The sequence below is a fragment of the Vespa velutina genome, chromosome 6 (assembly GCF_912470025.1).
Source record: "Vespa velutina chromosome 6, iVesVel2.1, whole genome shotgun sequence".
Lineage (NCBI taxonomy): Eukaryota > Metazoa > Arthropoda > Insecta > Hymenoptera > Vespidae > Vespa > Vespa velutina.
In genome coordinates, this window is record NC_062193.1 from 1 (window position 1) to 270,000 (window position 270,000).

Below are 270,000 nucleotides of genomic sequence, written 5' to 3' on the forward strand. Positions count from 1 at the left end.
GACGCAACCCTGACGAACCCTGACGCAACCCTGACGCAACCCTGACGCAACCCTGACGCAACCCTGACGCAACCCTGACGCAACCCTGACGCAACCCTGACGCAACCCTGACGCAACCCTGACGCAACCCTGACGCAACCCTGACGCAACCCTGACGCAACCCTAGACGCAACCCTGACGCAACCCTGACGCACCCCTGACGCAACCTGACGCAACCCTGACGCAACCCTGACGCAACCCTGACGCAACCCTGACGCAACCCTGACGCAACCCTGACGCAACCCTGACGCAACCCTGACGCAACCCTGACGCAACCCTGACGCAACCCTGACGCAAACCCTGACGCAACCCTGACGCAACCCTGACGCAACCCTGACGCAACCCTGACGCAACCCTGACGCAACCCTGACGCAACCCTGACGCAACCCTGACGCAACCCTGACGCAACCCTGACGCAACCCTGACGCAACCCTGACGCAACCCTGACGCAACCCTGACGCAACCCTGACGCAACCCTGACGCCACCCTGACGCAACCCTGACGCAACCCTGACGCAACCCTGACGCAACCCTGACGCAACCCTGACGCAACCCTGACGCAACCCTGACGCAACCCTGACGCAACCCTGACGCAACCCTGACGCAACCCTGACGCAACCCTGACGCAACCCTGACGCAACCCTGACGCAACCCTGACGCAACCCTGACGCAACCCTGACGCAACCCTGACGCAACCCTGACGCAACCCTGACGCAACCCTGACGCAACCCTGACGCAACCCTGACGCAACCCTGACGCAACCCTGACGCAACCCTGACGCAACCCTGACGCAACCCTGACGCAACCCTGACGCAACCCTGACGCAACCCTGACGCAACCCTGACGCAACCCTGACGCAACCCTGACGCAACCCTGACGCAACCCTGACGCAACCCTGACGCAACCCTGACGCAACCCTGACGCAACCCTGACGCAACCCTGACGCAACCCTGACGCAACCCTGACGCAACCCTGACGCAACCCTGACGCAACCCTGACGCAACCCTGACGCAACCCTGACGCAACCCTGACGCAACCCTGACGCAACCCTGACGCAACCCTGACGCAACCCTGACGCAACCCTGACGCAACCCTGACGCAACCCTGACGCAACCCTGACGCAACCCTGACGCAACCCTGACGCAACCCTGACGCAACCCTGACGCAACCCTGACGCAACCCTGACGCAACCCTGACGCAACCCTGACGCAACCCTGACGCAACCCTGACGCAACCCTGACGCAACCCTGACGCAACCCTGACGCAACCCTGACGCAACCCTGACGCAACCCTGACGCAACCCTGACGCAACCCTGACGCAACCCTGACGCAACCCTGACGCAACCCTGACGCAACCCTGACGCAACCCTGACGCAACCCTGACGCAACCCTGACGCAACCCTGACGCAACCCTGACGCAACCCTGACGCAACCCTGACGCAACCCTGACGCAACCCTGACGCAACCCTGACGCAACCCTGACGCAACCCTGACGCGACCCTGACGCAACCCTGACGCAACCCTGACGCAACCCTGACGCAACCCTGACGCAACCCTGACGCAACCCTGACGCAACCCTGACGCAACCCTGACGCAACCCTGACGCAACCCTGACGCAACCCTGACGCAACCCTGACGCAACCCTGACGCAACCCTGACGCAACCCTGACGCAACCCTGACGCAACCCTGACGCAACCCTGACGCAACCCTGACGCAACCCTGACGCAACCCTGACGCAACCCTGACGCAACCCTGACGCAACCCTGACGCAACCCTGACGCAACCCTGACGCAACCCTGACGCAACCCTGACGCAACCCTGACGCAACCCTGACGCAACCCTGACGCAACCCTGACGCAACCCTGACGCAACCCTGACGCAACCCTGACGCAACCCTGACGCAACCCTGACGCAACCCTGACGCAACCCTGACGCAACCCTGACGCAACCCTGACGCAACCCTGACGCAACCCTGACGCAACCCTGACGCAACCCTGACGCAACCCTGACGCAACCCTGACGCAACCCTGACGCAACCCTGACGCAACCCTGACGCAACCCTGACGCAACCCTGACGCAACCCTGACGCAACCCTGACGCAACCCTGACGCAACCCTGACGCAACCCTGACGCAACCCTGACGCAACCCTGACGCAACCCTGACGCAACCCTGACGCAACCCTGACGCAACCCTGACGCAACCCTGACGCAACCCTGACGCAACCCTGACGCAACCCTGACGCAACCCTGACGCAACCCTGACGCAACCCTGACGCAACCCTGACGCAACCCTGACGCAACCCTGACGCAACCCTGACGCAACCCTGACGCAACCCTGACGCAACCCTGACGCAACCCTGACGCAACCCTGACGCAACCCTGACGCAACCCTGACGCAACCCTGACGCAACCCTGACGCAACCCTGACGCAACCCTGACGCAACCCTGACGCAACCCTGACGCAACCCTGACGCAACCCTGACGCAACCCTGACGCAACCCTGACGCAACCCTGACGCAACCCTGACGCAACCCTGACGCAACCCTGACGCAACCCTGACGCAACCCTGACGCAACCCTGACGCAACCCTGACGCAACCCTGACGCAACCCTGACGCAACCCTGACGCAACCCTGACGCAACCCTGACGCAACCCTGACGCAACCCTGACGCAACCCTGACGCAACCCTGACGCAACCCTGACGCAACCCTGACGCAACCCTGACGCAACCCTGACGCAACCCTGACGCAACCCTGACGCAACCCTGACGCAACCCTGACGCAACCCTGACGCAACCCTGACGCAACCCTGACGCAACCCTGACGCAACCCTGACGCAACCCTGACGCAACCCTGACGCAACCCTGACGCAACCCTGACGCAACCCTGACGCAACCCTGACGCAACCCTGACGCAACCCTGACGCAACCCTGACGCAACCCTGACGCAACCCTGACGCAACCCTGACGCAACCCTGACGCAACCCTGACGCAACCCTGACGCAACCCTGACGCAACCCTGACGCAACCCTGACGCAACCCTGACGCAACCCTGACGCAACCCTGACGCAACCCTGACGCAACCCTGACGCAACCCTGACGCAACCCTGACGCAACCCTGACGCAACCCTGACGCAACCCTGACGCAACCCTGACGCAACCCTGACGCAACCCTGACGCAACCCTGACGCAACCCTGACGCAACCCTGACGCAACCCTGACGCAACCCTGACGCAACCCTGACGCAACCCTGACGCAACCCTGACGCAACCCTGACGCAACCCTGACGCAACCCTGACGCAACCCTGACGCAACCCTGACGCAACCCTGACGCAACCCTGACGCAACCCTGACGCAACCCTGACGCAACCCTGACGCAACCCTGACGCAACCCTGACGCAACCCTGACGCAACCCTGACGCAACCCTGACGCAACCCTGACGCAACCCTGACGCAACCCTGACGCAACCCTGACGCAACCCTGACGCAACCCTGACGCAACCCTGACGCAACCCTGACGCAACCCTGACGCAACCCTGACGCAACCCTGACGCAACCCTGACGCAACCCTGACGCAACCCTGACGCAACCCTGACGCAACCCTGACGCAACCCTGACGCAACCCTGACGCAACCCTGACGCAACCCTGACGCAACCCTGACGCAACCCTGACGCAACCCTGACGCAACCCTGACGCAACCCTGACGCAACCCTGACGCAACCCTGACGCAACCCTGACGCAACCCTGACGCAACCCTGACGCAACCCTGACGCAACCCTGACGCAACCCTGACGCAACCCTGACGCAACCCTGACGCAACCCTGACGCAACCCTGACGCAACCCTGACGCAACCCTGACGCAACCCTGACGCAACCCTGACGCAACCCTGACGCAACCCTGACGCAACCCTGACGCAACCCTGACGCAACCCTGACGCAACCCTGACGCAACCCTGACGCAACCCTGACGCAACCCTGACGCAACCCTGACGCAACCCTGACGCAACCCTGACGCAACCCTGACGCAACCCTGACGCAACCCTGACGCAACCCTGACGCAACCCTGACGCAACCCTGACGCAACCCTGACGCAACCCTGACGCAACCCTGACGCAACCCTGACGCAACCCTGACGCAACCCTGACGCAACCCTGACGCAACCCTGACGCAACCCTGACGCAACCCTGACGCAACCCTGACGCAACCCTGACGCAACCCTGACGCAACCCTGACGCAACCCTGACGCAACCCTGACGCAACCCTGACGCAACCCTGACGCAACCCTGACGCAACCCTGACGCAACCCTGACGCAACCCTGACGCAACCCTGACGCAACCCTGACGCAACCCTGACGCAACCCTGACGCAACCCTGACGCAACCCTGACGCAACCCTGACGCAACCCTGACGCAACCCTGACGCAACCCTGACGCAACCCTGACGCAACCCTGACGCAACCCTGACGCAACCCTGACGCAACCCTGACGCAACCCTGACGCAACCCTGACGCAACCCTGACGCAACCCTGACGCAACCCTGACGCAACCCTGACGCAACCCTGACGCAACCCTGACGCAACCCTGACGCAACCCTGACGCAACCCTGACGCAACCCTGACGCAACCCTGACGCAACCCTGACGCAACCCTGACGCAACCCTGACGCAACCCTGACGCAACCCTGACGCAACCCTGACGCAACCCTGACGCAACCCTGACGCAACCCTGACGCAACCCTGACGCAACCCTGACGCAACCCTGACGCAACCCTGACGCAACCCTGACGCAACCCTGACGCAACCCTGACGCAACCCTGACGCAACCCTGACGCAACCCTGACGCAACCCTGACGCAACCCTGACGCAACCCTGACGCAACCCTGACGCAACCCTGACGCAACCCTGACGCAACCCTGACGCAACCCTGACGCAACCCTGACGCAACCCTGACGCAACCCTGACGCAACCCTGACGCAACCCTGACGCAACCCTGACGCAACCCTGACGCAACCCTGACGCAACCCTGACGCAACCCTGACGCAACCCTGACGCAACCCTGACGCAACCCTGACGCAACCCTGACGCAACCCTGACGCAACCCTGACGCAACCCTGACGCAACCCTGACGCAACCCTGACGCAACCCTGACGCAACCCTGACGCAACCCTGACGCAACCCTGACGCAACCCTGACGCAACCCTGACGCAACCCTGACGCAACCCTGACGCAACCCTGACGCAACCCTGACGCAACCCTGACGCAACCCTGACGCAACCCTGACGCAACCCTGACGCAACCCTGACGCAACCCTGACGCAACCCTGACGCAACCCTGACGCAACCCTGACGCAACCCTGGCGCAACCCTGACGCAACCCTGACGCAACCCTGACGCAACCCTGACGCAACCCTGACGCAACCCTGACGCAACCCTGACGCAACCCTGACGCAACCCTGACGCAACCCTGACGCAACCCTGACGCAACCCTGACGCAACCCTGACGCAACCCTGACGCAACCCTGACGCAACCCTGACGCAACCCTGACGCAACCCTGACGCAACCCTGACGCAACCCTGACGCAACCCTGACGCAACCCTGACGCAACCCTGACGCAACCCTGACGCAACCCTGACGCAACCCTGACGCAACCCTGACGCAACCCTGACGCAACCCTGACGCAACCCTGACGCAACCCTGACGCAACCCTGACGCAACCCTGACGCAACCCTGACGCAACCCTGACGCAACCCTGACGCAACCCTGACGCAACCCTGACGCAACCCTGACGCAACCCTGACGCAACCCTGACGCAACCCTGACGCAACCCTGACGCAACCCTGACGCAACCCTGACGCAACTGCAGTCGCAACCAGACACAACTTTTAAACACAACCAGACGCAAGGTCAGCCGCTACCCTGACGGTACTCGGACGTAACCAGACGCAACTGCAGTCGCAACCAGACACAACTTTTAAACACAACCAGACGCAACGTTAGTGGCATCCCTGACTCTACTCGGACGTAACCAGACGCAACTGCAGTCGCAACCAGACACAACTTTTAAACACAACCAGACGCAACGTCAGTCGCTACCCTGACGCTACTCGGACGTAACCAGACGCAACTGCAGTCGCAACCAGACACAACTTTTAAACACAACCAGACGCAAGGTCAGCCGCTACCCTGACGGTACTCGGACGTAACCAGACGCAACTGCAGTCGCAACCAGACACAACTTTTAAACACAACCAGACGCAACGTTAGTGGCATCCCTGACTCTACTCGGACGTAACCAGACGCAACTGCAGTCGCAACCAGACACAACTTTTAAACACAACCAGACGCAACGTCAGTGGCATCCCTGACGCTACTCGGACGTAACCAGACGCAACTGCAATCGCAAACAGACACAACTTTTAAACACAACCAGACGCAAGGTCAGTCGCTACCCTGACGGTACTCGGACGTAACCAGACGCAACTGCAGTCGCAACCAGACACAACTTTTAAACACAACCAAACGCCATGTCAGTCTCAACCCTGACGCTTCTAGAACGTAACCAGACGCTACTCGGAGCTAACCCTGACGCAACTAGTACGCAAACATTTTTTTTATTTCTTTTTTTTTAATTAGCCTTTATGGTAGATCTTTTTTTATCTAGAATCTATTAGACGAACAGACAACGTAACTAAGAAACAACTAGTTGTGAAACAAGCAGACGTAACTCCTACGCGTGCCAAATAAAATCCAATAATAATAGTTGCTTTCATAAGTTTATTCGTTATAATGAAAACAATGTGAATAATAAAAACAATGTAAACGGTAATTATAATAATTCGCATAATAATAATAACAATAGATATATTGGTAATAATATTTAAACGATAATAATTATTTTCATACTAGTAATAGAAATATGCACTACAATGTAACAACGTAGTTACGTTACTACGTCAAGTAAAAAATAAAATTTATCTTGAGAAAAAATGGCAATCGAATGTACGTACTGTAAAAGTTTGTATAAATAAAAGTGTTGACATAATTTAATATTTTAACACGTTGGATGATGGCGAGAAATTGCAAACAACGAGTTCTCTGGCGACTTTGCGGCAACGTTCACGGTAGGTAATGCGCAGGAACTGATTATATATTACTTTTATTAAATAAACAATATTCTGTGTCTCTGAACATTACATATACATATTTTTACACCAATTATTAAAAATATTTTCAATGCTTTCGTATTACAATGATGATATTAATAATATTCTTTCTATTTTTCAGTTTCCGAACGACTTCGCAACTATGTTCGAAGCTGATGAATCAATTGTTGTTCGCTACTATAAAAAGACAATAATCTCGAAAGACCGGCGGATCTTTTTCTTTCGATAGGGAAAAATTTAACTGCATTATTCCACTCTGATTTTAACAGAATGCAGGGATCTCCGAGATGTCCAACTTTCGTTATCAGCTGCATCGGCTACATCGCATCTTCCAACATTCCTTTATTTTCTTTATAATCTTCTTCTTTTCCACGTTAAATCTTTCATTTATTTGAAGTTTTTAGCAATGTAGAAGGGGTATACGTTAATGTTTAGTTGGAATTAGATAGAAAAGATAATGGAGAAATCTCAAAATATGCAGCCATTCGTTCTGTAACACTTCCGCTACATGATTTAGAATTAGACTTCGCAAGTAATATCGGCACAGTACTCACTAAGCGGAATTTGCTGCACATGGAAACCCACGGGTTTTTGAAATTACAAAAACAGACATATCTATAAGAGGATTGAATATAGAGGTACGAAAAAATTTCATTTCGACATTTACTCTCCGGTGTACGAAAGGAGGCTGACGTGGTATCCCGTATCGTCCTTACAATGCTCCTTCTTTGTTGGCATTATCGATCGACAAAAAGTGAATGAGAACTATTTTATATAAAACGTCTTACTAGCTATACAACGCTTTACGAATTCCTATATTGTTTAATTACTGTCTCATTATACTCCGAGTGCATTGTACATTGTTTAAGTAATTATAAAGTAATCGTATCTATAAGACGATAGAATTTAGCGGTAAGGAAATATTTCATTTCTACGTTTACACCTCGTAGTACGAAAGGAAGATGACGTAGTATCTCGAATCGCCCTTCCAGTGTTCCTTCTTCTTGGAATTATCGAACAAGAAAGAGCGACAGAAAGCTATTTTATCTAACGCGTCTTAAGAGCTATACAACGCTTTACGAAATGTAATATAATTTATTTACTCTCTCATCGTACTCCGAGTGTATTGTACATTGTTTAATTAATATTACTTTTCGTAAAGCGTTGTATAGCTCCAAAGACGCGTTAGAAAAAGTTTTTTTCATTCAACGATCTTCGATCGATAGTTTCAAGTAGGAAGAACACTGGAAGGGCAATACGAAATACTAAGTCAATCTCCTTTCGTATCCCGAAGTATAAACGTCGAAATGAAACTTTTCCGTACCGATAAATTCTATCCTCTTATAGATACAATTATTTTACAATTATTTAAACAATGTACAATGCTCTCGGTGTACGATGAAATAGTAATAAATCAATATAGGCTTGCGTTAGCGTTGGATAACTCGTAAGATGTGTTAGATAAATAGTTTTCGTTCGACCTTCGTCGATCGATCATGCCAACAAGAAAGGTTCATTGGAAGGACGATTCCAGATACCACGTCAGTCTTCTTTCTTACTCCGAGATGTAAACGTCGAAATGAAATCTTTCCGTACAGCTACATTCACTCATCGTACAGACACAGTCATTTTATAATTATTTAATTACTCATCGTCTCATCGTACTCCGAGAGCAATATATTTTGTTTAAATAATTATAAAACAGTCGTATCTATAAGACGGGAGAATGTAGTAGTACGTAAAAATTTCATTTCGACGTTTACACATATGAATGGAGGAATACGAAAAGAGGCTGACGTAGTATCTCGTACCGTACTCCCAGTGTTCCTTCTTAGAAGTATCGAACAACAAAGAGCGACAGAAAGCCACTTTATCTAACGCGTTTTAAGAGGTAAGAAACGCTTTAGGAAATGTAATATTGTTTAATTTAATTATTAAGACAATTAAAACGTTTCAATATATTTTTCTAAGAAATTATTTAAGAATTCTTTTACGTCTAATCTTATCTTTATGTATTCTAACATAATTAGCTAAGTAAAATGAAAGTACATTAACGTCTAGCAAGATATGAAAAGAAAAGATTTTATAAATTGGATAAAGACATGCAGCCATTCGCCCGATAATACTTGCGTTATAAGAATTACAATTAGACTTTGCAAGTAATACCGACCCAGGTCTCACTGCGTGGAAGTTGCTGCATGTGGAGACCCACGGGCTAACGGTGACTCTACTCTAAAATCCGCGTTCCGCGATACCGATCCGGGATACCTTTCCGCTTCAATGCACTGGCTTCTTAACTAACAGGGTATGCGTAGCTTAGCTACAGCACACCTCTTACAGATAGCTCCACCTTTTGCACCGTCCACTTCAGACATAACGGATTATTAAGCACATCCGAATTCGTGCTTTCCGAATTTCGAACAAGCAAAGCGCACTCCTTAGAAATACTAATCGCGTCGCGACACTCACGTGTGTGTTATAATTACGTAGATTCTACTGTTAAGCCGAAAGTCGCGAAGTACCCCCATCGAAATTTGCAAAAAATAAAACGAAGTCCACGGTAGGACCTTTAATCGCGCCCGAACACCCACGCGAATGTTAGGAAAACGGTGACTCTACTCTAAATTCGCGTTTTCGATACGAACAATCAAACGATATATAATCGCGCCCGAAAACACCCACGCCTGTGCCCGCCGACACGCGCGCCAGTGTTCTTCCTATCCTTCCCGTTTTCTCGCGTAGAAATCGATGATGAACCCTGCCATGCGATGTATCATCCGGTCGCAGGTGAACCTATCCCTCGATGATCTATCCTGAAAAAAAAGAAGCTAAAGAGAAATTAAGAGAAAGCAAAAAAATATATAAAATAAAACACAATATATAGACAGATTATAAATAGAAAATAAATAAAATAGAAAATAAATATATATAAATAGATAAGAGAGTTAGAGGAAGAAACGAAAAGAGAAGAAGCTCAGCACCATACTTAATCACTAGTTCGCATCATCGCATGGATCCTACCTAAAGCTGTAAATCATAATTAATAAGAATATATTAAAAACATAATTAGAAACATAATTAGAAACATAATTAGAAACATAATTAGAAACATAATTAGAAACATAATTAAAAACATAATTAAAAACATAATTGAACACATAATTAAAAATATAAATAAAAAGAAACAACATAAATAAATATTAAGAAAATACAATTAAAAGGAAATGACATATTGATAACATAATTGAAAACATACTTGAAAAATAAAAATATGAGATAGGAAAGTGAGCCGGAGAACAAAAAGAGTACCGGAGAATATAAAGAGAGCCGGAGAACGAAAAAAGAGCCCCAAAAAGAGAAGAAAAGAGAAACAACTCCACACGATGCTGAGACAGCAACCCGCACAGAGGCCCTCACCCATGGGCCCCTCCCATGGGTCCCACCCGAGATAAGGATAAATGATAATTAGAGAGAATAAATAAGAATAAATAGAAATGACAAAGGACATAAAATTGTGATAGATAAATTTCCTTATCGGTTGTCTAAGAAATTATTGTACAATAAATTCTGTTATATTTCTCCTTTCGGAGTATTATTAGCGATATAAAATGGATATATGTTAATGTTTAGTTGGAATTAGATTGAAAAAATATTGGAAAAGTAATACAGTATGCAGCCATTCGCTCGATAATACTTGCGTTATAAGATTTACAATTAAACTTTGCAAGTATTAACGACCCAGGTCTCACTACGTGGAAGTTGCTGCATGTGGAGACCCACGGACTGACGGTGACTCTACTCTAAAATCCGCGTTCCGCGATACCGATCCGGGATACCTTTCCGCTTCAATGCACTGGCTTCTTAACTAACAGGGTATGCGTAGCTTAGCTACAGCACACCTCTTACAGATAGCTCCACCGTTTGCACCGTCCGCTTCAGACATAACGGATTATTAAGCACATCCGAATTCGTGCTTTCCGAATTTCGAACAAAAACAAAGCGCACTCCTTAGAAATACTAATCGCGTCGCGACACTCACGTGTGTGTTATAATTACGTAGATTCTACTGTTAAGCCGAAATTCGCGAAGTACCCCCATCGAAATTTGCAAAAAATCAAACGAAGTCCACGGCAGGACCTTTAATCGCGCCCGAACACCCACGGAAGTGTTAGAAAAACGATGATTCTACTCTACAATTCGCGTTTTCGATTCGAACAATCAATCGTAATATAATCGCGCCCGAGAACACCCACGCCTGTGCCCGCCGACACGCGCGCCAGTGTTCTTCCTATCCTTCCCGTATTCGCGCGTAAAAATCGATGATGAATCCTGCCATGTGATGCATCATCCGGCCGCTGTTGAACCTATCCCTCGATGACCTATACTGTAAAAGAAAAAGATAAAGAGGAAATAAAAGAACAAAAAAATATATAAAACAGAATAATATATATGTACATATATAAAATACAAATAGAAAATAAATATATATAAATAGATGAGACCTAGAAAAAGAAACAAGAAGAGATGCAGCATTATAAATCATAATCAAAAACATAATTAAACACATAATTAAATATATAATTAGAAAGAGACAACATAAATAAATATTAAAAATACATAATTAAAAGGAAATAACATATTAATAACATAATTGAAAATATAATTAAATATGAAAAATATGAGATAGAAACGAGAGCCGGAGATAGAAACGAGAGCCCCAGAAAGAGAAGAATAGAGAGCCCCAAAAAGATAAGACAAGAGAAACAGTTCTATATGATGCTGAGACAGCAACCCGCACAGAGGCCCTCACCCATGAGCCCCTCCCATGGGTCCCACCCGAGATAAGGATAAATGATAATTAGAGAGAATAAATAAGAATAAATAGAAATGACAAAGGACATAAAATTGTGATAGATAAATTTCCTTATCGGTTGTCTAAGAAATTATTGTACAATAAATTCTGTTATATTTCTCCTTTCGAAGTATTATTAGCGATATAAAATGGATATATGTTAATGTTTAGTTGGAATTAGATTGAAAAAATATTGGAAAAGTAATACAGTATGCAGCCATTCGCTCGATAATACTTGCGTTATAAGATTTACAATTAAACTTTGCAAGTATTAACGACCCAGGTCTCACTACGTGGAAGTTGCTGCATGTGGAGACCCACGGGCTAACGGTGACTCTACTCTAAAATCCGCGTTCCGCGATACCGATCCGGGATACCTTTCCGCTTCAATGCACTGGCTTCTTAACTAACAGGGTATGCGTAGCTTAGCTACAGCACACCTCTTACAGATAGCTCCACCTTTTGCACCGTCCGCTTCAGACATAACGGATTATTAAGCACATCCGAATTCGTGCTTTCCGAATTTCGAACAAACAAAGCGCGCTCCTTAGAAATACTAATCGCGTCGCGACACTCACGTGTGTGTTATAATTACGTAGATTCTATTGTTAAGCCGAAAGTCGCGAATTACCCCCATCGAAATTTGCAAAAAATCAAACGAAGTCCACGGTAGGACCTTTAATCGCGCCCGAACACTCACGCGAATGTTAGGAAAACGGTGACTCTACTCTAAATTCGCGTTTTCGATACGAACAATCAAACGATATATAATCGCGACCGAGAACACCCACGCCTGTGCCCGCCGACACGCGCGCCAGTGTTCTTCCTATCCTTCCCGTATTCGCGCGTAGAAATCGATGATGAATCCAGCCACGCGACGAATCATGCGGCCGCAGGTGAACCTATCCCTCGATGATCTATCCTGAAAAAGAAAAAGCTAACGAGAAAATAAAAGGAAGCAAAAAAACATATAAAATAAAACACAATATATACACAGGTTATAAATAGAAAATAAATAAAATAGAAAATAACAATATATAAATAGATAAGAGAGTTAGAGGAAGAAACGAAAAGAGAAGAAGCTCAACACCAGTCCGCAACATCCCATGGATCCTACCTAAAGCTGTAAAACATAATTAATAAGAATATATTAAAAACATAATTAAAAACATAATAAGAAACATAATTAAAAACATAAATGAAATATAAATAAAACATAAATAAAACATGAATAAAACATAATTAAAAACAAATAAAACATAATGAAAACATAATTAAAGAAGAGAAATATGAGATAGAAAAGAGAGCCGGAAAAAGAAAAGAGAGCCCCAGAAAGACAGAAGAAAAGAAGCAGCTCAACATGATCCTGAGACCCGCACAGAAGCCCACACACATTGGCCCCTCCAATGGGTCCCACCCGAGACTATAAATCATAATTAATAAGAGTATATTAATGACATAATTAAAAAAGAAAAATATGACAGAAAAGAAGGCCGCAGAAAGATAAGAAAAGAGAAGCACCTTGACAAGATGCTAAGACAGCAACCCGCACAGAGGCCCTCACCCATGGGCCCCTCCCATGGGTCCCACCCGAGATGAGGAAAAAGGATAATTAGTGAGAGTAAATGTAAGAATAAATAGAAATGACAACGGACGTAATATTGTGATAGATTAATTTCCTTGTTGTTTGTCTAAAAAATTATTGTACAATATATTTCTGTTATATTTCCTCTTTTGAAGAATTATTAACGATATAAAATGGATATATGTTAATGTTTAGTTAGTTAGTTAGAATTAGTTTGAAATTGAAGAAGTAATACAATATGCAGCCATTCGCTCGGTAATACTTGTATTAAAAAATTTACTATTAGTCTTTGCAAGTATTATCGACCCAGGTCTCACTACGTGGAAGTTGCTGCATGTGGAGACCCACGGGCTAACGGTGATTCTAATTTACTCTAAAATCCGCGTTCCGCGATACCGATCCCTTATGCCTTCCGCTTCGGACATCTAGGGCGACTTAGCTAACAGGAGGTATATAGCCTTAGCTACAGGGACCCCACTTACAGAGAGCTTTACCGTTCGACACACTCGCCTCAGGCATAACGGATTATTATGCACATCTGTATTCGTGCTTCCGAATTTCGAACAATCAAAGCGCATTAATCGCGTTCACGACACTCACGTGTGTTATGAATACGTAGATTCTACTATTAAATCCAAATTCGCGAAGTAATCTAATAGAACTGTTGAAGAAATAAAACAAAGTCCCCGGTAGGACTTTTAATCGCGCACGCGAACATTTACGTGTGTGTTAGAATAACGTTGACTCTAAGTTGAAATCCGAAGTGACATGAGTTAACCGGTATTATGACTCTCGATGATATTTGATCGAGGGATTTTCCCCCGCTTACAAATAACATGATCGTCATAATGTCAATCAGCTACATGTACTGCACTACTAGGTGACACCGTTCGCGCACCCCGAATTTCAACACTAAACGGAAGTCCATGATAGGACTTTTAATCGCGCCCGGACACCCACGCAATTGTTCGGAAAACGGTGACTCTACTCTAAATAAACTAATCGAATATTCGAGCAAACAAAACGAAGTCCCCGGTAGGACTTTTAATCGCGCACGCGAACACTCACGTGAGTGTTAGAATAACGTTGACTCTAAGTTGAAATCCAAAGTGACATAAGTTAACCGGTATTTTGACTTTCGATGTTATTTGGTCGAGGGATTTTCCCCCGCTTACAAATAAGAGGATCGTCATTACATCGGCTAACTACATGTACAGCACTACAAGGCAAGCCGTTCGCGCACCCCGAATTTCAACACTAAACGGAAGTCCATGGTAGGACTTTTAATCGCGCCCGGACACCCACGCAAGTGCTCGGAAAACGGTGACTCTACTCTAAAAAAAAACGCGTTCGCGAGGTAATCTAATCGAATATTCGAGCAAATGAAACGAAGTCCCCGGTAGGACTTTTAAGTCGCGCCCGCGTTCATTCACGTGAGTGTTAGAAAAACGGTGACTCTACTCTAAATTCGCGTTTTCGATTCGAACAATCAAACGAAGTTTAATCGCGCCCGAGAACACCCACGCTTGTGCACGCCGACACGCACGCCAGTGTTCTTCCTATCCTTCCCGTATTCGCGCGTAAAAATCGATGATGAATCGAGCCAGGCGATGATGCATTCGATCAGATGTGAACTTATCCCTTGATGATCTATCCTGAAAAAAAAAGAAGATAAGGAAAAAATAAGAAAAAGAAAAGAAAAGATATATTGAATATCGCTGCATGATTACTCGATCATCCCTGAAAAAGAAAAAAAGAAGATGAAAAGAAAGAAAGAAGATTAGAGATAGAGAAAAAATATATAAAATAGAAAATAAATACCAATAAATAGATAAGAGTGCTGGAGAATGAAGGAGCTCTGCACGATGCGAAAACAGCTGTCCGCACCATCTCATGGGTCGTACCTAAAACTTATAAGTCATAATTAATAATAATATATTGATAACATAACTGAAAACATAATTAAAAACATAATTAAAAAAAAACAACATAAATAAATATTAAGAAAACATAATTGGAAAGAAAAAAACCTAAATAAATATTAAGAAAACATAACTGAAAAGAAATAACTTATTAATAACATAACTGAAAACGTAATTAAAAAAGAAAAATATGACATAGAAAAGAGAAAAAAAGAAATGCAGTTCTATACGATGCTGAGATAGCAGCCCGCAGCTTCTCACGTGTCCTAACTAAAATTTATAAATCATAATTAATAAGATTATATTATAATAACATAATTAAAAACATGAGTATACACATAATTAAACACATAATTAAACATATAAATAAACACAAATAAACACAAATAAACACATAATTAAACACATAATTAAACATATTATTAAAAACATAATTAAAAAGAAATAACATATTAATAACGTAGCTGAAAACATTATTAAAGAAGAAAAATATGAAATAGAAGAGAGGAAAAAAGAGATGCAGTTCTATACGATACTGAGACAGCAACCCGCACAGAGGCACACCCCCATGGCCCCTCCCATGGGTCCCACCCGAGACTATAAATCATAATTCATAAGAGTATATTAATAACATAGAAAATAAAAACAAGAAAAATATAAGTTAAAAATGAGAGCCGCAGAAAGATATGAGAATGGGAGCAGCTCTAGATGATGCTGAGACAGCAACCCGCACAGAGGCCCTCACCCATGGGCCCCTCCCATGGGTCCCACCCGAGACTATAAATCATAATTAATAAGAGTGTATTAATGACATAGAAAATAAAAACAAGAAAAATATAACTTAAAAATGAGAGCCGCAGAAAAATATATGAGAATGGGAGCAGCTCTACCTGATGCTGAGACAGCAACCCGCACAGAGGCCCTCACCCATGGGCCCATCCCATGGGTCCCAACCCAGATATATAAAGTATATTTAATGAGAGTAAATTAGAATAAATAGTAATGACAGTAAAGAGAATTTTCTTTGCGTTTCAATTTTAAATCGATAGTATATCTATTAATCAATAGTATATAGTAGTACATGTATATGATCTTTATAACGTTGTTAAGAGTATCCTGTTGTTTAAATATTAATTAATTATAATTTACGTATATCGTACATTATTTAAATGTTAAGATAATCTTCTTTATTAATTATTCCTTCCCGTGTTGGCGATCCCACGACCTGGAAATAGCTGAAAAGAAATATGGAAAGAAAAAAGTATATGTACGTATGTATATTAATTATACGAATGATAAAATTATGAATTTAATTTAATTAAACATAACAAAAATAAAAGATTAATCAATAAAAAAAAAAAAAAATAGAATATGCAGAACACTGATCTAAAGAAATATTATTCTCTCTGAAAGAAATATTATTATATTTATTACTCGATTATATATGATATTACATGTATATGATTTTTATAACGTTGCTAAGAAAATCCTATTTAAATATTAATTAATTATAATTTACGTGTATCGTATATTGTTTAAATGTTAAAAGAATCTTCTTTATTAATTACTCTTTCCCGTGTTCGCAATCCCACGACCTGGAACTAGCTGAAAAGAAATAAGGAAAAAGAAAAGATTATGCATATATATAAATTAATTATACGTACGATAAAATTCTGGATTTAATTTAATTAAACTTAACAAAAATAAAAGATTAATTAACAAAAAAAATGAAATATGCTGAATACAGATCTAAATTTAATTAAATCTATTATTTTCTCTTAAAGAAATATTGTATTACTTGTACATTTCATACAGATATGATTTTAATGTAGAACTCGATTTTAGTAAAATAAAATTATGAATTGAATTGAACTTTAGAAAAGAAAAAATGTGCAAAATTTATCAATCGACTTTAACGTAAAATTTAATTTTATTGAACTAGAATCATAAATTCAATTAAGTTTTAAAAAACAGTTTAATATTAAAAAGGCATAAAATATAAAATAATCCTATTCGCGTACGCGTGGCAATCTGGGAATATTTTTTACGGAAAGTTACTTCGTCTCAGATTTTTAAATTTACACCCCTACACCCATCACCATAAGAGCATTTTGAGTGACAACATGGTAAAATTAAAATACTAACACGATAAAGCTAAGAGCCATTCTCGGAAGTTCTTAGTGAACCTTCGAAAATAACTCAATAGCCTAATAGTTGTCCTCTTGAGCCACATGTTGTCTTCGGCATATAGCCTCTTCTTTGCTTCGTGCCTCAACCTAATCGATTATCACTCTAAAACTGTAACGACAAAATTTCATTCCAAATTCTAAGATATGAAAGAAAACCCTAATACAACCCTAACGCATCTGAAAACTTATTATCCTTTCGAAAGATACTTTTCCGCAGCGTGGGAGAAATTAGATATTAATTATACAAAAATTAGAAATTAGATAATAGTATATTAATTGCTGAAAATCCTGTGCTAAAAATTAATTAATTTATCATCTAGGCTTACGGACTACGTCTCTTTGTTTTTTAGCAATCATTCTACTCGATTTTTCTCTTTCAAAACCAATGACTCTATCGAGACTTTTCTTGTATCAATTTAAATTGATTAAATATTTAATTAATAATTATTTAAAAATATAAAGTAAACCCTTGGACGTTCCTTCTTACAAACGAATATTTTAATTATTGTAATAAAATCATCCACAGTTTCGTTTGTAATCCAGAGACTATCCATCGCGAGTGTCTTCTTGCTCGTTCTTTATTAGAACTTATGAATATCGATTCTTTACTTATTTTCGCGCGAGTAAAATATTTAAAAATGTATTAAAATATTCAAAATCTCAAGTAATTATAAATGCATTTGAACAAGAAGACCCTATTCCTGATCTAATAAATAAGTGAAAAAATAAGAAACCGTTCACGAGTAAATCTCCGAAGAAATTTACTCGTGGTCACTCAATGCTCTTCTACTAATTAATTACAACCAATCACCCGTGCCGATTCGGACCTTTTGTCCTCGACATAATTGAGTGATAGGAGGGACTTCAAAATTCACTCACTACTTAAGAAGTTCTGCGATGGCTCCAAAACACTCGTTCAAATCGAAATTGAGAGTGAACGATTCGCATGTGGTTGAAAATTAGGTAGGTCGACATCGAAGTTGATCAAGAACCTCTTCAATGATGCACTGACTCTATATCGCGATAGTTTTTTTTAACGAACGGTCACTGAATTTACTTCGCGAAACTCTACTGTTTTTTATAAATACAGCCTATGCGACTGTTAAAAAATTAATAAAGTTAGCGAACAAACACTGACTCTAACGACTGCATTGCACGCAGACGTTGCAAAAACTTTTTCTTTTTAAATCGCGAAACGCGAACGAACGAACACTGCTTCCAATTCGCGATATTCATATTTAAGCGATACAAATATTCCATTACATCATTGATTCCCGAGCAATTGCAATGACATTCTGAAACAACAAAATAAAAACAAAATTATTAATATCACCGTTATAATAAGAAACTGTATAAATTATTGAAGAAACGTAAGATATAAAAATATATTTACCTTAATATTCGTTGATACTTGCAGCGAAGACATCCTGAGACACTTTAAATGTTTACTCGTCAAAATACAAAGGAGATATGATTCGGTAAACGCGATTTAGAATTTCTGATGTTTAAATAAATGTACTATTGTTTAATTATTACTCCGTTCGATACCGCGTGCTATAAAAATCATTTAAATAATTATAAAATTACCGAAAATATTAATTTATGAGCTTTAGCGTTTAGAAAAGTGATTCGCGATGTGCACAGGTCGAAGTGCAAGAGGAAACTGACTCGCGAACTGTCAAAGTCGTGAAAAAGTGTGTTTATGTTTATATTACACGAGGCAGCTATTCCGAAATTAAAATTTTTAAGTAATAGAATATTATATTTAAATTATTCTAAGTCCGAGCGTGTTTCCGATTTTTTAATGTTTAAATAAATCAACTATTGTTTAAATATTACTCTATTCTATCCCACGTGCAATAAAAATTGTTTAAATTATTATAAAATTAACAAAAATATTAATTTATAAGCTTTAGCGTTTAGAAAAGTGAATCGCGATGTGCACAGGTCGAAGTGCAAGAGGAAACTGACTCGCGAACTGTCAAAGTCGTGAAAAAGTGCGTTTATGTTTATATTACACGAGGCAGCTACTCCGAAATTAAAATTTTTAAGTAATAGAAGTTTATATTAAAATTATTCTAAGACCCGCGTGCGATTCAGACTTTTTAATGTTTAAATAAATCAACTATTGTTTAAATATTACTCTATTCTGTCCCACGTGCAATAAAAACTGTTTAAATGATTATAAAATTACCGAAAATATTAATTTATAAGATTTAGCGTTTAGAAAAGTGAATCGCGATGTGCACAGGGCGAAGTGCAAGAGGAAACTGACTCGCGAACTGTCAAAGTCATGAATAAGTGCGTTTATGTTTATATTACATGAGGCAGCTACTCCGAAATTAAAATTTTTAAGTAATAGAATATTATATTTAAATTATTCTAAGTCCGAGCGTGTTTCCGATTTTTTAATGTTTAAATAAATCAACTATTGTTTAAATATTACTCTATTCTATCCCACGTGCAATAAAAATCATTTAAATAATTATAAAATTACCGAAAATATTAATTTATGAGCTTTAGCGTTTAGAAAAGTGATTCGCGATGTGCACAGGTCGAAGTGCAAGAGGAAACTGACTCGCGAACTGTCAAAGTCGTGAAAAAGTGCGTTTATGTTTATATTACACGAGGCAGCTACTCCGAAATAAAAATTTTTAAGTAATAGAAGTTTATATTAAAATTATTCTAAGACCCGCGTGCGATTCAGACTTTTTAATGTTTAAATAAATCAACTATTGTTTAAATATTACTCTATTCTGTCCCACGTGCAATAAAAACTGTTTAAATGATTATAAAATTACCGAAAATATTAATTTATAAGATTTAGCGTTTAGAAAAGTGAATCACGAAGTGCACAGGGCGAAGTGCAAGAGGAAACTGACTCGCGAACTGTCAAAGTAGTGAAAAAGTGCGTTTATGTTTATATTACACGAGGCAGCTACTCCGAAATTAAAATTTTTAAGTAATAGAATATTATATTTAAATTATTCTAAGTCCGAGCGTGTTTCCGATTTTTTAATGTTTAAATAAATCAACTATTGTTTAAATATTACTCTATTCTATCCCACGTGCAATAAAAATTGTTTAAATTATTATAAAATTAACAAAAATATTAATTTATAAGCTTTAGCGTTTAGAAAAGTGAATCGCGATGTGCACAGGTCGAAGTGCAAGAGGAAACTGACTCGCGAACTGTCAAAGTCGTGAAAAAGTGCGTTTATGTTTATATTACACGAGGCAGCTACTCCGAAATTAAAATTTTAAAGTAATAGAATATTATATTTACATTATTCTAAGTCCGAGCGAGTTTCCGACTTTTTAATGTTTAAATAAATCAACTATTGTTTAAATATTATTCTATTCTATCCCACGTGCAATAAAAACTGTTTAAATTATTATAAAATTACCAGAAATATTAATTTATAAGATTTAGCGTTTAGAAAAGTGAATCACGATGTGCACAGGGCGAAGTGCAAGAGGAAACTGACTCGCGAACTGTCAAAGTCGTGAAAAAGTGCGTTTATGTTTATATTACACGAGGCAGCTACTCCGAAATTAAAATTCTAAAGTACCAGAAGTTTATTTAAAAATAATTCTTAGTACAACGCGCGATTCAGACTTTTTAATGCTTAAATAAATGTATTATTATTTAAATATTACCCTAATCTAACTCGCGAGCAATAAAAGTAGTTTAAATAATTATAAAATTACCGAAAATATTAATTTATAAGCTTTAGCGTTTAGAAAAGAAGATTACGTTGTGCACAGGTCGAAGTGCAAGAGAAAACTAAGTCTCGAACTGTCAAAGTCGAGAAAAAGTGCGTTTATGTTTATATTACACGAGGCAACTACTCCGTAATTAAAATTTTAATGTAATAGAAGTTTATTTAAAAATTATTCTAATTCCTGCCCGCGATTCAGAATTTTTAATGTTTAAATGAATGTACTATTGTTTAAATATTACACTATTCTAACCCGCGAGCAATAAAAATCGTTTAAATAATTATAAAATTACCGAAAATATTAATTTATAAGGTTTGGCGTTTAGAAAAGAAGATCACGATGTGCACAGGTCGAAGTGCAAGAGAAAACTAAATCTCGAACTGTCAGTGTCGAGAAAAAGTGCGTTTATGTTTATATTACACGAGGCAACTACTCCGAAATTAAAATTCTAAAGTACCAGAAGTTTATTTAAAAATTATTCTAATTCCTGCGCGCGATTCAGAATTTTTAATGGTTAAATAAATGAACTATTGTTTAAATATTACTCTATTCTATCCCGCGTGCATTGAAGATCGTTTAAATAATTATAAAATTAACGAGTGTTTTAATTTATAAGTTCTCGCGTTTAGAGATAGAGAGTATCGATATGCATTGATTGAAGTGCAAAAAGAAACTAACTTGTCAAAATTAGTCGAAGCTTCGTTTATGGTTATATTGCAGAAGGCCAACAACCCATTAGATAATATTTTTAAGTATATTTTAAATTAAAATTATTTTAAGTTTCTCACAAATTTTCTTCTTTTTAATGTTTGAACGAATCTATTATTTTTGAAAAATTACTGTATTGTCCAACGTGTACGTTAGAGATTGATTAATTATTTATAAAATTACTGAAAGTATTCATTTATAAGTTTCCGCGTGTAGAAAAAAGAGGTGGTTCCTTCCTATTTCCATTATTGTTAAATGACTTTCTTTGCTTATATCATGCCGTGCTATAAAGTCAAAGTATATATACGTTACGAACGAAGAGTGTACTCGTAATATATCGTTTCCTCTTTCTATGGACGAAGCTTTCGATCAATTTAGTTAACAAATCCTGCCTTTTTCGCTCTCAAGACAGCATCACTCGTTCAACGATTTCGTATTAGATCATGGGCCGTATAGATCTCCCGGTATTCTTCAGATTCAATTATAAATTACGCAATAAATCATTGGAAATATGATATATGTTATGAATAAATTTGAATTTTTTTCTCGTTCTTTATTTTTCTTTTTTTATTTTTTATACCGTCTTCTCCTTTTGATATCGCCTATCGATCATTTCACCATACCCATATAAATACATATTCATATCCTTTGGATCATTTTACTTTTTTTTACAATCGAATTGTGTTGGAATCTTTTTTTCGGATCGTGGGGGAAGAAATTGTTTCTTGCTTTTCTTAGTATTTATTTATTCATCTTTATTTATTTTTCGTGAGAGAAACATCGTACACTACGTAGAACATAGAATTTTAATGATTCCATTTGGTAGGAAGGGTCATTTCATTGAAAAGCCATCTTTCTACGTCTTCTTATAACTTATGTTTCGAGCGATTTTTAATCGATTGATCGAACAACGATAGCTAGAAAAATTATAATAGATCTCTACTATTATGCTAAGTAAAATGTTGAGAAGTAAATGTTGAGAAAAGAAAACCACACATATGATGTGGTTTTTATCTTTTTTTTTTTTTTTTTTTTTTTCTTTTCTTTTCTTTTCTTTTCTTTTCTTTTCTTTTCTTAAAACAAATCATTCGGATAATACCAATATATTATCGCAAATATTATATGACTAGAAATATAATAAAATCACTCCTATACTCGATTATACGTAATAATAAAAAATAAACGATTAGAGAAATTCAATATTTGCCTACGAGGTAACTATTAGTTAAAATAATTTATTAGAAATTATTGGATAACTAGAAATATAATAAGATCATTATTGTATTTTCAAATTGCGTAACAAGATGTAAATATTTAGAGAAATGTATTAACAAAAATAGGGAAAATTAGTGACTGATAAAGTACGTTTCCGCAAAGGAATGTCGGGCATTTAATAATGAAGATAATATGGTTTTATTATCAAATTGTGTACTATGATTTGCGGCGAGGAGAGAGAAGAATTCCTCTCAGTAGGTAAATTTCTCAATTTCGAGAGAATCATTTTTACGTATACAGACATTAACACATTGTGTGTGCGTGACGCACCCTCTTTCATTCTATGCGCGACGCGACCTCCCCAACTTGTGCGGAATGCATACGGCCACGCATTCACACAAAGAAAGGGAGAGGATGATAAAAAAAAAGTACCATAAAGAGGTATGAAACAACATGAAAGGGTACGTATTACAATCATATTACGGATATATTACAAAGGTAATAACTCAATTCCCATGTAAAATTGATGAAGTTAAATATAATCTACCCTGGCGTTTATTTCGCTTCAAATTATTAAGTCTCTCAAAAACGTACCTGAAACAGATACGTCATATAACATATGTGATGAATATTGGAAAAATCGTTAGGAAATATTGAATTTCATGTTGAATAAATATGTATTTTAAATGGATGGATTAACGGTAACACGGTGACGAGTACGTAGATACAACATTTCTCGTATCATTTAAAAATATTCCCGAGGAAACATTATTATTTTGACAAACAATAAACCCATTTATTGTCCCTGCGGGTTTAATCATTTTTAAATTCAAACCTCCCTTAGTTTCACTCTGACTCTTTCTGAATTCATTTTTCAATTCATGATTAAACATTCCACTATCATAATCATCTCTATTCTCGGTACCATCCTTTGTTATTTCCATATTTTTATTATTTATCTTGAGCATAGATTTAACTTCGTTTTTATGATACACCGTGTTAGGTATTTTCGAATTTAAATCGAGATCTGCTAAATCAGTGATAGGCCGTACATTAACATCTTTTCGATTGGAATTAAATTTGGAATTAGCATTGTCGAGATAAAATCTATAGTCCATTGAATGATAAACGAGCCTGGGTTCATAATCTTTACTCTCATCTTCAATTTCTTCTTCTTCTTCTTCTTCTCCTTCCTCTTCTTCCTCTACTACTACTTCAGCATCGATCAAGAGATTTTCCTTCTTAGAATCATCGTTAATTTCCTTAAGAGTTTTCTTATCATTTCTAATTTCACCGATGGTCTTGAAATAAATACTATGATCGTATCTATAATTTGCTAAACAAGCGCTATCCAAATTATCATTAGATCGATATCCAAGAACACTGTTAACATTATTTTGATTGATCTTCATTTTCTCTTCGTGATGTGATCTACGTCGATTTCTTTTGAAATTATGAAAACACGGACTCAAAGAAGAATCCTCGATGATAAGTTTATTCGAAGTTATATTCCAATTTGATACACGCTCGTCGAGCATCGTCTGACGGCCCTTCGATAATCTTTCTGACTTAAATCGATTGTATCCTCTAACTAAAGCTGTCCACCTTTCGATCCTTTGAAAAGCGTATTCTGTTTCCTCGCTCCACCATTCGGATAAACCTTTATGAAATTGTGCCATATTAGTTTCGTCAATGTTCGTTGTCATCGCCATTATAAATTTTCTCTTCTTCTTATTCTTATTCTTCTTCCTCGTTCTCATTCACATAACGAACACGATACGGATTTTCGCGTATTACTTAAAAACAAGTACGATGTCCGTAAAGGAAATGGCTTGTCTTTAAATCAGGCACGTTGATTTATAGTATCCCGAAGAAGCACTAGGAAAGTTCTGGAAGCCGTTGATAAGTTTAGTTAGTATAATTCCGGTGACCCTGACCGTTACGCATTTTAATATGTACTTTTCAAACAGAGGACAGTTATATAGATACGTAGATATGTATTTTTTGTTTTTTTTTTTTTTTTTTTTCTTCTTCTTTGATATTGGAGCTACGCCGAAGCTTTGAGGTCATCGCTGTTGCACCAATATAAAAAATGCATTTGTTAACACGCAGAGTGTTTTAAGTCTTGTTGCATAAAGTGAGATCAGGTTGGGATCAGGTAGATTTAGATTAGGGACGATTTCATTCTTATAATTCACCATGTCAATTTGCTGATGTGACATGTCAATTTTTGTTGATGCATTGTTTTGAACGGTAGGGCATTTCGTTAAAGAGTAAACTTATTCTGCATCGCACGTAAATAATGCTTCAATACAGCGGTTAAGGGAGGAAGCAGTAATATGCTGAAGAGTTCCCTAGAAACTTTGGCTCAAGAGAGAAACTATCGACCACAAGTCATATTTTACAGATGGTCGGCATGTCGAACCCTTCGTTACTGGCTTGTGGTTTTATCAAAATCCCATTTACCCTTTTACCACATTGACAGTTATGCTCGTAGTAATGTAGTAGTAGTTTGTTCCTGAATGGAGATGATACAATTGCATTCAATTTTTTCAAATTGGAGTAAATTTTTATAATTTTAAATAAAATAATAATTAATATAATAATAATTCTATATAATCGATATTAATGTATTAATAGTAAAGTCTTAGCCCGTGGCTCTCCACATGCACGCAAACCTCCTTGTGGTGAGACCTGGAAATCGATATTACTTGCGATATATATACCGCAAGTACTATCGAGCTGATGCCTCTGTCATATTGCCACTGTCCGGCAAAAACGAGTACCATGTAACATGACACGTGAGGCATACGGTTCGGAGGCCCAATATCGTGAAATATTACTTAATCGTTAGGAGTTATTGGCTTAATTTTAAAAGTTAATTTATAAAGGAGAATAACAATGGAAAAATGCATCACTTTTCATTTAGAAAATAATTCTTATTAGTAACTGTCTCTTGAAACGGTCTTGTCTCTTGAAGTGAAGCAAAACTGAAAATGAATGATCGATAAGGTGCAATAATGTTTGCGCGAGAAAATTTCCTTGAAAATTACATTTGATTATGAAAAAGAAAAAAGGAAAGAAAAAAAAGTGTATTGCATTCATGGGGATGCAGCTGACGAAATAACAGTATCCACTATTTCAAAAGATCGAAAAACTGTTGGATTATTTGGAATATTTTGAGTGATGACTTTTTAAAACCATGCTGATCTCGATTTATCGTGAAACCTTATATTATTATGATTCAGAATTTAATCCTGATTTAATGAAGAACAGATTTTTGTACGGCAACAAATATGTAAAACGTTTGTTTTCTCTTTGATCGAGGACAATTCGAGATCGGTCGACAATGATTTAACGAATCGATTGGCGACATGAATTATCCGCAGGAAGTGTTACTCCTGCCTAAGAATAATTAACGGTAATTCATTTTGCGGACGATTTTAATAAATCAAACATGCTGGCCTTGTACTGGTTAAGCGAATATCGTCGAGCAGACGAATTTATTGTCGGTGGAGTCATCGATCCTGTTGTAAGCAGCCAATGAAATATTTCCTTCGATATTTTCTACTTTAATGCTATTTTAATGCTTCTTTACCTAAAAATTTCATTAAGTGCCGTTTCATGATCATTGCAGTAAATCATATGCAAATCGATCTGAACTGTTAAGACATGTAGAATTAATAAAACCATTTAAATTGGTATAAACAATTCGACTTTTGTTAAAGATATAAGTGAATAACAAAGTGTGTCAAATTACGGGCGTGATTGCTCGACCATAAACATAAAGTTTTTTATCTACATCATCTAGTTAGTTAATCCCTATTTTCCTCTCTCAGCATAAAGCTTATCCAAACAATTGACATGCTTATAAACCTTTTATACTATACCCATTCTTTTGTTACAATCAATAATCTTCATCTTCTTCGATAATTTTCTTGAAATATAAATATGTATATTTATGTTCGTTCGTATGTCATTATAGAAAAAGTAAATTAGTTTTTTTTTTTTTTCTGCTTAATTCTAATCAAGGAACAGCCGGCATAAGAAACATTGCCTAATACCGCTCGCGCAAGACGACGATAATTCGGCGAAAATAAATAAGAAATCAAGTAAAAGTCCTCTAAATAATACAATGGTCATTATACAATTATACATCATCGAACATTAAGCTAAATCATTAAGCTAAATTATAAAGCAAAGGTGGACAACTGGGGCGGCCAAAAGGCCACATGGCCCGCACCTTTACTTGCCTTTACTTACTCCGGGAGAAGATATTCCTGCCCCACTATTTGACTCTGCCATGCCTCCTAAACTTATTTTATTTTTTTTCTCTTCTTTTTCTTCTTTTTAGATAGTGAATTTCTTATCGTGTAGCCCACGGCAGGAAAGTTGCCCATTTTTGACTTAAAAAAAGTAAGGGGATAAAAATGTGCATGATACAATATCTTTAACAAATGATCGATAAGACGATAGAGAAGAAGAATAAATAATAATTAATTTTTAAGAAAACAATCTAGCTCTCCGTATTAGTGACTGTCGTTGTTTTCTATCGTTTCGACGGTATTCTTTGTCAGGAAATGGAAACTATCGATGGAGATGGATTTGTCGCAAAGCTATCGTACACTGTTTAATAAAAGAAGCTACATTCTTATACGAAGGGCAAGAGATAGATCCAGCGCTAGCGAATGCCTCTAAATCCAAAATTAAGTAAGATACCTCGAACAAAGTGTACAATCAACGAGTATGACAACAAGGTCGAGTCCTTTTGAGTATTTAATCAGAGCACGCACGCACGCACACACACACACGCACACACACACACACACACACCTCTTTTCACAATAGAAATTCTAGCTGTTTCGTTCATATATCTTAACTATGATATTCGATAGGTACAGAACGTCGAAACAGATCTTGATTTTTGTTCATATAATTATATGCTTCTGTTGGTTTTGATTATAATCCAATAAAAAGAAACGATCGACAATTTATCGTTCGAATAAGATCGTTTTTCTACAAGAAAGGTGGTTCGTAATTAAGAAAATCTATATCTCGACCACCATCTTCTAAATGATCATCGGATATTCTTCTTCTGGAAGCGTCGTACTCCTCGCCTAATTTTCTATACGTTTCGGCCCTGTTCTCCAATATTTCTTTGATGATTTCTGTAAAGAAAAAATGCGATCAATAATTGACTGATAGCGAGTAATCTTTGGAAATTCGTTAATTTTATATTTCTTTCAATCGAACGAAAACGAGACGAGAAAGGAACGGTAAGAACTATACGTGCAGCGTTCGTACTTCATTGTCAGAGACTTGTCTCTATATTCCTCGTTCAACTTTTCCATTATCTATAGTTAAGGTTGACGTAGTTCTAAAAGCTCATTAGTGATGATAAAAGTACAGAAACATTTCTCTTTTTTTTATAATTAATTGACGACGATACTGTAAAGCCTAAACTAATACGACTCGTAACGTATCAAGACTAGTAACTATCTAGATATGGAAAAAGAAAATTTTAATTTACCCATTAGCAACTCTCTGCTTTCGATCATGTTACCCATCTCCTTTTTAACTTCTTTCATCAACCATGGCATGAAACCTTCTTCGACATCTATAAATATTATTATTATTATTATTATTATATAATTTTTATGAATTTCTCGACAAATTATTTCCGAATATACTTTGAAATTCATATACCTGCTTTAATTTCGTCCAGAAGGAATCCAGACATTTTTAAACCTTCTAGAACGGCCGGCAAAAGTTCGGCGATATATCCAGTAAGTAATACGGCAACGGCGACGCGATCTTCTGTTTCTTTTTGAATTTTCACTGCTTCCTCGTGCTGCCTCAAGCAGAAATCCTAAGGACAGAAAGAGAAATAGAATTTAGTCGTTTGCGTGGAATTTACTCGAAGTGATTTACCAAACCTTTCATGATAGAAATATATTTACAATTATAAACTTTTATCAATATTCAGAAACAAGTTAAAACTAGAACAAAGTATTTAGCGTTAACGAAAGAATATTCAAATTAAATATTTCATTACTTTCTCTTCTCGAAGTCTTCTCTCTTGTTCTTTCAATCTCTTTGCCTCGGCTCTTTCAGCAGCTCGCAATTCTCGGAATCTTCTTTGTTGTTCACGTAGAGCCGCAATTTCTTCCTCCTCTAAGACCTCGATCAAAGCTTGCTCGATAGTCTTACCAACGATTACTTCAAGAATAGGCTGTACTTCGAGATCGAAGTCGAAGAGCTGCAAAACGATCGTTCTGCCGAGAATCTTCGTAGATATACGAAAGACTGAATGTGTCTTCGTAGATATAAGTTACCGTTGAAAGTTTGAAAACTGTTCAGGGCAAGGTTCGACTTACGTCTCCTGGTTCAATTTGTGTAGAGACATCCTCGCCGGTTTTTGCAGGACAGTACTTAGGCGTAGCCGGTCGATCCAAAAAATAATCGGTTTGTGTGCTGACCTCGAATTCGTCCGGTTTCTCAAATAGCTAGAAATTGAAAACGTACAAAGTTGAAGAATTGATTATTTTTTTTTTTTTTTCTTTTTTCTTTTTTCTTTTTTCTTTTTTCTCATCGATACTCAAAGAAGCTTTTATTTATGTTTCACGGGCTATAAAACGAAAATGATTCACGCGCAGACTTTGACAGCTTCGTATAGAAAATATAGATGACGGAATGCGATTATGAAAGAAATCGATAGTTTGAAAAAATACGTTTGCTTATTTTAATAATTTTTGCAAAGGCTACGAAAGAAAATAATTAATGGAAAGTTTTTATGACTTAATGGATTAAAACACTATAAAAAATATCGGACTTATGATGAATAGCTCTATCATGATAATGCTCGATTATAAAGAATTAATATTTTTCTCTATCTCACGCGAGTAACTACGTTACTTTGATATCGCTTTATAAAATCTTTTTTGCGCTTACTTCCTCGAGATAAAATTCAGTTTGGACCGGTTCGTGCTTCCGGCCAGCGACTGGTGGTGGCGAGCCCGATCTTATAACTTTGCAAATTTGAGCTTGCGCCCTTTTTCTTGCCAGATGCCTTCTTCTTGCTTCCGCTTGCCTTGCCGCTATCGATTGTTCTCCATCGATCTACAATGTTCGACGTAAGAAAAGAAAAAAAAAAAAAAGAAAAAAGAAAAAAAGGAAGAAAAAAGAAAAAAAATGAAATAAAAAATACTTACTAGGGCAGGAGGGACTGCAAAGGTGCTCCCACGGATTACTCGGCGATCGTACATGATATTCCCGAAAGGAATCGTTTGATCACTGTAAATTTGATTGCGAGTCACATAGGTTGCCATCGAGTAATTATTAAACTTTCGTAGTTTGTAAAAAAATTCAAACTTCCTTTTAATTATACAACTATTTACGAATTAATTGCTTTTCTTTTTTACTTACAAACTCTAACAAATGTCTTATATTTTATAATACAATAAAGCGATCTGCAATCGCTTGTTACAATTGTCAGAATTATATCTTTCTTCAAATAATTAAAAAATAAATTAAATTCGACATATAACGTACGAAAAAGTATCAAAAATAATCACATGTCCGGGCATGAAGAACTTGAATTCGTTTGGACTAAAACGTAAATCGACGAACTAACTATTCTTGCATCAATCTGTTCCTTCTCCGTTCTCTAAATATTTTCCTGTATTCTTTAAAATGTAAGACAATTCTCAAAAAAGAGAATTTCTATCTTTCTTTTTCCCCCCCCTTTATTTTTGTACTTATTCATTTTTTCTACGACTACTCGACGAATAACCAGTGTAGAATTTCTGTTCGGGCTACGTCGTGACGCATAATGACACGAGCGTGTTTAGAAGCTATTCGCATGCGATCGTTTATGCGATTGATAAGAATCCATAGAAAGAGAAAAAAAATATGTTGAGAACTGGAAGATTCTGGAAGATTTTTCATACAAGAAACGCTTTCGGAGAGACAAAGAATGCAAAACAATTCTACCAATTACTGTTCATTAATTACTTAATGTTTAATGTAATTATAAAATTAATATTTTGTTTTCGTTCGTGAAGCATGTCCATATTTAAATATCGACGATCGGCGATAAAGGATTGATAATAAAATAAATAAAACAGAGAGAGAGAGAGAGAGAGAGAGAGAAAGGAAATTGAGAAAGATAAAGATGGAAAATAGTGCCTAAGAAAGAGGAAAAGAGAAAAAGAGAAAGAGAAAGATCGGTTACCAGCCGCGAAGGCCAGGCAGCTTATTCAGCATCGCGCCCTTGATCGGTTCCAACTTTGTCGGTAAACCTCGCGGCGTCGTTGGTAATCTGCGAGAAAGAAAAAAAAGAAATCGCGGCCTTATGGACTGCCATTATCTCGATTCGCCCTTAGGAAAGTAAAGCTTTGCTTGAGCTAAGTAAGGAAGGAATTAAAAAGAGAAAGAAAGAAAGAGAAAATAATGGACGAAACAAGAATAGACAAGACGAAAGAAAGAGACAGATAATGAAGTTAGAAATAAAAGTAAATTCTATCACTGATACAATTTACAAAATAAAGGGAACAAAGAGAGAGAGAGAGAGAGGGAGGGAGAGAGAGAGGCATAAGTAGGGAAAAACGCGTAAGCAAAAGATGGAAAAAAAGGAAGAGATAATAAAGAAAAAAAGAAAGAAAGAAAGAAAGAAAGAAACATGAAGCAAAGAGGGGCCACTCGTCGAACTTACAGCCCGTCCACTCTGATCGGAGACCTCCTGTTTCTCCTAGCATGTTCCTCGGAGCAAGAATAGGAGGCCAGGGTAGTCGCATTGGTCTTGTCAAGTGCGAAATCAACGGTGGCCTTGAGGGCTGCCGCTTGACATCTCGCCTTATGTTTGCTATGACGCACTTCTGGTTTCTTGCCGAATGACACCAGAGGTCTCAATTTGGAACGGGAAGGACCTTGCCAATTATCAATTACCTCACCCTGAGGAATACCACCTATTGTTCTTCCGACAATATCCTGAGTGTTCGTGATCGGACCGATGCCAAGAAGTGCTGCTACTTCCGGTGGTGGCATTAGAAACTCTCCGCACTTAACCGTGGTGATGAACGGTTTTCTTCGTTGCTGAGAATTCGACTCGTTCTTTCTCGAGTCTCGATACTTTTGCATAGATTCCTCGTCCTCTTGGATCTTCCTCAATTTAGCATTGAGTACCTCGTTGAAATCTTCCGTTGAAAGAGGAATACTAGTTCTTTGTCCTTTCTTTTCTTCGTTCTCCACATTTTCCTCCTTGTTTTCCCTCCTCCGACGTTTCTCTTCGTCCTCGAGATCGTTCTGACTCTTCGTATACTGTTTCTTCCGTAACGGATTAGCCTGATTACATTGGAGACTCGCCAAAAGCAAATGCTCGTTTGACTTACAGAGACGTCTACGAGCATACAGATCGTTCTTTACGTTCTCCACTCTAGTCAGTTTCGAAACTGAATACGTCTCTTCGTCGTCGTTGACATGTAAGAGAGGTAAGCTCGAGTCTAAACCGTCTCTTTGAAGGATCGTAAAAGCTCCCGAATTTTTTCCCTCATTATTAAACGATCCAACGTTCGCGGTTGGCGTCAACATTGATGAAATTCCAGTTGGCATGGCGAAGAGATCACTAATTCGTGCTCTTCATCCTCGTGTCTCGACGTATGCAGGACGCATTGTCCTTTCGGCGGACTTTAAATTAGAAAATCAATGTCCTCTCCCTTCGAGACGTCGCAGGAATTCGATGATTTTCAAAATGATCTTTATTTTTATTACTCATTGGTTTACCGTTATGTTCTCTCTCTCTCTCTCTCTCTCTCTCTCTCCCTCTCTCTCTCTCCCTACCAGAAAAGCTAAGGTTTCAAACGAAAGAAGACTCAATACAGAAGTCTGTTGTATAAGCTCGACTTCCTACGCTGTATCAACCTCGTCTATAATTCAAATGTATCGGCTACGATAATACTTTCTTTAGTTTCTTTTCTTTTCCATGAAAAAATCTCTAATATTTCTTGATAAACGAGAAGACACAAATGCTCACCGAGAGAAAAAGAATAAGAAAAGTATCTCAGCCAAGGTTCGCGCCGATACTGACCGGCTTGAAATCGTTCGTGAGAGTTCAGAGACTGGACAATGTCCTTAGAATCGAACGATATAGACGGCGAATAGTGGGGGGTTGTTCATATACGTATATACTACATATATTGCTATATATGCTTTTAACGCTCGGCGGCCACTCAATAACGCTGACCAGCCGTTAACGTTGCGCATGCCTGAGAGGGATGACTCTATGTATGTATGTATACGTATACGTATATGTATATGTATATGTATATGTATATATGCGTAAATACGCGTGAAAACTTAGAATTAATTCGTATGAATTCTCCTGCGTTTTCTTCGCGACTTACCTAAACGCGATCTCTAGATCTGTCCCTCGACTTTCACGACATTTCAAGTTGGAGAGTGCTCTATCTATATTTAGTTAAAATCAGATCGTTAAAATAAAATTTCGAAGTAATTTTCGTTCGCAAAGACGCGAAAAAATGAATAGTATTTATTTGTACATTTCTCGTTGAAATTTAAAAAGAAAATTATTCAAAAGAAATATTTAAATTTCTTTCCCTTTCGATCAGAATATCTAAGTTTCTCTGTCCTTGAAGAAAAAACATGAATTGCGTGTCGCGTGAAGTAAGAAGAGCGATCACAATGATAAAGTTTTGCGATTACGAGGGTGCTTTTTTACTCGCAAATGAAATATATAAAAATAATTTCATTTTAACTATTCAATGATTAGAACTAGTCAATGATTTACTTTCATTCAATAATATTGAGGAGAAGTCAGGCGAATTGTAAATATTTCAATATGACGTGACAGTATCGACGGATCACACTTTGTCAATTTTGCGTCGAATAAAAAAGAAAAATCGATCTTCTAAATTATCAATTTCCTAGAACGAGATTCCGATTCCGTGTCTCGAGCTTCACTTGGAAAAATTCAGATAAATATTTATTTCGTTAAATAAACAATGTTTACGAATGCTTACATAAGAGATTTCGATCAATTTTAATTATCATGGGTCGTTAATTAAAATAACAACTAAGTCATATTTCGTAGTCTCAACGTATGATCGTGAACATGAGAGAGAGAGAGAGAGAGAGAGAGAGAAAGAGAGAAATGACGGCCGATAAAATCATGGAGCGCGGTCATTCCCTCCTGTGTCGTTTATAAGCCCAGAAACTACACGCGCACATATATATATATATATATATATATATATATACACATATATGCCTGTATATGCGTGTGTGCGCGCGTGAATAACTCGCTTCACGATCTAGGACCACGGGTACGGTCGTTGCATTATCGATGTTCCGTACGTTTCCAGTTATCGATGGCGACTTTTCCATTTTTCCTTTTTTTTTTAATACTCTCCATAGTATTAAAGCCCAATAACATACGCGAAGGATCGTTTTATGAGATACGAATATGAGAAAAGGAAAAAAAATGGTTTCGCATGACTTGTAACAAAAGTCTCGCTTGCCATATCTGTTTTAATAAACTTGACAATCGATATTTCGCGCTCGGTGCTATCCCACGAAGTCAAAGTTTACGTGGTTAAAAAATCTTAAGTTCTTTCGTTCGTTTCTCGACGAACTTATTACAAAGATAATATCTAATCGTTTCTCTAAGTTTGTTCTTTACAGTAAATCGATACGTGATCGTCGAAGATAAACAGAATAATTTCTTTTGATTATTATACATTTTTAAAATATAAATTCGGGAAAAAGGAAGATGAATGGAAACGGTGAAATGGAGTCAAGGATATTTCAAAAATGTGCAAACTAATGAGATCGATCGGTTTGTGAAATTACATTTATAATTTAAAGTTCTAATTCGTTTTATTTTCTGCCATAGATTGACTTCTGTCCATCGATCATTCGCGAAGGATCTATCTATTATTTCTAGGTTCTATCTATTATTTCTCAGATGAATTATCGTTCGTTAATCGAACGTTCCTCGATCGATACACGTATGCTGTGGATCGACGGGATCGGTGTTTAAAATTAATACAAACGATGTATATATACGTTATTCGTAAAACGAAAGAATATATGAAGAAGTTGTACTTACATCGGTGGATTTCTATATTTCTTCTGCATGTGCAACATCGCTCTAGGACTTTTGACGAAAGTGTACGTGGGTTTCTTGTCCGGTGGCCCATTTGGAATGTTATAAGCCGGTAATCCTTGATTGCAAACTCGACACTCTTCCATTCTCCTCATTGCCATACTTTTAACTTTTCCTCTTATAGACTCCCTTCGAAAAGATATAGAATTGATTAGATTTTGAGGAGATCTTGATCATCGAGCAAAGACGATACTACGTTGCGAAGCACGAACGAAAGATATACATAAACTCACCTCGACTCACTGAATTAAACTGTGCGTCGCCAGGGTAACGTAACAGATTAGATTTATCTTCAGTCAATACTTTGTCTAATAAAAATTAGAATAGATTAATCTTGGATATTGATATCCATATAATGTCTACGAAGTAACTTTACAAAACGGTGTATGCGTATATACTCTCTATGTGTGATATTATTGTGAATTATGAAAAGAAAAAAAAAAAAAAATAAATAAATGACACGATTTTTACAATATTATTTAAATATTATCTTCAATCAGATTTTCCTTCACAACATCATAAATAAGTATTAATTATATTTCAATGTCGTACATTTTTATATAAATATAACTTTAATTGTAAAAATAACTAGTGGCAAGTCAATTGTTCGTGACGTTATTTAAATGATCTATATTTAAATAGAAAATGAAAAATTTGACCTTACAGTCTTATTTTTATTTGTTATTTATATTATCCAAAAAAGAAAAAAGATATTGATTTTACATGTTTCTTTACCGTCATTATTATCTACGCCATCTTTTGGAATAGGCTAGTCGAACGGTCCTACATTATCGACTGAATATAACATTAAACCTTCCCGAGCACCATCTAACGGCAAAAGGATTTCATACCGAACTGCTTTCAACTATTGGATTTTTATTTATGTACATTGAAAATATTATTTACCTTGAAAAGTTGTGTTTATTCTCCTCTTAAGCTTCATTCTCATTTTCATGATCTTTGAATGTTGATCATAAGCATCAAGATATAATTTATAGATTAATATGTCTGAAGATTTAATAGAGAATATAAATTTTTAAAGCGAAATACGATGTTGACATTCATAAAATCCTACATTACTCTTTTGACCTTATCTGAATGAAAGTGCAATTTAATCGTTTTATCTCATTTTTTTATCAGTTGTTTTTCAATGTTACTCTTTTCACACGCTTTTTAGCAATGCATCTGTATTCATCGTCTGTATTAACTTCTTCGATTAAGAATTAGAATGATTATCTTCGTAATAGCAAATATTTTATTGTGCATTCATTTTATTTGAAATATAATCGCCCTATATTAAGATCTTTCGCGCTCTCTCTCTCTCTCTCTCTCTCTCTCTCTCTCTCTCTCTCTCTCTCTCTCTTCGATTATTGCATTCTATTACTTACCATTGTTTACCAACAAGCAAATATCGAAGCTTCCGACCAATCATATAATCCGATCTTTTTGTAAAAAATAAAAAATGACATGAAGAGAATACTTGGAAAAAAGTTAGCAAAAAGGAAAAAACGAGATGGTGATGGAACATAAAATTCGATATACAGGATTACTGTTTGTTAAGATGAAAATGTTGAGCAGCAGCGATCATTTGACACTTTTGTAATTCTATCTTTTGTTCTTTCAATTTCAACAATCTTCTTTTTACTTCCAACTCGTTCTGGCGCATTGCCATTTCCTCCTTATGTCGTTTCTCCTTGTTTCGCTCAGCCAACGCAAAGTTCTTTCCCATTTCGTCCAAAAATCTTTCAAATAGCGTCGTCAAAGTAACCTTGTAGTCTGATTCTTCCCTTTGTTTTTCCGGTACTGCGTTCGATATTAACGTAGCCAACGGATCATTATTTTGATTGTTATTAGAATTGGATGAGCTCGTGGCTTGTTCCGACGTTGTTTTTGGTAGAATCATCCGAGAGTATTTAACTGATCTTGCCGGCGACGGAAAATCGTTTTCTTCGAAATACACATGTCTCTCTTTCTCATTGAATATTTCATCGAGTGCTCTCTTATGTTCCCAATGACCATAATGTCTCATTCTTCCAGGCTTTTTCAATCGTTCCCGGAAGACTAAATTTTTGTACTTACGTTCTAAAACACGCCACTTGTTCTCACACTTTTGAGGACTAAAATAAAAGCCATAATTTTGCATCTCGAGAGATATCATTTCAAACATCTCCCGTAAACTTCTGATCTGCGTCGATTGTCCGACCATCGATCGATATTTCTTATATTGACCGATGAGACAGGTGGTAGCCTTGCTAGTCCATAGATTCAAAGCACCAACGTCCGCGGTAGAGGGTATCGCGCCGTTACCTTCGAAACTGGAGAAACTATTTTCATGTTCCTCCTCGACGTAACATTGCATCGTAGGCTCTATTTTGATTTCCATTTGATTTCCATCGACGTTCGGACCTTAACAATGAATTAATTAAAATAACATATATTACATATGTGTAAGGATCTGTCCAAAAGAGATAAAAAAAAAGGAAAGGTTTTTTTTTTTTTTATCGAGCATAACTTATTCGTCTATTCGTGCCTATGGCGTATATATGGAAGATGGGAAACGAGAAAGTAAGGGAAGTAAATGAAAGGATCTTACATCGTCGGTATTAGATATTTCGAAGATATTGCAGAAAAGGTGCAAGCGAGATTTGCATTTCGCAATGTTTAACGCGCGACGGATAAGTACCGACGAGACAAAATGAATCACCACGTTCTCGTTTTAAACGAGATTTACTTACCTCTCTGTTCCTTCTCGTCGTCTGCCATTTCTAAGGTTATACCTCCGTGTGACCTCCGTGAAACTTTGCACACGTCCGAGAGAGATTCCGTACACGAATGCGACTCGTGCTCGAGTCGTATGCGACAGGATCTTGCGAGGGGAAGGGCCGAAAAACCGAAGAAAACTAGTTCCAAACCGGTTTCACTCATGGAATTGGTTCCGTACGTGTCGATAAGCGGGGCCTGAAGCGGCGACCATTTTGTTTTCGCATTTATCCCTCTTCGACGATACAAGTACTTACTAAACCTTTCTCATGGATTTCGACGCTTAAAGAAATCATAAAGCTACAAAAATTTACGACGAAGCGAAACGGAATGATAATAAGAAACATGCGATTATACGAAGAATACCGGTTTTGTCGGATGAAACGTTTGATAACTTCCGTCATAATGATTCTCGTCAAACATTGAACCTTGTATTTAACGAGTTTTATAAAACGATCGTACGAAAAGGAAAATTTACAAAAATTGTCAACGATTAATTCCTAAGCATTACATCATTTTAAAACATGTTATTTTATTCAAAGTTAACTGACCGCAGATATCTTCATATCTTCCCTAGATATTTATATATTTCAGGATTGTAAAAAAATCTGACCTACTACATCGTTTTTTCCTCCTTTTTCTCTTTTCTTTTTTTTTTTTTTTCTTTTCTTTTTTTTGTTTTCTTTTCTTTTTTTTTTTTTGTTTCGTCTTTCCTTCACCGAAAAAAATGTCGAGTTCCGTACTTCCAGACAAGACAGTTTTGCAAACTCGTCTGTTACGCGAAAGTTGACGCTCGCCTAAGCCGCAGTAACACATAGTTTAGAAATGCTTTAAAGCGTGTTTAACGTGTGGTGCGTGGTCAGGACAAAGCGTCACGAGAGAACGCAATGAGGTAATCGTAACGAATGCATTTGTTGCAAGCGATCCGTCTCGGTCGAAGACCGACTAGTTGAACCTTTCACCGCTTTTACCGATAATTACCCGTGTTCTTAACATCGAGCGATCGCATCTCTCCGATTATTTTTCGGAAGCTCGCGGAATAAAGTTATATCTCGATTTCCTTTAAAAATGTCTTTACGAATTAATGGCATTCCTGTCAGATTATATAGTTTAGAACATTTAAATGAAAACGTTGAAACGCTTTCGTTACTTATGGATACATTAACTTACTTTTCAAAAAAAAAGTATCTTTCGAATATTTTAATTTGAACAGATCTATCCTACGGTATATGAAAGAGAGATGTATAATGTTTGCGATCAAATTTTTATTCCACATTCCGACGAAACAACGAAACGTAGAATTCTCTGTAGTATTCACTATTAGGATCGTAATTACTATAAATTTTCGCAAGCTTCGCTAGTAACGACGATGACGATGACGACAACGACGCTCGGCGACGGTGACAGTGACGAGGATGACGACGAAAATAGATTATTTCACGAATAGTATGCCGACACGTATATATAATTATGTATACAGTGGTTTATATATGTATATGTGCATGTGTATGCACAAGCTTGTGCTGGTAATAACGCAGGATGCTTAGTAAGCTGCACTAAAGCACGCACCACCTACACTCTAAGACGAATCTCCAATTTCGCAACGAGAAAATCATCCTTCCATTTGGTCATTCATGCTTTCGGGTCATCGTACTTATATGTACGTTCCAATGGTTGAATCTGTGCTGTTTCCTCTCCTTTATCGTTTATCGCGAAAGAAACGTAATTCCAGTAGGCATTTTGATTGCGATTACACGTCCGTTGTGACGATATGATGATAATCGTATAATTCGATTTGTTTTTTTTTACAGAATAATACCCATTCCATGCTATTAACACGTTACTTTATACGTCTGCGGTTGTTAATGGATCTCATTTTTAAGCCAAGTGTGTTATTAATAGATAAAGTCCAAGAGAACAATTCTAAGTCACTATTACGTGTTCTAGGATGACGTTTTCGGAGCAATTTTTCATAGCCGTGCGTTGATAACGGTACACGCGACGTAGTGATGAATTGCGCGATGCAGTTTTCTTTAGTTGTGTGAATTTATCGTGCAATTGGCCGATTAGATATTTGCTCTATAGTGAAAAAGAAGAAAAGCAGAAACGAGGAGATTAATCGAAATTATAAAGAGAAAATTATTAGAAGAGAACTTACACGATATACATTAACAGATGTAATACACAAAGGTAAATTCGATTTTTTCGTCGGCAAAAGTGAATTGAAACGGTTCCTTCGTATCGTCGTAGATTTAATGAAGATTTTAATCCTAAAGAGATTAAGACGGGAAGGAATTGAAAAAATTAACATTTTCATTATTCTCGTATATTTTCAATATGAAATATATAAACTTAATTGTTTTCCATTTAAGTATACATTGTTTATTTTTCTTTACTCTACTGATAAATAAATGAAAAGGAATGGATAATTTCTAGATATTTATCAAATGTATAAAAATTAATGTTTGTACTATTTTCAATGCACATGGCCTAAAGACGACACTTAGTCAAAAACGGCTTGTCAGGGAATGCGTTAAGAAAGGTAACGATCTTTCGAAGAGGGAAACACCCTATTCCGAAATGCTTCGTAGTTCTTTAAAGTGCTAAAAAAATTTGATCTCGCACTTTCTTATTTGGCATGTAAATCTTATTTATCATAAAATATATATAATAAATGATCGAGAAATGTCTATGCTTATTATTATCGATATTTATATTCGAATTCCAACATTTTGAAATGATCGCAGAGTCGATCATTTCACCAATCAGACGAGAGTACATAAAAGGCGCATAATTTGAATTTGTCTTCTATCCAACGAGATAAACGTATACATTACTTCCAAGCTCACGTATATCTACTTAATTATTTTTTAGATATGTAAAAAGTATTTTGAATAAATTTCACGATAAATATCTTTTGTAAACAGTGTGAATCGATCCTAAAGTTCTTGGCGGTCGTGAGGGCGGTGGGGAGGAAGTGAGGGCGTAGAGAGGAGAGGGCGCAAAAGGGTGGTGGAACGGGTGAAAGATATTGAGGAGTAGGAGGAGGAGGAGCAAAAGGGTTCTCGCAAGAGAGACTCGTGTGCCGCAAGTGAGAGGCGATCGTTCGACGGGTGAGAGAGAGAGAGAGAGAGAGAGAGAGAGAGAGAGAGAGAGAGAGAGAAAAAGTACAGGAATAGGCTCGTTTGCCTTTCATTACTCGCTGCGTGCGTGCATACGTACGGCATCAGGGTTGCGTGTGTGCAAGCAGTGCGTCTCGCTGTGTTGCCTTCGTAGCTGCCATCATTGTCGTTGTCTCCGTAGCAACGACAGATAAAACGACAGCTTTCTCGATGCATCGGGCAACACGTTCGCGTGTACGTCGCGTGTACGCGCGTGCCAGCTACGATTTTCACCGATCGGGTCTGATCGTCTACGGTCGTCGTCGATCGTCGACGAACGAACGCGGTGACAGGTCAACGAGCATATCTTCGACGTAGCCGAATTATGGCGATAGCTGTTTATCGTGAAAGAAAAAAAGAAACGGTAAGAGAGAATAGAAAGAAATAAGGAAAGAAAGAAAAAGAAGTAGTAGCCGCTTCTCGATTTCGATCGATCTCATCCACACAGTAACGAAGGAGTGGTGGGGTGACCTTCCCCTCCTTTTTTCCAGCGAAAGTGGAGCCTTTCCACGAAAGCGATCGATTATACAGTGATCGCGGGACTCCGATTCGCGGGCGTTGTCTCGAGGAGCGGTGAATCCGCTCGCGCAATTGGCTCGTTTCTCGTCGATGCACCGTCGAACAGCAATACCAGTAGCATCGGCATCAGCAGCAGTTCTAACAAACGAGGAGTGTCGAGAAGAAGAAAAATCGGCTCACTTTTCTGGATTCATATTCCTATCATTGTCACGGTGCAAAAGTGAGTTTGTAAACTTTGAAAGAGCGTGAGAGAGAGAGAGAGAGAGAGAGAGAGAGAGAGAGAGGTAGGTAGGTAGGTAGGTAGGTAAGTAGGGAGGGAGGGAGAGAGAGAGAAAGAGAGAGGGAGAGGTCTGTCGCGAGCGCGTTCAGGAACGCGTGTCGTCCAAGATGGCTACCGCCGGCAACGCGTCGGCCGGCGGCGAGTCGAACGGAGCCGGTAATAATAACGTGCCTCAATGGAAAAGGGATCTGATACAACGACGAAGACAACAAAATAAGATTCTATCGAGCAACGGAGGAGCGAGCGTTAAACTTTCATCGACGGAGAGTCGCGACGATATCGCGATAGTCTGTCGTCAGGAACAACGAGATGCATCATCGACGTTCAAAACGACGACGGTAACGACAACGTGCGAGGAAGAAAAGTTCGGTGGTAGCGGTAACGAGGCTGGTACTGCTATCGGCGCCTTTACCGATGCTCTTGCCGGTAATAGTGTTAGTGGTACCGGGGGCGGCATGGGCGGCCTCCCTACTACGATGGCTCCGCTTGTCGGCAGGGGACTCGCTAGTGGCGCCACCATTCTCCACGGTGGTAATAGCTGCGAAATTGGCTCAGTGGCGCGCAACATGCGTCTCGAGGCGGATCTCTCACTTTGCTCCGATTCGGAGGATGTAAACGGCAGTGGTGCTAGTGGTGCTTCTATCAGATCCACAGACATGGAACGAAAGATGGAGCACGTTGGAGATGATTACGAGACCGAGGATAATGTCCTTGGTACGAGGAGAACGCGCGAGATCGGCAACAACGTATTCGAAGAACTTAGTGGTAACACGATAAGCAACGTAAAGACCGCCGTAGGCGTCAGAACGAACGAAGCCGACGCCGAAAGCGACAGCTCCGAGGAACTACAATACGGTCCTGGTATCGTGAATAAACTCAAAAGCAAATATCTTAATCTCGCTCTTAGGGAAACCAACAAGAGCCGAGCGACCGTTCAACGTTTCCGACGTGCTGCCAGTTTGGAAGATCTACTCGATCGAGAGGACGAGCCGGCTAACGAAAAAAATTCTAGTACCGTTTCTGGTAGGAAGTACGCTAAGAGGAACGTGGCCGGGCAAACGAGCAAAACCGGCGGCGATAGGTATCGAAATGCTAATCGTGGTAACGAAACGATGAAGAGAGCTAGAAGCGTCGAAACTCTCATAAGGTACAATGCCTGTTCATCCTCGATCGATGATTCCGGTCTCCCAAAGGCAAATGCTAACACGAGGATCGCGTCGAGACAGGATCCGATTAACGATCACATCGTTCTCGTCGACAGGAGCACCGTTAAGATAGAGAGTCGACTTAGCGAGATAGACCGGCCCAAGGCGGCGAACAAGCCGAAAAGAATCAAGCCAGTTTTGGCAGAAACCGAACGGCCTCCACCCGATCTAGTCAAAACGACAATGCGCATATTCGAAGGATCGGCGAAAAAGTTGAAGCCTAAAGGAGAGGTCGCTGCTAAGGTAGCGACCTTTAAGACGATCAACGATACTTTCAAAGCGCAGAATCAAAAAAAGGTACTACCTAAACCGCCGCTACAGCCTAAACCCTTTGTCAATGGTAATGCCAGGACTAATACTACCGGTTCCTCGTCACCGAAGAAGATCGTCTTACCTCAAAAACCAACGGCCGAGCTTATAGAAAAGGACGAGGATTTTCATTTCGACGGTGTCATTACCGATCCTATAGTACAATCAGTTTCTTCTGTAGTGAGCAAGTTTCAGCAAATTGAAAAGTCTCATTCGCCGTCACCTTCGCCAGAGCCTACCTTTAATAAGCTCAGGTTTTCTCCAGCACCAAGTCCGGAACCTCAAAATAGGTCGAAAGTTGGTACTCTCGAGATAGGTATTAAATCTCCACCTTTAACTCCATTATTGTCACCCAGGATCTCTTCTCCAGCTGTTCAGAGTCCGTCTTCGCCTGTCAAGGATGTCAATATTCCTATACTTCAGAGTTCCAGTCCAATCCGTAAACCCAGCCCTGCCAAAGAGATCGCAGAAACGGGTAAGCTCGTTCAAACGCATAATCGCCAGATAGAAAAAGAAACGATGATATTGTCTACAAGACAAAGGTTGCCGAGTCCTAAAAAAAATGAAACCATCGAGTCATCCATTCCGAAGGATCTTTCTATTGATGAGTTGAGACTAGAACCAGAAGTAGCAGAGGAGGTAGAAGATCAAGATGAGGAGGAAGATGAAGAAGAAGAAGAAGAAGAAGAAGATAATGATGAAGATGATGATGATGATGACGATGATGATGATGATAAAGAAGAGAAGAACAAAGATGTGGAGGATGGACCGAAAACAATTTCTTCCTCGGCTTTAGACAATATTGGTAAAGCTGGTACGACAATGCGTTTTAGGTTCAACGATGAGTCCAATGCCAGAGAAAAGAATTATTTGCCAGGTGTGAAACAAAATGGACGTAAGCTCGAGGAAAGGGCTACGAATATATCAAAGGCTAGTACCTGTGATATAAAGAGTAATGAATCCTTTGTTGGAATTCTTCGAGATCAGGAAATAGCTTCGAAACTTTTTCGTGAGAGATTGGCTCTAGATAAAGATAATAAGAAGAAGAACGGGGACAATGTTGAGATCGAAGAGAAGAAGGCTGACAACAAATCTCCAAAGTCTGCTAGCTTAATCAGTTCTACCACAACGTCCTATTCTCAGGGTAACGAGTCTAAAACGATAAGATGTCAGAAAAGTGAATCGTCTCCGCCTCAAAAACAAATTGGTATTATAAGACCACTTGTGTCCACCAAAACCCAAATTCCTCAACAGAATCTAAGCAATCGAGAGTTAGAGAAGAATCTTATAAATCGAGTTAAAAGTATAGAACAACCTACAAAGGTTGTGGTTAGTTTGAAGAGTGCCGATGAGATACAGCCAACTAAGAAGTCGACTTCCACTGGTGGTCCTGGTACTGGTGCTGGTCCTGGTGCTGGTGCTGGTGCTGGTGCTGGTGCTGGTGCTGGTGGTGGTGGTGGTGGTGGTGGTCTTTGGGATGCCAAACCTTGGAATCAACAGAACAACACGATGGTATTCAATTTTAGCAACAGGAAGGACGTTCCTGATTACATAGAGAACGATGGCCTTATTATCAAAAGGAAACGCGAAAAGCCAAAGGTTTGTGTAATTATTTTTCCTTTATCTTTGTACATTTAGAATTTCGAGCAAGTCGATAGAAAGCAAATAAGTTTTCAATTTGAATCATTCCATGTTTGAACGAACTTGAAATATTTGTCAAATGATAGGTAACTTTTAAGGACAAACTTGCATAATATATCATTTATTACATTCAGTATTTTATTCTATAAATTACAACATTGCATTAAAAAGTTTTTCTTGTCTTTGAAAGCAAAAGAAATACTTTTACAATCGAAAATCTGACTTTGTTTATTATCATGAATTGTTCAATTTTCGATATTCCAATTCTCCTCTTCTATATTCTAATCTTAACTTTCAAAATCTTCTTAACTTATTCCAAAACAATAGATTTTCATTATATGATATACAAGATCTTTCTTAATTATTCGTTTTTTTTACAGGGAACACTCACTATATCCGTACGAATATCTGGACAGTACTGTCCAAATCTTTTAATTATAAGACTCATTTACATGGAAGTTTTGATGTCACAATGTTTCGTCGATCGTTATATGAATTAATAATTATAATAAGACCACAGGATATTTTCACTTTCTTCTTCGATCCTAGATCATGAACGATTCGCTTTAATTCGTCGTGACTAATGTATGAAGAATTTGAAACGAATCGAATCAAGATTCAAGGCACAACTTGTCATGTCGTACATTCTCCATTTCCAATGTGATCGGACTACGTTTTAAATACTTGTAAACGTTCTTTTCGGAAAGAGCAAATACCTCTCTCTCTCTCTCTCTCTCTCTCTCTCTCTCTCTCTCTCTCTCTCTCTCTCTCTCTCTCTCTCGATAAATTCGAGAGCCGTAATACAACGTGCATCGTGTTTCTATGTTGCGATCGAACGTTCAATCGAGACTTCTTTTCTTCTTTCAATCGAGACGCGATCGTCGAATAAACAAATACATTCAAAGAGAACATAATTCGTTTTTTTGCGATTAGATAAAAATCGGTCAGTTCTGTGATTAATTTCAACTTGTTATCACGTGGTAACACATTTTTTATTGCTATTTTTTAATTATTGTTTTCAAAGAAAGCAGATTTCAAAAGAACGTTCTAAAAATTGTACAAAATTATTACGTGTATTTTGTATTTATATTTATTTTATATTCATTTATGTTTCTAATTGTTTCTAAAAGAAATCTTGTTAAAAATGAAAAATAATTGTATTCTAGCAACATAAATGGGCATTATTGAGAGTCAACATACATTCATACACGAGTATCAGGCATAAACGCTTTTCTTCTTTCTTACACTCGTGTGATTTTGAAGTTACACTCGAAAGTCGGGAGGTATTATGAACAGAAACGATGCAAGGTCGAGATTACTGTCATTCTTAGACGGTGAAGAATTGTTTTTTTTTTTTTTTCTTTTTTCTAAAAATATACATCAGTCGATTAATCGATGGGGATGATATCATTTACTCATATTAAATAATCTCCTAGGAGGCGATTTATACGAGATGATTCGTTTAAGTTAAAAACCGAAAGTACGAAAGTTTCTTAGCGATTTAAAATAATTTTTTATATCAATATTCTATAAGATTTAAATTGAATTAACAAATTGGACGTATACGAAATATTAAATAATATTAGAAAGAAAAAAGAAAATTGATCTATACATTTTATCTTCGATTTTGTAGTAAAAATTGCTACGAACTTTTCCAACGATTCAATACGATATGACTTTTTTTCTCCATCGACATTTATTATCGAAATTCTGCCTTATCTAATCGACCTAACGGGTCTTCCTTTGATCGAATCAAATTCCGGAAGAAAACCCATAGGCCGACCAAGACACGACCGTTTAACGAACCGAAAACTAGAACACGCATCGAGACCAGAACGATTCACATTGTTTTTAATTCACAATGCCACAGTTTTATAATGATAAAATGTTTTCTTTTTTAATGTTTATTTAATCATTGAAAAAAAATTAATTTTAACAAGATCTGGTCGTAAAAAATATATTTCAATAAAAATGAAATAAAGAAGAAAAAATAATCAACATATATCGTCAGACTAGGCAAAAACATAATAAACTAAGTAAAATAACTAAGTTTAGAGAAATAAAACCGAAAGATATCCTACACGGTAAGTAAAAACTCGGAAACGATCTTTTCAGTCATTTGGTATAACTATAATAATAATAATAATTTTGTCGAATCGACGTCAATCGACGATACTGCATCTGCCGATAAGAGAAGCGAATTCGTCGCCAGTGATGCATGTAGAATTTGATGGTTTTATCGATAGATATAAATAGCTTTTTCGGTTGACGTTGATTCAGAAAAATTACCGATACGTATGAACTTACCCTAACAGCTGTCTCCTCCATACGTTATACCCTATATATATATATATATATATATATATATATATATATATATATATATATATAACTTATAATAAAAAGGATTTTGTCGAGCTCACATATTCTTACGTCGCTTTGAAATCCTTTGTATCCTTGCAAGGCCAAGGAAGCAGACACAGATAGATAGGTAGGTAAAATTCTTTCATAACTCGAACTCGAACAGAACGTTTCTTTCGATGCATAGGATTATAACTTGATATTTTTAGTTATCGTCGCGTGGGATAAGCTTTATTTAAACGTTATACATATTCTTCATGGCGTTCGCTTATTTTAGATCTATTGTTTGTATTGTACAATATGAATTATACGGTCAAAGATAATAAGATAAGATTTGTAAAGGAAATTTCTCGATATATCACAACCGTGCTTTTTGAGATTGGAAGAAGTGCATTCTATCTTTAACATTTTCGTTGACAAGTTTAACGTAAAAATCGCAAAGTTATAAGTTTATGTCGTTACTTATCATTGGTATATGTCCTTGTATGTTGCCATGTGAACACTTGTGGAGCTTCTTCGTTGCTTCTTTTTCTCTCGGCAACTCGTGAATTAGAGAGTTGCAATTTCAAGGCAACACAGGCTCAATTAAAATTTATTTCTCTTTTTAGTTTCTTCTCTTTACCAAGTTTTTTCACAAAAGAGTTAAGAATTTCACTTTTCCAATATATTTTTTTTCAAATTTATAGGAGTTTACGTATATATATATATATATATATATATATATATATATATATATATATATATCATTGTTACATTAAAAATTTCGCGAAATAGAGGAGAAACAAAATATTCTAATCAAGTATCAAGACATAAAGATACAAAAAACATGTTAAAAAAGATCGAAGTTATTATATATAACAATTAGAACGAATTGAAACCTAGCCAATGAAGATAAGTCATTATATTATCGCTCGAGTTAAAAGAAAAACTAGAGATATCGATGGAAGTGCGGAAACCGCATCATCCATTCGACATTCAACGTGATTGGCTGTCATCGTCGAGAGATAAATCAAGTTTTTTCCACCGTCAAAAAGACGCGTATTAGCATGTTTTTACTTAAACAGCACGAGATTACATCTTATTTATCCCAGCGAGCAGCGCGTTAATTAACCTTCTCAACTCCATAATAATTATGCAATCGCGTGCATTAAACTCTCGTGCGTAGGTATAGAATTGATCGTGTCTCTCATCAAAATCTTATGCTGTCACGATACGTTGAGGGAGAGAGAGAGAGAGAGAGAGAGAGACAGTATATTCTTTGAGAATATTTTACCCTTAATTAATAACGGACAATCAAAAAGTGAAAGTAAAAAGTCGACGTTTATCGTTTCGTTTACGTATTTTTTTTATCGTGTCGAAATTAAAAGGAATGCTTTTTGTAATAAACCTATCCTAAACATATATTTCTTTTACTTGCGATTATATATACAAATTAAATTATGTGCAAATTAAATTATAATAGTGTTTACACACGTATGCATATATGTATATGTATACTAATCTGCAAAATCTCTTTTCTTTTGCAATTTTTTCCCTCGGCTATATCTTCAGAAGGATGTACTATAATAATTTATCAAGTCGGCCAGGCACAATGATAAAAAAAGAAAGAAAAAAAAAGAAAAAAAAAGAAAAAACTTAATTAGGAAGTCGAAAGGAGTTAAATGGAAGCGATGACACCGATGATTGGAACCCGCTGACGTTCACTGTCAGCTGACTTTATCCGGATTTGACTCGTCGTCGTTGTATTATTGTTGCTAATGTCATCGTCGCGTCCTGTTTCGATGGCGTCGCTCGATAAGAGCTCACATCCTCTTTTCCTTTCCCCTCTAACCCATCGTTTACTTTTTTTTTTGTTTCTCTCTTTCCATTATATCTTTTTTCCCGACATCGAGCTCGTAAACGGACGCCTTCATAACAGTTTTTAAGCACCGTCAGTGAAAGTAGCCCATTAAATGCAGTTTCTTCCTTCTTACAATAGTAGAGAGGGTGGAGTGGTGGGAGGAGGAACTTGGAAAGGATAGCACTGTACATACACATATGCTTGGTTTTGCTTTCTCCAAAGATTCGTTTAAATATCTAACTTCTTTTTGTCCAAATTATATTACTTCGTTTTAGATGAATCTTACTGAATGAAGATCTCAATTTTATACAAACATTAACGAATGTATTTTGCACTGTTTGCTATTCTTTGAAAGAAAATGTTTTCATTTTTATTTAAAAATCTTCTTTATAAATTATACAAATGCAAGTGAAATAAGTGATATTTAATATAGGAATAAAAATAAGTGATATATTTATTTGTTTCGTTATCAATGTTATAGTTGAAGTTTCGTGGGATGTTAATCATTTTTAGAAATTTACATACTAATTTTAAATAGAAATATGAGATCTTGATCAGAAAAAGGAAAGGAAGCGCGAGAATATCGAGAGTAGGTTCGCGAGCCACACTTTTTCTTCTGTTAGGAACGAAACTCGATTTCGATTTTATTCTACCGAACGTGCTATTATTATTACGCAGCAGGTTTCTTGTTGTGAAAACTGCAGGAAATTACGAAAGTCTTTCCACGACTGTCGCAGTATCATCGGTTATACTTCTTTCTTCCTTTAGCTCTATTATCATTACAATAACCAAGTTTATCCTTGATAATATTATTCATACGTATCTATACATACTATAATATATTTATATATATATATATATATATATATATATATATATATATTATAAGAGATATATCGTTTTTGTCTGCCTCTTTTTTCTTGTTTTTAACAGTAAAATTAATAACCAAGTTTTATTTTTATTCGTGCGCAACGACATAGTGCGAAGTTGAAACATTTTACCGCAAAAAATAATACCTGACAATTTGTCGTATTATGCAAATTATTTGTTTCTTATTCAAATTATAATTAATATAGAATGAATTAAATAAATATATGTGTGTACGTCAGAGAAGAGCGTAGGATTGTCATAAAGATATCAAGATATATTACATTTACCTTGAATTATTAATTCAAATAAACTACTTGAATTATTAATTCAAGTAGTGATGGGGTAACTATGGTTACCTTTAATAAGGAAATAATTAATTACAGATATGTAATATGTATTTATGTATAATAATGTTATTTTATTTATATATTATTAACACACTTTCATTTATTATTTCATTTATAATTATAACTCTTTCAAAGTTAAAGAAAACAAAAAAAAAAAGAAGAAAAAAAACAGACGATGTGTGTCCCTCAAACGAAACGCCTCTCGTGGCGTCGCGTGTCGTGTGCATCATCGTCTAGCGATGAGTCATCGCCTGCTAGTGCGTTATCGATTGAAAATTAAGAAGTGGCAATGGAAGGAAATAACTTAGTCCGATGTATGGTATCGTATCATATGCGTTAATTTCGTACAAATTCTCCCCCTTCCCGTCTTCGATCTCGAAATTATTCTAAATTTAAATGTTTAATTAAAAACTCGTTTTTTTCTTTTTTTCTTTTCAAGCTATCGAAAAATTCAGAAATATTCGCAAATGAAGTAAAAACATGTTTTCCTCTGTATAATAATGTATGTATTTACATATGTATATACATACGTATGTGTATGTACATGACTTTCGATCGAATCTCGGTCCTGATCTTTATAATACTCACATGGGGGTTTCACGTATTTCAAAGAGCTCTATGATGGGCTCCCTCGTGGCTCTGGCTATGGTAATTGAATTTACGCGCAGAGAAGAAATCCTTGACCCAATTTCTCTCGATAACCGTTACGGTATTCCACTATTGCTAAGTATTTCTTGGCGATCGAGATCGTCGTTTCGATCCAAACTGGAATGCGATACAACGTTTCTGCACGAACATGAAAGGATCTGAATGCTTCTCTTCAAATTCGTGGTTTTTTTTTTTTTTTTTTCTTTTTTTTTTTCTTTTTTTTTTGCTTCTTTCTTCTCATTTCATACGACTTAATTTAATTTTATCGACTCGCTTGATTGGTTACTTCGATCCGACAATACTTTGACAATACTCAGATAACGTATTTGTTATCATTTACTTATCGCGTAAATGAAAATTCATTCATATTTTATATTTTTATAAAAATAATTCAACATTGTAATTATAGTTTATTCAATTTGTTAGTTTCGAATAAAAGTTTTATTTAGATTCGTTATCAATTTTTCTATCTATCTCAATTTCTTTCACTTTTTTTTTTGGGTTATCTCATACTAGAATAAGGTCGTATTAATTTTTTTTTTTTTAAATATCTCTCTCAAAATCTAACGATTATAAAAGCGTTATCGTAAGCATGATCGCGAATAATGACCGACAGTAAAGAAGTTGGTTCCATTTTTCGTTGGATCTACGAATGAGCACTGGCTTACAAAATCATTGGAGCGAGAGAGCGAGGCAGGAACCATAAAGGATTGTTCTCAATTCGTTGCTTATTTATATCGTCGTCTTTTAGATAACATTTTCTTTTAAAATTCTTTCTGCACTTATATCGTAGTATAAACAAATTTCAATTGCATATTCATTGAACGCTTACTTTTGATTCGTTTATATGTATATTTTTTTTATGTTGATCTTAATATTATAATAACGATGAAAACGATAAATTGGATCATTGATGGGCGTATTATGGTTAGCGAAAGTTTCATAAATTGTACGCATAACAAAAATTTGTATTTACTTTTAATCTTTTGCAAACGACTAACGCATATATACGTTCGGCGAAAGCAATCGATGGAGTTGAAGTGCTCATATGTACGTTTGACGAATTTTTAGCTTATGCTTTCGACATATATTCATACATAGCAACAAAAAATTATAATTACAAGGCACGATTTCGAATTGTTCTGTTCGCAATGGCCTCAATTTACATTACTATCCTTACAACATAGTCAATTATATTAGTTTATATATATATATATATATACATAATGGTCATATGCAGAATTTTTGTTTAAGAAGTTGGATCGCTAATATAAATAGTTTGCACATTACTGAATGAAGGAATGAAATTAGACGACAAAAAAAGTTGGGACAAATCTTTGATGACGACGTAAAATAAATAACGAAAAAATACTTTGCGATAACGACAAAATCAATGAAGAAATCAAGGAACGGTGATATGAAGCATGGAAAAAGCTACGAGAGAGCAAGTAGTGTGCCCTCGTCGGTGACATTCCAGAGAATATTACGCGGAATCCACATATATGGTTGTCCTAGAGCTAAACCAAGTAAAGAGAGAGTGAGAGAGAGAGAGAGAGAGAGAGAGAGAGAGAGAGAGAGAGAGAGATAAACCGATGGAGATCCGTTAGCGCCTTTCAGCCTCGCTCCTTAACTCGGCCTTCTAAGGAATATTATGTTCCAACGATCCTTTCACAAGCCTATCAGCTGCTTGCAATTTTTGGTATGTGGGGCAGACGACAGAAATTCTCTTCTCTTTTCTTTTTTTTTCCCCTTATTTTTCTTCCTCGTAACCTTCTCCAAAGATTCTCCATGAAATTGCAAATATCATGTTAATTATAAAATGTATAACTATTGTTATTTCGAATTTTTATATTTCTATATTATTAGATTAAACACGACAAATTTCTGTAAGAAATACTTTGTATCGCGATACAATTCAGAGACACATGTTGTATGTATCAATTGATTGTTATCATGTAAGTACTTGAAAACTATCTCGCATCTGAAAATAAATGTTAAATTTAAAAAAAATAAAATATTATCAACGTTATATATTTTCGATAAGAATAATCTCTGAAATCCTTGAATCGTAGAAGTTTACCGCGGATTGCGATTATATTTTTGAACGAGGGGAAGAGCGATCTCGATACGGTAGGCTTCCCTCCGAGTATTTCGCATTCGCGTCGCTTCGACGCTCGAGATGACACAAATAGACGTTTCCTGCATACGTGGAACCGGTCGCGATCCAGGAAGAGCTTCGAGCAGTCAACGATCTCTCTCTCTCTCTCTCTCTCTCTCTCTCTCTCTCTCTCGATTTGAACTTCTCTATTTTGTATGAAGCCAATCGACGATCATCTATTACAACACATCGATCAGAGATGTTTGTGAAAGCTATTAATTTGATGGATTATAGATATACACGTATTTCCTGAAACATAAAAACGTATCCATCTTCTTCGATATTCAATCAGATACTCGATAAATTTTTGTCCAATCACATTAATGAGAATTGAGAATAATTATAAAATTATTGTTATTAGTTACCTTTCTTCTAAGTTACGAGGATATATGTAAAGTAACCATAAGTAATATTTTAATAATCTGTATGTTCGTCTCCGTGTTATTGTCATTTTTAATCGGAAAATAAAGTTTCATTTATTTGTTCTTGTATAAAAGTATATGTTCTTCGTGAAACATTCTTTTATAATTTCATAATAATATGGCTAAGAAACTCAATTTTGCACGAAACGAAAGAGAAAAGAAAATTGCAAGGTAGTTTAAAAGATTAGTGATCAATTAATTCATAATCAAGCTTTTTTTGCTTGTCCGAATGGTCCACCTCGCAATTAGATACTCGAATTAAGTATCGTTCGTTTGAGAGAGAGAGAGAGAGAGAGAGAGAGAGAGAGGGGGGGGGGGGGAGGATAATTGTACGAATAATTATTTAAAAATCGTTTTATATTTATGTTGTACGATGCACGAATATGTAAATTCGTGGTTGTAATTTTTTTTGATATCCTTCCGCTTAGTTATGCGAACGTATGTGTTTATATATACGCGTAAAGGATAGAAAAGAATGTAAGAGTGTGTAAAGGGACATGTATTTGTTCGGATATATATTCACATGCGATAGTTAAGCAAATGTCTTCGTTGTTGTCGTTGGACTCTCGGAGGGTTCAAGGTCTATCTACAACAGAGTGATACCTCCTTACGCTCGGAATAATGGAAAGAAACACATCCTGGGAATTTCTCATGAAGTCAGGGACCCTACACTCAGGTTCATTGCCGCTCCTTTAACTATATTTTCTCTTCGAGAACTCATTTCCTATATCGTTAAATTACATTCACACTTATTTTATTTTTCACTCAATACTTTAGCTTTTTTTCTTGTTTCTTCGTATTTCAATTACACGTACGGTTACTATTCAAAGTATTCCTACGTTCTTCAAGAATACTTCAGTCATTAAGTTTAGGATCAATAGGATTTGTTGAAATTATCGACAAGTTTAATAGAATTCGATATTGATGTGAAAATGAATGTAAAGAAATTCGATTTAGTTACTATTAAACAATTTATAGTGTCTACGTGTATATATGATTAAAAATTCTTTATAAATTGACTTTATAACTTGGACGTTCCTAGAGAACCTACTTAATACAAACTCTTACAATCGGTAGATCTTTGAGTTCGGTATATAACAGAAGTAAGTAAATACTTTGCATTTTGTACAATGAACAAAAAGTTTATTTGTGCTATGCAAGGATACTTGTTATATCCTATGAATTTATAATACAGTACAGATAATAAAAAAAATACATTTCAACAGAATTTCAGCTAAAGATTAAAAATGTTTACTCATTTTTCTAACTCTTAAAAGTAATGTGTTCTAATGAATTCAGTGTGATAGTGATAAGTTAATAAGAAAAAGGAACTGGCGAACAATACATGAAAAACAATAGAGAGTCTTTGTCCTGACGTTGGCTATTATCGTTGTTACGATAGCTAATTTCAGGTTTTAGAAAAAAAAAACTAGTCTAACGTAAGAAACATATGTTTACTTACTTTTTGGTACTATATATACATATATATATATATATATATATATATATATATATATATATATATATATATATATATATATATATATATATATATATATATATATATTGTATTTGCATCCTTGAACTAAGTTTCAGCGCAGATGTTACGTTGCTGACTCGAATACGACCTCCATCGTTGCTCGTCCGTTAACGTAGTTCTCAACGTTACGACGCGTGACGAGGAACCATTTTTTGTACTCTTAACAAAACGATACTGTACCAACGAAGTCAAATATTCTCTAGAATAATTGAAAAATTTATGTTGAATTAAACGCGAAACGGAACAGTAGGATCGCTTTCGAAACGAAATTCTCGTGCAATTTCTGGTTCGAACGACTCCGGAAGTGGACCGGAAATCGATAACGTCCTCGTCATGACGGTATGCGCCTCGGTGAATCGATCGATTTCACATAAGCGTCGTTAAGATCCATGCTTTTCTGCCGACACTTTCGAATCGAAGAGAAACTCTTCCTGCTTTGCTTTATTATAAAGAAAATCGAGTATGGAGTATTTATGTAAAAAAAAAAAGAACTTGTGACCGTGCTGAAACGTCAGAAACGAATTCAGAACTGATTAAAAATAGTTTATAATATTCTTTTTAATAATTGCAAAATAAAACATTTCGTATTAATTTATATTGGATAAAATTTAATATTCAATTGGAGGAAAAAATAGTGAGATCGAATAAAAGGGATACTTTATATAAACAAAATTTAATGCCGTTCTAAGGAAATTTTTGACGAGCAAAGAATCAAACGAGTCATCACGTAAAACATAACCGTTTCCATTCCGAAGAAAGGAAAGTATAAAATCGAGAGTATCATGGCCGACGCGATGCTTCACGAGCTCGAAGGACTCTCTCGGCATGTATTAGTGAAATAACACGAATCATTTTTTTCTCTTTTCAATGGAAGAAAAGAACCCTTGAAAGAACGCTTAAGTCTTCGTTTGCGTGCGGCCTGGTCGTTCTTTTTTTTCTTTTTTTTTTCTTTTTTTTTTTTTTTTTTTTTTTTTTTTTTTTTTTTTTTTTTTTGTCGAGAGTCGGCAGGATGTTCCATTCATCGAAAAATCGAAATCGCTGAATCTCTCTCTTTCTTCCACTCAGATGAAATCATTGAATAAATTTTTCTTTTTCTTTTCTTTCTTCTTCTGTTTTCTCTCTTTTTTTTTTTTTTTTTTTTTTTTTTAGTGAAAGCTATAAGAAATCATATTTGAGATTAAACTTTTCATTATCGTCAGCGATACGTGTCAATGTTTGCACGGTAGATAAAGGCAACACGCAAAGCCGTGCGATTAGAACACTGGTAGAGTATGTTTAATCCATTTACATTAAAAATTAGATAATCATTTGATAATGCAAGTTATCGATAATAAAATTCAATCCAAGTTCCGCAATATTGCTATTAATGGACGGTCACGCAATTACTATATATTTTCCTTTACTTTCATGCTCCATTATAGACTATATAAGTCAAATTTTTCTATTTATACATATATGTATACTGTTTAATCGGTGATTTTGTTAACAATGATATATTAATATTAATTAAATGCAGTATATATATATATTTGTGTGTGTGTGTGTGTGAACAGATAAGAAATTAATTTCCTTTCACTTGATAAAACAAAACTATCTGATGTTTCATTATTAGGATATTTGATTAAATCCTAAAGAGCCGCATGAAGAAAACAATCGGTTATTCATTATTTAATAAAAAAAGAATCGATCATTTGGTGTTTAACTAACAAGAAGAACTTTCCATCAAGCATGAAACTGGTCGACGGAATTCGATATATATGTGTGTGTATATGTATTATATATCGTAATACAAGAGTTCAGGAGTAGACTCGAGAGTCGCCTCACTGGATTCCAAGCGTCCCTCGTTCTGATTTTGAAATCTTATTCCTTTCTTCCTTTTTTCAGGTTGGAGACGGTGGCATTATAGTGCTAGACGCAACTTTGGATGCTTCAACGACCGATGATTCCGAATGGGAGCTTTCGGGTGGACCACCGTCACCTTGCGATGTGTCCTTTCTCAATGACAATATTCTTATCAATGGTCGGAGCAATCTATCGAGAACACCAAGAAATCACAAGGTGAGCTCTAATTAATCCAAAAAAAAAGTCTATTCTAGCTCGTAAGAAAATTTAGATATTATCATTTGAATGAAAAATGTTTCTGCTTCTTTTTTTTTTTTTTTTTTCTTTTATCTCATAGTCGATAACAAAGCAATAATACACGTTAAAAGCAGATAAAGAAAGAGAAAAAGCAGAAAGAATATAGTAAGAAGATATCTTCTGATATATAACAGATACAAAACGATCTGCGATCGGTTTTCTTTGTCGTACAACGTCGACGATAATAATCCTTTGTTCTCGTTCGATCCACAGTTCCGTGTTTCTCTTTCTTTTGCTACTTTTGAATCTATATTTGCTGGATCAATGGTTTCTCGAAGGATCGTATTTTCGCTCGATTTACTTCACCGATCGCGATAGCCCATGTATAAAATTGATGGGAACGTATCGATAACTTGTTCGTCATACTATCTCTGTCTCTCTCTCTCTCTCTCTCTCTCTCCCTCTTTCTCTTTTACCTTATTGTCCAACTTAAAGATAACAAAAACTCGCTTTATCATTGTCGTACACGAAGGCTGTACGTACGTACATAAAAATTTGTATTTTTCTGAAAGGATTAGAAAGTTGGCTTGGTACATCGAAGAAAATGGCGTCAATTTTACGTTCTCGACGTTTAAGGAAGCTCGTGTTGCGCTTAAGAGAAAGATAAAAACGGGTTATGCTTGCTCGTACATAATTTTCTAATAACATTTGCTGGTAACATCGTAGAAAAGAAAAGAAGGAGAGAAGATGGATTTATTGAACATAAAATCAAACGATTTTCTAATAAAACATCGAAAACGATCTTCTCTCTCCCGTCTCTCTTTCTCGATTTACTTACAGTGACCATTACGAGTGCACGAACGTAATGCATCTTGTCAAAGAGGATATTATAATGTTTTAACGATACAAAATTGTACATGTTGGGACAAGTAGCTGCATAGAGTGGGCTTGCCTTTTTTCTTTTTCCTTTTCTTTTTCTTTTTCTTTTTTCTTCGAGAGAGTGGTGTACAGTGCCGACGTACAGTAGATAATTCATGTTTTACGATCCACTTTGCGCATTAGCATAATGCGTCTCATATTATCATAGGTAAGTTTCACCTCTGGAACAATCGTTTTATCGGTGATATGCGTAGCTCGAAGCTAAGACATCGGACAATAAATATTTGCCTATCTCAGCCAAATGTGGTTCTATAGAGTACCGTCAAAAGATTCGTTAGAAACTAAGAAAAGTGATCGCAAAATCACATATGTCCCTATAATTATGAAAGTGATTTAAATTCAAAATCTATAAATATTAAACTTATCGTTTTATTTTGTGTTACATCGATTTATATTGTAATAATAAAGCAAGACTGTAAAAAAGTGTGCATGTGTGTGTGCGCGCGCGCGATTTAAGCCACGTATGGAGCTACTTTCGTAATCAACGGCTCATATCAGAATAACCGACGTTTGCTACAATAGAAAAAAAAAAAACCATAAACATCGGCGAGAGCGTATAACGAAGCATGTAATGCTTCGTAACGAAAAGTGAGCGTGCGTTTACCTCGAATCGCTCACGATATTTCGTAACAAGACGAATCACAAACTCTCGTAATATATTTGTCAAGGTCATTCGTTGGCGAACAACGATAATTCGTACGATATATTATTTGTCATTAGCGTAACGGCACCGCGAGCACGTAATTAGCAATTCCTGTCGTGGCTAATAACTGGGGGAAAAAAAACAAAATGTCAATGTTCTGTTTACCAACGTGACGAAACGTACTCGAGAATGATCATACAGTGTCGAAAAAGTAAAAGTGCAAATGTCATGGTTTATTAATAAAGCTACTAAAGACTAATAAAACAAGTTATTTTTGATAAATATTTATTCAAACATCTTATCAGATTAGATTAATCCGACAGAATGTTAGATAGCGTATGAATAAAATTTGATGTATTACGTATTATTTAACGAACGTTAAATACTTACTACATTCTTTTATCATTTACAATTATATTCAGTGTTCGTACACCGAATTTTTACCGATACTCTTTATATACAAATATTATTAATATACATAATCGCCGATAATGCGTCGTATGTCTGAGAATTCATGAAACGTGTCATTTATCGATACACCTTCACTCACATATTTACAAATGTGTACACGTCAAGGTTCTCAAGGTTGTGTGGTTTCTGAACTTAACGCCAAGTGACATCGAATATTCGACCGACTGTCACTTTTTAAGCTTGTTTGTAATCTTCTCTTTTGTTTTCTTTTTTTTCTTCTGTTTTCCTTTTTCCTTTTTTCCTTTTTTTCCACTCGATCTTGCATTAAAATCTTTTTTTACTTTTTCTAGCTTCTTATCTTGGTTTACGTTCTATAATGTAAACTTGTGCGAAATTGTGCGAAATTATTTTAATATCTCAGATTGTACATGAAAGGAACGGACTCGTAAAATATTAACTAATAACACTGTCACGACACGAATCGTATTTACGTTGCTTGTCATTGTAGACCTACTATATGTTAGAGTTTCTTTTTTGCGGCAACTTTTTCTTCTTTTCTTTTTGTAATATTTAACTCGTTTCGAGAAAGACGTTGTGATAAAATTAGAAAAAATCAGAACGAATGGGAGACAAAGGCAAATTCATGCTAGAAGAATATAACGAAATAATTATGACAATGGCGAATGAACATTGCATAATCGCCGTTTCCCGTTGACAAAAGATAGTTAGTATTGTTCTCTTCTATGATGCTTCTAACGCATCATTATCGTTACCACTAGGTTTGATAATCGTCGGAATTTGAAACAAAGTACGATCCTTCGCGTTGAATTCAACGTACGTTGATGTTACGCGCGTGTTACTATGACGATTTAAGGTCTACATCAACTATTAGAAATGCACTCGTACATTATTATTCGTTAACGGTGCAAAAATCAAAACGTGTTAAAAATAAATTATGACGTGCATTTTCTTTTCATTACAAAATCGGTTCCATTCGGATTCCAAACAAATATTTACTTTTATCACGTTCGTTTATAAATGAGAACGATTGCGTGTTCCTAAAATTTTATTACTGTGATCAGCTGATCTAGAATTTCATCGACCTACTTTTGTTTCCCGTAATAAGCAAATGTCCCGAACGATCACCTTTTTTTCTTCTTCTTTCCTTCTTTTTCGTTCACGGTAAAAAGAACTTTGGAAAGCTTACACGCGAAATTGAAAAGACAAACAGAAGGTGGTTGCAAAAAATGATCTACAAAATGATCTAAACAAAATTCTCTTAGCAAGTAACGCGTTTCGACAGTGTACGAGAGAATGCACTGGTGCATAGCCGTCGGTTATGCACCTGTACGTACATATGTACATATGCGTATCAAGATGTAATCGCTTCTCTCTCTCTCTCTCTCGCATCTTTATTCCTTTTCTTTATCATGTCTATTTTCTCTTTTTTTCTAGTCATTACTGTTATGCATTGCTCACGGCTAGGTCGTCTCACGTGTATGTAAATCAGAGAAATGCGTAGAGACGCGTAGCATACGTCTAAGTACATACATATGTATGAAGTGTATAGGATTCGCGTAATAACGGTACTAATAGTCCTATTCGATCGTGACAACGTGTTTCTAACGATTCAAAGCGATTATTAAATATCCGACCGGTATATAAAATTTATCCGTTCGATAGAATATATTACAATCAACCGAGGCGAATGAATCTTTCTTGAACAACGACTTGTTATTTCATCGTATACTCTCTATAGATTTAATAATTATTCGAAGAACAATATAATTACTTGCTTTTTGTTATTGACTTTCAAATCCACTTTCAAAAAATTAATTCACCGTAACCAATACAGGGAGAATTACCGAAATTTTACCTTTGATCATCGCTCGAATCAACTTTCCACGTAAAAAGTAGGACATGACGTCACTAAGACAGTAGTAACATTGGTATGTTGTAAAATTCGTTCATCATAAGATATATGATCGTTCGAAGGAGAGGAGAAAGATGAAAAATGAATAATGAGACGGGTGGTCAATTTTTGTCTAACGAGTAAGTGGTAGCGATTCTTGAAAGAAAAGTTTCAACTTTCGTTCGCCGTAATCGGAATAGCAATTGTGGTTTGTGATTCTAACCGGTCGTTACATCGATAACCGACTCTCCGCCGGCCTTATTCACGGTATTTAAACAAATAACCGTTTCTTGTCTCCCTAACCCGGTTTGTCATTTTGCGAGAATTCTCACACGTTGCAAAAGGACAAGACGGTTCTGCTTTAAACATTTGCACTCGTTAGACTTTTTCTTTCTTTTTACATATATGCATATATATATATATATATATATATATATATATACATGTGTGTGTGTGTGTGTGTGTGTGTAGGAAAGTAAAAGATACTGACAATTAACGTTGACAAAAGCTTCGACTGGGTTTCAGCGACGCACAGCTTTATCTCTGAGAGAAAGGAAATTGTTATCTTCCTCGCTCTCTTTCTCCCCACTCCTCTCTGTTTTCACGGACAATGGAAAGAAAAAACCGAATGTATACACTTATTCGCGTTACATTCAGATAAGATATTACGTGCTTGTAGTCGTAGGATCGTAATCTCAGAAGAACAAAGTTTGACATAAAAAGATTTATTGTCGTTTTCTTCCATATCCAGTTACATAATAATACTACGTCCCCGTTTGGATACATCTATTATGACCTTTTTTTCTTTTTCAATACATTCAATAATAATGTCTAATTCTGAATTTCTTCGCACTGTACGATCGTTATTAATATTTATTACAGTGAATGTTTTAAATCGTTGACAAATTTTCAAATAAATAAACTTGTAGCATTGATTGTTTTTAAAAATAACAAATAAAAAATTAATGATCGTTGTCGTCGATAATCCGATCAAGATTAATGATGATAAGAGTAAGAAGAAAAAAAAAAAAGAAAAGAGCAAAGATTTGTCAGAAAAAGAATAAAAGGAAAAATAAATAAAAGTCCTTGCATCGATCGTTTTTTAGTAACAAGTCGTGATTCCCATAACAGTAGTACGTATCTCATTTTACTATTACGGCGTTATATACGAGTACGTAAAGGTCGGCTGCTATGATAAAAACTGGATGTAGACGCATCCGTTATGTCCTAATAAAAGCAGACGCTCCGAGTATCTCCGGTTTGAGCTTTGCGATTCATTCGTTTCGATCGCGAATTTGTCTCCACTAACTCGTTCTACTCGTCTCTTTTCTTAATGACAACTGTTGACTCTTCCCTGTCATAATAGGTGCGCATATTTTTTCATCCCTTTTCGATAATTTCAAAAACGATAAATCCTGAGAAAAAATGTGAAAATTCTGATCTGTCGAACGATCCGAATGATCTAATAATTAAATATTAAAATATTTACAAAGGATACGTCTATCTTTTATTATCAGTCCTTGGAGAAATAGAATATAGAATATTAGAAAAAGAAAATCAGTAATTTTTTTCTTTTTATCTATCAACATCAAAGTTAGATATTAGGTAATCGTGAAAACTCATAAGAATTCTTATAAAGTATCTAATTTCAATTCGTATTAAGTTGTTCCTTATGTCGAACAACTCGACGAAGTCACGTAACGCATTCGTCACGTTGCAAAGAGTATGCGGTATATATACTCGTAATGTCTCCTCGTGTATGCGCCTTGTGAACGATGTTAAACAATTCAAAAGCCGAACATTTATATTATGCGCACTTTCGTTAGAGAAACGATTTGTCATACATCATACGGAACATGATGTAAAAGAACCATCGGAGAATGGAAACTTTCCATATTAATGTTTGTCAATGACCAATAACCTCATCTAACTTATTGACAATGCCATTTTCACGATTTACCAAGAAGAAAGTAGGTAGTAACTTGCGATTAGCCTCTTACTTGCCTCTCTTCTTTTTAGAATCGTTTTCACTACAATTTTACAAATGTTTATGAACATAATTCACAACTATTTCTACTTTCATAAGAGTTTCTAGAAGCACGATATTTAGTCGTGATTAATTCAAGTTCAATATACGTATATGTACGTCGAAAGTTACTTAATGTTTTAATCGTTTCAAGTTTCATTCTTCATGTACGAACAGGTTATTACAAAATTAATCTTTCTTAGATATATCTTTTTAATAATTATATCAATAATACATAGGCGCGAACTACGTGATTAATTAATTCAATCGTTCATCTTCGAACGATTTCAAATATGATATTATATATCTTTATATTTTAAATATAGGCTATATCTAAAAATAAATTATACATTTAGAATCCCGGATACGTGATCGTTAATTGATTCAATTTTGTAACATCAGCTATTCGCAAAATCTCAGAAGGAAAGAGAACGTTCAAGGCGTAGATATAATTAACTAAGGCATGCAATAAAGTCGTAGTTGAAATAATTGTAGATAGGTACTGTTATTGCCATATCTATATAACAAAATCCGAGTTGTGCTCGTGATAATAAATGAAGATCATTTTAAATCGTGATCGAATTTATCGATATAAAAAGTATTCTTACTTATCACTTTTTATTTGTTAATAAAGGGAGAACCCATGAAATGTTCCTATCGATCTTTTTTTACGACCTTATCGAGAGGAAAAAATCGCAGAATGTCTTTTCGCTTCTGTGCTCGAAAAATCAACGAGCGTGACCGCTTACTGTTATTCCACGCCAGTCTGTGTTAATGCCGTTGCTTTTGTTTGTTTTGTAATTAATTTTCATTCCTTTTTTATGATCTATATGAAGTAACTTGAATCTTTTTCTTAGTGTCAAAACGTTAAAAAATATTTCGATGGATCAATATGAAACATTAGACATTGTCTCTTTCGAGGATTTTTAAGAAAAGCATAATATAAATAAGTTAAAAAAAAAGGAAGAAAGAAAAACAAAAGAAAAAGGAACATATTTGCAAATTCTTTGTTATCTTTAATCACTCGAAATTTAATTAATGATATAATTACTCCTAGAATCAATCGATATGTTGAATGCCGGTCTACTATCATCATGGTGATTTTCCATTGAGGTCGCGTGGCCATTTCATAGGTCCACATTATGGTATTCATTGTGAACGTTCAAAAAACATGAATTATGATATTCATAAGTATATTCAAACACATCAACATAGAAAGCATTATTAATTTGAGTAATATATTGTCATATATGGAAAGGTCATTTAAGAAGTTTTCAAATATATATAATTTCATGATAACTTTCATAATTTGTTTCTCTAGTTATAGTTTTATTATAGTTTTATTACACTAAATTAATTAACTTTTGTAAATTATAATATCAGTATATATATATATAATATTTTTATATTGTCTCACAAATATGTAACTAAAGTGGCATAAAACGATGTTTAATATTGAAACAAGGTAAGCAAAAATTAGATGTATCCGGACAATCGTCACAAAACGTTTCTATTTTTACCATTTCTTCCTCTTTGATTACGTAAAGCAATAGTTATATTTGAGCTATTACTTGAAATTGATTTTTTTTAGAATTATATCTTCATATACATATACATATACATACATATATATATATATATATATATATATATATATATATATATGCATGTATGTATGTATGTATGTATGTCGCTTGAAAACTCTTCCTTGTAATTTCATATTGTTTATTGAGAAAGCAATTTATATAAACTTTCATTTTGTATTTTGATATCATATAAGTGATTGATATCATTCTTGCATTCGCTTTATTTGTTATTTATATCTTGTGCGAGAGGATATAAGACTAGCATCGTTTAGCAATGAAAAAGAATAAATGAAATTAAAAAGACAATTGATAACATGAAGATAATAGCAGATAATAGCAGGCCCTCTTGTGAAGCGGAAACGTACCACTACGCCGCATGATCCATCGATGACTCACGTTATGATAATTGCATTATGCGTAAAAATTATGCATTAACTGATGAATATTATGAAGAATTTCATGATCATGTTTCGTTTTAAAAGAATTACAATGGCCTGAATAGAAGGGTCGACATGGGCCATAGATGGCTTTCGCGGCATTCAATGTATTGAATGATCGATCAATAGGAAATTAATCGAAATTAATTAATGCTTTTGTTTGATATAATTAAACATCATTGAAATGACTATAAGATCGTTTTATACTAATATCTCCGTGTTCGTTTCAGCATCGAATACAATTTGATGATATGGCGACGCGCACCTTTGAATATCCAAGCGAGGCCTCGATGTTGGAGGGCGAGGGCAGCATCGTGGATGGCGAAACCTCTGCTTCCGGAGAGCAATCTACGCAGATCATCAATAAAACGTCCGCGACCGGTTCGACGACGAGCATCCCGTCGCTTCTCGGTAATTTTCATAGTTAACAACAATGACTTTATATATATATATATATAGAAATTAATAAGTTCGTTATTTATTCGTCTCGATAGTTCTCCTACTTTTTTTTTTTGGTGATGAAGCATCACGTTGCAAATTCCCAAATACAAAAATTAGATTTATATCTATATAGATAATTGCTCTTAGAATCAATCGACGAAGAGATTTGTAAAAATAAAATTTGTTACATATCATAAAAATGATCGTTTCATCGAAATACACTTGGATTTATTTCATTCTTCTCACACGTTTCCCCACTTTTTTAGGAGGTGGTGGCTTGGCAAGCTATACACCGAGCAAAGTGGATTTGGCATCTGAGGGCTTCGAATTAGGTGTTACCAGGGCTACGTTAACAACGGTTACAAGCTTGACTACGAACAAAACGAATGGCAACGATCAACAACAGCAGCAGCAGCAGCAGCAGCAGCAGCAGCAACAGCAACAAGGGCAAAACGCGAGCGAGGTCGACTACTTGAAACCTGCTCAAGATGGCAATGCATGGGGTTCCGAGACGACCGGTGATCTTCTTTATTGAATAGCCGATGAACCGGCGAAGAAGAAGAAATAAAAATAGGAGCGAGAAAAGAGGAGAGAAAGAAAGACAAAACTGCTGCGAGAGCCCAAAAAGGAAAAAAAGGGAAAAAATCACGTTGAAATATTTTCTGCCTTTCTACCTTGAAATACATCATATTTCAGAAATCGAGGATAACATAGGAAAGAAAGGGAAAAAGAAAAAGAAAAACGATCAGCATCGTAGAATTGAAGAGGAAAAACTTTTTCATGATCGTGAAAATCAATTGGAGAGAGAATGGCTTTCGAACGAGTGAATTTTTTTTCTTTTTTCCATGAGTTTCTAGAAGGTGGACAAAGAAGGTGGAGGAGAGACAAAAGTAAATAAAAACAAGTACGATAATGAAATCCTCGATTTCCTCGAATGCACGGTGCAGCAGGAAATTCGTTTGAATACGGTTAGACGTTTAGCCAAATTTACAAAAGAAACAGTATCATTCCAAGTTTATGCATTTACCTCTTATTCTTACGATATATCGCGAAGCGAACGAATAACTTTCCTAAAGAGAACGAATCATCGATTACTGCCAAGATATGTTAGTACTTGTTCTAAATATGGCGCCTTAAAAAACTGCGAGCCAGTTGACGACGATTCATCGAGACATCGTAGTCATGTCAGATATGTGCAAGGAGAAAATGAAAGCATATCACCTTTTTGGCGTATTTTATAGACATATATATATATATATATATATATATATATATATATATATATATACATATATACATATATACATATATACACACATATATATAATATACATATATGCATAGTAAAGTCGATAGGGAGAACTGAAAGTTTTGTAACCTTTTTGAGATTATTTTACCGCTAAGCTGCAAAGTATTTAAGCTGCCAATCGAGGATCAGAATTTTATGCAAACGTTTTTAGGAAAGAAAAAGAAAAATTAAAACAAAATTATGATGAAAAAAAAAAAAAAAAGAAAAAAAAAAGAAAAAAAAGAAGAAGAAAAGAAAAAAGCAAAACAAAAAATTGAATATCTTAGAGGTGTATGTGATCGCGAAGGGCGGGTTGGGGTATATCTGTAATAAAAACAAAAAGAACAATACACCAAGAAAAATATACCGAGGTTTAGATTTGTAAAAGTTTTTTGCCAAAGTAGAACGTAAGTCTACTTAGAATATACTTATCATATATGTACAATAAGCCACTGTCGATTTACTGGATTTGTAAGAAGTCGAAAAGGAGAAAAGAAAGAAAAAAGAAATTCACCGTTTCACGTCAAACAACGATCATATTTCGAAGCGTATTGGGAACACGCCTCGTACGTAACTTAAATTGTACTTCAATAAAAGTACATGTATGTGTGTGTGTGTGTGATATCATTTCGAATTTCAGCCAGCTTTTTGTTTGTCATACGCGGACGAGGACCAAAAATAATGGAATAGGAGATAAAAGGATTTATTGGTTCATTAAGATTAATTATTAATTTTAAGTGAAAAAAAAATTATGTATATACTAAATTATTATTGGTCTTATGAATATTTAGGTTCGTGATATCCACTCTCGAAATTCAGGGAGGGAAAAAATTAAGCTAGATTAAGACCGATATTCTATGTATTTTTATTTCTTCTAATTGTCTGATTTATGTTCAAGATATTAGTGTACCGCATGTATTCTGAACGTTCATTTTTGAATCGTGTAAGTATTTAATGTATTATCGAAGCATTACTTGGTATAGATAATCTTTACTTGATTGCGTTATCGCCGACTGATTCAAGTAAATAAATACAATATAAAGATAATAATTTATTGAAAGGTGCATTTATCGTTTGTATTGAATCGTTCTCACGTTTTGTTGCGTCTGAAATAGGTATTAATTAGGTACTGTTGTTCTCCAAGTATTTTGTGATGTAATACTTTTATTTAATTGCCTATATTATACACGATCCATAATTGGTGGATCAATGTCACAGCGTTGTGCTTACACTGTGATACTCTTGTTATTCTACTAGTACTCGATAGTAACTCTCAAGGAAATGCTCGGAAGGAAGAACAAGTCTAAGGAAGACCTAGCTAGGGTTATATCTGCATGGTATCGATAACTGCGCCCCGTAGTTAGGGAGGAGATTGTACGCGTAGCATTCCAAATTTATTGACAAAGTATTGATTTGTATCACTTTTGTAAAGTAGATTTTTAATCTCCTTATTGCAATTGGGGGAACTCCGTAATGTTTTTGTAAATTATATTTGTACAATATGAGCAAGTACGATTATCGGAGTCCATGTTATTATGCAACTAGCGTTTACGATCATCCTTAACACAATTTGACGCTTGAATTTACAATACTACATTATCGAATATGCTTATTAATTAGAAATATCGTGTGATGTATCGTATGTGTGTCAAAATATTGAAGTAATAAAAGGAAACAAGTATGTCTTACTTCATACTCCATGTCTATTGTCAATGAAAACGAATAAGAGAGTCGTCTTATAAAAATTAATCCTATTTATTTAAATAAATATTAAAAATTTATAACATCATGAACTTAAAGAATTAGAAATTTCCTAAGATTTAACGGGTGTTATTTATATATCGAAGTATAATATTCTTCTTCTAGGTCATACAAATCAGCCGCCATATCATCTCTCAAAGATGCCAATTTCTGATCGCATTCGGCTTGCTTCGTTCTAAACAATTTACTATTGTGCGCTATGGCATCATTCACGGATGGAAAATCATTAAGAATCAGATACTGTTTTATATCGGAAACCAACTTCATCAGTGATTCACCGGCTCTAACAATGTTAGCTGCCCTGACATGCATTTCAAAAGTGTCCTGTTCGCATTGTGCCATCCGTGAGAGTTGCGAATCATTTTCACCTTTAGCAAGCTTGACGATTTCTGAAGACAAAGTAATATAATAGAAATGTAAAGGAAACTTTACAAATAAACTTTGATTTAGTTACAAAAAAGAGAAGATGGCAATACTCGAAGAACGTTCAAATGTTCAAGGAAATAAATTTGAGGTTAGGGCGCACCTTCGAAATTTTCTAACATCGATTTAACGTCGTCCTTCAATCGCGTTGTATATGATTTTAACAAAGCTTCTTTGCTCTGTGGTAATGCACGTTGCGCTGCCATTTGATCCAATAATAATACACTTTTATCTTCGAAAACGGTGGGCTCTTTGATTCACAACAAACTCACGAGTGTTCATCACGTTGAGCTCTAACTTACCGACCCAGCAAGGACAATCCTACGAACAAATTAAACATCTAAATGTTTTCTTGAACATTTCGATGTACATGCATACATGTGTACATATCTATATATATATATATATGTGTGTGTGTGTGTGTGTGTGTGTGTGTGTGTAAAATTAAGTAAGATTACGATGTAAAACTGTAAAAGAAGGAATTATCGTACGATGCATGTTTATTATACAACTTTCTTTATCGATTTTCACAGAGAGAGGGTGCGAGAGAAAAAAGAGGGGGAGAACCTGTACGAACGTTCTTGAGAGCCACCTCCTTTATCCCTACTACTACCCTCGAGTCCCGGGATGGAATCAATATGAAAGCTCCCGCGAAGCTTCCGTCTTCGACGATAAGCACTTTAATACGGACTGAATAAGATTGTAGTGAGTTCGATAGACTTTCTTTTTCCTATGATAATGGTCGAGTGTTACCAAAAAATAGTGCACCGATTTATTTAAAGATTGAAGATCCTTTCGATCGAGAGCAACTTCCCTCACGAGGGAAAAAAAGTTAAAGGAGGATTTTTCGGAAGGGGCTGAAAATGTTTCTTTAGTCGAGTTCAAAATAGGACTGGTGTGAGAATGAAGGGTACAAAAAAAGTGCGCCTCTCTAAGTCACGTTCATTGGGCGTGTCATAGGGACAATTTTAAAGATACGAAAAGAGAGATAGAGGAAAGGAATAAAAACAGAGAGAGAGAGAGAGAGAGAGAGAGAGAGATTCAGCAACAGAATGTTGATCCTAATCATCAGCATTTTGACGATAGCTCGTACGATTGTCGCTTCGTTACCACCTTCCGATGAGAACGACAATATCCTCCACATCGGAGGTATTTTCCCGATAGAAGGAGAGGGTGGCTGGCAGGGTGGTCAGGTTTGTGGAACACTTTTTTTACACTTTTTTTACACGCCGTAAGTGGTTGTTTCGCGAATTATCACTGATTCTACCCAATAAATGTTTCTTTCCTCAAATTAAAAATCAAATAATATATATTACGTTCTGTAAATACCAAGTAAGTTCATAGTATAGTTTATTTTTAATTTATTTGCAAATTATTAAAAATAAAATTTATTTTCTTTCCGACAATTTGAATTGCTTCTCTTTTGTCTCGTATATATAGGCATGTATGCCAGCCGTGAATTTGGCACTGGAGGATGTTAATCGTGAGAAAAATTTGTTACCTGGTTTCACCCTGAAATTGCACTCCAATGACAGCCAGGTAAACGGCTAATTATAATTTATAAGTCATATGTAATACATTAATTTATTATAATTCCCCTTCAGTGCGAACCTGGCCTTGGTGCCTCGGTAATGTACAATTTACTCTACTATAAGCCGCATAAACTTATGCTCTTAGCCGGATGCAGCACGGTTTGTACCACTGTTGCTGAAGCAGCGAAAATGTGGAACTTGGTTGTCGTAAGTAATCTTTCCCCTTCATCAAATTAAATAATAAGAAATAACGAACAATATTTTCAGCTATGTTACGGTGCCTCGTCACCAGCACTATCGGACAGAAATCGATTCCCGACTTTATTCAGGACACATCCATCCGCCACCGTGCACAACCCCACGAGAATCAAACTCCTACAAAAATTCGGGTGGTCGCGTGTCGCCATATTGCAGCAAGCCGAGGAAGTGTTCATTTCTGTCAGTCCACTTATGTTGTTCTCTCTAAATTATTCCCAAATAATAATATAATAAACGTAAACATTATGCCTAGATAATGTTTCTAATATTTCTCATGTCTTTTCTCGTGGTATAGACGGTAGAAGATTTAGAAGCACGCTGTAAAGAAGCAGGAATAGAAATAGTCACGCGTCAGAGCTTTCTCTCTGATCCATCGGATGCTGTGAGAAATCTACGCAGACAAGACGCTAGAATAATCGTTGGTCTCTTCTACGTCGTAGCTGCTAGGAGAGTCCTCTGCGAGTTATATCGTCACAATCTTTATGGAAAGAGTTACGTTTGGTTTTTCATCGGGTGGTACGAGGACAATTGGTTCGAGATGAATCTCGACAAGGAGAATATCGCTTGTACTAAGGAACAAATGAGACAAGCCGCTGAAGGTCATATTACGACCGAAGCTCTCATGTGGAATCAAAATAACGATACGACTATCAGCGGTATGACGTCGGAGGATTTCAGGCAAAGATTGAACAAACTATTAAAGGAGGGTGGATTTGATATCGATAACAATCGGTATCCCGAAGGTTATCAGGAAGCTCCGCTTGCGTACGATGCTGTTTGGTCTGTGGCGTTAGGTAAGCATGTCAAATATAAAAAGTATTAAGATACCTTTCACTTTTATTCTCGATTTTTTTTTTTTTTTTTTTTTCTCGTACGAATGCAATGACGAGGTGAAGATACCAATGAGGATGTAACAGTCGAAAGTTATCCTCCTAAAGGATTTTCGTTAGAGCATAATAACCTCAAAATGAACGAAAAGCGAGATATTTATAAAATACCCGTTCTATGAAAGATTAGAATTTAACTGCTTTAACTGAAAACGCTTTTCAATATATTAGCCTTTAACAAAACTATGGAGAAGTTAAATAAACTAGGCAAGAGCTTGAAGAACTTTACCTATACCGACAAGGAAATCGCCGATGAGATTTATTCGGCTATCAACTCGACCCAATTCCTAGGAGTTTCCGTATGTAAAATATGTTCGAATCTACAGGGCGTATAAAAAGGATGTGTCCACTGCTTTACCAAATGTTACTTCAATTCGTCATTCCTTTTGACGCATGTTTTTAAGGTTAGATTTTCTCAACGATCAAGAAGTTCCATCCTCGAAGTTGTGGTTGTGGCCACATTTTGCGATACGCTCTGTAATTAATTAATTAGATCTATCCTCAATAATGCCTTTGACCGTTTGCACAGGGATACGTAGCATTTAGTTCGCAAGGCGATAGGATAGCATTGACACAAATCGAACAAGTAATCGATGGAAAGTACGTTAAGTTAGGGTACTATGATACGCAAAGCGATAATCTTACATGGCGGAACATGGAGCGTTGGATAGGTGGGAAAGTACCTCAAGATAGAACGATAGTAAGGACGGTTCTAAGAACGGTATCACTGCCTTTATTCATATGTATGGGAACTATATCGTCTGTCGGGATAGTTATAGCTATTGTATTGATTATTTTCAACGTCTGGAATAGACATCGAAGGTGTGAAAGGATTTCGTTTGATAAGGAACATTCTATATCTTCAACTTTTCCTCATTTATCATTTACTTCATTCATTTCTTCCTGTTGATTTTTTAGGGTGATCATGTCTTCTCATCCGGTATGTAACACGATCATGCTGGCGGGTGTGATAGCCTGTTTCATATCTGTATTTCTTCTTGGAATCGACGGCAGATTCGTTTCACCAAATGAATATCCAGGAATTTGTCAGGCGAGAGCTTGGACGTTGTCTACCGGTTTTACTCTTGCGTTCGGTGCTATGTTCAGTAAAGTATGGCGAGTTCACAGACTCACTACTAAAACGAAAGCCGATCAGGCAAAGGTAAGTAAAAATCATATCATTCGATTATTAGTCTATTATAGTTAGTTTTTGTTGCACTGCACAGTGCATAGTTTTCTGAAGTAGCATTTACTTCCTTCTCGAATAGTGGATAATTACCATATTTTCTTTGCACTTCCAACGTTTAAGAAGTTTATATATATATATATATATATACAACCATCCAGCACGATGTTCATCCTGTGTTTTAATTAAATGTCGCACAGCAACAAAATCTTTGCCCTTCGATTGACCGATGTTGCTCGAAGGTTATATGACAATGCAACCGTATATAATGGCAATTCGTGACCATAAAATAGGCCTCTTTAAAAAATCAATAAACCCCCCGGAATTATATATCGTTGTTACAAACGTCGCAGAGTGGTTTAAAATACGACATTAATTTATAAACATGTTTATTTGCCGTCAAGTATAATATTATTAATCATAATTTATTTTCGGATAATCGTCAATTGATTTATTGTAAATTTATTAACGTATGGATAAATATTTAAAGGAAAATCAATAAATGTATCTATGTATGTATGTATGTATGTATATTATAGACAGACTTAAAATTAATACGGAACATTAGGAAGCGTTGTAATATTTAGTTCGTCATGCTTGGGATGTGACAAAAAGCAAACTGATTTGAATTTCAAACATTGCAATACGACAAAATACAACATTGCCGTATCGTATTATGACTTATTGCCGTTTTAGACGGGCCCATTGAATCTGCTTCCTTTTAATGTGTCCTATTGGTCAGTCTATTGTTATCGTTCAGATATTATGGATTAATCGCGATTTATTTATGGACCTTATTCGTACGTCCTGCATCTTCAATCCCTTTTCCGTTCTTTTTAGTTGTTCATGGCTAAACAAAAAGTTTCATCTATACAGAAGAAGATTCAGCCATGGAAGCTATATACGATGGTAAGCGGATTATTGGTAATCGACATCGTACTTCTTAGCACATGGCAAGGATTTCATCCTTTGCAAAGGCAAATCGAAGTTTTCCCATTGGAATCACCTCCAACCGGGGACGACGACGCGAGAATAAGACCAGAGTTAGAGCATTGCGAGAGCGAACACAATAGCATATGGCTCGGTTAGTATATCTATCTATCTTTCTAATATATCTATGAAAGATAATGGAAAAGATTTCAGATTCGATTTAACAGTTTATGTCGAACAAACGTGAAAATTATTGTTTTAGGATCTATCTATGGTTACAAAGGTGTTATCCTGGTCTTTGGCTTATTCTTGGCATATGAAACGAGAAGTATCAAAGTTAAACAAATAAATGATTCGAGATACGTAGGCATGTCAATTTATAACGTAGTTGTATTATGCCTGATAACGGCCCCCGTTACGATGGTTATAGCCAGTCAACAAGATGCCAGTTTTGCTTTCGTAGCATTAGCAATTATATTTTGTTGCTTTCTCAGCATGGCGTTGATCTTTGTGCCGAAGGTAATAGAAGTGATTAGACATCCCAGGGACAAGGCAGAATCAAAATATAATCCTGACGTAGGATTGTCAAAGGAGGACGAAGAAAAATATCAAAAATTATTAAGCGAGAATGATGAACTACAAAAACTCATTGCCGAGGTAAAATCTCGATTACTTATATCGATCTGTATATTATGTCACATTGAACAATCATTTTTATATCTTTCTTTATTCCTTATTGCCGGAACAGAAGGAAGATAAAATAAAGCTTTTGAAACAGAAGCTTATCGAACGTGATGCATTAAAAGGAGGAGGTGGAAATATCGGAAAGGATTCCTTGATCGTAGCCGATTTTGTAACCGGCGAGGGAACATCGGACAGTGCAATCGGTGGGGGTATTTCTGTTAATACAAGATCCTCTCGAGCTTCCGCTTCCGATTTTGAATTGTCGGAATCGTACTTATAAATTCCAATCCATTCAACCTCATTTCATTCGGAGACGTTTCGAGTAGACCAAAGTTTTGTGTATTTTTTCTACCAAAACTATGGTATCATGCAATAGTCATTGTCGGCGGTACTTAACGTATGTATCACAAATAAATAATACTCTGTTACCTCTCAGAAAATGGTAAGAGAAAGAAAATAATAGTATTAAAGGTGAAAGTCGAATTTTGTGTTAAAATTAGCAAGCATGCGATGCTCGACGTCTATTTGCCTAGATTCGTACGAATATTACTTCTACGAAAGCATATTCTAGATTTCTATATTCGTGTAAATGTGTAAATGTTAAACCGTCTGAAGTATTCGAAATCGCCCGTGCGCGTAAATACGTCATCGAATTCGTAACTTCGTGTAAGTAGAAACTCGATTAAACGTCATTTGAAATTCTAATTCGATGATGAACGGATTAAATCTCGGCCTAGATCATTTCAAGCCGTTCTTTCGCGCGCGCACACGCACGCACGCACGCACGCACACACACACACACACACACACACACACAACCTCTATCTTTCTCTAGAACGACTACAGTATTCTTTTTCCAAGTTATTATACGGTCGGATGCAATATTCGATACGACAGCAAATACTTGAATCTATGCTCGAAAATGATGCATACGAAAAATAATACTATATCAAAAAGAAAAAACAAAAAAACAAAAAAAGAAGCAGAAAGAAAAGGAAACAAGCAGACCATAACACAATTTCTCATTTGATATTACCTTATAGAATCCAATCTTAAGGACCAACCTAAACCCTACATGTTACATATATTCCTCTATGAAAATATTAATTTTCGATATCTGATATACACGTATATATTATTTTGGACGATTTTTTATTTGTAAGTGTAAGAGGAAGCATCTCCATTTCTAATAAGTAGGCACTCGTGAGAAGGTTGACCTGAGGGTTTGGATAATTTAGCGGTTAGAGGAGTCGCCCGGAAACCGAAAGACCTGGGTTCGAATCACGTATCAAACCACCCAAGGGCCCAACTTCTCTTACAAATCCTACAGAAAATGTAAATTTGTAATTATTCGAATCACTGACCACGTCAAAAATCCCGGGTCCAAAGAAAGAACTTATATCCGATCGTTTCTTGACGATAGAATTCGACAAAAGATACAGAATATTTATTTATTTATTTATTTATTCTTGCATAATCGAAAGTTCAAACAATAACAATAGGATAAAGAGATGTGGTAGGTTTCTTTGTCACCAAAACGAATCTCTGTCTCTGTGGCATCAAATATCGTTTATTATCGAATAAATAAATTGTGTGAAACAATTGCAGTTAAATCTCGTTAGACAATACTCGTTATTCTTTATTTGCTAACCGATGTAAACCTCATGAAGTCTGCTCCCAAATTTTGTAACGTTTAAATTTAACGCTTCCGCGCCAATAATTAATATTGCTAATTATTTGCAAGTACAATAAATATTGTCAAAAGAAAAAGGAAAAAAGAAAAGAAAAAGAAAAAAATGCTAACGAGATTTAAACGCTTACAAAGTTCGACCATTCATAAATAATTTGGGAGTCTTTATGAGGTGTCTCATTGAAATTTTATCGTGCACGATATAAATATTTCCCTTTTTTTTCCTTTTTTTTCTTTTTTTTTTTTTTTTTTTTTTTTTTTTTATAAAGAAATTCATATTATATATTTGATACTTGCATTATTATTTATGAATGGCTTTACTTCTTTAGGGTTTTCTCGCTATATTTCAAGGATATGGTTTCTGACTTCTTGTTTCTAGATACGGACAACATCGGCTGATTACAAGAATATCATCAGCTACAATGTCAAAGCAATATGCACGAACGGGCTAAAAGTTTACGACAAAGCTATCTTCTAAAATTTAGTATTAAGCATATCTGTGCGATCTTTGCTCGATTTTAAAAGCTTTTGTTTGTTGCATTGGGCAGGAACAAATGTTATTCGTAATTTCTAAATACAATTTTATCAGTTAATATGATGTGAACTGTCCACTCTCATAATTGCGTAATTTACTGAAAAAAGAAGAACCGTTTCGCATTTCTAAAGCGTGATAACGCGATTTAACTGCAATTTGCAAATTATTGTTATTATCGTCGTCGTCGTCGTCGTCGTCGTCGTCGTCGTCGTCGTCGTCGTCGCCATTATCATAATCATTATTATTATTATTATTATTATTATTTTTATTATTATTATTATTTTTATTATTATTATTATTATTATTGTTATTGTTGTTGTTGTTGTTGTTGTTGTTATTATTATGATTATTATGATTATTATTATTATTACTATTATTATTATTATTATTATTATTATTATTATTATTGTGTATGTACAACGTAGATTAAAACTAAATTATAAGCACAAGAGCTGAAATGTGCATGTTTCATCCGTTGATCTGCGCTTTCTTTAGAAATTTTATCAAAAAATGAATCGATTTCGTTATATCGTGAGCATATCCACTACAGAATATTTTTTATTGTATCTCATTTATTTAGGGTCAAGTAAACGACATGCTCAAATTGTATATTTATGATAGCATTATCAAAATGTTGAAGAAAGTATCTTATATGTACGTTGGTATATGTGAAGATATTTATTTTTAAGTTTTTCAATTATAAACTTCGTTAAAAACTGTATGTGACCTTAATTATTCCGTCCTATACTAATCAGATCTTGCAAATGTTTTATCCCTTATAGTATCGTGCGTATAAAACGATGATATTTTCAACTTAATCAAATTGATTAAATATTGTTTCTGTAATTCTTCTTGCTGATATGAAAATTTTGTAGATATAATTATTAGCATATAATATAAGTACTATTAAATAAGTAATTTTTAAACGTTACAGCGGTCGGTTTTTTTTCCAAAGGGACATATTGTATATAGCTACATATACAATATAGGAATATGTATTTCTATCAGTCTTACGTTCTTATCATAAAATGAAGTGTATGATAGTAATTTTTGTGTGCAGAAAAAATGTTAATACGTCTAACAAAGACAAATGAGAAACATGCAGATTACCTCTTTTGAATGTAGGTTACTTGAAAGGGACTGCCATATTTACTTCCTCAAAGACCTAACAAGATGACATTGGTATATTGCAAACGACTGTGAGTCTGACCAAACTGCGATAACAGACTTATTTATAAATAATTTTTTTCAATCTTTGTAGATTTGGCTGCTTTACGGTGGCCAGAAAATTTTATCATTTTTTATTCATGTCTTTTCATATATATATATATATATACATATATATATACATATATAACTAAATGGGATAATATAAAGAGAAGTCATCGTAGAGTTCCCAAAAGTTTCCAAAACTTTCCAAAAATGGCAACCTCCACGTGACAAGACCTAGATATTACTTTCGATGTAGTGCATGTAAGGATTAACAAAGCATTTCTATTGACAAGGCCAGATTACGATTATGGCATTGCATATACTATATACTTTGTACGTCTTATTTACATGATATATACTTCGTCGAAAATAAAATCCAATTAGCAGGTTAAAAGAAATATGTCTATATTTTGTGTAAAAGATTAAGTAAAAATGCTTTCTGTACGATGTACAAAGGCAAGAAAAAAATCAATGGCGTTTAAAACCAAATCTACATAAAATATAAATTTAAAGATATATAATTAAGAAATCGTAATTTAAATAATACAATTTTATGATTTTTTCATAATATAAAATCAAATCGTTGCGATATGCATTTCGAATTTTGCGCCATCTGCAGTAAGTAGATAGCATAAATTACGACTTGCACTCTTTTAATATATTCCGCCATGTTTGTTCGCGCCGTTGTCACACTACATAGCAGTATGCGTGTGTGTGAGATTATTCTAGTTGAGTATCATTTCGTGCGCACGGTGTCTTTTTTTCCTTATTTGTGAATCAATTATCACAAAATGTCATTTGGAACAGGCTTTGGAACGTCCACATCAGCACCAGCTTCTTCCTTTAGTTTTGGTTCGACAGCAACTGCAGCTCCCACACCGATTAAACTAGGTAACCAACTAGGTTATTTTAGGTTATGTCATGCCCACGATATTTGTATTTCGTCCGACGAATGTCCTTTAATTTTTCTCCTTTATTAGCTCTTATTATGATATATTCCTTCTCGTCGATTAAATATTTCCCAATAAAATACGATATTCTGAGATAACCTAAGAGTGATACAAAGCGTGCAAATTTGTAGGTTAGAGTAGTTAGCATTTCTGGCGCGAAATTTCTAAGACGTCCATTTTTAGTATGAACATTAGACACTTTTTACGCTTTGATATATCTCGATAATTAATCATTTTTTCAAGTAGCTACTACTCGTTTTACTGGTTGCATCTGATATTTTTTCCGTTCGAAGAAGTGGCCGATTTAATCCATTACATTCTGGGTCACAATCGATATCGTTTCTGCTAAAAAAGTAACTTTTCCTTCTTGTTTTGGAAATCATACATGCCGTGATGCAACATAAAAATAATAGAATCAAACATGCGATGGTTAATATCAGAAAGACTACGGAACGAGCCGTATTATGTCCAGTCACAATGACATTGTTTTCCATCGTGGTATGTATAACATCTGTCATCGAATGGGATACAGTTGTTTGACCTATATTTGTTTGTACATTGGATAAAGTATCTTCTAGGTAATACATTTCGCTCGGTATTTTTCCAATTGTCGTTATCATAATCTCTGCTGTAACGTCCTAAAAGCAATATAAATAGCAGACAACAATATTAAAAATCTGATTGGAATTGTGATTAAGAGTGCATACTCCAATTGCCTGATCCGTAGTACCAATTTCGTTTAACATTTCGGTAGAGGAATCTAAAGGCGGAGCATTGATTTGTCTTAAAACTAATTTGTTGCTTGACGATGTCACACCTTTTAAAAGATTAAGCGCCATATCCTTAAAGTTAGGATGCTATAAGGTGTAAAGATAAAACGTTTAATACAATGTCAAATCATTGAATATCTTCACGATGAATTTTAATATCTTACGTGCAACTGATTTTGTTGGCTCATGAACGACATTGTCACGTATTATATTCTTTTTCGATTTATTAGTAAAGATCTTTACAAAACTTTGATGCACAAGTTAATTTATGCTTTAAAACGCCAAATCCAATATACGAATATATTTCTTAATAGATATTGTACTTTTATAATTTATAATTTTCTACAATTTTTCATAATATCTATGTAAATGCAATATAAATGATTAATATGGATTATCATTAATGAATCTAAACTTTTGTTTTTTAATATATGTTCCATTGACATCTCTAAATTGATATAAACAAAAGTTAGTTGACTTCAGATTGAACGTTCATATTTTTCTTTTTTTTTTTTTTTTTTTTTTTTTTTATCATATTCTTCTCAATCAGAGGAATCATAGAAATTAGTTTTCTTTAACTTCAAGTTAATTCTTATGAAAGGATTTGGAACACCAGCCTTTGGATTAAGTACGTCAACGACTTCAGCCACGAATCTCTTTGGTACCCCATCAACGCAAACCACTGGATTTGGAACTGGAACAGGATTTGGATCACCGGCAGCTACAGGTTTTGGTAGTATACCGAATATTGGATTTGGAACAACTTCGGCATTTGGTACTCCTGCTACCAGTGGTTTTGGTACTGGATCATCCTTCGGTACAACTTCAGCGTCTACGACCACTGGATTTGGAACTCCTTCAACGTTCGGCAGTACTCCTGCTTCATCAACTGGTTTTAATATATTTGGCACAACGACGGCCACGACGTCATTAGGATTTGGCGGTTTTAGCGGATTTGGAACGGCAACGACGACCTCTGCACCAAGTTTATTCAGTGGATTTGGCACGACAAGTACGGTTCCATCGACAAATTTTTCTTCGTCCATAGGTGGTTTTGGTAGCTTCGGCCAGAAACCTACAACGACAACCGCCATCACAGGTTTTGGCACGCAAACAACAGGTAATATTTTTGGCTCCACTGGTTTTACCGGGTTTGGAACTGGAATACAAACGCAACAACAGCAACAACAAATACAACAGCAGCAGCAGCAACAACAACAACAACAACAGTCCAGCGGTATTTCTGAGGCACTTTATAACGCTGTGTTCAATTGTCAATTATACAATGACGAGCGAGATAATACAATTGCCAGATGGAACCTCATTCAAGCATTGTGGGGTACCGGAAAGGCATATTATTCGGTAAATGCACCGCCTATCGATTTAGATCAAGAAAATCCATTATGTAGATTTAAGGCCATTGGCTATAGCCGTATTCCCGACGCCGATAATAACGATGGATTGGTTGTACTTTGTTTTAAAAAGAAAGAGAAAAATGTGACAGAAGGGAAACAACAATTAATTGCATTTTTAAACGGCATCCTTGGAAATAAACCTAACCTGACAGTGATAATTGATAGTATTAAGTCTACAGGAAAAAATAAAAGTCAAGTGACTATCTTTATTTCTGAAAAAGGAGTAACTGGAAGTTCGAGAAAGATTCCCGCTACTGAATTGGTCGCATATCTTTCTCTGCCCATGCAAAAACAGCAACTTGTACAAAATGGCGTGAAGGACTTGTTTCCGTTCGTTAAACTCGATCCTACTCAATTGAAGGAATATTTAGATAATCCGCCTTGTTCGATTGATCCACGATTGTGGAAGCAGGCTCAATTGGACAATCCAAATCCTGAGATGTATATACCCGTACCGATGATAGGCTTTCAGCAAGTTAAATACAGACTGAAATGTCAAAAGGAAGAGACCGCTAGGCATAGAGCTTTTCTAGATATGGCTGCGGAGAGAATTCAAGGTTTACAAAGGCAACATACCGCTACGCAGGCAAGGTTAAAGGAACATAGGAGAATATTATTAGAACTACAGCACAGAGTATTACAGGTATGAAAGTAATTAATTGTATAAGATTAATGAATTTATTAGTGGAAAAAAATATTGTTTAATTTTCATTTTACGATTTACAAAGTAATTCTTTTGTTATTTGCAAGGTATTGGTACGTCAGGAAATTACGCGTAAGGTCGGTTTGTCATTACAACCAGAGGAAGAAGTTTTGACGCGTAGATTCGAAGCTATGCATTCTCAAATAAGTGCACCTACACAATTTAAAGGAAGAATCAGCGAAATGTTGTCTCAGCTTAGAATGAGACGACATATAGATAGTCAAAATCAAGAAAGGTATACGATGGATCCGATAGCGCAAGACGACATTAAAACGGTACGTGAAACATCTTTTTTTCCTATTATTGACTTTTAATTAGTTTTTTTTTCTTTTTCTTTTTTCTTCCTTTTTTTCTTCCTTTTTTTCTTCCTTTTTTTTTTCCTCCTCCTCCTCCTCCTCCTCCTCCTCCTCTCTCCAAAGTTCCTGACGATTCATTTATCAAATAATTATTTTAGTATTTAAGCATGGAGCAGCAGGGGATGGCTCAACTTATCGATACGATAAATGCCGACTTGGAAAGTTTAAAAATCATTAAGGACGGTATGTCGGATCTTCTATTGAGTCATAGTATACCCTGAGGAACATTATAGCAAAGAGTATGAAATTATGCGAATGCGTTCGCTCGACAGATTGTGATATGTTGATCGCATCGGATAACATGTCGACAGTGTTGTTGTACAAACTATTGCGATTCGATCGAAGTTTGCGGGAGTTCGCCGAATACTTCATCCAGTACGTTTGTTAACAACTGGTGCCATATGTGTTATCATTCCATAAGTCTGTCTGTCTATCATTAAAAATGATTAAAATGCAGCAAAACAAAAAGAAAAAGAGAACAAAAAGAAAAGGTTTCCATTTGTAGTAGATGCATATTAATTTTGTTACACTTAAATATGATATATTAAGTGCATTGTCTGCTGCTTACGTCGTTGTACACGTGTTTATTAAGAAACAGTACGATGGTGAAAGGTCTACGCATCAAGTCATTTCATTATTGTTGAAGGAAGAAGGATTATGCGATGCCGAGGAAAAAGAATGAGAGTGTTGGGGATTTGTTACATTTAAAAGGAATAAATGATTTTTACATAAATAATATATTTTTATTCGATATTTTTCTATATAGTCGAACGCGCTTTTCGAATTGGGAAATTACGTTTCCCTTTTAGAAATATTCAGGTGGACCGACCGCTTGTACGAACATCCGTACAGATATAATAATATTTTTATATGTATATATATTTTTTCTATTTACATATATTACATATGTATGTCCTTTTAATATAAAACATCGTGTAATAGTGTATCGACATTTGATTGTGATTTCGAGTTGTACAGAAAATCTTATTGATATTATGCACACACAATTAATGGCGCATAAACGCCGGATTATACGTAGAAAATTGTCAACACTTAATTTTTATATAGTATCGTAATATACATACATACATACATACATATATATATATATATATATATATATATACATATATATATATATATATATATATATATATATATAAATTATATATATGTATATATAATTTGAGACAAAGTACATTTTTCGTCTATCAAAATTGTCTTTCGATATTGGTCAATTTCAAATGGATTAACACTTGGGAATACACATACATATATATACGTTACAATTTGATGGCCTATTAAGGGAGAAATTAAGATAAGTCTTTTGATAATTTTTGTAGAAATTTCCTTTAGATACACCATTACTTGTTGACTGTTAGGTCCAATGGAAGATCTTGTTCTATTTCGGTGATATTCTCATTTTTGACTCTAAGATCTTGCCCGCAGGTATTGGTATTGTCGATGATATTGCTCCACATATTTTGCAAACCATATTGCAGATCCACCGAACCAAGGAGATGTCGAAAGAGAGGATTTTGCGATTTGAGAATAAGATCCGAAAGTATTTTGGTTTTTTCTAGGATATTGTCGTTGTTGTGAACGCAACATTTGTGATGGCAGCAGCACTCCACCATGTCTTTTTTGGTCTCCTCCTTCGTTACCTTTTGCTCGATCACTTCCATCTTAACGTCTTCGGCCCGTTTTATCACAGAGTTTCTTATAGTATCGCAACCGACGATTGAATTGCTCTCCTTCTTGCAGGGCGCACTGTTCACGATGGAATCGATATTTCTATAATCAACAGTGCTTATTTTGCTTTGACATTCGATAGGTTCTTCGGTGGCTTTGATCGGTGTCGATTGCATTCCGATTCTTATTGGCAACGCGTCTGGAACGTGTCCTGGACTGGTACGAGGGGACATCACGGATCCCTTTATAATCGTATTACCAGCCGTATTTCCGTAGATCGGATTCACTTGAATTCTATCCGGTATTATGTAACTGTCGTCATAAATCTTGGAATAAATTTTTACTTCCTGTCCGTATGAATTTTGCACCAATTCCTGTTCCTTCCGTTGATCTTGCAGATTGTAGATATTGTTCCATTCGACAAAATTTTTCTGCTCCTCGAAGCTATTGCTCGCCTTTGGGCTCGAGCAAGAGGTATTGCTGCTCTCGATACTGGAGTCTTTCTTGTCAGACTCGGAATGGGTGGTACTGCTTTGCTTTTCAGGTGACGTAGCGTCGAATCTCGTTTTATCCTGTAAACTATTTTCATCGAAATTCTTCTCCTGCACTTTGTCATTGTTGTTCACGTAGTGCCTGTAAGTTTTCACATGCTTTCTCAGGGACGAAGGATCCGTGTACCTTTTTGGACATCCCGGGACTTTACAACAGTACGGTTTATCGACGGCATGGGTTCTGGTATGTTTGAATCTGTCCGAGGAATTAGAATAGGCCTTATTGCAACCTTCGACAGGACACACGTACGGTCGTTCGCCAGTATGGGATCTAGCATGAATCTTTAGGTTCTCCGCCCTGCTGAAGCTCTTGTCGCATTGAAAACAATGATGTGGCTTCTCGTTCGTATGCGTACGGACGTGGACCAACATCTTGTACCTGATCAGAAAGAATAACAATTATATTTTCTTCCTTAATGGCCAATTAATTCGCTAATAAGTTGGAAAAAAATGTCTTTACCTGGCATTAAATCCACGTTCACCTCTCGCACATCCTTCCCATCCGCAGTAAAACAATCCTCGAGCACCAGGCGCTGCATGCAGTCTCGCGACATGTCCAGCAAGTTGTTCCAATGACGTAAACCATCGGCCACAATTTTGCCATCTGTAAGAAGAATCCCATTAATTCCTAACGTATAGATTTATATATATATATATCTTTTATCTATTCTTATGCGATATCATACGATTATTTTCTCTGAATGAATGAGTAATCTTACTTTCACGAGCATGACTTATCAATGACTTGACCTTTTAAAGACACAATTTTGCAAGAATAGAAACGCATTTGTTTCGATCATAATTATAACTCGCGTCTCCGAGGAAGCAAAAGTCGAAATCATTTTGCATCGGTATTGTATCTCTTTGCGCCTTAACAATGTGTCTATATATAAGGACGATATCGGGATGATCGGATGTAATATAAATATGCATAGATCGGGCTTGGATGTGCGTACGTCGAAATTATCGTCGTACGATTTGCGTCATAAATATCCGCCACGAATCGTACGGACAATTGATATCAATTCCGACCACTTTGCGATTGGCGTCATTTGACACTAGTTTATCTGTCGGTCGTCCTAAGTTTTTATCTCTTTTTCTCTAGCAGTCCACTGACTTCGTATCCCGTTAATCGGATACGTGCAGCAGGGGGTCGTAGATCAAGATGCCTTCAAGGAAAATACTCTTACGTTGGCGATCGAGAGTAGAAGACTTAGGATTTTTGTGTGTTACTAGTAAAGAATTCTTTGAGATCGATATGTTGAACGATTCTCTCTACAAGTTGAAACGATTCCACCCTCCCTCTCAGAACGATCTCTCTTATGAGATATCCTCTGACTTGATCGAATCGTCATTGACGCAAATCCATCTGTATCTTTTAATTTACAATAGAGCGATAGCGTCTCTGTTCCCGACGATAAGACTTTGAAGTTTTTACGTAATGGCCGCGTGCCAGGTACGGCGGAAAAACTTTCCTTCGATAGAAATTTACGTAAGTTCATCCTATTTCAAAATCTTTTATCGATGGCGAATAGATTCGCTGAAATTTCATAGAGAGAATTAAATGCATCCATTTGCATTTAAAAAGATTATTTTTAAAGAATATTCTTTCCTTTTTTTTTTTTTTTTTTTTTATCTTTAAATGATCATAGGATTTTACGTTTTGCTTTTGTTCGTACGTTAAATCATAAAGAAATATGTACATAAGTCAGACGTCACGTTCATGCTGCTAATCACTTTCGTTATTCCATCAAGAGAGCATCATCCATTTTTTCACGCTGACGTGAGATCTTTCACGAATATTTTTATAAGTTGTACGAATTGATTAATGAAAATAATAATTAAGATGAAATAATAATCCCGAAATTAAATCATATTGAAATGACGATACAAGTTTTTCCCTTGATACTTGCCGCGTTTTTCTAGAATTTTCCCCTAGTATACTCACTAGAAATTATTTTATACGGACGTATTTTCCAACGTATTGAATGCGATCGTGAAATTCGAGGAAAATAAAAATTTGAAACTTCGTAAGTATCCTCGTGTTTTCCTTTTCCTTTAATTCTTTCACCTTGTGTTCGTGTTTACACATGAAAACAAAACTCGTCTAGACAAAACGTTTAGCTTTCCAAGTTTTACAGTCATCGAACTCGGACTAGCAGTGAGAATCTTTTCAAATCTGCTTAGAATATACTTCGAGGGATCTTTGATATCATCCAACTCTGAAGATACAGTAAACTAGTTGCAACCGGAATATGACGAGCGCACATGTACATTTTATACATGGACACGTGCGTATGTGCGCTAGAGTTGCGTATGAGTGAGATAAATGAAAATGTCGTTTCGAAAGCAAGAGAGAGAGAGAGAGAGAGAGAGAGAGAGAGAGAGGGAGAGAGAGAGAGAGGGAGGGGCAGGAACAACGGTTAGATAAAGAAGTTGAAATGTCCTCCTCATTTTTCAATAATATTCGAATTGATATATCACGTACGTAGAACAATCGAACCATTTTTACTGATCGAAGAGCAACTTGCAAGAACGTGATATTTTTTTTGTCAATCCTTTGGAAAGTGCAATAAACTCGATGTTTACAGATAAAACACACAAACTCACAGATGGCGCGAGAATATAACGTTTGTCATTCTGCCATTATCGTCGTAAAGTGTGTGCGTAGAAGAAGGATAAGAGAGGTAAAAAGAGGCTTCTACCGAGATTAGAACATTTGTTTTTACGCGATAAGGGGTATGCATAATCTTTAAGCTACTTGAAAAGATGTGGAAAAAAAAAAAGAAAGAAAAAAAAAACAGAAATGTCTTTAGATAATGTTTCGAAGAGAGAACGACTTATGAAAGGGGCGACTTTAGATAAAATCCCATCACCAAGTATCAGGAAATATTACGGAAAGCTAATACGTCATTAAAGAAGCCGAGCGAATGTCTCGAATGTCTTCGGTTTCTTTCTTTTGTTTTATTCTTCCTTTTATTTCTAGCAACACCCATTTTTTACTGGGTGTTATATTAGTAATCACGTTTTACGTTATACGTATGCTGAAACAGATTATTGACGCCATAGAATAAGATCGCGAAGGAGAACATATTACAGAGAAAGATAAATTCGGCAAGGAATAATTCGCAGTGTAATTAAACATATTGAATGATTTATCAATACGTCCTAATCTAATAATTATAATATTGTATATTAGAGAAATTGTTTCAAGACGAATTAATCGTATGAAAAATGTGCATAGGAAATATATGTAGTTATCGTTTAATCTACGTTTAATTGTTAATCTACGATAACGTGTCATCGTCTTATTCGCTATAAAATTTCGCTATAAAAAGAAACATTTCATAGGCAAGTTCATTGAGGTAGATAGAGAGCATTGATAATATTCTCACCTGCATTTGAGTTGGGCATTTTCACCCCTCCGAACGGAACCTAGCTCGAGACTAGAACTGGAAGCGTCGGAGTCGCTGTGGGCAGGACTCGGCGGTCCTCCGTTTCCGAGTCCAGCAGGAGAGGATACACCGAGGCCGACCAGAGCGACGCTCGGAGAGTTTCCCAGTTCCTCCTCGGCCGGCATCCTTCGAGGCCAAACCGGAAGGTCTAGCGATCCTTGGCGTTGCTGGTGGAGCTGGTGATGCTGGTGTTGCTGGTGTTGCTGGCCCAAGCCCCCGTAGTAGCTCGAGTTGGAGTAACCGGAAACCGGGTTGTAAAAACCCGGGATCGCTCCTAGCAGGGTGCCAGGATAACGAGCGGCACCGTAGGGACCAACGTGGCTTGGCATTCTGCCCGGAACGTAAACGATCATTTTTTTTTTTTTCCCCCCCCTTTCCCCTTTTTCCCCTTTGCTGCCTTTTAAAGAAGAACCTCGTCGGGTCTACCAAAGACGTGCAGATTTCGGTTTTAATTGCTGCTTCGATCGAAGATCTCTTTCGGATGCTTGTCCTTCGGTAAAAAATCCAACTTAGTTATTCCTCTTTCTCTTTCTTTTTCCTAACTTCAATTCCGATTGCCTTCTAAGGGCAAAAACCTGAGCTAGCTTTAATGTACAAGATTTAATCCTAAATGAGATGGTACCTGGAAAGTAAGTACCAGCCTGCAATCCTTTCCCCTTTTTCGTTTCAGGACTAATTACGAAGCATTCTCCTTCTCGACGAGCTAATTAGATCGATATTATTCCCCGTTCCTTCGAAAAATTTGTCTCGGATCTACGCCAACGGAATTGCTTCCTTATGTCCTACGGTCTAATCGTCGAGGAAGTCGTATACTTCCATCGAACGCGAAGATTACAAGACTTTCCAGGTCTTGTTGATTATCGAGAACCCTTGAATCCTGAATCCTTGATTTCTGAGCTGACCGTAGGAACGCAAAGTCGTTGCCGGCATAAAATACATAAAACACACGCACTCGCCACTCTTTCTCAGCCCTTCGCAACCCCCTTTTTTTAGCACTTAGTCCGAGTCCGTATCGTCAGATGTATTTGAACCGGTTCGACTTGAGTATACGGTAGCTCAGGAATTGTTTGCTGTATTCGATCGAGAACATAACGATGCTGGAGGCTGACGGTCGATCGGTTAGACGTAGCCGTGGCACTCGCGCGAATATTCTCGTCTCGTTAATAATCGAATGTATTACGATATTTTCGTCCGATTGATATTTCGACCTATACACGTGATTCCTCCTTTATCTCCCTTTCCGTTTAATTAAATAAAAGATTATAAAGATATTCGATCGGGTTCACCGAATCCAATCGGTGCTAAAACAGCGAGACTTTCATCTTTTTATTTTCACTATTTATATTCGATCGTTCTTCTCTTGTTCTTCTTCGTCCGAGAAAACGACTGGGACGTTTAAATGCAATCGTTCGATATCTTGCAGCTCTTATCGCACATATTTTTTCATTCGATCGAGCGTACGTAGAAACGGAGCGATCCTTTTATGAAAATAATTTTAACGCGTCGTATACGGAGAATGTATGAAAACTGATGCCATCGGAGAACCGAAGAAGCTTTATATATCGGCTAGCTATCGTCTTTGACGCCCCCACTTTCTGCCTCGCTCCCTCGTCGGCGACGAACGATAACACAGGCTCGCTTGAGAAAAGAAAGAGACAGCTGGTATCGTGAACTCATAGACGTCTCGGCTGAGACGAGACGGTGTCCGACGCCTCGCATGGACGAGACCGATCGTGCCGATCTTTCATTAGAGGTCGATCCAAATTCGATCGTCTTGAAGAAACTTGCTGATGAATGAGAATGACCGAAGATAGATAATTCTCGTTGAATTTTTTTCTCGAATCGAGATTATGATCCTAAACACTTATCGTCTCCCAACAAACGATCCTATCAACAGGGAACAATTGTTTTCTTCTTCTTTCTCGAGCAAAACGATTTTATCGAAATTTCGAATGGAGTCATACCGCCGTTAAGCCGTGATACACTTGGAACCCTGATAGCTTTAATTGGGACAAGGGGAACAAGCCAAAAATAATCGTTAGTCTGATCGTTTGTCTGTCTCTTTCGCAATACCAATCTTTCCTAAAGTTATTTATCGGAAAGGTACTTGAAAGAAAGAGATTTGACAAATCAATTTTCTCTGAAGTACGTGGTGTCTATCGATAGGATGAATAGAACGACGAGCATATAAATTTTAACTTATATGTAATTGTACTTATCATTATTATCATCGAGTTGTTATTTTTAGACCAGAACAACGATATCATTGCGATTAGTATGTAAGAGTAGCAGTAGGACCGGTTCGACGGGTCCATGCGATAAATCGGTCCGACGTGTGTTTGGAAAGACGTTACGAGAGTAGATCGAGGTTACGACCTCTTGGAGGCTCTCGAGGTCCTATGTTCTACGGAGTTTTGCCTGGAAGCAAGTAATAATGGTAATTTATAAATCAGTCTGTAGGGATTCGCGATGCTCCTGGGAGGATCGACGTCTCGATTGCTCCCAGCAATTATAAATAAAGGTTTTTTCTGAGAAAGGGAGATGTTACGTTCACTCTCTCCCTCTCTCTCTCTCTCATCTCCCACACGGTATCACGATCCATCACAAATTTCTTTGCATCCCTACTCTTCCCTTTTATCCATCCTTCCTTCTTTAACGTCCCAATGATATGAGCGAACGAGAGAGAGAGAGAGAGAGAGAGAGAGAGAGAAGGAGCAAAGTTCTGTTTGTTGCTCGTCCGCTATCATTCCGTTGTACTTTTGTATTCATACGATAACGAATACGTTTTACGAAGATCGACGATATCATGAAAAGGAGCACGCAATTTGCCCTACGGCTTTGTCCCTGAGACAGAGTCTCGATCTTCAAGGCCTCGCATTTTCGTATTTTATTCAGGAAGTTCGAAAAGATCGAAAGACGAAAACCGAAAAACCTTCGGGAAAATCGAACGTGTTCGTTTTATTTTATTTTTATCTCAATTCTTCTTATCGCGTCGTGAAAAAGAAAAGGAAGTTTTATAGCGAATTAATTCGTTTTTGAAAGAAAAAGTCTACGCCAAGCTGCAATTCTCGATATTAACTCACGCAAAGAAGAGTAAATATTTGAAATGAGATTTTGGTCGTTATTCTTCATCAAGTTTAGAATATATTTATAAAGGATGAGAAAAGGGCGAAGGTCACGCAAAGAATTTTGGAAATTCGCACAATCTCGACCCCTCATGTATTCTATCGAATCTTATCGCTATCGATTTCTCTCTGTTCGAGGAAAAATCCATAAAAGAGAATCATTACGTAATACGATTCGTATTATTTACGAACCATTAGCCGCAAGAATGCGTTAGAGATCTTTCGAAATTTTGTCGACGAGATTGATATCACAACTGGAGAATCGTCTTATCTATATCGGATCTATTTTTTTGTGTTATATTTTGTTTTCATAAATGTCAATTTATTTAGAAACATGATAATCCTCATTTTTATCGCGAAAGAAAAAATATTCATTCGATGATCGATCTGTCTCGATTCAAATACGATCGTATCGATATATTATGATATCGACGCCGACCTTTATCGATATTAATATCTCTGAATTAGGAAGAAAGATAGAAAAAATAAAATAAAAGTGCGCATCAATTGATTCACTTTGCCTCTCAGTAAAGAGAACGAAAGTTATTTGTATCTGAAGTGGTCCAAGAACAGTATCCTTGAAATTATTCACTTGCTTCGAAGACACACGAAGCTGTCGCGTGACACATTGCTTCTCGGCTTCGTAAAAGTCAACAAACAATGATCGGTCGTCCATTCGAACGTCACGACTGTTAGGTACAAACGTCTATGTTCGATCGTGAGTAAGACTACGTTAATTGGAAGAGAGAGAGAGAGAGAAAAATAGATAGTTGTGTTGGAAGACATTTGAAGACGTCAAAGATGCGCAACGACCATTCCAGTTACCTCCCATTCGATTTTCTCTAATCGATCTTTTCCATCGAAATTCTTTTTTCTAAGACCGCACGACGTCTGCCCGATCAAAATACAATTAGCTGTCTTTCTTTCTCTAATAATTCTGTTTATCATTTTACTGGACGAGTTAACATAGAAATAGAATAGAATAGTTTGGTCACAAGATAATTATTTTTCTTTTCAAACGCCGAAATACTTAATAATACATTTTTTTATATATATTTTATCATGATGTATATATTTTTATTCGGTTATTAGGGACAAACGATGGAACAATTTTTCTTTTTTCTAATAGTAAGAGTCATATTTGTAAAATCTTCAATATCTAATCATATTGAGATTCAAATAAGGTCTTTTGGTAATAAATATGTGGAATTCCTTCGTAAAATGATGGAGAGATGATGAATAAGAATGAAAAATCTTTCCTACGTAATGCACTTTGCTCGATAGATTATTTCTAGATCAGCGAATCGAGCAGATCGAAAGAGAAGGAAACCACAGTAACGTACAATATATGTATATTTTTCATAGATAACAACGTATATGTTTTTTTGTACATACGTATGTTGTTCGTATTTGTTTTACGTCTGTGACATACTTTGCATAAATCGCAGCTATCTTACATGCGTATGCAAACACGCACACAGAAATACATACGCATTCATATACATTTATATGTGTATATATATATATATATATAAAATATATATGTTTATTGTATACTGTATATACGGGTACATATGTATTATAATGTGTACAGAAGTACATACGCTCTTACGGAGAAATTTATCGATCAAATCTTTATTACTTTCGAATTAATCGAACGAGATCGAACGATATCACAGACAAAAATATCGTACTTTTACGACTTCTTATTCGGAGTGCTAACGAGTAAGCGACAATCTAATCTCGTTGACTTCGTTCGTTCGTTCGTTCGTTCGTTCGTTCATTCGATCTACCAACGCAACGTGGTAAACAAGGCGGAACGACAGGTAATCAAGATACACCTGTTGCTATCATTCTCAGTGATTCTCAAGTTTTCTAGTAAAATTTTATTGAATTCATTAAGGAATTATATCGTTTAATTGTTGTTAATGATGTTTAAAGGTTTTGCCATTTGTAATCGAACGTCATGACGGTAACGCCCTCGGCGAAGCCGTGGCGAATTCAAGATCATTAAAAGCATAAAAAAGAAAAAGATGTTTACGCACGAGAAGAGAGAATGTTTGTCAGAAGCACCGCGATCATTCTTCGAAGAGAACTTATCATGGAGTTATCGCTATAACACTTCGATAACACCATCGGGGGGGTCGTCTTGCATTAGCCCAAATGAGATAACTGGGTAAACATGAATTTAACGACCTCCGTTTTCTCTTCTTTTTTTTTTTTTTTTCTTTTTACTTCTTTTCTTCTTCTTCGAAATTATCATATGATTTCTACATCTGTATATTCGTGGTTATCCTGAATGCTTATAAGAATTATTCGAATTATGTAACAAAGTGGATAACCTTTTTTTCTTTCCTTTTTTTTGTATCACTCAAGATTATAACTACATGCGAAAACACGCTCGTTAAATTCGGAGAATGAAAATCGAGTCACAATTATCCATGAGGCTGTCGAATGAAAAAAAAAAAAAAAAAAAAATAAAAAAAAAAAAAATAAAAAAATAAATAAATAAAAAGAAAAAAAGTAGAAGAGAGAAGGGGTGAGATTTTTTTACGACGACACGGCAGATGCCAGACGACAGATAGACGTTAATAAATGGAGGATGGCTCGAGGAACGCGAACGCCTTTGTCTCTAGATCTGAACTTGGGATATGATCTGGAGACACGATGCGTGTAACCCTGCCTTTCCCGTAAACGATCGTATCTTTACGATCTCGATTTAAAAGATGAAAAAAAGTAACAAAAGAATAAAAAACGATTAAGAATCTCTTTCGCGGACCTTATGGACCCCTCTCACTAACTAATTCGGTTTTTCATAATCGATCGTAAAATCATTCCCGTGATAGATTTTATCTCACATTGGTGCCCATAGTAATAAAGGGATGATTAAAAAATACTAATTAAAGATTTGAGCCACGAAAAGATGTTCATTATTTATCTGGGTTCAGTAAAAAAGCGAGTGTACCCCCAACGTCTTTACCTGAACGTATTAATGAATATGGTACACCGTTTCTACCTTCTCTCTCTCTCTCTCTCTCTCTCTCTCTCTCTCTCTCGTTCTTTTCTTTAGATTCTCTCCTTTCTCCGGTTCCCACCCTTCATCTCGCATGACACCCCACGGACCGAACTGCCGTTGTCGGCGTTCTTTGATCTCGAGGATCGCGGCGAACAGGTAGAAGAGAGTCCAAGGAAAGGATACAAAGAAACAGAGAGGAAGAGAGAGAGAGAGAGAGAGAGAGAGGGAGAGAAGAGTAGTAGAAGGTGGAAAAAGATAGAGAGCGTGGGAGAAGGAGATCCTACAAAGCAACAGCCAATTGGATGGCTTGCTCGGGCTCTAAACTCGAGAAAATATGTTCGGAGTTTTTAGATTGAGATCTGACAGAGATAGCGCCATATTCTTTCTCTTTTTTTTCTCTCACTCATTCTTTTGCTTTCTCTCTTCTACAAGTTTTACTTCTCTTCTCTTCCACCATCTTTAGATCGTTCATTTAGATTTGATTCCAGTATTCTGTGATATCCCTTCGTAACTTGTCGAGAATTTTTTGACTGAACAGAGAGAGAGAGAGAGAGAGAGAGAGAGAGAAGATTCTTGACGTTTCGGTAGCTCTTATACCTTTTATAGGTTATCTATTGACACTGAGAGGAACGACTTGGAAAAAGATGAAATTTTTTTGGTAAACCGTGGTAAGACGTTCAATTACTAGCAACATCTCTTGTAATATTAATGCTTTGATAGAAATATATAACGCTTGTTGTTAAATAACGTAATTCCGAGTTTTTATTTTGTTGATTAAAATGAACATGGATGATTTTAAGTCAACTAGAAAGTATCTATAAATTGATACAAGCTTGAGTTATATTTCATATGGAAAAATTGTTCTAAATTTATTTTGAAATTAAAATACGGTAATTATACATAAAAATCGGTACGATCACGCAATAATGTATTATCATAGAGCTGCAGATAGAAATATTCGTTAATAAAATTAATCAAAATTAAAGATAATTAGAAAATAAGCATATTTTGCTTCTAGTTATCGATAACAATGGACGGCTTATCGAGTTTCCATCGCAAAACAATTTTTTATTCTTATTTCAAGGAAATCATCGTGATGCTTGTTCTGTTCTCAAATACCGCGTCGAAGGAAAATTGAGATCTCGAAACCGCACCGGTTGAAGTTCTTTTCATTGATGTCGCACAAGAGAAAAGAAATATATAGATCGCGTGGCACTTAGCATGTGGTTCTCATTATAAAAATACCCTGAGAAAAGGGTTGTACACGTAAGATCCTTCTTTCTCCTTTCCCTCCACTCTTTTCTCTCTACTCGTTCTCGTACACGCAGCGGGGGTTGAAATTCCCGCGCTCGCTGCCGTCCTCAGTGTACTTTTTATTTGGTTGCACCGTTGGTGGTCTAACGACGAGTGTCTGCTCTTTTTTTCCCCCCCCCCCTTCTTTCTCCTCTCTTCTCAAGATCTTTGAATCTACTAGAAAGCTGCGATTTCGAATTTCGAGTGTCGTGAGAATGAACGTTTCCGTACTTTGTCAAGTTTATGTTCTTTCTTTTTGCCGATTGGAGATTTAAAAAAGCGTCGCTTTTGTTCCAAGATCTATCGACATGAACTTCCATTTGGAACAACCGATTGTGCTGACTAGGTAAAATTAATTCTTCACTACCGATCTTCAAGAACATGCATCAGCAGCAACGGCTAACAGCCTTAGGCCTATCGATGATGCACGCAACGTCTCGTGAGACTCGATGATTCTTCTTACTTACTTACTTCATCGTTCGGACATCATCGATACATTTTAAAGCTCCACTTTATTTGCATGGATCGTAAATGAGTCATGTAAATATATTTTCCTATGCATAATTAATTATCTCTATTTATATATGTATATCTTTATATATCCATTAGCCGAGTATTATCAGGATTGAAATGATGAAAACCATAAGTATAGAAACGAAAGAGCTGAAATGGAACGATCTTAGGATTTAATTGATCGTCTTTAAGGAACGACCTTGAATGGTACTAGACTACATATGAAAGTCCGAAGACGTTGTTTTCTTTAAAACTATAGTCTGATTAATTGCATTTAGTCTCAAATATTAATACCATAATGGCGTAACTCCTTCGCCATCGTACATATATACCTAAATATTATACATTTCTACTTTCTTTCTTACTATTTTCTACGTTCCTGTATTTCTATCTATGTATACGCGCGCGTGTGTGTGTGTGTGTGTGTGTGTGTGTGTGTGTGTTTGTGTGTGACGCGTATTAAGAACGGGACAGAGGATGGCTACCGGTCGCAGCAGGAGAGCACGGCGGGGGTCCTCTACCTCTGTGCCGCTCGAACCTTGCTACCGAGAAAGAAGTGAACTTTCGTCTCTCTACTCTTCTCTCTCTCTCTCTCTCTCTCTCTCTCTCTCTCTCTCTCTCTCTCTCTCTTCCTTTTCTTCTCCTCCTTCCTCCTCTTCTTCTTCCTCTTCTTCTTCTTCTTCTTCTTTCCTCCTTCGTCTTATCCTCCCTCATCTCCAATCCTTCTTTCCTCCTTCTCTTAAGACCTTTCCCGCGTCGGCGGACAGTACGCCGCTACCGTCTGCTGATTCGTCGATCCGCTGCGGTCACGTGACCAGTTTATAAGCAGCGTGCCGCGCATGCCGCATCACTCTCACGACGCGCCTTGTCCCGACGGACGTACTTCCTTTTTTTATCCTCTTTTTCTTCTCCTTCTTTTCTTTTTTTCTTTTTACAAAAGTTTAATAGTTATTTTAATTTTTCTTTTTTTCTTTTTTTTTTTTATCCCGTGGAAATTCTTCTTCCATTAAGTTTGTACATTTTCTGTAAAAAAAAGTTTTCACGCTTATCTGTTCTTTTTATAACTAGTTACATCGCAGAGATTCTTATTTTATTAAATCTCTTTATATCAACGTTTTATAAATGTTTGCAAGCAAAAGTGTATGTAAAGATTATCGATATCATTTATTATTATTGACATTTTAGTAGATCGATCGTTTGGAATATGTAAAAGAAAATCATTATTATACTTGTTTGATGCTTTGTTCCTTCGGTAGGTGTTAACTTGCTCACATTAACTCTTATTGCCACATTAACTGAAAATATTGCTAAAGATAATCAACGAAATGATCCAGTATAATTATTGTAATTTTCTGGCATCCTTAACGCAAACTTATTTTGTAATGCAAAGTAGCAAAGAATTCTCTTTTATAAACGCGCTTGTGTAACTTCGAACAACATGGGGAGAGTAGAGTAAGAGAGAAGAAGAGTAGAAAAGGGTGGACGAGAAAAGAAAAAGAAGAGAAGAGCCCCAAGACGGGAGGTTTTAATCTCTGATTCCGAAAATCAGCGTAATGTATTCCTCCCCGAGGGGTCCTCTTAGCTTAGAAGAAAAAGAAGAGGAAGAAGAAGAGGAGGAGGAGGAGGAGGAGGAGGAGGAGGAGGAGGAGGAGGAGGATGAGGAGAAGAAGAAGGAGTTGGTGGAGGAGAAGGAGGAGAAAGAAAAAGAAGAAGGGATAGGCTCACGCAACCTATAATTTCAACGCGAACGGACTAAGTCGTCGGTAATATGGGAACCCAACGTTCGTATGACGGCTCATTTCCATAATTCGTTCTTTAAGCATCATTTTTAATAGGCCCATGGCGCCGTAACTACGAGACTGAACCTCTCTTCCAACATGATGTGCTGATCTTGATGTCTCTTCGACGAGCAACAAATATCGTTCGAGAATCGATCGAGCTTCTGTTATATCTACCGCTTGCTTCAACGTTTAACAACTTCATCTCCATGGGTATTCCTTGAAGTTCTCGTCATGTGAAATATATCAAAGATGGATCCTGTGTCACTCAGAAAGAGAAAAGTGTGGAATCTTCACCTTGGAAAGAATTTTAGCGAGATGAGTTTAGCCGACTATACGTGAGGTCAAAAATAAACAAGATCAATGCACGACCAACCTGATATTTTTCGTCTGTCTCGTCGTCAAACAAAGTATTTGGTATTCATTGGTTAGGTCTATGTATCCTTCGAAAAGCCAGAGCAGACTTTTGACCAACGTGTACCCACCCTTCGCACGTTTTCTTCCCTTCTGATAAAACGAATGCGACTTGCAATGCCGGTAAAGAAAATATTTGCGGACTTTTCCTCGTTGTTTGCTTGCCTTGCAACCTTCAGAAATGTCCAAAGTCTACTATACGAGGTATTTCCTATATACCTGTGGTATATTTGGGGGATGATACTATACTATATCTAGTGTGTTATTTTATCGGGGGGAAAAAAAAAAAAAAAAAAAAAAAGAAAAAAAAAAGAAAAGATAAAATTCATCTGAACATTTTCCGATATTTGCCTAGTCTTGTAAAGGTTAAATATAGTTAAAAATAATTGAAAAGTACGTAATTATATACAATTGGATAATTTTTTTATTCGATCACTATATAAGATAAGACTTATAAGAAAGTTGGAACTCGATATTAGAAATGCTAAAATTCGAATTTCTTATGAAAATATTTTTTTGTATAAAACATATCTACTTAAGAAACAACCCCATACGTGCAAGAAAGTTTCGATTATTTATAGGAATGTTGAATTTGGAGTGGTCAAATAATCATTCGTCCATATGGGAGAACGAATGGCAGGGTGACCTTTCGAAGCAGCTCAACCCGCCTACGAAAACCGATAATTAATCACACATTTCACACCTTGGACTGGTCGCAAGGAAGAAAGAAAACGTTCGAGCGGGAGCATAAAAAACTCCTCCGTTGCTTTCTAGTCCTGTTGAAGGAGAATCTCGGATGAATAGAAGCTGAAAGATGGAAAGAGAGAAGCTCGAAGGAGAAAAAGAAAGAGAGAGAGAGAGAGAGAGAGAGAGAGAGAGAGAGAGAGAGAGAGAGAGAGGGCAACACCCATGGAAGCACCGTTGAACTTTGGTGTCGGTGAAACGAATCGCTAAACTGCGCTGCATTGACAAATGATTCGAACGGAACGTTCGACCTCCCACATCGTTTCACCGCATTCTCTGAGGATTTTCTACAACCTACGTAACATCCTTTTCTTCTCCATCTTCCCTCTCTCTTTCTCTTTCTTTAGAACAACTTACATCGAGTTCCATAACGTTGAACCTATTAAAAACAGCTTTGTGATATCCAAGAGAGTTGTTGGCCCTTTGAAAATTAGCCTCGAAGAAGGGTGAGGAAGAAGGATCGTTGAATCTTTCGCGAAACGAAGAGGAAGTGGGAAAGTTAGGGAGACCTCGGGGGGTCCACCATGAAAGCGGTATCCCTTACGTAGTCTCTTGTTCTGAAGGTTCTGCTCATGGTGTTTGCACGTGGAAGAGAAAGAAGAGAACGAAAAAAAGGAAGGAAAGAAAAGAGAAAAAGAAATTGAGCTCCTTGACGCTTATACTGCTTCACGTGGGACGGGCATAGTACGACGTAAAGACACCATGGCATACCACACACAAGGCGACACCTCGACGCTCCACGTTGACCGAGGACTCTGGTAGGACCACACACGAAGGATCACCTCCCTTCTCCCCGTCTTTCTCTCCCTCCCCCTCTCTCTTTTTCAAATGACTCCCGCTCGCAACACATGTCCGTAGGGTCCTTCTCCTTCTCGCTCTCTCTCTCTCTCTCTCTCTCTCTCTCTCCCCCCCTCTCTCTCTCTCTCTCTCTCTCTCTTCTTTCCTTCTTTTTCACAAAAATAAAAAAGAAAAAACCGAGCAAAGTCACTTAACCGTGCGGGCCATTAACCATACTCGAAAAGCAGCCTCAAAAACGCGATCCTCCGAGAACCTCGATACCCTCCTCATGAAATCAATCTCGAGATACCTATGTATCTTGTCATGCGTGCTCGAGTTACATTACATAGTTTATATAATAATACGTTCTATATGTCTCTCCCTCGATGGGCATCGATACTTCATTTTTGATATTCTCGTTTTGGATTAAATTTCCGTGAATCTTTCGACAATTTTTACGTGAATATTTCAATATTTTTGTTTTCTTTTTTTTTTTTTTTCCATTTGATTTCACTTTCAATAAATCCCCAAACAATTACTATAAACCTTTGGAATATTATGAAACTGTCAAATCTTTGGAAACGATAGTGGGATATAATCTGATTTTTATAATTCCTGAAAAACGAGAAGGAGGAAAAAGAGTTCTACAAAGAATTGATCCGGCTCTTATGATATGACGAGAGATAGTATAAAAGAGAAAAAGGAGAATTTGGCAAAGATCCTCGATGGTGAAGGATTTATGCGGGTTGAAGGAGCTCTCGCTTGGTGGCTGCTGTGTTGCTGCCTGGCAGGGGGTTTCCCGCATTGTTGCTAATTGTACGTATCTTGGATGGAAACACAGTCCTGGTGGTCCATTGTCCTTCTCTAGACACTGGACTGACTATCCACCATTGATGACGACGACAGAGAAAAAGATACCAGCAATGGAGACAACAACGAGACTCACCAGAGTCTCTTTTTGACCGAGGTTGACAAAGGGCTTCCTCCTCCTGATACCTCGAAATCTGTTTTTGCCGAAGAAAGAGAGGAAAAAGGTCGGCCAGCCAACCAAAACATTTCATTGTTCCGTTTATGGTCTGTTTTGGGTGCCCTTGCGACCCGTCGTGTAAACGCACCGAAGGTCACAGTCGAGTCCATTTCCTCAGTGCTCGTTCATTGCGAACGAAGTAGCAAAAAAATAACTATTAAAATGCAGGATGCATCGCGTGCAATCGAAATTCCATATCGGGACTACCGTTGTCATGATCATTGAAACGAAGGAAATATGGTAAAAAACGAGATGCGTAATCTACCGATCTTGTTCGAATTGTTGATCGAATAATGTTAGCGATATGGTCGTGTAGAGATATCGTGGTTGACAGTATTTCTTTTGATATAGACTGAGAGCGATGTCCAATCGTATTAAATGTAAATGTATGATTTTATTTCCAATTGATAGAGAACAATATTCGGAGAATAAATTAAAACTTTGTCAACTTTGTATCTAATGTCATGTCATATTGAAAAGACGAAATGGAGATTCGTAGTTAGGATTTACTCGGAACATGCTTGTCAACGCTTTTGAATTCGTTGCTATCGTTCATGGAAAAGAAACCGTTAAAGCATCGTCACTCCGAGCACGACTTTCCTCGAGAGCGGGATTAACCTGTACTCGTGTTCTCCTCTGCATTCCCACGTGGGACGTCGAAGGATGCGGGCCGAAAATATGCAAATTTATATTGCGTATCCCGGGACGATTCCTCATTCTGCCCATTCGGGTGCTTTGCGAGAGACTCATGGGAGCCTGTTCCTGTCTTTTTATCTCTCCCTACTTTTCCTTACGGAGTCATTACCATACGTGACCATAAATGAAACCTGTCTCTTCGACTACCTAACAATGGTACAATCGTTCCTCTACAAAAGGGAGTGGGTCTTATACGTTCCTACGTGAGCATTCATATGCATCTTTTCGCATCTTTACTTTACGTTCAACCCCCACGTGTTGGTCCGTTATCCTACTCGTATCCATCAGAAGGAAGCAGGAGGACTCATAGCAACGGTCCTACCTCGGAATACCGGTTCCTCCTGTATCCTGATTCGGGACCTTTCGTCCTGTGAACATTCTCTCTCTCTCGCTCTCCTCTTCCTCAACGGTAAGTTCTATTGTTTAGAAAATATTGCGTTCAGCCCATGGAGGAATGACTTGGGGTACGTTGATCCAACGGTTGCTGAGCATAACTAGCTTCTACCAGAGTTTCGTATTTTACTTTGATTCGACCGGACTCCTCAAAATTCCCGTCCGGAACTGTTGGAAGCATTCGTTGAATATATATGCATAGGTATCATTGTGATAGACGGTAAAAAAGGAAGTGGATGAGATATGTTTGATCTTGAAAACACACCGGGCATTAGAGTAGATTCTAGTTGAATTGGACGTTGGACTATTACTTTCCACGCTAAACGTCATTTTTAAGACCTTCATGGACCTAAGAAAACTTGAAAAGAAAAATCTTTTACTTGAAATCTTAATCTAAATTTTACATATTTATCCTTTGTTGAGAAGTCCATTGTACGAAAACGGTCTTTCATACTGTTTTATGCTATATGGAATTATCGAATTCCAAAGATATGATTTAAAGAGAGGAAAAATATAAATTTCAAAAAGGATAAATTTTCAAGTAAACAATTTTCAGTAATAAGTCGATCTATTCGATCTTCCAAATCCAAACTTATCTACGAATGTTATATATATATATATATATATATATATATATATATAACTCGAACACAATACATTCGAATGAAATCGAAATATGTTGAATCACTATGAAGTATACTGATTTACCATTTTTAGCATCCTACAATATTTCTAGAATTCTGAATCGCATTTCTTATTTTCAATAATATTATCAATAAAAAAGAAGGACATAAGCGTGATTTTTGAATAAGAAGAAACAGGAAATGCTATCACACACGTACATTGATATTATTATAGTAGTCTACGTAAGTTGGATGTCAAAAGTAGTCTCATTTTTTCCTAAGTTGAAATACGAAAGAAATCGTTTGGGTAAGGAAAAGGGGAAGAAAGAACCTCCCACACATTCTAAAGCTATAGAGAGCTATAGATTTTTGCGCAATCCTATTCGGTAGAACCTACGGGTCACATTGTTGTTAGATCACGAACCGTGGGACGGGATGAAACATTCTGAGGACTACTACTATTACTACTACTCGATTCGGTAAGCTTTCCTTCCCTTCCTAAGGGTACCTGACCTGAGATAATCCCATCCTGGGACCATTAGGGCATTATTCTCCATGAACGTTGCTCCCCCCCCATGGACTTGGAAAATACCTCATAGAAGATATATACGCGTATGCTGGTATATGTGTATATGGGGCCTTACAAGTACCCCATTTCTCTCTCTCTCTCTCTCTCTCTCTCCCCCCTCTCTTTCTCTTTATTCTTTTCTCTATCCATCTTTTTCTTACTCATCGCCATAGCGGATCCGATGGTGTCAACGAAACTTTCTCACCCCCTAGTTTTCTCTCAACACGGGGGAAATACCATATCGTCCATGCTATTGCGTTGTTACCTTGAAAGGTAACAACGAATCGGAACAAACATGGTATATGTACCTATTGTAGAAACGAAACCTTTTGTACAGTTATATGTACATATACCACGTACGATGGAAAGTTCAGAATTTGTGGAAGATTCGAACTTTCTTTTAGGTCCTTTTTGAAATGTTTACAATTTTGTAAGCATAGTATATTACAATGCACGATATCTTTGTAATATTTTCTATATTTTTTATCGTATAGAAATAGATTAAAAATTTTACACGCGTCGAACTACTTTATTCTATGCCTATTCGAAAAGATTCCAATCCCGACGTAGAAAAATTTGACTAATTAATTTTGTGCTTAACGAGTCGGATAGCTATCAAGAGAGGAAGAAATAATACGGTTCCACTTAACGCGACTCTCTACTTCGGCTTTACCACCGTCACTTTTGACCATGGCAGTTCTCCTTCCTCGTGCTTATCGCAAAGGGGGGTCGTGGTCGCTGTCGATCTTCGTTAATTAAGGCAAGGGCATTCCCTTCTTTGGATTTCGTATCTGATTCATGCCGAAGGACGAAGAATACTTTCGAATTAATCATTGAAATTCATTTTCAATCATAACATTTAAACATTATGTATTACTATTTATATATCTTCGATCGAATTAAATATACGAGAGTCCTAAATTGCACGTCTTTGGTAAATTTTCTCAGAAACCTTTCTCGCAGGAACACGAGTTTAGAAAAAAAAAAAAAGAAAACAAATATAACTGGTCTCGATAGCTGTCGAAACCTTAGGCCAAGATCGATAGGTTCGGCTAAAGTTGTAGATCGCGATAAACCATGATATTTTTCGGCTTAACGGATCAAGGATAAAAGCAAAATAAAGGACACTAACGATGATGGTCGACGAATGACAGTTTCTTCGAGGAGACCGATTTCACAGTGTTATTTCAAGTGTATAGAGAGCGAAAGCGATTAGTCGAGGTTCTTTGGCCGGTTGATCAAGGCAAAGGACGCAAAATCGTCTTTCGATCGTCATCGATCTATTTCAAATTATTCATTAATTATTCGTTACCTCGAATATCTTGCCTCGTATTTTAAAACACGTTTATTATATACTTTTTTGTTACGTTGTCAAGATCATGCGAGACACGCACGCACACACGTACGGACGGGCACACAGAGCAAATCGATATCTCATCTCGGAAAGGTAAACACACTCGCGATACGAGGATAAATATTCGATAAATGCGAGAAAGGTTTCGTCAGTCTTCTTCTATGTCGTCATGTTTTTAACGTAAGAAAAACGTAAATTTGAAAGAAAAAATTCGACTCACCAATAGCCGACCATTTGATCTTTGAATTTCTCACTGTTATTTATTTCTGCCAAACGAATCCTTCGACGAAATCCGTTGGAGTCTCTCGTTGTCACCTTCACAAAAAGCAAACGAAACTCTTCCCTCCCTTCCTCCTTATCTGTTTTTTTTTTTTTTTATTTTTGCAAACCGAGGCGACAAAACGATTACAGCATCGTATTACTGAGAACTCGTACCGGTCACGATCGGTAATGGTATTCACCGTGTAGCAAACCACGTGGTCGCTCTTTGATCCTCGAATGAAACTCTATGTATACATATATATATATACATATATATACATATACATATACATATACATATATACGTATTGTTTTTTCGACCGAGTCGATATTGTTTAGTGGCGCACATGAGCTGGTAAAAAAATCGGTATGAAAAGAGAACAAATTTATGGAAGATGATAGAAAAGGATAGAAATAAAAGGAAGAAGAAGATGAAGAAAGATAAGGACAAAAAAAATAGTAGAAAAGAAAAAGGAGACACGTTGTAACGTCGTCGATATCTCCAAATGGAAGTACCGGTATCCAAGGAAGCTCGGTTTGAACTGAGAGCACGAAGAGGACCCTCGCGAGTCCCTGCCTCGGGTGTGGGTTTTCGGTTCGTTTTTCCCTTTTTTTCCGTCTCTTTCTCTTTCTCTCTCGCTCTCTTAGAAGCTCCCTCTCACTCAGTCCTTCCTCTTCCTTCTCCTCTTCTCTCTCTCTCTCTCTCTCTCTCTCTCTCTCTCTCTCTCTCTCTCTCTCTCTCTCTCTCTCTCTCTCTCTCTCTCTATCTCTCTTTCCCTCTCAGGGCCGAGAAGAGCAGCGTTTGCGGTCGTGGGCCCCCGGGGCCTCTGGAGGCGGTCGCTCGGAGGAAGGAGTGGGGACCCCTAACCTAACTTAACCCGGACGAAACACCACGTGACACCCTCAACCCTTACCCCCACTCCAACGTGAGCGTAACTTTGGATCGGAAGGTGCTTGTGCGTGAGTGTGCTACCGACGAACTCGCTCTTATCCATTCAATGCGTAAATGTATGCGCGCGAATGTATATATGTGTTCTGTAAAGGATCGTTGTTGATCATTAGATTTACTTTCGAAAGGATCGATGTAATAGAAATGGGTACCTATTGTTCATAAACATGAGCATTTAAAGACAAGGAGAAAAAGAAAGAGAAAGAAAGAGGAACAAAGAAGGAGGGAGAAAGAGAAAAAGATAGAGAATTATCTTTCGGTTACTTGCTTTTTCTGGTTTAATATATTTGTATGCGAGAGATAGGAAGCTCGCTCACGCATTCGGTCCTCGCCTTGAGGAAGGGATAAGAAAGCCTCGGGGACTCCCACAGGGCAACCTACACGATCGAGAAGGTACATCGTCGTCTTCCTGCATTCGAATGCACTTTCATTCTATGTATGTGAGAAAAAGAGAAAAAGAGTTGATCGTGAACGTACGTATGTACGTATGTATGCATGTATCCTTACACGGGTATGCATGTTTCTATATATATATATGCTTCTATATATGCATATATGTATGCATGTATGTATGAATGTGTTATAGAAGAACATAGGCGTGTTAAAAAGAGAGAGAAAGAAAAAAGGGAGAAAGAGAGAGAGAGAGAGAGAATCATCCTAATATACTCGGGAAGACGTAGGAAGCCCTGTTGTCGGTAGAGGCCCCCTGCTTCGAATGCGTTTCACTGCGATGCGTGCACCCTCGTATGCGTCAGCTCTCCTCCCGTACACACCTACATACATGCATATATAGATATACATATATATATATATATATGTGTGTGGGTGTGTATGTGTATTCCTCTGTGTGTGTATGTGTGTGAGAGAGAAAGAGACGACGCGCGAGAAACTACGATATGCTCCGCGTAAGATCGCCTTGGCTTCCTTTAGATTTAAGGTAGCTAAGAGAGAGAGAAAAAGAGAGAGAGAGAGAGAGAGAGAGAGAGAGAAGGAGTGTGGGGAAAAGAGAAAGATTTGTTGGTCGAGTTAAAATTAAATCGAGTTCTTTTAATTTCGCCGCCAGAAGGATCTCGCGCTCGCGCGTGCATTTCGTACCTGGAACGAATCTTCTCCGTTGGGAAGAGTGAAAAAAGGTTTTGGGACGAGAGGATCTTCTATATAAATCAAGAGCTTTTTGTTAACGAATTATTATCTGAATTATTCTTGGACAATACGTTATGAGAAGCGATTATAATAAACGTTTCTAACGTGAAAATATGAGTGTAAGAAATTAATCAATGAAGTTGATTAATTTGTGCGTTATTTTGTTAAATATCAGTTGTTTATTCTTATCAATCGCATATATATATATATATATATATATATATATATATATATTAGTACACGCGAATAATTGAACCTTCATCGTTCTACTATAATAGTAGAATTTTCGATGTCTATTATTACAAGATCATGAAATTTTAGGAATTTCTATCTAGTTGAGAAGGTGTCGTAGATTGTGAAGATAATTGTTTTAACGAAAGAAAAACTTTTTATAAAAATATTTAAATGTTTAATTTTTATTTACAAAACTGCATAAAGCTTTTTAGTTACCTAATACTTTGAAGTGGGTGGAGCAGAAAGATATGGCACTTGGATAGCGTTCTACAATTTCACGAGAACCACTGCAATAAATTGGGTTAATTACACGGCCAGAGACGCGTTACAATTGGTCGATGAACGGTCACGATCACGGTGGTCCCAATTAGGTTACTTGAGATGTCGAAAAAGGGCTCGATTTACTATCGTTCTTGGGACTATGACAAATCGATTGATCAATCATGATATCGTAGATCTCGATCTATGACATTTTTGAACGTCTTATGAAAAAATTTGATCTTCGAAAGAAAATTGTAGCTTCTAAAAAAAAAGACTGATCTTTATGCTTAAGTAAAAATAATATTCATAAATTACAGCAATGTAAAAATGTTAAATAATAATTGATTCAATGTTTACGATATTCAGAAGATATTTATATAGTGAATGATGAAGATGTGTCGATGTTTCTGCGTGCAACTCGATGCGTTTTGTCCGATAAAGGGATAGACAGTTCTGGCCAGGCCGAGTACGAAGACGGAAGACAAAAGCAGTTGTTATTAGCGAGCGAACGAGAAAATACGTACGATAATTAGGATGCTTAAAACGCTGCTTCTTTTATCATTTATTTTTTCTGTTCGTTATTTCGTTTACTTTGAAACTTTTGTATGATCAGTTTAATAAATTCACTTTATTTTATAATTTCTATATTTAGAAGAAGCATTATCGATAATAAATTTTCAAAACGTATTCCAATTTTATAGATACGAGCTAATATAAACACGTTACAACGAAATTATTATTTTCTTCTTTTAGTTTGCTTAACGTCAGAAAAATAAACGAATCATATTACTTCCCGGTAGGATTTACGCGAATTTGCATTTCGCGAGTCATATTGTGTGTTATCGAAGATAATCAAACGTAGGTTGTCTGAACAATACTAATAAAAATATATTTAATATAATTTGAAAAGCTTGCACTCTCTCTCCCTCTTTTAAAGTAATGGTATTAAACGTTTTATGCGGCATATGTTTGTGTATATGAAGAGTATTAATACAGGATATATATATAAACGTGGACACGTTTAATAACTGATTGCGAGAATTTCACAGGAATAATTTTTAAATATTTTTAATCCACATCGATCGATTAATATTAAAGATCTCGATTGGCGAGAAAAACACATGGCTGCTCGATCGAATTCATGCTTCCGTGGTTTTTTTCCGTCGATAAAAATCCGGTTTACCAATTCTCGGGGTGAAGTAAAAGGAGAGAGAGGGAGAGAGAGAGAGAGAGAGAGTCGAGGTATTTGATATTCCCTCAAGGCGAGAAGACTAGACTTATTCATCCACATATGTCGTATGTATTCACGCGAGCGCGAACACACACAAATGTATCAACATATACATAGATATGGAAGATGTTTGGTCACGATCAACGTACTTAAACCTACGCATGAGTAACTGAAACCAACACGGAACAGTTCGTTGGTAGATTCGAGAAAACGACCATTTACCTTCCAACACTCGTATCATCTTATCTCAACGCACATACTAATGTTTATCTAATCCCTTTTAGTCAACTTCTCTTTTGATCTCTCGATCGTTGATATCGTCAATGATCCGATCACTTTTCATAATTTGTTGTTTGTTAAGTATTTTTTTATTGATGCAGATAGATAAATAGAGAGATAGAGAAATAGATAGAGAAATAGAGAGATAGATAAAGAGATAAAGAGGTACATATATGATTTGAGTTAGAAAGAAGATAGTCATGTGTAATGACTGATAACACTATTGTCAATACAACGATACAATATTGTTGCGATATGGAATAAAGAATTAATGAAAGAAAAAAAAAAAAAAAGAAGAACTCACGTACGATATCTTTAAGATATATTTTCAATATATTTATAAACGTAGCGTGTATATAAGTATATAAATGAATGTATCATTATCATAATAACGACGTGAATCAGGAAAGATCAATGATTTATCACTTACTATCTGTTACATTATTCCGCATTATAATAATATATGGAAGAATGAAGAAAACTATATATAAATATAATTTAGGTCAGTTTCGATAAATCTCTAAATATGCGAAAGAAAGAGAAGCAAAGGAACTTGTATCGAGTGGACTATATTCCGGCGTGGGACAGGACGAGCTACGGATGCTGCGTGCTCTGCTGGGGGCGGCTCACTTATCTTTTTTTTTTCTCCGTTCTTCTTCCTTTTGCCTTGGATCCTTCTCCATCCTTCTCTATCTTTCTCTATCTTTCTCTCTTCCCTACTCCTCTTTCTCCAACTGCTTCACACTCCTCCGTTTTCTTCCCCCACCATAGACAATTTCTCTCTCTCTCTCTCTCTCTCTCTCTTCCTTTCTTGCGCTTTATATCTCTGTTTTTCATCGTCCTCTGCTCGAAGCCAGGACTTCGTGCCCTCGAAGAAATGCATCCTCTTTCTATCGTAAGACAGAAGAAGGGTGAGAGAGAGAGAGAGAGAGAGAGAGAGAGAGGGTGGGGGGAGGCAACAGGTGGATACTCGTTTCAACGATAATACGATAATATTTGTATCAACTCGTACCTGTCTAACTTTTCCCTAAGGAATAATGTTTTTAATAATTTTTTTGATAGAAAAAAAACCAAAGTAAATATATACATATGTATGTATACTTATAGTAATTGGAATTGTTTCTCTATTCACTTTTTCTTTTTCTTTAATTAAACACTAGAGTCTTCTTTAATTAATAATAAAACTATCTTGGAAATAGATAAATAAATGTATCTAATGGTATTTTTTTTTTTTTTTTTTAATGTAAAACATTAACGAAGAAGTAAATTACTTTGGAATTTTATTTTATAATTTACTTTATATTATAAATGATATACAAAGATGCGACGATACGTAAAGATCATTGTCCAAAGCTCATTCATATCAAAGAGGAAACGTCTTATCGCATTCTTATCTCTTTAATTTTTCACGATGTTTTCCAACGAAGGCGTGAATGCACGCAATACGTATACGCATAGTACGTAACCGAAACGAATACGTGGAAAAGAAAGAGAAAGCGAGAGAGAGAGAGGGGGGGGGGGGAGAGAGAGAGAGAAAAGAGTAAGCAGCCCACTCTCCCGTATCCTTTCTATTCAAGTAGGTTGATCCTGAATAGGGGATCCCAAGGGCGCCTACGTAATCCTTCCCCTCTATTGTCAAGACGCCAACCAGTTTTCTCTTGGCGAGACTTTTTTTCACGCTCTTTCCATCAACGGCCTGAAAAACGCATATAAACGCGTGCACACGCGAGCCTTGTCCCTGAAAAGCTGCCGGAGTTCTTCGCATCCGTTAGAAATAAGGAATAATACCTTGCAGGTAGTTTGTGATCGGTATACTTACTTTCCTCTTTCCTTTCACATACGTTTTATTTTTCTTTGTTCCCCCCTTTTATTAATAATTTTTATCGGCAATGACGTGGCCTCGAAATAAAAGAAAAAACATTGTTTCATTGTATAATAATATGTAAGCAATTTTGAATTGATAATTAAGAAGTCATGCAAATTAGGTTTTATAAATATTCAAACAAAAAAAAAAACGAAAGATAAAGAATATTAATAAAAAGCTGTTTTGTTTAAGTATTATTACGATATTATATATGTACAATACAATAATAATAGAAATAATAATAAATAAATGTTTTCTTTTCAGAAATCTCTTATACGTAGCTGCACGAAATAACGTACCTCTAATATACTTATGTATGTAAGTATGATTTATACGTGGATAAAAACTTGCACAATGTTCGATAAGTAATTAATAAATTTAGAAAAAAATTTGTTTCCCTGACGTAACAGAAATAATTTCAATGAAGAAACAGTTATTATACGCCGCAACAATGTTCGCAAAAATGTTTTTGTATCCTTCTTCTTTTTGAACAAGTCTTTTTCGTTTGTCGGCAATCGTCAAAGGGCATATCCAAAGCCTTGGACCCTTTACCAGTCACGCTGAAAACGGGAGCAGTCGTAGATCCTATCGTGTACCCTCCGCCCCCTACTCCTTCTCTCTCTCTCTCTCACATTGTTTCTTACTCACAGGTCGTGTCTCTTCTCGTCCTGACCGACATTATTTCATTCTGCCTATCCACTTCGATCTCGCAGCTTTTCGAATCATCAGAAAGAATGAGAAATCTTGTACTCTCTTTCTTTCTATAAAGAATCCTTCACCGTGAAAATTCTGGCGCCAGGAGCATCTTCACCTTTTACTCTCAAACGATATCGAACTTTATAATAGCTTATCGATCATTAGAATTTGTTAAGTTTATCATTTTTAAATATTAAATTATTTTTATAAAATTTTTAATTAGTTTTAAAGATAAGATTAAAGAATTGGGTAAGGAAAATTTGTAATCCAATGTGTTAAGATTAGAAGGAAAAAAAGAAAGAGGTATGTAGGTAGGCATTTATTTTATGATAATTATCCTAATAAAAATTATCGTAGTTGTATACATCTTTATAACTTTAAAGCCACATCCTTATTACATTATTTCATTCATTCGAGCACCTATTTACATTGTGGAAATATTTTGAAAGAAAAGTCAGTTTGCAAATGAAAAAACACTGAATATTATCGGAAATCTTAAAAAGAAAACAAAAAAATAGAATCAAACTTCTGAAATTAAATAATTTAATTTCTTTTTGAAAAAAAAAAAAAACAAGAAAGAAAGAAGAAAAGAGGGAAAACTTCATTTGATCAAATGCATCTACGTTAATTGCATAATAATCGATACGATGTAATAGGTTGCAACAGGGATTTATTTCTCTTAATTCAATCAATTTCTCGATTTCACCAATCGATTCATCGAGTCATCTAATAAACGCAATTCTTTCTGCAGTTAACCTTTAGGAGGATCGAAACAAGGATCGAAAAGAGAAATTCTTAAGAAATTGTTGATCATTTGTCGATTTATTACAGCTTTTCCTTGCCAATACTTTCTCAATGTTATTTATTTATTTATTTTTTTTGCCTTTTTCTCTGTAGTTTATGCACACGCATAAGTCTTACCATATATGCGTCATTTTCTGATCGCGGCAAAAATGCCAGGAATGTCGTGGTACACCAGAAGCATTCTCCCTTTCTCTCTTTCTCTTTTTTTCTTCTCAAGTCTCTGCGATGATAGCGAGATGGTAATACGTTAGCAACGAATACCTCGTTAAGTTCTATCAGAAGCTGTAGACCTTAGGTCCTTTGATGTTAAGATCGATAGACAGATACATAGATATTTACTTAGAAAACGATTCTATCGATGCCGCGTTTCAGGCTTCATGATCTTCGAGATGCAATTTTAATAAGTATCGACATGACCTAAGAGACATTTTTGAGAGAGAAAGAAAGAGAGAGAAAAGATAAAAAAATTAATGAATAAAATTATATTATTGATCAGTATATCGTATGTAAGCGGGATATCTTTTCTTAGCTTATAAATAATCTGTCAATATATATTTTATTTGTTTTAATACATATAAATTGTTGATATTATATACATTTATATATATATATATATATAATACAATCGAGTTATTATGTTGCGAACGATACAAATTTCAAAGATTTAGAAATAATTAGGAGATTAGTTAAAGATCTTAATCGATTAAATGTAACCGCATTAAATCGAAATGAATGGTTTATTCAACGTTTGAAATCTCAAACTTCCGACTTGGTATCAATTATTCTAGTATTTATGTTAATTAATTGCCCACAGAGAAAGTTAAGACAAGCTGTGCTGCATACAGTTATGTATGGTTACTTTATTGGAGCTCGCTTGCACGGAGGTCAGAGGCGATGCCCAGAAATAAAAGCAGGAGGGTTAATGTGCCTGTGTCACCGTAATTTATGCGCACACGAACGTTCGTAATTATAAATAGCGAATCCGAGTAGATGCGTACTTATATTACACGATTCGCGTATTATACGTTTAAGATATCTTTGGGAAATATTATTTGTTTAATGAATTTTACATTTTAATAGTGAATCTTTATGCCATGAATTTGATATGACAAATATGATGGATATGACGGATAGAAAAGTTATAAATCTTACTGATTACGAATTTTATAATTAATTTATAAATAATTGATTAAAAAAGAAAATTGTTTATATATTTTCTATATTCTTTTCCAATAGATTCTACCATTGTATTAATAATCCCAAGATTTATTTTATATAAAAGAAAGAAAAAATACGATTACAAAGATAACTTTTTCTTTATTTCAAATTTCATTTACAAAACGTCGTATTATCATTAGAAACAACTAGGATAAAAATCAGTGAAAGCACTTATGATTCTTTTTATCCGAACGATTGCAACATCAACATCGTTCTAATAGATACGAAAGATCCTACGCAGCAACTTTTGTCCTATCTATAAAATGACAATCGTTTCTTCGTACAAATACACGTATATACGTACTTACAATAAGTATAGTTACTTACTCTTCAGAAAAATTCACTCTCGTAAGCATTTTAGCTTCCGTGTTCGCGTGAGTTCGCGAAACGGCAGAACGAGCTAAAAAGAGAGGGAAATAATATGACGAATTTAACGGTCGACAGTGAACGTGACAAGTGCGTGCAGCGGGTGGAAAGTCGAAGGAGGGTAGGAAAAAAAAGTAGGAGGAGGGTGTTCTTCTTCTCTTAGTCTTCTTGGTAGGGTTCGTGCGTTGGTGGTTGTAAGTCGGGGGTTTCTTTCATGGCCATCGAATTAATAGGCCATCTGCTCAACTCCTCCGGGTTTCTTTAAGGAAGTCAATGTTTAGGAAGTCCATGGGAAGCGGCGACAACGGAAAGACCCATAAAGAGAGAACATGGGAACGAGAGTTTGCAAGGAAGTTGCGTACGGTGCCTTGTACGCCCCCTTTGCCTTTTTCTTCTTCTTCTTCGTTAAGGGGGGAGAGAGAGAGAGAGAGAGAGAGAAAGCTTAGGTGAAAATGACTGGATTTTCTTTCTTCGATAAAAAGTGCCGCTATAAAAGAGGCTTTCTTCTCTTAGATTTTTAACCCACCCTCCTTCCATCAAACATAGCATGCATGACTTCGTCTTAATACTTGACACTTCAACGGCGTACACATACATAATCGTTGCTGTGGGAAAGAATGCAAAGGGTTGCCTGTAATCTGTTACTCGATGACTTTTTTTCTCTTCATGAAAATCTACTCTTGAGCGGTGCCGATCATCAGTGTGATTTTTGCCCATAGTAGCATAAAAGAGAGAAAAGGATAGGAGAAGAAACGTTTGGAAGACTCTTGAAAATTCCAGACGATAAACGAATAGCCAGGGTGCGTCTGGTTTTCGAAAGAGCAGCGAGAACAAGATTAATAAATCCAAAACGACGAAGCCGCCGTCGTGCGCCTGGTAACAATAACGAAACACCTTTTATGCACACGTGGATTCTACCTCCTTCAGAAGGAGCCACCACCACCATCACTATCAACATCAGTACAAGCAGAACCACCAGCACGAGCAACGTCTACTCTTCCTGTCTCTCTCGTTTCCACCTTCTACCTTCTTCTCCACATTCACCTGCTGCTATTCGAAGATCAGCTGCCCTAACCGCCACCTTGGCAGCACCTTGCTACCCACCACTGTCCTCCTTCACCTCCTCCTCCTCCTCCTCCTCCTCCTCCTCCTCCTCCTTCTCCTCCTCCTTCTTCTTCTTCTTCGTCGTCGTCGTCGTCGTCGTCGTCGTCGTCGTCGTCGCCGCAGTCGTCGTTGTCGTCGTTCAGGATCTTCTTCTTCTTCTTCCTTCTTCTTCTTTCTCTTAGCGCTCGCAACCACATGCCCCCGCACACGCATACGCCCAGGCGTCCAAGAATTTTTCCAAAAAAATCCAGCTGCAACGATCTTTTATGGGGGTCTCCCGATGCTGGCCGCCCTGCACCATGCACCATCCACCATGCACCGGCACCAAACGCAGCTTGCCAGTCTCCGACATCGTTACTTCCTTCTACAAAGTTATCTTATTCTCTCGACCTTGTCTCTTTCTTTCTCTTGATCGTGTAATTGCGTTGGAGAAAGAAATGGGAGAGTTGTTCGTGCAATAATTCATCGTTAATGAAATGCAATTCGTTTCGTTCTCTTTGTTCTTCTTTTCATTTAATGTACCTTAATCGATAAATAATAATTAAACGTATAGATAATTTTCCGAATTATTTTAAATATGTCTTATTTAGGGATCTCATAAATAATATGATTATATTTGTATAAAGATATAAAAATAAGAGAAATAAGAAAAATGAAGGAAATGATAGGCCCACATGTGCCATATTACAGGATATACATCGTATAAAATATAAAATCATTGTCGTCACACATATGTATGTCACTATCTTTCGCAAGAAACCAGCATGCCATATATATGTGTCTACGTGTGTATATGCTGTAACGAACTTGTTGAAGAGAAGAACAAAAGAGCAAGATCATTTGAATGAATTAGCATCGTTTATATTTTATGGCTCTTTATTTAATTATTTTTTTTTTTATATTAAATATCTAAGATCGAAATATTTGACGATTAAAATTTATACTTGATCCAAGGAATGATCGTAGAACGCGGCAATTTCCGTCTTTCACTTTGTATCGTAGGAAAATAGCGATGTTATATATAACGCATTTGACGTTTTTTCTTTGCATAGCAGAGAAGCAGCAGGTGAAGGCAACAGACTCCACGTGGAGTGAAAGAGAGAAGGACAGAATACGATCGACTTTTAAGGCAACCTTTAACTGGCACATGCACGCGCTTATTCTGCAATTTAGATAACACGTATTTAATCGCACATGTCGTTTGCAGCAAAATTCACCGGCTTGACAATACATACGTATATATTGAAATATGTTTTCAATGCTACATTAACTTCGAAAAGCGATATATATATATATTTTTTTTTAAATATATCATTAAAGTTTACATAAATAATTAATAAAAATATAACAAATAACATTATAACTCACGCTTGCAAAAACTTAGGAAGAAATTTTTCGTTCTACCATCGAACTGAAGTTTAAATGAATTAATTCATTAAGAAGAAAAAGTAAATAAAAATGAAAATACATAGTGAATTAAATGAAAGAATGTGGGAAATCGATCGGCTAGTTTTAAGAAAATTCGAAGGTGTCGGTGTTCCCAGATCCTTAATGAAATTCAAAGAAGATTCGAGTCTAAAGCGTATCAATTACATTTTCAACCCTAAAAGAATCGAGAAGGGTTTCGTCTGGCGCCGTTTTTCTTTCCCACAGGAGACCAGCAGTGAGAATATCGATTCTCTGAGCATCATTGGAGAATGAGGATGAAGATGAGGTAGAGGAGGGGGAGGAGGAGAATGATGAACATTCACGCTTGGACCCTCGTTTTGGATTTATCGGACTGGACGTCCGGCCAAATCTTTAAAGGCCACGGAGAATTGGAGCATATGGCGAAGGACGATTCTCAACGGAGGAAGATCTCTCTCTCTCTCTCTCTCTGCTCCCTTCCCCTTCTCCTGTTCTGCACCCCCAGGGTGCATGTTCCGTAAAAATTCGCTGTGCTACCTTGTATATCTCCGTCGTGCATCAGTCTCGACTTATTTAAGAAGATCAACCATCTTCCTTTCCAAGAAAATCTCCCCTCATACCAAAAAGAAAGAAGGAAAGAAAGAGAAAGACGTCCTACTCGATTAAAAGACTTCTAACGTCAACTGCATGGCGAGTCGATCGATTTCTGTCAAGAATCATTAAGTTCCAAGGGTAAGAATCATGGGATGACCGAAAAAATCCTCTTGGTTCTCTACTTTCCGATGTGTCTTTGCTGATCGGATGGATCGTTTCAGGGTTATCTCTCCTTTTCTACGATGGAGAATCACTTCGTAGTCTTTTCGTAGTATTGTAGTAGAGACGAGTAGGTTGGGAAGAAAGAAACTAGAAGGAAGAAAAAGGAAAAGAATCGAGTTCACCGCTGACTGTGGGAGATCGCATACGTACGCAGAGTGTAGGCAACGCGTACGCTCTTCTCTTCAGAGAAAGAGAAGCAGAGAGCGAGAAAGAGAGAGAGGGAGAGAGAGAGAGAGAGAGAGAGAGAGAACTCGTGAGAGAAAACCTGCATGGCGAGAGAGAAGGACGAAGAGAATCACCTGCGGTGCACCTGCTGTGCAGGGGGCTCCTTTGGTCCCGTATTAAAAGTGTATCAGGCCCTCCTCCTCATCTTCTTTCCTCCTTGAATCGCCTCCTTGGATTCTTCTTTCTCTTTCCTCCGAACTCCCTCGATCGCTAACTCCTCCACCACTGAAATACCTGGTGGGCCCTCTACACACGGTAATTGCCCCTCAACCGACTTTTGCCTTTGATGGAAACGATCTGACAAGAACGTGTGCGAGATCGGCATAATCCTGATCAGGACATATCGTCTTGAATAATCCTTCAATCTTCAAAATTGATAATAGTAAGTTCGCAAGCTCGATACTTCAACGATTACAAACGTTAAAGGTTTTACTATTTGATACGATGACGTAGTTCTTAATGTTTCGCGCGATCGAACAAACGTAATCGTTATGCTTTTAAAGGAAATAATAAAGAGCGTGAAATCAAGGGAAGATATATGAAATAAAAAGATCAATGCTGATCTTTACGTATAGAATATATCAATATATTATTTATACAAATTTAATAAGATATTTTTTTATTTATTAAGATATTAATTTTAGTAGATTTTTTTTTTTTTTTTGAAAATGCACGGTCATTCCAAGGATAATAGATACACGCATAAAAATTTCTTTGTTGCTGCTAATAAGATGGTGAACGTGTGACAGAAAGGAAACGTTTAAAAGTTCGAGGAACGGAAATTTTATATTCTTCTTTTTTTTTTTTTTTTTTCTTTTTCTTTCTTTTTCATATTACTAGAGAAAGAAAAAGAGAAACGTATCTTCCGTCTGGCAGACGAGAACGAAGAAGTCGAGGAAACGACTAGAAGACGTTCCCGTCGTTGTGTACTGCGAACGGCATCGTTCGTTCACGAGCTCGGCAACGGCCAACAGGTGTATAGCAGGTGCACACCCCAGCACCTTGGAGAGTGTTGTAGAGAGCTAAAAAGTTTCACGTCCACCTGAAGGTCCCACGCGAGAAACCGAGCAACTTTCAACCGTCGTCTTCGAGCGCCACCATCACCACCACCACCACCGCCACCACCACCACCATCACCACCACCCTTCGAAAGACCCACCCCACGAAGAAGCACGTATGACTCGAGCGTTACACGATAATGGAGATCCTCAATGGTCTAAAATGATCGTGAAATTTAATCGAATTCGTCGTTTAATTGCATAATTTATCGTTACGTAAATTTGTACTCAAATTAATGATTAATAACAATGATTAATGTATGGAATAATTGTGCGATCATTATCTATGATTAATGAATTATAAGTACTTAATATTGAAACAAGTATCTTTTATAATTCCATTAAATTAATTTGATCATTATCACCTGTCATTTTTTATTACTTATCTTTCCTTTCGATTATTATATGCTAAGGATGTAATCGAGGACAAAGATAAAAAAATATTTTTTAGAAAACTTTTTCTCTCGGAACAACGTTCCGAATACAGTGAGTTATGAATATAATAACGTGGGTGAGAGGTGAAGGGTGGTGGTCGAACAAAAGCGCGCGTTATACGAAACAGAGAACGAAACACCTGCGGCTCATTATCGATCGGCCATCGATCGTTCATCGATTGGTCTCTCTCTCTCTCTCTCTCTCTCTCTCTCTCTCTCTTCTCCCTCACCTTCTCTTTCTTTCTTTTTTGATCATTTCTCTCGAAGGCTACACTTGGAGAATCACTATGTAGTGCTCGGTAAATTTTTGACCGTTGAAAAGCAACCCCAGCGTGAGGCGTGCGACGTCAGGTGCTTCTACTCCTTCTTCTTCTTCTTCCTTCCTGGACGGCAAGTGCGTAGACGGTACAAGTGCTTTTTTCGATTTAATGACACGTTGCCTGTCGTCTCACACGAACACGAGAAGGCGGACACGCATGTGCGCACGCGTACACCTCAAATACATATACGATATTTTAATACACACATGACACACACGAATTTCTTTATATACTTAACCGTACGATTTTCTTCCGACTTTCCGTTAGCTCATACTAACCACCAATGTGAGTACATGAATTCCTAATTCGGAATACATTTTTTTCCTTGTTTTATATTCTAGACCTTGTTTTATATTCGATGAATATGGAAAAAATTTCAACGTCAATTAAAATAGGGATATTAAAGATAACAATGAAAAAAATTAATTACTTTTTTTTATGACTAAACCTAAAATAATTTTTTTTTCCCTTTGCTGACGGCTTTATGCTGACGGCTGGAATAGAAACCGTCGTTGTATAAATAACGACAAATAGTAATGGAGTGTAAAATGCAAAATATATGATTTCCTTTGTTTTTCCTTTGTTTTTAATTCTTTTTACATTTCTCCCTCCTTTATAATTTCCATGTATTTTGCGAATATTTACGGTCCAAGAAATTCCTCCTTTATAGATTCATTAAGTGTAATAATTTTAGGAATTAACTTCGACTAAATATGCCGGTAATTAATCGAAATAAGAAGCAATACGAAATGCACGCACAGTTTTACTTATCATAACTGAATTGACTCAACTCAGGCGCACCTGTACGTCCCTTTCTCTTCACCGGCGACACACACTCGTACGACATTGCGGCAGCTGTAACGTATAGGGATTAACGTATCCCATTCGCGTAGAGGTAACCTACAGGTGGAAGGCACATCATCCTTGCTCTTTCTCTCTCTCTCTCTCTCTCTCTCTCTCTATTTGTGTCTCCGACGTTCGTAGTCTTTGTTTCCTTTCTTAGGATAAGAATTATACATGATCTACAATATCAACTATAACGTTTGAATTGAATGAATATTTTCTATTCGGATATTTATATCTAAAGAGAAGGAATTAAAGGTAAAAGAAAAAGTATTCTAATGAAGCAACAAATATAAGAGAGATAATATAATGATAGGTGGTGCTTTTGAATACGTCACTGAGTACATACGATGGATGTGTAACTTTTTTTTTTTATAAAAGAGATACATACGTATATGAAATGGCAAATATCTCTAAAATATAATGCTAAATATTAATCGATCGATTTAAATTAACGGAATAAACGGGATAAAATTCGCAAGAGAATAAGAATATATAATGTAAAATATTATAAAAATAGGTGTAAAAATTATCGTTATGGACCATGACGTATCTGTGCAAGTGATAACACTATTTAAATACCTTAAATTTCTTAGCGTTACGTGATTCCAACGTGTATATCGGACACGATAGAAGACCACTTTATAGGTACTTTTTGCCATCTGCCTTCTCTATATGTCGGGCATATGTCGTTGGATAATATCGAAAATGATCTGAACAGGTAGAAAAGGAGGGAGAGAAAGAGGGCAAAGTGGATTCTAAACTTCGAAGAGTTCGCTACCCGTCTGTCGATGCTCACCTGTTGATTTCCTACAAATCAAAATAATATCACGGTCACCATATTTCCGCGTTGTTTTTTTTGCTTCCTACTTGAAAAGAAAAAAAAAAAAAAAAAAAAAAAAGAAACAAAAACAAAAGAAAAGAAAAGAAAAAGGATGAACATCGGGATCCGACAAGGAAAATGTGGAAAAACTTCATTCGAATAAATCGCGTTATTCGTTCCTTTTGTTTTTTGATCGTTCGATCGAAGACGATTGAAAAATTTGTAATAAAATTTTTTTTATAAATCACAGGAGCGATCAAATTAAAACGGAAATAGCTGTCTATGTCTTTCTCTTTCTAACCCTTCCGTTTCCGGCAGGATTCGATGATTTTCCAGCGATGGATCTCAATGAATATGATGGACGATTAAGTTCGTCAGTGATGTAGCAACCCCCCGTGAACGATAATGGGCACGGTGAGGAGGATCGTGGTGACCAGAACGAACTGGTGGTGGTGGGGAGGGAGAAGAGTTAAGGGAAATGCGATCGTAGTCTGATTTATGAACGAAATCTCGAGTAAACGACCTGTTTCCGCGCTTCGCGGTGCGTGAAATGACTTTGGGCGAGTTCTCTGCTGCTCACGGGGAGGAAGGTCTATCGCATATACGTGTGTGTTTCTTTCCTTTTGTGCGTGCATGCGTGTAGATATGTGCGCGTATAATTTTAACAGTGAGTTGCAGCTACGAAGTAAACGATAATGGCAATAATCAATATCGAATGAAGTCTAAAGTTCTATAAAGTTATTTCGTGAAACTTTCAAAGAAAATTGAAGGAATAAGGCAAATTTTCATGGCTGCTAAAAAATATCTATTATCGTTTTGTTTCTTTCTTTTTTATAAAGAAAAAAAAATGTAAATGTTTCAAGAGTTCACCATTTATTATACTTTAAATGCAATCATTATACTTTAAGATCTAGTACAGTGTTGACTCGAAGCACAATTTCAATTTCTTACTTTGTTTTTTCCTTTTTTTCTTCAAACAATTTAAAGAAAACTATCTTCTGGAGTATAACTATCAATAAATTTGCGGATACTCTCTACGTCTACTTCAAAAGAGGATCAGTATCCTCGAGAGTATTTAATCGGTGATACAATGTATTATTTCTCGAGGCGAGGTCAAGAGTCGCCTTATAAATTAATCTTTTATTAAAGCCGCCTTCGTCAGTCACGCAGACGAAATGTCTTTCGTCTCGGCGATACGATTTTCCCCTCTTTCCTTCTTTCTTTCCAATTCTTTCTTAAGCAAGGGCAAGAAGAATACGAAGTTGAATCTTAAATTGAACGAAGGAGAGGGAAAATTTACGATAAGAAGTAGAAGACAAAGATACCGGTTATCTGCCCTCCCACGTGATTTTGGCTAATTAACCTCCATACAGCGATTTCTCTCCTTTTTATTATTCTATTTTTCTTTTTTTTTTTCTTTCGTCGTTGCTAGAATTATTATTTCTTATTCTTTTTTGCAAGCTAGCACATTTTTTTTGTTTTTCTTTTTATTTACTACTAATGTCGCTCCGTCAATTCATTTATTTACTTGTCTATAATTGCATGTACCAATTTATAATACGATTTTTATATAATTGTTCGTATTCTTCTTTTTCTCGTATATTATCTTTATTATTATTATTATTATTATTATTAATGATATTTATCAAATGAACATATACTTTTTTATGTTGTATGACTTTGACTTCACATTTGACTATCTGCAATACACTTGTTATTTTCCTCTTTACTTAGTTTACACTTCCAACAAGGGTATTTGAAACGCTTAATAAAATCCTCTCTCTCTCTCTCTCTCTCTCTCTCTCTCCCTCCCTCTCCCTCTCCCTCTCTCTCTCTCTCTATCTTTCTTTCTACCGAAAGATACGATAGTGCCTTCGACTCATCCGAGTCAACCAACGCGACGATTCCTTTTATTTTCTCGCGTTCGTTTTATATTTCAGATAAAAGCAATGTTACTTCGTTACGTAAAAGCACAGTCCCGATCTTGTTGGGCATGCGTTCATCTTTGAGATTTTGTCGATTTGATAAAAAAACGATCGTTCGGATAAGTTTTAAATGTTTAATCTTTTTCGATTTCAAAAGAAATCACGGTAACAATTCGAATTTATCGAATTCCCGTTATTTTAGTAAAGCGCCAGTATGCAGTATGATATCAACGACAAGAAAAAAGGAAATAAAAAGAAAAAAAAGAAAACGATATTCCCCAAGTCGATACTTAGCTTTTTCTCGTTTTAAAAGACAAGAGACAAACTCTATATAGTCTTACTGTGCTCGTAAGCACAGCTGTGTGTAAAATTAATGGCATATATGGCGACGTCTTATTTACCCGTTTCTATTCACTCAATTGCGTACTTGTAATTACTGGAAGCAAGCGATAGAAATTATTGAGAGAAAGATAAGATAAAGAAAAAAAATGGATCAATTACGGATTATAAAAAAAGAAAAGGATGAAGTTTCGTTTGGCGACTTTCGTTTCTCAATGAAGAAAGAAGAGAAAAAGAAAAGAAAAGAAAAGAAAAGAAAAGAAAAGAAAAAAGGAAAACGACACTTTCGATTCTAGATTCGAGAATAATTTACTTATTATTTAAAAGATTCATAACTTTCGTTCGATGTAATCAACAAATTTATCAGGTATTTAAGATTCGTAGATGTCGCTATCATATACGAGCGAGTACGTAATGACGTTACGGCTATCCGAATAACCGGAACGATCAGTAATATTTATCGTAAGAAAAGGAAAGCAAAAAAAGAAGAAGAAAAAAGGGAGAATGACTTTTCTAAGATATCTTCATAAAGTTCATAGGTCCTATTGATAATACGCTTACTTCCCTGATATGGTCCATACTTGATAGATAATTTCTCGTTTATTTATGGTCTCGATGAGTTTGTCCGTCTTGAACGTTTACATTTATTATCTCACTTCCTTCAGTATAAAATGCGGAGGAGATTTTTATTGAGCAGTATCGATTATTAAAATTAATGAAGGCTAATGAGAGGTAGAAAAGCGATTAGATAAGAAATACATCATATGAAAATAGAAACGACGTTGAGAATTTTTACATCGAAATAAGTTATTTAGATGGTTTATCATTTGACAAATACGAAAGTGTTATATCTTGGTATTAAAAAGTGATATATTAATGCATTTAATAATAATGTTGCGTAATTATTGTATAATTTGGGTTATTTACAAATGCGCCTTTATAAAAGCAATTCACAATTTGCGCTCGAAACGAACGAAGGAAGGTGGTAGTAGAAGGTATCCTCTATACCGACAGAACGTAATTATTGAGCAAAAAAAGTGAAATAAAATTATTTGGTAATTTTATTAAGAAAGATATTTTTCTTTTTTTAGATATCGATGAATTATCGTTAAAGCTTCAAGATTGTAAGAAGTAATTATCTCATTATCAATAATAATTTGTTAATCATATTATAAATTGGAAAATGTTAATGATTAGATATAATTGATTATAATTATGTCTCTGTCGACGGCAACAGCAAGAACGATCGAAAATTCATCTCTTCTGAGAAATTTGAATTATACCATGTATTTGTAATGAATCATTCGTTTGAGCAAAAAACAATCTTGTTTACTAATACAACTTTATACGCATTATCACAGAACTTTCTCTGTTGCGCTTTGTAAACTTGTCTTGACAAGGTCATTTCTCCTTCCTTTTCAGAAGTTGACAATAGAGGCGTCAACGAATCGATTTTTCAAATCAATTTGGACCGTCATACGAATAACACCGATTAATAAAAAAAATCGATCAGTTTAAAAAATTTCAAGGTTTTCTTCCAAAAATGTTCAAATACAACAAGTTGATTTGAAATTTTGTTGAATTTAAAACGAACAATGAAACGAAAATATATGGACGACAACAACAAACGAACCAATCAAATTCGTATATCGTAGGAAGGCCAACGTATCGATTGGGCAATTACTATTCGTGACAGGTTGGCCAACATCACAATTCGTAATAAAACGAAAAGAACTATGGATATATTTTAAAATGATAAAATTTTCGTATCACACTTATAATATTGTCCATAGTCTTTATATATCTTTCTTTCTTTAAATAAAAAGTCTCTATGATCGAAAAGTAACTTTTAAGATCAATTGTAATATCGAAATCGATTGAAAATATCGAGTAGATCGATCCTCGAGATATCGATATGGGTATCGATTTTTTTTACAATCGATAGTAGATATCGATAGTAGATATCGACTATCTACTATCGACTATCTACTATCGATTGTAAAAAATCGATATCTCTAATTCGTTAACTCAATACGTTATACCATAAGAAGGGCAAATAGTTTTGTGTATACGATTGTTTTATATTATGCACAACTGTACCAATGTTAATACCATAAATGAGAAAATAAGCGTAAAGTGTATGGACATCAACTATTCGGAAGCGCAGTTTATATCTTTTTCTAGATTAACCTATTAGAATTTCTGTTCTCACAATACATTGTAAGAGAACATGGCGGACGCTGCAGCGCGACAGTTGCAGTACGAGTATAAAGCAGTGAGTATCAGTTGATTTTCTTTATAGTCTAATATAATCTAATATCATAGGAAATAAACAAATAAATAATATTATTCGTCGTAATCGTGGACGAAAGTATCCATTTTAAAATAGTCTCATAGGTCGACGTTACTTAGGGGGGGGGGGGGGAATGTTTACCGATGCATTCGCAATGTATTATTAAACATAAAAAAGTTATTATTTTAATAAAGCTTATGTCTTTATTCTAGAATTCAAATTTAGTTTTACAAGCGGACGTTCGACTAATAGAAAGACGTAGCAGAGATGAAGCCACAGGAGAAGTTATGTCCCTTGTTGGGAAGCTCGATGGCACACGGATGGGAGACAGAGCTCAACGAACGAAACCAGGAAAAGCTGAAGAAAGAAAAGCAAAGTATGATAAATCTTAATTCAATTTAATTGTTAATTAATTAAACATATGTAACAAATATAAATAAAGTTTATGTTTTATAGACGTCAGAAGCGGGACGAAGCACAATACGATTTTGCACGTATGAGAGGTGCCACTTTGCTTTCTGAAGGAGTAGACGAAATGGTTGGTATCGTTTTATCGACCCAAAACTCAAAGAGACACGTCAAACTTATGAAGTATTGCTCAGTTTTATTCAAGAAGCTTAGGTGATCAACCACGTGACATTCTATGTGGTGCTGGCGGATGAGGTTTTGGCGGTATTGAAAAATGACAGATTAAAGGAAAGAGAAAAGAAGAAGGAAACGGAATTGTTACTTGGTTCCCTAGCCGAAGAAAGATTTGCGTTATTGGTGAATCTTGGAAAGAAAATAACAGATTTTGGAAGCGACGAAAAAAGTACTACAAATGAAGAGAATATTGATGAGACTTATGGAATTAACGTACAATTTGAAGAGAGCAGCGAAGAAGATGATGAAGACGTATATGGAGAGGTTAGGGAGAATGACGACGAGGGAGATGAAGGAGAGGAAGCTAACGATGATAGAGCCATTCACGCTGAGAATGTAAGAGGACAAATAATATAGTTTAAATTAATATACCTACGATTTAATTATTGACTTTAATGAATTATTATATGTATTTTCTTTAGTTAGGTGGCGCAGAAGAGATGAAAAAGGAGAAACCATTGCATCCGCTTGATATAGATGCGTATTGGCTCCAAAGAAGATTGAGTAGAATATACGACGACGCAATGGTTTCTCAAGCAAGAGCAGCAGAAGTTTTAACAGTTTTGAAGGATGCTAGCGATGATCGTGATTGTGAAAATCAATTAGTTTTACTTTTGGGTTACGACTGTTTTGATTTTATAAAACAATTAAAAAAGTATAGGCACACAAGTAAGTTAACATGCAAATACACATGATTACTTTCGGCTAGTATAATCTATTTAATAATGTTAATCTTTTAATCGTCTTTTCTTCAATTTAGTTGCTTACTGCACAATGTTGGCAGCTTCGCAGTCCGAATCGGAGAGACAAAAGATACGTAATAAGATGAATGATGATCCGATACTCGCAAAAATTTTAAAACAATTAGATACAGGAAAAGGGGATGATGATGCGGACGAAACAATGGAAGCCAGAGCGCAGCGTAAGAGAAGAGAAGAAAATGAAGACACCGGTGGTCCAGGAGGTCAAGTACAAGGGACTAGAAATTTAATAGACTTGGAGGATTTAATATTTGCACAAGGAAGTCATTTTATGGCAAACAAGCGTTGTCAATTACCTGATGGAAGTTTTAGGAAACAAAGAAAAGGGTATGTACAGGAAGGGGCACAGGAATTTCCAACGATTTTCCAACGTTTTATATGGCTGACTTTTATTAGCTAACGTTGTGAAATTTGAGAAAGGTTATTTAATGTCAGAACGGTGACCCGACACAACTTAGTTCCCAGAAGTTATGGGTTTCGATTTTTTTGATAGCGCTGAGTTGGTCCTTGTTCGAAAACAGCACAGCTCATGCTGTTATCAGGGCTCATCAGATCGATATATATATATATATATATACATATATATACACACACACAGAGAGAGAAATAAATTCTTGGAATTAGACAATTAGACCATTAAGACAAATTAGAGTTGATCTTAAAACATTGTATAGTTTCAACAAGATGGATCGTACATTGTTTGGTTAGATAACATGTTTCCAAATTATTTGGTTTCGCATTTGGCCAATTTTCCCCCTACCTACCCTACTCGATCTATTCGTGGAATTATCTCGAGAGCAAAGTTTACCGTACCCCGTGATCCGAAACGGTCGATATCGAAAATTTAAATGAACGGATGGAATTGCTGTTATTTTCCGAAGGAACGATTCAAAAAAGTTGCAGAAGAATAACCCTACTACGTAAGTGTAGTCTTAAACAATGTTTGAAATGGAGTTAAAACGAAATGGTATTATAATAGCTTTCTGTTTACACAATTATATATACATTACTGATTAAATAAAGAAAATGTCAAGCCTAAGGACCTAATTTCTTAACTTTTAAAACAGTTCCTGTGCCCCCGCCCCCCTTTTTATATTATTTAAACTCGTAAGATTTATACCGTATATAGGCATTTATATTTATAATTTACATTTATTTGATATCTTTCTAGATACGAAGAAGTTCATGTGCCTGCTTTGAAACCCAAACCATTCGGCGAGAACGAGAAACTTCTACCGATCGAAGATTTACCAAAATACGTTCAACCTGCCTTTGAGGGTTTTAAGACATTAAACAGAATTCAAAGTCGTTTATATCAGACTGCATTGGAAAGCGATGAAAATTTATTACTGTGTGCCCCTACCGGGGCTGGAAAAACAAACGTTGCTCTTCTCTGTATGATGCGTGAAATCGGTAAACACATTAATGCAGACGGCACAATAAACGCGGACGAGTTCAAAATTATTTATGTAGCACCAATGCGTTCTCTTGTACAAGAAATGGTTGGTAATTTTGGAAAACGATTGTCGACTTATAATCTAACAGTTTCGGAATTGACCGGAGATCATCAGTTAACCAGAGAACAAATAGCTGCGACTCAAGTAATCGTTTGCACACCGGAAAAATGGGATATTATAACGCGTAAAGGTGGCGAAAAGACGTTCACCTCGTTAGTAAGATTAATTATTATCGATGAAATTCATTTGTTGCATGACGAAAGAGGACCGGTATTGGAAGCATTGGTGGCAAGAACGATCAGGAACATTGAAACGACGCAGGAAGACGTTCGGCTTGTAGGTCTTTCGGCTACATTGCCGAATTATCAAGACGTTGCCACGTTCCTCCGTATAAAAATGGAAACAGGCCTTTTCTATTTTGACAATAGTTTCAGGCCGGTTGCCTTGGAACAGCAATATATTGGCGTGACCGAGAAAAAAGCATTGAAAAGATTTCAAGTTATGAATGAAATAGTTTATGAGAAGACAATGGAACACGCCGGTAGAAATCAGGTATTGATCTTCGTGCATTCTCGCAAGGAGACCGGTAAAACTGCACGTGCGATCAGAGACATGTGTTTAGAAAAAGATACCTTAGGCCAATTTCTTCGAGAAGGTTCCGCTTCTATGGAGGTATTAAGGAGCGAAGCGGAGCAAGTAAAGAATCAAGAGCTTAAGGATTTATTGCCATACGGATTTGCCATCCATCATGCCGGTATGACCAGAGTAGATCGTACATTGGTCGAAGATCTTTTTGCCGACAGGCACATACAAGTCCTCGTTTCAACCGCCACATTGGCTTGGGGTGTTAATCTACCAGCTCATACGGTCATTATCAAGGGCACACAAGTGTATAATCCAGAAAAAGGCAGGTGGGTAGAATTAGGTGCCTTGGACGTTCTACAGATGTTAGGTCGAGCCGGTCGTCCACAGTATGACACCAAAGGCGAAGGTATTTTAATTACCAATCATAGCGAGCTACAATACTATTTGTCTCTCCTAAATCAACAATTACCGATCGAATCGCAATTGATCAGCAAGCTACCGGATATGTTAAACGCAGAGATAGTATTAGGGACCATTCAAAATATTAGAGATGCCGTAACCTGGCTCGGTTACACGTATTTGTACGTAAGAATGCCGCGTTGTCCCAATCTCTATGGAATAAGTCATGACAAATTGAGAGAAGATCCTTTATTGGAATTACATAGAGCTGACTTGATCCATTCTGCCGCGGTTGCGTTAGACCGAAGTGGTTTGATTAAGTACGATCGTAAATCGGGAAATTTCCAAGCAACCGAATTAGGTAGAATAGCATCGCATTATTATTGCACGCACGAAACAATGTCGACGTACAATCAACTTCTTAAGCGTACGTTAAGCGAGATCGAATTATTCCGAGTGTTCTCTTTGTCCAGCGAATTCAAAAATATCAACGTCAGAGAGGAAGAGAAATTGGAATTGCAAAAATTAATGGAGAGGGTACCTATACCGGTCAAGGAAAGCATCGAAGAGCCTAGTGCTAAGGTGAACGTATTGTTGCAGGCATACATCTCACAATTAAAATTAGAGGGATTTGCCCTGATGTCCGACATGATGTTAGTTACGCAATCGGCAACGCGATTAATGCGAGCTATATTCGAAATTGTATTGTTTCGCGGATGGGCCCAATTAGCGGATAAATGTTTATCCTTGTGCAAGATGATAGACCGTAGAATGTGGCAATCCATGTCACTTTTAAGACAATTCCGAAAGATGCCCGAGGAAATAGTCAAGAAAATAGAGAAGAAAAACATGCCGTGGGAAAGACTGTATGATCTCGGGCCGAATGAAACCGGTGAAATGATACGTTCACCGAAATTGGGCAAAACCATTCATAAATATGTCCGTCAGTTTCCAAAATTGGAATTGTCGACGCATATTCAGCCGATCACGCGATCCACCTTACGCGTCGAATTAACGATCACGCCTGACTTTCAATGGGACGAGAAAGTACACGGTGCCTCCGAAGCATTTTGGATTCTCGTCGAGGACGTCGATTCCGAGGTCATATTACATCACGAATATTTCCTTTTGAAAGCGAAATACGCGACCGACGAGCACTTGATCAAATTCTTCGTTCCAGTTTTCGAACCCTTACCGCCGCAGTATTTCTTACGCGTAGTATCGGACAGATGGATCGGCGCTGAGACCCAATTACCCGTAAGCTTTAGACACCTTATATTACCAGAAAAGAATCTACCGCCGACGGAGTTGCTAGATCTTCAGCCTTTGCCAATTACCGCATTGCGAAATGCAAAATTCGAAAATTTATATGCCAACAAATTTCCGCAATTTAATCCGATACAAACGCAAGTATTCAATGCGGTGTACAATTCCGACGATAACGTATTTGTCGGTGCACCAACCGGATCTGGAAAGACTACAATTGCCGAATTTGCGGTACTCCGTTTGTTGACACAAAATCAAGAAGGCAGATGCGTCTACATGGTCAGCAAGGAGGCATTAGCCGAACTGGTTTATGCCGATTGGCTAGTTAAGTTTGGCCAACAATTGAACAGAAAAGTAGTTTTATTGACTGGAGAGACTGGAACGGATCTGAAATTACTTGCCAAAGGACAGATAGTGATAACGACTGCTGACAAATGGGACGTGCTTTCACGAAGATGGAAACAACGAAAAAACGTACAGAATATACAGCTATTTATTGTGGACGAATTGCAATTGATCGGCGGAGAGGAAGGTCCTGTATTGGAAGTTGTTTGTTCCAGGGCGAGATACATCTCCTCACAGTTGGATAAACCGACTAGAATAGTGGCTCTTTCGGCGTCGTTGGCCGATGCTAAGGACGCAGCGCAATGGTTGGGTGCACCAGCTGCGGCAACTTTTAACTTCCATCCTTCGGTAAGACCCGTGCCATTGGAATTACACGTTCAAGGGATTAACATCACTCATAACGCCTCCAGATTGGCTGCTATGGCCAAACCGGTGTATAACGCGATATTGAGGCACGCCGCTCACAAGCCCGTTATCGTCTTTGTACCAACTCGTCGACAGGTCAGATTAACAGCCATCGATTTGTTAACGTTCACAGCGGCAGAGGGTGCGCCATCGAGATTCTTCCATGCCGAGGAAGCTGATATAAAACCCTTCTTGGATAGAATGACGGATAAAACGTTGAAAGAGACCTTGTCTCAAGGTATAGCTTATTTGCATGAAGGATTATCTGCGGATGATAGGCGTTTAGTCGAACAATTGTTCGACAGCGATGCCATTCAAGTAGCAGTGGCAACCAGAGACCTATGCTGGAGTTTATCCATTAGCTCCCATTTAGTAGTAGTGATGGACACTCAATGTTACAACGGCAAAACTCACGCGTACGAGGATTATCCGATAACGGACGTATTGCAAATGGTAGCACGAGCTAATCGACCTCTCGAGGACGACGATGCCAAGTGCGTGCTCCTTTGTCAAAGTTCTAAGAAGGATTTCTTCAAAAAGTTCTTAAACGAACCGCTCCCAGTGGAGAGCCACTTGGATCACAGATTACACGATCACTTTAACGCCGAAATTGTTACAAAGACGATAGAAAACAAGCAAGACGCGGTCGATTATTTAACATGGACATTCCTTTACAGGAGACTTACCCAAAATCCAAATTATTACGGATTGCAAGGGGTCACGCATAGGCATTTGTCCGATCACCTATCCGAATTAGTCGAGACTACGTTGAACGATCTCGAACAGGCCAAATGTGTCGCGGTCGAGGACGAAATGGATACATTACCGTTGAATCTTGGAATGATCGCTGCATATTATTACATCAATTATGCCACCATAGAATTGTTTAGTTTATCCTTGAACAACAAAACGAAGATACGCGGTCTCCTGGAGATAATATCGGCGGCTGCGTATGCTGAGTACGAAACGGTTCCAGTTAGACAACGAGAAGAGAATTTGTTGAGAAGTTTAGCAGCGCGACTTCCTCATGCACCTCAAGCGACAAGAATGGCTGATCCTCATGTGAAAGCTCAACTACTCTTGCAAGCTCATCTCTCTAGGATACAATTGGGTCCGGAATTACAGAAGGACACGGAATTAGTTTTGAGCAAAGCGATTAGATTGATACAAGCTTGCGTCGATGTCCTTAGCTCTTCAGGTTGGTTGACACCAGCCGTTGCAGCTATGGAATTAGCACAGATGGTAACGCAAGCCATGTGGTCGAAGGATTCTTACCTGAAACAATTACCGCACTTTACCTCGGAAACGATCAAACGATGCACAGAGAAAAGCGTCGAGACCGTTTTCGACGTAATAGAACTAGAGTTCGACGATAGAAATAGACTTTTACAGCTGACCGATGCGCAAATGGCGGACGTTGCTAAATTCTGTAATCGTTATCCCAACATCGAAATGTCCTACGAGGTTCAGGACAAGGATAAATTGCACAGTGGCGGTACCGTTAACGTTATCGTTCAGCTCGAAAGAGAAGACGAAGTGACCGGCCCAGTGGTGGCACCTTTCTTCCCACAAAAGCGTGAAGAAGGTTGGTGGGTTGTCATCGGTGACCCCAAAACCAATTCTCTACTCTCCATCAAGAGACTAACTTTGCAACAAAAAGCTAAAGTAAAGTTAGACTTTGTTGCACCGGCACCAGGACAACATTCATATACTTTATATTTCATGAGCGACGCTTATTTAGGATGCGATCAAGAGTACAAATTTACAATCAACGTTGGTGAATATGAATCGGATGCAAGCTCTGCTTCTGAATCCGAATAAAGAGGTTGCTGAATTTCATTGTATCTTTCTAATATAGGTTAAATAAAGTCTTTTCTATGTATAATAGATTCTGCGATTTTATTAGGATTCCATACCATCCGATGTGAAATCACCGGGTAAAGGATGTACTGCGAGACTCACAAATGTAACATTTGGAAGAAACGTTAAATATATAATATAAGAAGGAAAGCGTACGTTATTCCAATCACGCATTCATCGTTTACAGCCCCAGGAATGTATAGGTATACGCACATATACATATCATATATGTGTGCGTGTGTGTGTGTGTGTATTATGTGTATAAATCTTCTCAGTAGAACGTGTAGGTGTTTATTGTGTGTTATGAGACGCATAATACTGATAATTATTTGCGTATTATAAGCGAAGTCTATTAATCGGTCGGTTTTTAACGGTGAGAGAATTAGTATAAAAGTAAATTCCAAAGGTTACAGTTTTTTTGTTGGTGGGGGGGGGGGAGGAGGGATTTATTTTTTCTTTCTCCTTCTTTTTATTTTTTTATTTTCTTTTTATTTTGGTTTCACTATTTATGTTTGACTGTTAAGGCTTTGATAGGAACACGTATTATTAAACCGAAGGCAGATCGCAGGGAGCTTTTCGTGTTTTCTGTTAAAGTACCTGTCAATATATTGATTTGCATAATAGATAGAAAAATATCTTGTTGTATCAAACTGAATACAAAAATGTGTTCGTCTTGTTTTTTCTTTTTTTTTTTTTTTTTTTTTTTTTTTTTTTTTCTTCTTTTTTTTCTCCTTTTTTACTGTAGAAAATGTATAAATTTGTTGTTAGTAAAACGACAAATCTTTTGGATATGTCAAAGTAAACGTATCGAGGGCTCGTTAAGAAAGTTCTTAAAAGCTCGTTGCGATCTCTCTTCAATTTTAGCGTTACGATTTCTTGTAACTTAATTAATACTTATCCTGAACACCTGGCGAGACGCGATTAATCGAAATCTCCGCTTCTAAGAAAGAAAATAATAAAACTTCTTCCTTATATAGTTGATTTTTGTAATATAATTAGTAGCAATCGAGCAACGACGCTATCAACGGTTCTGTTCATTTTTTTGGATAAAGTATAACACTGAAAAAAGGAAGAAAAAGATAAGAGTTTCGCTATACTAGATTCGCTATACTATATCACTGATGCAACGACAATAATCAATGTTGCATTATGTATCTTTTGTCTTTTTTTTTCCTTTTCATTTTTCAATTTCATCTTGTCAATGACGGAAAAAACAGAGAAAATTTGTCATCGAATAAGAAAAATGGAAAATATATCACATACTCTGTCGTTGCATCGACGATAAGTATAAGTATAATAAAAATGAGATAGATCGTGATGTCGCATTTTTAGTCTCAACATTCTATGGCTCTAGGTGCGTGCACTTGGTGAATCAGTGAGAATCGTTATCTTCGTACACATTGTTCCGATCGACCGATTGTTCGGATATGTTCGCCGGAATTATTTCCTTTTTTTGTCTTTTTTTTTTATTTTTTGTTTTTTTTTTTTGTTTTTTTTTTTTTGTTTTATTTTGTCTTTTATCTATTTAATGTGATATATCTTTGGACGAGAGGGGACGGACGTCTCTCAATCAGTTTCTTTCTTTTTTCTTTTTTTTTGTTTTTCCATATCTTTGCACTGTAACAACTTTTATTCCTTTATGGAAAGATCTTCCGAAAAGATCTTTTACGAAATTACATCTCGATTTTATTTATGTATATGTGTGTGTGTGTGTGTGTGTGTGTGTGTGTGTGTGTGTACCTTAAATCGAGATTTAAAAGTTAAAGAAAGAAGAAACGGAACAACGAATATTAAAAAGAAACAAAAAGAGAAGAAGAAGAAGATAGAAATAATCCGTCAATGCCGATTAGTCCGTGATCGGTAAGCGCCATAGGTGCTTTTGATAAGCCGATTATCATCAATCGTTTAGGATTATTCGACACTGTCGACGATCGCTGTATCATCGAGGGTGTGAAGCCAGTTGAAGATCATCATGTTCCTCTCGTACTTGGATAATTGATTACCACGTTCCCTTTCGACGTCTCTGACGGTCAAGGCGTGATTCCGTTCCTTTCGACCGATTATCGATGTACCAGAAAGTCCTGAAGTAGTACCTGGTACGAGCAATGTCGTACCTGGTGTATTTTGTGCCGCACTTGCCGCTGCCTCCAATTGATCCAAGTTGAATTCACTTTGAGATAGTCGCTCGAGAGCTCGATAAGTCGTCAGCAACCTGAGGAGGAGCATGAATCGTATTAATGTTTCAAGGATACATTCCTTTTATGTGTGTGTAAACATCTAATTTTAGGTTACTCTGGATACTCTTCAGGCGTCCTAGATTCGTCTGTTAGTTTCTTCATAAAATTCCTTTCAATGTTCTATAGAAAATATTTTTCTCTTAAATAGTTTTCTCTTAAATAGTTTTCTCTTAAATCCTAAAACACGTTTTTACTTTTCTTTTTCCTTTTGTAAGTTTCGTTTATCTAGAAAATATCTTGAGGCTTGATCTCTTCTAACCTTGAACGATCTCACAAATTTTCTTCGTTAAAACGAATGATTTCAATTTTCGAGTAAGATTAAAAGAGGACCGAACATAACCTCAATTGTATATAGTTATAACCTACCTTCGGCGTATATAATTCTGTCGAACCTTCTTATTGACAGACCTAATGAGATCGGCACCGGTAAAGGGTATCGGTGGTGGTGGTGGAGCTGGTGGTGGCTGAGGTGCAGACGAGTGAGAGCTCGATGATTGTTGCGGCTGTTCTTGCGCTGCACCACCGTGAGGACTCGGAAGTTGAGAGGTACTCGCTACGGGTTCACCAACAGCGACCCACGTGCTACAGGATCTCGAGGCATGATCGAGCCTCGCGTGTTCCAAAAGTAGATTGTTTCTTTGGGTATCGAGCGCCAAAGCTGAGACGGCCGAACGAAGTCCAGCTGGTACAGATGCGTCTGGGCTTGGTAATTGCGAGACATCGCTCGTACTGAAGCTTTTACGAAGACCCAGTGCCGAGGAGAGAACACCGCAACTACGGATCAGATCGTTCTCTTCCTCGAACCAGAGAATTTCCGGAATATCGGCTGGCCTGAACGTCAGATAAAATAGATTCTTAGCTACGTGGGATATGACAAAATGATAGGCTATCGTTAATATAACGTACGTTTCAGACTTTTTCATTAAATTTAATATTTAATAATTCCAATTACATGGACCCTTCCTGTATGCGAATATGAGTTAGGGTTGCCTGTCATTCAACGCGTACGTCATATTGACAAATACAAATTCATCCAAAGTAGTAATTGAAAAAGTATCGCTAATGATGACACATTTCGAATAAAGCATATTGATGAGTAGAGCAAGCCCATTATTTTTATTCTGCTCTGCACATGACAGATCTCATGAATGGGTCAATGGATGTTCACCCACCTGTTACCCTGAATTTGCCGATCGGGTTTCGGCGAGGGTCCCCGTCCAGCTAGCTGCACATCGCTGTACGACTTGAAGGTGACCAACCTGTTGGCACCTCGTAATTCGCTCGCTATCGAGGATACACTGAAGAGGGAAATATCGGTGGTGACACTTTCGTGACTTGGCGAACGCAACATGCGCGATGTCACTTGAAGCGTTGGACATTGTACGGTGATAAGACTGTTGCAACCTTGCGTGCAAACGTTTGGCACCGGTGAGGCTGGTTTCGTCTCGCTTTCCGACATCCTTTATTTTCCTTTTTCTTTTCCTCTTTTTTCTTTACTTTTTCTTTATTCCACCCTCCTATTTCACCTTCCTTTCTCTTATCCTTTCCCCCTCAACCGTTCGAATTTCGCTCGTGAATCATGCAGGGTCTTATCAAGTTGAACGCTTTTGCCACGATGACCATCGTTTCTGGGCCAAGTCGAGCCGAATGAACTGTCCTTTTAAGATTCACTCGATTACGTCGTCTATTTTAATAACGCGACACCGACGGTGAACAGTCTTCGTAATAAAGAACCTCGCTAACGTCCATCGACGCGAAGAAAACAAGCTCTTTCCCACTCGAGTAACACACTTTGCGAGCTCCTCGTTTATCCGTGACCTTGCTCCTCCACTCACGTCTCGATCGTTCCACTTATCTTCGCCGTGTTAATTTATCGCGTGTATCCTCACCGAATCTAATCGAAGCAACGAAACGTTTACTTCTTTATTTTTTCCTTTGAGAAAGGTACTTTCGATTTTTTGCATTCGTTTCTATTGTCATCAGTTTCTTCTATATTTTTTTTTCTCTGAAACCAAAGAAAAGGAATGAAAAGAATGAGAACACGAACAATTTCTTTCTCTTTTCGAAATACTTTTCTACTTCGCAAAAGTTTACAAAATAGGAGATTTCCTGCGTGGCACCTCGAACATGACGAACGTTTACAATGAATATGACAATTATTGTTTAAAAGCTAATATTCTATTTTATGATAGAACGCTCAGTCGTTCTTAATCATTTCTACGTGTACTCGAGATGCATGAAAAATTTGGCATATTTATCGTAAAAACAAGAAAATGATAGTGCCACCTAATATATCTGTTAGGTGGCATATAATTTTTCTCATTGACTCGTCGTGATAACGTTCGTTTTTTATTTATTTTATCGGAATCGTTCGATCGAAATACTACTTTACTTTTTATCATTACTATCATTTATAGTGATGCACAATAATCATTAAGAAGACACTTTCACGTGCTCGATAAAAAAGATCGATTGATTGATTAAGAAAAAGTTATAGAAAGATCGATGATGAAAAACGAAGAACAGTTTTCAACGCGACAGTAGAACGCAACGCGGCAACTGAAATGCACCGCATGCAAGAAAAGGTCTCGTCGTTTCCTCCTCGCGCGCGCGCGCGCGCGCACGTTCTTTCTCTCTCTCTCTCTCTCTCTCTCTTTCTTTTCTATTCTTCCGTTTCATAGATTTCTTCTCTCTTCCCCACAGTCCTCTTTGCACATCAACGAGAGACAAGAGAAATATTATCTAACCGCAAAACAGCAAGTCATGTACTATCAAGCTACAACAATCTGCTGTTTTCGTGACATCCCAATTCTTTTACTTTTCTTTTCATTTTTTATCACATACATAAACGTCAAAATGAATTTGAATCTTCTTGAAGAACAAGATAATCGAATTATCAATAGTTTATTAGTCCCTTTTTCTCATTTTCCTCAATATTTCGACGAAATAAAAATATATTTGGAAGGAAAAAAGAAATATATATTGTTTTGTGCTAGAATTTATAGTATTTCTTTTCTTTCTCTCTTTTCTTTTTTTTTTCTTTTTCTTTGAATTTTCTTTTTTTTTTTTTTGAATAGAAGAAACTTTGCGAATTTGATTCGTTTTTGTTGGTGGATTCGTGCGAAACGTTTAAACGAGTAGAATTAAATTAAGTACACAGGGAAATTACAGACGGAGCTAATCGAGACAAACGCATAATGCGACTTGTTTAAGCCTTTGTTATGCCTTGCAGAATTCATCCATATTTTAACAACTTAATGTACCCTATTCGACAAACTCGAATCCATTACAATGGATCGTACATCGTTTAGTTTTATTCGAAAAAAAATTATACGAATAGCATTTGATCTAAGGTAAAAAAAAAAAAAAAGAAAAGAAATAAAGTGAAAAAAAATTAAATTAGCAATTTTTGAAGGATTACTATCAGGAAATGTTGATAAACACCTTACAAACTCAATTCTTCATACCTGGCACTTGTGTCAGATTGTTCACACCTGCATTCTTATCGTATTTCAATGAAATAAAGGAAAAAGAATTCCTTGTATCCGATAATCTCAATAGAAAAAGAAAATGTATTTAGCTTGTTATCAATAAAGCCGTAACACCTTCGCGTCCAATTTCGCGTCTTAACTACGAGTGAAACATTATCTAATCGCATCGATTCCGTGATCTAATCATACCAACTGGTTGTCGAAGCAAAAAAAAGAAATAGAAAGAAGAGTAAAACCGATAGAATTGCTACTATCAAGAAATTGACGACTCGCGTGCGGAGACAGGAGAGAAAGTATCGAAATCGTTGGCGAGCAAAGAAAACGTGAAATCTGCTCGTGAAAAAGAGGAATCGATTAATCACTTGACAATTTCATAAATCTCGCTTGGAAAAAGACAGTGAGTTTCTATAGGAAAATATTGTAAGTTTTATCGTTTTCAATAAAATCAAATATTACAATTCATTCAGATCATATATTTTACAAAAAAATAGCTAAAAGCCCCCCCCCCCCCTCTCTCTCTCTCTCTCTCTCTCTCTCTAGATTAAAACTTTCGATTTTTGAAGGATTTGATTTAGAAGAAACAGGGGCCGGTGTCTATATTTTGATGTAATCAACATTTTCATTTCTGATCTTCTTTTCACCAAGTCGTTAAATTTCGAAGAGGGGTTTCAAGGTTCACGAACTTTTCTTCGAATCGATACTTCGATCCGGATCGACGAACCAAGAGTCTAGTTTTCATGGTCATTGGTGCATGAATGATTCAGCCGATGGTACGGAAGAATAGCTTTGTATATCGAGAATATAAAGAATGGGAGGGGAAATAGCAACTGGAGGTTATTTTGTCATACGGCGAAGTCGTCCCAGTGGTTATTTTATTGTACTGTTCGATCGTACCTATGACTCGACAATTTCGTATACACCGTGTAGTAAAATCGTGAATGGTTCTCGCGTTCAAGCGGCAAAGTGGAAATGGTCAAAGACGTCTGACAGTCGTTATTCGAGAGTCTTAGGTTCGATGGTTCTAAAGAGAAACGACCTCTAATATAAGTAGTCGGGCATCGTCTGAAGCGGCTATTTCTAGAATATAATTTCATTATCCGATCTAATAGAGAGCCATAAGCGAGTCAAGACAATAACTTTGCTGTCTTTGAACTTTCTACAAGTTCTATAATATCGAATAAATATATTCAACGGATGTAGATTTATTAACAGCTTAAAGTTGAGGTTACATCAAATCTAGTAAAATAGCATTTCGCCGAAATCGATTAGCTCGTTATTTCCACCACCATTCTCCTCCCACTTTTCTTCGTTACACGTATACAGTATACTCCCATATAAACTATTATATAAATCTAACAAGCGTACCGATAAAGTAACCACGAGTACGGTTAATCGCTTCGCGATTCGGCCCTTGGTTGATAACAATTTACTCGTCCACGCTCGATGTGTTCTAAATGTAAACAATTAAATCGAACGTGCAAAGTGGATTTTGATTCACTAAACATCTGTTATACTTTTGTTTCACTGTCGACTAACCGGTTGTACCAACGTTTCAAATTCGGACAGTATCCGAATCGAAGAGCGTAAAAGCTCTTATCTCTAATTTCGCAATCGCAACAACAACAACAACAACAACAACAACAACAAAATCACTTATAATACATACCTACGAGCGAAGAAAACGAAATATATTGTGAAAGACACACTCTAACCACCATTCAAATACACTGTATACATATACACGCACGAATATTCACCTCGGATATACATTTCACTGGGCAATTTTCTTCTTCTTCTTCTTTTACTTTCCTTTGGAAAGGAGATCGAAGTATGAGAAAATTCTACTTTCTAGTTTTTTTTTTTTTTCCTCGCCAAGAGGTAAGTACAAAGAAAGAGAGGGGAGGAAGATAGAAAGAAAGAAAAATAAATCGTGAGAACACACGAGAAAAAGGACTAATCCAAATCGAAAGACGTAGAGAAAGAAGTAGAGGATGTTGCTAACTCGAACTAGGTAGAAGGAGACGTAGAACGCAGCAGGACGCGCGAACCAGAGGAGATTGTCTCCCTGGGCTTTACACGGTCGACGCTCGGCACCGAGGGGTTGCTCACTGCACAGGCGTCGATCGATAGGGACGCGGAAAGCCACCCTCACGATTCGCGACTCTCCTTCGCCGGCTACTCGTGCTGGTGACTCGTAACCCCTAGGCGCTCCCGATAGTAGTGCCTCTCTACTCTGTCTTCTTCCCTTTCTTACCCACCACCTGCCATCTCCTCTTTCCTCCTCCTCCTCCTCCTCCTCTTTTACTTTCTTAACTTTTTTTTCCTCTTTCCTCTAGTACCATACCTCGTCCCACTCGATACTATTGTTAGAAATTATACTCCTTCCAATCTTATTTTTCCCTAATGGACGAGGAAATACCAAACTTTTTTTATTTTCTAAAAAACAATTGCATTGTAGTTTTATCTTTTATATCCTTTCTTTCTCTTCAAATTCAATTGATTGGCACAGTTTATACAAATATTAGTGGGATAGAATAATTGGAATATTTTTAATATTTATCAATATGAATTAGAATGAATTTCATCGTTTAGAAAAAAAAAAAAAGAAAAAGGAAAAGTAGATTTGAGAAAAAACAATGCAGATCGGAAAAGCAAAATTCCACTCAAGTGGAGAGAAAAAGGGAATTTGTCGGATCACAGGAGAAAAGGAGGTTTGAGTCTATTCAACGTACGTCGCAGACTTGGCTCTAGGTAATTTCACGATAGGATATGTTACGAACACGTAGGTAGAGAATGAGAGAAAGAAAGATACAGATAGACAGCCAGAGAGAGAGAGAGAGAGAGAGGGACAGGCGCGCACACACGCACACACACACACACACATGTACAAAGCGACGTTTTCTACGACACGTCGACCACACGTTCGAGATATTACGTGTTCGTAGACATAACGATCTGTATATACACGTATGTATATATACGTAGATATGTGTACACACGTGCGTGCTTGAGAATGCGTAGGTGTCGAGCTTTACGAACGAAAGGGAAATAGAAAGAGAGGTGATCGTGGTTGGAAAAGATGAGAGAAGGCTAAATAGAGGCGAAGAGACGAGGATGAAACCGAGCGAGAACGATCGTCGTGCTCGGTTACATATAACTCTCTCGGTGCTTGCTGCCAGTGTAGTTTAGGCTTTTAGTTAGTGACGGTGTCTCTCACGCGGAGGACCCTCTCCCAGGAAAAGCAAAATTTTCTCGAACCTATCGATCATGCAAAATCGTCCTTACAAGAACGGTGAGTCCTTGTAAATCGTTTCGAAACACATTTTTTTTTCTCTTTTTCTTTTTTTCTCTCTTTTTCTTCACTTTTCATTTTTCTCTCGCCAAGAGAACAATACGAATTTAATTTTACTAATTAATTAATGCAAACTCGATTAACACGAAACATTACCTTACTAGTTTCGAATTCGATTTCGTGATTTTTGATCCATCCAATGTACACACGTTGTTATTCGTATTGTAACAACGATACGATTAGAAAATTAAGCGACTTAAGTTAAATTGTTCGAAGAAGAATGGACGGAGGGTCGAGTTTCGAGTCGATGACGCAACGAGTTAATCGAGTCTACCTTTTCCATGCACGCATCTTTGAATTACATGTGGGAGTTTCCATAGCTTTTTTTCTCTGTTTATTCCTAGAAACGTTGAACTCATTCAATTTTCTTCAGTTTGCGTTATTTGTATTGTGAAATTGTAACATATGATTTAATAATTTGTTTCATTACAACTTCACGACGTTATTCGTCGATTATAATAATCGTATGTATACGATAGTAATTTTGATAACGTTTATAAATTACGACCGTAATTTCATTATTTTCATTTCAAATCTCATTGAAAAACAATACATCTTCGATGACTTTTTAGACGACAAAATGTAATATAACGTTCTTTAAACAAACAGAAAAAAAAAAAAAAATAAGAATTTTTAAACGCGAATGTATACGTGAATGTATTCTCAAATTTATTTCTTTTTATTCATTGTAGAAGAAAAATAATATAAAACAAGAAATTCGTTTCTACACGATCCCATGAATTCCGTTATAACGAGATCTAATATAGAATATATATCCATCGCGTGACCCGAGGCGAAACTCGTTTTAACTTCATCAAATCCCATGAGTTCGATGTTTTTTGCATCAAATAAAAATTGCAGTTGTTGTGTTTGCAAGACAGCGAAATAATGAAAATTGTTCAAACGGTATGGTTGGGTGTTGATAAGGATGAATAATTACCGGTTAATTGCATCTCATTATCGGTTTTCATAATTATCGATAATAACGATGAGTATCGAGAGTAACGAACGTTTGACCTAAATTCACAGATCGAAGTCGGAAATTTCGAGTCCACCTTCGTTGTACTTTTCGATTTCGTTATTACAATCCGTAACGAAAGTTTTCCGCCCGCACAAGTTACTTTCTCTGCGCGCGAAACGAGTTTAAAACCGCGCCTATGCGAATTCTATCGAAAGTGTACGTTTCGTACATACGTATATGCGACATACAGGCGTGCGCGCGGGCGCGCGCGTATGAAAAACAAGAGAGAGACACAGTTCCGAGGACTTACGTTACCCTCACCATCTATTCTCTCTATTTTCGAGCCGGTGTCCCCTCGCAAAAGCTTAGCTGCTTCCCTTAGATACTTCGCCGTTTCTCTCATTTCGAATAAAACGAAATACGTTAAATCGTCATGTATTTTTAGCTCTTACAAATTTACATATATTTCATATCGCACGTTAGAAGAGTCAGAAAAACGTGAAAACGATTGAAAGGAATCCTTTTATTTTTTTCTTTCTTCCTTCCTGTCACTTAAATCTATTTGAAGATTTAGAGAAGGGATAGTAGAGATATTTTTTATGAATACATTTTCAAAAAACGAGGAGAAAAGATTTCCCTTCTCTTTTTTATTTCATTTTATTATCTTCTCCTCATAAGGAAGATGGAAGTAGAGTAGAAATAATCTCCAAACAAGGGAATATGTAAACAAAAAGGAAAAAAAAGAAAGAAAGGAAAATAAAGAAAAGAGAAAGAAAAATAGGAAAATAGAAGGATGGCAGTTTTTCCTTGATGATTTCGATGGAAAAGATGAAAAAAAGTAGCGACTCGGAACGGAAGGGGCACGACCAATGCGGGCCAAAGCACTGTGCTATTCATAGATCTTTCTCTTTCTCTCTCTCTCTCTCTCTCTCTCTCTCTCTCTCTCTCTCTTTTCACACGTACACACGCACACAGTATCAGTTTGAAGGCACGATGTGAACGGAACGTGCAATAAAGAGCGAGGTTGGTGAGCTCCACGCACGGCACCGGGAATCGTTGCTGTTCTCGCTGGATCGATGATGCTCCACGATAACAAAGTGGTATTTCAAAAGTTTGCCGTATTCGTGATAGAAAGAGACGGAAATTTCAATTTACCAATAACTTCGATTTATTCGACGGTCTGTTGTTTGCGATTTTATCGCTTTAAAGTCAATAACGTTTTGCCATCTTTCGCCTTTCGCCTTTATTTTTCTTGCTCGTATCCAACGTAAATATAATCCCATTGTTATTATTGTTCTTGTTGTTTTTGTTATTATTATTATAAACAGTATTAGTATTTTCCTTCGTTTTATATTCTTTTCATTTATTACCTTTTCTCGTGTTACCATTACCGAACAGATATTTGTATATTTTAAGCGTGCCAAGAAGTAGGTTAAGATTTAAGCGGTAACATGGAGCGGTAACATTGAGCTAAGCCATTTGAACGCTCGAAAATATTTCCTATTGATGATATGGTTCAATGGAAAATCGGTTTCACTCGTACATAAATCGATAAATTTATCTATCCATTTTTTCTCTTCATTTTTAACATATTGCGAGATATATATCTCTATCTCTCTCTTTCTCTCATAGATATTTACAATAGCTAGATACTGTGTACGCTATTAGCGATAAAATCTGTTAAAAATTATTCACCGATACATGTTGACTCATAAAAGTTGGAAAATTTAAAAATAAAATCTATTCATGCTTTCCCTCGTTCTCATTTAAATCTTTCAGCGACGATGACGAGGCTCTCTGCGGGAGACACCGTCAAATCGACCAATTCGACTAACTCAACGATAAACGGGGAATGTTCCGTGATAATAATTGGAAATGATCCACATCTTCAGTGTACTAGAAAACGAAGACGATTGGATCTTTCGACGACGGCTACGGACATTCCCCAAAAGACGCAACGACGCAACGACGAACAGGACGATGGATGCGACGTTGATATTATTCCCGTCGATTCTTATCGAAATTCAGAATCAATAAAGCGTGAGAAAAAGAACGACGACGATACGACGAGGAAGTTTAGGCAGGATGTTTCTTACAACGTTAATTGTCTTACGTCTGATCAAAGAAAAAGGTAAACGTAAAGGATAATCGATAAGCATTAATAAAATTCTCATTGATAGTATATTAGAAATAGAAATAAAATGTAAACAAAAAGTTCTAAAACGCGCGTCTTCGATACGATACGATACTTTACGATATGTTCCATGTTATTGTTCGATACGAAATATCGTTCACCTTTGTTTACGAGGACGCAGAAACATTATCTAATGGATAAAATAAAATATACCATTGTGGATTGCAGTAAAAGATTGCCGGACGAGAGAGAATGCCAAGAAGAAAGACAGATTGAAAATGACACTTGTGTAGCAAACGTAAAGAGGAAGAAACAGGAACAGGATGCATCCGTACGTAGGCTTGTCCTTTCGAATAATAACGTCAAAGACGAATCGACGAGGCTCAGAAAAACGATACAGTGGCTCGAGGAAGGAGCACGTAGATTACGAGAGGATCTTGCTAATGCCAGAACCGAGTTGCACGAGGAAAGAAGGGCCGCCAAGTTAGTCAAAAGAGAAATCGAAACGGCCATTAGGGAAGCGAAGGCTACGGAAGCTACCAAGTATCAACTTATAATCTCGGAATTGAAGAGCAGGTACGTTTATCGGTTGACCTTGATCGATCGATTAAAATGTCATGGTATTTATCGGTTCTTTGAGTAATAGGTTAATTCTTTGTAAAGGTTTAATGTCAGAAAGAATTACATAATCTATCTATGGATTTAATTAACGCGTTTATCGTCAAAGTTTACATAACCTTATGCAGATAAAAGAGATATAATAAAATTTGCCCTAATTATTCATTACTGTCGAATTATTATTCGTTTATTAAATTATAATCTTAATCTTGTAAAATGTCAAAAGAGCCAAAATATTATGAGTTGGAATAATTGATTAATCGTTGAAAGATTTTCCTCATTAATCTCAATCAAAAAAGATTTGTCAAATGTTACGTATGTTATTAAAAATACGATGGTAATCGTAAAGTCTCCTGATATCATTGTGAGCGAGCTTCGATAGAGGAGACGTTAAAGTTTACGAGGTCGCGCGAGAAGGATAGAGAAAAGAGAGAAAGAAACAAAAATAAACAAAAAAAAAAAAAAGAAAACAAGAAAAAAAGAAAGATGGTGACGAAGACTCGATGGAAAGCAGGAAAGAATAATAAAAAGAATAAGAGGAACGGAAATCACGGCGTGAGTGAGTGACACGAGCATCAAACTTCCTTCTCCTTTACCTGCTTTTTTCCTTTTTCATTCCTCTGCTACGAGTCTCTCTCTCTCTCTCTCTCTCTCTCTCTCTCTCTCATTCTATCTCTATCTCTCTGTTCAGACTCTCTCGTGGGGCCTCGGCAGAATCAAATTGCACGTCGCCGTCGCCGTCGTCGTTGTCGTCGTCGTCGTCATTGAAGGTGGACCTCATAAAGGAAGAGAATCATAAACGAGAGATATCGGCAATGAAGAAGAGGCTCGTAGAATCGGAGAATACGATACGAAAGCTCAAGTTGGAAAGTTTGAATCTTCAGGGAAAGAGCGCCCCCTGTAGACTCGATGGTTCCACTTGTGCCGAGGTCCGACGCCTTCAAACTGAAATTCACGCTTTACGCGCGAATAACGAGAAACTCGAAGCGAAATTACGTGTAAGTAATCATCTTACTTTATCGATTATTAATAAATAACGTACCCTTTAAGACTCGTTATTAGAAATACGTTCAATATCTTAGTCGGAAAATATATTATTATACATAATCGTTTGCTAAGATATATTTGTTCAGTTGTTGTTTTTCTGAGTTTATGTTGTTTTTATAAGATTTCATCGTATTTTCTATTGACCAAAAAATATTTCATTATCTTTAGTTGACTCATCCTACATAATAATGACGTATCTATATATCAAGTATGAGAACAAAATTAGAAAGAGTGAAAAGTATTCGATTAATAAGGATTAAGATGTGTGATTTGTGTGATTTCATCTGTTATGTTGAAATATTAATTTGTTTAATTAACGTTTATTCGTTTAATTATTAAACTCAATGATAGATCATTTAAAGCGATACAAAAGTTTAAATAAATATCATATCATTATAGATAAGATATCATTATACGTTGACCGTGCTGTAATTTACGTACCAAGTTGACCTCAAGTACGGTCAAGCTATTTCTGTAGTGTTCAGACGTACATACGCACGCGTATGCACAGGACGAGTCTGCCTAGTCACGCGTTTACACGGATTAACAACGTTGCTTTTAGATCTGCTAGTACTAATTCTAAAAGGTAATTTAAACTTTCACCTTATAATTTAACACCGAACGTATTCCTTTAGATCGCCACAGATGCCGAAAAAGTTCGAGCGGCCGAATTACGGATTCAACATGAGAACCATGAGGCCGAGCTCACTGCATTACGAAAATCTTTGAGAAGCGAAACGATTAAAATGGTAAGTTTTCAAATACTCGAGTTTAATTAGTTTTTAATTAGAGTTCTTCTTTTTTCTTTTTTTTTCTTTTTTTTTCTTTTTTCTTTCTTTTTCCTCTTCTTCGTAAGAAATGAAGATAAATATGACACAAATCATAAGACAAAATCGTTAAGATTAGAAAAGTAAAGTTTGAAATAATTAATTCTTGGGACATCTTGGGAAATGTCATATTCTATTTGATAAAGAGTAATGTTATTTACAATTAAAATATTAATATCATTTCAAGTAGTGTTACGAAGAAAATAAGAAATATATTTTATTAGTTTTATCGTAGAATTAATTCAAATAGAAATTATAGAAGACCTAATTGAGTGTAAAACTTGATATTATACCGTTTGAAATGCATCATCGATGATAACGTCATCTAATCGTACTTCAGTTTGTTCGATTTTTATTGAAATTAGCATTCATCCATGAAGATCTAATCGATGATATACGTCTACGCCTTGTGATCGAAACGAAAGAGAACGAAAGAAAATAAGCGACAAAAAGAAAGGAGGCTGCAAGGATAGTTCTCTCACGCATACGATACTGAATTCACAAGGAACGCGAAAATTCGTTTCACGGAGGTTCGATCGAAGGTGCTTATTAAAAAATTGTGCCCTCCAGGTCTAGCCCGTTTCGAGGGAAAAACTATTGGCCATGTCCCTCGCTATAACCGACATTACCTCGATGGACAACATTTCTGTCGATATGAAAAAATCTTTTCTGTCTCCTTTCCTACCTCGTAAGAGCCATACCGTGCAATTATTCGAAATCTTCAAACTCTTCCCACGCTATTTATAGGTCCGGAATTTTTTCTGTGAATGGACACTCGTGAAGAGCCCATCAAAGATGCTTTTCATAATTCACCTCGTAACAACGACCCCTTCTTGATGTACTGCATCGATGCTCCGCTTAGCGATCAATTTACTTTGCTTTATCCAACGGTACTAGTTCTTGTTCATCTAATATCTCGTAGAAGAGAAATTTAATCGATATTTAATGTATGTAATGCGAATCTGTCTGGATATTATAAGAAATTTGTCCTAAATTTACTTATTATAAAATTGTATTTTCATCTTATATACGTTTCTTTTTATGAATCTATATATATATATATATATATGTATGTATATATATAGGACCGAAATGGATCGGATTAATTGGACTTCGATTCGAGGCTTCGTTTACCTTGATAATCGATTTATCACACTACGAGTTGAAATAAGTGTTTGTTCGTTTATTCGGTCGTCAGTTTTTTTTTTCCTACGGTAAGCTTACTCATTTCGAAGTCTACGGTAAAAATACAGCCAGGAAAAAAGAAATTAACGGAAGAGAATGTGACTATGTTCTTTAATGAAATTACTCTTCATCTATTATTATTATGCATACACATCGAGCAACTTTAATCAATTTACTATAACGTTTCAATGTTCTGCTCCACCTTCGTTCAATTTAATTTTCGTTTTAATACGATTAACCGTACCAAATTAGATACTTATTTTAGAGTAGTCTAACGAACGGAAGAAGATGTTTTTTGACGATAAAAAAGAAAAGAAAAAGAAAAAAAACCTTCTTAATTAAAATAGACTTTAATGAAAAATAAAATATTGGATACAATTGTTTCATTCTTAAATAGAAAAAGAAAAGCAAGAGATAAATTATTTTACTTTAAATCTATATAAATTTATTATTTAACGAGGTTAAAACGACAGAGGATCGTTTGATTTATTTTTATCGCATCAAGTAAGAGTTCCGTGTAATCTTATATACATAGATATTTTAACTCGAGATTACATTGTGAACTCTTTGTTTATTTTTCTGCCTCTCTCTCTCTCTCTCTCTCTCTCCCTCTCTTTCTCCCTCTTAAATTTGCTTACTCACGATCGAAGCACGATCGGGAGAAGTATCGATGCCCTCTGATGTTTCACGGAACGACCTGCTAATCGCAACATTCGTCGAAAGCGAATTGTATCTGCCGCATTGCCGACGTAAATACGATCTCAATCGGATGCCGGGCGATCGGCCAAATACCGAAAGATTCGCAATGAAGGGACGAAAGATAAAAAGAGAGAGGGAATAATGGTTACATCTCTGCAAATTAAAATCTGCTACCTATTGAAAAATTGAAAACGCTTCGTTGCTAAAGGCAATTTAATTAATTAAAAAACAATTATTTCCAACGTTTCGAAGTCAATAATTTAATTTGATTTTATAAGAGAAAAAAAAAGGAAGAGCATCATCGTTCAATTTGATTACATATTTTTTTTTTTTTTTTTTTTATCTCTTCGAATATAAATAAGCGAGCGACGCGAGAAACAAAATGACAAGAATTTCGAGGAGAAATTAATATGTTGAAAAATTCGAAGAATTTCCGATCGAATCACAATCGTCTTTTGAAGCTCTCAGAAACTTTACTTTTATATCTAAAGGATCACTCCTTGCTACGAGTGCACTTCACTTTAATGGAAGTCGCTTTACTCGTTATCGCAAGAAAGCCATAAACGCACATTGGGTTACCTCCTACCTCATGAATGCATATTTTGGGGGGAATAATGTGATGATACACGTTCGAAATTCGCGCGTTCCCAAGGTGATGGCAAAAGGCCCCTGGGGCCCAACTTGGTGAGAGCTTCTCGAAAGCGGTACGAAAGGGACCGATCGTTGTCCTCTTCCCATTCACCATCTTTTATTTTCTTATTTGTTACTTGCAATTGTAAGAGAGAGAGAGAGAGAGGGAAACAGAGATCGGACGTTTGATTTTACTTTTTGCAACTTTCGCCGTGCGAGTATCGATCCTTTCTCGAGCATACGAACGCACACAGATTCTTGTCATTTCTCTTCTTTTTTTACATTTTTTTTTTTCTTTTCATCGTAGATGGACGAAATGCGAGGAAAGAGTCGCGAGATCGAGAAGCTTTCGAAACTACTGCAGGCCGAGAACTCCCGGAAACGGCGAAAGACGGCTGCGAAAGACGACTCACCGGTAAGTAATTTATTGTTTAATATATTTTATATCTATTATTTATTCGATCGCTTTAAAATACTTTTTATAATGTTTAACGCTTCTCGTATGAAAATTTAAGAATTTTATTATTATTATTGTTATTTGTTTCAAACGAATATATAACAGCTCTTTCTCCTTCTTTTTCTTCCGGGAGAAAAAACTCACGTAATTATTATAACATTTAATATACAGCTACAAGACAATCTGAATCACGTAGGAAATCATGTATTATATACATATATATATATATATATTTATTATTATTATTATTATTATATATATATATATATAAAGAAAGAAGAAGCGTCTTTAAATCAACTTTTAATTTCCCATGGCAGATTTAATTAAATACCAAATTAATATCATGATTCATGATCGCTTTTAATGAGTCACACTATCGTAGAAATGATCATTAACCGTTTTAATGATAAATTTATTTTTTCTGCTCTCGTTTCTCTAAATACATAGTCAACAATTATTTTTGATTTAACGAATTAATCGTTAAGTTATATCTAATTATTGGAAGACAAATAAAAGATGTATCTACATTGTATCGGTAAAGAAAAAAAAAAAAAAAGGAAAGTAAAGAAAAGAAAAGAAAGAAAGAAAAAATTTGGCAATTTGAGGAAAGCAAACATTTTTGATATTTATCTTAATGGGGAAGAAGCGAGGACGTGTGTGTCGGGTCACTGGTATTGTTACCAGTCGACGTCTTTTCTCGCAAGTGCCTCAGGAAGTTGCTCGTTCGCAGAACGGAACCGTTAGACATTAGAGGTGTATACGCACGCGATAAAGAAGGAAGCTAAAGTCCCTGCGCACCTTCCACGAGTCTTCCACATTCATTCCGTGAGCCTGTCTCGACCCGACCCGAGTTAGAGGCCGCATTTACCGTAAAGAAAAGAAAAAGACTTCAAATACGTTATTACGCGCATACACCTTTTAAACTAATATCATACATTTCATGAATTTGTTTATCTAATCTATTTGATTAACGCAATTTTTTTTATCGTCGGATCATTTCTTCAACAAATTCGACAAACCTGATTTAATTATTGTCTCTGTGTTGAATTATTATCCATTTATATATATATATATACATGTGTGTGCGTGGGTGTGTGTAGAAAGAGAAAAAAGAATACGAAATTGAGCTGTTCTAAAAATAACATTTCATATCCTTGAGATAGTATTCTCTTTAAAAAGTCAGAATATATTATTATCGTATAGTTATATAAACTTATAATAATTCCGCGAAAATAAGTGACTAATTACAAATGGATTGTTACAATATTGTTACATATAGATGATTTTCAATCGTTGTTTATCTTTTTTCATTAGTCTAATAAAAATTAATATTGTCGAATATATTGAATTAATTTTTTTGATTAGATTTACTGAACTTTGCATAAATTTATTATTAATGCAATCGATCAAAATAATTTAATCTTTTACAAAGTTTCGATCAGACAGGTTTCGCTTGACGACTGGGAAAGTTGTTATTGCCTGACGATCGAGGTAACTCATGGCAAATTGAAAATGAGATATAGTGACTTTTACGTTGGCGACGAGTTACTATGCATTCCAATGTCATGACTAGATTTAAAAACATCGAATGTAAGAAGTGGATGATTAAATAATTCAAGTCTTGATAGAATCTATCATTCATAAAAATCGATTGCAATTGAATCTAGATAACAATGGTTACACCAAATGTATATACGATTATACATGATTAGATTGAATGACAATATAAGAGAGAAAAAAAAGGATTAGATTATGTAGGAAAAGAAACAAAGAGTTTTGCGATACACTTAAATCAGATTAAACACGTACAATGTTTCATTTAATTCTATTTTCTAAATTATTTTATTCAGTTATCTATTATGTTTATTATTTTCTTCCTCTCTCCCTCTCAATTCTGATTGATACGTACAGATAACAATAATATTACGTATATATTATTATTATTATTATTGTTATCGTTATATTATAGTTTGACAAGAAAACTTAATCATCACTATCATTACACTTTACTTTACTTTACACAAAGTTATACCAAGATAATAAATGTCAATATGTACATTCGTAAACATGGTATTAGCTCTATTCGATTACATGTATATATAGATATTCATTTCTCGTGATATCGTAGGCGAGTTGAGTTAAACATCTACGAAGGAGAAATCTTTCTAAAACTTTGTCGTGCTTGATTCTGCTGACTCTTCGTGATGTCCATGGTGGTGCATATGTATCTACTTACATTGTATATACGTATATAGATATGTTATTACATAGGTAGGACGTGGGTTGTACGTACTAACATAAGGTAGATGCATATACGGAAGGGCATTAAACGTGCGCATATTTGAATATAATAAAGCTTAAATGTACGCATAGTGACTTGGCAGTGTGGATAAAAGAATACTGACGTGCCTACGCTAGCCAGTGTCCTTCCTTTAAAGGTCGCAATAGTTGCTTACGATTTGAAAAAAGAAGCGCCACGAGAATATGTCAGCTTCTTACCAACTGAGATTATTCTCCTTCGTGGAAATATTTTGTAAGCTTCTCTTTCTTTCTTTATTTCGAATAATAAGTAAATCTTATTGCAAAAGATGCATCGTGTGATAACGTAAGCTGCATGGAGAGAGAATCTGGAGAAAAAAAAAAAGAAAGAATAACAAAGAGGACCCTCGGTACGCGTTATTATTGCTTCTCTCAGTACCTAGTATCTCCTTGAGTATTCTTCTTCTCTCAGGGCCATCCGAGAATATGATATCTCGTAGTATGGTAACCGAGTGGGTGGTTCAACGAGTTATGTGGGTAGACGGACGGGAGATAGGTTAGAGAAGAACTTGGTGGGTGTTTAGGTGAGTAGGCTACGACACAAACGGCAAACGAGAATTATCTCTCTGTGTGTACGTACGTGCGTGTATACGATATAAGAACATACTATGTGTATATATATATATATATGTGTAAATGTGTGTGTTTAGAAATTATATACATGTATGTAAATATATATTTGTCTCATGAGTAGGTTTATGCATGTCTCTGTATATGCATACACTGAAAAACGTAGCTACGTATATACATATAATACATAAATTTTGTATGCAAACGTAGCAACGTGCTCGGGTACGTGCGAACATATTACGTTCGAAATAGAAGGAATGGACGGGTGTCTCTTCGCAGGTAGAGAGAGAGAGGTTTCACCGACTTGGACTTCGGTCTCCCCTTCAGTCTTGCTTGGACGTCGGGCGAGCGCGCACGGTCTTTGGGATCGTGATTTTTTTTTACCTTCAGTTAGCTTTCTTACTTCGGTCAGAGTTGACACGCGAGTACGCGTATTAGTTTTACCCTTTGCGATTTTTTCGATTGATTTTTAGGTTTCATTCTTCTTTTCTTTCTTTTTCATTTTCTTCTTCTTTTTTTTTTCCTTTTTCTCCTTTACTTTCCTTTCCTACTTCGGCGTAAAAGTTACATTGATTCGTACGACAGATAGAAAAAGAGAGAGAGAGGGTGGAAGAGAGAGAGAGCGAGAGAGAGAGAGAGAGAGAGAGAGTTTATAAAAAAAATATAAATAAGGGAAATAAAGAAGATAAAAGAAGAAGCAGGACTTGGTCGGCGGAAAACGCCGATGTCCGGCACCGTCAACGCGGTCCTTTCATTCTCGTTATATGTGTTCTCAAGGACGACGCGCGCCTCATGGGGTTCGCGTGGAACGAGGTAAGCTTATTAGATAACTTTGCATTTTTTCTAATTTGTCTATAGGATATAAGTAGAAGAGAAATTGCTTGTACTTCTTTTTTTTTTTTTTTATTTCATCGTAAAAATAAAAAATAGCAACGTTTTCAACATCGAATTTCAATTCGCGATATGAAAAGCAAGAATTCGATATTTCTATTCGTCTTTTGAAAGAAAAAAAAATCGTATGACTAGACAAGACGTATTCGCGAAAGAGACGAAAGGTATCTTATCGATCGAAATTCGAGACAAGCCGGAAGTGGATGAACTCGGGGAAAGTCTCCCGAGTTCTTCGCGAGTTCAATAACGTTTTAAATAATTTTATTTATACGAACGATAAAAATGAAAAAGGACTATTAGAAATTGGATAAAAGATTAATTCTTTTTCTCTTTCTTCTTTTTCTTTTTTTTTTTTTTTTTTTTTGTTTGTTTTTCATTTGCCGTTCATTATTCATCTTTTTATTTTGTTAACGAATGATCAAATTCGCATCTATAATGTAGAATTTAGCCTCGAAAAGAAATCTGAGACGACGAAAATGAAAAAGGGTTGTCTATCTCGAGGGAAAACGTGTTTCGCTCTCGTCTTTCGCGTGTCTCCTTCGAACTCTCGCACAACTGCAACGGCTCGTCGAGTTTTATTGACCTAAAAAGCCGTCGGCGACGCGAGCCAGCAGGGGGTATAGGTATAGATACGTATGTAACGTACAACATTAGAACGGAGGCGCGTGCGGGTGGCCGACTCGGTTCTCGTTATCCTCGAGATACGCGTTTCTTTTCTTCGACCAATCCCCGCGATTCATGTATATATACTCACACACATGTGTCTAGATATATTGTACTGTCTATCCATGCATTCATCCACGCCTACTTTCGCGCGAGAACAAGATTTCGAGAAATGCAAAGCAGGTAGTCGCTTGATATCGTTTACAGACTCAACTTATTCTCATTTTCAAATACTCGTATTCGTAAAATTATTCTGGTGATATAAATTAATGTACAATTAAAAGAATAATTGAGAACTTTTGGTATCGTTCGATGACTTTAACAAAGGATTCGAAGAGATTATAAATGTAAGTATAGGATGGTTAATGTTATCATGTTAATGTTACCTTTCAAAAGTGAAGGTGTAAAGGTTGTGACACGATCAAAAATTCCTTTGGGGATCGGACAACAAATAAATATCATATCTATGAAGAAAATTTAATAACGTTATTCCAAATCTATTAATTAATAATTAGTGAATAAAAGTATAATATCTTTTAAATTTGACCAGATGAAATTCGATAATTGAGAAATTCATTAAAATATTTGTTAGTATCTGAAAAATGAAGAAACGACGTATGATGATATAAGGTAAATGTATACTGAATTCGAAAGTGATAGTCAAATTTAAATAACGAATATGATTATCATCATAATCGTTAATCTCATCAATATACATATATTACATAAACGCCCGGCGAAGCATTGACCGTACGACAATATATCAAACTCTACGAAATCTCAGGGAAGAAAAAGAGACCAACAACAACTCGACCATGAGTTAGCGATCTCATTCCCAGAGAAATCGGCATAAGTGTCAGAGGGCCCGAAAGCATATATTCTCCGCGTCTTGTGTCGCAGAAAGACAGAGAGAGAGAGAGAGAGAGAGGGAGAGAGGGAGAGAGAGAGAGAGAGGGAGAGAAACTGACCGTGGGAAAGGCACACACAGGCTCTCCTCGTCTACTTGCTCGAGATTCGCGTTCGAAAGAAAGCTGCGTGCACGCGCTCGCGAAGGACGAGATATATAGGCGTTCCCATTGCGAATTGACTTCTCGAAGGCTCTTAGACAACAACACCGTTTGACTTAGCAACCTAAAAAAGATTTTCTAGAATCTAAAGTCCGATGAAAGTATTGCTCGTAATACGTGCCGTGATTTTCATTTCCTCGTAGAAATCGTCTGGGTCGGTTTAAAAAAAAATAGAAGAAATGAAATAGAAAAATTCGGACAAAGCGTTTTCATGTATTTAAAAGATATTATTGTCTTTTATACTTTGTTTTTATTCAGAATACAAAATTCTATAGGCTTTTCTTAGATAGCCATATTGTTCGATATTTTTTCTTATCGATCTTTCGTACAATAAAGATTACAAAGAAAAATAACTGTCGGACGGGTGGGTCTATAGTTCAACTTTCTATTTATTACACGTTAAAAATTGACTAAGAAAATTTTTATTATCTTCGAATATTACAACTCTGTCCAACTGATCTTATCTTTCCAACTTTCCTTTTTTTTCTTTCATAGAACGTAAACTTTTCATTCGACTTTTTCATAAAAAAAGCAAGAAAAGAAAAGTTTCCATCAATGGTTAAAAGTATAACTAAAAAAACAGAGTGCAAGATATTATTGATCGCAGGGAGTTATTATAGTGACGTAAAAATGGGTGCAGTAGCTCGAAGCTTTGTAATACGAATCCTCCCTTCATACCTTCAGGTAATAGCAAATTAGTAAAACTTGGCAGACACAGGAAGAGATATGACGAAAGATCGTATCGTCTGAAAGAATGATGAGTCACAGCTTACCAAGAAAAAAAACATGTTTTGTTAGGAGGAAACTTGAATGATTAGAAAACATCTTTAGGAAAAAATAATTAAAGAAAGATAGAAAAAGAAAAAGAGAGAGATAATTATATATCAAAGATGTATCGGTGGTAGGAGATAAAAGAAGAAGAAGAAGAAGAAAAAAAAAAAAAAAAGCAACAACAAAATATTGAAGTCACCAACGTCTCGAGTATTACGCGTAAGCATAATGGGATGCGCGGTAGGTCCCATGAAACGCGTTCTCGTCGCACACGTTAAAAGAAATACAAAGAGAGAGTCTTAGGTGCACTCTACGTGCCTCATACAACACACAATCGAGCATGTACGAGTGGGCACATAAGTGCTGCTCGCGCGCTCACCCATCTACTACACCTATCCCTCCTAACCACCTTCATTGTCCTCCTTCGAGTTAGAACACACGACGAATACCAATGACTCTCTTCGCGATGAGCAAGGAAAAGATAGGAAAAGAAGAAGAAGAATAATAAAGAGAAAAGCAAACGATATACCTAATGTACGTATATATGTACATTTCAAATCCTGATTCTGTAGGTTAACAATAATATTTTTTTTCTTTAGAAAATACTCGTATTTATTGTTCGTTTAATTTTTTAACTATAATGTATATTTCATTACGAATAATTTATTTTCGACCTAATAATATTAAATAATATTTTTAATCTTCGTACTAATAACTTTTTATTGAATTAAATATCAGCGACATTACAGCGATAGCTTGACTATGCAATGTTTTTATTTGTGTTTAAAAAAAAAAAAGAAGATAAAAGAAGGAAATAATATTAAAAAATATTCATAATAAATGCTCTCTCTCTCTCATATAAGAATTTTTACTTTTTTATTTTTCGTTATTTGCATTGGAGTATTATTCTCATCCTGGGTTAAAAAAAAAGATCCAGTGAAAAAGTTCCCTCGTTATTTTCTCTTTGATGGTACACCGAACGCCGAAGAGAGAGAGAGAGAGAGAGAGAGAGAGAGAGTAGCCGTGGTAGGTTTTCTTGAGGGACATAAGAAGAATCAACATTGCAGGAAGTTTTATCGCCGATAGGGGGCACGGTGGTAGGTAGAAAGCACGTAGCCGGATAGCCTACCTATCGGATGATATCATACATTTGTTCACGCATACCATCCCGTACTTAGTCTCTCTCTCTTTCTCTCCCTCCCCTCTCTCTCTCTCTCTCTGCTTGTAAGTGTTAGGGATTTTACTATCAGGATCTTGGACATAATCGAAGACCGACTTCGTATGATCAGATTTGTACAAGGGAATTATTTTTGCTTCCATTTTTTGATTTGTCCATTTCTTCTTGCTTTAGATTTAGTAATTGAATAATTTTTTTTTTAATATATTTTTATTAATGTATAATAATTTCTTACTTCGTTGTAATGAATATCTTCCCTCTAAGCAAATAAATAAATCGGAATAAATAAAAGTATATGTATAACAATCGTTGGTTGCAGTTAAATATCACGAATTTGAAACAAATTCGTATCGGTTATAACAAATGATGGAAAAAATGTAATAACAATTGAACCATTTCCAAATATTTAATTATACCATTTCCAGATATTTATTTTAGACGAATTTAGATTGATTTAACTTCTCGACAAAAAAAAAAAAAAAGAAAAAAAGCTTTTGTTTTCTCAAAGACTTATCGATGTCGGGATCTTTTTTACCTTAGAGGAGGGAGATCATTCGTTTAATGATTTCGGAATAGCGCGATCCGACTGCGTGACAAATCGACGTTCTATCGCGTGTCAAGACTACGATTGCGATAGGGCAAGAAATACGATGGACAATGGTGTTGTGAAACTGGGACGAAGGATGAATGGCAAAGCCTTGTTTCCTGCGAAGTTTTTTCTTGTTAATCTCAACTATGCATGCTGCGTCGATGGTGCGCGTATGTGTACTTTCATTTTTCTACGAATGATCATTTTTAATTGTTTTTAATGGATGAAAAATTATTCTAATGAAAAATTATTTACAAATAATATCAACTATCTAAATAATAATCATTTCATACTTTGATAATTATGCGTGATTAATAATATCTACTATTAAAGTTTGAAAAAGAAACAGCAATAAAATGATCATTATCTTGAGAGATAATCGTACAACATTTATCCCTTCTTATTTGGTAAAATGGAAGTTAGCTCGCGTTTACCGCATCTAACGACCAACGGGCATCTTTACGATACACGAACATCTTTAATTGAACTTTTACTCGTGGTCTCGTTGTTACATTGAATTTCTAAACGCAATAAAAATTCGAGATTTAAACGTACTACTAATCACGAGACACGTGTAAAATGATCAGAACAAGAACGTTTCGATAATCTATTTTCCCTTGTCTATGGAAACTGTATAATTTATAGTATATCTCTCTCTCTCTCTCTCTCCCCCCCCCCTCTCTCTTTCTCTCTGTTTCGCTGAGCGAGTAACGGTCCAGTTATCGAAGTGGACCTACATACATCGCGAGATCGAAAAGCTGAGAAAGGAGAACGACGTTCGCGTGTTTTCCACCATTACCAAGCCAGAAATGGAGTTTCACTTTGTTTCTAAATTCGCGTATCAGCTCTGATCGAAATCTGAGTTGCAATGAAAGTTCTTTTGATCGAACGAGATCGACCCTCGATCCTTTCGAACGATCGATCTGATCTTATCCGATCGGATCCAATTCGATTCGATCTGATCTGTTCTGATCTTTTTTTTCTTTCGTTTTAACAGAACGAAAAGTAGATATCTCTCATCTCGAATTGAAACTCGAAAGGTCGTTGGTTATATGCTCTCAACACGCGGCTGCCACGTTGAGCTACTTTTCGAAAGAAAGTTTCCAATCCCTCAGGCCGTCAGATGTATGAAGGTACTTATGTACGTATGTATGTATATATGTATGTACGATGCAACGCGTTGCATAGGCCCACGGCCATCAAGTACACTGGACTGTCCCCTCGAGAAATTGTCTCCTCCTCGACAAGAAGAATTTCACTACCTACTTAAAATCGCTGGATCTTTTACTGATTTTGCTAATTCTAATATCAATACGAAATTCTATCAAAAATTCTATCAGCTTGTAAAATATTTTCTAATCTCTTAAATTAATACTTTAAATAACAATATACATATCTACGTATAATGATATGATTTATTCCAATAACAAAGTTAATAAAAAGAATGTGGAGGGTCTATTAAACAGTAAAATAAATGAAATACTTGAAATATATCTCACTTTAGGAAAAGGAAGATAAATAGATCAGGATTCGAAAGAAAAGGTTAAAAGTGATTCAATAATCATTTAATTCGTCGGCTGGTTAGAGAGAAAAAGGGAGATCGTTGAAGGAGGGTGTAATGAGTCGCGCAAGAGGGACGTTAATTATGGGTGGGAATGCGCACTCAGTCCAGTGGACGTTATTAATAACTCAACCGCGAATACCGACTGGAATTACATACCACGAGAGGCGTGAGTCTGCGTAAGCACAGCCTCTCCCACGTTTGCAGCGTGTATCGTACGTTCGAAGGGAAGATGATAATAATAATAATAACAATAACAATAATAATAATAAGAAGAAGAAGAAGTAAAATAAGCTCCAGAGGATTCAGTTTTGTGTGTATCTCTTTCTCTCTCTCTCTCTCTCCCTCTATCTCTCATTTCTCTTTTAAATTAACCACAAACTTCAGAATATAAGTTACCAACAACCCTCTTACGTACACGTGGTAATGTGTCTACGGTTTCACTAGCGTGATCCAAAGACACCACTATCGCAAGATCATGAAACGATAAAGATGACGCGATGTGTCGACATTCTTCTTTTGACTTTTCTCGTCTACATCGATACCTACATTCGCGGTTACTAACCTTGTCCTTGAACGTACTTGTACATTGCACCTTAGTTAGCTCTCTGCTCATCTTTACCTTTGAAAGAGAAAGAGTTAGTGCGTGTACGCGTGTATGAATGAATGAATAACACAAGGTATTTTACATAGAAATCGTTATCAATAAAAAAAAGAAATAATTGCTTGCGAATTGGGTTGGAAAATGAAAGAGAAAAGTTTTTTTTTTTTTTTTAATCTTTTATTTCCCAATGATTTTCTAACAACTATTAATACATTAAATATTTCTAAGGCTATGAATTATTTTAATTAGATTTTTTCTCTTCCAATTTGTTTTACTTATTTTTCTTTTCTTTTCATTTTAATACCGTTTCATTTAGTCGAGAAAAATGTTGAATATATTTTCTAAATCGTCTCCATCCTATAAAAATAAAAAAAATAATCTGTGTCAGTAAAATAAGATGACGTTCATGATGTTCGATCAGTAAACAAATTTTAACATTAAAATTTAATGAGTCTTTTACATATTTGTTCTTCGTCGCAGCAATAGTAGTAGTAGTAGTAGTAGTAGTAGTAGTAGTAGTAGTAGTAGTAGTAGTAGTAGTAGTAGCATTAGCAGTGGCAGCTAATAGTAGTATTAGCAGTCACGTTTTAAAGTTACCGTAATCAACGTTTGAGAAATTATTTTCGTGCTACGTTGATTCTGATTTCCTTTTTAGACTACTAATTTAATCAGGTTAATCGATTCCAAGTCTTAATGGGTTAAACGCTGCACTGAGATTCTGCCAAGCGGAAACGATTAGACCACGCGACCAACAAATACCGGAGACTTTAGAGCTCGTCGTAATGCTACGCATTTTACTCATGAGCACGTGCGCTCACTCGTTTGTTCACGTTTTACAATCGATTCGCATATCCGTGACTTCGTATACGCACGTATTATCTACCTTTGCATACCAAAACGAACACCAATCGATCGATGGATCACATTCTTTTTTTTTTTTGCAATGAATCACACGTTTAAGCTAATGAGCTTTTTTCAGAGAATTGAAACTGTATATGTGAACTGTGATGAGTCAATTGTTATGCTAATAATATTTCTTACGTTACATTTACTTCAAACAATTTTATTGTTTATCCCTTTCTATAATATAATTTACATAAAAATAATGTCCTTCGGTAAGTAATAAAAATCTTTAAAAACAATCTTTTCAATGGAATTCAATGGATATTATTAAATATTCACGATTGTATTCACAAAAATACTAATTATGTGTCTTACAATAGGGAATAAAAAAAAAATGATGCACGTGCAAATTAACAATCACGAAAGACTTTATGGGAAAGAAGATTCTTAAAAAGAAACCTTCTCTCGATGGATTTTCAAAGGACGACAAAGGGACAAAAGTTCTTTTCACTTTTCATGAATGAATACGCAATGGTCAGCAGATTTTTTTTTTCTTTTCTTTCCTTTTCGGAAACTCTCATCCTCTCTCGAGAATCCGTCTTGACTTTACTGCATTGCGACTTTCCTCCTACTCCCACCATATTTCTTTCTGCAGTAATGTAAGACGCATTCAAACCGCGAATGGCCAGAAACAAACTGGACAGGAAGTCGAGACCCTGATCACGTAGTCCGTCGTTCCGTCGATCCTTAACAGGATCCTTGCCTTCATACGACACGTCGAACGGCATACCGACGATAATTAGTCCATGAGCACAAGACTATGTAACTTCCTTTCTGTACTTTTCCTCTTTTTTCTCTTTTATGTTAGATGCACTGACGAACACGACAAATCGTTTTACCAGATTCGACAGTTTCTTGTTGAAAAACGGATAGAAAAAAGGTCGATACATTGTGTAAGTGAAAGTTTTGTAAAAAGAAAAAAGAAGAAGAAGCTAAATCATAATCAAACTGATGTTATCTGCTTTTTTTAATTTTTTTATTCGATTTTTATCGATGGATTTTATTTCTTATTTTACTTTCAAAATAATAATGGTCAATGTATAAAAAAAAAAACCAAATCGAACGAATGAAATATGTTAATGTTCTTAATTATTATACGTCGTTAAATAAAGAAACTTTTGCATTAAAGCAAATGCATATAACACATTTTTATCTGCTGATCGAAAATGTTGCGAAGGCGGCGAGGAGATCATTGTCGTCGAGATCAGGTGAAAGTGACTACGAGACAGTAAGGGGCAAGGCTTTGCCGCAGGGTCCTTGCAAAGCGTAGCACGTATCCTCTTAGGTCCGGTCTGTCTGTTTACAGAGTAGCCTGAGATATCCAACATCGCACCTGCGAGTTCGATTCAAATTACGATCACGCAAAATCTATACAACGTGCTATCAAAATTTCTTCCTTTTTCTCGGTCGTTACCATTCCCCCTTTTTAGTTTTATTTTCTCACGATTATTTCTACCGATGATGGAGGAAAAAAAAGATATATGTATATTTTGTTTATTCCTTATTAACCAATAAATAAAATAATAATAAGTTATTCTTAATTTTACGTATTAAACATTGTGTATAATAGTCAACATTAAGCACAATTTTTTGACGATTGTCCTGCATTGTAATTATCTCAGATAATTACATAAATATCATTAGTTGTCAATGAACGAAATTGAATCTAGGGGTCCAGCACTAATTATAAACTATTCTGAAATATTAAAATAAAAAAAAATACACACTTATACACACACACACACACACACACACACACACAGACACACAGACACTTGCGCAAGATTCACGTTCTAGTAGAAGAAGAAAGTCTTTGAGAAAAATTGACATGACATTTTTGCCCCTGGTTAAAAGAGAAATCATTAAAAAGGATCATACCGATTTCTATGATTTATCGATCGATTACACAATCCGAGTGTCGTCGAAGCGAACAAACGAATAAAGTTTAAAATCGTCGGATACACTTTAAAAAGATTGCTCGAAGGCAAGCGTCTATCAGCTTCTTGTCAAGGTGCTTTGATTTGTGGGAGCATAAAGGTGAGCTCTCTTGGCTTCTCGAGCAACTCAACTCTTTAGTGCGTGCGTTAACGAGGCCAACGACAATCCAGACGACAGGCTAACTGAAGAACGAGAAAGAAAAAGAGAGAGAGAGAGAAAGAGAATGCACGTTCCAACGATTCTCCTTCTATAGCTCATATCCATATCCATATCCATATAACAACATATGAGTCGATAGCATGAAACATCCGGTACGACGTGCCTGTAATCGCATAATTGCTCCCTCCAGCTACAGTCTGACAGACAGAGAGAGAGAGAGAGGGGGGGAGGAGGGATAGAGAGAAAAAGAAGGGGAAAGAGAGAGAGAGAGAGAGAGAAAGAGAGAGAAAAGTTAGGGACAATGAACGAAGGAAATACAAAATACTTTGGTGTACTTCGACAATGTCTCATCAATCCTGACGTCAACTCATATGACTTACGAAGAAAGCCTTTCAGGGCTTTTCTTGGAGTTTTCAAAACAATCGTTTCACTGGAAAACCATTCTTGACTGTTAATATTATGAAAGATAATATATGCTTAGGTATTATTAATTAGTCTCTGGGGTTTGGGTCTAACCAAATTAAACATATTTTACAATACGTTATTATTTACGTATTGTTAAACTTATAATACTTTTATTACAAACATAATAAAAAACTATACCGATAGTGTATCTATTCTTTAAAATGAATTTAATAAATTGTTGTATTATCTTTCTTCGTTTGTATTTCTTTCATTTCTGAAAGGTCGTATGAGATCCGTCGTCAAATTTCTCGGAGAAAATAATGCGATAGTTCATCCCCCTTATTCTCTTCATTGTACGTACTATATGAAAAATAATATAGTCCTTTGATATGATACTGAAATAATTGTTGTTAATAACAAGAGTCGTTCGTGGATATGATGAGAACAGGTGGAGCTGCAGAGAACACGTAGCTTGTACCAAAGAAGAAAAGGATTAAAGAAAGAGAAAGAGAGAAGCGCGAATAACGGTAAGGCGACACGCACTCGTTTCACCTGTCCCAATATGCTTATACTCGATATAGTCAGTGGGCCGGCTCCAAAGTGGCTCGCAGTTCACTGGAAGAGTGCGGCAAGAGGGGTATGAGATAAAGAGAAAGAGGAAAAAAGACGAAGTCATCCCGGTTCTTCTTTTACCTTTCCGCTACGCCTCGATTTCCTAGTACGACGAGTCAGGCGAAAATTGATACGTGTTCTACTGCTTAGAATCTCTCTATATTTCTTTCTATAGAGTCTTCTGGTACCGTTCCCTGACTTATAACAATGAGAAGCCTCCAGCTATTTCATACATATGTTGCTTTGTGACGTTGGAAATAAAGAAAGAGAGAGAGAGAGAGAGAGAGATAAAATGACATTTTATATGACGTTTATATGTGTATTTAAACATTTGCCTCATATGTATAATTAATATACATGTATGAATGTATGTGTGTATGTACATATGCAAATATTTAAACACACATTCACATATAATATTAACAGTATTCCATTTTAACTCATTGACCGCCACGTCATCTATATTTGGATTTCTGCAAGGTCCCTGTCATCCAAATATACAAATAATTTGCAAGAATATTTGATAATAAGTTCTTTTTATTTCGCGGAATAAGGTTCTATTAAACAATTCAATAATTCCGCGTTTTTCCGCACAATTTGGGTAAGAAGGGATTTATTATGGTACTATAGCGTGACAACTAGGATATTTAAATCCCATAGGAAATAAATTCAATTTATATTAAACCAAGAGTGGTCCAATATTTTTTCTCCTGAGATTACCTAAGCCGCATTGGGTGAAGGATGCGTGTGCACTGTTGATTATTCGCTGACAATGAGGTCGCTAACGATTACAAGGGAATATATGAGTACGTTCGCACTGTGATCAGGAATCAGTGGCGACCAAGAGAACACGAGCAATTCGCTTATCGCCAAGATCAGTGAAATGCATTGATCAAATGCATGCGTTCACATTATAAGCAACTTTCTTGGAGACCGGACACTGGCGAATGTAGCCTTCAAAGAATCCGAGATGACCGTATTCACAGCTTGTATGTAAATCCGCTAGAGAGATCAGAAATTACGATATTAACAAATTCGATTCGCTCCGAGTTTGATCCTCTGATTTTTTTTTTTTTTTTTATCTTTCATTGGCCTGGTCATCGGTAACTAACCTAAAAAGCGCATGCAACCAAAGAATAATTGTTTCTATTTGGGTTCCATACAAAAGAGAAAAATAGAAAATAAAATGCAGTAAAAATATACATAAGTATAAAATTTTCTTGTATTTTTTTCTTTTTCTTTTTTTGAGTCACGCTTCATCTTCGCGACGAAACATTCGATATAATTTTATGTATTACAAACGCCATTCCGTAGCTACAACCATATCACTACGCGACGTCATTCTTATTCGCTTGACTTCCCTTGTTGTCGATGTTCTTTTTTTTTTTTTTATTCGCAAAAGCAATTACATTTCGATTGTAATTACTGAACGATCACCGATTGAAGCTATTACATACCGCAGGAAATTTCCGCTGGACCGCATTACTTGCTCTATTGGCCTGCAGATTGGACATTACTGTGTTAGCCTGTCAACGTGTTAATTGGATTCCTATTGAATACAATTTTCATTCCATTTATTATACTTTTACGATTGACAAGACTCGTGAAGCATTATAATATTTTTTTAATTGTCTATTTTAAAATAATAAAATCTTAATGAGGATTGTAGACAATACCCGTTAAACGTTCCGTTTCACAAAAGGTCATTCTGATCAAGGTGACTGACAAATCGTATAAATTTCATCGTTAGAAAGTCTTCAATGATTTTACGCAATAATATCCCGTAAGAGTGAGAGAGAAAGGGATTTTAAGATCCATGCGTGACGCCCACGCAGACGCTTCTTCTATTAGAAAATTAGAATAATACGGATCGAAAGCGTGCACGATTCCTCCGACACAGATACATTTCTTTCTCGTCATTAATCATCAATGAATTGAATCATACAGCTTGAAATAGCGCATGTGCCGTTGATGAATGAAGTTACCAGGAGCAGCGTGACGAAACGACGTGTATTACGTCCTGCATATTTAAAATCTGAAAAGTATGACTCTCGATAATTTTCCACATTCAAGGAATCGATGTAAAAACAATTGGAATCTTTTCATCGAAGAGAATTAAAGAAGATTAAAAAAAAAAAAAAAGAAATAATTTCAATCGCCGTATCATTTTTTTGTTTGTTTATATAACTACAAATATTATTCTTTTTTAAACTTCTGTCTCTCTTTCTCCGCTTGCACTATTATTATGAGACGGACGTATTGATATATGTATACAAATAAATCTGATTGGTATTATAATAATAATTTGTGTCAGCTATAACTCGCGATTCCCGTGAAATTAAGAAATAATACTCGACCGGATGTCATAGTGAGCCATCGAGTCTGCAGTTTCACATCTTTTTCAATATCAAAGATGCGATGTTAGAGCAGATGTTAGAGCGATAAAGAAAACGATAACTCGAATAAGAAATATCGTGTTCCACGGAAGAATCAACGACGACAGACAAGAAACATGCTTCCGATCGTGGATAGAAGTATACGCGTGTCTTTCTTGACGGGAAAGAGAGAGATAGAGAGAGAGAGAGAGAGAGAGAGAGAGAGAGAGAGAGAGAGAGAGAGAGTGATTTACCGTTTACTTATGCTCACGTCCAAGATATCGCTTGCGAAAAGATTTCGTAGAAACTCTCGTACGTCGAAAAGAGAAATCGTCGAAGTTGTCGATCGACGTTCTCTCTTTATTGAATGAGTAACTTCCGTCTCTCGGACCATCTTTCGTTCTTCTATGTTAAGTTAGATATGCACGTGTATGTGTATTTGTTTGTTTGTTGATGGTGTAGCATACATGTACATATATATGAGGAAGAAATAAATATCGTGTAGGTGTCTTTGCTCTTCTCGATAATCTTGTAAATGCTGGACGCATCCTCGTTGTGTGTTACTCAACGACGAGATAAGAAGAAAGCACATTACAATTTCTGTTATCCGAGAGCAAATGTATCCTGAATGGCGACACACTCAGTCTAATGTATTCCGAGATCATCGAGTATGAAAACATGCGAGTACTTTTAAGTCTTGCTTAAACTTTTTACGTGTACTTTCGGCACAATCTTTTTTCTTTCTCTTTTTTTGTTCTTTTTTTCCTCTCTTCTTGTAGTAACAATTATTAAAAAATCTTCACAGTATTATTTTAGATGATAAAACTCATGTTATATTTACATATGCATATGTGTATGAGATTTTTATTAGATAAAGATATTCCATATTTTCTTCGTTATCGACAGACTTTGTTTTGTAAAGTGTGCTTTAGTGAAAAAAAAAAAAATATATATATATATATATGTATATATAAATATTGTAAATATAACGATTATACGTAGAAAATATAAGGGCGCTTGTTATCTACGGTAAATATTTTCCAAAGGGATTATTTTCTAAACGATTTGTGAATGAATCTTCGAAAGTAGATAACTTCCTATTTTGCATAAGCGTTTCACAAAACTATCTTCGAATATCGCGTATACGATACATGATATTCTATGTGCACATGTTTTGAAACAACTGGGAGAATGTGGTGTAAGATGCACAGCATATAGTGAAACAAGTTCGGATCGTGAGGGCACGTTCGTGTCGAAACCAAACATCGTGAAAATGACCGTGTGGCTGTGTGTTTATGTGTGTAGATATATATAGTTTACGAATATGATGCATCCATCGTTTCACATTTTTCTACACTATTGTGCCTTAATATATTTTTTTTTCTTCTTTCCTGTAATAAAAACATTTTATTTTCTTGCAAATTTATTTCTTTTCTTTTTACAATTCCAGCGTTGTTTTATTTCGTTTAAAATAAAAACGTTTAAATTTGAAAATGCCTTTCGGTAAAATCGAATATGAATATTTTTATATAAAATTCTTCATTCGTCATACCGCACGTCGTATGAATTTATACAACAATTCACTAGACTCGTCAACGATCTCTTTGTTATTCTTTCACGTTAAATTCACATTTTATTATATAGGAAGAGTTTAAATTCACATAGTTATTTAGTGAAAAACGAAAATATATCCAAATTGTTAATACGTGATTTTTATATCGTCGAATAACTCGTATAATATAATAAATTTTAAATTCTGAAAATAAATTGAATTGTTTTATATTATAAAAAGAAAAGGAGAAGAAGAAGAAGAAGAAAAAGAGAAACAACTAATCGTCTTTCGAATAAATTATGATATATAAATAGTAGAATGCGTACATATGTGTATGCAAAAAAAATCATCTGTACGTACTTGTGCTTTTGAAGTAAAACGAGGAAACGTGGCATTTAACGAGCGCAAAGAGAAACGAGTTTGGATTGTGCGGGCACGTGTGTATAGCTCGAAACGAGACGGGCCAGCAGACATTTACATACTTGTGTATAGAGCGCAAAGTGCACGACACGCCAAGTGCATGCAAGGTGTATTCGACTCTCTCTCTTTTTTTCTCTTTGCCAAAGGGAGAATCAAAAGTGGCAACACTCTTTCTATATGCCATTTATGTGTGTATTTCGAAACGGTAATTTTAAGTAACTCTTTAAAAAAAAAGACACTTTAAAAGTGGATAGCTTTTAATTTTTTTTCCATTTCCTTTTTTTTCCAAAGATATATCCCTTCGAAAGATAATAATTTTCTATGAAATTAAAAACCTTTCGACATTTAATCGTTTTATTCTTCAAAATGAAATGTAAATTTAAGATTTAAAAATTTGATTCTATGCTTTCTGATTTTCCTCTTATCAGTCTATTCTGCATTAGTCTATATCTGTATCTCTCTCTCTCTCTCTCTCTCGTTTCTCATTCATACGCAAAGAATATGCAGGTCGATAAGGATAACGAAGGCGAGAGGCGTTCATTCGGTCGGAGCAGACAGTGCTTGGCTCTCTTATTCTCTGTGTTAGGGGGCCAACCTAACGGTCCTCGCGAGATGATGCGATGCGGCTCCTTATACGTTTGTGATACGTCTCTGCAGCATCTTCTCCGACATATGAAACTTTTACCTCGTTTCCAATATGTACAAAGTATTTGAAATTTTCCAAGCTTCTTTCTTCTAATCAAATTACATAATTTAATGACTCTACGTTGAAAATGTTCGACGAATTACAAAGAAATTATAAATTTGTGTCTTCGTAAAAAAAATAAAGAAGAAGAATTAAAAAGAAAAAATCATTGTTACTAATAAATTATTAATCATTCACTCTAATCATTGAATGAGCACTTGAAATTCTTTAATTTATATAATTAATAACACATTTTATATATATAAATAATAATCATGCATTGTAACAATCCTTTTCAATTATCCTCTTTCGTATATAAAACGGGGACATATATATTTTCCGTAAATCTAACGGTTCCCGTTCATCTAATTCTCGTTAAAATTTACAATAACTCTCCCCTCTCTCTCTCTCTCTCTCTCTCTCCATCTCTTTCTATAATCGAATAATCGTGTATGGTCGAAGCATATTCGAGTATCATTCTGGTGACTGACGGACATTAGAATCGATTATTAATGTCGGTAATTAACGATCTATCCAATTTACTTTTTTTTACTTTAGAAGATATCAAAAACAGTTAACTATTTATCTAGCTTTAATTTATCTCTATCTATTCTCGTCGAGATTGCTGAATATATATGTAAAACGTAATAACGTGAACTATCTTTAGTAAGATTCATTATGTGGGTCATTGCCTTATTCGTCTTATTGTGGAGAAAGCAACGGAGAGGGATAAAAGAGAAAGAGAGAGAAGAAAGATATTGATTGCAGGGTCAAAGTTCATTACCTGAACAGAGTTCTTGTTTAAAATTGTACAATTATTATAATCAGAGATACGTAAATTTCTCTTTTAAGCATCATGTGAGCACTCATTCTGCATAATGAATCTAATAAAACGTTTACTATTCTCGATGCATTACATACATACATTTACATATTTATACGTACGTATAATGTATATATATGCTGAATAAAGATGACATTGATTATAATTGCAAACAGTAATTTTTTTTTTTCTCTAGGATACATATTTGTCATCAGGTAAAACGTTATGACTTCCGGTAAAAGTAAAACTTTTCGCTTATTTCTTTACAAACGATCGCGGAAGAATCTTCAAAGATTTCTGGTTTCTTTTTCTTTTTCTTTTTTTTTTTTCTTCTTTTTTTTTTTTTTTTTTTTTTTTTTTTTTTTAATAATAATTTCTTCTTGACGAGTCGAAAGTTGATTTCCCAAGAGTAACGCTAAATCATCGGAAAGCTTGTTAAAAGATCTTTTTTTAACTCACCTATAGTATCTATGATCGATCATCATTGAAGTTAGAGATCTGTGTATTATAACGTCCGTACATATACATATGCCTATGCATATGAATATACATATATATATATATATATACTTACTTACGATAAACGCAACATCTGGTAAGCGTTCTCGCTCGATTCGAACGACCGATCACTTTCGCTAATCGAAGCCATGGTATTGCCAGTTTGTCGACCCGATAGAACGTGTCTCTTATCCAATTTTTATCAACTCCTCGTTTCTCTTAAATTCCTTTGCCGTTATCTCTCTCTCTCTCTCTCTCTCTCTCTTTCTCTCTTCGTCATACACAGTATCTTTTATTGAATGTGATCGAGAAATAACAAAGAGAAACGAATTTTCAAACAAAACTTTCAATATTTTCGATAATCGTTTGGAAATTTTTAACAATTACAAGTTATTTTTGTTCAAAAGAAAAAAAAAAAAAAAGAAAGGAAAAAGAAAGTTGAAAAGATCTATTGGAGTAAGATCAATTATATTAGATGATATCGATTAATCAAAAAGAATGACATATTCGTAGAAAACTCGATAGATCTCTTCGATCTAAGTGATCAAAGTACATACATAGATGCGTTCCTCTGATCTCGTCGAAGGATAAAAAAAGAAGAGTCGAGATTGATAGGAAGGAAGGAGATAATAATGAAAACGTAACAGCTCGATGACCGGATCCATGTCCGTTTCGTAACTCCCATCCGCACTTTCCCTGTTCGACCGATACGATCTATCGACTCTTTTTTCATCGTCATTCTTCTGACAATGACCGTGTATTCTTCTCTCTCTTTCTCTTATTACTTCCTTCTCCTCCTCACGGAAATCTTTTCTCTTTCTCGTCAGGAGTCATGACATTTGGTTCCCTTGGAACGACAACGAAAGGATGACGAAGACGATTCCGATCGAAAGAAAATTGTTTCTTTCTCTTTTACAGTACAGACTTTTCCTTTTTTAGCATAATGTCGTCTGAAAGGCGTGTTAAACGTTGGCCGTCGCGACTCCACGATCGAGAAAGTATGACACAAAAGCACTTTCTGCACTTTTCTTCTCGACGACAATCGTTCATTTAACTTATCTCCCTCTTATCGTCTCATATTTTTTTCTGATAAACGTTAAGTATTATTCGTATTATTCGAAAAATAATGCTAAAACCATTGCGTTATTTGTCTTTATAATAAATAAGATTTGCAATTAACGTAAATATTTATTACGAAAGAGAAAAAGTTCGAATAAAGACTGAAAGCCTCGATTTCGTAAGAAAAATTTTAAAGAAATATACGTGTACCCTAATTATTACTCAATAATCAAACATTTTGAAAGACGGAGAGGGAGAGAAAAATTACATACATTTCGAACTAATTTTCAACTTGGCGATATTATTGAACCGATAAAAAAGAAAAAGAAAGAGGATAGATTATTATCTAATTTCATAAAAAAATTTTATCTAGTTTTAGTTTCCCTTTGCTGGAATGAAATAAATTCAGTTTCTAGTCTCACGATGTGCTCTACTTATCGACGATCTTTTTTTATTTCATTGCCATTAATTCGCACCACGAACGAGGCTCGTTCATTTGCTTGTGCGTAAATATACGGTCGATAGTGGTTTAATAATAGCTTCGTTCTTATTGCAGATGCGGAAGTTACAGGACAGCGAGAGAAACGGACCGATCCGGTCGACGTCTCGCGGAGAGAAGAAATTCCTCGCGGAGGATCATACCGTAAGTCCTTATTTCATTGCTTTATAATTACATTACACTTCAATATAACCATAATAATTGCCATGGTTTATGTAACAAGACGTTTTCTAATATCAAACGTATTTCCTTCCGTCAAATTTATGAAGAACATGAAAAAAATTCTGCGCATTTCTTTTTCTTTTTAATATCATCAAAACATAAAATTTAATTGTTTTTCCTTTTTTTTTCTTTTTCTTTTTCTTTGAAATTAAAAACAAACACAAAATTACAGATACATTAATAAAAATACAGTATTACATATATATATATATATATGACAGAATTTTTATCACGTGTCATGTTTATTTTACGCGAGATAAAAGTTAAGAATTAGAAGGTATATTTAATTGTAAAAATTTAAGAGATTATTATTAACGTTCGTAAAATGACGAATAAAAAAGAAACAAATATTATAACGAAAAGCAATATTCGAAAAGATTTGTTTACCTTATTTTTTTTTTTTTTTTTTTTTCTATACAAATTACAGTTGTATATTCGCGAAGACGGCTGCGACAGAGCCATAGCCGAGATCGAGGTCGAGCGCCTTCGTGAGCTTGCGCTTGAACAGCAAGAAGTCATCGAGATACTCAGGCAGACAGTCAAGGTAATGAATTTCATACGTGAAACAAATTAGAAATGATTCAAAAATTGATTCTATAATTCTAATTATGAAATTTATTTCGTTCGATATATACAAAAATATACGTAGAGATATATATATATAATAATGATTTATTTAATTTTTGATAACGATAAAAAGGAATTACATCATCAAAAGGAACAGTTGTAAAAAAAACATTAAAAAATGATAGTACCGAAAGAAAATTTGAAGATAAGAAAAAAGAAAAGAATGAAGAAATAAAAACAAAAGGATTGAAGAGATTAAATCTTATGAATTCATTAAATACTTGTTGGTTAACTAACTCTCTCGTTTATATAATCATCGCTGTGGTGTCCATTCTCTTGTACGTAACAATAACGGTTGTCTGTCCTTCACGCATGGGAAAGGAAAAGGAACGAAAGCTCGAGCAACTGTCGAATAAGAAAAGGAAAGAGGAATTCTATAGGCAATGGTTGGAACTCGAGCCAGTGGCCGAAGTCGACGACGAGGAGGATCATGAGGAGGGTGACAGTGCCCTTTCGAGTGCACCATCATCCCTCTCTCCTCAGCCTGGTGGTTGTGGACAATGGCAGGGATCAGGTGTCACCAGAGAAGCTTACGAAGCTGTTCTTATCGAAATCGAGGAACTCCAATCGAAACTGTTGGACGAACGTCAGGAATTGTCTCGTGCGAAGACCGAAGTTCTTGATCTTGAAAAAGCCCTTCTGCAGGAGGTAAACAATTTTTATTTATGAATAAATCCTTTTCTTTATTTTAATCCTTTTCTTGATTTTCTTTTTCCCATAATAGACGAGATGCAGCAATCGCAACAAACAATTGGAAGAACTGAACGAGAAGTTGCGAGCGACCGAAGAACGAGAGGCTAATCTCCTGGTGGAATTGTCCGAGTTGAGAGAACAAAACGAACTTCTAGAATTCAGACTTCTCGAACTGGAAGAGTCACCCGCTCGTAGAGAGAATCCTGATCACACGGCTGATAGCGGTATTGTCTCGCCGGAACTGTTACATCCGAGCAAGGTAAAAAGAAAAAAAAAAGGAAAAACTCTCATTGTTGGTAGAAAGAAAGAGGTAATATTAGAATCTTCTTCGAATGGGAACGTTTCCATATATCGTATTTCAATAAGAATGAAAGATTCACCGAGCATTCGCTATTGACTCTCTTATACAATCGCGTTTGAAGGTTACTTGACAAGCGCACACGAATACACTTATGCATGTTAACGATTTATTATATAATAAAAACGAAGAATTCATTTTAATATACATCTAGATAACAAGTATGTAGGATATTAAAAAAGAAAAAAGAAAGAAAAAAAAAAAAGAAAAAATACAAACATTTCATAAATCTCATAAAAAGGAAGAAGAAAACGCATACTCACACACACGCATATATACGATTGATTGCAGGATCAGGCAAACAAGCAAAGAAATCGTGCAGTGGCTACAGTGATCCCGTACACAAACAACAATAATTACGCTACTACACGTTCGGTTTCGCCCGCACCACGAAAACCACCCCTGTCTCTTCAAGAAAGTGGTATTTTCGAAGAAGAGGATGAGGAGAGCTTAGAGATCGAGCTAGCGAGTCGTGGAACACAAACGGAGATACCTTCCGGTGAATTATTGCAAGAGGTTCAACGTCTTCAGGAACTCCGTGCACGAATTCAAGAACGTGCAGCTAAAGTAACGAATCCAACAATCTGCTCGATCGATCCAACTACTAGAACCTGTCCACCGCTCGACACGGACGTTGATTCGATCGTTCAATTGTCGTCCTATCAGGATCGCATAAGAGATTTGGAAGAGAGATTGGAGGCTTACGAAGAGGCTGAAGAAAGGCAAATCGAAGAAAGCCGAGTGACGAAGCAGAGGGAAGAAGAATTGCTCGATGAGAATTACAGGCTAACGGAGAGGGTTTACTGGCTTGAGAATAAATTGCGTAACGTCGAGGAGCTCATAGAGAATAGGAGCAGAAGTAGAAGCAGCGATAGGCTTCGCCTTGATGAACAGAAGAAAATCGAGAATGATGAACAATGTGACTGTCAGATTGTTGAAAAGAGGGAAACGATAATGGACACCTCCGTTGTACCAGAACAAAAAACAAAGGAAGAACTTAATGATGAAGAAAACGCAACGATAGAAGTAATGGAGGAAGTACTGAATCGTTCGAAAAAAGTCCAAACGATTGCTACTGGACCGATCGAGGATTGTCCTCATTGCCGAGTTCATCAGACGACCAAAAGAACCGAGCAAACAGAGCGATGGATTGCACCGGAAACACGGCGTATTATGGTAAGACATAATATTATAGTTTGTTTTGTTTTTCAATATAATGAGATCGCTTCGCTGCCTGAATAACTTTTATTTATTTATTTATTTATTTATTTATTTATTTATTTATGTTTATAAAACTATTCGTTCAGTAACTCATTCGTTTGAAATCAAAGGAAATTAAACGGGATATCCATTTTTAATTTTCAGGTCGAAGTTGTCCAAAATTCTGCGGAAGTAGTCGAAGAGGTAGCAAAGGAGGCCAAAGAAGAAGAAAATGGCGATCTTCTCGACGAAATGGATGGCAAGGAGAAAAACGAGAACGACGACGGGAACCTAGGAAGAAGAAGAAGAAGAAGAAGGATCTCGCAAGTTCCCGTGACGTTGGAGGAGAATCAAAGGGAGAACGAGTCGATCGATTCGGTCGTTACCTTAAACGACGAATTGGAGTCCGAAAAGAAGGTTAGACAAAGGCAGAGTAAGGCTAACAGGAGAGAGAGACAAGATTATTCGACAAGAACGTCGAAGGGAAATGTTAGGTTATCCTCGAAGAGGGTTAAACGCCGTGACGAGTATTACGAGCGAAGGCATCATCGATTGATTTTGTATCAGGAGATCTGCGTTTAGAAGTAACCAATTAGTGCGATAGTTCATTTCGGTGATTAGAAGCGGAACACGAGTGGAAGTATATTTTTCTTTTTCCTTTTTCTTTTTCTTTTTCTTTTTTTTTTCTTTTTCTTCTTGTTAAATTAGATTTAATATCATCGAACTGGGCGGCCATATTGTGTTGATATGAACCGAACGGCCGAACTTGAGTTTTCTTTTCCTTCTCTCTGTTTTATGTATAATAAAAAAGTCGCATAAAGACAGACTATATTCGATAGAACGATTGATTAAAGACAAAATCTCGTCGTCTTATGGCTAAATGATGATCGTCGAAGGAAGATATCGCGGAAGAGGAAAAAAGAAGGGGAAAGCAAGAGACGGAAGAGTCGAGGAGAAGATGGAGGAAAATTAACTGAAGTTTATCTTCCGGGATAACGCAATGTCGAGCTCTCGAAAGGAGCTCACGGATTCGAGGAAGGTTCGTAAACCGTTGAGGAAGCATGGAAGACGAGACAGACATGGTCTCCTTGAGTTGAATTTAGATCAGCGACCGACTACTCGAAACTGGCCCAAGGTCAGTTTTCGTCAATCCGTTGTCTTCTTCTTCGTAAATTGTCGCGTTAGTGCCATAGTTTACAAAATAACGCTGCCATTAGACACATTTTTCTAAAATTTTCCTAGTTGTTTTTATATATTCTTATATACATTTCTTGTTCTATATATACACACACACACACACATATTATGCATATGCTATTACACCTCCTTCCACTTCGCTCGACTGGTTCTGTCGCTTCGTTTTACTTTCCATCTCAATTTTAATCGTTGGTTAATAATAGGACGTATAAATAGTTTCGTCGTTTAGTGGGTTACATGTCTATATAGTCTCTAGTGTATAACCGTCATTTTGTTATTATTTATACTTCCTCTATACTTTTCTATTAGCAATAATAGCCAATTGAACGACGATCTCTCTTCGTAAGTCGTTCAGTATTTATGGTGGTGGTAAAAATGGCGCTTCTATTCTTCTATCTTTCGTCATCTCTTTAAAACAAGGCTAATCTTTCTAATTATGCTTTTAATTGTTGTTCAATTTTTCGTAGATCTTCATGCGAGTGTATAGTGAAGCGAATAAGCCGGAAGGAAACGATCGTGATAAAAGTCAACGAGTAAATCAATCAACACGGCACATTATATCTAGAAAAAAAAGAAAAAAAAAGATATGATAATTTTATGTTTTCAAATATATATATATATATTTTATTGGATATGTAATGTTCTAGTGTGTAGCTCGAAAATTGAAAATCGATTTCCTTTCCCTCCGACTTTCGCAGTCGATATTGCAAGTCTCCATTTACAATAAGTCAAAGACATTTGTTTCGCATTTTTTCACGAATAAGAATCACTTGTCGGGAAGAATCATGGGAAGGAAAAACATAGATCGTCTACTACTTTACCGTGTATCTTCTGTGGCAGGTGATCTACTTTCGTTGGAGGTGAAGGTCCTTTCGTCTCTTGTCGGTGTAGACACCATTTGCACACGCGCCTATACTCAACATCATTGCAAGTACCACGATACGATCGATAAGCTTCACGTTGATCTGAATGCACTAGCAAGGTAAAGATATAAAAAGAAATACATAGTTCGTTTTTTTTTTTTTTTTTTTTTTTTTTTTTTTTTTTTTTTTTACATTAATTTCATTTTTAAATTTAAGTTTAAAAAAGAAACGTTTAATTTTTCTTTGTTCTTAATCCGAATATCATCATAATCTAATCAGAACAAATCAATTCTATTTTTTGCCATTTATATCGTACAATCTTAATATCGAAGCATGTAATTCCTATTTCTTGTCATAAGATAGCACTATATACGATTCTCTATCGTAAACGAAATTTTAATAAGCATCATTCATTAATTGATCAATGTCCTCTGTTCTTTGTTTAATCGAGTAACTCATGGAACATCACGAAATTATCAAAGATATTTATTTTTAATAAAATCCACAGATAGAACGTATAGAATTTCTGTTATTTTCCATTCATTGATTATAAAATCAGATGGTTCGATAATGATTCATAGTAAGAATTAAGTAAGTAAATAGAGAACTAGTCGTTAGATGAGTCACTATTGAAAATGTTAATTTTTTAACGACAAATAAATGAGTCATTCATTGAAATGTTAAATCAATTCTTCGTATTAATAATCGATAGAAAAAGAATCATAGAAAAATATCAAAATATTTCATTGTTACAGGACAAAATGGCTGGCGTTGCTTGACAGCGGCCAAGCATCGATCAGAATTTGTTCCTGAGGAAAGAACAGCGAAGTCATCGTCATCGTTGAGTACCATCGAGAGCAAATAGAAAAAAAAAAAAAGAAAAGAGAGTATCATGCGCGCTTGTAAATCGAAGCCGACAGGTTACATACGATAAAAATAAAAAGAAGCCAAAAGAAAGAAAATCGAAGGACCCCATTGCAAGTGCCAAAATTAATATAATCGGTTAATAAATTAATATAATCGGTTTATATATAAACGAGACCAAATCAGATTGCATGAATTTCGATTTCGAATTCATCTACATCTGATAGAGATATATTTTGATGCTTTTTCTTTTTTAATTTTTTTTCATTCAAACGCGATTGAATATCTTATGGGATTCAAACAAAACAGATTGAAAAAATGCCAAATAAGGAAAGTATCGAAAATGTCAAATCTATGGAAAGTCGATCGAGAAAAAAATGTATTTGATCGCCGTTCTTGTTCGAATATAATTCGAAATGGCGATTTAATCGATAACGAAACTTTCAAATATAAATTTCGTGAGTCGCATTTTTTTTCTTATATCGGTTTGACTCGTTAATATATTCCGATAAAAACTATTTTGAATACTTAAAAAGAGTTTCGCCGAAGTAATCGTGCTTTCCAAATTGTGTCTGATCTTACGAGAAGCAAAAGAAAAAAAAAAAGAAAACTAAAAATCCAGTCCGATTCGGATAAACGTACACGTTTCTCAGTTCTCTTTTATACACACACACACACACACACATATATATATATATATATATATATATATATAATTTCTTTTTACAATATAAACAAATAATTTTTTTACGTCGCACAAATTTTCTTCGATGAAAAGGCTTCGTACCGTCGATTTCTATCTGAGAAACTTGTTAGATTATAGAAAGAAAAGAAAAAACGCAAAAGAAAGAAAAAAGAGTCGATCCTTGCCATTCTTTATCCTCGCCTTTGTATAAAACAGATTCCGCTTGCTTTGTTTACCGAAATCATAATCTTCACGTAAGCGATTTTACGAAATACGAATCGAAACGAATTCATAATCCCAACGAAGATTATACGTACGTAAGTATTTAGCAGTGCGTACAGTACGAACAAAATTGTATCTTTTTTTTTTTTCAAATCGAATACGACGGAATGATACACGTAAATATGTAAATACGTGTATTTTTAACGAAAGAAAAACCATGAAAAAAAGAGAGAAAGAGATGAAATCACTGGCCTGCATTATATCTTTCGTATCTTTGGAAAGATAAGGAATAGAGAGAGAGAAAGAGAGAGAGAGAAAATAAATGAACAAACGAAAGAAAGTGTGTGCGTGTATGCCGGCTTTGCATTATAATATACGTATACAAATTATATATATATATATTATTTGAATAACTTTGTAGGATTTACAAAACGTGTCTCTAGTCCACTTTTCATTCGAGCGTAGCGCCACGTTCTTTTTACCATATCGTTTTTACAGTGGTTAGTGTTTTGAGTTTTATCCTTTAGTTTTACAAGTATGTATGTATGTAAGCACACTACTACTGTATTCATAATTTTACACGAGTCTTGTTATTTTTATTTTCTTCTTCGTCTTCTTGCTCCTTTGTTTTCTTTTTTTAGTGTTACGCGGTCGACATGGAACTGTTTGTTCGTTTTATCCTTTTATCATGTACCCGTATACGAAATAAAGTTGATATTGTTTGCGCGAATGTATCGTTATTTTTCTTCTTTTCTTTTTCTTCTTTTTGTTTTTCTTTTTCTTTTTTTTTTTTTTCTAAAGATAAAAATATATATCCTGTTTCTGACAGCGTTCAGTTTGATATCAATTGTCACATTGTATTATAGAAGAGGAAACGAGGAATAAAATCGTGAAAATATTTCATCAGAAACATAACATAGGTATCATAGACAGTAATGTACAATTTTTTTACGATCACAATTGTATAGTGAAAAGTTTTCATTCCATTTACTTATGTTCGATTCTTTTTATTATTATTATTTTTATTCGTATCTTTGAGTATCCTTCGATTTACGTTTTACGTGACGATCTGTAATTATTAAATATCTTTATGTGAATTTTTAAAAACTTGTTCTTTGAATAAGAAATTCAAAATATTTCCGTTTATGTGCCTTTAACAGGAAAACTGTAAATCTGAATTTACCAATTTGTCAATTGGATGGATATTTGATTAATCGTTTTTACATAATAATAATTAAACAAGAATGTTACTTTTTGACAAATTTGATAATTCCAGTATTAAAATGCAAAACGTATGTAAGTGTGCGTGCGTGTACCTGTCAGACGTTCCATCGTGACAAGAAACTTTTGGAGACTGTTGTTCGGATCTGTTAGTACTGACAACAGCAGCGCTCATTAACAACGACGGCAATGCACACTCCATAAAATGAACCCTCTCAATGAGAGCTGCACGACGTCTCTCTAACGAGGCGTTCCTCTTCTCGTAACCCCTCATCATACGCTTCCAATAGCTCGAGTTGTCTTTTCTACTTTCGTCGCATTTATTCTCTGTTTTGAAAGTCTTCGAATCGTTTTCCATTTAGTATGAGAAAGTATCAGACGAGAGGAGGGGAAAAAAGCGAGAACAAAATTTTGGTAAGCCAAGAATAGGTTAGAAACTGTTGTTTATTGAAATCCTGAATGGAGTCGTAGACTTGAAAAATTGAAAATGAAAAGGCCAACCATAAGACAGATTTCTATGAAATTGTTTATTATCTCACTGAAGTTCATATATACTGTGTCGAATGAAACTTGTAATGAATTCTTTCGATTATTTGATTTTTAAAGATAATCATTCTCTAGTAGACATAGATAATTTCTTTAGGTACTTCCGAACTCCTAACGAAAGCAATAAAATCGAATTTATCACGTTATAATAATGCGAAATCATTTAAAAAAAGAAAATATATATATATATATATATTATTCCGTTATCGTACGTATAATTGAAGCCATTTTTATACTCGTCAATTGTTCTATAAATTTTATTTCTTAAGTTGTCTAAACCACTCATTTCCAATTATTATTTCCTCTAATCAAGATGATTTTGTAAAGGTCAATTTCAAAATGGCCGTCATTTTCAGCGCTCTAAGTAATTAATTTCACTCTCACTCTATCCGATTTAACAGACTAGTATTTTATAGAAATCTATAGTCGTTCATGAATAAAAAGAAAATTGAACAAAAGAAGAACAACTTCAGCAGCAAATAATTGCGTAGAAAAGAAGACGGAGATGCAGCGATATTCAGAAAAATGGATCGACGTCGTCGACGTCGTTGATTGAAAAAGCTTACAAAAAATTAACAAAATCGTGAAAAATCTTATTTCATAAAAAATTCTTTTTCGTGAAAGATTTCTACTCACGAACAAACAACTATAAGAAACATAAAAAGAAGAAAAAGAAAAGCTCAATGATGAATGAAGAAACTATCGTGAAACTTATGACGCCTCTCACTAACGACAATGGCAACGGATTGTATACACATGCTCTTTTACCGGGACTCTTTCGTGCAATCGTCGTAAAGCTAAATAATAAGGATAACAAGTACGACGATAATAATAACTGTAATAATCATCGTCGAAAACGAGAAGATGGAATCACCTCGAAATATGGTGCGACGAAACAATCGGCTAAAACAGATTGTGATCGTCGAAAGATTCATCTTCAATCATCAAACCTTTCAATCGGTGATATCATTTTAATAGCTAACGATAGTAATGAGACAGTATCGGCTAATCGAACTCGTGCCAATGTTTGTCCTGCATATCGTTTTTGCGTTGAACGTAATACTGCCGCTGATATGGTAACCATGGATCAAGAGGATTCTATTATAAGTAGCGAGGTAATTTAGGATTTTAAATAATCTTATTTATATAAGTTTGATATGATTTTAAAAGAATTCTTGTTGCAGTTATCGACGTTACGTGAACTTTTAGAGCCAATTAAACAAACAGCGCTCAAAATGAAACAACTTAGCCAATTAAAAGACGAGGTACCTCAAACTGAAATCGTCTGTCATCAATTAAGGCAAACAAACGATGTAAGAAATAGAGATAAATAGATTAAGAAAAATCTCTTGATCTCTGACATCCAGGCTTTCTAGGGTGCAAAAGTGTCGATCTAGCAAAATGAAGTTGCACGATTAGAAAAAAAAAAAAAAAAAAAAAAAAAAAAAAAGAAAAAAATGCTACTCACCAAATATCGTCGAGCCGCTATTCCTCATGCCTAATTTTATTTGCAGAACGTTCGTCGCTCGCCCTGGAAAGCCCGGGCTCATCGAGGTCCAGTTGTTGACAACTATCAAAAACACTTGGGAATTATGATTATCGGAGAAATTCGTTCGAGAGAAATTATCTGACCGAAAGGATTCAAAATGATATTTTTTAGCAGCTTCGTGAGCCTGAAGATGTATCTTCGACTTGTCAATTGTGTGGAATGAAGTTTGACGAACTTATGTCGAATACGAATGATTGTCAAGTGCAGCAAGAAGGCAACATCTTCGAGGAAAGTGATAAAGTGGATGGTAGTATTTCTGTTCGAATAATATCAAGACCAGAAACTGAAACTCAATACATTGTTGATGATCTTCTTTTAAATCTCATTCGACAGATAGTAAGAACATCGTTTATCAGACTCATAGTTTGATTATAAATAATAAATATTACATTTTTTTATCATATTCTTACAAATTCGTAGACATCCTACATATTAGAGACTTCGCAGAAGCAACAAGAAGAATTGGAGTCTGAAAAGAAAGAAGTATCATTATGTAGAAGAACGAAAAAAGGTTCAACTCTTAATGAATATTTTTTCACATAAAATCTTGTTTCGTTTTCATTCTTTTTCCTTCTTGTTTGAGTATAGCATGCTCGTTATATTCTGATTGTTTAAAACCTCGATCAATAACAACTACCGATGAGGAATACAGCGAAGTACAAAATAGAGGCGTACAATTTCAAAAATGTCTCCAACAAGAACCCAGCATTGTTGATGATGATTCATTTAGCATTCAATCTTACGAATACGTAAGAACAATGGATGTTGGCTGCGAATGTAAAGTAGAAAGAAAGCACGACGAATTAGACGGAACCAATAGTAATTAATTTAATTATTCGTCATTAAGTTCTTTCCACGTTTAACATCTCTTTTATCTATTCACAAAGATCGATCTTTAGATCGTCAGGAAGAATTGGATTACGAAGATCATTCGAATATATCGTTCGATTCATTTTTAAATATTCTGACAAAGTTAATAACTCGTAATGAAACAACTGATTATTTAGAGAATATAAACATTACCGAACCAATTTACTCTATCAAGCCTAAATGTGGAGACTTATGTGAAGATCCTACGAGTAGCATGTCGTCGAAGAAAGATAAGTGCATTGATTGTACTTGCGAGTTTGATTCCCAAGTCATGTCTCCCAATAAAATTGAAATAATAAACGAACAATCATATTCGGTTGAAAATTTTGAAAGTATGAGTATGGAAATTGGTTCGAAGAAGGATGTTGGTACATCCACGTATTCGATTTCTGTATTCAGCCAAATTACTTCTACGTTACAAATAAAATCAACGAAAAGTCAAAAGTTATCTTGTTCGACTCAATGCGATATCGGGCCTGAGTGCAAATGGTCTTTCAATACCGGTAGTCAAGCAACGTCTGTATCTGATACGCAGAAAAGAATAAAGAAACGGGATCATAGTAACTCAGAAGAGGTTAGAAAATCGTGTAAATTTTTATGAATTAATATGCTTTTATCTGGAAAAAAAAAAAAGTAACATAAAATGTAAGAAATTATAAGAAATTGACAAAACGTCGGACAAACAAACAAACAAAAAAAAAAAAACGATAAATAAATGCTTCGTTTTTAGTGTGCTAATTAGTTAAGATATTGATTTATTCTATTATAATGTGTATTTAAAAAATTTTTCAAACAACTTTTCATAGTTTTGCCCGTGCAAATGCGGATACTTTTTAGAAGGCGAATCTACTTGTTCCTGTGAATGTATACGATATTCGAATTCACCGTGTATAGCTCCAAGTGATTTAAAAAAAGTTAAAAAAAAGACAAAGCGCACAATTAGTCCTACAAGTGATCTTAAAATGTATGTTCAATGTCATTCATTTGTTTTATTTTTATGTTTCATCGTATAAAAATCAGTATCCTATTTTAAACAGACCAGACCAGAAGAGCTCTGGATCAAATAAGCCTACAAAATCGGAAAAGAGTAATTACGAAATCAATTGTCAATTTTGTAGCTGCAATGAATACTCAAGTGTAAACATTCCGATAGATCCAATAGTGAAACGAATGAATAACATAATTGATGGTCAAGATACGATATCCGATTCACAGGGAAAATGTGAGAGCAATTGCAAACATTCAAAGGATGATAAGCAACTTGACTTGGAAGAAGAAGCGCGAAAATTGCAACAGAAAATCGAATCTTATAAAAAAGAGAACGAATATTATCGTGAATTAATACAAGCTTGTAGTAGCTGTCAGAAGAACACAGAAATATTGTCCTGTCCTCCACCAATTAGGGCAACGTATTCCGGTTAAAAATATATCTTATATTCGTTTCTGTTTAATTCCGAATAATCTCTTTCTAATCATTAATCCTATGATATCAGGACTCGCAACTGCAATCGAGATCTTACAAAGTAAGTGCCGAAGCAAAGACAGCATGATAGCCATTTTAGCAGAAGGATTACGTGGTGTTGTCAATTATGCTCAAATAGCCAAAAATTTAGCCGCACCCTGTCTCGAATATACGTATTGGGATTTTGATCGGTCTGCCCTTTATACGTATTTACGTAAAACCATGAGCAAACTTTCTGTGGTACATATAATCATAATGTCGAACTTGAAAAATGACGAACAATTGATACAAATTTGCTTTTAAATAAAATGCAAAACATATATCTTTCTTTACTGGTCGAATTGTATCGTCTCGAAAAAAAAAAAATTGTTAATTGTTTATATCGATCAACATTAAATTCGTCGTTCACAATTAACTTTGAATGACATAAAAATAAATTATTTTCCGTCCGTTGATAACTTTGAATTATTTCTTGCAGGAAAAAAGAATAAATTCGACATTATCGTCAAATGAAACGGTGAAAGAACACGACAAAGCTTTTCTTGATTCGTCTTGCGACGACACTGTACCACCATCACCGACAGATTTCAAAGTCGTACAAGAATTCTGCAAATGTCTTTTACTCTCGTGGAAGATACCCGAAAATCTTGAAAATGTTGCTGGTTATCGGATTTACGTCAATGGGTAAATGTTACTTTCTTCGTGAACAAGAGATCGAGACGATCAAGACTTGTTGATTTTCTTAGAAATTCGGCGACCAACGTGAGATCTCCAACAAGAACGGAAACCATTTTAGGATTCATGGATTCCACGAAATCCACGGAATTAAAGTTGCATAGCTTTAATAAAAATGCTATATTATCCGATCCAGTCACGATAACTTATTCCTCCAACAACGTGAATAACGATAGCAATCATTGACTTTCAAGATTGACTTTCAGTTTTCCTACTGATACGATTAGCTTTTCATATCGTGGAAAAGAAACAGAATGTATTCATTCGATGTCCACTTATCCTTTTATGTTTCCAAACTAATTCACCTTATCAAGTTAAAATATATTTATACGCACATAAATATACATATATATATATATACATATATATATATATATATAAAGAAAAAAAAACGAAGGATGAAAAATTATCGCTTTCTCTCTTTTCTACGATTTAATTTTTAGAATGTAAAACGTACATTTAAAATCAATGTCTGGTAACACGGGGAATATAGAATAATTTTCGACGATCTACGAGATCCTCTAAGGTGTTGAGATCAGGTAAAACAGCTGGTATTTCAAAGTGGATACCTGACCAAGGTGGTTGCGTCGTAAACCGAAAGGATTCGGAATCTTTGCTGAGGTGACTATCGGTGTAATAAGCTTCTGTAGACGCAGGTGTCCTTGGATAATAGGGATCATATTCCAGTTCATTGGGTACTAAAGGCTTCAAAGACATAGTAAGAGCATGAACAGGAATTTCTGTGGTGGCTATCGTTGTTCTTGGCGTAGTCGTGCTCATAGCATTGGCCTGGATCGATCTGAGCGTTTCAAAATAAGGATAATCTCTATTGTTGTAAGTGTTCGAGTTGACCCTAGTAATATCGTTCGTTGGTAATTTCGTGCTTAAAGAGAAAACGTTGGTAGTAGTAGTAGTAGTAGTAGTAGTAGTAGTGGTATGGAAAAGATCCTTTCGAGGTGGCTGAGTTTTTCTGGAAATCATTGGCACATTGACGAACGTTCGACCATGTAAATTCTTCGTTCCTAAATCTGACCTCGTGAAACTGGAAAATCGATTGGGGTCTTCTTTGGGATAAGGACCATGAGAAAATGGGCGAGGAGTCGAAGAAAAGTGTGAGACCTGGTTATTCGAATTGAACCCTGTCGTTTTGTGTTCTTCATTGCGATTGCATCGAGATGGATCTAAAATAAATTCAGTCTCCTGAGCGTTCATTGATTTCCTATGGGAATCGTGATCTTTCTGATTTCTCAAGAAAACACTGGCACTGAAAACAAAGCCGGGTTGTGCCTTATCGGTCAGTGATTTATCGGGAGGTTGGATCACCTGGAAGGATCTAGAAAAGGAATGATGATCGTTCGAATTATCCAACGGCGGTGGAACATTGAAGAACGAAGGTACGCTCAAGCCTAAGCTCTCCTCTTCGCTTCTACTTCCACGAAGCGACTTTTTATCGTCGTAAGTAGTAGCACGACAATCGACGAGTCTCGCGTGATCACAAATCAAGGCATCCTGTCGGAAGGCTGTTTCTTCCGGGCAACGATAGCTGAACTTGTTACCATGATCGTCGCACGTATGATAGACCTTGCAGTCTGCCTCAATGTCCGCATAGAATCCCATTGCTCTACCGAAACATGAGAAATTTGTTCTCAATGGCGGAGGTGTCGTATTCTGCAACAAATCCGATCGACATATTTTTTATATACTTCGAAGCCCTCATTCATTTACATATAGTAATTGAATATGTTCGATCTTGAACTTGTCGATAATAATCTGTGAGATTGTAAATAATTCAGGAAAAGTTCTCTTCGAATGAGACAAACTCGTCCGTGAGAAATATGTGAATGCATTTGTAGTATTCTCTGCAAATGACCTTGCCTTTCTACCTCGATCCAGTACTACCTTCTATTTTCTAGCATTTCAAATACCACAGCGGGTTCTCTGGTATGCCATATTTATCATGTAATCGTGTTGAGATCAGCGTAACTCAGTACAACGCCGATACCATTACTGCACGGTAGTATTATAGTGTCATTACACGATGCCTGTTAAAATTACCTACCGTAATCTCCAAAGAAAGATCAAGTTGATAAACAAACGTGATAGTTACGCTCGGCTACGTTCCAGTTTGTAGAATCGAAAAATGTTCATTTCTCTTTTCCTTCTTTTTCTTTCTTCCTTTAACACTTCGACGAAGATATCGATAATAGTCGTTCGAAATCATTTGTAATTATTAGCGCAATTTTCTATTTGTAACTTTCATTGTTAACATTTTCTTCCGATAATTTCAATAATTATATTCCGCAGAGCTTCAACTATCACACGTTCATTTCTTCCAAAGAATGTTTATCAATGAAAACAAATGATGGATCAAATAAACTACAGGTATAGAAAGATTCTATAAGACTCGATCCGATCTACTATCTTTAAGATTCCCCTTGTGATTTTGCTCCCGGTTGATAATTATCAATATAATGAACTTTCCACGAACACATAATTCTATAATTAGCCAGCGATAATGTTTAGTACTTACGAAGACTTCTTCAGGATGTACAAGAACGATGAATGCGGTAAAATGTAGAATGATTCCGAGGATCCACGATTCGACTCGGACTTCCATTCCGAAAAACACGATCGAGTCGCGAGATTTCCGAGAGATGAGTATTTTGAATAATACGGATAAGATCACCGGTTGAACGTATAGACTATCTACAAGTATCCACCGACGATACAACGAGTTAAAGTGAAAGTGATGAGGATGAACTTAGTATGTTCACTCAAACCTCCTCCATGGACACCTTTTTTATTTATATCTTTGTCTTTCTTTCTCTATGTCTTCTACGAACTCACGTATAACATCCTATCGTTGTTTTCCATTGTTCACCATGTCGATCCTGATACGTCTTCGAAGAAAGATACAAGACTGGAACGCGAGCGTTTTGCGTGAAAGGAGCCACCGGCAAATGCCATTGCACATTGCAGTCTCTCTCTTTCTTTCTCTCTCTCTCCCTCTCTCTCGCTCTCTCCCTCTCTCTCTCCCTCTCTCTCTCTCTGTATTTCTCGAAGAAGAAGGAAATTTCACGTCGGTTCATTGTCTTTGCAAGCAAACGAGTAACTTCGTAAGTGGCTTGGCGAGAAAAGAAAGATACGATCAAGTAATTGAATTGATCTGATTGGATAAGAAGAAGGAGAAGAAGAAGAAGAAGAAGAACTATCTTATCTTCGATGCTCCTTACGTAAGACGAAAATTATCGAATCTTGTATTATTATTAATTATTACCTAATACTAACGAGTTAAAAGATTAATGATCGTTGATGTATTGACAATCGTTAAATCAGTAATTATAGTCGTCCTTATATTGCCATTTTTTTTTTTTTTCTTTTAATATGGTTACTCAACTGTTGAAGATAAAATGATCCATTGAAAGAGATCGAAAAATGATATTGCGAGAATAATATAAACTACTATTGAGAGAAAGAGAGGAAGACGATAGAAGATGAAACTTACATAACTTGACATTATAATCTTTGGCATTATAATTCATTTATGAAGTGTCGCGAAAAAGGTCAAATACTCACGTCTTGCATCTAATCGCATTAAATACTGCGTCTAAATTTATTTATATACGATTTTTAAATCATCGAATAAATTATTTATGATAGGACATATTAATATTTATTTAGTTGATAAATATTAAATCCTTTTATTGTCAAAGTATTCATTATAAATTGAAATTAAATTTGAAGATGAGTACAAAAAAATAAAAAATATTGATAGAAATTAAGAGATAATTCAAATTTAAATGGCTGCTAACTTAAATTTCATTGGTCATTCAACATTCGACTCGTCCAATGAGTACTGTCCGATGCAAAAATAAAATACATTAATTCCAATTTTTCTTTTTCTGTTTTTCAATCGAATAAATTCAAAAAGAATAAGTATTAAATTAAAGAAAGAATATAATAATTATCCTTTGAAAGGAAAGTTTTATTTTATTTTTGTTTAGAACGTCTATTATTCTCGACTTAAATCCAATATGGCCTCACGCATTTTATCACAAGTACCATACCTATAGAGACGTTTGCAGTGTCGCTTATTAAATAATATAAATCATTATAAAAATCTTAAATACATGTTGAATATGTTGAGTTTTTTTTATCACATGGCAAAAGTATCATTAACTCAGTTAATAATCAAGTGTTTTTAATCATATTTGCGTTTATGATCAATTTACATTGCATCGGATCATATTGGATCGAAAATTTAGTAGATACGACTGTTGCGCTTACTTCGTGAATCTTGTAATATCGAAGAATTACGAAAGACAACTATACAATATGAACGTCGTTCCAGGAACAGCTTCCTTATTAGGAGAACTTGACAGTATGTGTGACTCTTGTATTCCTACGATTTTTATAGGTTATACCGGCATTTATCACTTTTTTCAATTACGTACGTCAAGTCTATTGTTTAAAAAGAAATAAATTCATTAATAGATGGCCGAATCAAATTTTTAATATAAGTTTATCTTGTTCACTTAGTATCGACACATTACCATAACGTTATACAAATATATTTATTGTTTGATATTATTTTCTATGAATATATATTGCTTTTGATTTAGAAAAACTAATGGTTTTATTGAGAGACGGTAGAACATTAATTGGATATCTCAGAAGCGTCGATCAATTTGCTAATATAGTACTCCATCGTACCATTGAAAGAATTCATGTTGGTAAAGAATATGGGGATATTCCAAGAGGCATATTTATTGTCAGAGGAGAGAATGTTGTCCTACTAGGAGAAATAGTAAGCTATGCTCTTATAAATATACTTTTATTTACAAGAGTGGAGGAAGATTTTTTTTTTTTTTATCTATTTGTAGGATAGGGAAAAAGAAAAAGATTTACCGTTAACGGAAGTATCAGTGGATGATATTCTAGATGCACAAAGAAGAGAACAAGAATTGAAACAAGATCAAAAGCGTTTGATGAACAAGGCTTTGAAAGAGCGTGGTCTTTCATATATTCCAGATTTGGGTCATGATGATATGTTCTGACCCACATCTACATCTCCAGGCACTACATTGGAATCATCTCCCACATCTTCACATAATTCTGAAAATTATGATGTCTGTTGTACATCTATGTCTTTCTATTAAATACTATAGAATATACATGATTCTGAATAACGAAAACGTATTTAGGTAAGCATATTGAAAAATAAGAGACATAAGATTACCAACATGACCTATTACATATATATATATATATATATACACATATGCATATGTTCGGCGGTAATAAAATATCATGTGTCATTATTAACTACAATATTATAGGGAATAAAAATAATATATATATATATATAAAATAATGATAAGCAATTCTATAATATTGCCATTGTCATATATAAACAGTATTTATTTTTTCTATAATTCTTTATAAAAAACAAGCGTTAAGAAAGTAGCCATTGTTTATTGAAAATAACGATAAACTCTCGATACGATGTATTAAAAATGTGTAAAAAAGAAAAAGAAAAAGAAAGAAATCAAGATAATCTATATTGTAGGTTCTTCGGATATTAATGAAATTAAATTAAATAAAAAATGTCTTTCATTATGGTAGATACTTTACTTTCAAATTTATATATTACATATCTTAGATATGACATAAAAAAAACAGCCATGTCATATGTTTTACCCTGATATAAAATTGTCACATATAAATTTTCTGCGCCCAGCATAATAAAAATTTTCCCCTATGAATAAATTGAAGGAAATATGAGAAAATTAGAAACACTTGTAAAATTTCCATGCATAACATCAAAGTTAATGTTGTCATGGATCTTATGAGATTGAATAATTTCAAAACAAGGAAAATTAAAAGAACGAAACGTTCCTGATAACTCATCAGGTTACTTACTATTATTTAAAAAGAAGAGAGAGAGAGAGAGAGAGAGAGAAAAGAAAATATATAATATACGATCAACAGTGTAAAACTTGACTAAAAATCACGACGTTTACATTTCATTAGTGTCCATACTGAGATTCACATTGATTTGTACTTATACTTTAAGTAATTTTACTCGAATTTAAAATGAAGTCTCCTGAAATGTATCTTTCACTTTCGTAGAATTTAATCTTGACTCACTTATCTGTTTATACTTAAAACTTTGACCGCGTTCTCCTTTCAATATATTTTTATCCTTTATAGATCTTTTCGAGTCATTACGTTGTAAACTAGTTCCCCGTTTTCTTGGGGAAACAGTTTCTTCAATTTTTTCTGTCGAATCATTAGCGCTATTCGTACTTCCAGAAGCTATACCAGATGTATCAGATTCTGGATTGTTTCCATCTAAACAACGAAGTAAACTACTAGATAGTCCATTTTCATTTAAAATATTTAGGTCAGATTCTGATTGCTCAAAATCATCAGTACGCGAAGTAAAACTAAGATCAACAGGACTAGCAGTTAATACGCTTCTTGATAATAAATATTCCCTAAATGTGCTTGTTATTGACATAGAGCTTTGTTGCGTCATGGTACAACAATCGTCCGCTATTGAAGTACCCAAATTGTGCTTTTGACATATTTCTTCTGTACAATTTTCTTTGTCGTCTATGTCAACGCCTTCCATATAAATAAATTCACCGTCTGCACTATCTGGTTTACGTAATTCCTCTAAAATAGAAGAACAGCTCATATGAGCTAAGAGATCAATATTTGATCTACGCAAGTTATTAGAAACGTTATTATGTTGTACGGAACTGTCATTCATACTGGCAAGATTGCAAAGATTCGATCCTGATACCATCATGACGGGTTTACGAGAACGTGGAGTCATCATAGTTTCCTGTTATTTCAAGAGTTATCAGAAAATAAGAACGAATCGATATAATTATATTTATATTATGTTATATAATCGTCGTGTATATAGTATTATAGAAGACGTAGAAATAAAGAACGTGCATACCTGCATAGCTTTTGTCATTTTAGTTGCACTTTGTGTGATAGGACTCATGCTTTTGTCATCATTATTAGTGATAGGTGTCAATATGTAATCATTAGCGACTAAACTCCTTCGTAAAAGGTTTGATGGCGTAGAAGTATGAGCAGCATATACATTCCAAAATCTGTTTTTAACTATTGGAGATGGATATGAGCATGCATTCTCCGTAAATGATTCAGATTTTATTGTCAACTCAGATGATTTTGCGTCAACATCTTGCGTGATTCTAGATTTACAAGCGACTTCTATATTTTTTCTTCTAGATATTGGAAATACTGGCTCAGAATATTGTCTAATCAATTCACTGCTATCAACTTTATTTGTTGTAATTTGAGAAGAGTAGATATCTGGTGGCTCGCTGGATTGCCTAGACAATCTAATAGTAGTAGTACCAGATAAATTACTAATTTTTTCTGTACCTCCATCATTAAAAGAATCTTCCTGTAAAAAGGTACTTCTATTCGTCGTCTTATAACTTCCGGAATTATTTACATACGACTTCTTCTTCTGTTTCGGTGATGTTTTCTTGTTAATACTTTGTTCATTAGTGCGTTTATTATCGGTTATATTTACAAGACCCACGAGCATAGCTTTCCTTTTATCTTTATAAAACGATGCAGTAGGCTCGTTGAGGCTACCAGTACTGTTACTAATGTGTTTAGTACGTATAAGGTTATTAGTATGAGAATCAGAATTTTCTAAATTAAATTCATCATCCGATTTGGTGAAACGAGTTTTTTGAAAGAATGGCTTTTCAAGACTCTGTATAACACATGCAAAACATGATCACTTGATAATATCATTATCACGAAATAAAATGTAAAACATAGTAAGAGAATATTATATAATAATAAACAGAAATTCGATTCGAGTGACATAAAAATAGAGATTTCTTACCGTAGACAATATATTTTCCTCGCTACTAGATCTGGTAATGTTGCATCCAATATTGATATCTATGAATTTTTTATGACCCAAAAGTTTCCTTTGAAAGATGTGCTTCTTTATCGAATCCCCAAGACTCTTGGTTCGAACATTTTTCACGTGCCTGGGTGTACCTTGACCATTTTCCTTATTAAATTGCTTTACAAGTCTTCGTTTTTTTGCAGACTCTGGCATTGCTTGTATATGAGCATAAAGCTGAGCAAGAGCTGCCTGAGTATCTTGAGTGGAATTAGCTTTTGCCGTCAATTTATGGTCAACGAAACTGAATACAGTATGCGCCGTGCCTGTAGTGTCTGGTACAGATTCATTCGACTGCAATAAAAAAAAAAAAAAAAAAAAAAAAAAAAAAAAAAAAAATAAAGTTGAATTAATAAATCGTTTAATCCATTCTATTGTTTCTCCCGCAATACAACTTACGTCTGTCTTTTTAGGACTTAATAATTTTCTTTCCTGTTCTATCCAATAAGCCCTTATATCGGTTGCCAATTTTGGAGGTATATCAAATAATTCCATACCTTTTTTAATCATAAAGGCGACCAAACACGACAAATTTTGTGAATTAGTATGTAATGCCTCAGGTGATAATTTTCGTGGACACAATAGATGAGGAGTAAATAGAGTAGCAAGAGTATCACAGTTCATTTTGTTATTATGTTCATAAGTTGCCGTCTTATTGAGGAGATTAAGGACACATTTCAATATATGCCTATTTGGAGGTGGTAAAAGCAATAAAAGCAATTGCAAGGATCTAAGTAATCTGGCTTCGTTCGTGTTGTCATTCAAATTGCACAATTCTGCAATTTTTCAATTTGTAAAATGAAAAATATTATATATGTTCATTACACTTTGCGTCTTAATGCATAAACCTTATGATAATGTCTTACCAGCAATTTGACAGTGAGCTGGAAAATGGAGATCTGTTAAGAGAGGTTCAGATAGCTCTGCTAAAAATCCTTTTAAAACAGATGCACAATCGTGTACGCTAAATCGACCATCTTCAAGATTTAATGGAACACCTTGGTAAAGTGCACTTTTCAGATCTTGCTGCCTTGTCAATTTCCCTGTACGTCGAAATATTCCTTCCTGTATAATACCTTTAACATTGCGTTAAAAAAAAAAAAAAAAAAAAAAAAAAAAGAAAAAAAAAGAAAGAAAAAGAATCTTTATTAAACGTTCTATTATCTTAATCAACATGATCAAATAACCTACTTTGTTCTTTGGATAAGTATTCTATTAATTGTTTAACTTGATTTATTCCATTTTCAGATAGACTAGCACCTTCTACTTTTTGTAGATTAATAGTTGACTTTGGTTTCCTTGCAAAATTCAATATACCCCATTTTTTTAATTTCGCCTTTTCGATAATACAATCATTACTAGAAGAATGCATGTTAATTAGAAGATAATCCAGATTTATCTTAATTAAAAGTAATAATATATTTTGAAATATAAACAATTAATGGGCCTATCTTCTAACTTACTCCTCCGTATTGAGATCCAGTTCAAAAGATAAATGCATCTTGACGAGCGTATGAAACTGTTCGGGATTGACTTTTCGCATTCGAAAAGCCAATTTCCCATCAACACCTTCATTAAAGTCTGCCATTCTCTTCTATTAAATTCAAAAACGATTTATAGAAACTCTGGCATATTTGAATCGGTGTAAATGGTACGCACGCTCAATTAACGTTATTATTCACTCGCAACGGTTACATTCGTCTTTCGAAATACAAAGTTCCTTTGATTTAACGTTTACACCGCTTACGTAATCCATGATAAATGAACAACAATGGAGGACAGATTTTTTTATACTATTGTTATTGGTGTATACCTGTAATGCCTAAATGGCTTTCACGTGTATTTATTTTTCAGTTATTTGGAGGACCGCGTCGTTCTCCTATTACATAGTGAATTTAAAATAGCTAACTTCGTTGTACTAGCATAAGATATTCCCTAGAATGCAAAACATAATGTCCCTATGGCTTCTTTTTTTTTTTTTTCTTTCTTTCTTCTTTCACGATTGTCCAGCAATTTCATTAACTTCTAATCTAATCTCATTGATCAGTAATTTTCGAACGAACAAATATTTCATACTTTAAATACAAACGAAATTAATCGAAAAGTAGATAAGAAAGACACGTGATTGGCTACGTTTTCTTTAGTAAATTTTTTACCTACAGAAATATTCCGATCGGTAATAAAATTTTAATCTTAAATTATGCTTTTTTTCCATAGGCAAGGAAAGGCAAAAAGGATTATTCATCGAGTGATAATGAATAGGAGAAATATAAGTCGATTTTGGTTAGTTAAATCTGTTAAAACGCGTGATAAATGGGATAAAGGAAGAAAAGAAAAGAAAAGAAAAGAAAAGAAAAGAAAAGAAAAGAAAAGAAAAGTAGTTTCATAATTTGGCGCGAGTACGACGAGGAGCGTGAAGATAGCTGCAAAACGATAGACACGCGTTACACGCAGCTGTATCCGACGATTCAACATCTGATGGGATTCGGATCTTCCTAAGAAGGCGACTACTTTTTTTTTTTATTCCATCTCGTAGTAACGAAGATTGGAAGTTGATCGGTTGTTTGACCGAGGAAGGACATTACATGTCGTACACGTTCGACGATTTTCGACGTCCACCATCGATGTAAAAAAACATCTGCGCTCATTGGAACGTGGAAGGGAGAATATGGCCACCGCCTGGTGACGTTCCTTCGTTCGCTGAGATATCAAATGCTTGGAAAAACATCTGGTGCACCTTATCGCTACCTTCAACAATAATTTCTCGTTCGACGATCGAACACAATATTCTTTTCTGTGAATAGTGCAACGAATGTTATAATGAACATGTGGAAAGTGCGGGAGTTTATGGATAAGGCGTAAGTTCTCGCAAGTTTTCTTTTGCACGCGATTATAACCTTGCCTTCGCTTCCATTTTTATTCTAACTTTACCCTCACTTTTCATTTTGATAATTCCATTCCTGGAATCTTCGACGATATAATAAGCATCTTATTCGATATTATTTCACGGTCATTGATTGTAATCGGTCGTAATTATCGTTATCCTTGATCACGTGATCCCACAATAAATTCACGAATATTTAGCGAATAAAAATTTAGTAAAAAAAGATGTTCTCAAGTCGTTCGAGAAGTTTAATTTATTTCAATCTTGCGTGCCTTTTATCGAGATTATTTCGACGTAACAATATTATGATTGACGATCAATCGTTTTGATCGTGGCATATGTGTTTATCTTTGGTAATGTCAAATAGTATAAATTGGTGTTGTAGACACGAACTGTTAATTGTAACCTTGAATTGAAGAAAGATCAAACATCCTTTTCATTTAATATATCTCCGATCAATAATAATTATACAATAATTTATGATAATTGCGACACATCCATTTATACGTCTTAAACCTTTCTTTTATTTATCTTCATTTCAAGGCCAACTGTATAATTAATTTTTTCCTTAAATAGTCTCAAAATGATAGATTCAATATGTAGTAGATACCTGTTGTACGTAATACCATTGTGTATTTTAATTATTCTGTTTATTTTTTGTTATCATCTCAACTGAGTCAAGCAACTGATATGTAAAGTCAATGGTTATAAACTTATTAACAATTCCTGTTAAAGATAACAGTTATATTGCAAACTTTTTTTACAAATACGGTATGCAAGTTGAACAGAAAAAAGAAAGAAAAGAAAAAGAAAATCTAGAAAGAATTACCTCGAGCGGATTCAAAGGGATTAATATTCAAACAGCCTTTTATTATAAATTATACAAACGATTATATATTTTGTATATCTATATTATGTATGGCACCTTCCATTCATGTAAGATAATTTTTCTTTTATTTCCAACTCCACTGTACCATATACATCCATAACGACTGATAAAAGTAGACATCGCCTTGTTCGCATCTGTTTGTATTATTTTATTGTTTTTATTATTAACAGTCGTTAGACAGGCACACATAAAGCACGTATTTTCACTCATTCATAAGAGCTGACGTTCTCCTCGAATGACCGTCGAAATGTTTCTCCATAGAAATCTATCATATATATATACGTATACACTACGAAAGAGCTTAATGGTCACGATGTAATACTCTCCTCTTCAACGTATCTTTACGTAACTCTCGAATGTATATTTACTTGTCACAACCTTCCGCAAATTGTATGCACGTGCTACCGTACATACCGAATTAGGTAGCGGTTCTCAATTCTTCGTTATAATCTTACACCTTTTCCATGCGTTAAGTTCTTCTTTCTCAATCGATCCTAGTTAATCGCTCGTTACGTCGATAGAAAGAAAAATATCATTCATTCGATTATATAATATATTCTTTTTATACACTGTTGAAGTCGACGATCCTTTAGATTCGATTATATACGCGTCGTTTATTATCTTAACCTATCAGATAATTGACCCGCGAATATTCAAATGTCGACATTTCGTATGAACATATATATATATATATATATATATTTAAAATATGTCTTTTTCTTCTTATTTCATTCAATTTTCATATATTAATATACATAGGTACACGTGGATAGGATATTCGAGATCGATCGAATGCCAACGTTCAACTCGTTAAAGTAATATTAAATTCCCGCGCTGGATTTGAAAATCTTAACGGCCATATATATACATACATATGTGTAATACGTGATTCAATAAACGTTTCGTAAGACTTCCGATCGTCATGTTGCGTCCACACCCTTTTCGTGGTTCACAAAAGGGAATACTTTTGCCGTTCAATGTTTTTACGATTAAAAAATCGATCTATTTGTTCTGTTAAAGGATATATATGTATTATGAAGAAGTAAAGTAAACATTACAAAGAAGCACGTTAACAAATTTTTCTCCCTATATATTTCGATAATGCAACTCATAGCGATCGTTCGACCGTATAATTTGTGTTGGACTCGAATAAATGTTACATGCAATTTTCACTGTCGTTTCATAATCTATCTTAATAATTTGCCTTTCCCAAGTCATTTGATATTTATCAATAAATGTTTTACGGAAGGAACTCGAGACAACTTTCGAGAAGGAAACAGAGTAAACGATGTGAAATTTTATTTATTTTTGTTGTTTGTCTTCTTCTTCTTCTTCTTTATCTTTTTGTTTCTTTTTATCGATGCTTTTTAATATTTCCTCAACTAGGGAGTACTTTTAAGAGACGACAGTGATAGTAAAAAGAAAGTAATCGAAAGCGCGACTCGATCGTTTCGACGACCGGAATTCATAACGGAATTCTCTCCCTTCATCGGTAAACGAAGCGAAACGAGTGGAAGCGTAACGATAACTTTGATCGGAAGTAAAATTCAAGTTTTTTTTTTTTTTTTTCTTCTTTTATCTTGAAACCGATATTCATCGTCATTTTATTTGTTTTATTAATCAAATCAATTATCTCCAACTCCCTTCACTTTAGAGAGATTATTTTTACTTTCTCTTTGGTACGATTCATTCTTTTAACGTTTGCCTATATTTTTATACTCCTTGTTATGAAAGTTCTTTCTATATATTATACATTTATATATTACTAAATTTAGAAATGTATTTTAGAGCTCAGAATTGGAGTAAGACAATCTTAATTTAAAAGACCTCATCAAAAATTCAAAATGGCCTCCGTTGAGATTATAATAAAGTTCTGTAATTTTTTTTCTTCTCTTTTTTCTTATCCTTTCTTTCTTTCTTTTTTTTTTTTTTGTTTTTATTCTAATTCTATACAAACTCGAAAAAGTGGAATTTCACAAACGAAAAGTTCACCTCTTTTAAAAGTTCTTTCTTAAAACGATGAATTCAAAATTGCTGATGCAGCCATTTTGAAAATAACCTATATGTCAACGTACATATTTCATATGTAAACGTTCAATATTTACAACAAACAACGGACAATTTTTTAATAACTTATCTCAACAAAATTAAATAATATTTGATTTAAATAAATTAAAACTCAATTTCTAGAATGTTCAAAGTTGAGGAAAAGGAAAGAAAAGCATATACTATATACAGGATATTCGTATCGTTTTTTCGTAGATTTTTCTCTACCTTGCGATAATTACATCTAGATCTTCTTATCGTAAAAAAAGAGAGCTTGTGAGCTCTATTAGTTGTAAAACTCGCTTTGAATCGTCGAGCATACGTACTCACATTGCGCAATCAACAGGTGCCTATGTGAGCACGATCTTAACTCCTTTAAGTACTTGCCGCTAGCCTGTCAAACTGCTTGTATCGAGAGCGAAAGAGAGAAAGGAAGAGAAAGAGAGAGAGAGAGAGAGAGAGAGAGAGAGCACGAAAGAGAAACACGCATACTACAGAATAAAATCTAAGATCCTGTTTAGACTTGAAAAGCTCTTAAATATCTTTTTCTTTTTTTTTTTAACAACGTTTAAAGAATAGAAATAAAAATGAGCAAAGAATTTTATTATCTAACCGAATCTAGATCTTAGGAATATTCTAAATGAACGCTGTAAATAATAATAATAATCGCAAAGACGAATAAAAGTAGCGATGATACGCGGATATTTCTTGCGAAAGTAAACAGTCATAAAAAGCAAAAATTATTTTACAATTCTGATTAATTCTTTTTTTTCTTTTCTCCTCTTTCTTTCTTTTTTGAGGGACGTTTTGACTCATACAAAATTGTCCGGATATTCTATGCGATTATTTGCGGTTAAGACGAATATTCTCAGCGACAAAAGTGTTCGCACGATCGAACGTTCAAGATATGCAGGATTATCCAGATTAAATATTTTGGATAAGAATGAAATGATCGATTTCTTCGTTAGTTGTAGTTTTGTATGTATGTGTTTACATATGTGATACACTTTGCACGATTGTCAAAGACATATCTGAGCTAATTGACCTATATTTGTACATATACACGCGATTGATATATCGGTTCTTAAGCCTCGTGATCTGAGGGTCCAAGGTTGCCTCTATACTCTCGTCTCTCTCTTTTTCTCTTTCTCTCTCTCTCTCTCTTTATCTTATTCTTATTTTTTTTTATAACTGCATGCTTAGAATTAAAAGAGTAAATAATCGTGCGATGCTCTTCCTACGCAAATTATAGCATTGAATTAACAACTGTACGATCTTACGATTGGTATTTAACATATAAAAATTAATGCAATTCATAGATTTATTTAACTCTTATGCTAATTAATTATATTCTCTAATAAAAAATTAGAGAATATTTATTAATGAAGGATAGAAAGTCCTAACTTACTTATAATCTATATAATTATATATTGTAATTATAATAGATTGAAATTATTTAAATAATATAAAGTAAATTTTTTGTCATAATATTACAAAGTTTAAATATTTTACTTAATGTTAAAGGGTTTAATAAATCTGATTTGAGAAAGAATCAAGATGTCGAATTCTCAAGTACGTCTCTTATTAACTGAACCAATTATGCGCTGTCATTGAACTCGATTCGTTAAACATTCGCAACGATGACGTTACCCAGAATAATAGAATTAATTTTGTTTCTTTTTTATTTTTTACAAAAAGAAAATAAAAATACAAATCCAATTTATCTCTTTCTTAGGACTAATGTGGTAATGAACTATACCGAAACCGAAGCCAAAGTACGAGAAGCAACAAACGATGATGCGTGGGGACCTACTGGTATGGAATAATATTCATTATTATTATTATTATTGTTACTTCAAACTGTAAAACATTCGATGTCAGTAGTATTAATTTTTTGTTTTTTTAATTTATTAAAAATTCATATTATCGTACATAACATTGTCGCACACGAATAAACACTTTGATGTTCCATTAAAAAAAAAATATCTATTAAAAATATTTATATATAAAAAGAGAGAAAATTAGAAATTAACATATTTTTACGAAGGAACAAACAAATGTTGGATGATTTATGAACGGCAGCGTAAAATTTTCAAACAGATAAAATATATCGAGTTTGCTCGAGTGTCTTTTACTTTAAGGACACGCTGAAATTAAGTTCATCGTATTACTTCAGGTGCAATGATGCAAGAACTGGCTCAGGCAACATTCACGTACGAACAATTCCCCGATGTAATGTCCATGTTGTGGAAAAGGATGTTGCAAGAAAATAAACGAAATTGGCGTCGAACATACAAGGTACGTGTGCATGGCGCGTGGGTATGTATATGCATGCGTGTGTGTGTGTGTGTGTACGCGCGCGCGCGCGCCCATACCTACGTGCAGATTTGTGTGCACATCTGATGTGCAATGAATCCTTTGCGAAAGATTATTCGAAATTCCATCATCGAGCATGAAGAAATAATTTTTTTTAAATAATATAACAACTTAAAAAATCATTAAAATCAATAATTATGACGTTTATTATTATGATAAAAAATATGAAATTTGATTTACTTTCGTTACTATAGTCGTTACTATTTTCTTTTTCTTTTTTTGCATTTACAGTCCTTACTTCTCTTGAATTATTTGGTACGTAATGGATCCGAACGAGTCGTAACATCCTCCAGAGAACATATCTATGATCTGCGATCATTAGAGAACTACACTTGCATCGATGAATTTGGAAAGGATCAAGGAATAAATATCAGGCATAAAGTTCGAGAATTAATCGATTTCATTCAGGACGATGACAAATTAAAGGAAGAACGTAAGAAGGCGAAGAAAAACAAAGATAAATATGTTGGCTTATCGAGCGAGGCAATGGGTATGAGATTTGGGGGTGGAGATAGGTGGACGGAAAGTCCTAAATGGAACAAATCTAGTACAGATAATTACAATGATTGGGATAGAGATAATCGTGGAAAAGGTTTCGAAGATGCGAACAATAGGTAATCTAGATTGCTTTCGTACGATTTAATTGATTATAAAGGTGATGTTCGAATTAATTTATATTGAAATGATCAAAACCTTTCTAAGAAGAAGAAGAAGAAGAAGAAAAAAAAAGAACTATTAAGAAAAAATTGTATTTTTTTCTCCCTCTATATTTTGAATTTGAACTTCCATAATACATATTTAAGAATTATCAGATAATTTTCTATGCTTCTTCGTAATTCTATATTCTATGTAAATAATAGTGACGATGGCGAAAGGGAAGACTCGGACAATGACACACATGCTAGTCCAAAAAGAGGCAATAGGGAATATAGGGATACGATGGAAAGTATAGATCGAATTGGTAAAACTATTTCGGGATCCATGTCCTCAGTGAATGCATCACCGGTGCGAACAACACGCAATCTCAAAAAAGTAGATTTAGGCGCAGCAGCGAATTATGGAAAAGAACAATCCGTTAGTATATATTTATCTATCATATACGATTGAATTTAGTTCGTACTTATTTATAATAAATTATGATCAATTGAATTTACGAATTCGTAATTATATATATTTTCTCTCTTTTTTTTTTTTTTTTTTTTTTTTTTTTTTTTTTTTCCAGAATGCATTCTCTTCTCCAGCTAATCATCAGAAGAATAAGAATGACATTTTAAATGACATCTTCGATTCTCAAAATGATAATAATACAAAGTCGACCATCGATGATGACGACTTCAATCCGAGAGGAAATAATCATTCGCAACCTGCTAATCTTGATTTTGGCGATTTTGCCAGTGCATTCGGTAGTCCTACCGTTAAAATGAAAGAAAACGATGAATTCGCTGATTTTACGTCAGCTTTTAGTTCTGGCGTTACCTCTCCTAATAATTCATTGCATGCATCGCAAAATCAATTATCTTTTATGGGAAACACAATACCAAACACTAGCAATACTACGACGAATAATCTAAATAACACTATGATTTCTAATGCTTCAGCAACTGGTTTTAAAATGATAAATCCAAATAGTATTCAAAAAAATAATGTTGGTAATAATTTGTTCGATTCTTTGCAACCACAAACACCCAATAACGAAGCAGTATTAAACAATAATACAGGTAGACCATTGTATTAAAGTATCCTTGTAATTATTTAATGAGTTAACTGTTAAATATGAGTTCTTTCTTTTAAACATTATTTTATATCTTTCTTCCAGTATCCTCGAATACTGATTTATTGTCGGACCTTGGGAACTTCAATTCTTTATCAATCGGATTAGGGGATAAAAGAGAAAATAATGCCAACAACTCTAACTTGTTCAATACCTCTGCTCCTGCTGTTTTGGGGGATTTTGGAACAGGTAAAAAAACTTTTACAATTTTTATACCTGCTTATTTTCGATAACAATAGTTATAATACATACATTAGATTGGTAGTAACTAATTTATAGTAATCTCCGTAATTTTTATAACAGAAAGCATGCATGTTCGTTAGACAAATTCATCTTAATCACAATTTTTTTTAACTAAGTATTTGTGATGGTAACATAATGCCCCCAAGAAAGACTTTCCTTGCAGCGTGCAGACAAGAAGATAACATCGAGTCAACAGAGAAAAATTCAGAAAATGCTGCTAATCGTCTTTTGGAATCGCTATGTTCCATGGAGAGTATTAAATCTCAAAGTAGTCTGGAAAAATTAAAGACACAAATTTCGGATTATAACATATTTTTACCTGGTCCACTTACTCATCAAAAATATATTGATCTAAATTTTGATCCATTTCTTGATCCTATGTTACACGGAAGAATTTTAGAAGAAATTATTGACAAATTTGACCATAATTGGCCATTGCAGGGAAATAATTTAGATCCAATAATTAAACAATTGATCATCATCGATGGTATGTCATTAGAGACATTGTACGAAACACTCGTGGTATTAACTCAAGCCTTAAAGCAATCCACTGACGACAACAGAAAAGTATATATAATTTCTATTATTTTGGAAGAGCTGATGAAAAGTGATGCTTTATTTTGTGCAATAGTAAATGCATGTAAATATCGACAAGAGTCGACGATAAAGCAAGAAGAATTGAAACAAACCTGGAAAAGTACAATACAGCTATTAGTCTCTTTACCAAATCGAGTTGCTAACAAATTAAGGAATAAAACGTTGGATATTTTTCTCCCACAAATGTATACAAAAATGATTAGCTTTCATATCGCTCGTGGATTCTCCTTCGTTCATGATTGTATGGAAAAGTGCGGCATTCAAATAAATTTCAATATCTTTTCAATGATTATTAGTAAAATGGCAATCGCAATAAACTCGACGAACTTGAATTGCTTAATTGATATTTTGTCAACGTGGTGTTATGAAGATGACAATAGAAGAAACTCAATACAGACTATACTCAGAGAATTAGATCGAGCAGCCATTGAGCCACTGGTTGTATTATTTTTAAAGCATTGCGATATTAAAAATGGAGTATATTGTATTTTTGGAGACTTAATAGAAGTATCCAATTGGATGTACACATTGACAACAAAGATCCCATTTATGTCTTATTATGAAGATGAAAGAGAGAATTTTATTATCAATTTTATAACATACTTATCGCAATCTTCAAAAGAAAATCGTATTATGATAGACCTGTTAATCAAACTCTTAGATGTGTGGGGTGATAAAAGTGCATTAAATCATACTTCTATGGAACAGCATAAGTACATTACAAAATTGATTATTCTTGCAATAACAGTAGTAAAAAATAATATCAAAACTAACGACAAGGAAACTTGCCGAAAATTAATATTTTTTGGAATATCAACGCATTTGGAAAGTACGCATATTACTCTGAGGGCGATAGGTATGCGTACTGGAGAAATTGTTGTGAGAGCTCTATCAGAATCGGATAACAGTCCAAAATTGGAATTTCATTATGACAGTATGGGTGAAGAAATTATTGAATTAGTAAAATCATTTGATATGCTAATAGAAAAAATACAAACATTAGATTCAGAACAATCTTGCCAGAGTGAAGAGAACTTATATTACGATGATATAATTTTCAATTCATTGGGCGATAAGAAAGTTTTTCATTTGGGTTTAGAGTGTAATATATTATCGTTGAAGAATATAAAACAACTTGAGGAAAGTGAAGAGAATACGACTGGAAAAGAAAAAGACTCATTAAATGTTTTTCGCCAAAATATTGAAGACAAAGGATTAACTAGCAAAGAGAATATCGAGGAACAATCGGAACTGGATAGTGATGATGATTTAATCCCTTATGATATATCTAATGATACCAAATTATCTGAAAGATTAAGACCTATGTATTTGCGTGATCTACGTGACAATTTAACAGATGAACGAAAAACAACGAATGCCGAAGTTTTTGCCGAGTCATTGGAAGTATGTGAGGAATTAATATTATCTCAATTACCAAATGATGATGTATCATTTGGTTTAGAATTATTGGTAATTCTCGTAAACCTCACAGAATCTTCTTACGTAGAAGATTTTGAATTATTAATTTTTAAATCCTGCGTGGCCATCGTAACTGTATATCCCAAAGAGTCAGCGGAATATTTGTGTCGAGAATTTTATAGTGAAACATGTAAATATTCCACGAGCCAACGTTTACTTTTCTTAGACATATTAGCGGAATCAGCTAGAGGATTATCCAAGATCAATATATCAAATGATAATTCTAATAACAAAGAGATTGCGCGTACTACAAAAATACCTACCAAAGGAATATCACTTCTTATTGATACTGATAAAAAATGTGATATTTTGTCTAGTGATGATTTGGATTATTTTCAAAATACAAATACTGGATCTATCAATTGGAGAGAAATAGTTGATAAAAGGATTGAATCAAATACAAGAAGATTTGCCCATAATGCAAAACCTACAAAAATGTTAGCCAACAAATTTGGAAACGTCGCATCATCTTTCTTTTTTCCTCTTCTGTATGGTTATGGGAAACAAGGGAATTGTTTATACATCGGATTAGAATCATATTCCGATCAAAGAAATTCTTTATTAGTACGATTTCTTAAAACGTTATCTACTATAATGGTAGCAGGCCAAAATTGTTTAATAGCATCAAAGATGGGAAAGGAAATATTGGAATTAACATGGAGCTTAAGATATCATGAACAAGCTAAAGTAAGATTAGCTGTGATAGAGAATGTAGCAGCAGTTATTGTTGCAGTACCTAAAGAAAGTATAATGAATGATCTATTTGAACCTCTTATGGAAGTAAGGCTTTGGCTTTTGAATTTAACACAGAATGTGATTAATGGAGAACACGATAAAGACTGTAGAACATTAGCTGGAAATGTATTATCACTAATTGATTCCATCATCGGTTCAACATTTGCCAACAATTAATTCCTGATAGTATATAAGCATTTAATTCATCTCATTCATCATCTGCTACAGATTTGTATAATAAAAAATATCAGAAGATATAAAACACTTAAAAATTGTATCATAAGTTTATAAATATATTTCTTCTATGATTTAACATCGTGTATATATTACATTTTCCATGCTCGAAAATTTATTTATATAATATATTAATATACGAAATATCTGTCAGACAGGCGTAAATATAACTTTATTTATTAATATTAATGCTAATGAGACTTAACAGCATGTGCATATTGCGTGTTGCATTTAGGAACAATTGGACTATCATCTGTTACAAATCTACTCACACCTTCGTCCGTTAATGCCAAGAATCCAGCACCAAATAATATGTCTTCCTCGCAAATTGGCTCAACGTGGGCTGGCTCAGGATTGAATATAGATCTTGATAATATAATGGGTAGTAAATCAAAACAAGCTGGACCAGCACCAACTATGAATCAACTTGCTAGTACTAGCCCACAGCATCAAGTTAAACCTGTAGGTGAGTTTATGGAGAATAATCTATGAAAATTTATAGATTGTGCATATAATGTTAATTAATATTAATTCGTTAAAATTAATTGTTTCAGCAGCATCAACATTAGGATATACATCACCTATGATTCAATCTCAAACACAGCAGCAGCAACAACAACAACAACAGCAACAACAACAGCAACAACAAGCAAATTCAGTATTCTTCTCTGCGTTTCAATGAGACGCGTTAAATAATTTTAATTAGACAACAATAAAATTTTTAAATATGCATATATAAAAACCTGTAATTATGACAGTCAAGTACTTGGAAGAGACGATCTATTTATTTAATGCAATTGAAAAGGAACTTTCTATTTTCTTGACAAAATATAGTCTCTAGTGTATACAGGATTTACTTCAATCTGTTCTCCATAATTCAGGTCAATATTGTTGTCGGAAGCGAAATGGTGAATTAATCGTGTATCGTGGAGTAATGTGTTCATGAACAATCCAAATAAGAATGAACATCACAAATCTCTGTAAGCTGAGTGCTACTAAATACAAAACTATTGTATACTGAAAGATTTGTCAGTATGTAGAATAAGAGTATTGCAATAATATATGAATAACATGCTCGTCATTCAAGAAATACGAGTATGATGATTCAGCAGGATATAAGATTTTTTAATCATTAAAAAATTAAGAGTTGAGATTTTGTTTACATGTATACTTGAAGGCAGCTTCATATAATATATATTAGCATAATTACAGGTGTTTACTCATTATAATGAGTTAGAGTAAAATGGATTGCATGGGAGCAAGTCAGGAAAGGATTTGTGTTAAATTTTTATATATAATGTAAATCGGAATTTTTCAAAGAAAATTCAGCCTTATATGTACAGTAACGATTTATGGAAAGTTCGAAGGAAAGTGTAATATTTCTCTACGGAAAAAAAAAAAAAAAAAAAAAAAAAAAAAGAAATTCATCTGCTAACAATGTCATTAGCAGTAGTCAAAAGAAATGTATGAATGCCCCTTCAAAAATTAATAAAAAATGACATGATAGTAAGAATAGAAATTGCATTTACTGTAGTTAAAGGACCGTATCAAAAATGTATCGATTTTATATTCCTTATGATTAACTATATTTGTGTACACAAGAGATAGAAATTGCTGTAGTATGGTATACTAAGTCAACAGTGCGTGCTTCCCTAACAATAACTTTTCAGTGAATATAAATTTTTTAATTTTGTATTTTAAAATGCTAAACGTATGAGCAAAAGTTATGGAGTCTGATTGTTCAAGTTTCACTAGCTACTTTATTAATCAAAAGGAGGCACAAAAGAAATACCTGTATTATGTCGTATTTTAAGTTTTTCAATCATTGCAGATATACAATATCATGCACACATAATTACAATTTATTTTGTATTAATATATGTCCACTCAAGTACATTGCAATCAGTTTGAAAAGTGTTTGTAAAATAGTAATACAAATCGATTTTTCTTTTTTTGTTTTTTTTTTTTAATTATACAGTATCATAAAAGAATGCATATCTTTTAAAATAATTGTGTATCATATGTATCTAATGTATATGATACATGTGCATATAATTATATATGGACTATAGCTAAGCAATGAAGATAATTATTAGTAATTAAATTGTTAAGTTTATAAGTGAAAAAAAATATCTAATTATATTATATTTCAATTATAAATAATTCAACTTATTTTTGTTGCTAAATTCTAAAAAATTTTATAGTAATTTGTTTAAGAAAAAGACTATGTTAATAATAATAAAAAAAATTTGTTAATAACATCACGTTCGCTAAAATTTATATAAGTTTCATGCTTTTATTTTGCATGTTATAATTGTCTTGTAAAAAAAAAGGCGTTATTGAACGAACATCTATACATCTATATGTATAAATTACTGCATTGAACATTAATACAATTAACTTTCATTTATATATCTATATAAAATGAGACAGCTGAACTTAGCAAAAAACCTTCAGTTTTTACAATAATTTGGTTATTACATTAGTGATACATTTGTACTCAATGAGTCTAAATATTTTTTTTTTTTTTTATCCATTCGTTGTAATATGCATACTGATGACTATTGAATGCTAAGAATGTGAATGCATGTTTATTCAATTTATAAATATATCTGGTTCGCTTGTTTGTTGAATTTTTTAACGAATTATTATAAATTACTTGATGTATCATAAATTATTGTTACATGATTATCATCAGTAATTTTATTTCAAATTATTAAATGTAAAATGAATTATTGAATAAGTTAATTTATTCAATAATTGTATTGTATGGAGAGAAAATTATTGAGATATTCAAGTTGATTTAATGTAATATTATAAACCTCAGAGATATTTTACACAGATTTTTACACAATCAGAGACTGAATGCTGTAAAGGAAGTACATCGAACTCGCCCTTTACATTTTCCATTATTTGTGCATTTTATATGAAGTAATACGAATAATGCAAAGGGGTATATATTTTTAAAGTGTTACGATAGAAAATATATATTGTACAAATATAAATGATTATAAATATTATAAATATAAAAACTTTCATGCAAAGATTAGAACAGGCACAAATGTATTGTAGAATTTCAGAGGCCTTTTTAGAGAGTCAAACTAGATTAAAGCTAAAATCAGATTATTAGCAAGTAATTATAATTTATATATATATATATATATATATATATATATATATATATATATGTGTGTGTTAGAGTGGGAATGTACAGCTGTCATCTATTCCAATAAATAATAAATCTAATAAAATGTAAAACTTAAGTTAAATGTAAAATTATATAGAATATTAAATGTCATAGGTTTTACTTTGTTTAAGTATATACCAAATCATTGTGCTTTCATTCTAAGCAATAGCTTGTTAATTATATGCACTGTAAATGTACTTATTACAGACCAGTAATTTCATGCATATGATCTAACAGCTTTGAAATCTATATTTTCTTACAAAAGTATAGTGCATGTCACAGTTCGGAAAATATAATTTCATATTTAGTAATTTATATATCATTGTAATAAATATTTGAAAAAAAAAAAAAAAACCATACTAGTACATATCAACATTTAAATGGATATTTTAAAAATTATGCACTAGAATAAATATATCTATAACTTTCAATGCAACAATATGGCATGGTTTTACTTGTATCATTCCTTTTGATATTAATTCAGAATAGCAATGTTGTTTGTGACATACAAGTGCATTTGATAACAAATGGATAATTTAGGCATTTTTGACTGAATTTTATTTAGTATAGAACTTATAATTGTAACTATCGATTGAAATATTTGCATAACAATTTTATCGTTATTAAATGCTCATTGGTGCTGGTGTTAATACAAAAATTATTTAATGTTTTATTTTTTTTTCCATAATACCACCATCTTCCTCATTTGTATGAAATACTACTTGAATTTATTCATTTAATATTTACCAGATTAAATGTGACAATAAGATCATATATATATATATAAAGAAATGAACATATTACAATGTATAATCAAATAGGAGTATCACAAAGTTTTTATAACAGATTTCAACTTCGCGTTTAAAAAAAATATATCTATAAGTTTAATAGTAGAGTATCTTAACATAGTTTTGAATTGTGGAGTTTGGGAAAACTAATGTAAGAAAAAGATTTAACTATTGCACCAAATAATTTGACTAAAAAAAGGTATATTTTACAATTTCTTGACAAAGGTATATTTTTCAATTTGTAGAAAACTGTTTCGTAATGTAAAAATTATGTAATTATAGATGAAAACACGTATGGAAACATTAAGTATATTTATCAGTCCTGGTTTCTATTCATATTTTTCTATACACATATGTGTATATATATTCGTATACATATACATACATACATACATATATATGTATATGTATATATAAATTTAAATTATGACACAATACAAAATATATTTAAAATAGTTAATTTTTATACATCATATTATACTTAGCGCCTTCTTTCATAAACTATAGGATTTCTAATGAAATAAGGTAAGCTTATAAATAAAAAAATTTTACAGAATATTACATATCATAATATATATATATATATATAAAGTTCTGTTTTTATTTATCATTTATAACTTTGAATTTTGGAGAAAAAAATAAAATTATAATGATCTATATAACAGATGTCCTAATAGAAAAATTCATAACACATAAGATAACTTTAAAATGCAAGCATGATTCTAATAATAAAGGATTTTTCAATAAAATAAAACAGAAAATATTAGAAGAGCAAAACTTATTTGAAGAAAATTTTTTGTAATATACAGGATATATCACCCATATATTTATTACCTAAAATATTTCTATAGTAATACAAAATTAAAAAAAAAAAATTTCCTAGATAATTTAAAAATTCTTGCAATTTTATGGGAAGTAGTGTAACGTAAAAATAATTTTATTCCATTGCAAAAAGTTAATGAGATAAAAAGATCAACTTTCTTTTTTATTTTTAAATAAAATATTATTTATTTATAAATCCTCGACTCTTGTAAACGTTTACTTATTTATCAATATACTGGATTATATACTGTAATTTACTTTCAAAGTAGCTATTATTTATAAATAAATAAAATATAACATTCCATTTAAAAAAACAAAATTGATGTCTTTATCTGATTAATCTTTTGCAATGGAATAAAATCATTTTTATTATACACAGTGGTCTCCGTAAAACTATGGAACTTTTATAGGAAATATTTTTTCGTAATATTTATCACGACGGAAATATTTCAGATGATACACTTTATATGAGTTTAAAGGAGATAATTCTATTAACTTCGTTTCTGAGGAAAGTATGTAGAAAACATTGTTGAAAATTTATAAAATTCTATAAGTTGAATATGCCAGTTCTTTTAATGTGTGTGAGATAATATAGATATAGCAATAATACAAATAGTAAAATGTTATTTATGATATTTCCATACTATCACCTATACTTTTGGACTTTTTCTTTTTCTTTTTCTTTTTTAAAGGTTCTTCGGTCTCCTGAACAAGTTCTTCTTTGTCTCCATTTTCATGAATACCATTAGTAGCAGTATTACCATTTTGTAATTCTTCTTGTTTTCTTTTCTTATTTTTTTTCTTCTTCTTCTTCTGTGATTCCATTTCCAGATTAGCTATTACATGTTGAGCTTCTTCAAGTGCCTCTTGCATCACGTCTATATTTTTTTTAGGTATCTCACCCGTTTCATAGAATTTCAAACGGTCCTCCACTTGTTGTCGTAATTTTTCACCAAAGATATTTGTTGGTGTCTCAGCGAAACAATCTATTCTTGACGCAATAGAGCATTTATTGGCCAAATACCTGGATATTCTTCCTTTGTTTTTAGTACCAGCACGGCCAATAAATGTAGAATGGAATAGTAATCCATATTTAGGTGTATTACCTTTTGTCTTTAATGCTCTAAATAATGCTTTTTCTGCTCCTAATATCTGAACAGTAGATGCAGGATATTTTGCTAAATTGGTTAATGATCCAGCATGGGCTATTAATCTAGCTCCTACTTGATCCCCTATAAGAGTAGCCAAATTCGGTGCAATGTCAGTCATTTTAGATTTTAAATATTCAGCCAATTGCTTTCGATAATCTGCCAATCCTATTACACGTCTAGCAAACATTTCAATATTAAGAAGATCCACAGGACTGATGTCCATGCCCATAGATGATTTAGAGGCATCTATAATTGCTTGAGCCTTCGCACTGTCCATAACAATTTCTTCCAATGCTTCCAATTTTTCTTCTGTTAATTCTTTTCTATTTTTAATTAATTGTGTCACTTTGGCATACATATAATTTTCAGGAACAATCTTTACTAATTCTGGAAAATGGTAACTATACCATTCACTAGAACAGAGTAAATTTTTTTTTTAATATAGATTTTGGAACCGATATAAAATACATCGAATATTATCTTAAAAATCATTATCAACTTACCGTATACGCATACTAAATGTATTTATGTCTTTGTCCAGTTGATCCAGTAAAGCTATACCTTGTATAATCATATTATCTACACGATTAACATTAAATTTAACTTTAGCTCTTGAATAACTATGACCAAGTCCGAGCTGAGCTACTGCAGAACTTTTGGCAGTAAAACCTTTAATTAAATTATGAAAGTGAAATCTTACTCCTCTGATAATTTCAGGTACAGCACCTGTATGGTCACATTTTATATCCAATATCTCTGTGATACTGGCACCTAATTTTGGATCTGATACACCAAGAATGATTTTGTTTTTCTGATCGGATTTAGGCAAAACAGAATCTAAAAACAATTGTAGGTCTTCGGGTACGATGCCTTCCGAGATACTGTTCACATTCTCTAATGCAGCTAAAGCAGTTTTGAAAGGTGAAAATCCAACGAGCTTTACCACAGCATTAAATCTTGATAAATCTGTTACTGATGCTTCAACTTGAGGCAATAACATTCCTACTTCTTCAAATTCTTTAACGCCGAATACAGCATAGCCAGCTGCATGCTCATATAAAACGTAAAGTGCCTGGAAAATAATCGTTTATGTTACAAAAATTATGATGTACAATGTAAATTATCTTTCTAACATTATCTTTATATGAACGAGCGAAAAAAAATATTTATTTCTACTTCACAATTGATGGTAATAACCTTTATACAATTATATTATTTACAATATATCATTGGATTTTGTTAGATTTATAAATATTTATATTAATAATAAAACAAAAGAATGATACAACTTATCTTACCATATTTTATGCTTTGTATATTCCATTCACTGTAGTAAAATATATAATATACAAATAAGTATCAAATAATATAACTGAGATACAACCATGTGTACCGGAAATAGTGAATACTGTACATTAAATTCCTATACATAATGCAGAAAGATGGTTGATGTCAAACATCCTGTAATCTTAACTCTACTCGTGACTATTGTATGTAGTACTCTTGTTTATAGGAACCAATAGAAACTTAGCCTAAAAAATTCCAAACGTACATCAGACCGAAATCAACCAATCACAAAACAGTGTGTAAACGCTTTAAGCAAGCCTTAAGGCGATTTTCATTTAACTATCGTTATATTTCATTCCAATTCGTTCATTCATATAAATTCTCCCTAAATTAAAGACAATTCTTATTTCATACTGCGGAAAATAATTGATGTACGAACTTTATACGATTTGTAATTAATTCGATAACTTTATTAATAAAATCGATCATAAAATCGATTTCAATTGCAAACGAAATTCGTAAATAGCTTGTCCTTTTGTTTGACGCGCAATCGACATTTTCTATTTTCATGTATTTGATTATCTTGTAAATTTCGAAAAAACTATTATCAATAGAAAAGATGATTTTATATATTCAAATAGCCTAATCAAACGAATTTTACATTATGACACATAACAAGCTTAGAAATCGCAAGGAAATTATTTTCACGGAAAAATTGATTAACGAGTCCGAAATCAGTCGTATCAGATCTAATTCGAAAGCATGTTTAAAATTAAGGAAAACTATGAAATCGAAATTTGGGTAAACATTCGCTTAAAATTTTACAAATAATATTATATTGTTTTGTCATATGTGCATATACGTACAATACCATTAATTTTCGTAGTTTAAGAAAATGTCATTCTACTACGACTCCTCGTTACAAAATATTAAAAAGAAGTACTTACTACAAGAAATTAAAAATACCGAAAATACCACAAAAGGTTCTTCAAATCTTAAGTATTTTACGGCACAAACAATTTCTGGAAATGGTTACGTATTATTTCCGATCTTCGTTTAAAAATCGCTTGGAAGATCAATCAAAATTCACAAATTCAAAATTTTCTAAGTGAATTTGTAAAAGTGTCATAAAATCATATGCATTGTGTGAAGATATACATATATACATATATACATATATATATATATATATATATATATATATATATATATATATATACACACATATATATATATATTAGACGTTTTATATAAAACATTTTACATACATACATGTTAAGAAATATATGTTTTAAAAAATACAAACACACGAATTCTTTCAACGATTAAATAATTCACTCTCGCTCACAATCGTTTTAAAAGACGACGTAAAATTTTTACATTTAAAATATTTAAGATCTAATTCTAAAAAACAGGAAGCTCCTTCTTTCTTGAAGTTAAAATGCGGTAAACAACCTCGAATACGAAGAAGTCCGAGATTTATCATCTAACCATGTTTTAAAAACTGGCGTAACGTATAGTTAATCTCAATATTAGATTGATATATATATATATACACACATATATATATACATATATACATATATGTATATAATTTCAGTAGGTTTCTGTAACTGAAATAGTAATTTAAAGTTTACTTTCGTCATCATAAATGACAGCTGGATTTGTGGCTGCCCATTTCTCTTTGAATAGTAGCTTTTCTTTCTTTGGTCTGTCCTTTAAATTTTGCACTCCAGCATAATGTTCCTCAATTTCCCTTAACGTTCTACCTTCCGTTTCTGGTAATATATAATAAAGTACAATTCCACCAACGAAATTTATTAGGGCATAAAAAAACAACGTCCCTGATAGAGACATGCTGGTCTTCATGTACAGAAAAGTCTTGTTTGCGATCGACATGAAAATATATCCGATTGAGCCAGCTACTCCAGTTGCGCTACTTCGTACCTAGAAATTAATGCAAATACAATTGAAATATATATTAAATTATATCATTTGTATTCAATATTTAAAAAGAAAAATGTATAAAATTGTTATTTTAAATTAAATGCTTTACGATACTGAGTGAAATAAAAATTTCGAATTAGACGCGGATTAATGTTTTCATATTTTTCTTTCTTTCTTTCTACTTTTTTTTTAAGAAAAATACGACTGATATTTTCTTTTATATAATTCACATATAAACATTTTATTTAATAGGTATTTATTAAAAAAGATATAAAGCTTATTCTAGATAAATGTGAATAAGAATGTAAATGATTCACTAATATTCTGACTTTTAAAATTGTTGACATTAATTCATGATAATTAATAAGATAACCTTCTTTAACGTTATCTTATACAGAAATATTGACAATTTGATAAAGTTTTAATGATAAGTCGAACAATTTCTACGAAGTCTATATAGGATGAAAACGAATGAATTTAAGTAGCTATGAGTTCAATGTATAATTAGATTTTAATTCTTTTACATCACACATTAAGGAAGAAAGTATGATTCTGCCATCTACATTTTCATTTTCGAAAGAAAGGAACTATTTAAAGTAACATAAACTATTTGATTTTTATTTAAAAAAAATATTGCAATATTATACCCTTTGGAAAAAGATTAAAGCCTTTTTCTTCATGTTAATATGATTATCATATACCATCATCATGTACCAACCTTAACAGGAAATACTTCACCGGCTAGAATCCAAGGTAATAACCTGATACCAATGTGAGAGAGAAAGGCGGCAGCTATCATCAAGGTCATCGGTATCCAGGTATAATTTTCTCCATGAATAATTTGATTATCGTTGAGATAACCATAAATAACCGCTAGAAGCAAACTGGATCCTATTCCAATTAAAGAGAAGAAAGTTAACAAGCGTTTCCCGATAAAATGAATGGTTGATACACAGATCACTGTGCCAACTAATTCAGCGATCCCGAGAAATACTGCAGCCGTGTATTTGTCGATGGGTGCACTCATTTCTTCGAAAATGACAACGGCAAAAGTCTGAAGAATCGAAGTACCACCAAATGCACCAATGAAAAAGGCTGTTGTCACCAATATAAAAGGCACATAACATGTCTTTTTCTTGTAAGATTTCCAAAGTTTCTCTTTTTCCGACGTTGTGTCCACCGGTTTCTTCACAATATCGCAAAGTCCAATGAACTCCGTTTTCACGTGTGCTGGAGTAACCCATCCACGGAGCCAGCACAAAGCTCTTTCAGCTTCCTTCGTACGACCCTTTGCTAAAGAATCAATTGGATTTTTCAAATATAGAATTGATATTGAGTAAAATGAATGTTGTATAATTAAACGAGAGGTTTCTTTAAAAAAAAAGATCTTATATCGTACGATCAATAACATTAATAACCATGTAATAATCTAATCATGTAATCTTTATCTTTTTTTTTAACTTTTTTACGTGGCGGATGCTTTTTTTTTTTAATCGATTATGTGTTTATGATAACAGTTTGCGTGTATATATATGTTTAACAGAGCATATATGATTAATAGACTCGAATCAATTAATAATAAACAATATAAGAATGATCTTTTTTTACCGGCCAGCCAATGAGGACTCTCGGGAACCATGAGGAGTGCGATAAAACACACGAGTGGATATGTCAAATTAATCACTGCCACCGTTCTCCAATTGGTTAAGCTACCGCCGAGCATCTGTGTGAAAACTCCTAAAATGACGGACATGGTGGATGTAGCTGATAACATTCCTCGTAAACGAGGTTGGGTAACTTCGGCAACATATGTCATCACTGGTGCTTCGATCAATCCACCGGTCAGTCCTGTCATTGCTAGAGCTATGAACAGCATGGTAGTATTGTAAGAGTAATGGAAAGTCAGCCAGGCCATTATGAACGGGATATTTGCGATCATCATCGTTCGTTTTCTACCTAAATACTGGGATATTGGGCCACTTACGAAACAGCCTAATGGTACAAGAAACAAATTTAAACTGCCTGTAATGAGAAAGATAAAAGAACGTTAAAAAAGAAGAGAAAGAATACAAACGCATGGTATATGAAATTGTGATTAAAAGTGTTTGGATATATGTAATAGGAAATAATGAAATATGCAGTACAAGTAAAAAAGTAAATAATTTAAAATGAAAATAAATTGTACTATAAAATTGTGACGAACAAAAACTAGTTATTTCGAAAATGAAATAATGATTAATTTGATATATTTATTTAATAGCTTACTGATCCACGTAATTTCTTCAGTAGTTGTGGTAATTTCAGAATTCTTGCTTTGTAATTCTGGTATCAGAATTGTCGAGAAGCCCAAAGTCGAACCAAACGTGATCAGGACTAGATTTTTTGCGCCTACAGCACAGCATTGCGGCAAGGCTTCTCGATATTTTGAAATAGGCGTCAGATTATCGCCAACATCGCCGTTTAATTCCATCGGTGTTATTTTTTCGCCATTGCTGAAAATTTATTCAAGCAAAATTTATCTAAATATTATTTTCTTTTTATATATTAAAATATTTAATTATTACTGGGAACATTACATATATATTAACTATAAAATACTTTGGTCAAACGTGTCAATTTTGTCTTTCACTGTATATCACTCTTATGATCGAATAAACGAGAGTAAATGGTCATTAGACTTATAACATCAACTGATTCAACTTACTTCTAGAATGACTTGTGAACACTATTCTTAAGAATAAACGGAAGTAATAAAGACATTTCAAAATCTCTATTGAAATCTTGTTTCATTTTTCAATCCTATTAAAATATGCCATTTAAAAGAACATTCTTGAAAATAAGAAAATCGTATCTCGGCACTTGTACAGTGTTTTACGAGGATGCTGGATTATATAAAATGCCGACAACGTAGTATGTACATTGGGATTACATAAACGTGATCGTTGTATTGAGACCCTTTCACGTTAAATTATGTCAATGACGAAACTAAATGTACGTATATCTATTCACGGTGAGAATCATGAAAGGAGAATAGCTATAGGATGAACGAACGAAAGAAAGAAAATTGATTCTTAGAGCCATGAATGCCTATGGGCTATCATTTCAATGTTTTTTTTTTTTTTTTTTTCTTTTTTCTTTCGAATAAACCGTATCGTTGCACACAACTGGTTCAGGCCATTCACTTGTCCTGGATCAAATCCATTCTATCGTGATCCACTTGAATATAGGCGAGTCATTTACGTAACTTGCCGTTTCCGTTACAAAATAATGTTTGCCAGTTGAAAAATTATTATGTAATTACAAATGACAAATGGTTGAAAGGAATGTTTTTTGTAAAACATTCTTTGGAGAATGAGAATTTGATATCGTCAACTTTGCGGAAGAAAATTGTAATCTGTATAATTTTCTTTTTGTACTTTTCTCATATCATTAAAATTAATAAAGATATTTCAAGTTCTATAGTTAATTGAAACACCCTGTATATTTGCATACGTACTTACAAGTGTAATATATTATAATATAATACATTTTCGCGACTATTTTCCTATAATGTTTTTTTTCATTGTATTCGTTGTGTCATGTCAGTTAATGAATAATTATATGTATTGATTTCTTCCCTAGAATATTTTAAGTTGATTTGTCTATGGGGAACCTGGCGATTATATTTCAAAGAAATACTAATTAACGAATAAAATAAATCAGACGTTTCTTTGAAATAAACTTGATTTGGTACCTGTCGATAAATGAAGAATCGTAAATAAGTTTGAAATTATGCATTTCTTTGAATAACATTAAGGAATAATACTTTGATTCTAAGAAATATAATAATTATTATTGTAGAAAATATTTCAAATACAATTACATAAATGTATTGTTGAATGTACGTAATTGCTATCGAAAAAAGAAAAAAATTGAAAAGAAAATGGATAAATTTAAATACCTATACATTATAGATGTCAATTGAAATATTTAACACATTTAGAATCTATTTATATGCATATTCTAATTGTTTCTTTAAATAATCAGAAACTGACGTTGCTGCTTAAAAATTATAAATATTTATGAAGTAAGAGTTTATCGAACCATTTGATCTTTCCTTTCTATCTTCGATTATCGATGTATAGTGTCATTACTTTTCCAAGTACTTTTAACAAGCTAATCATGTAATAATATAAATATAAATCTTGTATTGTCTAGAATGAGTCTCTCATGTTAGAAAAAATATTTGAAGGACTTTATTGGTATACGTTGATGTTTTTCTCCGCTGCATCGCTGATGATCATGGTCAGTAACCTGATCGCAAACGTGTTTACCATTGCACTTCTTCATTTACATTACATGGTTAATTATATGCTCATTTATTATTTCATCGATATGATGGATAATCTTATCGTAGAATTCAAAAAAAAAAAAAAAAAAAAAAAAAAAAAAAAATAAGAAAAATGAGCAGAATATATTAAATATTACAGATTGCACTTATAAAAATGTTATTACAGTTAATATTTTTCCATCAACGTTTATTTATTTAAATAAATTAAATTTCATTTTTTCAATAATAAATATTTACAATAAAGTCTAAAGAAATGATTACAAACGATAAAGAAACAATGTTACTTAAATTTGTAATTTATTGTTCATCAACTATAGTTATCAATTTGAAACAAATCGTACGTATTTACGACCATTTGTCAATTAATGTCATTTATTGTTTCTAAAGAAACAATTATGGAGCATATTATGAAACGAAAATGATATATTTCTGAAGCAATAAAATAGGGTTAATATCAAGCAAACTAAAGAAAAACTAAATAAAATTCAGAATACGTACGAGATGTACAAAATGAAGAACTAGAGAGAAGGAGGTTTAATAAGATAAAAAGGATCATTATTTTCATAAAACTTACTTTACATATCATTTTCAGTTGAGAAGATTTAAAACTAATAAAATGAAGATAAATTAATCTATCACGTGATTCTAATGAGCATTTCATTCTTTTATCAAAAAAATAAACTGAAATAAGGTTACATAACTTAATTCAAATGACATTAAAGATGATAAATATTAAACGATTTAAGACCGACTTAAAATTCTAAAACAAACTGAAGAAGTATGAATATTTTCTTAGGAAATATTTAAATTTGCCGTTCGTTAGTAGGCAAAACGAAGAAGCAAAAACAAAAATTATTTCGTTCACATACTGATCAGATTTATTATAAAAATAAGAAAATTTCTTATTCGCTTTGATGATCGCTACATATATTTTATATATATATATATTATATTTGGTATGAATTATTTATAAATAGTCTGGCAATGATATCTGTTAGAGAGATACTAAAAATTTCAAGTGTTCGCGAAAAAAAGATGGAGATAGAATATATAAATTATATGCATTATAGATATGTAATGACTCGACGACAGAAATGACATATTCAAAGAATATTTTTCGAAAAAAGTAAATAATTTTTGTTTAAACGAATTAAGTACTCTATCAATGTGATTAAATTTAACAAGAAGTTTATTATAAAAATAAAATTAGTTGTCGCAATAAAAATTGTAAAATATTGAATAAAAAATTAAAAATCAAGGTTCATCAAATTCATCAATATTTCTGACGTAAATGAAATTAGTAATGGTTGAATGTGTTATTCGAAAAAATTATTAATTATCATGTTCATAATAAACATAAACGATTAGACATTTTAATTCAATTGTTATTTCTTTCTCCCTTTTATTTGCAGAAAATGTTTTATTCTGTGTTTATTTTATTTATAATTAATAGTTTTTTTTTACTATTTTAATTATAATTAATAGTCTTTTTGTTATCATTTTCCAATATCTCCAAATATAATACGAGATCAAATAAAAACATAACAATATTTAGACAAAATGTTAACAAATAGTTATCTTAAAGTAAAACGTAACAGATCTCTTATATATAGAATATAATAACGAAGTTTTCCTTTTTTATTTTTTAACAATTATCATCAAATAGATTAGTATAAAATATGATTAGTATATATATGTGTTGCTCGAATAATTATGTCGGTTTTTAAAATAATGTTTCTATTTAATGAATTAATTATTTTTTTTATTTCGAAAAAAAAAAACAACTACCGAAGGAAAATTGTTCATAGTACTTTGCTTCGCTTTTTAAATCAAAACTTATGATAAAACTAAAGTACTATTAAATTTGATACTGAAAATCGAAAAAAACAAGATTTTTAAAGAAATAAATTTATTGAAGGATCATTTAATAAAAGAACGTTACGATTTATTTCTTGATTTCATTGAATATAGTATTTTTTTTTTTTTTTCTTTTTTTAATATACAAACGATAAGATCGTTGAAGAAAAATGAATCATTGATTGATTTTATTATTGCTGTTAGATTAATTTAATTATTGATACAACATTAAAATGATATTAACCTATATAACTGAATCATATGGGGATATTCTGTATAGAATTGATATATCAATCGATAAATTGGACGCAAATAGTCTATCAAAATTAATTAGATATAATTATATAATGAATATTATATCATACGAACCTGACTGTATTTTCAATGGTGCTTTCCATGTTCTTGATTTGTGTCATCTTCTTGATAGTTGTCAACGAACAAATCTCAGTTTTATAATTTTTAATGAAAAAATGACGATTTAATGATCGATACCGAACGGATCATATCGAAAATATCAAAGTTTATATAGTATATATTTTATAACATAAAAAGAAAAAAAATTATATAAATCGGAAAAAACAAAAACGATGAACTTTTTAATTTTCACTATGTCTTCGTTCTCTTTTAATACAATTTATTCGATGACATTTCAACGATCCAAAAAGATTCATTCTTTTGCTTTTATTTGTCAGCAAACTCAAGAAACTCAGAGATCTTTTTCCAAACACATATACACATATGTATATACACAATTCGACCTTCCTATAGTCGTATATTTTTCTGTTTATAACTTCGAGAAAACGTTCTGTCCTTTTTCTCTTTTTCTTCTTCTTCCTTCTTCCTTCATCTTGTTTATCGAGCAGTTATCAAAACCGATTGTGAAAAGTGATCAATTTTTTTTCTTAAATTATTCTCGATAGATAGAGAATGATAGAGACAATAAATGAAAAACAGAAAGCAAAAGCAATAGAAAAAAGAAAGAGAGAGAGAGAGAGAGAGAGCGAGAGAGAAAGAGAGAGAAAAAAAAAGAAGGAAAAAGAGAAGGAAGAAACAACGAACTTTACCGAGCCTGCTCTGGAGACGACTGAATACGTTCTGATGTGTGCTACCGGTAAGATGTACTTTCGATTTCTACTCCCTCTTCTTCTACATCGAAAGAAAATTGTTCTCTGTGTGCGCGCAAATATGTCCTTTTACTTCCATACGTCCTTCCAACAATGATGAATAATACATCTATTTCCTAGCCGTTTAATTTCATTGTTACCGATCTAACTAATTTTTTATCAGGGAGATTAATACAATCAACAATCCTGAAATACAAAAAAACCATGAGGATAAAAATAATTTCGTTTGATAAAATTTTTCGGTATTACAGAATTCAAAATAATAAATAATAACAATAATAATGATAATAATAATAATAATAATGAGGAATAGATGAAAGAAATTACTAAGATAGCTTGCTACTGATATACAACATTAGATCGATAATAATGACAATATGTATATATATGTTACTATTAATTATATATATAACAATTATTATTATTATTTATATACTAAAAAAGGGTTATAGTTATATATATATAATTTGTGAAGTTAAATATTTTGTAAAGTTAACAGTCTAAACAAAGCCTTTCTAATTTATCCTTCATATTCAAATTTAAATTTGATTATTTCAATATAAATATATAGAAAAAAGATGAATTATTTTTGTATAATTCATATTATTCAATATTATCATTCGTCCTTGTTTATATATATACATATATATATATATATATATATATATATATATATATATATATATCTTTTTTCATCGTGTCGTTACACAGTTAAAACTTATCTCTAAAAAAATAAAAGAAAACAAAAGAAAAACCTGGAAGTACTTTACGTATATATATAAGCTTTTGACGTATATCATAAACTAAACAATAAATATTTATTATTTTTGTTTTTATTTCTTGTGTTTCATTCGATAAGATGTCCTGCGATAAACTTATTTTACTTTAATACTTTTTGTATTAAAAAGGAAAATAAAATATACATATACTTAGACTAATATATCAAGATAAGAAAGTTCTATTCAAACGAATTGTTTGAACAATCAATCAATCAATCATGAAAACCATATTTGAAAATATTTACAATTTTTTTTATTCATTATTAATACAAACAAAAATAAGAAATATGATACTGAACTGTTAAATACAAATTAAAATCCCGCGATAGACGTCACTTCTTAAAAAAGTATCAAAGAATTAATTCGGCATTAAGAGAAACACACAATGTCTGAGTACGGACTTACAATGTGCATATTTTCTTGGTCAATAACCTTGCTCCTTTTCTTCTTGCATTAATTCTTAATGAGAGTGCTTAATAAAAAAAAAAAAAAAAAATAAAAAAAGAAAAGAAATGTTCTAAAATCATGTGAAAGGAAAGCACTATTGATACGTTCTAATCGACAACTAACAATTAACGACATTGAACCTGATCGGCAAGGCCACATTGACAACATTTCTACGTTTCTTTCGTTCTTATTTACCAATAAAGATAATATATAATGAAGTAATTGTAAGCGCGATAATTTTCTGAAAAAGGAATCTTTGTATATAGATCAAATGAATTAGAAAAGAAAACGGCTTAGCTTATTATAATAGTTCATCTAATCTCATTCTACTTACAAATTTCCGGATTAAATGTGCCAGAAGCAGACGATGGACCTGTCGTTGAATGTAAAACGCTTATGATGATATATAGGATTATATATTGCATATTTTTGTATTTCGAAGTGTGTGTTTAATGGCCGACAGTTTTTTAAGATTTTGCGCACTCGGAAGGGATAAGTACGTGCTAGGGTTTGCGTCTATTACAAAATGAAAATTTTATTTCATTTCTTCTTCTTTTTTTTTTTTTTTTAATTTTATTTTTATTAAGAACGATAGTTAATTATGCGTTAGATTATGCGTTAAATTAATTTAATAATAAATACAAAAATCACGCGTTGATCGTTAGCCAGCCAACGGTATCGTCGGAAGCATTTTCTTTTGCTTTTTCTTCCTTTTTTTATTATTATTTTTCTTTTATTTCATTTGTTTCATATATATATATATATATTTTTTTTTTTTCTTCTTTTTCTTTTACTTTTCCTTTTCCTCACGTTCGTTATTTCCTATCACATGTAGAGACGCATCGTTTATTTTAAACAACGTACGTACAACTTTGGTTAAGAAAAATATATAACTCTAGGTATGCAAACGATGATTTCGTTTAGCGGGACCCACTATCTGCTTTCTCAAATAGGATATCAGAAAATAAAAGATTTTTCCTAAGTATGTATAAACTGTCACAATATATAGTACATATATTCAGTCTAGAGGCGATTATCATTGTTTCATAGTTGACCTATTGATAATGTTCCTTCTTTTTATATCATCCGTAAAAGACGCACGTACTTTCCTCTCTCTCTCTCTCTCTCTCTCTCTCTCTCTCTCTCTCTCTCTCTCTCTCTCTCACACACACTTTCTCTCTTAAAGTAAAGTATCGTTCATTCGCTTTTTTTCATCTTTCATTTCACGATACTTCAGCAACATTCGTTAAAGTATAATATGTAAAATATAACATTGCAAAGATGAAACTTAATGCACTCTATATGCGATCCTTTCGTACAATCAATCTTTTTTCTTACTTTTTCTTTAATTAATTTAAATATTAATAAACCGACGCATTGTCATTTTATTGTTATTGAAGAATTAAACGATAACAATGAAATTCATAGTTTACGTTATTTCGTTATAAAATATAAATTTTCACGTAATCTATTTCGACGATTAGAAAAATATAGATCGTTATAGTCTATAATTAGGATCTAAATCCTTTCTTTTAGTAAATATGATCGTAATATTTAGTTTGTTGGAACCCGTTCGAATGATTTGAATAGAACACCATATCTTGAATGATTTATAATCGATTTCGAAAAATTTCTCTTCGATTGAACTTTACTTTAACTACGTAGTACGTATCATAAGTGTGTGTGTGTACACTTTTGTATATGTATTCTACGTTTCAACATGTAATAATTAAAATTTTGTCTTTTCTTTTCTTTTTTTCTCTTCGATAGAGCAACATCTACGTATTACGTAATAAAAGATTGAGATCAATTTTTTTTCGTTACTCCCTCTCTCTCTCTTTCTCTCTCTCTCTCTCTCTCTCTATATATATATATGTGTATATAATTCTATCATAGTAAATACATACGAGTGAAAATTAAAATGACAGATGCGAAGGCACTTGTATAAGTAAAGATGAAACGTTGTGCATAATGAAATTCGATTTCATCAAGAAAAATGAAAAAAAAATCTTAATGTCATGATTAACTTTCCAATAACTTACGTTGTAAAAAATGTAATGTATAGATAGTCCTCGTGCTAAAAGATGAGAAAAAGTGAATAGTTCTTCGAATCTGAATAATTATGTAATTATCAGATTTCTTTTGGAATAAAAAATAATAATAATTTCGTTAATCGGGTTATAGGATATTATTTAATAGATTTACATAAGAAAAAATTTTGCGATGAAAGATCTGAATCAGGACTGTCTATACATTTAACCGATTCTTTTTTTTTTATATATATATTTATCTGGATGATATATAAATTATAAGTGTGCATATATATATATATATAAGTGTGTGTATATATATATATATATATATATACATATATATGCGCGCGCGCGCACGCAAAAACACAAATTACATTACGTTTTTATCAATTTTTAACAAAGTAACAAACTTTTTTAATTGTTTGCGCAAGCTTTTTGCAAACTTGTTAATATCTAACAAGCAACGATAATATTAGTTTACTTCCTTATTCTTCCATATCATGTTATTAAAATATTTCATGCAAAAATTCTAAATTTACGTTTTAAACATAAGATTGACTCAATTGAGGGCCAATAACTTTCGACAGATGCAATGTTTAATATCACAAGCATTAATAATTACGATTATTTAAAATATCACGATTTCATAAAAATAATGATTTTTATGTACATGTGTATACATATACACACACACAAACATACACACATATATATATATATATGTATATATATATATGTACATATACATACGTTAATATAAATAATGCATAGACTGATTTAAAATAACATTAACGTATTACTCCACGAAATAAAGCATTTTTTTAAATAGTTTTCTAAAAATAAAACTTAGAACATTTCTTTAAAAATAAATAAATGGAAGAATATAAGAAGTAGTTAAATATCCAAAGAATTCGTGGAATTCCAACAACCTTTAATTTTTTTTATACAAATCGATAATAGCTTTCACTATTTTCATACATGAATCTGTCTAATAGTTATGATAATTTAAAAAATAATAATAAATTATTATTGTCATATCGTAAAATAATTCAAACAAAATAACCTACCATGGGCAATTTAATCGAAAGATTTAAAAAATAATAAATGTACCCTCAGTTTAATCGAGTACAAAATACATCCAATATAAAAAATCTTTATGCCTGTAAAATTACTGTAGATTATAGTAAGCTTATGCGAAGCAATTTTTTACTCAAATATCGTATAATATTTATAATCGAAAGTAAATGTAAAATAAAGCTATGTACATGTGCATACCCAAAATTTAGTCTAATTTATCAGAAACCAATGGAAATCTGACGATTCTTAATTGTCGACCAAAATCACAAACTACACTATCCTTTAATGCTATCATTTGCTTTACGAATATACAACTGTCTTTATGACCCAATCTTACTTCACGAACAGGTTCGCCAGTTCTCACGTCCCATACCACTAATGATCCCTGAAATATTTATTATCATATCTTGCACTATTATAGATTTCATTCTAATGAAACTTATTACATACCTGGCTACTGGCGATTAGTAGATGATGCGTTAACATAACTATTTGTAAACTATAAGCTGCTCTGTGTGCAGGAAGAGCATGCAATAAGTGACCTTGAAACCGTTCCCAAACGCACAACTTCTCATCAGTTCCAATACTTATTACATAGGATACTGAACATGTTATAGCAGCTACAGCACCATCGTGTGCTTGTATACTATACATACATGTACCTGAAAAAAAATATTTTATTGATACTTCCTTATGACATTCTATTATATTAGCTTACCTGTCAAAAGATCCCAGACACATAGTAAACCATCTTGAGATCCACTAGCGGATGTCATAGGACTAATTCTGTCCACAAATAGACAAGATATTGGTCCACAATGCCCATGAAGGGTGTACAATGGTAATTGGTCTTCTAACCTGAAAATATAATATAAGAATCCCATAAAAGCATATTGTACATAAATACTTTGATATTCTGTATCAGACATCATACCTGTAAACTTTTAGGGTGTGATCTTGACTACCTGTTAAAACACGACCTCCTTCAGAATCTAAAACCGTTATAACTTGTTGATGTGCTCTGTGTGAACCAATTTTCATACAACGAAGATCTTCTTCAGATTGCATGATATTAATATCCACTGGCGATCCAGCGCTACCGGTACGAACGTGCGCTGTGATATATGTGTATATATATATATATATTATGAGTGAAAAAGAAATAAAAAATTTACAATAACGAATATTCACTTCTTCTATAAGATGTAAAATTACTTACTTCTTCTGTAAGATGTAAATCCCCAGTCGATTTGTTGGCCTTTACTATAACTTTCAAGTTGTAAGAAATCTATGGAACCATTTAATTTAGCAGCTACTACTCTGCTGCCTATAAGTTTAACAGCAGAAATCCCAAAGCCGGATCCATCATCAAACAAACACTATAATAATAATTTCATATAAAATTTTCAATGATTATGTGTACATTCGTTATGCATAAAAAAAAAAAAAAGAAAAAAGAAAAAAAGAAAAAGAAATGTTCAATTTTTCAAAACTTACTTTAAATCTTCCAGTTGTACCTTCCCAAAATTCTAAGCTACCATTGGAACATCCAACTACAATTAAATTTTCTTGATAGTCCATGCACCAAATTGGTGGAATGCCTTGAGTCAATTGTAATGGTTTTTCTCCGTTTAACAAAACTGTACCATTCACTGAAATATTTGATTTTCTACATAGATTTAACTCATCCTGATTTTCAGATTTTTGCATTTCGTCTATGGTCCTATTATGTTCGTCTAAGAGATTTTTATATTTATCACCAAAATTATAACCTTGATCATAATTTTTCTGTACCAACGAATGCTTCATGGAAGAAAATTTTGTATTAATTGTTTGTTTTAAATCAGGTAGATTATAAGCATTATCCAAATTTCTACGCAAAGATTTATGCTTTTCCATATTGTTGAATTCATTTATTTGATAATCATAATCCAAATTATTGCCCATTGAATGTCTTTTGTTAATATTTCCATAATTTATTCGTTGAATGTAACAAGGTCCTGGCGATGATTGTCTATGATACATTGATGAATACGACGCAGAGTATAAACTTTGTGAGTTGATATTCTCTATCTCACCTCTTGATGGTGGTGAACCACTTTCATAATCAGACATAAGTTCTTCTGTATCTTGTGTTGCTTGATTTGCATTTTTTTGAGGTGTACCAAAGAATTGCTTTCTGTTAATATGAGCAATCTGTTCGCCAGAAATTGAATCCCATACTCTTATGTGTCCAGCCAAACAAGTACTTGCAATGGTATTGCCATCTGTGGCAATACATTCGACTTCTTGAGTGTGACCTTCTAGAACTAAAGGCATCGCTTCTAAGACCAATTGTGTCACTGAATCATGTGTCTTCTCCTGTTGGTGCCAACTAGCTCTCCACTCAGCATAATTTCTAGAGCAAATGCAACGATATAAAACCACCATTGTATAAGCCACAACAATAACACTAACTAGACAAAGTAAAGCTGCTAAAAATATTTCCATAGGACTCGATGGTACAAAGGGTGCATTTGTGTTAAATCCGCGCCCTTCGGATCTTGTTGGTATTTCCATGTCTATAAAAGTAAATAGATCATAAATAAAATTTTCTATATCGTATTTCTATATTAAATGATGTACACTTAAGTATCAAATAACCGAATGATAAATTAGAATATTCTGCTGTGCATTGGAATAAAAAGAATTCAACGTCCAGCTTAAAAATGACACGTCACATATACTATAATAATACTTGTGATATCAGATTGTAAATAATCATCTTTGCGTAATAAATATGTCATTATTATTTTTAGACTACAAATGTTATATTATTTAACAAGGAAATATTTGCAAACCTGAAAAATCCAAGGGATCGAGAGCAGCTGTAGCAAAACTTTGCCATTGGAAGTGTTGCACATCATTCGGATTGCTAATTTGTCTAACCAATTGTGGACTAACCGCATGAGATAATTTAATTGTTGGTAATATTGTTACTTGTTCACCAGCTACAGAAATATTATACATTGAAACAATTGAAGACCAGTGATAAAGAGATAAACGATTCCAAGGTGGAAAATCTACAGGTCTCAATTTGTTCAATTCGTCTGTTACATTATTGATCAGTTCATTCTAAAATAATAAAAAATATCCAATAATAATCTGTGTCTGTAAGAGGAAAGAAATTGTTTTAAAAAGCTATTTGACTTACGTTATCGTTCAAACGATCCGGGGTAACGGTACTAGGTGATGTCTGTAAAGATTTTATTTTATCTAATCCAATATAATTATTTAATGTTTGCGGTCTGTCTATAGTGTATCCATCAATATCTGTTTCTGTTTTTAATGTATCACTTAAGTGAATAACATGTTCAATTATTCCAGAGTTGTATATAATCATACTGATCCAGACTACCATCCATACCATAAATGCACGTTGAAATATACGTGTACGTGCCCAAAAATGAACCAATCGTAATCGTTTGGGTAATTTCGCCAATGTATAAGTATTCTGTGTATTTGGAGCTATCACGTTGGTCGGTCCGTTGGTCAAACCATTCAACCTTGGATGAGACTTGGAACGAAATATATTAGGCTTTCTATTTGTCGTTATAGTCGTAGTAAACTGTTGTTTTCGTGACGTTGGAATGTGTGGTAAATGAAATTTGGAACTTTCACCAGAAAGTTCGGTACGTCTAATATCAATTGCAAGAATTGTTGAGAAAAACACCATTTGAAGGAAGAAGTCATTCAATAATCCAACGATAGCGAAAATACAAAATTCTTGAATGGCGGGAACAAATGTGAACAATCCAATAGTTAAAATAGTAACTTCGGTAAGCAAATTTTTTGTGATAGACCAACCTTCTTTTGACAAGCCTTGAGCGACTCGAATTTTCACATCCAAATGAGCTGGAGTACTCACTACACTTTTTGTTAACACCAATACATTTTCTAAACCAACAATTATCACCAAATATGGGAACACTTCCTTTCCACTTAAACTCAATGTTAAACCAAAAAAGAAACACACACCAACGGTCATAGAAAGAGACGCTATTACCGTAAAGCACGCACTAAATGCCATTCCAATTTTTGATTTAATAAGTTCTATTTTGCGGACAGAAAAATAAATGTAAAAAAGCAATACTAAGAAAGTCATCATCAAGGGAAAGAAGTCACTGTAATTAAATTCTCCAGGATAAAAAATATGTAGCGCATCATCCGCCACAATATCTGTAATATTATCTTCAGATTGATGAAGACGATAGTAACTTTTCAATCGATGATTTAATCCTCTTATAAATCTGGAAGCAGACATTAATGAAAAGATGAAAAAATATGTTATCAGTTTTTTTATCATATTACATTAAAGGATTATATTGTTTCTATCTACTTACTCGACATCGTATTCCTTTAAATAAATGGTGACTGAATATTGTAAAATTCTTTGCCTAACACGTACAGGATATCGCTTAATTCCAGTTTCTTTTAAATTCATCCCAAACATTACTTCTGCTAAACTAACTTTACCTTTTTGTAAGTTCTGCAATGAAAGAAAATATATGTATAATATAGGTGATCGACGAATAATTTTAATCCAATAGAAATTTATAAAGCTACCTTATATGAAAATACTGTTCCAATAAGATTAGTATCTTGTGAAAATAATTCAATACTTTGCTGCCACAAATTTGCAGGAGAGAGTACTAGACAATTATACTCCGGTAAAACCTCCGGTTTCTTTCCATTTCTCTTTTTGGCTGCCTCTATATGCAAGCAAACCTGGCCAAGGGTCTTCAACCTGTAAATATAATTCTAAAATGAGGACTTTGAAAAATTCTCCATCCAAATGAATACATTAAACTAACGTTTCTGGGTGCTGATAATTTTGTATAATTTCCAACAGATTAAATATCTCATATAAAGGTCCCCTAAATGCATCCATTAATGACAAATCTTCGGCCCATGGTACCACTCCAATTCTTAGTACAACCTGTTGAACGTACAAAGCTGACTTGTCTGTAACATTTGTTGATTCAACCGTACGATTAAGTATCATTCTTGGTGCATTTCCTGGCATTGGCAGATTTACTAAAGGATAACTGTAATTGACAAAACGATTCTATTTTAAATCGTGTACCTATAATGGAAGAATACTAAAATATATCATTAAATAAGATACAACAGACCAGCATAGTAATATAATTGATATTGCCAAAGAGATAACTGGGATGGGATGCGAAGAACAGAATAGGCCATGGGCATAATAAAGCCCTGCCACTCTATCTGGCAAACTACGGGACATTTCACCTCAAGTCTGTCCCATCAACATTCTCTTGTCTTATATTAAAGTATCGACTTTTTGTGACCTGTTAACAATTTAAAAAAAAAAAAGTCACATATATTATGAGCGATTAAAAGGAGATATGATCTAACTAAATCTCACGATATTCCATACATATGCACGTTCAGATAACTGTTAGCATCATTGTTAACATGACATCTAACAACCGAAAAAAGGGAGAAAAAAGATTTGATAAAAAGGAAAATAAGAATAAAATAACAAGTGTACCACGTGTTTTTCTTCGGTTATCAAAAACATTACGCAATTGAAATATCGTCGAGCGCGTATTTTCGGTATAGCCAATTCGGTATAGCATATTATACTCTTAAAAATATACGTCTTGCTCATTTTCAATCGTCGAATCAGTATCTGGACTCAACGCATCATCATACAGCAAATGATGCAACACGCGCAAAAAAAGAGAAAGAGAGAGAGAGAGAGAGAGAGGAGGGGCGGCGCGTGGGGGAGAGCAGATAAACAAAGTAAGAGAAATGAAAAACAAGCGATCTTGTAACAAGTGATACATCAATGTGCTATCCATGGGACACGTTGCTCGTACGTAATCCTTCTTGGTATCTTTTTACTTTTTCTATCCTATGTCTCTTATACCCTTTCCTCTCTCTCTCTCTCTCTCTCACTCTCTCTCTTTTTCCCTCTCTCTCCCTCACTCTTTCTCTCTCTCTCTCTCTCTCTCTCCTCTTCTTCCCTTGAATAATTTGAAAAAAATGTTTTGAATAAAAATTAATTTATATGCATGGCAATAACCTTCTCTCTTATCGACGTCATTCGAAAGATTCGCAAAAAAATCAGCCTTCGTTGCTCTCCTCAGACTCGCTGGTATATCCCTTACCCTCGATTCGTTCGACGATGATCACTTTGATATTCCAACATCGATCCTTAAATCAAAATCTCTTCAATGATCCGGATGGTATGTGTCTCTCTCTCTCTCTCTCTCTCTCTCTCTTCTCTCTCTCTCCCGTTTATTCTCTCTCTCTCTCTCTCTCTCTCACTTTCTCTGTTTTTCTCTTTCTCTCTCTCTCTCTCTCTCTCTCCCTCTCTTCCTCTTTCCTTTTTCTTTTTACGCTGCACAAGGAAAATGCGGAGTAAAAAGATCCGTCGATTTTTGAGGTTATGTTTGAATATCGTTGACTCTTATAAGTTTCGTACGTGGGCCTTAGTACGGAACACACTCAGCGACAATATCGATTTTGAGAACGGAAGGCGCGCATGAACGAATATATGTTCTATGTACGCACGTGTTTACAATTATAATGTTATTTCTTATTCTTTCTCTCTTTTCAAACTATCCTTCGCTCTTTACGCGCGCTTTGCTTTTAAATAAATAATAATAAATGCATATTACGATCGATTTGAGAATATTCGCGCACGCGCTTCCGATTTCCTTTAACATGCGGAGTGTAATATTATTTTTCTACGTATACATTTGTTCTATGTACGTTGTGTTGCCGATCAAAGCAACGATGCTTCGTAAGCAAGCTTTTATAACTTAACGACGACGACGACTACGTACGAACTACAAATGAAAATTCTTCGAGTGCACTGCCCGATTGAATTTAACCTGCTTGACGCAGTGTACATTGAGAGAAGGAGGGAGAGACAGGGAGAGACAGGGAGAGACAGAGAAAGAGAGAGAGAGAGAGAGAGAGAGCGAGAGAGACGTAGATTAATTTATTTTTAAACGTTTAGGACGAGCCTCCGTTTGGCCGCCAATCATAAATGCCCGTGACAGTTATCTATTCCCTCTAATGTCGTCGCTATTCTTCCTCGTGTTTTTACGTATGGCGAAAAATAGATGTAAAGAAAAAAGAAACACAAAAAATTAACGATCCTCGCAATTGTCCATGTATTAGCTATTATCTTTCGCTCTGACGTTTCACAAATTACTAGTTTGAATTTGTTTTTGTCGAAAAATAATCGCATTTGTTGCACTATCGATTAAACATAGTAGAAATATTCTTTATGATGTAATATTATTTTCAGCTTTCCATTTGTTTTGCCGTTCAAGTTATTTATAATAAATCATGGCCTGAGCAGAAAAAAAAAAAATTGTTAGATTGAACTACGATCGACGATAAGATCCATGAAAAAATAGGAAGAACAAATCGAGTCATAGAAGTTTGTCGTTAGTAAATATTCTTCGATCAAACAAAAAGGAAAAAGGAAGAAAGTACGAATAAAGGCAATGTGTGAAGGAACGTATATTTATATTTCAATTTAATTTACATTTGTAAATATGTACGTCATCGTTGTCAAATATATTCCCGTATTAACGATTATTTTAATTTTCAGTGAAGATTTATCGTTCAACCTTCGTTATTCGATATATCTTATCGGTCGAAAGTCATTTATTATATTACGTATGATAAATAAATGAACGAATGAGTCGTTATAAACGGTGGAAAAAAATTTTTCTAACTTTTATATATTCATATCGTCAAAAAATTTTTATTCGCGGTTCTAATTTATCACTACTTCCACGAATAGGCTGGTTAAGAAGGTAATATCACATTTATGAGATTATACTGATGAAAAGGTTATCTAAAGATCATCATGGCGGTCAAATACCATTTTCATACATGCATATGTAAATATATACATATGTAATTACAATAGTAGAAAAAAAATTATGTGACGCACTATTTCTTTCATTAGCATTACAATAGCTATCATTTTTTAACGCAGATATATTAATAAATATATATATCGAGATAATTAAGTTATTAAATATGACGTGAAACTTGTCGAAACATCATGGCGTACCGTTCTTAACGAAAAAAACCTTAATCGTTAAGCAATGTTTTATCGTTGAAAAACAAAAGTGAAAAAATATGTGTATGTAGGTGTGAATGTATGATGATAAAAGAGAAACGAAAATATAAATTTGGAAAGAAAAAAATGGTTTTTGTCTCCATCTTTAGAAGGTAATCATTCGTCTCGAACAGAATTGGACAGAATACTGTCTCTTGCTCTTTTCTTTGTCGCGCGTCTAGTTGGCTCTTGAACGTTCCATTATCCCGACGATTGATGTATCTAATTGCATCAATTGCGTAATAAATGGAAATTAGGCTGGTGTAATATGGTCAATGCCGATCAAGGGTCAACCGAGTACGCGAACGACGGCGTCAATGAAAAAGTATTTCTTTACTGATTCCGAGAGCTAAGTCTGTCGTTACTTACTTCGATTAGTATAATATAAATTTTTTTTTTTTAATAAAAAGTAATCATCGTGTTTATTATACGTTAATTTAAACGAGAGCAATGAATATTACAAAAAAAGAAAAAAATAGAAAAAAGAATATACTTTTTAACATATCAATTTAACTATTTATCCATTAAAGAAGAAATATAAATATATATTCGTAAATGGATAAAATTTATCTGATAATACAAAGTACTGACAATGATGTGTTGACCGTTCGTCGTGTAATAGAACATCGAGGAACTCGATCGTAGAGAACTTAAAGTTCTCCAGTCATTTTGTGATTTATCGTATAATAATGGCTACTCTTGTTCGCGAGTTACAACGTATTTCACGATTTAAGAGGATCTCCGGTTAGTTTCTTCAAATAGAGTTAATCGCGCGTAGTATCGTCATTTTTTTACTCGTCTCTTTTATCGATATAAGAAGAAGAAGAATAAAACGATTATTTGGTTTCTACGATACTTAAACAGATTAATGAGTTTACAGGATTAGTCTAACAAGAAATATGATAGGAATTCATGGTCTTCTCGATAAAAGAAAAATAAAATATACGTATCTTTCCTAATTAAATGCTATAAATCATATATATATATATATTAAGCAAGTGTATTGTAAAACGAAACGATATCAATGAAGCTAACAGGATATGATGTTACATTACGAAGATGAAAGCTGTGAAAATCGTTAAATATATATATATATATATATTAATTCCTGTCCAATCGTTTTCAAGGAGATTATATAAGCCATGACGAGATAATTCTATGAACGTATTGGTTGATTAGAAAATTGGACACTGCGTAAAGACAAAATTCAAATATTAATTGAATGATGTCGTCATTTTCTCTATTAGTCATATATTAATTATATATTTACTTTTCTTTGATTATGTATATATATATGTATATTTTTCGATGAAATATACAACGTGTACCGTCGACGAATGATTTTACCGAATGTTAATTCACAATGAAATAAAACTGACCGGTCGGTAATGTAGGATTCTACTTGTCCTGTTCTTTTTCCTCGATTAGAAGTAAAAGCAAAAAATTTATAGATACAGCTAGGATAAAGGTAATTTTAAACTATTTGATAAGCAAATGATTGATTGATTTTCTTTTTTGTTATGATTATACGATCTTTCAATTTCAAAAAGTCATTAAGAACTTCTTTCGTTAGTTCGCCGATTGTCGAGACGATTACACGTTTACGTAGAAAAAAAGTTCGCATATTCGCCGTATAGAGAGAAAAAGCGAAGAAATCCACTTTTCCCAAGAGAATATTCGGGAGAATATTATCGGGAGAGCTCACGTTATATCCTTTTTTCACGATCCTTTTTAGAATCCTTTTTCAGGAAAGACTATTCGTATAAACTATCTAACCGTCTAACCTTCTTCTTTTTCTAACCGTTTTTTTTCTCTTTATCTCTTTCTCTCTTTCACGTACCACCATCTTATATTACCACTATCGCAGGTTTCTTTAATCGCTCTTAAACCCAATGGCGACGATGATGCGACAATGATGGATCGTCTTTTCAAAGTTAGTGGCGAGGAGGAACGGAACGAAATTGTGTGTCGGGAGGTTTGAAAGGGCACGTGATAAGTTGCGGGAGTCGTGGCATCGACATAGAAAAGAGGGTCGATCAATTTTAAAACGTTGGACGTCTTCGCAAATTATTTTCGTGAGGTTTAAAGCTCTTCTTCGTACGTCGTGATTATTCGATGATTTATTATGATTTTGTCGCCAGTTTTCGTTACTGCATTCCTTCTATCCGCTTCATTTGTTCCCGTTCGAACTACTTACTAAAAATGTACAGAACAAAAGAGAATAGAAGATAGAAGAGAAACAGAAGAAGAAGAAGAAGAAGACGATATTCATCGCGATTAATCTTTCGTTCAACGATGAATGCTTCCTTTTTGCCATCCTGTTATGCTTCCGAGGAACTTAGTAATAGCAACAAGAAAGAAAACGTTAGGAACTTTGAAAAGAGAAAGTTACTTGCTAAGAGGAAAATATAATCATCGGAAATTACCGAACGACGCGCGGATACGTCTTACTTTGCTTGCTTAAGATCAAAATTATTAATAACCGGTGGTGGTGGTGATGATGATGGTAGGATTTGGTTCTCGAAAAATCGACAAACAGAGAAAAGATCGATGGGAAGGTATTGAACGAACGATATTGCCTCGAAACTTTGATACGCTCTTCTCATCCTGCTCGATTTGATGGAGTGGACTTTTCAAGTTTTCAACCTTTTTCACGGACACGATGAAACGGAAGCATCGATAAAATACGGATAGTACGTATGTATATGCGTGTACGTATGCATGTATATATATACATATATGATATACGTATGTGTATGATATATGTGCATTCGCTTTGGAAGGTAGAGAAAAAAAAGGGGTGAAGAAGAGGAAAAAGAGAAGAGTGGAACAGAAGGTAGCTCATTTATTCTACGACTAGAGAATACCGATTTATCTTACCGACGACGCGAGCCCATCCTACCAAGGAATTTCTTCACTATAAATGGTGATATCCTATTTGGCAATTCTATAAAAGTGATCCAGTCCGATATCGGGAAAAAACAAAACTCCTCTTTGCTTCGATAAGAGAAAGCGAAAGTGAAATATAGAATAGAAATGACAAGTAATTACCTATCCAGAGGGCAGCACTTTAAATCATATTCTTGTTTATATTGGTTTTTGTTTTTCTTCCTCGTGTCTCGACGATAACAACTTTTTTCGATGGTAATCCTAAAGCGATATATGTAAGTATTCTTTTCGATAGCGGCATTGTCGAAGTTTCGCTACAACAAGCTCGGTAGAGTTTTCATTGAATCTGCGGAAAAGGCGCTGCCTTTCGTCTTACTTTGCACCGTAGCAACTTTATTATTGGTAAACAGACTGGCCTTCTTCGCTAGCTTCTTCGACTTTTTCTTTTATACCCCATCTCTTTCTCGTCGACCATTCATCCTTATTCCTCCGTCCAACTCCACCTTGACTATTCTCTACCATCCCCCATCGTGAAAGATATCATAGAGTTCGTTGAAATATCTATACGCGAACTTTTCCGTAAACTATGAGTTCCAAGTTTTGCCTCTTGCATCTTCACCGAGATCTTCTTTTCTAAAAACGCTGACTCTTTGATCTTCGGCAAAACTTGATTGAATAAACTGGGGAAAAAACTCTCCTGATAAAATATCTACGAAATTCGTAAAGTTTTTTCTGGAGACAAGTAATATACTGACACTCTTTTCGTGCGCGCGCGTATGTGCGTGTGTGAGCGTATGTGTGTGTGTGTATATGATATATATGTGATTTCAAATGTCGAATTTAATTAACGTAACGTACATATGTTATTGAAAGGTTATGTGTTTGTAGTTACAAGTTATAAAATATGTAATTACATGAGTTTAATAGAAATAATAATAACTATTTAGTAGTTTTGGTAAGATCTTCAATGTTTTACTTAGGAGAAATCCTTCGAATGATGTATATAAATCTAAAGACTAATAGTGAAACACTTTGTTGTTGGTATCAAAGGTGATATGATAAAGAGGTTAGGTTTCAGTGAATATTGATTAATTGTACGGAATATCTTGAATTTTCATAAATAAATGAATACTTACCTATCAACTAGAAAAATAAATGAATGAAACTCGATGAATATCCTTGTTCTATCGTGATCGATAAAATCCAAGCGTATGTCGTAAAATGAATATAAAAGGAAACTTTCATTCAATATCTACGACGAAATAAGATTATCTTTTTTTTCTTTCTCCTTCTTGGTTTTTTTTTCCTTTTTTTCTTTTTCTTCGATAATTCCCGATAAATAGAAATCGTTATAATTCTATTTAATCTCTTTAAAGTAAGAAGATACTGATATCGATTATCGGTAAAGTCATTTCCTTGACACTTTTTCGAAGATTCTTAATTCAATATGTAAAAGAGACAATAAACGTAACAGTTACTTCTTGATGTAATCATAACGATAATCAGAAAGGTTCTCCTCATTTAAAATAGCCGAGGAATAAATTTCTCAGAATAAATATAATTCCTTATGCAGTATCTTTGTCCGACTAGAATAAAAAGGAGAGAAGAGTAATAACGATCGATGTACTTCAAAGAGAATTCGAATGAAACTTCGTTTGAAACTTCGTAACAACTTTCAATTCGTTATACGGCCCTTTCTCGAAGGCCATTTTTTGTCTTAATCCGGCTGAAAAGTAATAAAAAGTTGCTGCAGTTTTATTATATGCAGTTTCATCCCAAAGGATCGCCTAATTGGCTTCGTAAATCGTATCGCCATCTTTCTTTTTTCTTTTTTTTCTTTTCTCTTTTTTTTTTTTTTTTTTTTAAATCCTACGAGCAGGACAAAAGTAGGATTATGCTGTTAAAGTCTCGAAGGATAAAAGGCTTTACGTTTTATTGTGATTTTGTTTTTCTCTATCTCTCTTCCTCTCCGTTAATTTATTTTAACCATTGTCTGTTTTTATTTCGATCCAATATTTGCATTTAAATGTTTTTATCGTTTGCTATGTACGAGAAATGAACGAACAAGATCGTTCGAAGTGGACGATGACGACGACAAAGACGAGAATAACGACAACGACAAAGATGACGACGAAGAGAACGATGACACTCGTCAAATTACGAATAAACTTCGCTTACTCGAGGAATGTCTTCGTTATCTAACTTTTAATTACACTGGATTCGATTTCCTTTTTATTGCGAGAACGAAGTTTCAAACACCCAGCGAGTTTCACATCGTTCGTTCGTTCATTCGACATTACAATCGTGAGTAATTTCTATCTTCCTTCGTTTCGTAAATATTGACCAAACCCAGGATTGTCCTCGCAGTTCATTAATTAACAAATGTGATTCACTTGCCGACGAGAAATTCGTTGGACAGATCTATACAGGGTGTCTTCTCGAAATTGATAATACCAGTAGGATGAAGATGATTCCAACCTGATAAATTAGGTTGAAAATATAAAATAACATTTTATATTTTACAATTACGGCTAACAATACGATATGGTTGGTAGAGCGACTTAAATACATATAATTGTCTAACATGCTTGTAAACAATTCGTGTTTGTAAACAATGCTCTACGATTTTGTCTAATATGTTATATTATGTGAGCAGTCAGTTTTCATTGATTTATTACGACGCAACGTTATACGTCGTTCGGTGAACTATATCTTACTTCCAAATTCGATTGTTTCGAAAACGAAGCCTCTTATAAAAAAAACTTTTCTACATTTTGCTTCATTCAACATTCAATATTCTAAATTCAATTCTACATTTCTAACTTATTTTTTTTTATGTAGAATTATTTCCTTCCTACTTGTACTATCAATTTCGAGACACTATATATATTCTATATATATATACACACATATATATATATATATATATGCATATATGCGTATGTGTGTGTATATATGTATAAATCACATAACTCTGTATCTCTCCAGTATCAATTATCGAATTCACTTTGTTTTATTCAACGATTTACTTTAATGAATATAGGATTATTTATTTGTCACGAACGTTTTAATCATGAGTCGATAGCTATAACAAAAAAATTTTTTGAACGATCGCTTGACGAACTTAAAGAAGAAAACTTAAAGTAAGACTTTATTGAGTAATGAATTCTTAGAAAAACTATAAAAAAAAAGAAAAAAAAAAAATAAAAAGAAAAAGAAGAGAAAAGAAAAGAAAAAATATATAGCGTTTATATTACTTCATTTCTGACGTTTTTCTTTCTCACCTCTTGACGGTGAAGTCTTTCTCTCCTTCTAACTCACCCTACTGACATTCTCTTTTGTCTCGCATTTTCTCGATAAGAAAGAGAACTCGGTTGACTTTAGAGGGTGGCTCTTTTTAAAAAGACCGCACGATTTCCCAGTTATTAGGCTTCGATGCACTTTGTTGAGCTAGGTTTCGTCGGAAAGAAAATGTAAATTGGCCTCGAATCGGGAAAAAAACGAGAGAGAGAGAGAGAGAGAGAGAGAGAGAGCGAGAGAGAGGGAGAGAGGAAGGTGGTCGATAGAGCGTTTAACCTCGTTCGTAGAGTTTTACTTCATTCTTCCGTCCTCTTTTCTCGCTTCGAGTATACAATGACGAAGCTAAAATCGACTCGGCTTATTCCAAATTCAATTACGTATACAATAGGAGTCGATATCGCCGGAAGCGTTTATCGGCACGAAGAGGAATGCCCATAGCATTAATGAGAATTATGTCAAGGAATGATATCGATTAATACTTATAAACCTCGAAATACGAGGTAGAATACAAGACCGAGACCTTCTTAGTACTGCGATTAGGTGTATTTCAACGCTTCTTTTTTTTTTTTTTTTTTTTTCTTTATAATGCAAAAATAACAAATTTCTATTTTTTATTATTGTTCATCTTCTTTTAATCGATCTCGTTCTTTCTAATTAGAATTGTTTCAAGCAATTTTTTTTTTTTTTATGATGACCCAAAATCATCGTTAAGATTCCACGTTTTAACATAGAAATTTCTTATTTTCTTTTTTTTTCTCTTTTCTTTATGTTGTTGTTATTATTTTGTTAAAAAATACGAGTCTTTTTCCTTCGAAAAATTCTTTTCATATTTAATAGGTGGTAAGTCAATACTATCTTCGTATAATCGGAAGATAAAAAATAAATAAATCAATTTCTTTAAATCTTTCCTTTCTCGATGTCGTGTTACCGAGAAATAATTCTTTATACCATATTCACTTTTCTTATTTATCTACCGAGTTGATCTTAAACGATCGACACTTTTCGCTAATTTCATCTTTCTCTTGTCAAAGCTAGTGAGCGAGGTTTATTAAAAAATAAAGAGGAAAAAAAAAGAAAAGAAAAGAAAAGAAAAGAAAGCAAAAAAGGAGAAAAATGAAAGAAGTAGGAAAGTAAAACGTATGATTAGACTTACTTATTATGTTCGAGTACTTTTCATTACTTGGTTTCACCCCTTTTTATCTTCGTGTCCTTGCGTGATTCTCATTCATTTTCATCGTGGATTATCGTCGTCCTCGTCTTCGTCGTTGTCGTCGAACGGAATGTCCATACGATCACATAGAATTTCTAATATATTCCTGTACTGCGTGCTACGAGTCCATCAAATTTTAATAATGACCGCGACGCCAATGAGAATCTCGGCTCAATCGAGAAAGAGTTCTCGTGTTCTTATAAAATGAGCTCTTTTTTTTTTCCACATATGTACGTATCTACACTTTTTCTTTCCATCTCTCTGGCAAACGCGAATGCTACTTGTTTTTTTTTTTTTTTATTTTTCTTTTTTTTTCCACCATCTTTCGCTAATCCTCATTTCAATTTCGTCTAAGTAATTTGGAACTTATACACTGGGTTAGCAGCATACCACGCGATTAATTAAAATACATCGCTTACTATCTTTATTTAATAAATATAATATTACATCGTAACATAAGGAATATCGCGTATTTTTTTTTCTTTTTTCTTTTTTTGTTTTCGTTAGTTATTAATCGTCGTCGTCGCTTATCGAAATAGTTACGCAGTAAGTATGCAAATTATGTTCTCGAGCGACGGCGAATATATATATATATATATTTATTTATATATACATATATATATATATTTATATATTTATATTTTTGTATATTCATTTATGTATATACGTATATATATATATATATATATACATATATATATACTTTTTCTTTGTTTTCATATAGAATTCTTTTTCTCTAGAGACAGCACAAACACAGATTATCTTACAATATCGTTACAACGGGCAAGACCAATCGTCGTTGATCTCTCCATCAGCCCTCTCGGGTTTCCCTCCGAAAAGAGGATACTCTAATCGCAAAATTATCGAGAATCATTCATTGCGGATATCGCAATTTCGAATGCTCGATTAATCCGAGCAAATATATGCGAAGTCCACGTCGAGTTTACAGCTCGACGTGAAAAATTCAATTACTTTGTTTCTATAGCGTCTCTCCGTTGGTAAAACAGATTTCTTTCGATTTTTATTTTTTTTCTGATTTGTTTTTTTTCTATTTATTTGAGCGAAGGGAAAAAATAACATTGGCAAGATCGACTTTGGAAAATAATCGAAAACAAAGAACGGAGTAACATTTACATCGTAATTTTAATACAATTTTTATCAGAGCCGATCCTTCGAAGGAATGGAATTTTTTAGCAAAAGCAAATTCTGCCTTGCGATCGTGCCATTGTAAATACCATCGTAAATTCCTTTCATGATTTTCTTTACGTCCTAAGTAACTTAACGATTTTGTCGACAATAATTGTCTATTTACATATACATTATATATATATATATATATATATATATATATATATATATATATAACCTATAAACGCATTTTTGCATTGGCTCGCATCGTTTAAACCCGTGTTGCGAGTGTATCTCATAAAAAGCTGAACCTCTGGATAAGAACACTGCATTTTTCTTTTTTTTTTTTTTTCTTTTAAGTTCAACATATCGCACCGTAAAGTGGAAGAAATTTCATCGAGATTTGAATATTTATTTCTTTGCTATTCGGATTGTACTTAAAAGCACTTGTCGAAGACGTTCGCGAAGTTGATCTTTGCTTAATGACGTTGTAATGAATAAGAAGAAAAAAGAATAGAATCATTAAAAAAGTTTTTTAAATGATTTTTAAATATATATAAAAGTAATAGAAAGATATTCGTTACAATCGGTAATTTCAATTTCGATTTCAACTAGCTCGACGTTAAATTCACCAGGAATGTACGACGTTATTGTTAATTATTCTAATATTTACATGAGCTTCGTCGTCTGATCGGTGAACGTCGGCTACATTCGATTTTTCGTTTATATCTTTTCAAAAAATAAAAAATAAAAAAAAACAAAAAAATATACATATATATAAAAGTAACGTCATATTTGCTTGATCGCTTCATTGAATTCAATTGAATTCATTTTGAGGTTTAACATTGGAAGAATTTCAAAACGCTCTAATTGAGTACATTCCAATTAGAAATTCTTTTTCTATGTAAAATTTGAATGATCTACAGATATATACATATATATGGAGATCATTCAAATTTCTGTATATATATATATATTTTTTTTTCTTTTTTGCCAGAAATCAAATTTCGGTTTCGAATTTTTCGGGGGGGTTTTTTTTTTTTGTCGAAATATCAATGAACTAAAAAATCGAGAAATAACATGTATCACATTTGAAAGAAGTACGTACATATGTATGTTCGTATATACATATGTACATACTATATTTTTCGGAAGAACATTCGATTCGACATAGTCAAGAGATTATTTTTTCGACGAGAGATAGATAGAGAGAAAGAAAGAGAGAGAGAGAGAGAGAGAGAGAGAGAGAGAGAGAGAGAGAGAGAGAGAGAGAGAGAGAGAGAGAGAGAGAGAGAGAGAGAGAAGAACAAAAAACCGCACGCGAGCGCAATAGAGAGAAAGGGACAGAGTTGGCGATAAAACGTTTGGCATAAGAAAATAGGTGCATATCATTTACATTATTTTCTTATCGTAATATACGATCTACGGTAAAGTTTATGGCTTGATATGTACAATGTCTCTATATTTTTCGTTTCCCGACGATTCTTTTTCGTATTTATCGACATTCCCAATTTTACGATTGATGAGAATTTTACGTATTGACTTCGATAAAAAGTTAAAGAAACTCGTCGAAAACGTATACGTCATATTTAAAGTCAGTATACTTTCTCTTCCCGCCACTTCCCCTTTCTCTCTTTACTTTTTTTTCTTTTCTTTTCTTCTTGTTTTTTTTTTCTTCTTTTTTTACTCAGGATCATCCATGTTCTCTTCGGCAATGAAAATACAAGATAAAATAAATAAATATTGTCAATCGTTTGAAAATGTTCCTTCGAATTTCATGCTATTATCCGTATCTTTTTAGATTTATCGATAAGGTAGAGTTCTTTATATCTTCGAGCGACAATAGACCGACCCAATTTTCTTTTTTCTTCTTCTTATTTTTTTTTTAAATAAAAATTAAAAATCTATAAGTACAACGTAAAAGTTTTGAAGGTGTATCGAAAAGGTGTTGTTAAATTCGTTATCATTAAATTTGATATTGATTTTCGCGTTTATAATATCGAAAAGATTAAATCCGTTTTCAACAAACGATCTCCCGTTCGAATAAATTTGAACAATCGCTAAATCGATCGACGTACATTTGCGGAAGAAACATAATTGGTGTTGACTCTCGAATAATATATGAATATTTTATTTCTATCCGAAAATGTATTAGATCGATCGAAAAACAACGTTCGATTGATCGTATTCATTAAGGCGCACGTTTTTAATTCGCAAATGACGAATATTTGGTGCGTAATAAGGTTATATTTACAAAAATCTTCGTCGATTGGACGAATGATATTAGCCAGTAACGAATGATCGGCAGTGTTCTCTTTGAAAAAAAGAAATAAGAAAAAAAAACAAAAAAAACAAAAAAAAAAAAAAAACAAGAGACCAATTCTTTAAAGTCCTTCCTCGGTTCTAACAAAATATGTTATGACCATTTTCATATATTGAACCGAGAGGGAGGCTTAAGATCATTGAAGGAAATTAACATTGAACGTTTCAACCTCCATTGGCTCCAATCCAATTTCTTGAAGACCGTCCGTCAAATGACGTTTTGTTTTTGTACCTGTCAGAGACGTTTTCGTGACGTTCAATTTAGACAACTTGAAGAACGTCGTGCTTTGCGATAATCGATCGCTCAAAGGACAATGTTTTAGGGTTATGTCAGCGCCAACCGAACAGCTGTAACCTTGTCTATGCAAAACCATAAGAGCGTTATTAACTGGAAAATGTGGTAATTTTTGATCATGATTTGTCCTCAAGTTGAGTAAGTGAAGATCACAAGGGAAACTCTGGCTAAGAAGCCTAACTTCTGGCGTCATGACGATCTCTGATTCGGTACCATCGACTACGAAGATATTTACAGGATAGTTCAAGGCATTGCTAAGATGATTGGCAAACAGAGATGGCTTCGAGTACTTATCCCTAGCACCCACAACATCCTCGAGTAACAACCAATGCTTTATTACAGTTCTTCTATTGTCCAAAAGGCCCTCGCCCATCCCTCTAGAGTCATCATAGAGTGTCCTTCTATCCAGCATAACCTCGAGCCATCCTGGCTGATAACTGGCTGCACCTTGACAATGGTTAACCAATAGAGTCAATCTGTGATTGGTGTCCTCGATGTAAGCCATCGTCGTTATAGGGTAATAATTACCCTCTATACCAATTCTCTCTATTTTCCTTCTCTTTATCATTTGATGCCCATTCAGATCGGTATAGATCTCAGGTGGTTCACCGTTCATTATATCCGTTTGAAGTCTCATAAACATCTCGGTTTCACGATTCTTCGGTGGTGTCTCAAAGTCGACGATGTTTCTGAGATATATTGCTTCGCCCAAGCCACCATCTCTGTGATATATCGCTACATGATGAGTCAATAATTTACCATATTCGACCGTCAAACGTGAACTTAGACTGCCACTGACGATATAAATCTTTTGATGCGGCGTATAAGCCTCCAATACGTCCTTGTCCGTATCACGTAGATTCGGATCCGGCATGAATAGGTAAGCACCACTGTGGAATTGTGCAGATGGATAAGCAGCAAACTGTACGGCACATTGCATTATCTTACCGGTCGATTTTTTTGCAACACGTTTCAAAAAACCGGTTTGACCATCGAAGAGCAATTTCATTCTATGATTCTCCAATTGTACGTCCCCGATCTGCATTGGTTTTATCGTGAAAACATTGTCCTTACCGCATCTACTGCAATAGATCGTAGATATTGCGTCCATAGGGACCTTGTCCACTTGTTGCAGATGGTAGGTCGCTATCGCAAGCGGTTTCAATTCAGCCACGAAGAGGAGAACGTAAACGTCGTGCGTAATGCTCGTAGCGTTCATCACCGGTGCTATCTGATAAGGTATCGGGTTCTTTTGTGGATCCAACACTCGTACCTTGTACGAGGTAACCTTTAGACTGATCACCTCTTGTCTTGGTTGAGCAAGAGGATTGAATAGAACGATCTTTCGTGTCTCTTGGCCATTCATATTGATGGGTATCTTCTTTGGGAGTTTTTCATAGCTGTCTCTATCAGATTCCGCCAGGACGTAGACAGAGTTTGGTTTGTTAGTTGTAGCGGCTAACGATTGAATCGCGAAACTCTGCAGGCTGGTAGTGTCGGAGATTGATTCAAAGAGTTTCAACGCGTAATCCTTCATTACAAATGATTTCGAAGTTCCCGTGATAGCGTCGTGATGTTGAAATAATCCAAGATTTCTTCTGGCCTTCACAAGTTTCTCGAAATACGTCTCGTAGAGTTTTATGTCCTTTTTCGATTGTTTCGCTACGTTCAAAGCGATGGTATAAAGTATCTCGGCTGATCTCAAATTAGCTTCCAATTCTCGATCGAGAATCTTCATGTATGGTCTTGTTGTAAAGTAACCGCTCCAATAAGCTGGTCTACCCTCGCTAAAAATATCCGAATAGACGAAGAAATCTCCCTTCAAGCTGGGGAATTTTTCTACGCGTTTTTGAATTTCTTGAAAGTAATCCTTCGGAGTACCAAAGATTACCTCGGCGTTGTATTCTTCCTTGCGACTGTTTATGTAATCCATGAGGATTTTGTAATTCGTATACTGCTGGTCCCATTCGATCGCATGATCGTACCTGGATGGAAGAATGTGTATATATATATATATATATATATATATGTATGTATGTATGTAATTTGCACATCAATCATACTATTATCGTAAATATATAATTGTCATTGGAAAGTTACGAGATTTAGATGAGAATGAAAAATATTGATTTGATTCGTAAATAATATTCTAATTTTATTCTAATACTTATCAATTTGTAAAGATAATTATTTACGAATAAATCCAATAATAGCTAACCTGAAATCATCTCCGAGAGGCATCAATACGACATTATGATTGAAGAGAGAACCAGTTCTCGAATATTGCTCCAAAAGTAATTCGGCCATTTGTTTGACGTTGTTCGGTGTGATTTCAACTGCTCTAACAGAATATTCGGTGTATTCGCCTCGTATCTTACGAAAATCGAAGTTGAGACAAACATGTGGATGCGGTCCGCAGGAATGTTTGATGTTGTAGATGTCGAAGGGTTGATTGTGCGTCAACATGTCGGCATTACCACTCTGATCCCATGGTTGGAGCCAAATGAAGTCACCGTACTGTTTCTTCGCGAACCATTGTTTCCAAGCGTAATGTATTCTTTGAATTACCGTTCCAGTTGCTCCAGAAGCTTTTAGGAAATAAGGAATCGTTCCACCATGACCGAATGGATCGACGGACCAACCAGATTCCGGGGTCACATCTAGATTCGTCTTCAGCCATTGATGTCCTGCAAAAGTAATTGAATCGATCCTTTTAGCGATCAAATATTTATTTATTAATTGACTTTTTGTTCCACTTGGATTAATATTATATTTTATAACCTTTATATTTATTACCGAATAGAAAATCTTAACGAATTTAATTTATCGATTTAAATTGAAAGTATTATTTTTAGGACTTTTTCTTTTCTTTTCTTTTCTTTTTTCTTTTTTCTTTTTTTAACAAGACATACTAAAAGACAATTTAAAAGTAAAAATTATTGTTTTCTTTTCTCGCGATATTATTTTCATTTTATTAAATCGGACTATCGCATTAGATATAATTACTTTTTATGTAATTATCAAATATAATGAAAAAGATTAAATTACACGAAGGTAGCGAGCGAATTATTTTAGAAACTCTGTTATATCGCGAATATGTCAGAAGGGCCAGCTGGCGGAGGATATTTCTGAGCTCTGTTAATTATTTCGAACAGAGGCAAGGTGCATAATTATCGCGTAGTCGGAAACTCAAAGTACACGATTCTATTACATCAATTTCGCGTTGAGAAGGAATACCCACGACTGTCCGACTTGATATACCAGAAAATGTTGCTATTATATGCATACATATATGTATGTACATTTGGATGTATCATTCATATGTACATACATACATGTATATATATGTATATATGTATATATATATATATATATATATATATATATATATATATATATGGACGAAAAAATATAGAAATGAATAAATGAATAATAAATAAACATGATTGAAAATATTCATACGATCTATAATTCTATAATTATTAAAGAAAAGAAGAGTTTTGTGAAAAAAAGAGGAAATAAAAAGAAAAAATTGATATTATTACATATTCGTTAATGTTAATAAATTAAACGTCTTTAATATATCGATAATAGGAAGGTTATAATTCAATAGAGAGTAAGGGACAGAGAGAAACAGAACAGGAAGTTACGACGAGAGAAACCACGAAATTAATCCCACAGGAAGATCAGGATGCGAGTGGAAGATGGGAAGGGGGAGGTGGGTAGTTGAGATGGGTTAACAGAATCACCCCAAAGTCTGCGACGGTTAAACGATATATCCTGCCCTTTATGTTATCCACAACGAGAAGGAATATTAAGAGGATATCAGAAGTTATGTCTTCGTTATATATCCGTTCGATTGTTCATTAAATTAACCTTACTATATGAATAATCATGGATATTTGTCATAGTAAAGCTCGTATTGGATCTTCGTTAATAAAATTGATGTATGTAAGATGTTTGAAAGAATTAAGAGTCCGTAATCAATTATGATTTTTTGTGAATCGCTATCTGGTTATCTCTCATACTTGTTTATTTTCTTCTCTTTTTTTTTTTTTTTGATCTATTCTTTTCTCGAACTTTATGATTATTTATTTTGTAACGAAAAAATGAGATATCATTAATTACGATCGTTTTTAATTATAATTAAATCCTTAATCGAATAATCTCGTTATCTGACGTAGCGATAAAATCGATACAATTGATAGTAATATCTTTCGCATGTAAAATGAATCATTTGTCGATACAAATGGATCTTACGATGTTAAGAAAAATAAAAAAATATATTTCGAATGATTTCGAACGTAATTAACTTCGATGCAAGTATCTTGGATATAACGACGTTTACATTTCTTGATGAAAAATTCGATAGTTGGTTAGAGACGACAGGAACATAATCGTCTCATCGATTTATCAGTGAACAAATCTATCTTCTCTCTTTCTCTCTCTCTCTCTCTTTCTCTCTCTCTCTCTCTTTCTGTCTATCTCTATCCTCTTCTCGCCAACACACGCTATAACACGTGGGATTTAATCCAGATCCGTGGCCACAGAATCCAGAATACATTTCACGGTTGGTACTATGCGTGCATGTTCCTAAACGCATGAACGCACCAATGTAGTAGGAAGGTCTTGGTTTCGCAACTTCAAGGATTAGTTATTGCGATAATTATGCGATTACATATTAATTTTACTTTAAGAAAGTATTTCAGCACGAAGAATCATGAAAGAAATTGTGAATTGGAAATTTTCTTATTATTTTCGAAAAATGAATTAATTTAATTTTCATCTTGACGGAGTTTAAAGAGAAGGATAACGAAATGTTATTTTAATGAAAATTTTAAAACATCGTTGCATCGAATCTTGACTTATTTTTTCTAGCAGGTCAAACGTCTGAACAAAGTAGAATAAAAAAGGAAAAAAAGAGAAAAGAAAATAACCAACAAAAACTTTTAAAAAGTTTCAATCTAATATCGATCAGTTTCAGATTATAACGACTTAAAAAGAGATAAAGATGGGGGGAGAGAGAGAGAGAGAGAGAGAGAGAGAGAGAGAGAGAAAGAGGTTAAAGCAAATCTTAAGATTCGCATTAAACATTGACTCGTTTCACTGAATAGAGAAAAGATGTAACATACAGAATTGGCTCGCGCATTGAAATATTCTCTAACACATAAATATATGCATACAGATCTAGGTAACTTTGCCCGAGAGTCTGAGAAATGTATCGCAGATGGGTTAAAAGTTGTTACATGGGAAGGGATGAGTCGACTTAGGAGCAGTAGCGTTAGCAAGGAATGACAGTGTGTCGCCTATCATATTCTCCAAGATTACGGCTTAATATAGGTTGCAGAGAAATGCTTCCAGGTTGTGTGGATGCGTCATTTGCCGTAGTACATGCTATGCCACCCCTTCCCTTCTCAATCCCAACCTCTGTCCTTTCCTATCTACAGAGTCCTTGACAATTCCTTCTCTCTCTGTCTCTCTCTCTCTCTCTCTCTTATTACGGTAATCCATTATCATGAAACGTGTTATTGTATACAGGACCATATCAATAATTTATTTTAAGTAAATTATTTAACAGAGAAATGATTCGTTTAGGCTGAAAAATTTGTTGATTTGTAAAAGAGATGGAGAATATGTGAATGAGAGATACACTATGTATGTCTATTTGTGTGTTTGTATGCGTATGTACATGTGTTTGTGAGAGAGAGAGAGAGAGAAAGAGCGAAATTAATTGTTCGAGGACAATGCTTTGTACAAGTAAAATGCAGTAAATTCTGAGAGTGCATCTTATTAGTTTCGTAACGTGTGTTATCTAGTAGTCCAACACGTGATCACGTCGCAATCCAAAATTTACATTTCAGAATCTGTGAGACAATATGTATATGGGGAAATGGTACCTTTCTCTTTGTCTCCTTCATTTCCTTCCCTCTCTCGTTCTCTCTCTCTCTCTCTCTCTCTCTCTCATTCGTAATATCACGGAATACCTCGAGATCTAATTAGAGCGTCCCGTTAAATTATCGAGCTTGGACAAAGCAAACATGTGGCGAGAGCAGTTGTAACGAGTCTCAGGAACTTCTGTCAGATTGAGATTGTTTGTTGCGAAATTAGGTCGGCCTTAGGGCTGTAATCTCGAAGGAGAAAGAAAAGGAGAGCCACTGAGAGAGAGAGAGAGAGAGAGAGAGAGAGAGAGAGAGAAAAGGTAAAGGTAAGAAAAAATTAAAAACATTGTCATCACATTTATTATCATTATTATAACAACAAACGATATTTCATTTAATTCCTCGCATTTCTAATTTCTTCATATACAGTTAAAAATTTTAGAGCATTTTGTTTAACTGAAATAAAAGTTATTAAAAAAAGTCATTTAATTAAAAAAAAAAAATTTCGTGCGATTAATCGATTAAAATATAAATCATTTCGTTCGGAGTCCGTTGAAACTTTGCGACTCAACGATCATCGATGTATATATATATGTGTTTGTGTGTGTATGTGTGTGCGTGAATAAAATAGAAAAAAGAAAATTGCATATGGAAGAGTGGGGGGATAGATAGCGAATTAAATTAACTGGTTGTTCGTTCATGTGTATCATTTATCGGTGATAAAAAACACGAATAATTTTCGCACCCGTCTCGTTTATTTTTCACCCTCGAATCGATTGATAAAACTGTTACGAATGAATAAATGCACGCGGTATTCTTATCAATGATTTCTAACCGATTTTAATTTTCATGGTATATTGTATCTACGTATATAGAAGGTGAGAGAAAAAGAGAGTGAGGGAAATAGAGAGCAAGAGAGAGGATTCCTTTTCATATTATTATCATTTTACAGCAAAACGGACATGTTCATTTTAATACTCTTGTACGTAGTATACGTAAAGTTCGTTATTAAAAGTGGACTTCGTTATTAAATATAACGAGAGGTAGGTATACGTATATAGTGTAGACTCTGGTCACGTACTCTTTCTCTCTGTCTTTTCCTATCGAAAAAATTCAAAAATTCAATGCAACATCCGACCGTATATTTCGTGCTTGTTATGTGAACAAACTCGACAGAGAGAGAGAGAGAGAGAGAGAGAGAGAGAGAGAGAGAAACCCACGTTCATTGAATTTCAGTAACGGAGAGCAGGTTATACTACATATAAGCTTGAAAGTAGTATGCTTTCATGCGAATTTAAGATAAAGAGAGAGAAGAGAGAGATAAGTGAATGAGAGGGAGAGAGCGAGAAGGAGAGAGAGAGAGAGAGAGAGAGAGAGAGAGAGGGTGATAGTAGGGCCTAATGCGAGCGAACAAACCATTAAACTACACTCAGCCGGTGCTCGACTGATTATAACTCATTAGACACGACATGTGTGCATTAACGAAGTTATCGCGCTAGCAGAGTTCTACTCTCGTGCTCCTTCTGCTAACCACTACTGTTTCTGGGCTAACGCTCTCTCCCTCTCTCTCTCTCTCTCACTCGTTACCGGAAAGCCGCTGCACTTTCGTGCGACCTGCACTAATTCTATGAACCTCCCATGGCACTGTCTCTAGGCAAAGCGAGAAGTAATCACTTTCGCGTGAGGAAAAATAATTGGATTTTAATCTACGTCTTTATTAATAATTGGTTCTTTATTTTATCTCTCGCGTAGATACAATAATTATATATGATAAACATCATTTTTCAATATGGCGATAAACATCATTTTCCAATATGGCGATAAAAGTTCACATTCAAATAATTCATTCGAATAATCATTCTGTGATTATGATAAATAAAGTGATGTTATAAATACGCATAAATTAATTTAATAAAAATTTTATCTACCGTAATACTTAAATAAATATCAATTTGATTTTGTTAAACTCGTTTTCTATGAGTTTATGAATATCAAATTAACGATCAGTCGCCATCTTGTGAATGACAACATGGCCGATGCTCGCTATCCTCTTGATGATTGCATATGCCATTATCAGTCTGCACGGTCTATTGTCCTTACGTCGAATTGGGATTGTGCAGAGGCTAATAAATTACCCTTCCACCTATCGAACAGGTGCGATCAGAATGAGATGCGACCGAGCTCGTAAATTATGCCGATCCGTTTACCGCGTCTCTTGCTCCTGTTCGAATTTACCGCCGGTGATTCGATAACGTTCAATCGTTTATAACCTTTAAATGAAATTTTCATTCGTCAAGTCGACCCGATTTATTTTATCATAAAATTTATTTTTCGTCGATTTTTCATCTACATTATTTTTCTTAATTACTGAAATGTATGTAGTCATTTAATAATTTCAAATTAAAAAACTATTGGTATTGAAATGATAGCGTAAGGAGATAAAGATAGACAACAATCTTATGATCACAATTTCGAAATTTAAAGATATTAAAAAGCCTTGGCAGTTGATTGCAGTAAAGAAAAAAAAAAGCAACGTTTTCCCAGCTCCGTTGATTCTCTGAGGATTTCTCTAGTGATCTTCTTCTTTCAAGATCCAGTTCTCTGATCGAACGTGCTAGTCGATATACCCTTGAGAATATTATGTTCTTTCTCTCTCTTTCTATCTCTTTCCCGTCGAGTACTTGAGAATGCCTGGTGACTAGCTCGATTTCGAAATGAGATGTCGCCGGATCCCACGACAATTTCCAGAGGAATCCTTACTTAGGGAGAAAACTTCCTTTTTCCGTGAGACGGTTCGGTGAAAGAAAACTAACACGCGATTCGTTCCTTCTCTCTCTCTCTCTCTTTCTCTTTCTCTATTTTTTTTTCTTTTCCTTTGCTAGGAGAAAATGTCTCCAGCAATTTTCTACGATCGTCTGCTCGGATCTAATCAGCCGAGAAATACTAAACGATTCGGCTCCGTTCAAGTAAGAGGGAAAGAGAGAGAGAGAGAGAGAGATCTTGCTATGCAGTAGACCGAAAAACGACGTTTTTTCTTTTTCTTAAATTCTCTTTGAAATTTCGTTAAGTGGAACGACGTAATGAAAGAATCTGATGCCTTCTGCTTCTAGGAAACAAGAATGAAATTATTTTAGATCTTCCTTCATTACCTTCTAACATTTAGCTGACCAATGAAAGCTAATAACTAAGGATGTGCGGGTACCCGAGATTACGAGTTAGCCTAATTTCGAATTGGATCGGATAACGATCGGGACGGGTTTGGTTGGTATTCGGAAAGTTTATTGACACATAAACATTTTGCAATTCGAGACCCGATTATTTTTCTTTCTTAAATATTCTTATGTCTGATTAGACTGTAAAATTTAAAAGTTTAAATATAAGATCTAATGGAAAAATTATGTTATAAATTGATCGTCGGATTTAAAATCATAAATTGAGTCTCGAATTAATAAGTATACGAATATGTTGATACATTTTCGGGATCTCGAAAATCTCGGGAACTCGAAAAAATTACCGATCCGATCCAATCCGATCTTGCAATTTCGAATATTCGCATAGCTTTACTGTAATAACTCGAGATCAGTTGTATTATTTCTCTCTCTCTCTCTCTCTCTTTTTCTAGTATTATAGTTTATAAAAAATATTATATAAATTGTAGTTGTCTATCATTAGATCATTATAACTTTCCAGGATTTATCGATCGCCGCTAATGATAATTTCGGACATTATATTCTCGTTTCATAGATTCACAAAGTTCAAGATTTAGGAAAAACATTAGAGTATAATAAAAGAATTATAATCGTATGAATGATAAATTCGAAGACAAAAAGAGAGAAATCGGTGAGAGATTTACAAAGTCAGATAAACTTCTGAACAATCGTTGAATTTTCTTAAAATAAATTATTCGAAGGTTCGTCGTGCTTTTCCATTTTGTGAAAATCGTCATCGCTCTTCGTCTTTCTGCCGGTTTTTTTACTTACAAGAAGAATCTTTTAATTTTACTTCAGCGGTTGGATCGTTTGGATTAAAAACGACGAAGGTCACGTCCGAGACAAAGAGAGAGAGAGAGAGAGAGAGAGAGAGAGAGAAAGAGAGAGACATTTCTTTCATTTAAGTTCCTTTGGTTCAACAAAGAAAATTGTATTTAAAAAATGCAAAGCAGCAGAAAAACTTAACCCCCGTTTGTTCCCTCTCGTAAAAGAATTCGCTCATTTTGATAGAAGAATATAAAGAAAAGGAAACGGAACGAATAAGAGAGACAGAAGGAAAAAGAGTAAGGAGGAGATGGTTTGATCCATGCAGCAGTTCAAAGCTTAATTACATTTGGTCAAAGTAGCCGGCACTTTATTTGGAGTTGGTACTTTTTTTTCGTTTTCAAGTTAGAAAGAAAGAAACCAAGAAAGAAAGAAAGAAAGAAAGAAAGAAAGAAAGAATAGAAAGAAAGGAAAGAAAGAGAAAGGAAGTTCGAGTATTCTGAACTTTCTTTTCTCATTCATTTCAAAGAACCTCTTTTCCTCTCTCTCTCTCTCTCTCTCTCTCTCCTTTTCTTTCCTTTTGTTTCATTAGCTTTAATGTTATAAATAAGTTTGTATCTTTCCCTTTTGTTAGAAGTTGCTCTTGCATAATAATACTAATGAAAGATTAGACACTTTTCTAAAATGTTCGAAGGAGAATTGATCCATAAAGAAATGTTTTGTCGGAGATGGGATAATGAGAAGAAACTTTTTAACGAAATTTTAGAATCTTCACGATTACGTATAAATCTGTAAATGAAATTATGAATAAAGAAATTTATTCGTTTTAAAACAATTGATCATGGATATTTTCGAAAAATGATAAGAGATAAAACACGATATTTGTTGTTTACACTATGTATAGATACATACATATATATTTAGAAAAACAAAGTCAGAACGAGGTAAAACAGTTATATTGTCTCCCGAGTGTTGCAGAATTATTCTGTCTGTTAGCCTATTTCTCGTTTCTTGTGATCTTCCAGCCGTGTATTCATCGTTTCCAAGTTCCCTCGTAAAACGGCACACGTTTTTTTCCAGCCACGTAATCACACCCCCTCTTTTCCTTCGTTACCGACGTTGACTCGATTACACAACGATTTTTCGCCACCCCTACGTTTTCACCAACCCTCTTCTTTCTATTTTTACACCCTCTTTCATACGACACACACTCTCTTTCTATCTCTCTCTCTCTCTCTCTCTCTCTCTCTCTCTCTCTCTCTGTCTTTCTTTTTCTCTCAGTTCTCGTTTCAGCAATCGAAATAATGAGGATCGTTATTTCGCTTATTTGTTGAGTTCACAGATGCGAAAACTAAAAAACGTAACACCAGTGCTCCCCTTCGATTTTTGTCTTTTATTTTGGATTTTATTCTACGATTTCTTTTGTCTGTTGCATTTTATGACTACCATTATGTTATTTTCAATTTTTTTTTCCTTTTTTTTTTCTTTTTTCGTTTTAATATCAAACAATAAAAGAATTCAGAATGCATTGAAATATTTCACATGTTAAAGGATCGATTGAATTTTGTATGATTTAAAATAATTCGACATTTTCGTAAGTCGGCCATTTTCGAATATCAATAGAAAATGGTTCTCATTATTGTTGAATAAAAACGATCGCACCTGTTCTCCGAATGAATCTCAACGTTTATAACATTTTCCAATTTTCTACAATGTTAAAGAGAGTCTATCTGGAAGCCACGAGAATAACAATTCTCTATTTCTAAAGACAATAGTAATAGGAGTTGGTGTTAGGGATAATAACAATGGCCATTTCTAACTTGAATGCGTCAGAGAATGAGAGTGAAAGAGATAGAGATAGATAGATAAAGAGGGAGAGAGAATGAGAGAGAAAATGAGAGAGATAGAGAGAGGTATGATACGATACGATACACGCCGGAAATTGGCAAATTTGAATTTGCGAAAATAGGCAGAGGAAATTTCGCATAACGTTGGCGCCATGTCTGACGGCGAGAGCCGTCGTTTGCCATTTCGATGCAAATGACACGGATAGAAGAGGTCCTTTCCACCAGCTCGATCGCACTAACCCATAGACATATACAAATAAACACATATAGAGATATGCACTAATACAGGAGAGAAAACTTTGTAGTACTTCTGATCTTCTCGCTAACGCGAATCGTGTATTATAGCAATGAGAATGCTTTTGAAAGAGTGAAAGAGACAGACAGAGGCAAAGAGAAAGAGAGAGAGAGAGAGAGAGAGAGAAAAAGAAAAAGAGAGGTCTTTATGAAAATATTCGAGATACAACTGGTAGTGTCGTGTTTTTACCATTATGTCTGTCCATAAACGGTTTGTACCACTGTCGAGAAACGACTAGGCCCGCAATAAAATGCTTCTCTCTACTTCTTTCTACTTTGTCCTTTTCATTTTTCTTTTATTGTATTTCTTTCTTTTTTTTCTTTCTTTCTTTCTTTCTTTCTTTTTTATTTTAAAAATTATTTCGTAAGGTTAAAAGAATGCTTGTAAACTTTTTTTTTTCTAATTCGATCGATTAAATATTATTACAAAAATTTTAAGGACAATAATTCGAATATCTTTAAGATGTGCTTAAGAAACTTTGATTGAAAATAATATGTTTTTAATCAATCCATAGATAATTGAATACAAATTGATTATTTTACCATTTAACTTTTATTTATTTATTGGTCATTAATTGAATAATCATTTTATATCGATAAAATAATATTTTGGGATTTTGATTGAATTACAAGTTACAGGTTCCACAGGGTCAATGATCCTTAATACATCCCTTGTAATCGAGGATGAGATTAGTGTTCTAATCTTTAAAAGATGCATGGATATGCATATTGACAAACACGCACCACGAAATTCGCATTTATCGTCGTCTCATGACGACCGGAAATGGTCGACGTAAAATTTGCTCCTTCCTCTCTCTCTCTCTCTCTCTCTCTCTCATTCTCTATTCGTCTGTCTAATTTATGTGTCTGAGTATGACTTCTCTTATGTATTACGTGGAGAAAGACAGAGAGAGAGAGAGAGAGAGAGAGAGAGAAATAATATCTGTAAGAATTTAGTCCTGCAATATTAATAGTAACAATACCTCTTTGCTTGCAATTTCCTAAACTTTTTCTTCTTTCTTTTTTTTTCATTTTTTGTTTTGTTTTTATACAAGACAACTAATAATAATTTTCTTTTTCCTTCTTTCTTCTCTTTTTTCTTTTTTTTTTATCTCGTTTTGACCTAAAAAAAGTTCGTCATGATTCGAAACTTTCTAATTCCCATATTTCATATGTATATATCAATCTCAATTAAAATGAAAATCATACTTTTTTTCGTATTACGAAAGAAAAATTCACAAAGGATTAAATTTTTCGTATTTTCTCTTCCTGTTAGCTAGCTCGTACTGAGCAGTTCTATTCTTTACGACGAGAAGAGCACGGAAGCAATAAGGATCTCCAATGTTCAGAAGGAAGTTTCGAGTGGTGGTAGAGAAGGACATAAAAAAAGAGAGTGAGAGTGAGGGAGAGAGAGAGAGAGAGAGAGAGAGAGATAAAGAGAGTAAGAAAAAAGAAGATAAAGATTTTTCTCGCTTCCATCGCGGAAAGGGCGTCGAAAAAGAGTAATAAGGAGAACACATACCCCTCTTCATCTTCTCTTTCTCTCTCTCTCTCTTTCTCTCATTCTCATCCTTAAAGAACTACGATTGCGGCATCCTTGAGAACAACGTCGAAAGAAAAGGAAGCTGGGATCGACTTAACGACATCGCGTTTCCAAGGACGAAGGATTTTATCGCCGTCGAAAAAATGGCTTCCCTTGGAGTACCGAACGAGCTAACCTTCCTTCCTTTCTTTTTTTTCTCTTTTTTCTTTTTTTTTTACGGATTTCCAAGATTTATTTCCTCCTTTCTCATTCTCTTTCGCGCTGTTTGCTCGTTCATATAATGTTGTTAACGGATTCGTTTTTATTCTTCATGTCATAAAATTATAGAAAAGAATTTAATTTCCTTCGAAATGAAATAGATTTAACAATAGATTCTTTTTTTATCCTTCTCCCTACTATTAGAATGACTTAAGAATTCCTTTTTTTTCCTTAATCTTTTGTATTTTTTTTATTGATAGGTGATCCTCCAGCTTCAGTTTCATAAATAAAGAGCGAGAGAGAAGCAAAAGAAAATCTCTCTTTAGTCTGACTTTGGTTTTACCATTAATGTTGCCAGGATGCATCCTTATAAGACAAAGATTTATTTTCTTCGTTGTTGATATCATAGAAAAAGGATATTACATCTTGAACCCTCACCTCTAACTCGAGAGATACAACCAAGCGTAAATATCGTCATACGTATTTCACAATCTGAAAATAATATTTCAAAATTCCTTGATATCGGGTGAGGAAGAATAATTCTTTTTTATTTTTCTTTTTGCACTTTTTGCGTTCTCGAAAAAGAGATCGCTTGTTTCTTATTTATTAATTTTTTCTTCTTTTTTCTTTTTTTCTATTTTCATCTTTCCGCTTTTTGCTTTCAACCTTTAGTCGATTCCATGTTATGCGAGAGAAAAGAATGGAAACTCTCCGTCTTCTTTCATTTTCAGATTTCGCTTCAATATTCTACTTTGATCCTTCGTAAAATGGATAAATCGAATTTTGACTCGATTTGTTTCTTGAAAAATATGAAAGAGTAACGAAATTTGTTTTCACTAGTATTATTTAAATCGTTAAATTTTTATCGTTTAATTCGTTTAACCTAAGAATAATTATTTCTTTCGTTGTGATTTTAAAAATGTGTATTCTAAATTTATTTAAGACTCACCTTCGATCAATTGATCCAACATAGCATAAATGTGAGAAGTTGCCTCGTCCGTCATCACCCACCCTCCCGTAGTCATTTCTAAACGTCCATCCTTGACCAATCTCTTTATGACCGCCTTCTTCGTAGGATGAGCACTGTGTTTGGAATAAAAGAGAAAAGGAATAAATATAGCAGACATCTTTGTAATACAACAATCAAATTAATCGATCGACAAACAAAATATAAGAATATTTATTAATCTTCATTATTATATGATAATAAAAAAAAAAAAAATATAGAATAATTTAGGGAGTATTTCTTTTTCTTTTTTTTCGGTACATCGTCGATTTAATCGATATCCAAAGGAAAAAAAAAACTAATATTAATAATTATATTTATAGTAATTGTTAGTAAAAAATAAACGATAAAATTTTCCAGGATATCGAATTTTCATATTACAAATAACTTATTTAATTTCTTAATCGAATAGGTACAGTCATTTTTCTAAGTTTTCTTAATAATTATTCATCCTAACATTTAAAATGTTTGAAAATTGGATTACATATATATATATATATATATATATATATATGTATATATGTATATATGTATATGAAATATGAAATCATTCGTTCCAATCGCAAGATCCATTTCATTTGAATATACATAGAGAATTATCTTATATTTATTAAACAATATCAAGGTAATAAAACCTAGTATTTAAAAACAAAACAAAAAACTGATATTCCTTCGTATATACGAGAACAAGAGAGAAAATTTATACACGTTATTAACTCACTGTAGGTTATTTCATATCCTATCCCTTCCTCCTTCCTTCTATCTCTTTTTCTCTCTCTTTCTCTCTGTCTCTCTGTCTCTCTCTTTCTCACGCTCATGCTCGATGGCCTCCAGCATGAACTAGAAGGTCAGATGCTTACGACTAACCCGAGGGATCCCTTTCGTGTTCCAGGATATCCTTTCTTCCCTATCGCTAGCGAGAACGACATCAGCTGTACTCTCGGCAAGAGGCAATTCACAAAGGAAAAGAGAAGAGAAAAGAGAATAAAAGAAAAGGGAGAAAAAATGGTGAACGTTCTCTACTTTCCAATCATTCTCTATCTTTTATGCTTCTACTATTTCTTTGTTTTCATCCGGTCATTTTCTCTCTCTCTCTCTTTCTCTATACCCTCCATTTCTATCTCTATCTTTCCTTATTTTATACCTACGCATCTCTCTTTCTCTCGATCATTAAAAAATAAAAGGCCCCTTTTTCGCCACTTTCGGCGTCTTAAACAGCCATTCAAAAAGCCCCTCTCATTCTCCGTATTATATATCTTTCTTTTAATGGCTAAAGGCTTTACGACGAAGCTTCCTCGAGGCATTACTCGTTGCTTACTGTTCTACCAACCATATTGTCTATATAAATACAGACTTAAAGATGCGCACTTTAAAATATCTCATCCATTACTATCTTTGGATATCCTTTACCACTGTTATAATAATGTTCTTCGAACGTGTGAGTTCAACGTACTTTTACGTACGCACACATACACACACACATATATACACATATATTAATATAAAATATATTATAAATACTTCATATAAATATAAATCATATCATAAACATGTAATATATATATATTTTTTTTTTCTATTAGACCTAACTAGAACTTTGAGAAAAAGAAAAATAGTCAGACCTATTAGAAATAATATATAAATAAATGATCCTTCGATGTAACCTTTTCACCTTTCAGGAAATTCATTTTGATGGGCATACGACGATACGTACGTGTGTTTATATTATCAATACAAATAACAGATATCCTTCTATCTTCGTCACGCAAGTATCCTCGACCTTTTGTATTTACTACTACGTACTGGTGATACTGTTAACAGAACTGTTAGTGGTAGTAGTGATGATGCCAGTTGCGATCCAGGAATCCGGTTAGCGGCATGGCGGTCGCCTTATCAGTGGTAGTTCAGAGCCTTGAGCATTTAGCCGAGACGACGTCGGATTATCGGAGAAGCTCTCTAACAGCGTAATCATGTTTACGCATACAGGATGATTTCTTGGGGAAATCTCTCTCTCTCTCTCTCTCTCTCTCTCTCTCCTTCTCTCTCCCTCTTGCTTTATCTCTTTATACTATGTATAGGGTAGTGTATATAGCTTCGTGTAGGTACATAGAGGGAGCTGGAAGCAAGAGCTTTTAGCGTCGGGATGTCTGGCCATTTTCGAGGATACCTTCGAAGTGTGTTAAGAGAGTTTGAAAGCTTCGGAGAGCCTGCCTGAGGAGATCTATTTTCTACTAAGCCTTTCTCTCTCTCTCTCTCTCTCTCTCTCTTTCTATCTCTCTCACTCAGTCTCTCTCTCATTCTCTCTGTCTTTCGTTGTATCGACATATCAAGTTGAAAGTTAGCTCCTATCGATCGTTTTCAAGCATCATTTTATTCGTTATTAAAATTTAAAAGTTATTTCCTTCTTACCTGTCCCACCAAAGTGATAAAAAGGACACTTCGCTCCAGATAAACGTCATGTTTGGCCATTGTTGCAATTTCGAGACCATGTTGTTTAATATACTCCTCGTCGAACTGTGGAAATATTGCTCGAATGTCTTCAGCCATCCTGGATCTGTATGACTATGTGGCACCAAGATAACCTAAAAACGATATAGACGATTTTATATTTTTGCTTTTCTATTATTTTACAACAACAATTACAGTTATATTCGTGTTTTTGAAATTATTGTTAAGATATATACCATTAATTCCTATTTCGATAATAAACAAAAGAATCGTTGGAATAATTACGTTTAATCCAACCATATTGAACATAGAAAAACTATAAAATAGAGCGCGGAGGACAATCGCAAAGCTAGGTGCGTACAACATTCGACGAATCTGATTAATGCGATTCTCTCGGTTTAATCCGTTGTGTTTTCGTCGAGCTATCGGTGGCAGTGAGCAGCAACACAAGGATTATTTACAAACGTTCGATATCAGCGTTCTAATCCCAAGCTTTGGAACGATTCTCGTTAATCAGGGTCTTTTGCGTTGGTTTGTAACCAGTTTACAGGTAGCAGTGATTCTCAGATATGTTTAATTTCTATTGTAATAAATATCGTATACGTTATTATACGATACGGAGTAAATGGTCATTGATTTCTTTAGTTTCACGGGGGAGAAAGTAAATTTTGTTCATGTATAATAATTTATTTTACAAAAGAATTCGAGATATGTAACGTATGTAACGTAAAAGTATAACAAGAAGAGAAGTGCGAAGAAATAAGAGATAAACAAGTTTTTCGAATTTCGAAATTCGTGACTTGAATGTTTTCTCGTTTCTTTCTATTATTTTTCCTCTTTTTTACTTTTGAAAGGAGAGATTCGAACGTAGAGCAAGAGATATAACGACCATTAACCGTAGTCCAATCCTCCCTCTTTCTATCTCTCTTTTTCTCTCTCTCTCTCTCTCTCTCTCTCTCTCTCTTTCTCTCTTACTTCGACAGCAATGAACGTGAAAAGCGACGTGGTATACACAAAAAAGGGAGAGAGAGAGAGAGAGAGAGAGAGAGAGAGAGAGAGAGAGAGAAAGAGCAAGTGGCGTCGCGACCAGCTCGAAATTTTCGCGGAGATTTCGAATTGGCAGCCGCTGATCGAATTCGTTCGGCTTAATTCGATTCCACGTTCACCGTGCGGACAAATTGAATGGCCATTTCGTACGAAACTCTCTCGCTCTCTCTCTCTCTCTCTCTCTCTCTCTTTCCCCCTTCTATCTCCCTCTCTTCTCCCACCTACCCTTCTCTTCTCATTCGTCCACTTCGATACCAGTCCACTCTTTTTATTTCTTTCTCTCATTTTCGGAAAATGAAATTCTCGTTAACAAAAGCTCTCTCCTGTAGTCGTAGATATTTCGTATTCTCATTTCCCCATTTAAAGTATTTTTCTTATAATTCGTCCTTCATGTCTACGTACTCCTCGTTATCCATGTATTTCGTATCGCAGCGCTGGGATATTTATTTCCTTTTTTTATTTACTTTCTTCTTTTTCTCCCCTTTATCGATAGTAATAAATAATTTTGTAAGAAAAAAAGTATTTAATACGTAGGTTTAAATAATCGAGCCGATCTTGGTTGGAGGATTAAACGAATTTAAAAATGAATGCAAAACAATTGTAACAAAATTAAGATCGAACGATTCGTATCGAATATTAGACACTTGGAAAATATCCATTCGAAATCATCGGGATGATTCTCATCTGGCTAATCCCGAGAAATATGTCGACCGATTGACAATATCGTTAGGCATGAGAACCCTCGTTGCAAAGGATTTCAGTAAACCGATATCCATTCGCTCATAATCAACGTGGAAGCTGCAGCACGCTAAGCCGCGCATAGTTTACGAACGAATCCGCATTGTGTATCATATAGACATGCGCTTGCGTTGTATATTTCTCTATGCATGTACGTGCACATCTATATGAAACTCGGACTTTCGAGAGAAGTTTAACATTCAAACTGTAGTTATATGATACGCTCTCTGGTAATACTGATAGTATTAGAAAAAAGTTGAATGATCATTGGATGACAATAACAAACATAAATTTCATTAAATAATAATAAATTTTTATGAATCCAACAAATAAATTTCATTTTATTTTAAACAATTAAGTTTGAATTGTGCCGACTCGTACGTGTCCTTCATTTTTCTTTTTTTCATTTTTATCTACCCTACGATGTATTATTGTTGACAGATATTGTTGATCGATGACAATGGAACGATAATTCGTTTATTTCGAGGAAATTATATATAGCAGTATATTTGCTAAATAAATGAACATTTTCAAGCCCAATTATTATCAAGGAAACAACAACTTCATTATAGGTATGTGTACTATAGCTGTGTTAATTGGTTAAGGCCCCTGTCCTGACACGCTTAATAAGTCAGGTCTAGGATACGTAAAGGAAGACGCCTAGTGCGGAGGATAGACTGCGTAAAAGGATGAAGAGAGAGAGAGAGAGAGAGAGAGAGAGAGAAGGATTGGTGTATATACATGTTGAGCTTATTGGTATGCATGAGCCAGCCGTGGTGCAGGGTCGTAGTAGCCCTTTAATACACCTTCAGCTCTTTGCCCTCGGCTACCTTTCTCCTTTAACCTTCCTAAACATAGAAGAGATTCTCTTTCTCTCTTGCCTGTTTAACCTCAGTCCATCTCTTTCTCTTTCTCGGCTCGTTGCTTTCTCATCGCGCTTACCGTAACTTTCCTGCTATTCAACGGAATCACTATTATTGGCCTTAACCGTTATGGAAACCGCGTGTAATAACACAAACCTTGATATCGGAATTTCGAAAAGCAACCCTCTCAAAGACCCTCGTTTACAAAAGAGATTCTCTTAAGCGAGAACGTTAGAATACACAATGAAACGTTAACTCACGTGAAATTATTTTTCATCATTGGAAATTTATATGTTAATTAATTTTTCATATTACGACAACATCACCGAATTATAATTTATTTTAACCTTTCAATTACATGTCCCAAGCGATTTATTATTAATTAATTCCCTCAATCATTATAATAACAAAGCAATTAAAAGTTTTTCAGTTTACTTTAACGTGTAATTTAATTATCACGTGTTACACGATACTTTTTGAAATCGTTTCTGCGAACAGTCTCTTTCTTTCTGCGAATCCTGTTATTCGATAGCAACTGAGATCCATCTAATTAAATCTCATCGCATGTTTATTTTATTTGCCTTCGAGGATGAATATATTTTCTTTTCGACGTTTAATTCCAGGGACAATGGAAACGTCGATATTGTGCGCATGCGATGTGTGTGTGTATGTGTGTGTTCCTCCCCCTCTTCCCAATAAATTCGAAACAGTTTCACTTTGTTACGAACCCCTCTTTCTTTACATCTTCTGAAAAAATGATTTTATTTTCTCTCGTTGTATTTTTCTTTATCTTTCCTTTTTCTTTTTTTAAACTCGCCTATATGTAACTTTTCTTTAGAACGTTTTTCAAAAATAAGCATGTATGCAATAACGTCGAATATATTTTTTTATTTCATTTTTATATTTATCACAAGTTTACTCGTGAAACGCTTTATATTTTTTTCCACTTCCATTTTATCCCAACGTTGGATAGATGATACCGGGTATAATAATGAAGTAGATATAACGTTAAAGTAAACACAGATATATCGTAGACGTATAACGTCTTATTCACGGAAATGTTACAGGGTGAAAGAGAGAAGGAACACTTTCTTCTTCTTCCTCCTGCTCTTCTTCTTCTTCTTCTTCTTCTTCTTATACGAGGTTCGTTCGGCTTTTATATCGCACACGTCTTGGCATCGTAAATATACCAATATTCCCCAATCTTCTTTAACAAGGTTATTCGTTGCCATAATTCGGACATTGAAGGATATAATATACATTAACCGAAGAAAGTATTCGTACAGTTAAGGAAATTATAAAATTGTACAAAAATGATAAATTGTACATCAATGATTTTGTTTTCAATGGACCTTTTACAATATTTAAAGCTTCTATTAATTGATAATAAATATATGATTATAAAATTAAAGCTTATATTCTATAATTTATCAATTTAATTTTAATAGTAATCTGTAAGCCTGTAATTCTGGACGATAGTCATTATCAGATTCATTGATAAACACAATAATCAACTTCGAACTATGGACTTTCGTGCTAATTTCTATTTCTATAAAGAAATTTGTGATTTGTATTATATAATATTTTAATTTGCAAATATCTGACGAAAAGTTAATGATATCGCTTTATCAGAAAGAAAAATCATTATAAATTTGTTTTGTTGAAAAATAAATTTTCTATTAGAAATTGTAAAAATTTGTGCAAACAAGTCAACTTCAGATAGTTCAGAGTATAATTAACAGATTAAATGTGCATACTTTCGTGCATCGGTGCATAAGAAAAATGCAAGTGCACTTTTTTCTTTTTTTTTAATAGAAGCCTATATCTTTGACTGCGCCAGTTGACGGAATTTTTTTTATCCTCTAAAATATTAATTTACTTAAAATAAAAATATTAATTTACTTGTACCTTAAACTTATGCGCTAGAAAGTTAAAAGTTAAAAAAGTTAAAAGTTTTCCGAATTATTTAGATTTGTTGGCAAGTGTTAATGAACGGATAATATTACGGACAATAAATATTTTTACTAATGAAAATCTTAATTTTACATTAAGATTAACGATTAATATTAATTCATGTTTATCGAAATAATATTAGAAAACTTTTAGTTTTAAAAACTAATTAAATACTACTAAACTATTATTACTAACTAATAATACTTTCATCCGCGATTGTATTTTCAAGAAAACACGTTCTTTATATGCGCATAAATAACTATCTATCTAACCGATAACTATCTAATCATTTTTTCTTTTTTTCTTTTTTTCCCCTAATATATTCTCGATGTAATTCGTTCTGAAACGAGCGTAAATTTTTATAAAAACGAAATTGTTCTATCAGCAGATAAAAAACTACATACATTTACATCCCTTTAATTACACACATCGACGATTACG

The 270,000-nt window shown here is 34.9% G+C and overlaps 22 protein-coding genes and 3 long non-coding RNA genes across 62 annotated transcripts in view; 11 read left to right on the forward strand and 14 right to left on the reverse strand.

Moving 5' to 3' along the window:
* Positions 1–22,834: 22,834 nt before the first annotated feature.
* LOC124949602 lies at positions 22,835–25,235 on the reverse strand. Its single transcript, XM_047494928.1, has one exon. It carries the CDS (start codon positions 25,150–25,152, stop codon positions 24,088–24,090), a length of 1,065 nt encoding a protein of 354 aa, XP_047350884.1. The 5' UTR covers positions 25,153–25,235; the 3' UTR covers positions 22,835–24,087.
* Positions 25,236–28,009: 2,774 nt separating this feature from the next.
* LOC124950058 (flagellar radial spoke protein 3) lies at positions 28,010–33,803 on the reverse strand. Of its 4 annotated transcripts, XM_047496209.1 has the most exons (9): positions 32,106–33,799; positions 31,626–31,712; positions 30,604–30,685; positions 30,344–30,511; positions 29,770–29,898; positions 29,448–29,651; positions 29,099–29,261; positions 28,923–29,009; positions 28,010–28,560 (listed from the first exon to the last, which is right to left on the reverse strand). In XM_047496209.1, exons 1-9 carry the CDS (start codon positions 32,999–33,001, stop codon positions 28,409–28,411), a joined length of 1,968 nt encoding a protein of 655 aa, XP_047352165.1. In that variant the 5' UTR covers positions 33,002–33,799; the 3' UTR covers positions 28,010–28,408. The 4 variants fall into 4 exon arrangements, with proteins under 4 accessions (XP_047352165.1, XP_047352168.1, XP_047352166.1 ...); XM_047496212.1 differs by lacking the exon at positions 30,344–30,511 and having other exon boundaries at positions 32,106–33,803; XM_047496210.1 differs by lacking the exon at positions 31,626–31,712 and having other exon boundaries at positions 32,106–33,798.
* Positions 33,804–35,800: 1,997 nt separating this feature from the next.
* Positions 35,801–38,997, reverse strand: LOC124950061. 2 transcript variants are annotated; one of them, XR_007101248.1, is made up of 4 exons: positions 38,309–38,997; positions 37,124–37,979; positions 36,480–36,581; positions 35,801–35,881 (listed from the first exon to the last, which is right to left on the reverse strand). XR_007101248.1 is itself a non-coding variant. In XM_047496217.1 (3 exons), the coding sequence occupies exons 1-3, from the start codon at positions 38,496–38,498 to the stop codon at positions 36,566–36,568; spliced, it is 1,062 nt and encodes a 353-aa protein (XP_047352173.1). In that variant the 5' UTR covers positions 38,499–38,997; the 3' UTR covers positions 36,117–36,565. The 2 variants fall into 2 exon arrangements, 1 of the variants encoding a protein (XP_047352173.1); XM_047496217.1 differs by lacking the exon at positions 35,801–35,881 and having other exon boundaries at positions 36,117–36,581.
* A 3,303-nt stretch (positions 38,998–42,300) lies between these two features.
* LOC124950056 (eisosome protein SEG2) lies at positions 42,301–46,173 on the forward strand. Its single transcript, XM_047496204.1, has 2 exons — positions 42,301–45,406; positions 45,829–46,173. Exons 1-2 carry the CDS (start codon positions 42,401–42,403, stop codon positions 45,946–45,948), a joined length of 3,126 nt encoding a protein of 1,041 aa, XP_047352160.1. The 5' UTR covers positions 42,301–42,400; the 3' UTR covers positions 45,949–46,173.
* Positions 46,174–66,643: 20,470 nt separating this feature from the next.
* On the forward strand, positions 66,644–77,345 carry LOC124950057 (gamma-aminobutyric acid type B receptor subunit 1). Of its 4 annotated transcripts, XM_047496207.1 has the most exons (13): positions 69,247–69,671; positions 70,114–70,773; positions 71,021–71,119; positions 71,185–71,319; positions 71,380–71,550; positions 71,666–72,164; positions 72,429–72,556; positions 72,787–73,079; positions 73,176–73,419; positions 74,284–74,527; positions 74,636–75,030; positions 75,122–75,260; positions 77,127–77,345. In XM_047496207.1, exons 2-13 carry the CDS (start codon positions 70,633–70,635, stop codon positions 77,144–77,146), a joined length of 2,508 nt encoding a protein of 835 aa, XP_047352163.1. In that variant the 5' UTR covers positions 69,247–69,671; positions 70,114–70,632; the 3' UTR covers positions 77,147–77,345. The 4 variants fall into 4 exon arrangements, with proteins under 4 accessions (XP_047352162.1, XP_047352161.1, XP_047352163.1 ...); XM_047496206.1 differs by lacking the exon at positions 77,127–77,345 and having other exon boundaries at positions 66,644–69,671; positions 74,320–74,527; positions 75,122–76,674; XM_047496205.1 differs by lacking the exon at positions 77,127–77,345 and having other exon boundaries at positions 69,244–69,671; positions 75,122–76,674.
* Positions 69,127–69,900, reverse strand: LOC124950062 (mediator of RNA polymerase II transcription subunit 22). Its single transcript, XM_047496218.1, has 2 exons — positions 69,684–69,900; positions 69,127–69,546 (listed from the first exon to the last, which is right to left on the reverse strand). Exons 1-2 carry the CDS (start codon positions 69,784–69,786, stop codon positions 69,227–69,229), a joined length of 423 nt encoding a protein of 140 aa, XP_047352174.1. The 5' UTR covers positions 69,787–69,900; the 3' UTR covers positions 69,127–69,226.
* A 1,817-nt stretch (positions 77,346–79,162) lies between the features above and the next one.
* Positions 79,163–83,421, forward strand: LOC124950059 (probable nucleoporin Nup54). Its single transcript, XM_047496214.1, has 4 exons — positions 79,163–79,385; positions 80,816–82,272; positions 82,380–82,607; positions 82,787–83,421. Exons 1-4 carry the CDS (start codon positions 79,286–79,288, stop codon positions 82,907–82,909), a joined length of 1,908 nt encoding a protein of 635 aa, XP_047352170.1. The 5' UTR covers positions 79,163–79,285; the 3' UTR covers positions 82,910–83,421.
* Positions 79,577–80,738, reverse strand: LOC124950063. The gene is made up of 3 exons (XM_047496220.1): positions 80,379–80,738; positions 80,152–80,301; positions 79,577–80,082 (listed from the first exon to the last, which is right to left on the reverse strand). Exons 1-3 carry the CDS (start codon positions 80,409–80,411, stop codon positions 79,675–79,677), a joined length of 591 nt encoding a protein of 196 aa, XP_047352176.1. The 5' UTR covers positions 80,412–80,738; the 3' UTR covers positions 79,577–79,674.
* A 432-nt stretch (positions 83,422–83,853) lies between the features above and the next one.
* Positions 83,854–105,501, reverse strand: LOC124950060 (zinc finger protein ZIC 1-like). Of its 2 annotated transcripts, none has more exons than XM_047496216.1 (4): positions 104,928–105,501; positions 88,327–88,716; positions 85,392–85,535; positions 83,854–85,310 (listed from the first exon to the last, which is right to left on the reverse strand). In XM_047496216.1, exons 2-4 carry the CDS (start codon positions 88,713–88,715, stop codon positions 84,053–84,055), a joined length of 1,791 nt encoding a protein of 596 aa, XP_047352172.1. In that variant the 5' UTR covers position 88,716; positions 104,928–105,501; the 3' UTR covers positions 83,854–84,052. The 2 variants fall into 2 exon arrangements, with proteins under 2 accessions (XP_047352172.1, XP_047352171.1); XM_047496215.1 differs by lacking the exon at positions 104,928–105,501 and adding an exon at positions 89,009–89,996 and having other exon boundaries at positions 88,327–88,876.
* On the forward strand, positions 97,996–98,725 carry LOC124950064. Its single transcript, XR_007101249.1, has 2 exons — positions 97,996–98,096; positions 98,169–98,725. It is a non-coding gene; the product is annotated as an uncharacterized LOC124950064 (long non-coding RNA).
* Positions 105,502–125,303: 19,802 nt separating the features above from the next.
* On the forward strand, positions 125,304–133,347 carry LOC124949926 (putative U5 small nuclear ribonucleoprotein 200 kDa helicase). The gene is given in 9 exon segments (XM_047495815.1): positions 125,304–125,582; positions 125,813–125,976; positions 126,057–126,156; positions 126,159–126,213; positions 126,216–126,253; positions 126,255–126,578; positions 126,665–126,911; positions 127,003–127,330; positions 128,175–133,347. Coding segments are annotated over 9 exon segments (6,408 nt in total). The 5' UTR covers positions 125,304–125,537; the 3' UTR covers positions 133,282–133,347.
* On the reverse strand, positions 133,341–143,486 carry LOC124949937. Of its 4 annotated transcripts, none has more exons than XM_047495851.1 (4): positions 143,341–143,486; positions 136,730–137,562; positions 135,924–136,388; positions 133,341–135,532 (listed from the first exon to the last, which is right to left on the reverse strand). In XM_047495851.1, the coding sequence occupies exons 2-4, from the start codon at positions 137,014–137,016 to the stop codon at positions 135,232–135,234; spliced, it is 1,053 nt and encodes a 350-aa protein (XP_047351807.1). In that variant the 5' UTR covers positions 137,017–137,562; positions 143,341–143,486; the 3' UTR covers positions 133,341–135,231. The 4 variants fall into 4 exon arrangements, with proteins under 4 accessions (XP_047351807.1, XP_047351806.1, XP_047351803.1 ...); XM_047495850.1 differs by lacking the exon at positions 143,341–143,486 and adding an exon at positions 140,806–141,231; XM_047495847.1 differs by lacking the exon at positions 143,341–143,486 and adding an exon at positions 140,715–141,231.
* LOC124949929 (janus kinase and microtubule-interacting protein 3-like) lies at positions 142,166–180,759 on the forward strand. 9 transcript variants are annotated; one of them, XR_007101204.1, is made up of 15 exons: positions 142,167–142,340; positions 145,141–145,492; positions 145,724–146,071; positions 146,805–147,111; positions 147,796–147,909; positions 150,809–150,916; positions 154,520–154,660; positions 173,156–173,242; positions 173,748–173,864; positions 174,269–174,595; positions 174,672–174,899; positions 175,290–176,174; positions 176,364–176,615; positions 177,053–177,333; positions 179,014–180,759. XR_007101204.1 is itself a non-coding variant. In XM_047495826.1 (14 exons), the coding sequence occupies exons 1-14, from the start codon at positions 142,316–142,318 to the stop codon at positions 178,257–178,259; spliced, it is 3,315 nt and encodes a 1,104-aa protein (XP_047351782.1). In that variant the 5' UTR covers positions 142,168–142,315; the 3' UTR covers positions 178,260–178,378. The 9 variants fall into 9 exon arrangements, 4 of the variants coding, with proteins under 4 accessions (XP_047351779.1, XP_047351782.1, XP_047351781.1 ...); XR_007101207.1 differs by lacking the exon at positions 179,014–180,759 and adding an exon at positions 178,236–178,378 and having other exon boundaries at positions 177,038–177,333; XR_007101203.1 differs by lacking the exon at positions 179,014–180,759 and adding an exon at positions 178,236–178,378.
* On the reverse strand, positions 180,641–181,932 carry LOC124949941. Of its 2 annotated transcripts, none has more exons than XM_047495858.1 (2): positions 181,346–181,932; positions 180,641–181,115 (listed from the first exon to the last, which is right to left on the reverse strand). In XM_047495858.1, exons 1-2 carry the CDS (start codon positions 181,606–181,608, stop codon positions 181,052–181,054), a joined length of 327 nt encoding a protein of 108 aa, XP_047351814.1. In that variant the 5' UTR covers positions 181,609–181,932; the 3' UTR covers positions 180,641–181,051. The 2 variants fall into 2 exon arrangements, with proteins under 2 accessions (XP_047351814.1, XP_047351815.1); XM_047495859.1 differs by having other exon boundaries at positions 180,641–181,098; positions 181,346–181,921.
* Positions 181,933–182,769: 837 nt separating this feature from the next.
* On the forward strand, positions 182,770–186,741 carry LOC124949933. Of its 2 annotated transcripts, XM_047495840.1 has the most exons (10): positions 182,899–182,911; positions 182,981–183,109; positions 183,311–183,681; positions 183,766–183,856; positions 183,934–184,164; positions 184,233–184,789; positions 185,022–185,179; positions 185,253–185,632; positions 185,709–185,917; positions 186,156–186,741. In XM_047495840.1, the coding sequence occupies exons 3-10, from the start codon at positions 183,505–183,507 to the stop codon at positions 186,363–186,365; spliced, it is 2,013 nt and encodes a 670-aa protein (XP_047351796.1). In that variant the 5' UTR covers positions 182,899–182,911; positions 182,981–183,109; positions 183,311–183,504; the 3' UTR covers positions 186,366–186,741. The 2 variants fall into 2 exon arrangements, with proteins under 2 accessions (XP_047351794.1, XP_047351796.1); XM_047495838.1 differs by having other exon boundaries at positions 182,770–183,109; positions 183,457–183,681.
* Positions 186,742–186,845: 104 nt separating this feature from the next.
* On the reverse strand, positions 186,846–190,007 carry LOC124949936. 4 transcript variants are annotated; one of them, XM_047495844.1, is made up of 3 exons: positions 189,260–189,302; positions 188,943–189,118; positions 186,846–188,080 (listed from the first exon to the last, which is right to left on the reverse strand). In XM_047495844.1, exons 2-3 carry the CDS (start codon positions 189,027–189,029, stop codon positions 186,878–186,880), a joined length of 1,290 nt encoding a protein of 429 aa, XP_047351800.1. In that variant the 5' UTR covers positions 189,030–189,118; positions 189,260–189,302; the 3' UTR covers positions 186,846–186,877. The 4 variants fall into 4 exon arrangements, with proteins under 4 accessions (XP_047351800.1, XP_047351802.1, XP_047351801.1 ...); XM_047495846.1 differs by lacking the exons at positions 188,943–189,118; positions 189,260–189,302 and adding an exon at positions 189,989–190,007; XM_047495845.1 differs by lacking the exon at positions 188,943–189,118 and having other exon boundaries at positions 189,260–189,947.
* Positions 190,008–190,437: 430 nt separating this feature from the next.
* LOC124949940 (U6 snRNA-associated Sm-like protein LSm1) lies at positions 190,438–194,718 on the forward strand. 2 transcript variants are annotated; one of them, XR_007101209.1, is made up of 4 exons: positions 190,438–190,793; positions 191,035–191,219; positions 191,296–191,616; positions 194,531–194,718. XR_007101209.1 is itself a non-coding variant. In XM_047495856.1 (3 exons), the coding sequence occupies exons 1-3, from the start codon at positions 190,748–190,750 to the stop codon at positions 191,467–191,469; spliced, it is 405 nt and encodes a 134-aa protein (XP_047351812.1). In that variant the 5' UTR covers positions 190,438–190,747; the 3' UTR covers positions 191,470–192,036. The 2 variants fall into 2 exon arrangements, 1 of the variants encoding a protein (XP_047351812.1); XM_047495856.1 differs by lacking the exon at positions 194,531–194,718 and having other exon boundaries at positions 191,296–192,036.
* Positions 192,020–196,247, reverse strand: LOC124949932. The gene is made up of 8 exons (XM_047495837.1): positions 196,198–196,247; positions 195,848–195,978; positions 195,576–195,742; positions 195,251–195,460; positions 194,784–195,160; positions 194,319–194,678; positions 193,386–194,183; positions 192,020–193,265 (listed from the first exon to the last, which is right to left on the reverse strand). The coding sequence occupies exons 2-8, from the start codon at positions 195,970–195,972 to the stop codon at positions 192,504–192,506; spliced, it is 2,799 nt and encodes a 932-aa protein (XP_047351793.1). The 5' UTR covers positions 195,973–195,978; positions 196,198–196,247; the 3' UTR covers positions 192,020–192,503.
* A 468-nt stretch (positions 196,248–196,715) lies between these two features.
* Positions 196,716–211,179, forward strand: LOC124949927 (clathrin interactor 1). 3 transcript variants are annotated; one of them, XM_047495817.1, is made up of 9 exons: positions 196,782–197,242; positions 201,939–202,018; positions 202,380–202,501; positions 202,811–203,193; positions 203,440–203,653; positions 203,802–204,297; positions 204,396–204,539; positions 207,874–208,104; positions 208,193–211,179. In XM_047495817.1, exons 1-9 carry the CDS (start codon positions 197,205–197,207, stop codon positions 208,318–208,320), a joined length of 1,836 nt encoding a protein of 611 aa, XP_047351773.1. In that variant the 5' UTR covers positions 196,782–197,204; the 3' UTR covers positions 208,321–211,179. The 3 variants fall into 3 exon arrangements, with proteins under 3 accessions (XP_047351772.1, XP_047351773.1, XP_047351774.1); XM_047495818.1 differs by having other exon boundaries at positions 196,785–197,242; positions 208,196–211,179; XM_047495816.1 differs by lacking the exons at positions 207,874–208,104; positions 208,193–211,179 and adding an exon at positions 204,757–207,714 and having other exon boundaries at positions 196,716–197,242.
* Positions 211,180–211,345: 166 nt separating this feature from the next.
* Positions 211,346–216,062, reverse strand: LOC124949935 (nucleolar protein 56). Its single transcript, XM_047495842.1, has 3 exons — positions 214,885–216,062; positions 214,090–214,658; positions 211,346–213,999 (listed from the first exon to the last, which is right to left on the reverse strand). The coding sequence occupies exons 1-3, from the start codon at positions 214,885–214,887 to the stop codon at positions 213,063–213,065; spliced, it is 1,509 nt and encodes a 502-aa protein (XP_047351798.1). The 5' UTR covers positions 214,888–216,062; the 3' UTR covers positions 211,346–213,062.
* Positions 216,063–216,082: 20 nt separating this feature from the next.
* Positions 216,083–224,255, reverse strand: LOC124949934 (facilitated trehalose transporter Tret1-like). The gene is made up of 5 exons (XM_047495841.1): positions 223,377–224,255; positions 219,086–219,312; positions 218,429–218,842; positions 217,539–218,113; positions 216,083–216,820 (listed from the first exon to the last, which is right to left on the reverse strand). The coding sequence occupies exons 1-5, from the start codon at positions 223,421–223,423 to the stop codon at positions 216,500–216,502; spliced, it is 1,584 nt and encodes a 527-aa protein (XP_047351797.1). The 5' UTR covers positions 223,424–224,255; the 3' UTR covers positions 216,083–216,499.
* Positions 218,349–219,591, forward strand: LOC124949945. Its single transcript, XR_007101214.1, has 2 exons — positions 218,349–218,974; positions 219,081–219,591. It is a non-coding gene; the product is annotated as an uncharacterized LOC124949945 (long non-coding RNA).
* Positions 224,256–228,300: 4,045 nt separating the features above from the next.
* On the reverse strand, positions 228,301–235,400 carry LOC124949928 (sterol regulatory element-binding protein cleavage-activating protein). 3 transcript variants are annotated; one of them, XM_047495820.1, is made up of 13 exons: positions 234,647–235,400; positions 233,642–233,821; positions 233,321–233,554; positions 233,073–233,253; positions 232,850–232,995; positions 231,661–232,756; positions 231,308–231,581; positions 229,965–231,028; positions 229,687–229,846; positions 229,402–229,582; positions 229,186–229,325; positions 228,918–229,129; positions 228,301–228,852 (listed from the first exon to the last, which is right to left on the reverse strand). In XM_047495820.1, exons 2-13 carry the CDS (start codon positions 233,755–233,757, stop codon positions 228,673–228,675), a joined length of 3,984 nt encoding a protein of 1,327 aa, XP_047351776.1. In that variant the 5' UTR covers positions 233,758–233,821; positions 234,647–235,400; the 3' UTR covers positions 228,301–228,672. The 3 variants fall into 3 exon arrangements, with proteins under 3 accessions (XP_047351776.1, XP_047351775.1, XP_047351777.1); XM_047495819.1 differs by having other exon boundaries at positions 234,562–235,400; XM_047495821.1 differs by lacking the exon at positions 234,647–235,400 and adding an exon at positions 234,025–234,454.
* On the forward strand, positions 233,408–235,963 carry LOC124949943. The gene is made up of 2 exons (XR_007101211.1): positions 233,408–234,351; positions 235,798–235,963. It is a non-coding gene; the product is annotated as an uncharacterized LOC124949943 (long non-coding RNA).
* An 8,305-nt stretch (positions 235,964–244,268) lies between these two features.
* Positions 244,269–270,000, reverse strand: part of LOC124949930 (alpha-mannosidase 2) — a 182,207-nt gene continuing 156,475 nt past the window's right edge. For 4 of the 9 annotated variants that reach the window (XM_047495827.1, XM_047495828.1, XM_047495831.1 and 1 more), the window contains 4 exons: positions 264,920–265,092; positions 262,454–262,587; positions 249,988–250,456; positions 244,269–249,754 (listed from right to left, as the gene is read on the reverse strand). In XM_047495827.1, the coding sequence (XP_047351783.1) occupies positions 247,612–249,754; positions 249,988–250,456; positions 262,454–262,587; positions 264,920–265,092 (2,919 nt within the window). In that variant the 3' untranslated portion in view covers positions 244,269–247,611. Of the gene's footprint in view, positions 249,755–249,987; positions 250,457–261,847; positions 262,190–262,453; positions 262,588–263,231; positions 264,103–264,224; positions 264,847–264,919; positions 265,093–270,000 lie in introns of those variants that run through there. The other 5 variants (XM_047495834.1, XM_047495835.1, XM_047495832.1 and 2 more) reach the window with 5 other exon arrangements.

Excerpts from the sequence above, each read along its gene's own strand:
- LOC124949929 (XM_047495823.1), top strand. The coding sequence starts at position 142,316 with ATGCAAAATCGTCCTTACAAGAACG. Across the intron at positions 174,900-175,289 it reads AACTGTTACATCCGAGCAAG|GATCAGGCAAACAAGCAAAG; the intron begins GTAAAAAGAAAA and ends GATTGATTGCAG. Across the intron at positions 176,175-176,363 it reads CGGAAACACGGCGTATTATG|GTCGAAGTTGTCCAAAATTC; the intron begins GTAAGACATAAT and ends TTTAATTTTCAG.
- LOC124949934 (XM_047495841.1), bottom strand. The coding sequence starts at position 223,423 with ATGACACAAATCAAGAACATGGAAAGCACCATTGAAAATACAGTCAG. Across the intron at positions 219,313-223,376 it reads ACCATTGAAAATACAGTCAG|CAATGGCGAAAAAATAACAC; the intron begins GTTCGTATGATA and ends ATAAATTTTCAG. Across the intron at positions 218,843-219,085 it reads TGAAGAAATTACGTGGATCA|GCAGTTTAAATTTGTTTCTT; the intron begins GTAAGCTATTAA and ends TTCTCATTACAG.
- LOC124949940 (XM_047495856.1), top strand. The coding sequence starts at position 190,748 with ATGAACGTCGTTCCAGGAACAGCTTCCTTATTAGGAGAACTTGACA. Across the intron at positions 190,794-191,034 it reads CTTATTAGGAGAACTTGACA|AAAAACTAATGGTTTTATTG; the intron begins GTATGTGTGACT and ends CTTTTGATTTAG. Across the intron at positions 191,220-191,295 it reads TTGTCCTACTAGGAGAAATA|GATAGGGAAAAAGAAAAAGA; the intron begins GTAAGCTATGCT and ends ATCTATTTGTAG.
- LOC124950062 (XM_047496218.1), bottom strand. The coding sequence starts at position 69,786 with ATGGCAGCGCAACGTGCATTACCACAGAGCAAAGAAGCTTTGTTAAAA. Across the intron at positions 69,547-69,683 it reads GATGTTAGAAAATTTCGAAG|AAATCGTCAAGCTTGCTAAA; the intron begins GTGCGCCCTAAC and ends CTTTGTCTTCAG.
- LOC124950063 (XM_047496220.1), bottom strand. The coding sequence starts at position 80,411 with ATGTCGTTCATGAGCCAACAAAATCAGTTGCAC. Across the intron at positions 80,302-80,378 it reads GCCAACAAAATCAGTTGCAC|CATCCTAACTTTAAGGATAT; the intron begins GTAAGATATTAA and ends TACACCTTATAG. Across the intron at positions 80,083-80,151 it reads CTACGGATCAGGCAATTGGA|GACGTTACAGCAGAGATTAT; the intron begins GTATGCACTCTT and ends TATTGCTTTTAG.
- LOC124950059 (XM_047496214.1), top strand. The coding sequence starts at position 79,286 with ATGTCATTTGGAACAGGCTTTGGAACGTCCACATCAGCACCAGCTTCT. Across the intron at positions 79,386-80,815 it reads TCCCACACCGATTAAACTAG|GATTTGGAACACCAGCCTTT; the intron begins GTAACCAACTAG and ends TTCTTATGAAAG. Across the intron at positions 82,608-82,786 it reads CGCAAGACGACATTAAAACG|TATTTAAGCATGGAGCAGCA; the intron begins GTACGTGAAACA and ends TAATTATTTTAG.
- LOC124949937 (XM_047495851.1), bottom strand. The coding sequence starts at position 137,016 with ATGTCGGAAAGCGAGACGAAACCAGCCTCACCGGTGCCAAACGTTTGC. Across the intron at positions 136,389-136,729 it reads CGGCAAATTCAGGGTAACAG|GCCAGCCGATATTCCGGAAA; the intron begins GTGGGTGAACAT and ends TCTGACGTTCAG. Across the intron at positions 135,533-135,923 it reads CAGAATTATATACGCCGAAG|GTTGCTGACGACTTATCGAG; the intron begins GTAGGTTATAAC and ends GCTCCTCCTCAG.
- LOC124949602 (XM_047494928.1), bottom strand. The coding sequence starts at position 25,152 with ATGAGAACGAGGAAGAAGAATAAGAATAAGAAGAAGAGAAAATTTATA.
- LOC124950061 (XM_047496217.1), bottom strand. The coding sequence starts at position 38,498 with ATGAGTGAAACCGGTTTGGAACTAGTTTTCTTCGGTTTTTCGGCCCTT. Across the intron at positions 37,980-38,308 it reads CGACGAGAAGGAACAGAGAG|GTCCGAACGTCGATGGAAAT; the intron begins GTAAGTAAATCT and ends TTCATTGTTAAG.
- LOC124949927 (XM_047495816.1), top strand. The coding sequence starts at position 197,205 with ATGAACATGTGGAAAGTGCGGGAGTTTATGGATAAGGC. Across the intron at positions 203,654-203,801 it reads ATTATGGAAAAGAACAATCC|AATGCATTCTCTTCTCCAGC; the intron begins GTTAGTATATAT and ends TTTTTTTTCCAG. Across the intron at positions 204,298-204,395 it reads AGTATTAAACAATAATACAG|TATCCTCGAATACTGATTTA; the intron begins GTAGACCATTGT and ends TCTTTCTTCCAG.
- LOC124949935 (XM_047495842.1), bottom strand. Across the intron at positions 214,000-214,089 it reads ACATTTAGTATGCGTATACG|TGAATGGTATAGTTACCATT; the intron begins GTAAGTTGATAA and ends ACTCTGTTCTAG.
- LOC124950057 (XM_047496205.1), top strand. The coding sequence starts at position 70,633 with ATGTTGATCCTAATCATCAGCATTTTGACGATAGCTCGTACGATTGTC. Across the intron at positions 71,551-71,665 it reads CCGAGGAAGTGTTCATTTCT|ACGGTAGAAGATTTAGAAGC; the intron begins GTCAGTCCACTT and ends CTCGTGGTATAG. Across the intron at positions 72,557-72,786 it reads CCCAATTCCTAGGAGTTTCC|GGATACGTAGCATTTAGTTC; the intron begins GTATGTAAAATA and ends CCGTTTGCACAG.
- LOC124950060 (XM_047496215.1), bottom strand. The coding sequence starts at position 88,739 with ATGATCGTTTACGTTCCGGGCAGAATGCCAAGCCACGTTGGTCCCTAC. Across the intron at positions 85,536-88,326 it reads AATGCCCAACTCAAATGCAG|ATGGCAAAATTGTGGCCGAT; the intron begins GTGAGAATATTA and ends TTCTTCTTACAG. Across the intron at positions 85,311-85,391 it reads GAACGTGGATTTAATGCCAG|GTACAAGATGTTGGTCCACG; the intron begins GTAAAGACATTT and ends CTTTCTGATCAG.
- LOC124949936 (XM_047495843.1), bottom strand. The coding sequence starts at position 189,029 with ATGGAAGTCCGAGTCGAATCGTGGATCCTCGGAATCATTCTACATTTT. Across the intron at positions 188,081-188,942 it reads TACATCCTGAAGAAGTCTTC|AATACGACACCTCCGCCATT; the intron begins GTAAGTACTAAA and ends GATTTGTTGCAG.
- LOC124949941 (XM_047495858.1), bottom strand. The coding sequence starts at position 181,608 with ATGGAAAACGATTCGAAGACTTTCAAAACAGAGAATAAATGCGACGAA. Across the intron at positions 181,116-181,345 it reads CACGATGGAACGTCTGACAG|ATATTTAATAATTACAGATC; the intron begins GTACACGCACGC and ends ATTCACATAAAG.
- LOC124949928 (XM_047495820.1), bottom strand. The coding sequence starts at position 233,757 with ATGTCCCGTAGTTTGCCAGATAGAGTGGCAGGGCTTTATTATGCCCAT. Across the intron at positions 229,326-229,401 it reads CACACCCTAAAAGTTTACAG|GTTAGAAGACCAATTACCAT; the intron begins GTATGATGTCTG and ends TTATATTTTCAG. Across the intron at positions 228,853-228,917 it reads TACTAATCGCCAGTAGCCAG|GGATCATTAGTGGTATGGGA; the intron begins GTATGTAATAAG and ends TAAATATTTCAG.
- LOC124949933 (XM_047495838.1), top strand. The coding sequence starts at position 182,954 with ATGATTTTAAAAGAATTCTTGTTGCAGTTATCGACGTTACGTGAACTT. Across the intron at positions 184,165-184,232 it reads CGAATTAGACGGAACCAATA|ATCGATCTTTAGATCGTCAG; the intron begins GTAATTAATTTA and ends CTATTCACAAAG. Across the intron at positions 184,790-185,021 it reads ATCATAGTAACTCAGAAGAG|TTTTGCCCGTGCAAATGCGG; the intron begins GTTAGAAAATCG and ends AACTTTTCATAG.
- LOC124950058 (XM_047496209.1), bottom strand. The coding sequence starts at position 33,001 with ATGCCAACTGGAATTTCATCAATGTTGACGCCAACCGCGAACGTTGGA. Across the intron at positions 29,262-29,447 it reads GAAGACTTCGAGAAGAGAAA|GATTTCTGCTTGAGGCAGCA; the intron begins GTAATGAAATAT and ends TTCTGTCCTTAG. Across the intron at positions 29,010-29,098 it reads TCTGGACGAAATTAAAGCAG|ATGTCGAAGAAGGTTTCATG; the intron begins GTATATGAATTT and ends TAATATTTATAG.
- LOC124950056 (XM_047496204.1), top strand. The coding sequence starts at position 42,401 with ATGGCTACCGCCGGCAACGCGTCGGCCGGCGGCGAGTCGAACGGAGCC. Across the intron at positions 45,407-45,828 it reads GGAAACGCGAAAAGCCAAAG|GGAACACTCACTATATCCGT; the intron begins GTTTGTGTAATT and ends TTTTTTTTACAG.
- LOC124949932 (XM_047495837.1), bottom strand. The coding sequence starts at position 195,972 with ATGGCAGACTTTAATGAAGGTGTTGATGGGAAATTGGCTTTTCGAATG. Across the intron at positions 195,743-195,847 it reads CTGGATCTCAATACGGAGGA|TAATGATTGTATTATCGAAA; the intron begins GTAAGTTAGAAG and ends GCATTCTTCTAG. Across the intron at positions 193,266-193,385 it reads AAATGACAAAAGCTATGCAG|GAAACTATGATGACTCCACG; the intron begins GTATGCACGTTC and ends TTGAAATAACAG.